Here is a 253,915-nt window from a genome sequence, read left to right as displayed (position 1 = left end):
TACATGGGAACCTGTTACAGGCAGTTACAGCACCCAAGCATGTCGAAAGTATAGTACTTCAATAGTTTCCAAATGAACTTGAGAAAGATTTAAGTCTAAAATGATTTTCTGTAAACTAGTATTTTAGGAGTATTGTTTTAAGCAAATGTATAGTGGGAGATAATGAGATTCATGTTAGAATTCCTGCAGTGAATTTGCAGTTCAAAGAAAAGTAATGAACAGAAAGAGGAAAAAGGTTTTTTTTTAAAAGGGAGAGAGAGAAACAGAGTTGAAGTTTAAGGTCGGTGGACTTTCATAGATCCTCTGATGGACAGTCATTAATCTGTAACGATTCCCGCCACAATTGCTGCCACCCCTAGCATTCTCAGTTTTTTGGATATTTATCTCAGTTTTATGGCAACCGGAAATATTTTGCTTTTGCAGGAATTTGTAGGGTCTAACTATCTAAGAATATAAAAAAAGTAAAACAACTTTTAATTTCAGCAATTTATTTCGCTCCTAAACTCCAGCCCACATACCGTATAGCATAAGGGATTTAAGGCTGTTGTGTTAATAGATAGCATTCACCACCAGTGGAACTTAGACCTACCTGAGAAAAGAAGCCTGTAATGGAGCCCAGCAGAACCAAATCTCTATAAATAGCATAAGTAGTTAATGAACGTACATTAGTATGTTTTAACTGCATTAAAAAAAGCATTGATGATTTTGGCCAAGAACATTAAAACAAATAGCATTACCAAAATGAATAAAGTGGTTTTAATTTTTTAAGCATAGAAAAAGACACTACTTGGAACTGCTTAGAGGGGTCCAATTTCAGCACATGTAACTCCAACCACCAGGACTAGGGAACTCATTCTTATGAATAGCACAGGTACTACAACAGTAACTTCCACTTTTTTGCAAGGTTTGTAGCTCAGGTTGTAGGTTTGCTCGCTAAGCTATAGGTTTCATATCCAGATGTTTCACTACCTGGCTAGGTAACATCATCAGTGGTGACATCCAAGTGAAGTGAAGCCATTCACTCCTGCTTTCGATTTATATGTTTGTTCTGGATAGGGTACTTGGGGTTTGTGGTGATGTCATTTCCTGTTCGTTTTCTGAAGGGTTGATAGATGGTATCTAGATCTATGTGTTTGCTTGTGGCGTTGTGGTTGGAGTGCCAGGCCGCTAGGAATTCTCTGGCATGTCTTTGCTTAGCCTGTCCCAGGATAGATGTGTTGTCCCAGTCGAAATGGTGGTTGTTTTCATCTGTGTGTAGGGCCACAAGGGAGAGAGGGTCGTGTCTTTTTGTGGCTATCTGGTGTTCATGTATCCTGGTGGCTAACTTTCTTCCTGTTTATCCTACGTAGTGTTTGTGGCAATCCTTGCATGGAATTTTGTAGATAACGTTGGTTTTGTCCATGGGTTGTACTGGGTCTTTAAGTTTGTTAGTTTTTGTTTGAGAGTGTTGGTGGGTTTATGTGCTATGAAGATTCCGATAACTAACAAACTTAAAAGACCCAGTACATCCCATGGATACAACCAACGTCATCTACAAAATTCCATGCAAGGACTGCCACAAACACTACGTAGGACAAACAGGAAGAAAGTTAGCCACCAGGATACACGAACACCAGCTAGCCACAAAAAGACATGACCCTCTCTCCCTTGTAGCCCTACACACGGATGAAAACAACCACCATTTCGACTGGGACAACGCATCTATCCTGGGACAGACTAAGCAAAGACAAGCCAGAGAATTCCTAGAGGCCTGGCACTCCAACCATAATCTGGATCAGTGGTGCTGGAAGAGCACAGCAATTCAGGCAGCATCCGAGGACAGGCAAAATCGACGTTTCGGGCAAAAGCCTTTCCTGATGAAGGGCTTTTGCCCGAAACGTCGATTTTGCCTGTTCTCGGATGCTGCCTGAATTGCTGTGCTCTTCCAGCACCACTGATCCAGAATCTGGTTTCCAGCATCTGCAGTCATTGTTTTTACTCCAACCATAATGCCATAAACAAACACATAGATCTAGATACCATCTATCAACCCCTCAGAAAATGAACAGGAAATGACATCACCACAAACCCCTGGAACCCCATCCATAACAAACATATAAATAGAAAGCAGGAGACAGCAGCTTCGCTTCACTTGGAGGTCACCACTGATGATGTTACCTAGCCAGGTAATGAAACGTCTGGATATCAAACCTACAGCTCAGCGAGCAAGCCTACACCCTAAGTAACTTCCACTAATATAACACATTTTATGTAATTAAGCATCCCAATTTTGCTACAAAATAAAACTAGACACTGAGCGATGTAAAGAGGTATTAAGATAGATGACCGAACCTAAATCAAAAAGGTGAATTTTAATAAAACTCTTAAAAAAAAGAGATAGAGAATTAGGATGAGAATTCTAGAGCTTTGGACTTTGGCAACTGAAGGTACAACCACAATGGTGAACCAATTAAAGTCAGTAATGCACAAAGAATAGATCTGAGAGATTTGAAAATAAAAATTAGAATTCTCAAATGTTACTCTTAAAAATAGAAGCAACAAAGAAAATTGGCATTAATAGGAAGTAATTCTTGGAGAACACAGAAGATTCAAAATTCTTTTATTTACTTCTGAGATGTTGACGTTGTTGGCTGGCCAGCATTTATTGTCCATCTCTAGTTCCTCGAGAGCTGGTGGAGCATTACCTTCTTGAACTGTAGCTGAAAATGTGTTGCTGGAAAAGCGCAGCAGGTCAGGCAGCATCCAGGGAACAGGAGAATCGACGTTTCAGGCATAAGCCCTTCTTCAGGAATGAAGAAGAGCTTATGCCCGAAACGTCGATTCTCCTGTTCCCTGGATGCTGCCTGACCTGCTGCGCTTTTCCAGCAACACATTTTCAGCTCTGATCTCCAGCATCTGTAGACCTCACTTTCTCCTTCTTGAACTATATGTAGGTAAACATACAATTCCCTTAGGGAGCTAAATCCAGCACTTTAACCTAGCAACTGTGAAGGAATGGTAATATATTTCCAAGTCAGGGTGGTGAATGGTTAGAGGAGAACTTGCAGGTGTTGGTCTTCCCGTGTATCTGCTGCCCTTGTCCTTCTAGATGGAAGTGGTCATGGATTTAGAACATGATGTCGAAGGATCTTCGGTGAATTTCTGCAGTGCATCTTGTATCTAGTGTACATTGCTACTCCTGAGCACTGGTGTTGGGGGAGTGGATGCTTCTGAATGTGCTGCCAATCAAATGGGCTGCTTTGTCCTGGTTCTTGAGTGTTTTTGGAGCTGCACCCATCCAGGCAAATGCGGAGTATTCCATCACACTCCTGACTAGTACCTTGTAAATGATGGACAGGCTCAAGCAAGTCCAGACTTGACTTACTCACTGCAGTATTCGTAGCCTCTGACTTGTTCTTGTAGCCACAGTATTTATATGGCAAGTCAAGTTGAGTTTCTAGTCAATGATAACCCTAAGATGTTGATACTGGGGAATCAGTGGTGGCAACGTCATTGAATGTTAAGTGGCAGTGGAGACATTATCTCTTATTGAGGATGGTCATTGTCTGGCAATTGGGTGTGGTGCAAATGTGACTGGCCAGCTCAAGCCTGAATATTGCCCAAAATTTGTTGCATTTGAACATGGACTGCTTCAGTATTTGAGGAGTTGTAAATAGTGCAGAACATTGCACAATCATTGGTGATTATCCCCACTCTGACCTTGTGATGGAGGGAAGATCATTGATGATTGGGCTGAGGACACTGCCCTGAGGAACTCCTGCAGAGATATCCTGGAGCAGAGATGACTGACCTTCAAGAACATGTCCAGATTACAGAGGAGGAAGTGCTGGATGTCTTGAAACGGTTAAAAGTGGATAAATCCCCAGGACCTGATCAGGTGTACCAAGAACTCTGTGGGAAGCTAGAGAAGTGATTGCTGGGCCTCTTGCTGAGATATTTGTATCATCGATAGTCACAGGTGAGGTGCCGGAAGACTGGAGGTTGGCAAACGTGGTGCCACTGTTTAAGAAGGGCGGTAAAAACAAGCCAGGGAACTGTAGACCGATGAGCCTGACCTCGGTGGTGGGCAAGTTATTGGAGGGAATCCTGAGGGACAGGATGTACATGTATTTGGAAAGGCAAGGAGTGATTCGGGATAGTCAACATGGTTTTGTGCGTGGGAAATCATGTCTCACAAACTTGATTGAGTTTTTTTGAAGAAATAACAAAGAGGATTGATGAGGGCAGAGCAGTAGATGTGATCTATATGGACTTCAGGCGTTCGACAAGGTTCCCCAGTTGAGACTGATTAGCAAGGTTAGATCTCATGGAATACAGGGAGAACTAGCCATTTGGATACAGAACTGGCTCAAAGATAGAAGACAGAGGGTGGTGGTGGAGGGTTGTTTTTCAGACTGGAGCCCGTGACCAGTGCAGTGCCACAAGGATTGGTGCTGGGCCCCTCTACTTTTTGTCATTTACATAAATGATTTGGATGCGAGCATAAGAGTTACAGTTAGTAAGTTTGCAGATGACACCAAAATTGGAGGCGTTGTGGACAGTGAAGAGGGTTACCTCAGATTACAACAGGATCTGGACCAGATGGGCCAATGAGAAGTGGCAGATGGAGTTTAATTCAGATAAATGAGAGGTGCTGCATTTTGGGAAAGCAAATCTTAGCAGGACTTATACACTTAATGATAAGGTCTTAGGGAGTGTTGCTGAACAAAGAGACCGTGGAGTGCAGGTTCATAGCTCCTTGAAAGTGGAATCGCAGGTAGATAGGATAGTGAAGAAGGCGTTTGGTATGCTTTCCTTTATTGGTCAGAGTATTGAGTACAGGAGTTGGAAGGTCATGTTGCGGCTGTACAGGACATTGGTTAGGCCACTGTTGGAATATTGCATGCAATTCTGGTCTCCTTGCTATCGGAAAGATGTTGTGAAACTTGAAAGGGTTCAGAAAAGATTTACAAGGATGTTGCCAGGGTTGGAGGATTTGAGCTATAGGGAGAGGCTGAACAGGCTGGAGCTGTTTTCCCTGGAGCGTCAGAGGCTGAGGGGTGACCTTATAGAGGTTTACAAAATTATGAGGGGCGTGGATAGGATAAATAGACAAAGTATTTTCCCTGGGATCGGGGAGTCCAGAACTAGAGGGCATAGGTTTAGGGTGAGAGGGGAAAGATATAAAAGATACCTAAGGGGCAACTTTTCACGCAGAGAGTGGTACGTCTATGGAATGAGCTGCCAGAGGAAGTGGTGGAGGCTGGTACAATTGCAACATTTAAGAGGCATTTGGATGGGTATATGAATCTGAAGGATTTGGAGGGATATGGGCCGGGTGCTGGCATGTGGGACTAGATTGGGTTGGAATATCTGGTCGGCATGAACAGGTTGGACCGAAGGGTCTGTTTCCATGCTGTACATCTCTATGACTCTATAACTGCAGTCATAACTGGACTGCAGATAGCATTTTCCTCTCCAGATGCTGTGCAATATAATGAAACGATCTATGATGCTTGCAATCTTAATGCTTTGCAGATTCAAAACCAAAGTTAGTTTACAAACTATGAACTATTTTTGTGCAGACCTCCTTATGACAAATCTATAAGGTGCTGACTTCCCCTATTTGTCATGAATCCCCCTCACAGCTTGATAGTTGATTTGATACTTTAGCTAAAGAAAATAATTTCAATGTATGATATTTATTTGAATATATGTCTTGTAAACCATATACCTAATCGCCAGAAGGACTTTAAGAGACATTTGGATGGGTATATGAATAGGAAAGGTTTGGAGGGATATGGGCTGGGTGCTGGCAGGTGGGACTAGATTGGGTTGGGATATCTGGTCGGTATGGACGGGTTGGACCGAAGGGTCTGTTGCCATGCTGTACATCTCTATTACTCCATGACTTTATAACTGCAACCAACCTTTTATATGTTAGGTATAATTCCAGTGTTTGGAGACTTTGCCCCCTGATTCCAGACTTGCGAGAACTCCTTGATGCCATACTTGGTTGAATGTGGTCTTGATGTCAAGGGCTGTCATTCTCATCCCTCCCCTGACATTCAGTACTTTTGTCCATGTTTAAACCAGGCTGTAATGAGGTCAGGAGTTGAGTGGCTCTGGCAGAATGCAAACTGGGTGTCACTGAGCAGTTTATGCAGATCATGATAGTGTAACAACCGTTCCACTGAAGCACAGAAGCGACAAGCCAGTGAATGAAGGCAGCTAGATATATGTGATGCAGCTGGTCACAAAATACCGGAACTTTGTAACCAGATATAGGAATATCAGGTTAGCCTGGCTAAGGATGTCTCTGTAGAACTGTTCATGACTCTTAAGAATTTATATTTGGATTGTGCTGAATGAGATAATCTTATTACAAATTACCACTGATGGTAATAATAAGAAATTACTGCTCGTGCATGTTCTGTATGGACATTAAACATAGGCTCCCAACTGTACTACCAGCAGTGGTTGAAAACCTCCATTTGTCTTGCAGAACAGACAATGTTTTCCAGTTAAATTCATATCAGACATTGAATAAAATCTTATTATAGGAGCAAAAATCTAAAAGAACAGGAATAATTTTCTTCTATTCTTTGAACAAGCCAGGCCCTTAGCAACTGTTCTCCAAAACTGACTAAATGCTGGGATGTTTTTATTATTAGTTGGGGTTAGAGAGAGGTCTCAAGACTACTTTAGTTGGAACAGGAATTGAAACCCATGATGTAGCTTTTAACACAAATCACATACTTGTCATCCAGCCATCTTAACCAAACAGACCTTGCTGTTTAGAACCCAACTTGTAACATTTAAGGGCTACTTAAAGCACCCATCAAATTGCCACAGGGAGCAGATGACTCGTCATCTAGAGGTGTTATCCACAAAAGTGTATTGGGTTTCACTCCTAGCTTCTCGGGATGGAGTAGTGTCTGTCATTCTCAAGCACTTTGTACCTGATCAAGGAACTTGACATTGGGAAGTAGAGTCCTGCAGCCAGTCACCAGCTGCCTTTGTAGTTAACACCTTTTCCATCTCATAGCTGGCCTAGGAACGCCATCCCATCCTACTTAAAAGTCTCCGCAAGATGTACATCCAAACCCCCAGGGGATCCTTCGCTGATTTTCTGGGTGGGCCAAAAAGTAATACCCAATGGTTCCCAGTGTTACTGCTAATGCCGCAAACTAGAACATAAAAAATGGAATTGTACAGCACAGTATAGGCTCTTCGGCCCTCTATGTTGTGCTGACCTTTTACCTTACTCTAAGATGAAACTAACCTATATACTCTTCATTGTACTATCATCCATTTGCCTATCCAAGAGTCACTTAAATGTCCCTAATGTATCTGACCTGACTACCATCGCTGGCAGTGCAGTCCACACACTCACCACCTTCTGTGTAAAGAACCTAACTCTGACATCTCCCCTGAACCTTCCTCAATTACCTTAAAATTATGCTCCCTCATGATAGCCATTTTCGCTCTAGGAAAACCTCTCAGGCTATCCACTCTACCTGTGCCTCTCACCATCTTGTACACCTCTATTAAGCCACCTCTCTTCCTTCTTCACTTCAATGAGAAAAGCCATAGCTTCTTCATAAGATAATGCTCTCCAGTCCAAGCAGCATCCTGGTAAATCTCCTCTGCATCCTCTCTAAAACTTCCACATCCTTCTTATAATGAGGCAATCATAACTGAACACAGTATTCCAAGTGTCGTCTAACCAGGGCATTATACAGCTGCAGCATAACCTTGCAGCTCTTAAACCCAATCCCCCTGCTAACGAAGGCCAACACACAATACGTCTTCTTAACAACCCTACTAACTTGGGTGGCAACTTTGAGGGACCTATGGACATGGACCCCAAGATCCCTCTGTTCCTTCACACTGTGAAGAATCTGGCTTTTAACTCTGTAATCTGCATTCAAATTCGGCCTTCCAAATGAGTCACTTCACACTTTTCCAGGTTGAACTCCATCTGCCACTTCTCAGCCCAGCTCTGCATCCTGTCAATATCCCGTTGGAACCTGCAACAGCCTTCCACACTATCCATAACTCCACCAACCTTTGTCATCAGCAAACTTACTAAACCACCATTCCACTTCCTCATCCAAGTCATTTATAAAAATCACAAAGAGCAGAGGTCCCAGAACAGATCCCTGCAGTACACCACTGGTTACTGAACTCCAAGCTGAATACTTTCCATTTACTGCCACCCTCTCTCTTCAATGGGTCAACCAATTCTGTATCCAGACAGCCAAATTTCCCTGTATCCTATACCTCCTTACTTTCTGAATGAGCTGACAATGGGGACCTTCATCAACCTCATTCCTGATGAAGGGCTTTTGCCCGAAATGTAGATTTTCCTGCTCCTCGGATGCTGCCTGACCCGCTGTGCTTTTCCAGCACCACTCTTATCTAAACCCTACCCTCACTCTGGCTATCCTCTTGTTCCTCACATAAGTGTAAAATGCCTTGGGGTTTTCCTTAATCCTACCCACTAAGGCTTTTTCATGTCCCCTTCTAGCTTGTCTTAATCCATTCTTCAGTTCCTTTCTGGCTACCCTTGTAAACCTCTATAGCCCTGGGTGATCCTTGCTTCCTCAACTTTAAGTAAGCTTCGTTCTTCCTCTTGACTAGGTGTTCCACATCTCTTGTCATACAAGATTCCTTCACCCGACTATCCATTCCTTGCCTCAGTGGGACAAACCTATCCAGCACTCCAGCAATTGCTCCCTAAACAACCATCATGTTTCTGTTGTGCATTTTCCTGAGAACATGCTCCACAGTTCCTATTGGTCACTGTTTCATTAGTAGCTGTGAGTTGGGATTTTCACCCTCCCACAGCATTAATTCTATCAAAACCCAACACTGTCCAGTTAACTAATTACCTTGCAGCAACTTCAGGCTTCCTGCGGTTCCCGGTTCTCCACCACTAAATTCCACACATGGTTTCTCTTTCCAGCTTTCTCTTACTAACAATCCCACATGCAATGAGTGCTCTCAGCCAACTATGAGTATTACATTAACTTGACAATGGGAGAAAGAGGGTGGTCGTGGAGGGTTGTGTTTTGTACTGGAGGCCTATGACCATGGTGTTTCGCGGGGATCAGTGCTGGGTCCACTGTTGTTTGTCATTTAAAAAAACAATTTGGATGAGAATGTAAGAAACATGGTTAGTAAGTTTGCAGATGACACCAAAATTGTCATGGGTGTCTCATAAATAATGTATCATATCTCAACTGCTTCTTAACAAATGCAATAAATTATCTCAAAATTGCTTACAAATTGTCAATTGCCTATGTTAGGTAACGGTGATCATAATCTCCCATAATCAACAATACACTATTTGGTTCATATTCAGAAACATGCACCATAATTAATTTACTAACTTCCAGATCATAGGCCAACTTTGATACTTGTGTCACAAACAATAAATGCTGGCGTTCTGAAGGAGTCATACTAGACTTGAAACATGAACTGTTTCTTGCTCCACGGATGCTACCAGACCCTCTACAGCATTCTCTATGTTTGTTTCAGATTTCCAGTATCCATAATATTTTGTCTTTAATTTAGTACTTGTGTTACTGTCCTAGCTGAGACTGTATTATTTGGCACGCATAAAGGATTCCTGATATTCCTGATCTATGAGTTATTCCTAAAGTATTTGGGTATTTATAAGCAGACAGATAAGTGCATTGAAGACCATTGGAATATGCTAATGTTTAGTTGGTTTATTGCAAATAAACAACTCAATGTAATTTTACTGTTAAAAAAATCAATTCTGAAATAATAAGTTTGAATTTTATTTACTTTTATGCAAATTCACAAATTTTCTAGAAAAGCATTTAGAAACACGCATGTCTTGTGAGGAATGGGACATCATATGGAATGTGTGCATACAATTCTAAATTTGTTGCCTACCCTCTGCGCCAACTGAAATATAGCTTCCAATTTGTTTATTCTGGAAACTCTTATGTGGTTAACTATAATTTTTTCTATAACAAATTTACAAGATGATAGAAACATATAATTTGAAAGTTGCAAAATATCCTAATTAGAAATAGACTTCCATATTGAAAATGAGTTAGTTATTTTGTGACTAAACTTGACACTGATGGATACAGTGAAAGTGTTCAAAAATAATAGTCCAGCAGTTTTTTTCACATGAACTTAATGGCAACTCTTTTACCTTAATTATTTAACACACAATCTCATATAATTGCAAATTGTGTAATTAGATGTACTACAATAAATTTTTAGATGCTACATGCCTCTAAAAAGTACAGTGGAACATCATGCACAAATAATCTCACTTAATTAACTAATTTTTGTCAAATGGCATTTGAAGTCTTGGTAATTTTGCATGAGACCTATCAATATCCTCCAGACACAAATCTTATGTGGTACTAAGGAGATGCCACATTTTCAGATGTCACTTTTCTTGAATGTTGCTGGTTATTGTTTGGACTTGTGAGGTGCAAACCTGGCACCAGCTAGTACAGTCCTAGATACTGTCCAGACTTTGCTGCATGTTTCCTTATCTCAGATATTGCATATGGAGCAGAATATCGTGCAATCATCAAAACATTACCGCCAAATATATTTGTTGAAGATAATTGGACTGAAGATGCTGTCATATGGAACCTCTGGGAAGATGTTCTTGGGCCGAGATGGCCTTTGTGCTAGGTGTGAGTCAAGCAATCAGAGAGTTTGCCACCTAATTCCCATTAGGCTTAGTTTTCCTACACTTTCTTGGTGGAACACTCAGTCAAGTGGCACCTTGATATCAAGGGGACTCAGTCTTACTTCACTTCTGGAATTCAGGACTTCAGTTTCCATTTTGACCAAGACTTTGATAAGGTCTGGAATGAGGGGCTGTGGCAGAACACAAACGAAACATCAGTGAACAAGTTACTGATACATAATTAGTGATCATCTGCATACTCTTCACCCAATTGTTGCAGTAATTACGTGACTACTCCTCTTCACTCCAAAGGTATTTTAGTTGGCTTTTTGACAGTTACCTCCTATGTACCTCTCTGGCACCGAATATTGTGGGCCACTAAGGTTCCAACTTTTCGAAGCACATAGCTGCTAGTCTAGTACAGGGGGGGTTTCTGATTTACAAAAGTCCAATTTACAAACACAATCTCATACAAGGGTGTAATTTTAAATATTCAACTTATGAACATTTCCTGCACTTACAAATGGCTACTTTATACTTTCCTGTTTGTGTTCTGACTTGTGCACAAATCGAATTACAAATGGACTCAAGATCAGAACCCATTCACAACCCGGGGACTACCTGTACCACCCCTCTGAGTATATTTTAGCTGTTAGCAAACTCAGTGTTGGAGCTGTATGGAATTCCCAAGACCCCCAAATGACGAGCTGCATTAGAATTCCTAATTGGCATTTGCAGCATTTCCGATTCATACAGAAAAGGCCTGTGGCCAAACTTCAATTAGTTTCTGAACCAACGTCTAAACATGTATATATAAGTTGCATTGTTACTGACAATTTGCCCTTCCTTGTGAAATCATAAAATATCATATTTCCGATCCATAAAAATCAGAAGTGTTTTGCTTTGCAAAGTTAATACGTTTTTAAAACATTCTATTTTGTGATCTTGTTCCCAACAGGAAGGAAAAGCCAAACAACATGTAGCACTCTGCCTTCTTATTGAAAGCAGCTGTGCTGTGAGAAAGAAGTCTGTTTTTAGATGAAAGACATGTAATAAAAACCACAGGAAGTGCAGCTTGAGGACACTAGTGTCCCTTGGCAATATAATTCCATAACTCACTGACAGAGCTTGCTACGTTTTGTTGTGCACAAGGCATAAATCATATAACATAATCAAGCCTTTTTACTTTCAGCATAGCAAGACAACTTAAACACAGGTCAATTCTATTTGCATGATCCATTTGATCACAGCTGATATGTTTCCCAACCCCCATCTGCTGCCTTGTCCCCATAAGCCTTCATCCCCTTACTAATCAAGAACCTATCTAGTTTTGTCTTAAATGCATTCAATGACTTGTCCTCCACAGCCTTTTGTGGCAATGAGTTTCACAGGCACACCACTCTCTGGCTGAAGAAACTCCTGCTCATTTCAGTTCTAAAGGGTTGTCTCTTCACTCTGAGGCTGTGTCATCAGGTCCTAACTTCTCCTACTAGTGGAAACATCTTCTCCACATCCACTCTATCCAGGTCTCAGTCTTCTTTGTTTTTAATGAGATTCCCCCCCTCAGCCTTCTAAACTCCATTGAGTACAGACCCAGTGTCCTCAACCACTTCTTGTATCTCAAGCCCTTGATCCCTGGAATCATTCTTGTACACTTCCTCTGGACCCCCTCCAAGGCCAGCACATCCTTTCTTAGCTTTGGCACTCAAAACTGCTCACAATATTCTAAATGCAGTATGACCAGAACTTTATACAGCCTCAGCAGTACATCCTGTCTCTAGTATCCTAGCCATCTCAAAATGAATGTTAACATTGTATTTTCCTTCCTAACTACCAACTGAATCTATATGTTAACCACAAGAGAATTCTGAACTAGAACTCTGAAATCACTTTGTACTTCAGATTTTGAAGTCTTTCTTCATTTAGAAAATAATCTGTGCCTCTATTCTTACCATCAAAGAGCACAACCTCACACTTTCCCATATTGCATTTCATCTGCCACTCTTTGACCACTCTTGTGGCCTGTCCAAATCCTCAGCAGCCTCCCAAATACTACCTGTCCCTCCACCTATCTTTGTGTCAGCTGCAAACATAGTAACAATGCCCTCAGTTCCTTCATCCAGATCATTAACGTATTACATGCATAGTTGTGGTCCCAACACTGACCCCTGTGCAACTACACTAATCACAAGCTGCCATCTTGAAAAAACCTATTTATACTCACTCTCTGCCTTCTGCTAGTCAACCAATCCTCTATCTGTGCCAGTACCTTCCCACTAAAACCATAAGTTCATGTCTTATCTAGTAGCCTTTTATGTGGCACCTTGTAAAAACCTCTAGAAATCCAAATGATCATGCCCATTGCCTCTCCTTTGTCTAACTTGCTCATTACCCTCTTAAAGAATTCTAACAGATTTGTCAGGCATGATGCCTCTTGATGAAGCTATGCTGACTCAGCCCTATTTTACCACGCACTTACAAATGCTCTACAGTCTCATTCTTAATGGACTCTAAAATCTTACCAAAGACCATGGTCAAAGACTGCGGTAAAAACAAGGACTGCAGATGCTGGAAACCAATTGCAGAATCACAGCTAATTTCGGACACTATGTTGTGGATTTAAAAGTGCAGGCTGATAGGACGTGGTCAGTATCTTTCTTTTTGTGATCTGCTGACAGGAAATCTTTAATATTATCCACCAGTCTTTGGGACACATGGCCAAGATACATGGCATCACGCTAGCACTGGAATTCTTACACCGGATTACTCATTTGTTTGGGAGGCAGCATGTCTTTTGGCTTGATGGCAGCAATCTATGACTTGTTGGTGAAAAATACAATTGTTTTGCTACTGCGTTGTAGTTGCATGAACAGCTGGCTTCCATTTTCTCCCAAAATTCCAGGATAATTTGAAGTAGACTCAGCATTTTTCCTGAATAAGATTGAGGTTGTTAGACCCATTTATGAGTCTGCACAATGTACACTTACTGTACCTTCATCTGCACATGAAGGATAATGGCTACACTAATCAGATAATTTCTCACTCCATACCATGTTAACTGCAATTAAATGGAGCACTGAGGCCACATCTTGAATACACTGCATGCAGTTTTGGTGTCTCCTTATTTAGGAAGTATGTAAATGTGTTGGAGGCAGTACAGAGGTGGTTTACGGAATTCATTCCTAGGTTGTCTTATGAGGATAGATTGCAAAGGCTGGGCTTGTTGTCCCTGAAGTTTAGAAGAGTGAGGGGTGACTTGACTGAAGTGCACAGGATCCTGAATGGTGTTGAAAAAGTGGATGTGGAAGGGCGATTGCTCTGGTGGGTGAGAACTAGGGAAACTGTTTAAAGATTAGGGTTGCTCTTTTATGATAGCAATGAAGAGAATTTTTTTTTCCCCTTAGAGGGTGGATACTTTGGAACTCTCTACTTTAGGTGATAGGGTGGGAGGGTGTTGTTACTGAATATTTTGTAAGTTGGGGATAGATTGATTTTGTTAGGAAGGGTTCAAAATTTATTGAGGGTAGATAGGAATGTGGAATTCAAAACACAAACAGATCAACTGTGATCTTACTGAACAAGGGCTAAATGGCCTACAACTGCTCCTAAATAATATGTATATACACTGTGGTCTAACCAAGGTTCGGTACATATTTAGCATAAGGTTCCTATTTTACATATCCAACTTCTTAAAAATAAAGCCTAACGGTTGATTGTTTGGCTTTTTTTTTGGTCTTGCTTACCTATAAAGCAACTTCTAGTCACCAGTAGGTTTGTGCTCGGATCCCTCTGTTCTTCTACCCAATCTAGACTTGCACCTTCTAAGTAATGTGACCTCCTTATGCTTCCTACACAAAATGAATCTATCTTAAGTCAGCCATTTGACCATTCTGCAAGTTTATTAATTTTTTTTGGAATTTATTATCCCTAATTTGCTATCATCTGCAAATTTATAAATATTGGGCTGAATCTTTGCATTTTTTGCATGGCCCAGGTTACATCAAGTTTATTTGAGATATATTTAGCTGCTGTATCTTAGCAAACTCACTGCATTAACTATCTACCCCACATCTGTGGCAACCGTTACATCTAATACCAGCCCTATCTTATCATGTGCCATTCCCAGAACAATTTGCTACTCAGCGATACCTGCTGAGATATGGCATACCTTGCATTGCCTTGTGATACCTACTGAGATATGGCACACCTTGCAATGCCTTGCACTTGGTTGAGCGCTGGCATTCCAAAGCTTCCCTGCTCAGTCATAGACAGATTCTGAACATGCTGGAGAATGGGAAGATGGCACTGTGATTCTTCGACAGGGATCTGGCAATCCTGGTTGAGGGAGTGGTGCAGTGGAGTGCCACCTGCTCCATGGAGGATTGGAAGAAGAAGCCATGCCAGCAGACCCTGGCAGCCTGATTCAAGGTTCACCACTCAGGTCAGTGCTGTCTCTACAGTTTGCAGGAACAGTCAACAGTGCTGTTGAAAAGTGAATGACCTTCTCCCTGGGTCAGTGAAAGAGCTACACACCTCTTCTGATACCTCACTCATTCTCTGCTACTACACCCACCTCCAATCAAGACTTAGGCTCTGCCACTCTATTGCCTTCAATATTATCCCTCACACTCTTTGCTGAGACATCCATGTCTCATTACTCCAATGCAATTCATATTTACCCTGCTGTCAGTCTAATCATAGCTCGCTGTTTCTGACCCAATGCTTTACTTTTCCTGTGTCTTCATCAGCATCTCCACCACCTTCACAGCAAAATGCCTGGTTGCCCCAGAAGCCACCAACCTCAATCTCTGAGGACTTGAGTATGGAGGACTCAGAGGAAGCACCAGCAAGGCTGCCTCCAGCATTGCTGTCACCTCTGAAACTGGCACCTCAGTGGGAAGTTTGGGCTTATTGAATTCAGGAACACAATCTGGTGACAAATCAACAGCTGGCTGAGGAAGAAATGCCCTGAATCACTGGTACTTGAAGAACTGTTGAAGACATAGGAGAGGACTCTGTGGCACTGGCAATCAGGGACTTTGTCCATGAGCACAGGGACGAACATGAGCAGCAGACAGGTATATGCAATGCAACAGCCTTCGTTGCCCAGAAGCTGCAGCAGGGAAGTGGGTCAGGTGACAGTCTAGCTGCCTTCATGGACAGGTTGGTGGTTGCCATGGAGAGCCAGGAGAACGCACTTACACTCAATCTCAGGACGGAAAGCATGACTGCAAAGAAAGTCCTCACTTTTACCCAAAGAAAGTCCTCACTTTTACCCAAAGAAAGGGGAATAAGTAATTTGCTGTGCTCTCCACGTCTCTTCCTCAAAAGAAAGCGAACAGCCAAGAAACACGTGGAGCTCCTCCAGAAATCTTCACTCACAACACTCCAGAGGTGTTTGGGCCCTTCACCTCCATCCTGCCTACTCTCCTTAAATTCTGGAAATTTGAAGTGATCTCTGCAACACACCACTCATTACATCTGGCCAACCAGAAAAAAACCCATTTATGTTTACATTCTGTTTTCTGTTAGTTAGCCAATCTAATATCCATAACACATATTGTCTCATACACCATGAGCCTTTATTGGCTGCAGTAATCTTTGATGTGGCATCTTATAAAATGTCTTCATGAAATTTAAGTACAGCACATCCACTAGCTTCCTTTGATGCATAACATTCTTAAAAGAAATATTAATTTCTTTTCACAACATGCAATAACACCTTCAAAATTGCTATGACGATTATTCAATAAGACAGTAAACATGAAGCTATTAACCAATTAGCAGTCAAAGATAAAATCTCTATGACTGCTAATTGGTTAATAGTTTCATGTTTCCTGTCTTCTCTTATCGAATAAAGGAGTCACATTCACTAGAAGCCCATCAGTGGCTCCAAAATTTGGTTCAAAAGCGCCTAATAATGGGGAGTCATGTGAACAGTAATTTTTCAGGCACACCTGGATTAATAATAAACTTCATATACCCACAAGATATTTAGCAGAACTGTTTCCAGTGGCAAAAGAAACTTAGAAGATTCTGAGTTAATGTAATTGACAGAAGAACCAGAGGTAACACGAGGACAACATTTATATAATTGTTGCAAACCTACTTTGTCATTCTCTCCTTGCCAAACCAAAAGTCAGCTTCAGTGATCTATTGTCTTTAATTTAGAAGTCAGCTGCTTCAGCAATAGATACGTTCAAGAATTTCATGAAAGTCACTGCATCAACTCAGTATGAAATGAATTTCAGTGATAAGAAAAGGGATTCATCCTTCATCAGGTTTCAAACTTTTTTCAAACACGTTTTCATGAATGCAACTCTGAAAATATGCAGAATATTCATTCATAAATCTCTGACTTAAGATCTTTTCTTGAGTTCAAAGCTCCAGTATTTTAGTTACAAACGTAATGACTAAACACACACCACTACCTTCAGCATCAAGATGATTGAAATCAATTTACAAACAGGTGACTTTAACATGAAATACTACTTCCTTTCCTTCTTAAAATCACTCCAGATCATGTAAATCTATTTTCAACCTAGACTTGAGATCCAGTATCAAAACTACAAACGTTCGCTTTGAATTTTCTTCAATGATTTCTCTAATATCCAAATAAGTTAATAAGAATTAGTGAGATATCAAATTAATATTTAATGTGTAAATGGACAGAGTACCAGGTTGTACACATTTCATGTTGACAGAGTTACAGAATTATGTTAGCAACTCTGTTTAACTTGCTACTTCATTTAATCAGAAAAATATAAATGGGACAACATAGGTGAGAAGCAGGTCAATAAAAGCTCAATACTTCCTTTCTCAGCAATTGTCCACATTTATTTTGGTAGTCAAGCAGTTCACATTAATGTGTCATAAATAAAACACATAAAAGTTACAGATAATAAAAGTTGCAAGCAACTCTCAACATTTTATATATCTATCCATAATATATTAAAGATGGCACATCAGCACATGCAGACAACACACTCCATCCAGATCTTACACTATCTTACAGATGCAAAAGAATCTTAAATTGCAGGGTGATGCTCAGCTGCAAATTGAAACTGATTGGCATGTTTCAGTTTTCAAATTACCTTGATCATTAATTAGATTATACTTACAAGAATGCTGCAACTGAAATGCAGATCCACTACAATATTTTGGGAATTACATGATATAATAACCCCATTGTTATATAAAATCTCATGACATTCAATTTACTATAAGCCGCAATGTGACACAGCCACCTGGATTTTAAAAATAAGTTTTGACAGTTTCACATTTCAGATATCAAAGTCTATTACAGATACAAAATAATCTTTTAAAAGAAATAGAAATAATTTACTGAATACTTGGTGGTTTTTCTGAGCTAACTAGGAACCACTGATTTAAAATCATCTTTGAATCTATTCAGATGATCATCCAATTGACCTCAAAATGTAATGGATTTGAATTACCCAAAAATTGGTTCTATAATTTCTCATCAAGGCACCTCTGACAATAATTTCCAAACTTGCGACCTCTACTATCTAGAAAGATAAGGGCTGCAGTGGCACGAAAGCATCACCTCTCCAAGTATCTCTCCAAGCCACTTAACAGCCTGACTGGAGCACATCGTCATTCTTTAAGTGTTACTGTGCCAAAATCCTAGAAGTCCCTTCTTAACAGCATTGTGGCTATAACTACACCACATGGACAAGTGGTTCACCACTAACTTCTCAAAGGTAATTAAGGATGGAAAATAAATGTTGATCGAGCCAGTGATGTCCACATCTAGTGGAATAATAGCTATGTTTAAGAACAATACAGCAATTAGATATTCTTGATTTAGGACACAGCACCACCTTAGTAGCAGCAATGTGTGTTATATTGTAAAAGTGTTCTCCCTTTATAGAGCTGGCATTGTCTACTATAAGCAGATGTATATCCATCCACAAAGAGCATATAATCCGTCACATCTGTCACACACAGATTAATTGGTTTCAGTATCTTTGATAAAACAAAATGACAGCAAAGCAATCATTAAAATGTGTGAGGAAAAATGCCAGTCATTTTCTGGTGATTTCTGCTGGCAACATTGAGACATGAAGAGCAGATATGCCAACCTTCAGATTAATCTCCTCCTGCAAGAATCACTTCCAAGTGATCTTCAGATGTGTCGCTTTAGATCATGTGCCCCATGAGAGTAGATTTTGTGACCAAAAAGATACCTTCTTGGTTAAATACAGCTCTAACATCTCAACTCTGTTCCTTCAGCCCATTTACAACTTTCCTTTCATTTCTAAATAATACATTCACTGTTATATAGTATAATACATCAGTTATAGTTCAATCCAACTTCACTTCTGTTTTATCATCTCAGATAACATAAATCTATTAGTCACTGGTATATATATCAATTTTTTAAATGCTGCTGCTAAGACATGATGAAGTATATTTAAAAAGGAAGGGCAAAACCTTTCCCATCCCCCTGAACTGAGAGGCTCAGATTCAAGTCCTACCTCCTCCAGAGATGAGGAATAACAGGTTGATTAGAAAAATAGGTTATACAGAACAGTTCACATATGACTCATTAACAATTTACATACATTTAATCAAAATGTCTGTGAGAAATTTTGAGGTTGTAATTAATATAGTGGATAAGGGAGGTAGTAAATTCCGATTTTCAAAAAGTATTTGATAAGTTGCGACAAAATAGATTATTATACAAACTTAGGATTCATGAAGTAATATTTTGGCCAGAATTGAGGAATGGTTAGCATTAACAGACAGAAACAGTGTAGGAGTAATTGGATCAATTTTGGGTTGCCAGGTTGTAACTGGTGTCAAGATTAGAGTAGTGCTGGAAAAACACAGGTGAGGCAGCATCCGAGGAGCAGGGAAATCGACATTTCAGGCAAAAGCCCTTCATCAGAAACTTTCCTGAAGAAGGGCTTTTGCCCAAAACGTCGATTTTCCTGCTCCTCAGATGCTGTCAGACCTGCAGTGCTTTTCCAGCACCACTCTAATCTTGACTCTAACCTCCAGCATCTGCAGTACCCACTTCTGGCAGGCTGTAACTGGTGGGGGAGTTAACCACAAGAATCAGTACTTGGGCCTCAGTAATTTACAATACATAGGAATGACTTAGGTGATGGGACCAAGTCTAATATATCCAAGTTTGCTGATGAATAAAAGTGGGAATGTATGCTGTGAGGAGGATGCAAAGTGGCTGCAAATTATTTAGATATATAAGTGAATGTGCAATGATAAGGCAGCTAGAATAGGAAGAAATTTAAAGTTAGTTTGGTTGAAAAGTTAGAAATGCCAAATATTTTTTCAAAGGATGAGGGACTGGAAAATATTGATTTCAGAGTGATCAGATTTCTTTGTAAACAAACGTATTAAGGAAAATGGAATTTAAAAAAAAAATTCCCTACAGTGTGGGAACAGGCCCTTTGGCCCAACCAGTCCACACCGAACCACCAAGACCCATTTCCCGCTGACTAATGCACCTAGCACTATAGCCAATTTAGCATGGCCAATTCACCTAACCTGCACATCTTTGGACTGTGGGAGGAAATCCACGCAGACAGGGGGAGAATGTGCAAACTCCACACAGTCACCCGAGGCTGGAATTGAACCAGGGGCCCTGGTGCTGTGAGGCAGCAATGCTAACTACTGAGCCACCAATGTTCACCTATATTACAAGAGCACGAGGATATTAGAGTGAAGAAGTTGCACTATATTGCTTTGGATTTTGTTGAATACTGTGTAGAGGTTTGGTTTACAAAGAATATACTTGCCTTGGAAGGAGTACAACAAATGTTCACTGTTCTTACAAGGACAGTATTATCCTGCAAAGACAGAGATCAGGCTCAATTTCCCTAGAAGGTTAAAATATGATTTAATTGAAACACATGAAGTTCATTAGGAACTTGCCAAATAAGACACTGGGAAGATGCTTTCCCCTGGCTGAGGAGTCTAGAATAGAGTCTCAGATAAGGATTTGGCCATTTAGAACACAAATGAGAAAAAAATGTCTTTACTTAAGAAGTCCTAAACCATTGGAAATTATGGCCCAGAACAGCTTAGTTGTTGAGTATTCAAATCGGATATCTATAGATTTTTGGATACTAAGGGAATCAAAGACATGGGAATCATAATGGAAGGTGTAGCTTAGGCATCAAATCAGGTATGATATTGTTATTTGGTTATTCCTGATCTCATTTTTTAATGTTCTTATTATACTTTATAGGTAGCTGTATTATCTTTAATTGTCTAAGATTTATACTTTTAAAATAGGCACTGCCAGCAGACTCCCTTGTTGCTGGCTCTCATATTATTCTTGCTCAGTGAAATGGAGCTCTGTGCATTTGTACATATTCTTTTCACCAGTTTCTGACTGCTAATTTAAGTTAACTATTGCAGAAGCATCGAAATTGTCTAGTGTAAAAACCAAATATCTAGTAGATCTTTAAAATTTTACAACCACTTGCTGTTTTAGCACTAGAACTAATTTTGGATTAATGTTTTCTACATCGTTCTATCGCCAGTTTTCTCTTGCTACCTGTAACCTTTATTAGACTGCTTCTAATTTAGTAACTAGCATAGTCATCTGCTCTGAAGATGATTTATATAAAACTTGAAACATTAACTCTGGTTTCTCTCTCTGTAGATGATGCCAGACCTGTTAAGTTTCTCCAGTACTTAAAAGTCTTTACAGAACAGAAACAGACCCTTCGGTCCAACTTATACATGCCGACGAACTTTCCCAAACTAAACTAGTCCCACTTGCCTGCATTTGGCCCATATTCCTCTAAATCTTTCCTATTCATGTATCTATCCAAATGTCTTTTAGATGTTGTAACTATTCTTTTCTGATTTTATTTCAGACTTCCAGCACCTGCAGTAGTTTACTTCTATTATATTATTCTGCTCCTTTGGAACAGCAAAAGCAGCAAACCACTTCAAGTTCACCGATCTTCAACAAAAAAAACCCTTAACCATGCTTCTTGATCAACTTTATCCAATATTTTGTGGAATCTCTGACATGCCACTATTTCTGACAGCTTTAACTGACTAGAAGGATATGAAATTCATACTTGCCATTCAAAGTCAAAGATACAAATAAACAAAATAATTTAAAGAGCGCTCCGCACATAACCACATTTGGTGCTTAGACTTACATTGGATTCAAATAGCTTTTCTTCTCACAGGTATAGCTAGCAATCAAATATATACTTCAAAGTTGCAAAATAGTTTTTGAAACAAATACTTAATCCTGAGGCCAAACTATAATGACATAAATATACGATATTTTACACAAAAATTCAAAAACTAGTCATGGCTCACAACTGCAATTAATTGTATTGGATTAAAAACCTATTTTCCACTTAATATAAAACTAAAGCGCATCTTAATATTGCATTCACCTAGATTCAATAGTATTACTTCAAAATATTTTTATAATGCTACCTGTTGAATTTATACACTATTAAAACAGCATTTCTATAACACAACTAACTTATTCTTTTTTCTCCATTATATTAAATAATTAATGCATCTATTTTGTTCCTCTATTGATACTACTGCTCGATTACCTATACTCTGAGTGGATGGACATTGTTTTTTGGATAATATATTATTAAAATTAAGAGTAGAAGATGTATGACTGTAGAGTAAAATAGCTAAAGAAACAATGAAAAGTATAAATTTAAAGAAGGGAAGTATATTTCCTTTGGGCTTATATAACTTCTAATGACCTAGGCAAAGTACTTTTAAAAAATTGAATTTAACCCAAGACGGTATGAACATATTTTCAGATCATAAGCCATTTAGAATGTAATGTTATGCTCAGATGAGCATTGTACTCAGAAGCTGGTACATTCCTTGACTTTGAGTTTAATTCTTCAATAAAGAAATATCCACTGCTGTGGGCCAGTTCTCCCTACATTCAATAGTTTCCAAATGCCATCACTTCTGTTATCATCCAGTAACTTATGCATACTGTTTCTCCTCATTTATATAAATTATTTGGATGTGAATACAGGAGGTATGGTTAGTAAATTTGCAGATGACACCAAATATGGTGGTGTACAGTGAAGAAGGTTGCCACATAGTACATTGAACAAATGGGCCAATAGACTGAGGAGTGGCAGTTGGAGTTTAATATAGATAAATGAGAGATGTTGCATTTTGGTATGGTAAATTAGGACAGGATGTATACACTTAATGGTAGGGCCTTGGGGAGTGTTGCTGAACAAAGGGACCGAGGGGTGCAAGTGCATAGTTCCTTGAAAGTGGAATCACAGGTAGACAGGACGGTGAAGGCCGTGTTTGGCATGCTTGTCTTCATTGGTCAGTGCATTGAATTTAGGAGTTAGGAGGTCATATTGCAGCTGTGTAGGACATCGATTAGGCCACTTTTAGAATATTGCATTCAATTCTGGTCTCCCTGCAATAGGAAAGATATTGTTAAACTTGAAAGGGTTCAGAAAGGATTTACAAGTATGTTGCCATTGATGGAGGGTTTGAGTGATAGGTAGAGGGTGAATAGTCTGGGGCTTTCTTTCTTGGAGCTTCAGATGTGGAGGGGTGATCTTGGAGGTTTATAAAATCTTGAGGGGCATAGATAGGGTGATTGGCCAAGGTTTTTTTTCCAGGGTAGGGGAGTCCAAAACTGGAGGACATCGGTTTAGGGTGAGATGGGATAAATTTAAAAAGGGACCTAAGGGGCAATTTTTTCATACAGAAAAAAATTGCACGTATAGAATGAGTTGCCAGAGAAGGTGGTGGAGGCGGATGCAACTACAACATTTAAAAGACATCTTAGAGGGGTATGGGGTAAATGCTGGCAAATGGGACTAGATCAGTTTAGGATGTTTGGTCAGCATGGTCTGAAAAGTCTATTTCCGTGCTGTACAATTCTATGAGTCTATTTTGAAATCACAGCAATTAAATAACTATTCAGTAATTTCACAAAATTGCTACTTTCACCAAATATCCAACTAATTTAAGTTTTGCTCTAAAAAATACATTGTAGATGTAAATTTTAATAAATTAATGTTTGCATGCCAAATTTAAAAAAAAAACCAAAGATTTCATAAAAAATAAATCAGTGTTTGTTTTGTGTTTCAAGTGAAACTGATCCTGATTATGCAGTTTGTACAGAAATATTATACAAAGCATTTTGTTTCAAATAGAGATCTATAAGCACAATTTACACAACTCTGACAAACAATATTATAGTTCAAAATGCAGAAATAAACACTGGAATGTGTCACTGAATGCAATATCAATATTATATTCTGACATCTGGTATTGTAGATTTATCCTTAGTCCAGAATCATAAATTGTTAAAATACAAGTGTAGTTAAATATTTCAACAAATGCTCACAATTTTACAAACATGAGGCAAATTCCACTTAATATATGATTAAAAAAGCAACATTTTCTGATTTTCATTGAAGATCTCTGACAAGTACGTGCAGCAGCTTTGATTTATATGAAAGTACCCAAGTCCAACCTCAAAGTTTTAGTTCTCCAAATTACATTATGATGTGTCTGAGTTAAGTACACAATAAAAAAGTACAAAGAATTGCTGTCATTTCAACCTGCTCACTGAAACAATTACCCAGGTAAAATAAGTTAACTCATTCTTCCTACCATTTAAAAAAATTCCCCTCCTAACAGTTTCAAAACAAAATATCTTCATTTTGGATGAGCATCTCAACCAACAGTCTTTGATAACGTATGTCATTCAAGGCAGCCATGGGATCCTGCTCTGGAGCTCGCATTAGAGTTGGTCCAAACACAATTCCTAGATTCTCTGCATTCATTAGATTGTCCTTCTCATGTAGAGTAACTCTGGAAAAAAAGCAATAATCCATTTTAGTAACTACTGAATTACAGTACTTTGATAAAAGACTGGAATTAAAAACAAATCAACAGTATTTGGAAATTAATACAATTTAGTATATCGGTACTTTTAACATTCAATCCTAATTCTAATCAATTTTCCCGTCAGATACTCAAAGTGTAGAAATGTTGAGATAGCTGCTGTGCTTTTATAAACAAGAATAAACTGTACTGAACTCAAAGCTACCCTGCATTGTTTAGAAGTGTTATCTAATGGCATTACATTTGTTTAAAACTTGATAACTTCCATTAAAAGCAATAATTAAGAATTTTCTTTTTGTAATGTTGTATCATTTTTAAATAGGACAAAGTATCAAACAGGTATTTTGGTCTACTAAGTTTGCTCTATTCAAACATATCCTTTCATGCATTCTTGGCAACTATATTCAATCTTCTTAAATTTTCCGAGGATAAAGCTCAAGGAAATTTCTTGTGAGCCGCTGCAGTCATCTAATAAAACTTTGTGGTGTCAAACATTCCAATCAACTTTTTCCAAACTTTGACGGTCTTTATTATTCCAGGAATATCTTGCAATGCACAGATAACCAACTAGCTACTTCATCCCACAAAGCATTGGCCTAAAATCTTTTTCTTCATCCTGATCTCCATGGACTTCTTTGTCATAAGGTTGCTCACCCACTGAGAAAAACATTTTCCAGGGCCAAACCCCATGCCGGCCCTAAATTATATAGTTTTGCTTCTCTTCAATATCCCATCATGCCCTCTGAGTTCATCTTGTCCACAAGATCCACCTCTTGCTCCATCAGCCTATGTTTTATTCATTCATGAGAAGTGGGTCTCATTAGTTAGGGCAGAATTTATTGTCCATCCCTATTTGACCTTGATCAGATGGTAATCTGCCTTCTTGAACAAATGTAGTCCTTGAGGTTAGGGAGTTTCAGAATTTTGACTACAGCAATTGTATAGCCCCATGCCAGATGGCATGTGGCTTGGAGGGGAACTGAAGATGTGGTGTTCCTATGCACCTGCTGCCATTGTCCTTCTTGGTGGATTTGAAATGTGCTGTCGGAGAAGCCTTAGAGCGTTAATGAAGTCCATTTACAGACAAACAATCTGCTCCCACTTATGCTGGTGAAAGGAATTGATGTGGAAGGTGGTGAATAGAGTATCAATCAAATGGCTATTTAGTCCTAGACGATGTCAAGATGTTAGAGCTGTACCTATTCAGGCAAGTGGAGATCATTCCATCACACTCCTGACTTGTGCTTCATAGATCATGGACAGGCACTGGGGGTTTAGGTGGTGACTTGCTCGCCCCAGAATTCCTAGCCTTTGACTTGCTACTGTAGCTATCATTTGGCTGGTGAAGTTCAGTTTCTGGTCAATGACAGTTCAAGAATGGTGGTATTTTTGAATTCAATGCTAGTTATGCCATTGTATGTCAAGTAGCCATGATATGCTTCGGTCTTGCTAGACATGGTCATTGCCTAGCAGTTTTGTGACATCAGTCCAATCCTGGATGTTGTCAATGTCTTGCTACATATGAACACAAGTACTTCAGAGTCTGAATCATGAATACTGCTAAACATTGTACAATCATTAGCATCCCCACCTCTGATCTTCTGGTGGAGGGAAGGCCATTGATGAAGCAACTGAATGTGGATACTTCCCTGAGGAATTCCTGCATTGATGTCTGAGACTGAGATGAATGACACCCAACAGCCACAACCAGCTTCCTTTGAGCTAGGTTCAACTTCAACCAATAGCGAGTTTTGCCCTGATTTCCACTGACTCTAATTTTACTCAGGCTCCTTGATGCACTTCTTGGTCAAATGCTACCTTGATGATAAGCGAATGCTCATCTCTAAAGTTCAGCTCTTTTGTCTATGTTTGGAGATTGGAGTGAAGTCAGGAGCTGAGTGGATATTATGAATGTTAATGTCAGTGAACAGATAATTGCTGGGAAATGGATGTTGATAGAACAACAACCTGTTCCATTACTTTGATGATGGTGGAGTGCGTACAGATAAGGTGGTAATTGGCTGGATTGGATTTGTCTGGCTTTTTATGGAAAGGTTGTATCTTGGTAATTTTTCACATTGCTGGGTAGATGCCAGTGTTGTAACAAGTTTCTAGTACTAATGCAATAATGTTTTCAGGGTCAAAAGTGTTTGCAGTATCTAGTGTGTTTACCACTGTTATTTCTTGTGCCTTGGTAGATGCTAGGGGGTCCATTCAGCTACATTCCTTGCTTAGAACCAGATGGATCATACTTCATTGAACTATTAGATTTTATTCACACTAAGCTGGTGACAACCCAATCTTGCTTTCTGACCTCCATGATATTTGACACTAACAGCTCCTCTCAGTTCTGTATACCTGTCCTTCAAAATTTTTGCTATGACCCCTCTCCCTTAAAAGTACATCTTTGACCGCTTCTCATGGAAACCGACTACCTTTCTCCAATCTCCTTCTTCTCCAATATCTTTGCATGTGTTGTTGACTCCAAAGTCTGTGCCCATCTTGCCCACAACCCATGTTTAAATCACTCCAATCAAGTTTCCATTCCTTTCAGCATTAAAAACCACATGCTAGGTGATGGTAATCATGGCAAGCTACAATTTGTTGAGCTTCTTAATTTGCATGAAACCTTTGACATGGTTGCCCAATCTATCCTTGATTCAGCTGGCTAGGATTGTAATTTCCTGCTCCATTGTTATCTATACAGTTAAAGCTAGGCAAGTTATCTCTAATGCCATTCCTGCATGGTTAACACTGGTGCTCAACAAGGATCTCATTCTTGGCCTTTTCCTATTTATCCTCTACATGCTACCCTTGCTGACATAAGACCATAAGACATAGAAGCAGAAATTAGGCCATTAAGCCCATCGGGTCTACTCTGCCATTCGATCATGGCTTATAAGTTTCTCATTCCCATTGTCCCACTTTCTCCCTATAACCCTTGATCCCCTTGACAATCAAGAACCTATCTATCTCAGTCTTACATAAACTCAATGACCTGGTCTCCACAGCCTTCTGTGGCAGTGACTTCCATGGATTCACCACTCTCTGGCTGAAGAAGTTTCTCCTTATCTCCATTCTCATTTATTCTAAATCTGTGCCCTCAGGTCCTAGTCTTCCCTACCAATGGAAACATCTTTCCAACATCCACTCTGACCAAGCTATTCAGTATTCTGTAAGTTTCAATTAGATCCCCCCCATCCTTCTAAACTCCATTAAGTATAGACTCAGACTCTGCAAATATTCCTCATATGTTAAGCTTTTCATTCCTGGAACCATTCTCATGAACCTCCTCTCAATACCTTCCAGGGCAAGTACATCTTTCTCAGATATGGGGCCCAAAACTGTGCACAATACTGCAATGTGGCCTGACCAGAGCCTTATAGAGCCTCAGAGGTACATCCCTGCTTTTATATTCAAGTCCTCTCAAAATAAATGCCATCATTGCATTTGCCTACTGACTTAACCTGCAAGTTTATCTTGAAAGAATACTGGACTAGAACTTCCAAGTCTCTTTGCACTTTAGATTTCTGAATCTTTTTCCTCATCTAGATAATAGTCCATGCCTCTATTTTTCCTAACAAAGTGCATGACCTCGCACTTTCCCCGTTGTACTCCATCTGCCACCTCTTTGCCCACTCTCCTAATCTGTCCAAATCCTTCTGCAGCCTCCCTGCCTCCTCAATGCTACCTGTCCCTCTATCTATCTTTGCATCATCTGTAAACTTAGCCAGAATGCCCTCAGTTCCTTCATCTAGATTGTTAATCTACAAAGTGAAAAGTTGTGCTCTCAACACTGAACCTTGTGGAACACCAGTTGTCACTGGCTGCCAAGCTTGTATCCATGTTAGCAACTTGCCTCCAACACATGGGCCCTTAACTTACTCAGGAGCCTCCTGTGCGGCACTTTGTCAAAGGCTTTCTTGAAGTCCAGGTAGATAACATTCATTGGCTCTCCTTGGTCTAACTTATTCCTCACTTCCTCAAAGAATTCTAGTAGATTTCAGGCATGACCACTGCTATGAAAACATGCTGAATTTGCTCTATTTTACCATACACTTCTAAATATTCCGAAATCTCATCCTTCACAATGGATTCCAAGAAAACGTGCAATATTTCACATGTGCAAGGACAATACCAAACACTGCCTCACTGTTACTTAGCTCAATCCCTCCATTGTTTCCAATTTGTCAGATTTCTTGTTCAATATACGCTATTTAAAGAGCAGAAAGTTTCTTCATCGAAACATCAAAAGACCAAATGCAATATCTTCAGTCCCCATCATAAACTCTTCCCTGACAACTACTATCTGACACAGAACCTAACACTTGCAGCCTTAATATTCTATCGATCATTAAGATCGGGTCATTAGAAGGAAATAGGTCATTCTAGTAAACTAATTTGTAATATAAACTGCAACCTTCAGAACTGGAATACTGAACAATTAAAAAAAAGGCAATTATTAAATGGGATTCTTTAAAAAAAAATGTAATGGTAGCACAAAAAGCAACATTGATAAGAATTTGAATTCCAATGTCAATAGGCCTTTGCAGTATAATGTTCCAACATTGTAAGTTCACTATTCTTAACTGAATTTCTTCTATGATGAAGAGAAACTGGTTTGGTATAATTGATCCCCTGTGATTTTCTTTTCATACACCATCAGACTGATTAAAGATATTTTAAATTTGTTTCCTCTAAGTCAGGACTAATGTCTTTTGGAGAGACGTATAACAGAACAAAAGTATAGTACATAAAATAATTTAATTACAAGTTACATCCACTGCTTAACAAATTGAAATGCTTCTACAAAATACTACATCAAAAGTTTAAGTTTAAAGTTTCCTAACATGACAGCACTTATAAATGGTTAGTATGAATGGTCATGATCTATCTACCTTTTTAAATGAGCCATAAGGTAACTCAGGGTTTCACAGTGTGCAGGTGGTAACATTTTTAGTGCTTCATGGACTGACTCCAATCGCTCATCAGGTTCTGGAATCTCTGCAATCAAAGTAATATCAAAATATCAATGTCAAGAAATCGGGCTCATTAGTGCTCAGTTTTGCCCCTTATTAGCCCCTTATAGCTCCAATATGGTGTTGAAAATGTATGAGGTGAAATTTTATGATTATAATATTGATGAATATTAGTAACTGTGCTCACACCCATGCGATAAACAGAACAGGCAGATCATATGTTCAGAAGCACAAAGGAACATGTTTACTTGCTGTATTTAAAGGGATCCATCAACTAAACATCAATGTTAACTGATTGCTTTATCACCATTCATGCAAATCTACAAGTGTTTGGTACCTTCTATTGTTGTTTGATGTTACAAAATTCTACATGAAATGCTTTGGCATTCGCTGACTTCAAAGTTTCCACAAGTAAATTGATTCCCAGACAGGGAGATTCTAAGAGGTATTCCAGATAAAATACAGAATGACTTGTAGAATGAACAGTGGCAGAATAAGGCAAATTACTGAAAGAGGGACGAGGGTTATCAGTAAGAGACCAAATCTGACAACTTGACAGCTCTGGAGCTGCGGCTGGATTCACCTTGAAGAATCCACAAGGCTCATGAATCGTGGATAGTATAAGTTGGTCACACAGCAGATAAAAATTACTGAGGAGGATAGGGAATGGGTGACCAATGGAGAGGAAGAGTAGAAAGGTAGTGCAGAGGTCTCCTGCAGTCATCGCCCTTCAAAACAGATATACCGTTTTGGATACTGTGGGGGAGACTGTTCACCAGGGAAGGAGGGAAGGTGGCAGCAGCCAGGTTCATGGCACCATGGCTGGTTCTGTTGCACAGAAGGGCAGGAAAAAGAGTGGTAGAGTTATAGTGTTAGGGGATTCAATTGTACACGGCATAGATGGTCATTTCTGTGGCTGCAATCCAGAGTCCAGGATGGTATGTTGCCTCCCTGGTGCAAAAGTCAGGGATGTCTCAGAGTGGCTGCAGGACATTCTGGAGTGGGAGTGTGAACAGCCAGTTGTCGTGGTGCATATAGGTACCAACAATATAGATACATAGCAGGATAAGGTCATACATCTGAATTTAGGGAATTAGGAGATAAACTAAAACATAAGACTCAAAGGTAGTAATCTTGGGATTGCTACCAGTGCCACGTGCTAGACAGATTAGGAATGGCAGGATAACTAAAATGAATACATGGCTTGATGAATGTGCAAGAGGGAGGGACTCAAATTTCATGGACATTGAAATCAGTTCTGGGGAGGTGGACCAGTACAAACCAGATGACCTGCACCTGGGCAGAACTGGAAGCAATGTCCTAGGAGGAGTGTCTTCTCGTGCTTTTGGGGAGGGTTTAAACTAATAATGAAGGGGGATGGGAGCCAATGCAGGAGGTCAGAGGGTCATAATGTGGGGACAAATACAAAAGACAGTAAGGGGAAAAGTGAAAGTGGAAGGCAGAGAAGTCAAAGACAAACATCAAAAAGGGCCACATTACAATACAATTTTAAAACGGCAATAAAATGTCAAAAAAATGAGCTGAAGGCTCTGTGTTTCAATGCAAGCAGCATTTGCAATAAGGTGCATGAATTAACTGTGCAGACAGTTTTTAATGGATATAATGTAATTGGCATCATGGAGACCTGGCTCCAGGGTAACCAAGGATGGGAACTCAACGTCCAAGGTTATTCAATTTTCAGAAAAGGTAGATGGAAAGAGAAGGGAGGTGGAGGAAGAGATGAACAAAACAGTAATGGAGGACATTAGCCTGGACAATGTGGAATCTGTAGGGGTGGAGCTGTGGAACACCAAGGGAAAAAGACACTAGGGGGAGTTGTGTACAGACCACCAAACAGTAGTTGAGAATTTGGGGATTGTATCAAACAGGAAATTAGAGATGCATGCAATAAGTGTAAAGCAGTTACTATGAGTGACTTCAATCTTAATATTGATTGGATTAACCAAATTGATATGAGAATCAACGTTTTGTGCAAGAGCCCTTCCTCAGGAAACTCTTGCCTGAAGTGTCGATTCTCCTGTTCTTCAGATGCTGCCCGACCTGCTGTGCTTTTCCAGCACCACACTTTCAACTCTGATTCCAGCATCTGCAGTCCTCACTTTCCCCTAACCAAACTGATAGCAATGTTGTGGAGAAGGATTTCCTTGAATGTATGATGGATGGTTTTCTCGATAAATATTTTGAGGAACCAACTAAAGAGCAGGCCATCCTTGACTGGGTATTATATCATGAGAGAGGATTAATTAGCGAACTTGTGGTGCGAGATCCTTCAGGGAAGACTGACCATAATATGGTACAATTTTTCATTAAGATGGAGAGTGGCACAATTAAATCTGAAACTAAGGTTCTGAACTTAAAGAAGGCTAGTTTTAATCGTATAAGGCATGCACTGGCTAGGATAAGCTGGAAAAGGATACTAAGGGGAGGTGGAAAATGCAGATGCTGGAGATTAGAATCAAGATCAGGGTGGTGCTGGAAAAGCACAGCAGGTCAGGCAGCATCCGAGGAGCAGGAAAATTGAAGTTTCAGACAAAAGCCCTTCCTGATGAAAGGCTTTTACCTGAATCGTCGATTTTCCTGCTCCTCAGGTGCTGCCCGACCTGGTGTGCTTTTCCAGCACCACTCTAATCTTGAAGGACACTAAGGAGTTGACGGTGGACCATCAATGGCAGATATTTAAAGAACAAATGGATGAATTTCAACAATTGTATATCTGTATCTGGCATAAGAGTAAAACAGGGAAGTGGCTCAACCTTGGCTAACAAGGGAAATCAGGGATAGTGCTAAAGCCAAAGGAGAGGCACATAAATTGGCCACAAAAAGTAGCAAACCTGAGGACTGGGAGAAATCTGAAATCCAGCAGAGGAGGTTAAAGGGTTTAATTCGGAAGGGGAAAATAGAATATGAGTGTAAACTTGTGGAAAACATAAAAACTGACTGCAAAAGCTTCTATGGATATGTGAAGTGAAAAAGACTGGTTCCTTGCAGTTAGAATCATATGAATTCATAAAGGACAACAAAGAGATGGTAGATCAGTTAACAAATACTTTGGATCTGTCTTCACTAAGGAAGACACAAATAACCTTCTGGAAATGCAAGGGGACAGAGGAGCAAGCATGAAGGAGGAACTGAAGGAAATTCTTATTAGTCAGGAAATGGCAATGGGAAAATTGATGGAATTAAAACTCAATAGGACCCCAAGACCTCAAGCTCTGCATCCCGGAGTATTTAAGGAAGTGCCCTGAGAAATAGTGAATGCATTAGTATTCATTTTTCAGCATTCTGTAGAGTCTGGAAGAGTTCCAATGGACTGGAGGATAGTTAATTGAACCCCACTCTTTAAAAATGGAAGGAGAGAGAAAATGGGGAATTACATACAGGACATGGATAAGGCTCTTCTAGAATATTTTGTGTCCAGTTCTGGTTTCTCAGTTATAGGAAGGATGTTAGTTCACAAGAGAGAGTTCACAAGAAATTTACCATGATATTGCCAAGTATGGTATGTTCGAGTTATAAAGAAAGGCTGGATAAGCTGGAACTCTTTTCACTGAGGAGAAAATGAGGATTGCAGATGCTGGAGACCAGAGTTGAAAAATGTGGTGCTGGAAAAACACAGCAGGCAGGCAGCATTCGTGCATTTCTGAAGATGGGCTTATGCCGAAACGTCGATTCTCCTGCTCCTCGGATGCTGCCTGGCCTGCTGTGTTTTTCCAGCACCACATTTTCCAACTCTTTTCACTGACTATAGGAAGTTGACAGGTGACCTGATAGCAGTTTATAACATAAGTGAGGTATAGATAAAGTTAATGATAGTTCATTCTTGACTCCAGCCACTAAGTACCATAGATTTCTATGGTTGGTGTCTTATCATCATGTTTTTGAAGGGAGCATCCAAGCAGGAAAATCGACATTTCGGGCAAAAGCCCTTCATCAGGAATAGAGGCAGGGAGCCTGCAGAGTGGAGAGATAAATGAGAGGGGGGTGAGGGTAGGGAGAAAGTAGCATAGAGTACAATAGGTGAATGGGGGTGAATGATAGGTCAGAGAGGAGGGTGGGGGAAAGTAGGGTGGGTTTTTGGGGGGCGTGGACCTGACCAGGTCCCCTCCCGTCCTGGCACCTTCCCCTACCACCGCAGGAATTGCAAAACCTGCACCCACACCTTCTCCTTCACCTCCATCTAAGGCCCCAAAGAAGCCTTCCACATCGATCCAAGTTTTACCTGCATCCACCAATGTCATTTATTGTATCTGTTGCTCCCAATGCGGTCTCCTCTACATTGGGGAGACGGGATGCCTCCTCACAGAGCGCTTTAGGGAACATCTCCGGGACAGCTGCACCAATCAACCCCACCGCCCTGTGGCCCAACATTTCAACTCCCCCTCCCACTCTGCCGAAGACATGCAGGTCCTGGGCCTCCTCCACCGCTACTCCCTCACCACCTGACACCTGGAGGAAGAACGCCTCATCTTCCGCCTCGGAACACTTCAACCTCAGGGCATCAATGTGGACTTCACCAGTTTCCTCATTTCCCCTGCCCCCACCTTACCCCAGTTCCAACCTTCCAGCTCAGCACTGTCCACATGAACTGTCATACCTGCCCATCTTCCTTTCCACCTATCCACTCCACCCTCCTCTCTGACCTATCATCTTCACCCCCATCCCCATTCACCCATTGCACTCTTTGCTACCTTCCCCCACCCTCCTCTCTGACCTATCACCTCCATCCCCACCCCCATTCACCTATTGTACTTTATGCTACTTTCTTCCCCCACCCCCCTCTCATTTATCTCTCCACTCTAAAAGCTCCCTGCCTCTATTCCTGATGAAGGGCTTTTGCTCGAAATGTTGATTTTCCTGCTCCTTGGATGCTGCCTGAGCTGCAGCACCATTCTAATCCAGACTCAGGTTCCCAGCATCTGCAGTCCTCGTTTTTACCATGTTTTTGAAGGGAGTCCAGTCTTTTGCAGATATAGAGTTCTACATCATCAATCCTACTTTCTGCTTTGTCTGCTGAGGCCTCCAATGCAGCATCCAAATATATTGGAGCTCATTCTGTTTCCTTTATGCTGCTCTTCATGTTCTTTAGATCAGATTCACTTCCTACACAACTGAAAGCACCTGCCAAAAGTCACAATGCAGTTTCGTACAACAGATGTTAACAATCTTTAAGAAGTGCTAGCAAGTTGCAATTTTAAGACACTTGTTGATGCTTGGAGCCAATGAACAGCATGATTAGCACTATTAATCATTTTTGTGATGCCTGTTTTCAAAGGTCGTCCAATTTAGCCCCCACGGAAGTTTTAAAAGATTATTCAAATTTGCAACATTTGCAAACTTAACGTGAATGCCTTATTTCCTGTTGACACAAATTAGAATGCTTGAAGATACCATCATAAAATGGGGAAGGAGTACTTCTAACTTAAAAAAATATCCCCTCACCAATTATGGCCAAATTCTTTGCAGTCAGTGGCTAAGCAACAGTGCATGTTGCTGATCTCTGAGATGCCTATTCATAAGGATCTAGCAGACCCTGCAATGAGGATTTTGCTTTTTATGATATTAGTGTGAATGGTGCCAAATCAAAGGGATTTTCCAAGTTATCTCACTAAGTAGGGTAAGCAGCCAAATCATACTGATAGACAATATACAATGACATAAAATACATTGTTTCATTTTCATTCTGAATAAAATCCTACTGAAAACAAAATAAATGATTTGGAGTTCAAAGCGTTGAAGGAGAAGTATTAAAGAAACTTTCAAATAAAATATTTTAATAATGTGATTGATTAGTTTATACGATTACAAAGAATTTTGACATTATACATGTACAAAAATAGGCCTTAGGCTCATGTGCAAAATCATGGTTTGTGGTTTAATTAGACTTCTTTCGTGAAGTAAAAAATATAAAATGTCATCAGTTTCTGTGAAGACAGGCAAAGTTGGATGGTCCACTGTCTGCAGCTGCACTCAGATACAAAGTTACTTGCCATTAAATGTACCATTGAAACCTGACAAGTAAGACAAGTATCAGAGCCTTCCACTTGGACCCACTATTTCATATAAGTTACATTTTTACCATGGCAATAAATTGGGAACATTAAGTCCACACAAATGCCTTATGAAGCAGTCACTTTCTTTCAAGGAAAAAGTATATGTCACTCCTTTGCCTCATGTTTGTACTGTAAAGCATGAGAATCAAGTCCTGTGATTCTTTTGCTTACATTTTTCTGACTAACTTTGAGTTGCTTGATTTTTGGAAGGTTTCTCACTGCAAGGCCTCGTGAGTTCTCTTGCCATATCTCACCAAATTTGCTTAATTAATTGTTATGCCCCTATGGTGCCTTTCATGTCCAATTTCCACCCATTTTTAACATGTGCTGCTCCCAGAAAAACTTGCTGCTCGACAGATATCCCAGAATTCATTGGCATCCCTTCCACATGTGCCATCTTTAAAAGTGCATTGTGGACTAGGGTAAGCACTGTAAATCTGGAGCTAGTCTACATAGTTGCTGACATTTACCTTGACCATAACAGATGGGGAAATCAGTGCCATGCTTTACAGACAGATCACTGGAGGTCCTGCAGGATTGCATGATTCAGGCTTCCTTTTGCCCCAAGACCAGCATTGGAGGCCATGACACCAGACTATGCGGTCTGGTCTGAGCTTGCCATTGAGGTTTGTGCAGTCTCAACTGTCTGGAGGAACGTCCAGCACTGTAGGAGGAAGGTCAATGACCGCCTTCGCTCTGCAGTGTAAATGGCATTATCTTCTCTCCAATACCTCGCACTCACTATCCTTTCTACTGTACTCACCTTGGTCCAAGGTTCTCACTCTACAACTTTGATTATTGCTTATGTCATCTTCTCAACTGTCCTAATCCACTCCAACCATGTGGGCGGCATGGTGGCAGTGGGCGGCATGGTGGCACAGTGGTTAGCACTGCTGCCTCACAGCGCCTGAGACCCGGGTTCAATTCCCGACTCAGGCGACTGACTGTGTGGAGTTTGCACGTTCTCCCCGTGTCTGCGTGGGTTTCCTCCGGGTGCTCCGGTTTCCTCCCACAGTCCAAAGATGTGCAGGTCAGGTGAATCGGCCATCCTAAATTGCCCGTTGTGTTAGGTAAGGGGTAAATGTAGGGGTATGGGTGGGTTGCGCTTCGGCGGGTCGGTGTGGACTTGTTGGGGCGAAGGGCTTGTTTCCACACTGTAATCTAATCTAATCTAATCTAATCTAATCTAACCTGCAACATCACTAACACCGCACACACTTTGTACTGCCCACTCACTTGGTTGAAACACCTTTACAAGCTGTGTCACCTATTTTCATTCCCTATAATACCTATCCCTATCTTGTTTCACGAAGAATACTGTCTACAAGAGGGACAAAGCAGGTGATGTTCTGCTGTCATTTGACTTCTCACCCCTCATCAGGGAAAGATCATGATTCTGGCCACCTTGAGCTCAGCCCGGATTGATATGGGGTCTGTCCTTGACTTACTGCGACAGGAACCCCATAGTGAAGGCAATTGCCTTGATATGACTGAGGCTTGCTGACAACTATGTCAAGCTTCACGGCTTTTAGTCTGCACTAAATGGAATGGCAAGACAGCAATAATATGACCTTGCTTTCCCTGGCTGAGGGGACAAAGTACAAAAAGGAAAGGCAAAGCCATGCAAGACAGGGATGTTGTGAGCATTCAAAGTGGAACAAAGTGAGTGAACTCAATGACAGCAGGTGAGCAGCCTAAAGTTGCAGTCTGCTCCAGTCCTTGAGCTTGGTGAAAATTCTTGAGTGCACAATGTCCTTGCATTACAATGATAGTTGCAGCACTAAAGTGCAGAAGTATCCTATAAATGGACTGGAGATGTGCCACATGGGTTCTTAGAGTCTGGCACATGTGAGATGCTAATGTCTGCAGCGGTGCCCAAGAAGTGGCACTGAGATGTTGGTGCCAGTGTCCAAAATGGAGGTTGGCCAGAGCGGAATCAACAAAGTGCCTGCTCTGATGTCCTTGTTGAGTTTTCCTGATGTTCAGGTCATTTCGTGATTTTGGTAAGATTGAAGGCTGAATATTAATGAGGTGAGTTGTGCCATGAACAAAACATTTAACAATCATTCATCGCTGTTTGGCATTTCACTGATGATTCATGAGAATCTTGTCACGCTGTTTGAAAAAGGCATAAAAAACGCCTAGATTTGCTCCCAACATCAAGATTGGCTTTGCCATACTTATCACCCAATTCTGTCACACATCTCGCCATAACCCATGTCACTCAGTCCCCTATAAGATTCCGACTGTAGTCTTTTATATGTTCGTTACTTATGAACATGTATTCACTGAGCATATTCTACTGTATTTCATAAGGGTATAGTGTTACTTCATTTTTATACAATGTACATACTGGTTTCATAAATACGTAGATTTTAAGTATGCAGTAGTTTTATAATTTCTGTATTAATCTAAATGTTTTATGCCATCGTAATATGCCACATACTCTTTTGCAATATATTAATTTTTAATTTTAATATTAATTTTCCATATAAAAATTCGACACGAACGACGTAGTCACTTCAGACAAACACTGACAAGCACTGGTTTTATTAAGAATTCTACACGATATACAATATTGATACCTATACATCAGTTAAACATTGAGAATGACGGGTCTCAAAGTAATGAACGGCACCTTACACACTGCTTTCATATTTGAGATATAAGTCAACAAGGAAATTTTCCCATGATAGCTACTGCATTAGAGCTGACTCCTGCTCTAAACAAAATCAGTGACGAATCATGTACTGTGTGAATCAGTGTCTGAGAAATGCCATTGATCACGAGTATGAACTGAGTACCACAAAGGATTAGAAAAACAGCTGTTAGCAATATGTGTGCTCTGTACAAAGTTGAATATTTAAGAGACAGGATACTGCATACCAGAGATTGCCAAAATTAAAGTGGTAGGGAAAGGAGACCATGTGTCCACTTGAGTCAATCAGAGACAATACCCAACTTGAACCAATTACAGCGCTGCCTAGCTTTCAATTAGTATTACTTTTCTTGCTAGCAATACCAGATTATATCTCATCACCTTCATGGTTATAGTCTTAAAAGGACAAATGGATATTAAATGGTTAAATATTTATAAAGTTAGAGTTCTAAGACCCTGAATTCTTACATGTTGTGAATCAGTAACAGCTTTCCCCCTACTTCACTTCTCCAGTCAGATCTGTGATTCGTGGAAAATCTTGTCTGGAGCAAATTTGATTGTTTGTATAGAACCAACATAACTATACGGTAGTTTGACAGTGATCTTTAGATATATGAATAGATGACGTGAAATATATTTACCTCATTTGTAAAGCTTTATAGATGCTACACTGGTATTGAGCCAATAGGTAGCAAATGTGTGAAATAGCAGATAGACTGGAATCAAACTCTTAATATATTTACAAGTTTCTCTGATTGGAAAGTGTAACAAATTGGTGATTTGGTGAAATTGTAAATTACATTAGAGCGCCACCTAAAGGTCAATTTCAGACCAGGCAATTACAGCTTATAAATACAAATCGACAAACACATTGTCCCAGTTATTCTAAAGATCAAACAGTCATTGCTGCAGCACAGGCAGAGTTCAGTGACGGGACCAGGTGAAATACTCAACAGCAGACACTATGGGAATTATCATGGAACAGAATTTTCTGAAAGGCAGTTTCCCTACATTTCAAACTCTCTAAGAGAATCCAATGACACTGTATAATTTGTGGACCTATTCAGGCTTAATAGTTACTCAGGATCAAAAACCTACTACAACTCCTGGGTAACTATTAAAATGAAACCCTGACTTATCAATAAACACCCAAAAAACTGCACTCCTCTGAAACGTGACACCCTGGACCCCTGACAATCACTCACCTGGCCTGATCATTCCCCACAACCTGATCTGATTCAAGTCTCTCCCTCACCTGATCTTGTAGACATGGCCCCCTTCTAAACCCCTCCACCATCAGACTGACAGCATCCTGACTTGAAGCAATGCTTCACTCTGACAACCTGAAGTACCCTGGAAGCAAATACCCACCTTATAAACCACATTTGATCTGATGAAACCCTGTTGGCCCAATACTCACCACAGCCCCCCTCCCCCACAATGCTTGCCTGATTCCTTTGGACCCGACTGGCCTGACCTCTCCCTTAGTTCACCCAAACCCTTTCACCCATTGGATACAAGATCTCTGACTCTGCTGCTGCCAGAATGGACACTCCTCTGTACTAAACACTCATTTGTTTACCTGCACCCCACTCAAATGGCACCATGACCCCTCACCGACCTGGCCCACTAATCCCCTCATCCACTTATGCTTAAATACTACCTTTCACAGGAGCTGCCAAAGTATCTGACTGCTTTCCTGGACATTTAAATCACAAACATGACACACTTACTGTTGCAAGAGGGATCTTTGCTTCCATACTGATTCTCTTCACTACTGGTTTTGTGTATTCCTCGTAAGAGGAAGCTCCATTCCAGGAATATCCATTGCAGGAGATATCCAAAGTTAAATGGGTGATTTTTAACAAAGTTAGGGTTGGAAACAGAGTTTCCAACACTGAACAGAATATCTAAACTGTTACTGACAAATGGTGGGACTTAGCAAGTTTAACAATATTTAAATTCATTTTAAATATATTATAAATAAGTCAATAATATGAATATTTGATAAAAAATAAAATCAATATACTCACGTGCAGCTTCAATAAATTTTGGGTAGGCATCATATGTAATAAGTGGAATGGGCAAATCTCTGAAGTACAGTTTAAGTGCACCTGTGATTATATTTATATCTTCATAAATATTTACCGAAATATCTGCTTTCTCACCATCTAGAACACAAACATTTACAAATAATCAATGCAAAACATTTTCAGCACAATATAATGATGACATTCTTGCATTATATTCAATAAGTTTAATATAAAATAGTAAACCTATTTTAATTTTTCCATTTCTTTAATGTCTTCACATAAATCCTCCTACAAGGAAAGCATGGCAGACTACACTGGAGATATAATGATGATCATCAAGAATGTTAGACAGCATCCTGAAAAGTAAGTCATTTGCTTCAATCACATATACTATACATGAATTGTATCAAAGTTAGAACATAAGAAACAGGAGCAGGAATAAGTTATTTATGCTTTAAGCCTGCTAATTACTGATCTTCTGCATCAACTACACCTTCCCGTTCCATTTCCATCCTCTAATTTCCTTTGTACCCAAAATCCATTAATCTATATGGTGAATTTACTCAAGTACCGAACATGTATAGCTTGTTGCAATGTAGAATTCGGAGTTGTCCTTCTCCTTTGAATAGATGCTCCTCATTTCCTGAACGGCTGACTTCTTATTCTGAAACTGTGACCTCTAGTTCCAGACTTCCCAATCAGCAAGCATTCTCTGAGCATCTACTCACTCGACTGAGTCCACTTAGAATTTTATGATTCAGTTAGGTCACTCATTCTTCTAAAGTTTGGGGAATATAGGCCTACTCTATTTAATCTTTCAGCTATTACAAGGGGGCATAGCTTTAAATTAAGGGGGGGGGGGGTAGGTATAGGACAGATGTTAGGGGTAGGTTCTTTACTCAGCGAGTCGTGAGTTCATGGAATGCCCTGCCAGTAGCAGTGGTGGACTCTCCCTCATTATGGGCATTTAAGCGGGCATTGGATAGGCATATGGAGGATAGTGGGCTAGTGTAGGTTAGGTGGGCTTGGATCGGCGCAACATCGAGGGCCGAAGGGCCTGTACTGCCCTGTATTCTTCTATGTTCTATGTTCTATGCTGACTAATCATGCAGGAATCAGCCTTGTGAATCTTTGCTGCACCCTCCCTAGAGCAATCATATCCTTCCTTTGGTAAAGAAACCAAAATTCTACATTGTAGTTGAGGTATGATCTCATTAAGGCCTATAATAAAGTAAGGCAGCTTGTTTCTTCCACTTCAATTCCTTTGTAATAAAACTTAACATACGATTATCTTCCAAACAGCCTGCTGATACTGAATTAGAAGAGTTTTTTTAATACAACAATCAACAGAGCTTTTAATTATAGATTTTTACGAATTAAAATTTCACCATGTCATGTTGGAATTGAAATTCCCCAGAATATTGGCCATTCAGGATTGCTAGTCCTGTGACATTACCACTGTGCCACTACCTTAGCCAATAACTTCTAATATTGATGGTGCAGTTACAGAGGAACTAGTGGAAGCTGGCTCAGGACCATGCAACGCAGTGGCCAGAAAATCAACAGGGAGAGGCTGCAGAAAGTTTGGTTTTCATGGGATGTCAGTTTCACTGGCTGAACCAGCACTTATTGTCCATCTTTAATTGCCTCCTTCTTAGTGAACCAGCTGTGTTTGTATAACAATTAACAGTTGTCCCTGTGCCTTGCTCAGATGGGAATGCTCCTTCCAGAATGTCATCCTGCAAAACAAGACTTTTCACCTTTCCTGGTTGGTCTGAAGGAGAATTTACATGAAGAGCTTATGCCCGAAACTTTGATTGCCCTACTCCTCGGATGCTGCCTGACCTGCTGTGCTTTTCCAGTACCACACTCTCTACTCTGATCTCCAGCATCTGCTGTCCTCACTTTCTCCCAGCATGGTGTCACTGACACATTAGGCCGCTCGTATGCACCGAGACGCAATGATGGTATCAGCAGTAAGTTTTCTACAGAAATCAAAAAGTGCAAATGTCTCCAGACCAATAGCCAGACTGACGCTTCCAATTTGCAGGAAATGAATACCTATCTAGATACCCTGTAAATGTGGTGCCTAGACTTTCAACCTTGAGAGATTGGAGTGGTGACTTCCTGTTGGTCTGTGCTAAATGATTTGCAGTGCTGTTCATCCAGACACAGCTAATAGGCTGGCCACTTCATGATCATGTGTGACCAGCTGTCCCAACCCCAGTGTAAAGTGTTGCTCACTTCCAGTTCTGACACCAACAATTCCACCATTAATGGAAGACTCCTATATTACAGTGTTTTTATCCATTCACTCAAGCCATCTATATCCCTTTGCAGTTTTGTTGCACCCTATTCACAGCTTATATTTCCAGCTAATTTTGTATCATCAGCAAATTTATATTACACTTAGTTCTCTCATTGAAGTAATTGATGCAGATAAAAAGCTGAGGCCCAAGCACTGATCCTTGTGGTACCCATTGGTTGCAGTCTGCCAGCTTAAAAATTGTTTATGTATATCTATTCTGTTTTTTGTCTATTGAGAATCCTCAATTTTGGCTGAAGGGATGCACTATACATGCTTATAACAAAATGGCCCATGTCTGCTCACACAAAATGGCTGACAGACAAAAAGGCAACCTGCCTTAGCTCTAAGATACGAGATGGCTGACAGGAGATAAATAAGACTAACAATCTGTTCCAGCCTTTAATGAAAGAAAATGACACCTTTGAACAAAGTTACACCATTCCTACGAGTACATCATTTCAGACAGTATTGATATGGGCATGTCTGTAAAATAGACAAGTGACTAATCTTAGCCTTCATTAAAGGTAAAAAAAAAATTGCCCCAGTGAATGGATGAACACCAGGCACTGAATAAGCCCAGTCACCTCTTTAAGTCATTATCAGAACAACAGTTAAAAGTTATTTTGTAGTTATTTCTTTAAAATGAATTAGTCTGCAATAGGTTCTTGTTAAAAATTCCCTAAGGGATTATGAGGATAGATTTTAGCATAAAAAAATAACCAATGCTTAATAAAAGTATTAAAGAAAAAACATTTAGACCTAGATGTGAAAGTTAATTAGCTTCAGGAAATATCATCATGTGCCCTGAACAAAATAGATTGCTTAGAGCCCATTAATCACAAAATACTAAGAGTAGGAAAAGCTGTATTTAACCTTACACTTTATAACTAACTTCCTAACAAAAATCAATATTACAAATCTTATAGCAACTAGTTAAAACTAACTTTCGTATTTTTGCACACATAACTGAATTTATTAATAACTGAATTAAAGACAGCACAAATAATAGAATTCAAACTGTTTCTATAGATAAAGCCAGCCTGAGAAGGAGTGTAGCAATTAACTTTGGAATGTGAATGAACAGGATGCATAGAAAGATCCCAAAGACTAGATCTTATATAGTGCCTGGTAAACACAATGGAACCATGAGAACCTGAGGCTATTCTAAGGATGCTGATCATTGATTAGGTGTTTTACCGGAGGTAGGGACTGTAACCAAGTTGTGTGTGATCATTTAATACAGAAATGTATAAAAGTACTTGCTTTTTGCTGGGCAAGTTACAGTGTGTCATTGATCTATCTTCTGATCTGAACTAAAGATTAAATGAATAAATGAATTTGTATGTCGAGGCCAGGCTTGGGGGAAGATCCTTTGGCTCTCTCCCTGCATTAACCAGTTTCTACATGAATAAAGTTCCACTCGCCTGAGTTCTGCTTGTCTCCTGTGTTTTCACTCCGCTTTTCTCTTACACTGGCCAATATATTGCCTCCAATACTACGAGCTTGAATCTTGGGTAAGAATCTCTTTATAAATTTGAAATTTATAACTACCTGCCTTCACTGGTTCTCCATATCCACTATATCATCCACCCCCTTGCAGCCATGTATATATGTAACTGTAGAGGCCAATCCTTGAGTGGCAATCTGTTCGAGAGCTGACACAGATGCCTAGCACTGGGCTGAGATTGACAGATTTCTTTTCTTCCAACAGTTCTTAGTTTCCAATGCCATTTGCTCACTTTCTTTTGTCTGCTGTTTTTTCCATGCCCTGACAGATTATTTGCTGCGAGGCAGAAAGACCAGCAGCAAGGATTTCTAATGCATTGACTCCAATATTGGTCGACATGAGGTTTTGCTTACAGATATCCCAGTCCACAGATGTCGACAACTTATTGGTCTTGTGTCATTAGCAAACTTGCCATGGAGCATGTTGCTTTGGAGATGTGGCTGTCATCCACTCTGTTCACATGACCCAGCCAACGGAGTTACCACTGATTGAAAAGAGCAAACATGCACACTTATGTACTTCTATATTCAGTACTCTGTCTTGCCGTAATATGCTTTTTAAAAAAAATCATTCATGGGACGAGGGTGTCACGGGCTAGGCTAGCATTTCTTACTCAACCCAGAGGCTAGTTAAGAATCAGCCAAATTGCTGTGGGTATGTAGTCATGTAGGAGAGACAATGGAGATCAGGTAAGGATGGCAATTTTCTTCCCTAAAGAGCATTAATGGACCAGATGGGTTTTCCTGACAATCAAAAATGGTTTTATGGTCATCATTAGACTCTTGATTCCAGATTTTTATTCAATTTAAATTCCACCATCTACCATGGTGGGATTTGAACACCAATCCCTAAAACATTACCTGAGTCTCTGGAGTAACAGCCCAGTGATAATACCACTAGGCCATTGCCTCCTGTGCTTAATATTCACCTCAGGTCGTGGAGGTGTTACCTGTACAGCCGCTCCTCTTGATTTGCCTAAATTGTCTATGTTTTGTTGGCGAGAGTCGAAGCCTGGTACACACAGAGCTTTGTATTTTCAGTTAGCTTTTTGTTGAACTTCTCAACTTTAACATGACAGCTGTACCGTGGCTATCCTGGTACTGGTTTTGGCATCAAGTGACAGGTAACTTGTAATTACTGGCCCAAGGACTGTGAAGCTGTCCAGAGTGAGGTTTTTGATGCTGATGGAAACCGGAGTCTTCACATTCTGGCCCTTAAATACTTTGGACTTTGGTAACTGATTTGTCTGTCCAAACCCCCTACAGAACCAGGAGAACCCATCTACAATCTATTGCAAATGAACCTTAGCACGAAATGCCAGTGCAGTGTCATCAGCAAACAGCAATTCACAGACTAGGTCATAATGCAATTGGACCTAGGCATGCAGTCTTGCCAAGGTTAACATTTTAATCTCAGCTCAGGCACACAGGTAGACGGCAACATTTGTGTTGCTGAAAATGTATACTAGCAGCATAGATAAAAGAAAATGTTACCATAAGGAGTTAGTGCCAGATCATACTTCCGTTTCATCCCACAACTGATCCTGATAACTGATTTTGCTCTAAAATAATTGACAAAACATGTTCTGATTGAAATAGAAATGATATCTAGAAATCCAGACAGGCAGTTACTTCTGCAGCAGTTTAAGGAGCCTGTCTCTGCTAAGACGATCAAAGGCCTTGGTGAGGACTTTGAAGACAATGCATAGTTCATGATATATTTCCGAAGTGATAAAACCATACTAACTGTTGATTTTCAGCCCTGAAGCTACAGTGATTCAGGATAAATCCTTGCTGCCAGGACTGGCAATCTGGCCAGAGCATTATGAGCAAATATCTTCACTATTTAACAAGATGATGTCTTAATAACTGTTGCGGTTAGTGTGAACTTGTTTGTCTAGAGGCATAAATGTTCATGGAGATGCTTCAGCAGTGCCAGTTTTCTTGTTTTGACTATTTCAGATGGAATGCCACAGTTTCTCGGGGATTTACTGTTGGAAAGGTGGTCAATGGCTTTGTTCAGCTCCAAAGTGTTGGGCTTGCTGTTTAACTCCTTCATGACAGGCAAATCTGGAATGAGGCTGAAAGCTTCTTCAGTGACAACATTCTCCATTAGGCAGAATTCAGTGTAATGCACCACTCACCTTTCCATCTGCTTGCTAGGTTCTGTGCTGATCATTTTTGTTGGTCTTCAAGAGGGCTGATTTGCTTGCTGCCAGGCTTACTGTTTTCTTGATTTCTTTATACACCCCCCAGCATTCCCTGATTCAGCAGCTGGTTGTATGTTGTTGCAGTTTCAACCAGTGCTAAGCAGTCTGCTGAAACATGACTGTGGCAGCTCTGAGAGCATTGACAATAGACAATAGGTGCAGGAGTAGGCCATTCTGCCCTTCGAGCCTGCACCGCTATTCAATATGATCATGGCTGATCATCCTTAATCAGTATCCTGTTCCTGCCTTATCTCCATAACCCTTGATTCCACAATCCTTGAGAGCTCTATCCAACTCTTTCTTAAATGAATCCAGAGACTAGGCCTCCACTGCCCTCTGGGGCAGAGCATTCCACACAGCCACCACTCTCTGGGTGAAGAAGTTTCTCCTGAGCTCTGTCCTAAATGGTCTACCCCGTAGTTTTAAGCTGTGTCCTCTGGTTCGGCACTCACCGATCAGCGGAAACATGTTTCCTGCCTCCAGAGTGTCCAATCCTTTAATAATCTTATATGTCTCAATCATATCCCCTCTCAGTCTTCTAAACTCAAGGGTATACAAGCCCAGTCGCTCCAGTCTTTCAGTGTAAGGTAATCCTGCCATTTCAGGAATTGACCTCGTGAACCTACGCTGCACTCCCTCAATAGCCAGAATGTCTTTCCTCAAATTTGGAGACTAGAACTGCACACAGTACTCCAGGTGTGATCTCACCAGGGCACTGTACAGCTGCAGAAGAACCTCTTTGTTTCTATACTCAATCCCTCTTGTTATGAAGGCCAGCATGCTATTAGCCTTCTTCACTACCTGCTGTACCTGCATGCTTACCTTCATTGTCTTGTGTACAAGAACACCCAGATCTCTCTGTACTGCCCCTTTACCTAAATTGATTCCATTTAGGTATTAATCCGCCTTCCTGTTCTTGCCACCAAAGTGGATAACCATATATTTATCCACATTAAACTGCATCTGCCATGCATCTGACCACTCACCTAACTTGTCCAGGTCACCCTGTAATCTCCTAACATCCTCACCACATTTCACCCTGCCACCCAGCTTAGTATCATCAGCAAATTTGATAATGTTATTACTAATACCATCTTCTATATCATTAACATATATTGTAAAAAGTTGGAGTCCCAGTATTGATCCCTGCGGTACCCCACTGGTCACTGCCTGCCTTTCCGAAATGGAGCCGTTTATCACTACTCTTTGTTTCCTATCAGCCAACCAACTTTCAATCCAAGTTAGTATTTTGCACCCAATACCATGCACCCTAATTTTGCTCACTAATCTCCTGTGGGACTTTATCAAAAGCTTTCTGAAAGTCCAGGTACACCACATCTACTGGATCTCCCTCATCCATCTTCAGAGTTACATCCTCAAAAAATTCAGGAAGATTAGTCAAGCATGATTTCCCCTTCATAAATCCATGCTGACTCTGATCTATCCTGTTACTATCCAGATGTGTTGTAATTACATCCTTTATAATAGACTCCAGCATCTTTCCCACCACTGAGGTCAGACTAACTGGTCTATAATTTCCTGCTTTCTTAAAAAGTGATATAAAATTAGCAATTCTCCAATCCGCAGGAACTGATCCCGAATCTATCGAACTCTGGAAAATAATCACCAACGCAGCCACGATTTCTCGAGCCACCTCCTTCAGTACCCTGGGATGTAGACCATCAGGCCCCGGGGATTTATCAATCTTCAGACCTAACAGTCTCTCCAACACCAATTCCTGGCAAATATAAATTCCCTGCAGTTTAGGTCGTTCAGCCACTGTTACCTCAGGGAGATTGGTTAGCACTGCTGCCTCACAGCGCCTGAGACCCGGGTTCAATTCCCGCGTCAGGCGACTGACTGTGTGGAGTTTGCACATTCTCCCAGTGTCTGCGTGGGTTTCCTCCGGGTGCTCCGGTTTCCTCCCACAGTCCAAAGATGTGCAGGTTAGGTGAATTGGCCACGCTAAATTGTCCGTAGTGTTAGATAAGGGGTAAATGTAGGGGTATGGGTGGGTTGCGCTTCGGCGGGTCGGTGTGGACTTGTTGGGCCGAAGGGCCTGTTTCCACACTGTAAAGTAATCTAATCAAAAAAAAAATTCAATTCTTCTGCCATTTCTTTGTTCCCTGTAATATATTCCCTGTTTCTGTCTTCAAGGGCCCAATTTTAGTCTTAACCATTGTTTTGCCTTTCACATACCTAAAAAAACTTTTACTATCCTCCTTTATATTATTGGCCAGTTTACCTTCGTACCTCATTTTTTCTCTGCGTATTTCCTTCTTAGTAATCCTCTGTTGTTCTTTAAAAGCTTCCCAATCCTCCGTTTTCCCACTTATCTTTGCTATGTTATACTTTTTCTCTTGTAACTTTATATGTTTCTTAACTTCCCTCATCAGCCACGGCCACCCATGCCTCCTCCTAGGATCTTTCTTCCTTTTTGGAATGAACTGATCCTGTCTCATCTGCAATATACACAGAAGTGTATGCAGTCCATGAGGGCTCTTCTCTTGGCCACAGTAACTGACTTCATTTCAGTACAATAAGGCTCAAACTGACTACCCTTACGCAGTCAGTGTAGATTTATAGCTGGTGCTATGCAGATGATCCCACCTTGACACTGCATTCTGGCTTTGGATGTTGTCCAAAAGAGTCCGATCAAGGAAGTTGAGGAACTTGTTGAGTTTTTTCTGGTCAGCGGTACAGCAAATTTGAGGAGAACCCTTCTTTTTTAGATTGGTACTGTTTCTTTGGTTGAAGCCGGACCTTGCTACACAACAGGGAGTGGTCAGTGTCACCGACAACACTATATAATTATGACTGGTGGTGACACTGTTGAATCTGGTACATGTGATAATATGTTCTAACTGGGAGAAAGAAAGTGAGGACTACAGATACTGGGGATCAAGAGTCAAAACGTGTGGTGCTGGAAAAGCATAGCAGGTCAGGCAGCATCTGAGGAGCAGGGGAATTGATGCTTTGGCATAAGCCCTTCATCAGGAATATGGGAGTGTTGCTGAGAGATTAATAGGAGGGTGGGGGTGGGGCTTATGCCCGAAACATTGACTCTCCTGCTCCTCAGATGCTGCCTGACTGGCTGTGCTTTTCCAGCATCACACTTTCGACACTGTCTTCTAACTGGTACCAGTAGTGTGATCTTGGATGTCTCCAGGACACTGTGAGGCATCGCTCAGTGTAGAAGTAGCTATTTATCACATACTCCATAGGAATCAACATAACACCAGCAAGGACCGTTCATTTTTGTCATCCTGTCAATCCCCTGAAACCCTGTACAGTTTGGTCAAGCTACATAATCTGTACCAACTCTTGCACTGAAGTTGTCTCGAAGGTACAGTTCCACAGTGCTAGGAATTTTGTTAATAGCTTGGTCAGATGCCCTGCATAACTGATCCTGGACATTAGGGGTAGAGGAGAAAGTGAGGTCTGCAGATGCTGGAGATCAGAGCTGAAAATGTGTTGCTGGAGATTCCTGAGGAAGGGCTTATGCCTGAAACGTCGATTCTCCTGTTCCTTGGATGCTGCCTGACCTGCTGCGCTTTTCCAGCAACACATGTTCAGCTTTAGGGGTAGAAGTGAGCTTTGTAATTAGTTTATCAATCACAGTCATCCTGTGTACATTGTGAAATGGCAGAAGGTTATTGGTACATTCACGATGTATGGTCTTAACATTTCAGTTTGCAATGTGAAAGACAAATATCCTCTTTGCTGAGTTTTCTTGGACAGATCAGCACCCACCTGTTGAGGGTTGACCCTATAAGGTCCAAGTACCCAATTAAAGCAAGCAGACATCTAACTGATTGAGGACTATTTAGCTTCAGCCAGGCAGTAGCTAACCAACAATATGTAATGACCTCTCCCAGAAATTAGTTTAATTATACTTTATGCTAATTGAACAAAAGCTTTTATTGAGAGCCTCCCAGCTCCCTTCCACATTCTGCTGCAAGAATTGACAGAAAGCCACATTGCAGTTGATCAATTACTGAGGGGGTTGAATCCTTTATTCGTCTTCTCCCCTGCAACACCTACAAGGCAGCGGGACTATTTGACCAGAGCTGGATGTCAGATTTGTGGGCACCAGGGCTTAACCGTATGCCAGTGGGCCAGTAAGGCATGCCATCCAACTACCAGATTCTCTCTGAGATTCCTGAAGAAGGGCTTATGCCCGAAACGTCGATTCTCCTGTTCCCTGGATGCTGCCTGACCTGCTGCGCTGTTCCAGCAACACATTTTCAGCTCTCTCTGAGATTAGCCAGAATCTGTGAGGTACTTAGTTTAGTTTGTTGTCATGGAAGATGCTACGTACAACTTGCTGATTAGGAAGCTACGTCATGTGGGATATGTTGACACACTTGGCACTCTTTTTTCGGTTATACTGCTAGCCAGTATAACCGAAGTAAGAGCTTAAAGCATGAGGTAACAAGCACACTAACTATTAGACACCACCACTAAACGAACATATTTGAAGCACCATACCAGAGACATGCAATTTATGTACGGATATAATGCAAACCTGGATTAAACTAGTTCTCTTATCAATTTATATACGAGTTAGTTTAGATTAGATTACTTTACAGTGTAGAAATAGCATGGCCAATTCACCTGACCTGCACATCTTTGGAACTGTGGGAGGAAACTGGAGCACCCGGAGGAAACCCACGCAGACACGGGGAGAATGTGCAAACTCCACACAGTCAGTCGCCTGAGGCGGGAATTGAACCCGGGTCTCTGGCGCTGTGAGGCAGCAGTGCTAACCACTGTGCCACCGTGCCGCCCACTATAGATATAGTTTATCTATAATGTGACAATTTGGCAAGAGATGGGATTACTGATGCTCTAGCTGAATTAATTTGAGTAGGAGAAGCTTCTCGCTAACCACTGAGGAACTTGTGAATGTTCTTTCTATGAGAAATAGACTTAAAAATCCAAATCTATAGGAAAATGCATTGTACATATGGATGGACTGACCCTTAACGATAGCAGCCTCAACTGGAATTATCAGGAGACTGGTGGGACTGCCGACATGACTGACAATCTTTTAGTGTGAATGTGGAGTAGCTGCAGATGTTTTTCACCGCTAACAATAACATTGAAGACCTTGACAATCCACCATTCATCCAGTAGTGAGGAAAAGGAAAAGTACCATATTTTTGACTGAAGCAGGCACAGAAAATCATAAAATCTAGGAGCTAATCAAGCCCACTCCACCATTCAATAAGATCATGGCTGTCCTTCTACTTCAAAAAAAATTTAAGACAGAAAATCCAAACCTTTTGATATTTCTAGAATATTGTAGAATTATTTGTAGAAATCTATCAGTCTTGAACATACTCAGCCAATGAGCATTCACATCCTTCTGGCACAGAATTCCAAAGATTAATCAAACTTAATCAAATTAAAATGTATAGGATTCACGATGACTTGGCCGGGGTGAGGGTGGAGGGTGGAGTGGATAGGTGGAAAAGAAGATAGGCAGGTAGGACAAGTCAGGACAAGTCATGGGGACAGTGCTGAGCTGGAAGTTTGGGACTGGGGTGAGGTGGGTGAAGGGGAAATGAGGAAACTGTTGAAGTCCACATTGATGCCCTGGGGTTGAAGTGTTCCGAGGCGGAAGATGAGGCGTTCTTACTCCAGGCGTCTGGTGGTGAGGGAGCGGCGGTGAAAGAGGCCCAGGACATCCATGTCCTCGGCAGAGTGGGAAGGAGAGTTGAAATGTTGTGCCACAGGGCAGTGGGGTTGATTAGTGCGGGTGTCCTGGAGATGTTGCCTAAAGCGCTCTGCTAGGAGGCGCCCAGTCTCCCCAATGTAGAGGAGACCTCATCGGGAGCAACGGATACAATAAATGATATTAGTGGATGTGCAGGTAAAACTTTGATGGATGTGGAAGGCTCCTTTAGGGCCTTGGATAGAGATGAGGGAGGAGGTGTGGGCGCAGGTTTTGCAGTTCCTGCGGTGGCAGGGGAAGGGGCCAGGATGGGAGGGTGGGTTGTAGGGGGGTGTGGACCTGACCAGGTAGTCACGGAGGGAACGGTCTTTGCAGAAGGCGGAAAGGGGTGGGGAGGGAAATATATCCCTGGTGGTGGGGTCTTTTTGGAGGTGGCGGAAATGTCGGCGGATGATTTGGTTTATGCGAAGATTGGTGGGGTGGAAGGTGAGCACCAGGGGCGTTCTGTCCTTGTTACATTTGGAGGGGTAAGGTCTGACGGCGGAGGTGCGGGATGTAGACGAGATGCGTTGGAGGGCATCTTTAACCACGTGGGAAGGGAAATTGCGGTCTCTAAAGAAGGAGGCCATCTGGTGTGTTCTGTGGTGGAACTGGTCCTCCTGGGAGCAGATACAGCGGAGGCGGAGGAATTGGGAATACGGGATGGCATTTTTGCAAGAGGTAGGGTGGGAAGAGGTGTAATCCAGGTAACTGTGGGAGTCGGTGGGTTTGTAAAAAATGTCAGTGTCAAGTCGGTCGTCATTAATGGAGATGGAGAGGTCCAGGAAGGGGAGGGAGGTGTCAGAGACATTCCAGGTAAATTTAAGGTCAGGGTGGAATGTGTTGGTGAAGTTGATGAGTTGCTTAACCTCCTCGCGGGAGCACAAGGTGGCTCCAATGCAGTCATCAATGTAGCGGAGGAAGAGGTGGGGAGTGGTGCCGGTGTAATTACGGAAGATCGACTGTTCTACGTAGCCAACAAAGAGACAGGCAAAGCTGGGGCCCATACGTGTGCCCATGGCTACCCCTTTGGTCTGGAGGAAGTGGGAGGATTCGAAGGAGAAATTGTTAAGGGTGAGGACCAGTTCGGACAAATGAATGAGAGTGTCGGTGGAAGGGTACTGTTGGGGACGTCGGGAGAGGAAAAAATGGAGGGCTTTGAGGCCCTAGTCATAGCGGATGGAGGTGTAGAGGGATTGGATATCCATGGTGAAGATGAGGCGTTGGGGGTTGGGGAAACGGAAGTCTTGGAGGAGGTGGAGGGCGTGGGTGGTGTCTCGAACGTATGTGGGGAGTTCCTGGACTAGGGGGGATAGGACGGTGTCAAGGTAGGTAGAGATGAGTTCAGTGGGGCAGGAGCATGCTGAGACAATGGGTCGGCCAGGGTGGTCAGGCTTGTGGATCTTGGAAAGGAGGTAGAACCGGGCAGTGCGGGGTTCCTGGACTATGAGATTGGAAGCTGTGGGTGGGAGATCTCCTGAGGTTATGAGGTTCTGTATGGTCTGGGAGATGATGGTTTGGTGATGGGGGGTGGGATCATGGTCAAGGGGGCGGTAGGAAGAGGTGTCCTCGAGTTGGCGTTTGGCTTCAGCGGTGTAGAGGTCAGTGTGCCAGACTACCACTGCGCCCCCTTTATCTGCTGGCTTGATGGTGAGGTTGGGATTGGAGCAGAGGGATTGGAGGGCTGCGCGTTGTGAGGGTGAGAGGTTGGAGTGGGGGAGGGGGGTAGACAGGTTGAGGCGGTTAATGTCCCGGCGACAGTTGGAAATGAAGAGGTCGAAGGCAGGTAATAGGCCAGCGTGGAGTGTCCAGGTGGATGCAGTGTGTTGGAGGTGGGCGAAAGGGTCCTTGGAAGGTGGGCGGGAGTTCTGCTTGTGAAAGTAAGCTCGGAGGTGGAGGCGGCGAAAGAAGTGTTCGACATCACGGCGTGTATTAAATTCATTGATGCGTGGACGGAGGGGGATGAAGGTGAGGCCTTTGCTGAGAACTGATTGTTCGTCCTCAGTGAGGGGAAGGTCTGGAGGAATGGTGAAAACTCGGCAGGGCTGGGAGCTGGGATCTGGTGTGGGTGTGGAGCTGGGAGTGGGGGCGGAGCCTGTAACTGGAGTGGGTGTGATGGTGGTGGGAATGGGGGTGCAGTCATGAGCAGGGATACTTTCCCCTCAGGGTTCTGGGGGGCAGGGATGCTGACAGTGGGATCTGTGGAGGGCGTGTCAGCAGAATGCAAGTGAGTGGCGTTGGTGGGGGCGGAAGTGGTGGCAAACACAGCAGTAGGGGTGGCGGAAGTCACTGAGCGTGTGACATCAGCGATGATGTGAGGGGCGGAAGTGATGTCACGTGTGATGCATGAGGAATTGTGAGGGGCACAAGTGGCTGTGGGAATGGCCATGGTGGGGGTGGAAGTGACATCATCAATCAGCGTGGGGGTGGCTGCTGCACCAGCTGCATGGCTAATGGCATCTGAGCAGTTGCAGAGGCCGGGGGAATCTTCTGGAGTGTTTTAAGAGCGCTGGTTATGGAGGTGGGTAGATAAAAGTTTGTTTTACTCACAGTTTTTGATGTTTGAGATGGAGTTCAAATTCTGTTTGTTGAGAGTATGAATTCTCCTGAGGATGTAGTACAGAGTGGGTCCTTTGCAATTCTGAGAGGGTGTGAACCTCAGCTGAGGCAGGGCTGACTGTAGAGAGGTTAGGTACCGGCGCATTGCTGTGAGCATGGAGCGGAGGATCTTGAAGGAGAACTGTTGCTGGTGTTTTTGAATCTGTAGTCTGTACTGTTTGTCATGTTCGGGTCCGAACTCTGCTGGTTTAAAGGTGGTCCGGAGTCCGTGTGGGATGAGTTGGTTACGGAGGCATGCACTGAGGAAGCAAATGTGGCTGTGGTAGCGAGTTTGTTTCAGGACATGGTTGAAGAGTTTCAGGGCAGAGGAAATGACCTGGGAGTTGCAGTGGGAGAGGGACTCCCTGAGATTCTTATGGAGAGAGGAGGAAAACTTCTTCAAGGCAGGCATCCTTGCAAGAGGTTTCGCAGTAGGGTTAAAATCAACTAGGTAAAAACAATGACTGCAGATGCTGGAAACCAGATTCTGGATTAGTGGTGCTGGAAAAGCACAGCAGTTCAGGCAGTCGAGGCATAGAAGGTAGTGGTGAAGGGTGCTTTTCTGGCTAGATGTCTATGACCAGTGGTGTTCCTCAGGAATCTGTACCGGGACTTCTGTTATATATATTACATGACTTGAAAGAAAATGTATATGAATGAGTTAGTAGGCTTGCAGACTTTACAAAGATTGGTGGAGTTTTCAATAGCATAGAAGGTTGTCAAAGGATACAGTGGGATATAGATCAGTTGCAGACATGGGTGAAGAAATGACAGTTGGAGTTTAATCTGGGTAAGTGGGAGGTGCAACACTTCGACAGTTCAAGTATTAAGGAAAAGTATAGTTAATGGCAGGACCATGAACAGTACAGTACAGAGGGATCTTGGGTTCAAGTTAATAACTCCCCGAAAGTGGCCACTCAAGTAGATAGGGTGGTATAAGCATGCTTGCCATTACTGATCAGGGAATTGAGTACAAGAGTCAGGATGTTATGTTGCAGCTTTATAAAACTTTGGTTAGGCCACACTTAGGGTATTGCCACATTATAGGAAGGATGTGGAGGCTTTGGAGAGGGTGCAGAAGAAGTTTACTAGGATGCTGCCTGGATTAGAGGGTATGAGCTATAATAGGTCTAGAAAAAACTCTGGTTGTTTTCTCTTGAGTAGCGGAAGCTGAGGGGAGACTTGATAGAAGTCTGTAAAATCATAAGATGCACAGATAGGGTTAACAGTCAGAATCTTTTTCCCCCAGAGTCTAAAACAAGGGGGCATGCATTTATGATGAGAAGGGAAAAGTTCAAAGGAGATGTGAGGGGCAAGATTTTTTTTTACACAGAGAGTGGTAGGAGTCTGTAACATACTGCCGGGATGGTGATGGTAGATGTAAAGGGGCGTTAAAGGGGCTTTTAGATAATCACATGAACATGCAAGCAGTGGAAGAATATGGATCAAGGGATTAGTTTAATTTGGCACCACGCTCGGCATAACATCCTGGGCTGTGCTGTACAGTTCTGTGTTTGATGTAAGCTTTCAAAACTCTCATCTCAATCCTAAATGACCTGTTCATTTTTCTGAGACAGTGTCTCCTGATTTCAGACACTTCCAGCAAGGGGAAACACCCTATTTGCATCCACATTAGAGAGTGTGGTGCTGGAAAAGCCTAACCGGTCAGGCAGCATCCTCGGTTATAGAGAGAGGAGGAGATCGTCTTTAAGGTAGGTATCCTTGGAAGAGGCTTCACAGTAAAGGTTATAATCTACACTGCTGATCCCTGTAGAATTTTATAGGTTTGAATGAGATCACCGTTCAGTCTTCTAAACTCTCAAGAAAATGCTCAAAATTTTGCTTGTAAATGGTAGAGGGAGCTGTTTTGAAGCTGATGTGCAGGAGTCTTGGCGAGTTACTGCAGTGCATCTTGCAGATGGTAGTCACACTGCAGTTACTGTGTGTCAGTGGTGCATGGAAAAATCATTCAAGGTGGTGGATTGGTTGTCAATTAAATAGTCTGCTTGATCTTGGATGGTGTCAAGGTTCTTGAATGTTGGTGTAATTGCATTAATCCAGGCAAGTGGAGAGTATTCACACTCCTTACTTGTGGCCTGTTAATAGTGGAAACACATTGGGGAGGTAGGTGGGGAGTTATTCACTACAGAATTGCTAGCTTCTGATCTGCTCTTATAGCCAAAGCCACACTACCATAATGGCTAATCCAGGTGAGTTTCCATAAGATGTTTACAGCAGAATTCTGTGATGCACTGACCTTTAGATTCAAGCAATGATGGTTAGATTGTCCCCTGATGTGGATGGTGATTGCTTTGTACTTGTGTAGCATGAAGCTTAGTTGTCACCAATCAGCCCAACCTTGGATGTTTTCAGGTCTTGCTGCATAAGGATACACAGTGCTTCTATATCTGAGTTGCTGTGAATGGTGCTGAACATTGTGCAATTTCTGATCTTATAAACGTCATTGATGAAGCAGCTGAAGATGGTCAGGTCTCGGACACGACATTGAATAACTCTTAACAGCACACCTTGGAGTTGAGATGATTGACCTCCTAGAATCACAACCATCTTCCTATATGTTATACTTAACACTCCATTCAGTGGGAAATTTCCCATACCCTTGATTCTGATTGACTCCAGTTTTGCTGGGTGTCTTGATGGTGTACTTGGTCAAATATCACCTTGATGACAAGGGCAGCCACTCTTACCTCAACTCTGGAATTCAGATGTTTTGTCCATGTTTAAACCAAGGTTGCAGTTAGGTCACAAGATGGCCCTGGCAGCAGCCAAACATCAGTGAGCAGGTTATTCCTTTGCAGGTGCCACTTGAGAGGATGGCAGAGTATGTGAATAGGTTGACAGGATATTTGGGATGGAAGCTGGTGGGTATTTTTAACAGCAGTCACTGAGGCCAGCCTTTTAAACAGCATACTTCCAAACCTGCCAGTCCCTGGAGGGCCTCTGTATTGCTTGCAGGTGTGGAGGGTTGAATTCCCATTAACACCTGCAGTCTGGAACCAAAGTTAACAACAATCAAGGCATTTTGATTTGTGGACTTGAGAATTTCCTGGCTTGGGAGTGAACACTTTTTGTTTATTCCTTCCTAGGGTGGCACGGTGGCACAGTGGTTAGCACTGCTGCCTCACAGCGCCAGAGACCCGGGTTCAATTCCCGCCTCAGGCGACTGACTGTGTGGAGTTTGCACATTCTCCCAGTGTCTGCGTGGGTTTCCTCCGGGTGCTCCGGTTTCCTCCCACAGTCCAAAGATGTGCAGGCCAGGTGAATTGGCCATGCTAAATTGCCCGTAGTGTTAGGTAATGGGTAAATGTAGGGGTATGGGTGGGTTGCGCTTCGGCGGGGCAGTGTGGACTTGTTGGGCCGAAGGGCCTGTTTCCATACTGTAAGTAATCTAATCTAATCTTTCTGCATACCTATAGAACCTTCTTGCAATGTTTGTTTATCTTTTGCTATTTTATGCTGAGATTTACTTTTCTCGATCAATCTCTTGCTAATCTTTTACCAAATTCTAGAATCTTTCCAATTTTATGACTGCAATTATTGGTAACTATAATTTTCCCCCCTGATCTATTTTTAACTCTCATGTTAGTCATTTTCGCATAGCATTATTTTTCCTTAAGAGCAACCACAACTGTTGCAAATAATAATTGATCCATTAAACACATTAATTAACTTGTCCCTCATACCTACATGGTCTGCTTTGTTCAGATTTAGTACCATTGTTTTGGATTTAAATGTATTGCTTTCAAGCTCAATACAGAATTCCAACAACATTGCACTGCTCCATATAGGTCCCTTTGATACAAGGCCATTCATGAACTCATTTTCATGGCACAATGCTGGATCTAAAAGAGGCTTTTGCCGAATTCATTCTTTGACATATTGATTGACAAAATTGATTGGACAGCACAGTGGTTAGCCCTGCTGTCTCACAGTGCCAGGGACGCAGGTTCAATTCCAGCCTTAGGTGATTGTGTGGAGTTTGTACATTCTTCCCATGTCTGCGTAGATTTCAGTTGGGTGCTATGGTCTCCTCCCACAGTGCAGGTTAGGTGGATTGTCATGCTAAATTGTCTCAAAAAATGTTGCACTGAAAAAGCACAGCAGGTCAGGCAGCATCCGAGGAGCTGGATGCTAAATTGTCTGTAGCATCAAGGGATACGTAGGCAAGGTGAATTAGCCATGGTAAATATGGGGTTACAGGGATAGGGCAGAGGGCTGGGTACAGGTGGGATATACTTTAAAGGGTCGGCACAGACTAAATGTGCTGAACAGCTTCTTTCTGCACTGTAGGAATTCTGTGATTCAATCAAAACTACCTTCTATCCATTCACATACAAACTGATGTGCATTTTGGGAAGGAGAGTCTTGTAAGAATATTTTCTTACAAATATTAGGTCACTGATATGAAGTTATATAACATAAAGATGGTGAAAACCTGCAGTGTTGCAAGTTCATTTCTTTCTGACAAAGAACCAACTATTCCACTCAAAAAGAAATTTTTTGGGAACAAAATATTAAAAAAGGGTTTCTAAGTATATGATTTTGCAGCTTTAATAAGATATTCTGCTTTTGGTTAGAAGTATTAATATCTGATATCCTTGAACAAAGTAAAGAAATCTGACTTTTCAGTCTCCATTAGAAGTATCAGCTTCTTTTTCAGCCACCATTCACTCCAATTAATTTCTTCGCATCTACTTTATGTGATTACAAGTAAAATATTCAAAATTTGTCAATTAATTTGTTAGTTTTACAAAAATGCCATAAATGAAATTGTACATACCTCTGTCAAATGCCAGTTTGACATCTTCAATTAGATCACTAAACCCTGATACTCTGTACAAACCTTCAGACATTAGACCTATGAAACAAAATTTTAATAAAAAGTATTTTTCAGGAACAACTTATATTTATATAGTGTTTTTAATTGATGTTGATGTTGTTCAAACAGCATTATAAAACAAAATATGAAAATGAGCCACATATGGAGATAATAGATTGCCAAAGGTTTGGTCAAAGAGGCATATTTCAAAAGATGAAAGTGAGGTCGAGTGGCAGAGAAGTTTAAGGAGGAATACCAGGTCTTGGTGACCAGGCCACTGAGTCACAGTCACCACTGGTACAGCAATTATAATTTAGAAATTCTCAAGTGGCCATCATTAGAAGAGTGCAGGTATTTCAGACTTGCTTGACTGGCAGCCAATGAAAATAGAGAACACTGGGTGGTATAGAATGGAACTTGGTGTGAGCTCAGAGCTGAGTTTACATAGGGTAGAATGTGAGAGTCCAACCAGGTGCACTGGAGTAGTTGAGTCAAGAGATAAAGACGACATGCATGAGGGCTTCATAAGCAGATGAGGAGAGACAGGGCTGTAGCTGAGTGATGTTATAGAGTTACAAAAAAAAATTAAAAATTACCCCAAAGGAATCGAGTCTTAGATATTAAAAATGGTACTTTGATCAACACCTTCCATTCAAATATGCATTTGAAGCCAGCTAGCAATTGTCTTGACGACACTTGTTTTTCTAATACTTATAGAGGGGTTATGAACAGGGCTTAATAATATTAAACTTTTAACTAATGTTGTTGTGCTTACTTCTACTTACTTACTTCTACTTCTAGATGATTGTGCAAAGATACAATTTTACACAAATTTAAAAAATATTTACACTCAAAGACTTGAACAACTAAGTGTTAAAAAGTGGAAATCCAGTTGTGTTGCCACATCAATAAATAAAATGAAAGTAAGGTCAAATATACAAGAATAATTTGAAAATACGTAATTAATTGTTGTTGGCTCTACATTGCGCCTGCAATCCTTCCACATTTCTCTCTCTTTGGGTGCTAACCATGCCATATTAAGCTCATGGATGATCATATCACTAACCCATCCCCGCATCTTGTTACATCTTCATCAGTGGCTAGTATGATGGCCATCGCTTCTGCAATGAGCTTGTCTGCCTGATCAAGGAAGTGTATTCCTAAGTCTCCCCTTGTATCCAACTTTGAACACACTTCAAAACTGAGTGACCCCAGCAGCCACTATTCTGATACCACCAGGCTGTCTACATTTCCATTCTGATATTAACACATGCTGATAAAAATTCCACTTCTAATTAAGAATAGTTTGGACCCTGTGGCTTGATCCTCCCCTAGAGATTAGGTTCCATGCCAACAGCTATATTATCACAGAATGTAAGCCATTTTTGGGACAGTTCTGCAAAAATTGGTTGCTGCTTTTCCTACATTACAAAATTGACTATATTTCAAAACATTTCACTGTCTCTATGTGCGTTAGAACTTCCAAAAATGGTGAAAGGTAACAGGTAACATATGAATGCAAGTTCTTTCTTCTATTCACAGCAAACCAATGTCTTTGATAATATATAGTTTGTAATGTAGATTACAACAAGCCATCCTCTATAATTACATTTTATGACTTAGTAAGGTGAATCATTTTGCTTTAAGGTCTGTTAGAAACATTTAAGCTTTTGGGAAACATCCATAGCTTAGAGGGGAGAATTATTGTTTCAGTTTTACTTTATCTTGGGCAGTGCTATGAAGTAATTGCATAGAAATGCATCTATAGAGCCAATAAAGCGTGGCATTGGAAAAAAGCACAGCAGGTCAGGCAGCATCTGAGGAACAAGAGAATTAACATTTCAGGCTTAAACCTTCATCAGGCCTGGGGAGGGGGAAGAGGCTGAGAAGTAAAGAGGGGGTGGGACTGGAGAAAGGTAGTTGGGATGGTGATGGGTGGGCGAAAGTAGTAAGTGAATGTGATAGGTTGGTGGTAAGTGTGTAGCAGATAGGTGGGTAGGAAGATGGACAGGTAGGTCAGGTCAAGAGGGCGGAACGTATCAGAGGGTTGGATCTTGGATGGCATCCCCAGTCCTGATAAGGGATCAAGCCCGAAATGTTGACTCTCTTGCTCCTCAGGTGCTGCCTGACCTGCTGTGCTTTTTCCAGCACCACACATTATCGACTCTGACTATTCCAGCATCTGCAGTCCTCACTATCTTCCAATACATGTGCAGAGCAGTATTTCTGAGAAAAGGAGAATATAGTAAACTTGATTGATGGGTGGTAAGTTTGCTCGCTGAGCTGGAAGATTTGTTTTTCAGACATTTTGTCACCATACTAGGTAATATCATCACCGAGCCTCTGGTGAAGCGCTGGTGTTATGTCCCACTTTTTATTTATGTATCTTGCTCTTTATGTGGGTGATATCATTTCCGGTTCTTTTTCTCAGAGGATGGTAGATGGGGTCCAAATTGATGTGCTCATTGATGGAGTTCCGGTTAGAATGCCAGGCCTCTAGGAATTCCTATGCGGGTCTCTGTTTAGCTTATCCTATGATGGATGTGTTGTCCCAGCCAAAGTGGTGTTTTTCCTCACCTGTACATAAGGATACTAGCGACAGTGGGTAATGTCTTTTGGTGGCTAGTTGGTGTTCATGTATCCTGGTGGCTAGTTTGTCCGATGTAGTGTTTATTATAATCCTTGCATGGTATTTTGTAAATGACATTCATTTTGCTGGTTGTTATTATGGGATCCTTTAGGTTCATTAGCCTTATTTAAGTGTGTTGGTAGTTTGTGAACTGCTATGATACCAAGGGGTCTGAGTAGTCTGGAAGTCATTTCAGAGATGTCTTTGATGTAAGGTAATGTGGCTAGAGGTTCTGGGCACATTGTGTCTGCTTGTTTAGGTTTGTTATTGAGAAATCAGAAGACTGTGTTTTTATTGGGTACCCGTTCTTCCTAAATACGCTGTACAGGTATTTTTCTTTGGCTGTTCATAGTTCGTGGGTGCTGCAGTGTGTTGTGGCTCATTGAAATAATGTCCTGATGCAGCTCCGTATGTGGGTGTTGGGATGCTTCTGTAGAGAAGTGTTTAGTCTGTATGTGTTGTTTTTCTGTTCATCGCGTGTTGAAGTTCTCCATTAACTGTTCATTCTACTGTGACATCTAGGAATGGGAGTCTGTTTTGTTGTTCTCCTCCTCTTTTGTAAATTTTATGCCAGTAAGGATACTGTTGATGGTGTTGTAGGTTTCCTCTAACTTGTTCTGTTTTATAATCCCGAAGGTGTCATCCACATAGCGGACCCAAAGTTAGGGTTGGATAGATGGGAGGGCTATTTGTTTGAGTCTCTGCATTACTGCTTCTGCTAGGAATCCTGATATTCATGGGTGTTCTGTTGATTTGTTTGTAGGTCTTGTTATTGAATGTGAAGTGGGTGGTGAGGCATAGATCTACTGGCTTGAGGATGTTGTCTTTGCTGATGAAGCTGATAATAGCCACCAATATACATGAACATCAACTAGCCACCAAAAGACACAACCCAAGATCACTAGTATCCTTAGGTATGAACGAGGAAGGATACCACTTTGACTGAGACAGAACATCCATCGTAGGACAAACTAAACAGAGACCCGCACGGGAATTCCTAGAGGCTGGGCATTCTAACCGGAACTCCATCAATAAACACATCAATTTGGACCCCATCTACCATCCTCTGAGAAAAAGAACTGGAAATGATATCACCCATCTTAAGAAACCAAGACACTTGAATAAAAAGTGGGACATAACACAAGCGTTTCGCCCGGGACTGTCATTGATGTCACCTAGTATGGCGACTGAAAACAGACCTTCCAGCTCAGCGAGCAAACTTACAACTTGAACCTCAACCTGAACTACAAATCTTCTGAAAATTCGCAAACAGGTGCAATACATTAAAACTAGCCCGAAGATGGGGAACCAATGCCATCCAACTGAGCGCTACCCGCGAACAGCTGTACTTCCTGCATGAATGCCTCAGGAATCAGGGCTACTACTAAAATGTCTTAAATACAAACCACTGCTCAACACCCTACTAGCCAAAAGAATAACAGAACAGAACGGCTGCAGAATGTTGACAGAAATGGTTAACAATACCCACAACCAACTCCATGAATACAAGTGGGAAATTTTGTGCCAAAAGACTTTATATACTAATGCGACAGACCATGAATGGACAGACATGTTAGAATGAGTCATAAGCATCAAACAGCAGTAAATACAGAAAATGAAAAAACTAACCCTACAGGAAAAACTGACAAACTCACAAAAAAAAAAACAACACAGGCAACGCAGAGGCTTGGATTAAAAAAACCATCAGACCGACCACCAACAGATACAGAAAAAGTCATCCTTGTAAGAGGGCTAAACTACAACTACACAGACGCAGACAAAAAGGACTTCCTAGCAGCATTTGAATCAACACTGAAGGTCAACAAACTCACAGAAGAAACCCAGCAGATCATCAGACAGACAGTTGCACCAACACTAAGCAGGAAAAAGGGAACACACTCAACACACAGGAAAGGAAAGCTCTAGAAAGACTCAAAAAAGAGAAAAATGTTGTAATTCTACCTGCAGACAAAGGGTGCATGACTGTCATTCTAAACAGAAGGGGGTACATTGAAAAGGCGAACTCACTGCTTGCAGATACAGACAATTATCAACAGGTATGATAGACCTGACCCCACAAATAGAAAACCGTATCACATCTACATTGAAAAGGCTTCAGAATTCAGAACAATTAAACAAGATAGACTTCCAAAAAATGAAACCGGATGAATCCAACACACTCTACTCCTATGGACTACCCAAAGTACACCAACCAGGGAGCCCCCCTCAGACCCATAGTCTCATTAACTGGAACGTCGACATACAGACTAGCCAAGGAACTCCACTGAAAACTGAAATACCTAGTGGAAAACTCATGTCACTCCATTCACTCCATCCAAGAATTCCTGAATACCAAAAACACCAAGATAGAAGAGGATGAAATAATGGTTTCTTTTACGTAACAGCCCTGTTCACATCAATTCAGATTAACGTGACCAAAGAAACACTGACTGCACTACCAGAAGGATCAAGGACACAAACACCAGACAGCACTAGCTTCATCAGCAAAAACAACATCCTCAAGCCAGTAGGTCTGTGCCTCACCACCCACTTCACATTCAATAACAAGACCTACAAACAAATCAACGGAACACCCATGGGATCATCAATATCAAGGTTCCTAGCAGAAGCAGTAATGCAGAGACTCAAATAAACAGACCTTCCAACTATTTAGCCCAAACTTTGAGTCTGCTACATGGATGACATCTTTGTGATTACAAAACGGAACCAATTAGAGGAAACCTACAACACCATCAACAACATCTTACTGGCATAAAATTCACAAAAGAGAATAACAAAACAGACTCCCATTCCTAGATGTCACAGTAGAATGAACAGTTAATGGAGAACTTCAAACCAGCGTCTACAGAAAAACAACACACACAGACCAAATATTTAACTACAGAAGCAATCATCCCAACACCCACATACGGAACTGGACATTATTTCAATGAGCCACAACACACTGCAGCATCCAGGAACTATGAATAGCCAGAGAAAAATATCTATACAGCATATTTAAGAAGAACAGGACCGAATAAACACAGTCTGCCGATTTCTCAATAACAAACAAGGGGATGGCACGGTGGTACAGTGGTTAGCACTGCTGCCTCACAGCACCAGGATCCCAGGTTCGATTCCAGCCTCAGGTGACTGCCTATGTGGAGTTTGCACATTCTCCCTGTGTCTGCGTGGGTTTCCTCCGGTTGCTCCAGTTTCCTCCCACAATCCAAAGATGTGCAAGTTAGGTGAATTGGTCATGCTAAATTGCCCATATTCAGGGGTGAATATGGGGAATGGATCTGGGTGGGTTACTCTTCAGACTGTTGGCCCAAAGGGCCTGTTTCCATACTGTATCTAATCTAATCTAAAAACCCAAACAAGCAGAACCCAGAAACTCTAGCCACATTACCATATATCAAAGGCATGTCTGAAATGACTTCCAGACTACTCAGACCCCTTGGCATAATGGAAGCCCACAAACCTACTAACACACTTAAACAGTGGCTAATTAACCTAAAAGACCCTATACAAACAACCAGCAAACAACTAAAAGTAGAGGTCAATTTTATGGAAGAAGGTCTGCTGAGTCAAGGGGTTTCCCAATCCAAGCTTCTCACCTAAATGGACAGAATTTCACGTTATTGCTTGGGAGTTTGAAAAACTTGATGTAAGTGCGAATAATCTTTCTTAATTTTGTGTAGTTTACCCTCAATATAAATACTGGAACCCTTAAAAACATTTTTACTTAGATGTACAATTTCTCTGGAAAGCCCTCTTTTGGAAGTGATTTCATGTGCTAACTGACGACTGTCAGATGAAACAAGTTATCAACCCCATCTATATCTGTACTTCATAGAATATTAGAATCTAAGCATAGATGTTTTGGCAAATGTCCTTGCATGCAACAATATAATCATATTTGCAACAAGAAGCATGGCCTTCCTAAGTCTGCAACAGAGCAATAGAAACATAAAAAAAACAGAAGTATGTCATTTGCTCCTTTGAGTTTGCTCAGCCATTCAATGTCATCATGACTGATCATCCAGTTCAGTATCCTGTTTCCACATGCTCCCATATCCTTTGATCCATTTACTCCCATGAATTATATCTAACTCCTTCTCAAAAACATTCAATGCTTTGGCCTCAACCACTTTCTATGGCAGAGAATTCCATGGGCTCACCACTTTCTGGGTGAGAAAATTTATAATCATCTCAGTCTTAAATGGTTGACCCCATTTCCTTAGACTCTGCTTCTCGATTCCCCAGTCATCAGGAACATCTTTCCTGAGTTTTCCCTGTCTAGATTTCTACGAGATTCCCCCTCACTCTTCGAGAGTCCAGTGAATATTATCCTAACTGAATCTGTCTCTCTTCATATGTCAGTCCTGCCATCCTAGGAATCTGTCTGGTAACATGCATACAGCTTGTTAAAACAATTACTCATATCCTGTCACATATAATTATCCTCAGAGAAATGCAACTGCACGAAATGTTTTCTGAGATTAAAGCACATTTGCAAACTCTATTCTTCAATTAAAAATAATGTAAGACCTTTCATGAATGCTCAGTTTACTGAACACACAATTTGTAAATATTTATATTTTAAATTCATCAAATTTGGTAATTCTACAGCTGTATCTTTTCAAGCATTCAAGAATATTCATCCCATCATTTACATATGCAGTTTGAGGCTCTGGTCAGACTGCATTTGGAATGTTGTGATCAGTTTTGGGCCCACTACCTAAGGAAGGATGTGCTAGCGTTGGAGGGAGTACATTGGAGGTTTACAAGAATGATTCTGGAGATGAAGGGCTTGTCATATGACAAGCGGTTGAGGACTCTGGGTCTGTACTTGATGGAGTTCAGAAGGATAAGGGTGGGACCTGACTAAAACTTACAGAATATTTATTGGCCTGGATACAGTAGATGTGGAGAAGATGTTTCCTCGAGTAGGAGAGACTAGGACCCCAGAGTGAATGGACAACCCTTTAGAACTGAGATGAGGTGAAATTTCTCAGGCAGAGAGTGGTGATTTTGTGGAACTCATTGCCTCAGAGGCTGTGGCAGTCAATGCATTGAGTGTATTCAGGATAGAGTAGGTTCTTGGGATCCAGGGTTATGGGGAGAGGACAGGAGAATGGAATTGAGAAACATATAAGCCATGATCAAATGCTGGAGCAGACTTAGAACATAGAACAGTACAGCACAATACAGGCCCTTCAGCCCACAATGTTGTGCCAAGCATTTATCTTAATCTAAGATCAACCTAACCTACACACCCCTCAATTTACATGTGCTTGTCCAGCAGTTGCTTAAATGTCCCTAATGTCTCTGACTCAACTACCACTGTTGGCAGTGCGTTCCATGCACCCACCACTCTCCGTGTAAAGAACCTTTCTCTGACATCTCCCCAATCGCCTTAAAATTATGATCCCTCGTGACAGCCATTCCTGTCCTGGGAAAAGTCTCTGGCTATCTACTATATCTATTCCTCTCATTACCTTGTACACCTCTATCAAGTCACCTCTCTTCCTTCTTCTCTCCAGTGTAAAAAGGCCAAACTCACCCAACCTCTCTTCATAAGACAAGCCCTCCAATCCAAGTAGCATCCTGGTAAATCTCCTCTGCACCCTCTCTAAAGCATTCACATCCTTCCTATAATGAGGTGACCAGAACTGAACACAATATTACAAGTGTGGTCTAACTAGGTTTTTACAGAGCTGCAGCAATAACCTCTCAGCTCTTAAACTCAACCCCCACTGCTAATGAAAGCCAAAACACCATACACCTTCTTAACAACCCTATCAACTTGGGTGGCAACTTTTAGGGAACTATGTACATGGATCCCAAGATCCTACTGTTTCTCCACAATACCAAGAATCCTGTATTTAACCCTGTATTCAGCATTGAGATTCAACCTTACAAAATGAATCACTTCGCTTTTATCCAGGTTGAACTCCATCTGCCACTTCTCAGCCCAGCCCTGCATTCTGTCAATGTCATGTAGTCTGCAACAGCCCTCAACACCATCTACAACACCACCAACCTTTGTGTCATTGGCAAACTTAATCATCCATCCTTCCACTTGTTCATCCAAGTTATTTAGAAAAACTACAAAAAACACAGGCCCAAGAACAGATCCTTGCAGGACACCACTGATCATCAACTTCCAGCTAAAATACTTTCCATCCACTACCACTCACTGTCTTCTTTCGGCCAGCCAATTCTGTATCCAGACAGCCAAATTTCCCTGTATCCCATATCTAACTTTCTGAATGAACCTACCACCAGGAACCTTATCAAATGCCTTACTGAAATCAATGTACACCACATCCACTGCTCGAACTTCATCAACTTGTCTCGTCATGTCCTCAAAGAACACAATAAGGCTAACGAGGCATGACCTGCCTCTCACAAAGCCATGCTGACTACCTTTAATCAAACTATATTTTTGTAAACAGTCATAAATCCTATCTCTCAGAATCCTTTCCAGTACCTTGCTTACCACAGATAGAAGACTGACTGGTCTATAATTCCTAGGAATTAGGAGAAAGTGAGGACTGTAGATGCTGGAGATTAGAGCTGAAAAATATGTTGCTGGAAAAGCGCAGCAGGTCAGGCAGCATCCAAGGAGCAGGAGAATCGATGTTTCGGGCATAAGCCCTTCTTCAGGAATCAGGAAGGTGTGCCAAGCAGGCTAAGATAAAAGGAGGGAGGGGCATTGGGAATGCGATAGGTGGAAGGAGGTTAAGGTGAGGGTGATTGGCCGGAGAGGGGGTGGGGGCGGAGAGGTCGGGAAGAAGATTGCAGGTCAAGAAGGCGGTGCTGGGACTGAGATAAGGTGGGGGAGGGGAAATGAGGAAGCTGAAGAAATCTACATTCATCCCGTGTGGTTGGAGGGTTCCTTGGCGGAAGAAGAGGCACTCTTCCTCCAGGCGTCGTGTGGCCAGGGTCTCTGATCTCTAGCATCTGCAGTCCTCGCTTTCTCCTGTGTCACCAAACACCAGACTAAAGCCATTTAAAAGTTTGCTGATGACACCACCGTAGTCAGTTGAATCTCAGATGGCGACGAAACAGACTACAGATGGGAGATGGAAGACCTGGAAGAATTATGCCCTGAGAACATCCTAGCTGTCAATGTCGGCAAAATGAAGGAACTCATGCTCCCCTACACATGAACAACACTGAGGTAGAACGAGTGGAGAATGTCAAGCTCCTGGGAGTGATCATCCACAACAAGCTTTCTTGGACTCTTCATGTGGACGCATTGGTTACAAAGGCCCAACAATATCTCTTCTTCCACAGGCAGCTGAGAAAATTTGGCATGACGGCAAATACCCTTGCCAACGTTTATAGGTGCACCATCAAGAGCATTCTGTCTGGATGCATCACTACCTGGTATGTCAACTGTACCATTCAAGATCGGAGACAGTTACAGAGAGTGGTGAACTCGGCCCAGACAATCACAAAGGCCAAGATCTATAGAATCCATCTACCAAGCCCACTGTCAAGGAAAGGCCGCCAGGATTCTCAAAGATCCATCCCACCTTGGCAATGCTTTTCTACAACATTTAGCATCAGGGAGAAGGTACAGAAGCTTGAACACACGCAGCAGTGGGTTTTGAAATAACTTCTACCCTATTGTTGTTAGAATATTGAATGGACTCACAAACTCTTAGCATTCGCCTGTACCTGTGTTTTGGTTTTCGCCGCTGTTTACCTATTATTTACTTATCTATGCTATTTAACATGTGATCTGTCTGTATTGCTCACAAGACAAAGTCTTTCACTGTACCTCGGTACACGTGACAATAAATTCAATTCATTTCAATTAATAACAATCTGTTCAAGCCTATTAATCTGGTCAATGGTGTTCTCACTACCAATAAGGTCCCTCTCTCTTGTAAATACTGAAGCAAAAAACCCATTTAGGGCCTCCCTTACCTCTTTAGACTCCAGGCAAAGTTCCCTCCACTATCCCTGAATGGCCCTACCCTGTCTCTGATCATTCTCTTATTCCTCATGTACGTGTGGAATGCCTTTGGGTTTTCCCTGATCCTTCCTGTCAAGGCTTTTTCGTGTCCCCTCCTAGCTCTCCTCAGTCCATTTTTTAGTTCATTCCTAGCTACCCTGTAATTCTCTAAAGCTGTGCCAGATCCTTGCTTCCTCAACCTTAAGTAAGCTTAAGCTTATTTAAGAAGCTCCTCTGCTCTTGTCATTCAAGGTTCCTTCATCTTACGATTCCTTGCCTGTCTCAGTGGGACAAAGTTATCCAATACTTGCAACAAGTGGTCCTTAAACAGCCTCCACGTTTCTGTTGTGCCTTTTCCATAGAACAACTGTTCCCAATTTATACTCCACAGTCCTGTCTAATAGCAGTATAATTTCCGCTCCCTCAATTAAATATCTTCCTATGCTGTCTATTCCCATTCCTCTCCATGGCTATGGTAAAGGTGAGGCAGTTGTGGTCACTGTCACTGAAATGCTCTCCTGAGAGATCTGACACCTGACCTGGCTTGTTGCCTAGCACCAAATCCAATGTTGGGCCGAACAGCCTAATTCTGCTGCTAAGGTCTTATTAAGCAACTCTTAGCACAAGGTGAAAGCACAGAATACAGCAGTAATAAATGGCCTGCAAGTCAGAATGCTTTTAATTAGAACAGTTTTAATACAGTTAAAAACTTATCCAATTGATTACGATGGAAGTTATCAGTGAATGCTCGTAATCCAAGGATAATTAGTGATTCCTACCTCTGTTTTCAATTTCTCTAATGCACATATCCACCACCATTGGTCTTTTTGTGTTATGTGCTTTAACTAATGTTGTCAGATCGCAGCTATAGACTTTTTTCACATGCTTCAGGTCTGGTTTGCAATCATTTGGCACCATCTTGGAACATTGCTTATGAACATTCAAGCCACAATCTAGAAATACAGAATAAGAGGAACATTTTAAAATTGAATCAGAAAATTACAATTTTGCCCATATATAAAAAATACAATTCAGAGAAGGGTATATCTATTTCTATAGTCATGCAGTAAACTAAAGGTTGTATTCTCATCTCTATTAATTAATGTCTATTATAAATTTGCGTCAACACCAGAAACAAAATTCTTTAAGGTTATAGTCCACTGTGGAAAATTAGGCCTGATTCCACTTGCTTTGTCTAAGGTAATAAATCAATGCACGTGGTTATGTTTTGCTTAACTCTCTGATCTCGTACTGAATAGTTCAGGTATCTACTCATACTAAGTGGACCCTATTATGTTGAAAAGGTATTTTTGTCTATTTTAACTGAGAAAGTCAGTATAACAGCTCAGTGAAGGACCTATTCAGAATAGTGGATGGTAAAAGAAATAAATTATGGACAATTGAAGGGAGACTGACACGTATAAGTAAGTCTGACTGTACATATTGAAGAGAGGATTTTTTTTAACTGAATCCTAGTTCCTTAAAAGATTCAACAAATGAGTCCTCTGTTGTTGTGGTTCTGAAATGCTCCTGATGTTGGTTTGTGTGCTGTTATAAGTCCTAGTGGTCGCAGTAGTCTGGCTGTCAGTTCTGAAATGCTCCTGATGTATGGTAGTGTGGCTAGTCCTTTGGGTTGCGGCATGTCCTCGTTCCATTGTCTAGACTACCAGACTACCAGACAGCCACATTACTGCGACCACTAGGACTTATAACAGCACACAAACCAACAGCCACCCTCAGACAACAACTCACCAGAACGAAGGACCCGATACCCAGCATGAGCAAAACTAATGTAGTGTACAAAATCCCATGCAAGGACTGCACAAAACACTACATAGGACAAACAGGAAGACAGCTAACGATCCGCATCCATGAACATCAACTAGCCACAAAACGACACGACCAGCTATCCTTAGTAGCCACACACGCAGACGACAAGCAACATGAATTCGACTGGGACAACACTACCATTATAGGGCAAGCCAAACAAAGAACAGCCAGGGAATTCCTAGAAGCATGGCACTCATCCACAAACTCCATCAACAAACACATCGACCTGGACCCAATATACCGGCCACTACAGCGGACAGCTGAAACTGACAACCGGAAGTGGCAGGGACAGGCCACTATAAATGCTGGAGGAAACACCACAGAAGCGCTTCACAGGAGGCTCTCAAGCACTGAGGATGTCACCTAGACAGGAGATGAAACGTTTGCAACGAGAATTTCCAGCTCAGCGAACAGAACCACAACAACGAGCACCCGAGCTACAAATCTTCACCCAAACTATGAGTCCTCTTCAACATGGGAGGACTCATATGCAACTACATGGTGCAAGGGGAAAAGTATAGCAGCAGCAGTATTAATAGGAGAAGAGGAGTACAAAGATACTGAAGAGTGTGTGGGAATTAATAATGAGCCTGATGGATTTCAAAGCTTCAAATCAGTTGTTAGGCTGTCTCAGCCCTATGCCATTGCACTCAATCCTACACAACAGCTATGAAAGGGACAAAAATAGATACTCTCTATTAAGTAAACAAAACTATGCTGTGTGTCTGGGGAGTTGGGGTGAATTTAAGAAAAATTGAACAAAGCCATAACCATTTCAAAAGTTACATGGAATATGGGTGTCACTGGCTAGATCAATATTTATTGTCCATTCCTAATTCCCCAGAACGTAAGAGTCAGTCACATTGATTTGAGTCTTGAATCACATGCAGACTCGACCAGCCAAGAATGGCAGATTTCCTTTCCTAAAAAAATGTTGGGTCTTAACACCAATTAACCATGGTTGCCATGAGATTTTTATATTCCCAATTTTTATTGAATTCAAATTTTATTGTCTGCCATGATAGGATTTGAACCCATGTTCCCAGAAGAGGGTGGTGCTTGTATGGAACAAACTGTCAGTGGAAGTGGTGGAAGCAGGTACAATTATTACATTTAAAAGGCAACTGGATAGGTACACGAACAGTACGGGTTTAAGAGGGATATGGGCCAAATGCTGGCAAATGGGACTAGATCAGTTTAGGATATTTGGTCAGCATGGAATGAAGGGTCTGTTTCCATGCTGTATAACTCTATGACTCTATAACACTACCCTGGGGTTCTGAAATAAAAATAGAAAATACAGGAGAAACTTGGCAGGTCTAGCAGCATCTGTGGAGAGAGAAACAGAGTTAATGTTTTGGGTCCAGTCTGATTCTTCTGAACTGAAAGGAATTGGAAAATTATGGTTCTTATGTTCGTGACATAGGGAGAGAAGAAGCAAGTGATGGTGAGCATGCCCAAGGCAGTGATAATAGTGGTAAAGGAGAAAAAGAAATCTAAATAGATGCAAATGTTAGCTGGGAAAAGCAGAAAATGAGTCCACTCTGCTGAGAGCACAGCCAGCAAAAGGCAAGCAAGATATCGTTGCAAGCTGGTGGGAGATGTAAGAAAAATGGAGTACAGAGATCATACTGTGAAGTTATGGTACTCAATATTGAAACTTAGAGGTTTTAAAATGCTTCAGCAAAAAATGAGATGTTGTTCCTCCAGCTTGTGTTGAGCTTAATTGGAACACAGAAGCAGGTCATGGACAGAATGTCAGCATGGGAGCAAGGTGATTTAGTGAAATGGTAAGCAAGTGTAAAGTTGGGATAATTTCTCGAGACAGAGCAAAAGTATTCTGCAAAACTGCCACCCAGTCTCCATGCGGTCTCACCAATGTAAAAGAGATCATTGTGAGCAGTGACTATAGTAGACCAGGTTGAAAGAAGTACAAGCACTACTTCACCTGGATGGCGTGTTTGGGGCTTTGGACGGTGATAGCATGGGAAGGGCCAAATGAAAGTGTGGAAACATTAGGATTGATGGAAAATGGAGCATGGTGTCAAAGTGGGAACAGTGCCTGAAGGACGCTGGCAGTGGAGGGGTTGGGAAGGTACATTTGTTTGTGGTATCCTGCTGGGAGTGGTGAACAGGGTGGAAGATAATTCTTTGAATATGGAGACGTTTAGGGTCAAAGTTAGGAGAAAGGGAACCCTTCATTGTCCTGGGAATGAGAGAAAAGGCAGGCATAAGGGAGATGGTTTGGATATGGTTGAGGTCCCTGTCAACTATGGCTGCGGTGGAGGAGGGGGACACCTCCGGTTGGCGAAGATGACAGACATATCAGACACAAACAACTTAGTCGAAGGTCCCAACATGAGAATAGATGAGATGGAGATGAAGAAACTATGAAAATGGAGTGGAGCCCTGGCAGGAAGCAGTACAACTTGTGGGAGTTGGTGGGTTTGAAATGGATATTGGTGGACAGCTTTTCAAAATCAATGGAGACAGTGAAATTAAGGAAGGGAAAGTCAGAGATGGGCAAGTATAAGTTAGGGAAGGATGTAAATTGGATGTAAACTTGATGAACTTTTCTAATGCTGGATGAGAACCAGAAACAGCACGAATGACATCACTGATTTTTTTGGAGAAAGTTGTGTGTGTGGAGCCCAAGTAGGACTGGAACAAGGAATATTCCACATAACCCATAAAGAGACATGCATAACTAGGACCTGTGTGTGTACCTATTGCTGCATCTTTGAAAGGGAAGTCATGTATGCCTAATTTATTAGAGATTTTTGAGGAAGCATCAACCAGAATGGATAGAGGGAAACCAATAAATGGGTTATATTTGAATATCCAGAAGGTTAAGTCATAACGTAAGAGCCCATGATTTTGGAGGTAGTAGTATATTGGCATGGATAGAGAACTGGCTAATAGGTAGCAAAGTATGAATAAGAGGTTCTCTTTCAGGTTGGCGACGTGTAACCAGTGGGGTTCGACAGGGATCAGCACAACTGTTTACAATACATGTTAATGACTTGGAGGCAGTAAGTGAACGTACTAAAGCCAGATTGTAGATGACAGAAAAATAGGTGGAAAGGCAGTTTGTGAGAGGGATACAAACAATCTACTGACAGATATTCGTAGGTTAAGTAAGTGGTAAAAAAATGGTGGCAAATTGAGTATAATGTAGAAAACTGTGGAGATATTCATTTTGGAAGGGAAAACAAGAGAACAGCATATTGTTTAAATGGAGAAAAACTGCAGAAAGCTGTATTATTAAGGCATTTGAGGGGACTTGTGTATTAAACACAGAAAGCTAACAAACCGGTATAGTAGGTAACCAATAAGTCTAATAGAATGTTTGCCCTTATTTCAAGGGGGTTTGAGTCTAAGAGTAGAAAAGTCTTACTGCAAATGTACTATGGGCTAGTGAGACTATATCTGGAGTACCTGAACAGTTTTGGTGCACTTATTTAAGAAAAAAATATTATTTCATTGGAGGCAGTTCAGAGAAGGCTCACTCAGATCATCTCAGTATGGAGGGATCGTTTTATTAGTAAAGATTAAACAGGTTGAAACATTACTCATTGAAATTTAGAAGAATGAGAGGTGATTTCATTGAAACATATAGGATCCTGAAGGAGCTTGACAGGGTAAATGCTGAGAGAATGTTTCTACTCATGGGAGAGTTTTGTACCAGAGGGCATAGCCTCAGAATTAACAGGTGCCAATTTAAGACCAAGATGAGGAAGAATTTCTTCTTTCAGAGGACTCTGTTATCTTGGAACTCCTTGCTACACAGATTTGTTGACTTCTCCATTTTCATCTCTGGCAACAGTCTCCAGATGGACATTTATATAAACCCACAGACTCTCACAACCACCTTCTCCCACCCAGTATCCTGCAAGAACTTCATCCATTCTCCCAATTCCTCCACTTCTGCCGCATCGGCTCGGATGAGGAGACATTCTATACCAAGCATCCCAGATGTCCCACCTATTTTGAACAATATGCTTCCCCTCCTCTGTCATCCAGACAGCCCTCCACTGCACACCACCTCCATTCCCCATTACACTGCTCTCAACCTCCTCCTTCTAAATGCAATAAAGACAGAGTCCCCCTTGTCCTCATTGATGACCTCCATTTTGACAGAGTGGCAAGGAGAAAAGGTAAGGTGAAGCGAGGGCTGCCGGGAGGGGTAAGTTTTCCCGCTTAAAAAGGGACTTATCTTGGGAGTTGGGCCTCCATTTTGACAGGGCGGCAAGGAGAGAAGGTGAGGTGAAGCGAGGGCTGCCGGGAAGGTAAAGGCTTAATTTATGTTTGGGCAGTGGCTAAACCCGAGAAACTACACGTGTAGTAGCTCCCTCCCGCCCCCCCCCCCCCCCTCCTCTAACCAGAAGGAAAAGACTCTGTAAGGTAAGGCTTTTATTTCTTTCTTATTGTTTGTTTTCATATATTTAAGTGCATTGTTTGATTTTAGTTAGTTCATATAAAGCTAAGCTTACAATGGCAGGGGACCTCAGATCCGTGGCATGTGCCTCTTGCTTGATGTGGGAGCTTAGGAACGTGTCTGACGTTCCTGACTCTTACACTTGCAAGAAGTGTGTCCAGCTGCAGCTCGTTTGATCACATGATGGCTCTGGAGCTGTGGATGGACTCACTGTGGAGCATACGCGATGCTGAGGAGGTTGTGGATAGCACGTTTAGTGAACTGGTCACACCGCAGGTTAGAATTGCTGAGGGAGACGGTGAATGGGTGACCAAAAGACAGACAAAATGTAGGAAGGCAGTGCAGGCGTCCCCTGCGGTCATCTCCCTCCAAAACAGGTATACCGTTTTGGATACTGTTGGGGGAGATGGCTCACCAGGAGAGGGCAGCAGTTGTCAAGATCATGGGCAATGCTGTTCAGAAAAGTGGGAAAAAGACTCGGAGGTCCATAGTCATAGGGGATTCTATTCTAAGGGGAGTAGATAGGCGGTTCTGTGGCCGAAAATGGGACTCCCGGATGGTATGTGGCTTGAGAGATGGTGAAGGAGGGAGGGGTTCAGATTTGTTGGACATTGGGACTGGTTTTAGGGAAATTGGGACTGTTTACAACTGAACCAGACCGGAACCAATGTCCTTGGGGGAGTTTTTGCTATTGCTGTTGGGGAGGTTTTAAACTAATGTGGCAGGGGACTGGGAACCACAAGAGAAAACAAGTAGGCAGTGAGGTGGAGACGAGAGACTGTAAGAATTATGAAGATAGCATTAATAAAGGGAAGAACAGGCAGAGAGCAGATGAGCGCAAAAGAACTGGTGGCCTGAAATGCATCTACTTTAATGCAAGGAGTATAGAGTGTAGGCAGATGAACTTAGGGCTTGGATTGGTGCCTGGGAGTATGACGTTATTGCAATCACAGAGACGTGGTTGAAGGAAGGGCATGATGATTGGCAACTAAATGTTCCAGGATATAGACACTTCAGACAGGACATAGAGGGAAGTAAAAGGGGGGGTGGGGGTGGGGGTGGAGTTGCATTGCTGGTCAGGGATGATATCACGGCTGTGCTAAAGGAGGACACTATGGATGTCTTGGGTAGTGAGGCATTATGGGTGGAGCTGAGAAATAAGAAGGGTGCAGCTACATTGTTGGGGCTGTATTTCAGGCCTCGCAACAGTGAACGTCAGGTAAAAGAACAAATAGGTAAAAAGATTATGGAAAGATGTAGAGGCAATAGGCTAGTGGTGATGGGAGATTTTAATTTTCCCAACATTGACTAGGATACGTTGGGGTAGAATTTGAAAGAAGCTTCCAGGAGAGTTTTCTAGAGCAGTATGTCAATAGTCCAACAAGGGAAGGGGCCATATTGGACCTGGTACTGGGGAAAGAGCCAGGACAGATGGTAGAAGTTATGGTGGGGGACTTCTTTGGGAACAGTGACCACAATTCTGTAAGTTTTAGAATACTCGTAGGTAAAGATGAGAGTGGTCCTAAGGGAAGAGTACTAAACTGGGCCAAGGCCAATTATATCAAAATTAGGCAGGAGCTTGGAAATGTGGATTGGACACAGCTATTTGAAGGGAAGTCCACATTTGATATGTGGGAGGCTTTCATAGGTTAAAGATAGTGCAGGATCGGCATGTCCCGTTAAAGGCAAAGGACAGGAAAGGCAAAGGACAGGAAGGGCAAGATTCGTGAACCGTGGACAACAGGAGAAATTGTACGAGTAGCCAAGAGGAAAAGGGAAGTGTACATAAGGTCTAGGCAGCTAAGAAGAGAACGGGCCCTGGAGGAATATCGGAAGAGTAGGACAAGTCTTAAACGAGGAATCAAGCGGGCTAAAAGGGCTCATGAATAGCTTTAGCGAGCAGAATTAAGGAGAATCCCAAAGCATTTTATTCTCATAAAAGAAGCAAGCGGGTAACTAGAGAAAGGATTGGTCCACTAAAGGATAATGAAGGAAGGCTGTGTGTCGAAGCTGAGAGAATGGGTGAGATTCTGAATGATAACTTTGAATCAGTGTTCACTGAGGAGAGGAACATAATAAATCTTGAAATTAGAGATAGAAGTTTGATTGGTCTGGATTACGTTGGCAGAAGTAGGGAAGATGTGTTGGGTAGGCTAGAGGTTATTAAGGCGGACAAGTCCCCAGGACCGGATGGGATCAATCCCAGGTTGCTGAGGGAGGCGAGAGAGAAAATAGCTGGGCCCTGACAGATGTCTTTGCAGCATCCGTAAATACAGGTGAGGTGCCGGAGGACTGGAAGTTTGCTCATGTTGTCCTCCTGAATAAGGAGGGTAGTAGGGATATTCCGGGTAACTACAGACCAGTGAGCCTGACGTCGGTGGTGGGAAAGTTGCTGGAGAGGGTACTGAGGGATAGGATCTATTTATATTTAGAAAAGAATGGGCTGATCAGTGATAGGCAACATGGTTTTGTGCGGGGGAGATCGTGCCTTACCAACTTAATGGAGTTCTTCGAGGAAGTGACCAAGTTGATGGATGAAGGAAGGGCTGCTGATGTCATATACATGGACTTTAATAAGGCGTTTGATAAGGTTCCCCATGGTAGATTAATGGAGAAATGAAGTCACATGGGGTGCAGGGTGTTCTAGCTAGGTGGATAAAGAACTGGTTGAGCAACAGGAGACAGAGAGTAGTAGTTGAAGGGAGTTTCTCGAAATGGAGAAAGATGACCAGTGGTGTTCCACAGGGGTCAGTGTTGGGGCCACTGTTGTTTGTAATATACATAAATGATCTGGAAGAGGGCACTGTTGGTATGATCAGCAAGTGTGCAGATGACACGAAGATTGGTGGAGTAGCAGAAAGCATAAGGGACTGTCAAAGAATACAGGAGGATATAGATAGACTAGAGAGTTGGGCAGAGAAGTGGCACATGGATTTCAATCGAGACCGAATTATACAATGAACGGAAGAGCCTTGGGAAAAGTTGATGGGCAGAGAGATCTGAGAGTGCAGGTCCATTGTACCCTGAAGTTTGCTGCACAGGTGGATAAAGTGGTCAAGAAGGCATATAGTATGCTTGCCTTCATTGGACGGGGTATTGAGTATAAGAGCTGGCAAGTCATGTTAAAATTGTACAAGACATTGGTTCGGCCGCATTTAGAATTCTGTGTACAGTTCTGGTTGCCACATAGAGTCATAGAGATGTACAGCATGGAAACAAACCCTTCTGTCCAACCAGTCCATGTTGACCAGATATCCCAACCCAATCTAGTCCCACCTGCCAGCACCCGGCCTATATCCCTCCAAACCCTTCCTATTCATATACCCATCCAAATGCCTCTTAAATGTTGCAATTGTATCAGCCTCCACCACTTCCTCTGGCAGCTCATTCCATACACATACCACCCTCTGTGTGAAAAGGTTGCCCCTTAGGTTTCTTTTATATCTTTCCCCTCTCACCCTAAACCTATGCCCTCTAGTTCTGGACTCACCGACCCCAGGGAAAAGAATTTGTCTATTTACCCTAGCCATGCCCCTCATAATTTTGTAAACCTCTATAAGGTCACCCTTCCGCCTCCGATGCTCCAGGGAAAACAGCTCCAGCCTCTTCATTACCAAAAGGGTGTGGATGCTTTGGAGAGTGTGCAGAGAAGGTTTACAAGGATGTTGCGTGCTATGGTAGGTGCTAGCTATAAAGAGAGGCTGAGTAGGTTAGGTTTATTTTCATTAGAAAAAAGGAGATTGAAGGGGACCTGATTGAGGTTTACAAAATCATTAAGGGTATGGACAGGATAGATAGCGGTAAGCTTTTTCCCAGGGTGAAGGATTCCATAACGAGAGGTCATGCTTTCAATGTGAGAGGTGGAAAGTTTAAGGGGGATACACGTGACTAGTACTTCACACAGAGGGTGATGGAAGTCTGGAACGCGTTGCCAGCAGAGGTAGTAGAGGCAGGCATGGTAGATTAATTTAAGATGCGTTTGGACAGATGCATGAGTAAGTGGGGAGCAGAGGGATACAGATGCTTAGGAATTGACCGACAGGTTTAGACAGCACATTTGGATCGGCTCAGGCTTGGAGGGCCGAAGGGCCTATTCCTGGGCTGTAAATTTTCTTTGTTCTTGTTCTTTGACCCCACCAGTCTCCGCATCCAACGCACCTTCCTTAAACATTTCTGCCGACTCTTTCTAGACCCCACCATCAAGGACATCTTCCTCTCTCCACCCCTCTCTGCCTTCTGCATGGACTGTATTCCTGATGAAGAGCATTTGCCCGAAACTTCAATTTTACTGCTCCTCAGATGCTGCCTGAACTGCTGTGCTTTTCCAGCACCACTCTAATCTCGACTCTGGTTTCCAGCAACTGCAGCCCTTGTTTTACCTTCTGCAAGGACTGTTCTCTTCACCAATCCTTAGTTTGCACCACTCTCCCTACCAACCCCCCCCAAAACCCCAGGGACCTTCCCCTCCAACCAGAAAAGATGCAAAACCTGCCAGTACACCACCCCCCTCACCTCCATCCAGGGCACGAAACAGTCCTTCCAGGTGAGACCAAGGTTCACCTGCCTGTCCTCCAACCTAGTTTACTCTATCTGGTCTACATTGGGGAGACCAAACGTAAGCTAAGGGAACGCTTCGCAGAGCATCTCAGCCGGGCCCGCAGGAGCCAACTGTACCTCCCAATCACTGCCCATTTTAATTCCACTTCCCACTCCCTTTCCAACATGTCCATCCTTGGCCTCCTCCATTGCCACAACAAATCAAACCGCAAATTGAAAGAACAACATCTCATCTTCTGCTTGGGCAGCATACAGCCCGGAGGAGTGAACACCGAGTTGTCCAATTTCAAATAACCTCCCTTTCCATCACCCGATTCCCTTCTTAGACCCTCCCCCTCCCATCTATCCCTCCCTTCCATTCCTCCCTGCCACCTACTAGATTCATTCCACCCATTGACCAACCAGGTCATACCCTCTATCTGTATATACCTATCCCTTCCTTGCCACGCTGCACCACCCCCACCTCCTTTATCTGTATCTCCCCTTCCACCCACCCCCAGTACTGAAAAAGGGTTACACCTCCTAATGCTGCCTGGCTTGCTGTGTTCTCCCAGTCTCCTGTTTGTCTACTTTGGATTCCAGTATCTGCAGTTTTTTTGTCTCCAGCAGAGAGTTATTGGAGTAATGTCCTTGTGTATATTTAAGGCTGAGATAGATATATTCTTGCTCAGTAGAGGAATCAATGGTCATGGGGAAAGAACAGGCAAGTAGACGTGAGGAGCGTCGGATCAGCCATGATTCTACTGAATGGTGGAGCAAGTTTGAAGGGCCGAACAGCCGCCTTTATTTCTTACAGTCTCAGGACTTACCTCGGGAGTCGGGCCTCCATTTTGCCAGAGTGGCGAGGAGAGAAGGAGTGGTGAAGCGAGGGCTGCTGGGAAGGGTGCGTTTTCCCGCATTAAAAGGGAATTACCTCGGGAATCGGGCCTCCATTTTGCCAGAGCAGCGAGGAGGGAAGGAATGGTGAAGCGAGGGCTGCCGGGAAGGGTGAGTCTTCCCGCATTAAAAGGGACTTACTTCGGGAATCGGGCCTCCATTTTGCCAGAGCGGCGAGGAGGGAAGGAATGGTGAAGTGAGGGCTGCTGGGAAGGGTGAATTTTCCCGCAGTAAAAGGGACTTATCTCGGGAATCAGATCTATTTGCCGAGAGGTGCGAGGGAGAAGTGAAGGATTTCTGGGAAGTCATATAATTGTGTGCTTGCGTTACCCGAAACACTACTCGGGTAGTGTCTTCCACCCATCCTCCTCCTCTAACAAAATAAAAGGACCTGTGCGCCTGATTGGTAAAGTAACGAGTTTTATTTTATTCCTTATTTTTTCAACAGTCTCTTTGGGAATTTAGAATAGTGGGAATGGAGATTAGGGCAGTTGTATGTTCCTCCTGCAGAATGTGGGAGGTAAGGGTCACCACTAGTGTCCCTGCTGACTATATCTGCGGGAAGTGAACCCAACTCCAGCTCATCGAAAGCCGCGTTAGGGGACTGGAGCTGGAACTGGATGAACTTCGGATCATTCAGGAGGCAGAGGGGGTTATTGAGAGGAGTTACAGGGAGGTAGTCACTCCTAAGGTACAAGAAAAAGGCAAATGGGTTACAGTCAGGGGACGGAAAGGGAACCGGCAGGCAGTGCAGGGATCCCCTGTGGCCATTCCCTTCAACAATAAGTATACCGTTTTGGATATTGTTGGGGACAACAACTTACCAGGAGTAAGCAGTGGGGTACAGGACTCTGGCACAGAGTCTGTCCCTGCTGCTCAGAAGGGAAAGGGGAAGAGGAGCAGAGCAGTAGTCATTGGGGATTCCATAGTAAGGGGGACAGATATGAGGTTCTGTGGGGATGAGAGAGACTCACGGTTGGTGTGTTGCCTCCCAAGTGCCAGGGTTCGTGATGCCTCTGATCGTGCTTTTGGGATCCTTAAGGGGGAAGGGGAGCAGCCCCAAGCCGTGGTCCACATAGGCACCAATGACATAGGTAGGAAGAGAGATGGGGATTTAAGGCAGAAATTCAGAGAGCTAGGATGGAAGCTTAGAGCTAGGACGAACAGAGCTGTTGTCTCTGGTTTGTTGCCCGTGCTACGTGCTAGTGAGGCAAGGAATAGGGAGAGAGAGGAGTTGAACACGTGGCTACAGGGATGGTGCAGGAGGGAGGGTTTTGGATTCTTGGATAATTGGGGCTCTTTCTGGGTTAGGTGGGACCTCTACAAGCAGGATGGTCTTCATCTGAACCAGAGGGATACCAATATCCTGGGGGGGGGGGGGGGAAATTCGCTAAGGCTATTGGGGTGGGTTTAAACTAATCCAGCAGGGAACCAAAATTGTAGTTCGAGTATAGAAAAGGTTGAGAGTAGTGAGGTCCAAAATCAAATTTCAGGGATGCAAGATGGCACCGGCAAGCAAGAAGTTGGCTTGAAGTGTGTCTACTTCATCGCCAGGAGCATCCGGAATAAGATGGGTGAACTTGCAGCATGGGTTGGTACCTGGGACTTCGATGTTGTGGCCATTTTGGAGACATGGATAGAGCAGGGACAGGAATGGTTGTTGCAGGTTCCAGGATTTAGATGTTTCAGTAAGAACAGAGAAGATGGTAAAAGAGGGGGAGGTGTGGCATTGTTGGTCAAGGACAGTATTACAGTTGCAGAAAGGATGTTTGGGGACTTGTCAACTGAGATCGTATGGGCTGAAGTTAGAAACAGGAAAGGAGAGGTCACCCTGTTGGGAGTTTTCTATAGGCCTCCGAATAGTTCCAGAGGTGTAGAGGAAAGGATAGCAAAGATGATTCTCGATAGGAGTAAGAGAGACAGGGTAGTTGTCATGGGGGACTTCAACTTTCCAAATATTGACTGGGAACACCATAGTACGAGTACTATAGATGGGTCAGTTTTTGTCCAGTGTGTGCTGGAGGGCTTCCTGACACAGTATGTAGACAGGCCAACAAGGGGCGAAGCCACATTAGATTTGGTACTGGGTAATGAGCCCAGCCAGGTGTTAGACTTGGAAGTAGGTGAGCACTTTGGTGATAGCGATCACAATTCTGTTAAGTTTACCTTAGTGATAGAAAGGGATAGGTGTATACCACTGGGCAAGAGTTACAGCTGGGGGAAAGGCAATTACGACGCGATTAGGCAAGAGTTAGGAAGCATAGGATGGGGAAGAAAACTACAGGGGATAGGCACATTAGAAATGTGGAGCTTATTCAAGGAAAAGCTACTGTGTGTCCTAGATAAGTATGTATCTGTCAGGCAGGGAGGAAGCTGTAGAGCACGGGAGCCGTGGTTTACGAAGGAAGTGGAATCTCTGGTCAAGAGGAAGAAGAAGGCTTATGTTAGGATGAGATGTGAAGGCTCAGTTAGGGCGCTTGAGGGTTCCAAGATAGCCAGGAAAGACCTAAAGAGAGAGCTCAGAAGAGCCAGGAGGAGACATGAGAAGTTGTTGGCGGATAGGATCATGGTAAACCCTAAGGCTTTCTATAGGTATTTAAGGAATAAAAGAATGACAAGAGTAAGATTAGGGCCAATCAAGGATAGTAGTGGGAAGTTGTGTGTGGAGTCAGAGGAGATAGGGGAAGTACTAAATGATTATTTTTCAACAGTATTCACTCTAGAAAACGACAACGTTGTCGAGGAGATTACTGAGATACAGGCTACGAGACGAGGTGGGATTGAGGTTCACAAGGAAGAGGTATTAGAAATCCTGCAGTGTGTAAACAGATAAGTCCCCTGGGCCTAGGATCCTCTGGGAAGCCAAGGAGGAGATTGCCAAGCCTTTAGCATTGATCTTTAAATTGTCATTGTTACAGGAATAGTGTCAGAAGACTGGAGGATAGCAAATGTGGTTCCCCTGTTCAAGAAGGGGAGTAGAGACAATCCTGGTAATTATAGACCAGTGAGCCTTACTTCAGTTGTTGGTAAAGTGTTGGAAAAGGTTATAAGAGAGAGGATTTATAATCATCTAGAAAATAATACTTTGATTAGGGATAGTCAGCACGGTTTTGTGAAGGGTAGGTCGTGCCTCACAAACCTTATTGAGTTCTTTGAGAAGGTGACCAAACAGATAGATGAGAGTAAACCGGTTGATGTGGTGTATATGGATTTTGGCAAGGCATTCGATAAGGTTCCCCACAGTAGGCTATTGTACAAAATGCGGAGGAATGGGATTGTGGGAGATATAGCAGTTTGGATCAGTAATTGGCTTGCTGAAAGAAGACAGAGGGTGGTGGTTGATGGGAAATGTTCATCCTGGAGTCCAGTTACTAGTGGTGTACCGCAAGGGTCGGTGTTGGGTCCACTGCTGTTCGTCATTTTTATAAACGACCTGGATGAGGGTGTAGAAGGGTGGGTTAGTAAATTTGCAGACAACACTAAGGTCGGTGGAGTTGTAGTTAGTGACGAAGGATGTTGTAGATTACAGAGAGACATAGATAAGCTGCAGAGCTGGGCTGCGAGGTGGAAAATGGAGTTTAATGCAGACAAGTGTGAGATGATTCACTTTAGACGGAGTAACCGGAATGCAAAGTACTGGGCTAATGGTAAGATTCTTGGTAGTGTAGATGAGCAGAGAGATCTTGGTGTCCAGGTACACAGATCCTTGAAAGTTGCCACCCAAGTTGACAGGGTTGTTAAGAAGGCATACAGTGTTTTAGCTTTTATTAATAGAGGGATCGAGTTCCGGAACAATGAGGTTATGCTACAGCTGTACAAAACTCTAGTGCGGCCACACTTGGAGTATTGTGTACAGTTCTGGTCACCGCATTATAAGAAGGATATGGAAGCTTTGGAAAGGGTGTCGAGGAGATTTACTAGGATATTGCCTGGTATGGAGGGAAGGTCTTACGAGGAAAGGCTGAGGGACTTGAGGCTGTTTTCGTTAGAGAGAAGAAGGTTGAGAGGTGACTTAATAGGGACATATAAGATAATCAGAAGGTTAGATAGGGTGGACAGGGAGAGCCTTTTTCCAAGAATGGTGACGGCGAGCACGAGGGGGCATAGCTTTAAATTGAGGGGTGATAGATATAGGACAGATGTCAGAGGTAGTTTCTTTACTCAGAGAGTAGTAAGGGTATGGAATGCTTTGGCTGCAACGGTAGTAGATTCGCCAACTTTAAGTACAGTTAAGTCGTCATTGGACAAGCATATGGATGTACATGGAATAGTGTAGGTTAGATGGGCTTCAGATTGGTATGACAGGACGGCGCAACATCGAGAGCCAAAGGGCCTGTACTGCGCTATAATGTTCTATGAGTTGGGGAAGGTGAAATGAATTTAAGGAATCATTTTTCAAAGTGCACACAAGACTTGCCTTGGTGATGGAGGTTGGTATTGGGACCATTCACGTCTTTAAGGAAGAAACAGAGAGCTTTCAAACCATCCTGATAGGGGACAGACATGAAGCAAGATTGCATATCCTGTTAAGAGGAGGCAGCTAGGGCCAGAAAAATGTAAACTGTGGACCAATGGAAAAGTCAGAATAATCTCAAATGGAAGCAACTAACAGACGGACAACAAAATAGAATCAAGCTAGAAGAAAATCATTCAGTGGACTGGAACAAGTTGAAATGATAGTCAATCCAGGCCAGCCCTGTTCCATTATTTGTTGAAGTAGATATTTTTAAAGTGCAGAGGAGTTTCGATAGGCAAAATGGCCCAATGATACGAACTCAAATTCATATATATAAAATTGTGATAAAGATGGTGAAAAACATAGAGACTCATGGAAAAGCAGTTGGGTAACAAATTTTTCAATGTGGAGAAATGTGAAGTACTACATTTTAAAAGAAGAATAATGGTAAGGAGGTATGCCTTAAACGGTTAGATTTTAAATAGAACAATAGAAACATCATAGCGTGAAGGTACAACAATACAAATAAAATCATTAAAAGGCAAAAACAATTTTGTTTTTAAAACGTATAGAATATGAAAGCAAGAGGTAGTGTTAAACTTTAATATTAAAGGTGATGGTGAGTTGTCTTCTTGAACCAGTACAGTTCATGATGGGTAGGAACACCCACACTGCTGTTAGGATAGGAGTTCCAGGATATTAACCGAGTGACAGTGAAGGAATGTCAATATAGTTCCATGTCAGGACAGTGTACGGCTTGTACAGGATGGTATGATCATGTATCTCCATCTCTTGTCCTAAAGCTGATAGAGGTTGCAGCTTTAGAAGGTGGTGTTGAAGTAGCCAAGGAGAGCTGCCACAATTCAACTGCAGATGGTATATACTGCTGCCACTGAGTGACATTGATGGAAGATACAAACATTTATGGTGAAGGATACTTTGTCCTGTATGGCTCTGGGCTTCTTGCATTGGAGCTGAACTCATCCAGACAAATGGAAATTATTCTATCATACAATGACTTGCAGTCTAAACAATGGACAGGCTTTGCTGAATTAGGATTTGAATTACTTGGCACAGAATTCCTAGTGGAGAAAGTGAGGTCTGCAGATGCTGGAGGTCAGAGCTGAAAATGTGTTGCTGGAAAAGCGCAGCAGGTCAGGCAGCATCCAGGGAACAGGAGAATCGACGTTTCGGGCATAAGCCCTTCTTCAGGAAGAAGGGCTTATGCCCTTCCTGAAGAAGGGCTTATGCCTGAAACGTCGATTCTCCTGTTCCCTGGATGCTGCCTGACCTGCTGCGCTTTTCCAGCAACACATTTTCAGCACAGAATTCCTAGTCTCTAACCTGCTCTTGTAGCCACAGTATTTAAATGGCTAATCTAATTCAGTTTTTGGTTAATGATAACTTTCAGAATGTTCATAGTGGGGGATTCAGTGATGATAATGCCATTTAATCTCAATGAATTATTTCAAGTTACACCTCTTTCTTACAAATTGATTGTTAAGCAGGAAATAGTTTTCCTTGCAGAGTAAAATCTTTCCCAATTTTGAACATCTCTATCAGACAGACTTCCAATGCTCTAACAAAATGAATTGTTTGCAGTTAAACCTCTGTTTAATGAGGCTTTATGTTTGTACTTTGGAATCTTCCAAACAGATACATAATAAATAATGCAGGTAGCTGTGTATATGGAAAGGTATTTTGGGAACCACAAATACGAAAACCCAAGGAGAAAAATTAAATCACAATTCATGGTTCTTGTATATGCACCTACCAACATCTTCATTGTTTCTGATATCTTAAGTAATGAACAATTATTTCAAATGTGGGTATTTGCTTCTGCAGAGGTACAATGGTGCTGTCAGTCTAGTCATGGCTTTAAATGAAAGGTGCTGCGGCATGTTGCTGATATTGCTCTATTCTTGCAGTAAATATCACTCATGTTGTGCAGAAGCCTGAACTTTGTAAGATGTCAAACAAGATAAATGGCTTACTTTATGTCCGCTTTAGATTACACTGTTAAGTTGGAGTGCCCTACCAGACTATTGTATACAGAAGGCTAGTTGTCAATGGGAGCATTATAAATGTAACATTTGAACATTTTGTTCCTAGCAAATAAAACAATTTCTATCTATGTTGAAGCATAATATCTATGAATAAGAAATTACCATGTGCACATCGTATTCCATATTAATGTTGGTATTTCAGAATAAAAGTAAGTTATTTCAAGGAATTGGTTTGAGCTTTCATAACTAACTTTGCTATAATATCTTCAGTTATGATCAAGTTAGGAACATTAAAAATATATCTAGAGTAAAAAAATGAAGATATTTGATTCAAAAAACAAATCACTGAATAAAGGTCCCATATAATTACCTTAAAATTAAAAGAGCACAAAAAATGTGGAGATATATTTTGAACAGCAAAGTACCTGCACATTTCACGCCTTGAGCAATCAGACCCCACATAAAATTGGCGCAGTACTCACACCAGTGAGGCCCTCGGAATGTATGAACCTGTAGTGTATCAGCCACATTAGAGAAATACGATCATGCAACAAAATTAAGAGCTTTAATGAATAGTTTAACACCACCAATTATTCAAGAAAATTGTTTGATTAAAATGCATAATTTTAATAGAACTGAAGAGCAGAAAAAATCTTAAAATAATGGTGGTTGTATAAGGTTGCAAGTGGTTATATAAAATTCAACTGATCTTAATTTTTCTTTTAATTGTTTTTGTTACCAATTTTAAAACATTGAAAGACAAAAGCAAATTATGTGGTCATTGAGTGCATTTTTGTCTTTTTAAAAATGTCTTTCATGGGGCATGAGTGTCACTAGATAGCCTACAATTTGTTCCACTTCCCTAAATGCCTGAGAGAAGGTGGTGGTGCCTTCTTCAGTCAATGGGGTGAAGGTACCTCCATAGCGCTGTTAGAGAGAGAATGACAAAATTTTGACCCAGAGACACAGAAGGACTTGCGTTTCTATTCCATGTCAGTATACAGTAGTCTGTACCTTGGAAGGGAACTTGAAGGAAGTGGTGTCCCCATGTTTCTGCTACCCTTGTCCTTCAAGCTGGCAGCTCTTGTGTGATTACACTGTGTTGTTAAGCGACCCTGTAGCTGCAGTACATTTTGTTGATGGTACTCTCAACTTCCACAGTGTGTTAGTGGTGGAGGAACAAAATTGTGAACGGTGTACCAGTCAAGCGGGGCTGCTTTGTCCTGGATGTAACTGAACTTCTCAAATGTTGTTGGAGCTGCATTCATCCAGGCTAGTGGACAGTATTCCACCTCACTTCTGAATTCTGCCTGGTAGATGGTGGACATACTTTGGGAGTCAGGGGTTGACTTACCATGGAATTCTCAGAGCCTGGCAACTTTTGTAGGCACAGTATTTAAATAGCTGACCCAGTTCAGTTTCTGGTCAATAGAAACCCCTTGGATATTGAGCGTAGGGGATTTAACCATAGTAATGCCATTGAATGTCATGGAGACATGGTTCATAATATCACATATTATGTAATATACTAAATGGAGAGCAATGTCTGTAGGTGGCAACACGAGTGGAGATGTATTACCATGGCAACTATCAGTGATGTTACTGCAGTGGTATTAGCATTTTAAAATATTCAGGAACATAACGGAGTATTTTAATTAAACAGTTTTCCATCAAAAAAACAAAATAAAAGCATAAATCTAACAATTATTTAAAAATCACACATGCAGTTTGTAAAGAACCCAGAACTTTACATTAATACAAATTAATATGCGTGACTGAAGTTTTTTTATTCCTAAATTGTTTTAAACTGGATTTTTAAAGAGAGGAAAAATATGACATGAATTTTATTGGCATAGGAATTTGCAACACATTTTATTGCAGAAAAACTGGCTAACGTTTTCCTTTTTTGTGATGTAAATGAGTAAATTATTAGGAATAAACTGTTTTAACTATATAGTTATATTTTCCGTATATTGTGAAAGAGCACACACTCATGAATAATATTAAATTTCTAGGTACCAACATCCATTGTGTGCTTTATTCCTATCGAATAAAACAGCATTTACTCTGATCTCTAAAAACATGCTATGTCAACCAAACTGTATTTGGATAACATTGACATTTCATGTATAAATGAAATCAAGCAGGTTACTGAATCAGCTGATGAAATGTAAGTTAAATATGATAAAATAAAATTATGTGGAGGTTCTCAAGTGGAAAGAAACAATATTATATTTTTGTTCATTAAATCAAAAAACCTAAGTACACAATGTATGATTACTGTCAGAAAGTAAAGTAGTTCCTTCCTCCAACAAAATCATAGGACCTCCAAAGCAGCTTTTGAGTGTAACAAACAAACAATGATTCCTGCAAATAATTTCTAATGGAACGTATGGTTATAAATATTTAGTAACAGTCTTCAACAAGCAATGATTAAGGCACAACATACTGTACTACTCCTTCACTATGAGTGCTGGTTAGAAGTCTAAGCCAATATAAAATTAAAAATTAAAAATGGAATTATACTAGTTATGTCATGAATCTATTCACATCTATTCCATTGGCAAAGGAATAAAATTCTATGAAAACACATACTTTTTTGGGGACGTTTCTATTTACAAACTGGTAGGAAGGTTTCAAAACATAAAATACTGGAAATAGGATATTTTACTCATGAGTGATTTCAGTTAGTTCTACACTTTTCAAAACAATTATCTCAATAGCAAATGAAGGTTTCACTAGAAAAAAGATTGATGTAAGTCTGATGCTAGTACCAGTCGAGACAACCCAAACTCTGGGACTCAAGACAGGTTATGAATATCAAAAAGATTCATATTTGTTTAGGTGAGAAAAATGTAGCTGTGATTTTAAGTGAGGATCAAATGCTACATAAAATTAATTTTATACAGCTAATGCATTCTTTCAAAGAACTGACAAAATGCAGGTTTTACTATCACTAAAACTATGTTATTCTTTATATATGAAAGGGGAAAAGCTCTTTATGTTTTTGATTGTTAATTTCATGAATAATTTAACCATTGAAGGAAATCTTTGTTTGAAGTTTAAAACATATATGGACTAATTATTTTTTAATAATAATGCAAATTTAGCTACATAATAATATAAGCAAGTTTGAGTGAAACAGTTTTGTTAATAATTATTTGGTTGTACACTGGGAAAAAAATCCAACAAATTCATGATAACAATTGGAATTTAAGTTCATAATAACAACTCTACTATACAATGGCTATTATTTATAAAATATATGTGAACTGATAGCTAAAATATATGTTTGAAAATCTATACATCTGTTCATTGCTGAGTATAACAAATTCAATTCCTTACCTTAAAATTATGTACTTTTTCATATTTTGGAATCCTTTCATTTTCCTTCAGAGTGGCTCTTCGAACAAGTGAAGTCAACTGTGAATAAGCAAACAGTTTTAGTGGTTGCCACAGGGATGTAGCTGCTTTCTGGGGTGCCATTCTCATTCCTAGAGCTGCTACCAAAACATCTTGCTGATGGTTCTCTTCCTTAGACTCACGAATTAGGAATTTGTAAGGTTTTCGACCTGACCAACACTCCCTAGAAGGCATTTGCTTGTACTTGGCAATTTTTATGACCAAACTGAAATAATAACTAATTAAAATAACAAATTAACTACAACAGATCAATGAAGAGACCTAGACTATGTTCTACTTAAATGGAACACATATGTCATATAATTTTCTAAAGGTAACTTAAAGTAGTCAAACTTTCATTATTTATATCTATAACAGATCTCTACATACAATTCCTTCTAAAATACAAGGCAAATTGAAAAATAAGCTTGCATGTGATTTGAAGTATATTCCTTTTAACAGATAAAATATCCAAGTCAGTCCATCCACTTAGCAACTCATTTCCAAATGGGATTTAAAAGCAGAGTGGGTCAAGCTTTAGCACCCATTTTCCCTGCATTTTTCAGATGGTCTCCTGAATTAGAGATGCTCCAAGTCGTGTCTTCAACCAGTTTGCGGATACTAAGCTCCTGACAACCTTATTCTTGTGGGGTGGGGGAGGGGGTGGGGGCTGGGTTTTGGCAGGCACAGTGGATTAGTCAGGTCACATTAAGAACTCAGCCAGCCAATAGTAAATCCCTGGCACTGATCCATTGTTCCTGAGGACTGTGTGCTTTCATCACGTTAGATTAAAATAACAACCGTCAGTAGGAATAATGAGTAATAAATGAGTCATGCATCATTAAAACACAATACACGTTAACTATATTTTAAATGAATCTCTCACAAATTTTGGATTCCTTTCCTATATTCAGTATTGAAAATATTTTATAACATTATTTATTGAAATGTTGAACACGTTTTCAGTTACACAGACAATTATATCAGGTTACTATCCTAAATTATTGCTTCTTGTGAACAGAAACAAAACAGAACCATGATTTAGTCTATATTTTCATATTCATGAATATATTCAAATTAGAAATGTATTACACATTTCAAACTGGAATATACTCAGGGGGCTTTTCTCCAGAAACAGGATTAGTTATTGGAGAAATGACTCATTTTAATAACCAAATCAAATAAGATTAAGATATTCCATTTATCTGAATCTTTAGAAAGCTGTTGGTTTGTCAGAGTCTTCATTTATCATAAACTTACATTTTTTGGTTATATATATTTTTGTTGAGACAATAATTAGAACACTTGTGGGTATGGTAAATCAATAGCATTAATTACATTAAAATATAAATTACTTGAAATATAGAATAAATGCTGACTTGAAAGGCTTCTTTGATATTTTGACAGTTTGCATTGATATTTGCTTTCAACGTATAAATAATTCTAGTTGTTTGTGCCAAAGAAAAGGCTTTTCACATCCTGAAGGCTACTGCCAGGAACAATGCTATGACCAAAAACAAACATGCAGAGATCTGGGCAGATGTTCCATGTAGACACTGTGACCAAGCACAAATTGTGCTGGCACCTCATCATCATGTGTGAGGCATACAGTCAACACACTGCTAGTAAGGTGCATTGTCAGTGTAGGACTACAACAGTGTGGGATTGCAGTGGAGTGAGACAAAGGGCAAATGAGTTACTGACCACTATTGATAATTTGATTCAAAGTGGAAATTCAGTGCAAAGGGAACAGAGATGCTTTAACCAGGGTATACTGAAATAAACCCTCCAGTGTAAGAGTTAAGTGGGAAAGGATAAAAGGGATGGACCAGGGTCAAAGTGATGCTACAAACCATTGTGTGGCATGATAGCAGGAAAAACTGATTGGTGAGTGAGACTGGTAAATGTTTAGATTTCCACTGTTTTTCTTCTTTAGATTATTAAATTGATACTGGAGATTTTATTTCTTGTTACTTTATAAAAACCATATATCAGTACAATGAAGTTTAAAGAGCTGGGAATCTTGAACAAATAATTTTGTAAATTAAATCCATGATAGTGATGGCAGGATGTGTGATATTTTGCTGCTGAAATATGTGGAAGCTGCTGGACACTAATGTGATCCAAAGCAAACACATCTGTAGTAAATGTTTGCAGCTTGAGGAACTTCACATCTGAGTTGAGGAGCTAACTTCTGAGGTGCAGATATTGTGCCAAATCAAGGAAGGAGAATGTAACCTGGACTTTGCTCCTGAGGGCCTTGAGATTAGGTAATTGAAATTGGTCTGTGGTCAGGGATAAGAGGGTGTGACTGGAAGTGAGGCAAGTTTGAGGGCCCAAAGGTTGCATTTGAGGAGTCTCTGCCTGTGCAGTGGTCGAACGTAAAAGATTTTAGTGAACTCTGTAGGTGAGAGTGCAGACTGCAGTGAGGATGAGCAAAGTGACAGTGGGACCTTGGTAATTCAAGTGAGGGCAGGAAATAGGAATGTACTTGTAGTGGAGGACAGTATAATAAGGGGGATAGATACTGGTCTTTGCAGCAATGAGCAGGATTCCTCAAGTCTGTATTACATGCCTATAACTAGGGTTAAGGACATCTGAGTAATAGTTATTCAATTTATCTCCTCTCCCCTTTTTTCCCTTGACTTCATACTTCTGAAAAACTATTAGTATCTTCTACCACAAAGACGAATGCAAAGTATTTATCCAATTCCTTTTCTATTCCCGGGTTCTTCATTTTAGCTTCCTAGCCTCATTCTCCAAGGCACCTATAATCATTTTGGCTTCTTTCTTTTTATGTATTTTTATACATTGTCCACTGTCTTAATTTTCCATGCAACTTTACACAAAGCTTATTTTCTTCCTTTATTTTATTTCTTGGTCATTAGATTAGATTACATTACAGTGTGGAAACAGGCCCTTCGGCCCAACAAGTCCACACCGACCTGCCGAAGCGCAACCCACCCATATCCCTACATTTACCCATTACCTAACACTACGGGCAATTTAGCATAGCCAATTCACCTGGATTGTGGGAGGAAACCGGAGCACCTGGAGGAAACCCACGCAGACACGGGGAGAATGTGCAAACTCCACACAGTCAGTTGCCTGAGGCGGGAATTGAACCCAGGTCTCAGGCGCTGTGAGGCAGCAGTGCTAACCACTGTGCCACCGTGCCGCCCATCTTTCATTGGTTTTAAAACTTTCCCAATCCTTTAGTTTACCATTAATCATTGTTATACTGTATGTTTTTCTTTCAACTTTGTACTGACCTTAATTTCTCTGGTTACCCATAGTTACCTCATATCCCTAGAAATCTTCTTTCTTACTGGGATACATCTTTGCTGTGAACCATGAACTATTTTCTTAAATGTCTGCCATCGTTCCTCATTAGTCTTTGCTACCAATCTCTAATTCACTCCAGCTAGCTCTGCCCTCATTCCTTTGTAATTACCCTTATGTTTTAGGACAACTGTTTCTGACCCAGGTTTTTCCCTCTTAAACTAAATGCTAAATTCTACCATGTTATGGTATCAGATTCCTAGGGATCTTTTATTCTGACATAATTTATTAAACCCCCCACATTTCCCATCATGACATCAAAATTGGCATGATACCTGGTTGGATCCATTATTCGAAGAAACTGCCCTGAATAATATTTATGAATTCTTTCATCATAACTGCTAATCTGACTTTCCCAATCTACAAGAAAGCTAAAGTCATGCATGATTAATGTATTATGTTTTATGTTTTATTTTATATGCCCTCTTTACCTTGTGATTTATTCCCTGTGTTACTGTTTAGCTACTGTTACAGGCCTGTAGACTACTGATTACTACTATTATCATTGTCAACAATAGTGTTTTCATACCCCGGTGCACAGTGGCTCAGTGGTTAGCACTGCTGCCTCACATCACCAGGGTCCCAGGTTCAATTCCAGCCTTGGGTGACTGTCTGTGTGGAGTTTGCACATTCTCCCTGTGTCTGCGTGGGTTTCCTCCCACAGTCCAGAGATGTGCAGGTCAGGTAAATTGGCCATGCTAAATTTCCCATAGTGTTAGGTGTGTTAGTCAGAGGGAAATGGGTCTTCGGTTACTCTTCGGTGGGTTGGTGTGGACTGGTTGGGCCAAAGGCCCTGTTTCCACACTGTAGGGAATCTAATCTTTTCTGGATTCCGTATCTTCATACCCAAGAACATTTCTTGCTATCGTACATACTATCGTATGAAGGAAGCTACTCCATCACCCTTTCCTTCCTGCTTGTCATTTTAAAAAGTCACGTACCCCTGAATATTTAGTTTCCAACTCTGATTTCCTTATAGCCATGTCACCCAAATGGCTGTAAGCCATTTTCATTAAGCTCTATTTATGCCATTTATTCATTTATCTTGTTCTAAATTTTACATGCATTCAAGTAAAGATCCATTAATTTTGCCTTCTTTACCATGTTTCCCTGTTAGCTCCTTTAATTTACTATTATTCTATATTTGTACACTCTGTCCCATCCTGTCTCTCCATATTTTCTCTCTTCCAAAACCTGTGTCCTCGTAATTAGCTTAAAGCTCACTTTCCAGACCTACCTACTGCCCTAGCCTGATTCAAGTGAAGGTCAGTTTGCCTGTGGCTCAGGTAGTAATCCACATGTTGAGGCGAAAGTGAGGACTGCAGATGCTGGAGATCAGAGTCAAGATTAGAATGGTACTGGAAAAGCACAGCAGGTCAGGCAGCATCCGAGAAGCAGGAAAATCAATGTTTCAGGCAAAAGCCCTTTATCAATCAGTAATCCACATGTTATTTCCTTGGGAGCCCTACTTTTTAATTCCGATATTGTCTGATCAACCTGCTCAAACATATTATTGTACATCTCTGGAGCAGGTAGGACTTGAACTTGGGCTGAGAGATAGGGAGACTATTATTGTACCACAAGAGCTTTCTAATCAACTCTTAATTTTTCAATTATTGTCATCAGGCCTTCTTTCAATGTTGTTGCTACTAATGTGGATGCTGACAACTGAATCTATGCCCTCCTACAAAGTTCTAGGCCCAAGGAGATGTCCTTAACTCTGGCACTGGACAGCAACACAGCCTTTGGTATTCCTGCTCACAGCTGCACAGTACTCTTCTTACTTGAACAGCTTCCTTTACCATAATGCAGTGAACTGTTTGCTCATACTTTCTGCACACGCTACTTTTGCTTGCACAGCTTGCAAAACCTTGCAATTATTGGACAACTACAGGAACAGAGACTTCTCAAATGCATCCCCTGGATTCCAATACCCTGCCTCACCTACTGTTACTCTCCTGTCCCTGACTGCTTTCTGGAGCATAGTGTCTACGTAAGTTTCCCCTTCCCTGATGTGACACACTGTCAGCAACCTGGACTCCAGTTCTCAACTTGAATCTTCAGTGAAGTTCCTTGAGCTGCAAACACTTACTCTGTTCGCTCTGGGTCATCTTGGTGTCCAGCAGCTTCTAAGTTCTACAGCAGCCACACAACACCTATCCTGACATCACTGTTGTATTGCTTTAACTTATACAATAATTACACTAGTGCTCATTATGTTTTACTGTAACGATTTGTTCTTCAAAAATCACCAGCATTAATCTTATACTTAACCAGATTCTTTTTAAGGAGAGAAGAGAAACACTGGAGACCGGAAGAGCTTATATTTCTAGTGTTTAAAGAAAAAGAAAGACCATAAGATGTAGGATAGACGTAGTCCATTCAGTCATTCAATAGATGATGTCTGATCTGATAATCCTCAATTCCTTACCATTCACAATATTTCTAAGTTTTGTGTCATTCAACAAATTCTGAAATTGTACTCTACACACTCCCAAGTGTAAGCCATTAATATGTATCAAGAAAATCAGAGGTCCAAACACCAATTTCAAAGGATTCTCACTGTAAGTGATCCTCTCGTGTAAAAAACAGTGCTCCCTGTTTACTTTCATTCATCTAGTTTTGTATTACAAATCTGTAAAGTAGCATAAAGTAAGGAGGATAATCTTGAGAACAAAATAATCACAAAAGACACATTGTCAAAAAAAAAGGAAGCTATGATAAACCTGTATAAAATATGCTTCCTGCCCTACTTCAGTACTGTATACAAATTTTGTACACTTTAGGAAGAATGTGAAGACATTAAAGAGAGTGAAGAAAATACTCATATGGTCCCAGAGATGAGGACCTCCAATGGATATATTGGACAAGCTGGGATTGTTCTCCTTTGAAAAGGTTGAGAGAAGAACTAATAGAGATGCTCAAAATTATGAAGGGTCTGGACAGTATGAATAAGGAGAAATTGTTCCCACAAGTAGGAGGATTGAGAACCGCAGAACATTGTTTTAAGGTGATTGGCAAAAGAAACAATGGCAACAGGAGGGAAAATATTAACACCCCATGATTACATGAAAACATGGAAAACAAGAGAAGGAATATACTATTCTTTCAGCCTGCTTCGCCATTCAATATGATCATGGCCAATCATCCAACTCAGTACCCTATTCCTACATACTCCACCTCTCTTTGATACCTTAAGCCCCCAAGATCTATATCTAACTCCTTCTTGAAAGCATTCAATGTATTGGATTCAACAGCTTCTTGTTGCAGAGAATTCCACAAGCTTATTACTTTCTTGATGAACAAATTTCTCCTCATCTCGGTCCTAAATAGCTTATCTGATAAACTTAGACTGTGACCCCTGGTCATCGGAAACATCCTTAGTGAGGTGTTTGAGTGATTTGCCTTTGAATAAGTTCCCCATTCCATTTCAAATGAGTTCTTCCCAGTTTCTGCTGGACTATGGGAAATAAAGGTACTTCTTTTTATTTTGGGTAGTTTTTCTTAACCACAAATTTTATCAGGATAATTGCTAATATATTGTTTGGCTGCCATCTTGTAAACTAGCTAAAGACATTAAGCTCAATTTTAATTCCAGGCAAGTGTTTTGGTGGGTTGGTAAGTAGTGGTGTGAATTAGAAACTCAGATTAATAATAAAATGGTCTTGAAAAACTGACAACTAGGGGCACAACATATCCAAATGTATGATGATATTTTATGTCAGTCACAAATTACTTCAACTGTTAGAACAAATTGAATTTCAACAACCTGCTCAGTGATGCCCAGTTTGCGGTGACCACCACCTTACTCCCAAAAGCCTGTCCACCATCTACAAGGCACAAGACAGGAGTACAATGGGATACTCCCCACTTATTTGGATTAGTGCAGCCCCAACAATATTTAAGAAGTTTGACACTAACCAGCCCGCTTGATTTGCACTGCATCCACAAGTATCCACTCCCTCATTTACTGACTCTTAGTAGCAGCAGGGTGTACCATCTACAAGTTGCAATGCAGAAATTCACCAAAGATCCTCAGACAGCGCCTTCCAAACTCATGACCACTTGCGTCGAGAAGGACAAGGGCAGCAGATATATGGGAACACCACCACCTTCAAGTGCCCTTCCAAGCCACTTACCATCCTGACTTGGAAATATATCACCGTTCCTTCACTGTCACTGGGCCAAAATCCTGTAATTCCCTCCCCAATGTATCGTGGGTCAACACACAGTAGATGGACTGCAGCAGTTCAAAAAGGCAGTTCACCACCACCATCTCAAGGACAACTTGGGACAGGCAATAAATGCTGGCCAGCCAACAACACCCACATCCCACAAAATGAATAAGAAAAAAAACTCATTCAACTTGAAAGAGATAATGGCAGATTTCATAAATTTCTGGCCTTATAATAAATAAACAGAAGTTGTGACTTTTAAATTTAAGTAGTTCCAGTTCACAAATCACAACTTTACCTTTATACAACAATTATTTGCTTTAAAAATTAATTGCTTCTTTTGAATAATTAGTTGCAAACAACAAATTTAGGAAAGCAAATGTAGAGGGATTGAGGTAGATGGCAAAACTTGTCTGACAAATGGGAGGTGCTGTTTAACTGGAATAATGAAGTGATATGATTTGGGAAGGGAAATAAATAATGGATATTTTGGGAATAAATTCATGTAAGAAGCATATTTTAAAAAATCACCAGAAATTTAAGAATAGGTCACTTTAATCATTGGGATAGTGAATCCAAGTCAGGATCAAAGATGAATATCCAGAGAAATCAAACATAGTCGAAGAAATTGATAACGAATATACAGAAAGCACCGATTGTTTAGTGAAATACACATATGGTTCTAGACACTGTACTGCAATAGAAACAGCCATTATTTGCTTATTTTACTGTAATACTTTTATCCTATGCTCATGATGAGCAGACATTGTCTTCTACGAATAGAAACCTATTTTTGCAGTTGATGTATGGGTTATCACACCCAAGTTCAACAATTTAAAAAAAGTATGTACTCTTCAAGGGCACCAGAGATAGGGAACGGTGTTTCAGGCACACAGTATCAATAGAACCAAGATTATAATTGTCACCATTAATAAGCATTTTTGCTGAAAAACAGCAAGCAGCATTTCAGAGGCATACAATGGACACTGAAGAGATATTAGGAGGGGGTTACCAAATGTTTGATCCAGTAAGTGTTTTTCAAGAAGGATCTTAAAAGAGTAAAGGAAGCTGGAGAGACTTAAGATACAGGGAAATAATTTAAGAATGGGAAGCTTTGAAGGAGATTGGAAAAGCTGAGTTCAATGTTGCCATTATAGACCTGCAAAGAAGTATGCTTAAATTTTAATTAAAACTTCAAAATAATCATAGAACTGCTCTCACTCAAGTAGAATTAAACGAAGTCTGAACTTAATGAGGATTAAAAGAAAAGGAAAATTAGGAATATTCATTAATTAAAATGGGTATCAAGTTTTCATAGCTGATTGTCAACATTTTCTTAACAAAGAACATAAGGTGACTCAACAGTACTTTAATTGCCAAGAATGACCCGCAACTTTTCAAACAAAAAAGAATTAAGTCATGTAAAATAACTCAAAATTAAAAACAATCCTGAATTTAAACAGGTTTAGTAAGTGCTTCAAAGAGTTACTGGACTGCAATGTTAATTTTGTTTCTTTTCCATAGATACTGCAAGGTCTGCTGTGTTTCTCCCGCACTTCCTGCTTTTAATTTAGACCTCCATCATCCACTGTATTTTACATTTATTTGAGGTGAATTCTGTTGTTAAAAAGGACAATAATTGTTTGGCTGGTTTAAATTTTCTTTACAGAATTGAAGGTTAAAAATTACGAAGACATGAAAAAAAATGGAAATCAGGAACTAGAACCTCAACAGAGCACTTCATAATTCATTTCAAAAGTGAAAACCCTGATGACAATTTTGTGCCTGACTTTAAGGAAATAAAAAGTAAATTAATTCAGAGCAATTTGACAGGTGTTTGACAGGTGTTTTCTTCTTAGGTTTCAGTTCAAAACTCCAGAAATTGGTTTGTCAGCAATAAGCAATGTTGGGCAGCATCTTATAGTTTTGGCCCAGTGTAAAGTGCATCATCACAAGGTCCAGTGAGACTTCTTACCATATCATTCCAAATGTGCCTTATTAACTAGCCAGCCCCTGTGATATTCCTCACATCTAAGTCAATCCCTATCTTACCACACTGCCATTCCCAAAACTACTCATCACTCATCGGATATCTGTAAAAACAGCAGCATGCTTGGTGTCTGCACAACATTTGAATGGCCAATGTGCACCTGGACAAGCACTGGCAATTTGAAGCTACTCTTATGGTCAAAGATGGAGTCACAAAATGTTGGAGGATGGGTAGATGGTACCATGATTCTCTGACAGGGACTTGAGGTCCTGGTCAAAGGGGTGGTGCAAAAGAGAAGAATGGTCTTTCTGAAGGATTGGTAGAAGAGGCTGTGTGGCCTCTGGCATAATAGTCTGAGATCTCCACCCAGGCCAGTGCAGAGGAATGGCTAGCATTGTCATAAGGTGGTCAATTGACATTCTACTCTCCATAAGAGTAAGTGCTATTCTTCACTCTGCTACTTCAGACTCATTCTATCTCTACTACTGCTCCACCAATGCTTCATCTCAACCACTCTCATTATTGCCTGCAACATCTTTTTTCACTTGCTTTTCCCACATGCCTCCCAAACTATCACACCACTGACTCTACATGGCTTCTATCCTGTATCCATACTCACTTGGAATCTTTCCAACATCTACACCTTCCCTTTCAGTACAGGAGAAGACAGTCTGCAATTGGGCAGAAGTGAATCTGTTGTGTGGTGAGGTGCCTGACATTTGACTCCTCAGCCCCTTTAAGGCAGATGAAGGAGAATACTGGATTCTTATGTGAGGATGCTGAGACTTCCACAAACTAAGTAATTCTCTTCATTCCACTATAATTCTCACATTAACTGCACAGCCAGTCTCAGCAGCATCACATGACCTTTTGATAACCTTGATGGACAAGTTGGAGTCTATAAAGAGCCAGGTCCAGCATTCTCAGGGTCTGTAGGTAAGGGGCACACATAATTTTAGCCACTGGTCCTCAGGACAGAAGGCAATGACAACAAAAAGCACGCCACCTGCCACTTCTTCACAAACAGACAGAGCAGTGCCAGGAGGAACCCATTCAGAGGAGGAACTACACACATGTCCCTCAGAAGTCACCTCTCATGGCGCTTCAGAGGTTGAGATATCTCGACATCAAGATAGCCTCAACACATCTCGTCTGATTCTGTCACAAATCTCATCATAGCCCACATCACTCAGAACCATATAATATTCCACCCACTGTTTGTGACAATGTTAACCAGACCAAGGAAAATTCAAAAGCTTTGGACACATTACAAATGCTAATCCAGAATCAGATAGTGAACAATTTAATACAGAATTTAAAAAGCAATATGAACAGTGAAAAACAAGGTACAATCTTCTAACCAAGAGCATAGGGAAGCTATAAGCATTATATAACATTCAAAAAGGAGATATTTTTGGATATTGAGTGATGGTTAACTCTGCTTTTTCTCCATAGATGCTGCTAGACCTGCTCAGTTTTTCCAGAGATTTCTTTTTATGTTAGAGAAAGAATGTAACCTGTGCTGAGTATAATAATCTATTGTTAAATCATTTACATTGTTGAAATCTTTGCATTTTCATTGTGTTTTGGAAAAAATGTATTACAAGGTTTTTTTTCATTTTTATTGGGAGATGACATGGCTGCTGAACATTATAAGACAGTTACGTTTTGAAATGTATTTTTACCTTAAGGTATAAAACAGGAAATTCCAGTTAAACACTTTGGCATGGAGCTATGCTTATGTGATCTAGTTGCCAATGGCAGAGAAAGTCAATTGGAAATACAATGAAGTGTGATGATCTTTGACCCAGAACCATTAACAAGGAAAATCAGTAATTCCTTTAAAACATTTTGAAAATCCATAATATTAAAAAAAGCTATGTTTGAAAATTGACTTATAAGAACTTATATCACTTGTAAAGAGAGCACTTATAAATTTTAGATAATAAGAAATACTTGTCCAAGTGACTTGATGACCCGTGATGTTGAGGCAGTACTAACTGAAAGGAAGCTAAAATGGAGGTGTATGGCTAACAGAAACAAGCCAAAATAGAAGAAAATAGAACGAGAAGGCCATCAACTAGTAAGCTGGTTTCCAGAGCAGTCATTGTAAGTACTGTTAGGACTTCAGCTGGTATTTATTTGACATCCGAACTGTTAGAAATTGGCATCCCATTAAAATTTAACTTTGTGTAATTATATCTCAGGTAATGGATGCAATAGAGTAACTTCTCAAATATAAATAATTTATAATGAACAAGGACAATAGAAAAGTAATAATAAAGACCACCGAGGCCATTATGTTTCACAAACTATTTGGTACTAAATGTGGCCGATTATCAATGCACATTTATTTTCGAAAAATAAAAGTTTTGGTTCTGAAAATAATTAAAGCCAACTTTCAGAGTAAGGTAGACATGGAGACAATAGTTATTCCAGTATCAGAGGCAGGTGTCCATGTCCTTTAGTTAGAAGGATGCAAGTGAATTTTTTATTTTATTTAGTCAAGGATGAGGGCATCGTTGGCCGGGCCACATTTATTGCCCATCCCTAATTGCCCAGAGAGCGGTTAAGAGTCAATCACGTTGCTTTGGGCTTGGAGTTACATGTAGGCCAGATCAGGTAAGGATGGCACTTTCTTTCCCTCAAGGACAACAGTGAACCAGATGTGTTTTTCCAACATTTGACAATAGATTCGTGGTCATCATTAGACTTTCAATTCTATGTTTTTAAAATGAATTCAAATTCCATCTCTGCTGTGGTGGAGTCTCAATCCGGTCTCTGGATTAAACAGTCCAGCAATACCAGTAAGCCATTATCTCCCCTAATGGTTGACACAGACTAAACTACCAGCTCTTAGAAACAGGGTGTATCAACAAGTGCTCAGAGCCAAATGACAGTCATCATTAGGTTGTAATTCTCATCATGCAGCAGTCTTCTTCAAATGAAAGATGGACAAAAATAAATTGAAGGAAAGTTGCCTAATGCTTCTACTAGGGAGCAAGATGCTGCATCACAACTTCAATGAGATTGGCACACACTGAGCTGGCTGTCTGTACATCTTTTAGTTATCAGTGAACCCATCACTAATTGTCATGGGTCTTTTTTTGTCTATTGAATAATATGTCATATCTAAAGTGCTGCTAATTAGCAAACTTAACAGACAATTGAAAATTATTTATACATGGTCAACTACATATATACATTAAATGTTGTCCTGAATGCTCAAAATTCAGTTTTTGTTAGGAATAGGATGCCACAGCGGTTGAGGTTAAATTGGGTTAAATTTGAGAACAGACAATTTCTTACTGCAGTTAAACTCACACATGAAACCACAAGCACTGGGATATACTTGGGCATGGTTAATAGAGAGAGTGACTGCAAAGATTGGGGCAGCGGAGCAAAAGATATACTGAGTGACAGAGGAATATGATGGAGATCATGAGTCTTTGATAGAGTCTCAAAGGCATTTCAGGAAGGTCATCTTAAATTAAAAGCAGTCCAGAATAATATGGCCTATGGTGCCCAAGAGTGCGCTTTGCAACTTAAAAAATACAGAGTCGAGCGAGCAATTTAAAAAGTTACAAAGAGAAAGTGATAGCTTAAACATTCAAGTACAACTGAGGATAGAAGCATGTAATGAGGCATTTATGAAAAGCAGATAGAGCAAATACTGGAACAACACACTTCAGATGCAAGCAGTGAATGCCATATTGAGGAAAGCACAAGGGGTCATCAAAGAATTAAGTTAACAACAAAATGTTTCTTCCTCTGAAGGGGACTGGTTGTTGCACAAGCAGAGACAGAGAACTCCAGACTAAAACTGGCCAACAACGAGCAGTGATATCTGCAATCGCTCCTAATAAGAGAAGTAATTTTGATATATGCTGGGACAGTAAATCTGAATGCCTTTGCTTCACGCCTTTGTGCTTTAGTTGGAGGCAAGCACACTCTGCCTTTCTAGTTTGGCAAAGCAAAGCCATCACATGAGCCATGACAAAAAACTGAGGCAATGGGGAGTGATTAATGCAGTGTTCATCATTGCACACACAACCTTTTAGCCAGCTGAGGTTAAGACTTCTGAGGAAAGAACTAGGGTTTACAATAGTTATGAACTCCAACATCCTCCCCATGATGCTAAAATGAGAAATGTTTAAGATCTTACAACCAGAATTAGAGAATGATCATTTTAAACAGATCATCTAAGGATGCTCCATAGACTTAAAACAATGCTGAACTGGCATACAAATGACCAAAGGCTTGCCAAAGAACTAGAGGATGGCATAATTAAGTTACTGAGGGAAGATGATATTGATTTTCCAGGTGTTAGTTAACATTAAACAGTCCTCCACTAAAAGCCTCTACATATTTGCAGAGAAACTTCATGGCTTAGACTAGAAGACCCTGTTAGAAGGAGAGCACCCAAATGAGGATGAATACTATGACTCTCCAGGTTTAAAGGGCCTCTTTCTGCAAGAGCCATAATCCAGAGCACACTGGACATTTTTAACAGCTGTACAGTGGCAATAAATGCTGGCCACAGCAACGCCCACATCCCATGATCAATATATTAAAAAATTAGCTTTTAGTATAATTTCTTTAAAAATATTATTACTATTACAGTTAAATAATTTCAATTTGTCTGTGGGGAAGACTAATTTAAAACAGGTTTAAATTGATTTAAAAGAAATCACTGCTATACATTAACACTGAAAGAGTTGACAGGTATTCCATTGTCAGAATAAAAGATAGCTTTCTCCTGCTAGAAAGAAACTTGCATTTTATAGAACACTTCAGTCATTGATCAACAACAGTGGCTACAAAACTGAAGTTGGGTATATACTTAAAAGACTCACTATTCATTTAGTATGAACAGTCTTCTATCACTGTCATGTACTGATTCATACACATATAGTTGTCACATCAAATGTTAACAAGATGTAAATTGCATATAAATGCATAATGCAAACACACGGGGTTTTAAGACAGCACCTATAATTAAGCTCTTACCAAACTATAGCTTTGCCTCAAGCATTATTTTTTATTGACAGTAGTTTATTAGAATTATCAACCTGGTGCAGCTACCAAACAGGACTGCTTGCATGCCAGCAACATAAACAGTAAGTGATAGACAGAGCAAATCCATCCCACAATCAATAGACCAGATCTAAGCTCTGCAGTCCGGCAACATCCAGTTGTACATTGTGATTGGCACTTCAGCAATTCACTGGAGGAAGTGGTTCCACAAGTATCCTCATCCTCAATGATGGAAGAATCCAACACATATGTGCATAAGATAAGGCTGAAGCATTTGCAGCAATCTTCACCCAGAAATGCCAAGTGGATGATCCAACTCGGCCTCGTCCAGCTGTCCCCAGCATTACAGCTACCAGTCCTTAGCTAATTTGATTTCCTCTACGTGGTATCTGGAGACATTGATACTGCAAAAGCTATGGATCCTGACAATATTCCGGAACAGTACTAAGACTTGTGCTCCCAGAGAGAAGCTCTTCCAACACAGCTACAAACACTGACATCTAACCGAAAATGTGGAAAATTTCCCAGATATAACCTGTGAACAAAAAGCAGGACAAATCCAACCCAGTTAACTACTGCCGCATCAATCTCCTCTCGATTATCAGTAAAATGATGGAAGGTGTCGTCAATAGTGCTGTTAAGCAGCAATAATCTGCTCAGTGACACTAAATTTGGGTTCCGCCAAGGCCAATCAGCTCCTGATCTCATTACAGCCTTGGTTCAAACATGGACAAAAGAGCTGAATTCCAGAGGTGAGGTGAGAGTGACAGCTCATGACGTCAAAGCTACATTTGACCAAGTATGGCATCAAGGAGCTCTAGTAAAACTGGAATCAATAGGAATCAGGGAGAAAACTATCCACTGGTTAGAATCTTACCTGGTGCATAGGAAAGTGATGGTTCTTGTTGAGGTCAGTTATCTCAGCTCCAAGAAATCTTTGCATGGAGTTCCTCAGGGTAGTGCCCTGGGCCTAACAATCTTCAGACGCTTCATCATTGATCTGCCCTCCACTTTAAGGTCAGAAGTGGGGATGTTTCGATGATGATTGCACAATGATCAGCACCATTTGTGACTCCTCAAATACTGAAGCAGTCCGCATTCAAATGCGACAAGATCTGGATAATAGTCAGGTTTGAACTGACAGATCATAAATAACATTTGCACCACACATATGCCAGCCAATCACTACCTCCAATAATGAGACAATGTAATTACTGTTCCATGGCAATCAATGGTGTTACCATCACTGAATCTCCCACTATCAACATCCTTGCAGTTAGCATTGACTGGAAATTCAACTGGACTCACCAAATAAGCACAGCAGCTACAACAGCAGGTCGGAACTAGGAATACTGCGGAGAGTAACTCACCTTCTGACTCCCCAAAACCTGTCCACAAGGCACAAGTCGGAAGTGTGATGAAATACACCCCAATTGTTTGGATTAGTGCAGCTCCAACAGCACTCAAGTTTAACAACATTGAGCATAAAGCACCTCGCTTGATTGACACCATATCCACAACCATCCACACTCTCCACCACCAATGCTCAGTAGCAGCAATACGTACTATTTACAAGATGCTCTGTAGAAATTCACCAAAAATCCTTAGACAGCATCTTCCAAACCCACGACCACTTCTATCTTAAAGGACAAGGGTGGTAGATGCCTGGGAACACCACCACCTGCAAGTTCCTCTCCAAGCCACTCATCATTCTGACTTAGAAATATATTGTCATTCCTTCATTGTCAAAACCTTGCTGGATCAAAATCCTGGAATTCCCTTGCCAGGAGCATTGTGGGTCAACCTACAGCATGTAGACTGCAGTGGTTCAAGAAGGCAGCTCACTACCACCTTCTCAAGGGCAATTAAGGACAGGCAATAAATGAATGAAGGGAAGAAGACAATTCTTGTAATAAAGATTATTATTCCAGGATTTTGACAATGAAAGAACGGCAATCTTCTAAATCAGGATAGTGAGTGGCTTGCAGGTGGTGGTGTTCCCAGGCTTTGTGACTGGTGGTGTTCCCATGCACCAGAACACCTAAATTATTCTGTACTTTAAAATTCCAAATTTGTTTTCTGTTTAAGTAATATTCTGCTTATTTGTTCTTCCTGCCAAAGTGAACAACTTCACATTTTCCCACATTGTACTCCATCTGCTGGATTTTCGCCTACTTACTACATATATCTGTATCCCACTACAGCCATATTATTGCTTCATCATCACATATATTCTTATTAATCTTGGTCTCAACTGCATATTTAGCGATCAAGCCTTCACTCCTCTCATCTAAGTCATGGATGTAAATTATAGAAAGTCAAGGTCCCAATGCAGAGCCCTGTAGGACTCCACCCATCACATCCTGCCAATCAGAAAAAGACCCGTTAATACATATTCTGTTTTCTGCTGGCCAGCCAATCTTCTTTCCATGCTAATATGTTACTCCTTATACCATGAACTTTTATTTTCTGAATAAGCTTTAATGTAGCACCTTATCAAATGCCTTCTGGAAAGTCATGTGCAATGTGTCAACAGGCCTCCTCCTCCGAAAACAGGGTATTTTACTCCTTCGAAGAACTTCAATAATAAACTAGTTAAACTTGATTTCCTTTTGACAAAACCATGCTGTTTCTTGCCAATTATTTTGAATTTTTGTAAGTGCACGGCAATAATTTATTTAATGAGCAAATCTAACACTTTGCCCGTGACAGAAATCAATTTGATTGGCCTATAGTTTCCTATTTTCTACCTCCTTCCTTTCTTGAATAATTGGGACTTCCAGTCTGATTGAACCTTTCCTGAGTCAAGGGAATTTTGGAAAGTTATCACCAAATTATCTGTTAGTTCATTAGCGACCTCTTTTAAGACCTCAGGTTGAAATCCATTTGCATCTAGCAAATTGTCAGCCCACAGCTCATTCAGAATGAAGTGATATTAGGTTTTTTTTTCAGTTCCACCTTCTGATTTATAACTACCACATTTTTTAAAAATATCCTCTACAGTGAAGACAGAAACAAAATATTTGTTCATTGATAATTGGTCACTAGTCCACAGACCAATCAGCTACTTATTGCTTGCCAAAACTCCATTTGTATAGAAACCCCAGCTTAAACCCACTGCTTGAAAACAGTTGTTTAAACAGTACTTACAATGAGTATCACGTAACTTCCTTTTAAAATGTACAGCAATCCTTCAGAAATTCTTGGTTTTTAAGCCAATTCTTTTCTAATTTCAGTCCAATCAAAAAATAAAAAGATAGGGTATTTACAGGTTAATCATAACTGGTATGTTGACCTGCCCTCCATTGTTCAAAAATCACCTCAAGTCCAATTTATGGATGCTATCACATGACCAAAACTAAAGCGGGGTTTGACACTTTATTACTCTACAAAGGAATTTAGCAATTCAGTCTGAGATTAGTAACATAGAAGGATCATACCCAGCAAGGAGAAAAGAACCTTACATCCAAAAGGTAAGCAACTCAGGAAACAAAAGGGAGCTAATTTGTTTTACTTTTAAGATTATATTTCTTTTCTACAGGAGCTTGGCCACAATTTTGTATAAGAAAAGGTCTAGAACTCCCAACCTCAATTTGTCTTCAAGAAACTAAGACAGGAAATCCTTCATGCCTTCAATGCTTTTCAATCTCCATCTTAAATGATTAGCTCAAATAAATGCCTTGCCTTTTGTTACTCTGTTTCTAGTAATCTAAATGCATGTCACAGCTCATAGTTTCTTGCATTTACGCATTAAGGGAGAGGGTGGTCGGTTATGTACCTTTAGACTGTTATGACGATAAATATTTACTATTTCTTTTAGTTTAAAAGTGCAAAAAAGCTAGTTATTGTGTGCACTTACAACAGAAAGGGTTCAGACACTGCTCAAAAAACATCTTTATGCAATCAGCTGAGAAGTGCAAATTATGAATATTATCCCATCACCTCTTTGTTCATAACAGAGCTCTGAATTTTCCCTGTTTTTTGACAAGGTTTTCTTTCACTGAGGTTCATGGGAGGCAGACTAACATGGCCCATGTCACTTTCACTCATGCAATCTTCTGCTCTTCAGTTCATTAATTATGCAACTGGCCTCTATGACTCATGAAATCAAGCAGCAGGAATAGTGACAGTATTTGCTCCTGCCAGGATTTTGTGATAGTCATATCACTAATGCCATACTTAAATACCGGTTACATTATACCTCAGATACTGCAAGATACCCTTCACACAGTGGTCCTGCACCACTGGAGCCTAGCAAGTGGTTTAGAAAGGGATGCTGGTATCTTGTTTTACTGACAGGAACTCTGAGATGCTGGTGAATGGATTTGGGGGGGGGGGGGGGGGGGAAGAGAATTGAATGAAGGGCAGTGCTTTTTCATCCAGACTGTCATATTACCAGACAGAGTTAGCCTCGACAGAGATAGTGACTTGGGTCAGTGCTGTGTCCAAGGTCAAACACAACATACAGCAGTGCAGGAAGGATGTTAATGACACCTATCTGTGCTCTGCAAGAGTAAGTGCCACCACCTTCTCTCTGCTACTTTGCACTTAGCACTCACTACTCACTCAAACTTGGCCATTCTACACACCACTTACCAAGACTCATGGACTGTAAGTCTAACTAATGCAGCTTTTCACTTTCAGCTCTCAACCATCTCATCTTCCCAAACTTAAAACCCTTTCTGACCACTTCCTACTCACTCACTGGAGGACCTCACCATCTCTCCTGCCTGTGCATAATAATAAAATCTGTTCTTCTGTGCACTTTATGATACTGAATACTCCCTTTGTATCAATTCAGAAAAATATGCCTCAACTGGGCAGGGAGAGCAAAGACCAACGTCAGGGTAGCAGACATTAGGCTCCTCACTCCAAATGAGGATTAAATGTTGGAGATGGCTGGAAAAAAGAGCCAACACTCATATAGGGACCTGGAGACTTCCAGTAGCAACTAACAGAGTAAGCTTCATGCCATGCTGCTCTCCTATTAATGCAAGTGCTAACTCATTTTTAACCTGCACAAGTGTTTATCTCTTGTACAGAACTAATTCCCTCACTTGCGCAGACACTAATGGGACCCAACCACCCACTGCGAGAGATGACTTGTATTGGAGACCTGACTGGAGCCCGAGCTTCACCTCTGCCTTGGAGGAGGGAGTCACTGAAGCCTCAGAGGATGTACAGTCAAAGCTTTCACCTATACCCTCCATTAGCTCAGAGACTTTCATCTTGTTGGGTTTCCTTTACTGGAAAAGTCTGGAGCACAATCTAGTGAGCTTATCACTGGCACATCTCCCCACAAAGTGAGGAAGAAACTTAAGTTCTGAGATGCAGAGGACTGCTGGAGACCAGCCACCTGCTCAACCCAAAACAGATGATGGTCCCCTGGTGTCAGCCATTAATGATTTCATCAAATTGCAGAGAGACACTCAGGAACATCATCAGGCAGACTTGTTTGAGGCCGTCAAGAAACTGGATCAAAGGATGGAAGAGTCCACCAGTGTTGTTGGTGCTCTATTGGCTCTGATGTGTATGCATTTTGTTGTCCCATGGGCAGGATGGCTACTGCCATGAAAACCTAGGCCCAGCATACTTAGTATCTGCTGGACACAAGCACAAACTTGTACTCTATTGCTCTAGCCACTGGAGATCTGCATCAGTTGTAAGGTGATAGGGGGTCAAGGCACTATGACCTCACTCCAGGTGCCCTTCCTCACAGAGAGTGGTGCCTACGGCCTCCAGGCCCAAAAACCCTGCTATAGCCAATAAAGTCTTCCAAGCTAAGAGGACCAACTTCAATGCAGAATCTTACTATCCAAGCTGCATAAGACTGTAGAGTGCTCAGGAGCTGACAGGTTCTAGCAGAAACCAAAAAGAACAAGTTATTCCTGAGCAAATGCTGTTTGATAGCACAGTAGGCAATTCCTTTCATCACTCTGATGATAATTGAGAGTAGACTGTTAGGGTGGTAATCTGCTGGATTGTATTTGTCCTGTTCTTGCTGTACAGATGTACCTTGACAACATTCTACATTACTGGCTAGATTCCAGTATTATAATTGTACCAGAACAACTTGGCTAGGGGTGTGGTTAGTTCTGAAGCACAAGTCTTCAGTACTTTTGCGTGAATTTTGTAAAAAAATTCATAACCTTTATATATGTAGCAACTGTCAGCTATTCCTTGACATCACTTGGATTGAATGGAACTGGCTGGAGACTGGCATGTGACTTCAAGAGGTCAACGAGTTGGATGATCCTTTGTCACTACTGGTTGAAGGTAGTTGTCAATGTTTCAGTTTTATTTTCTGCACTGTTTTGATGGGCTCTGCTATTATTGACAAGAGCTATTTACGCTGTATAGTTCCAGAAAGTTCAGAAAACCCAGGAAACCTCAATTAAATTGCAAAATGCTTGCAGTGCAGTTAAATACAGAAGCTGGTGCCTTTAAGTAATTGTCAAATTCCTCAGTTTTATATCATAATTGCTTCTACTATCACCTGCTCTTAACTATTAAAGCTTAAGCACTTATTTCAGATGCTAACATTTCAATCACTAAGGAAAAAACTTTACTCCTACTCGTTCATAGGATGCGCGTGTCAATGGCAAGACCAACATTTGTTGCCTAACCTCAAATAGTTTAATTGGTTTCCTAGGTACAATTCAGAGACTAGTTACAAGTTACATCATATTGCTTTGGGTCTGGAGTCATAGGTAGGCTAGACCCAGATGAGAACAGTTGATTTCCTTCCCAAAAAGGACTTTAGTGAATCAGATGGGTTTTTTAAACTATCAACAAAGGTCACCAACACTAAGACTGTCTTTATAATCTAGATTAAATAACTGAACCCTAATTTCACCAGTTGCCATTATGGGATTTGAACCCCCATCACCATGGGCATCTGGATTACTCATCATTGGCAATTCATTCAAATCGAAGATGTGTCATCAAGCTAGAGGAGTCTCATAACTGAGGAGACCAATTCTGAATCCATAAGTTTTTCTTAGTGTAGGCATACTGCTGCATGGGTAGACGTCGTTCTCCTTCCACTGCCCCTCTACCTTACAGTTCAATCATTGAACCTCAAAGTGGCTTATGATTAATAGATCAGGTGGTACCATGCTGAGCCATTGGCAGCTTTCCCCTCTCAATCAGTGGTATCAATGTCTCTGTGCTTTGTGGTGATCTTAAATGTTTAGTTATACCCTTTTCTTTGGTCATCCTTTGAATATTGGCCAAACGAGAGCTCTGAGAAGACAGTCTGCTGAATGAGATAGTTTTCATATACTCCCCTCGAACACAATGGCCCATCCACTGAGGTTGGTGCTTCAAAACCAAGGCTTTAATGCTGGTAGATCAACCTCATGAAGGACACTCATTTTGGTCCAAAATGTCTCCTCTTTGAAACCCAGTATTTGACATTGGTGCCAAGATGGAAGCTCTCAAGGAACTTAATGTGACAGAGGTAGACGCCCAAGTTTTGCTGAGTAGAGGAGTTTATTCAATACAACATCCTTTTTAGGCAAGGACCTTTGCTTACTTCCAAAGCTCCCTGTTATCTAATGTGCATTGCTGCAGTGTGCAGAAAACATCATTGTATAGTTTACTTGGTAGTCTCTTGGGAGATGTGGCTGACTCATAATGGGAAGTGCTGTACATTTTGTATTGGCATGCATTGTATTGGCATGTAGATGGCATGCAGGATTTTCAAGGGAAATGTTGTGGAGATCTTTCATCTTGGCCATGCTTAAAGCCAGGCCAAGCATCATATAGGTGTGTTGATAATGTTGACCTTCCTTTGCATGTCCCCTGAGAAGTGAGCCATCTAATAACAGACATCTGCAAACTGAAGATAATAGATACCCACAGTAGGGATTAAAGCCTTGGTTCTGAAGCACCAACTTCAGTGGATGGGCCATTGTATTCTAGGGGAATGTATGAAAACTACCTCATTCAGCAGGCTCTCTTCTCAGAGCTTTCATTTGGCCAATATTCAAAGGATGGCCAAAAGAAGGGGCATAACTAAACATTTAAGGCCACCATAAAGCAGTTCCTGCCTAGAAGTGACCAGTGTTGAAGAGCTTCCTGTTCAGGTGACATTGGATACAGACACTTTGGGGTAAGATGTAGCTGAGGTGGATTACTAATTCAGTGAATTACCACTACACCATTGTCTTCCCAGATCCAATTATTTATTTCTTCTTCTAACTGTTCAGTTTTTATCTGGTGATCTAAGTTATCAGCCTGAATTTTGTGTTAGAAGCAATCAGTGCTGACAGTTGTTAAAGAGTATGTGGGACACCTTCCAGTGATTACACATGCCTAGTTAAACATAGAAAGCAGAATGCAGCTGCTTATGGTGAATTATTGCTTTAGTTGTGCACTTTTAATCATTTTAAAATGAGAGATTTGTAGGCTGCAAGTAATAGATTGGAACGAAACAGAGCCGGCAGAGTGAGCTGTGAGGCTTAGTAGCAGCTAAAGAGGTTGCTGGACTTTAGTGGTATTAGGGGACAGTGCTAAAGGGAAACATCAGTTGGGCTGTAGCACAAGTTAAATTCTTGATTACATCATATGATATACATGAAGAATTAGGCCACTTAACCCCGTGAGCTCCACCATTCTCCTATTTTCCCCTCGTAACCCATGATCTCCTTACCAATCAAGAACTTATCCATCTATCTGTCTTAAGTACAATCAAGAACTTAGCCTCTACAGCCTTCTCCAGCAATGAGTTCCACCTCATCTTAGTTCTAAAGAGTTGTTTCTTCACTCTGAGGCTATGTCCCAAGGTCCTCATCTCTCTTATTAGTGGAAACATTTTTTCCATGTCCACTATCCATCCTCTCAGTATTCTCTAAGTTTGTCTGATGACCCCTTGTCCTTCTAAACTGAATTGAGTACAGAATCCCAGAGACCCCCAACTGCTCCACATATGACAAGCTCTTCATTCCCAGGATCATTCCTGTAAACCTTCTCTGGATTCCATCTAAAGCTGGCACATCCTTCTTTAGATACAAGGCCCAAAACTACTCAAAATTTGAATGTGGCCTGACCACAGCCTTATACAGCCTCGTCAGTACATTTCTGCTGTTGTATACTAGCTTTCTTGAAATTAATGCTAACATTGTATTTTTCTTCCTAATTGCCAAGTGCACCAACCTTAAGAGAATCCTAAAAGTCCCTCTGTGCTTCAGATTTTTGAAGCCTCTCCCCATTTAGGAAAATAGTCTACACCTCTTTTTCCCCATGATCTCACACTTTCCAATATCACATTCCACCTGCCACTTCTTTGCCCACTTGCCTGACCTTCATGTCGAAGTCCTTCAGCAGCCTTCCCACTTCCTCAACATTACCTGTTCTTCCACATATTTTTGTGCCATCTGCAAACCTAGCAACAATACCCTCAGTTCCTCTGGCCAGATCATTGATGTATAATGTGAATAGTTGTGGTCCAACACTGATCCCTGAAAAACTCCACTATTCATGGCTGCCATCCTGAAAAAGACCTCTTTATCCATTGCTTTGGTTTCTGTCAGTCAGCCAATCCTCTATCCATGCCACTATCTTGTCCTCAACACCATGGGCTCTTCTCTTATTTAGCAGCCTGCTGTGCAGCACCTTGTCAAAGGTATTCTTTACCACATTCTAGGCTTTCTATTATACTTCTATGCTGTTCCTGACTTTCTTTGTCAGCCATGGTGACCACGTTGTTCCTTTAGCGGGTTTCTTCTTCACTGAGATGAATTTCTGCTCTACTACTAGAATTAACTCCAGTAACTCCTGCCATTGCTGCTCCACTGTCTTTCCTGCAAGACTCCCCTCCCAATCAATTCTGGCCAACTCCTCCCTCATGTCTTCATAGTTACCTTTACATAACTGTAATGCCATTACAACTGATTCCAAATTCTCCCTCTCAAACTGCAGGGTGAAGTCTATCATAGTACAGTCACTGTCCCCAACAGGCACCTTCACCCTAAGCTCTCAATCAAGTCTGCCTCATTACACAAAATGCAGATTGAACGCAGAGTGATAGATGAACAGGATTTGCTGCAAGTTAAGTAATGGGTAGCTGAGTTTTGAACGATTTTTTATTTGCTGGGGTAGAATGTAGGAGACCTATCGACAGTCTCTTCGAAATGGTAGAGTCAAGAACTAACGAGGTACGTGAATGGGTGAAGACCAAATGGTCTGAAGATGTTTTGTAACAAGGAGTCACATATGAATTATTACACAAAGCAGAAAAATCGCTGTAGCATGTACTGGGATGCAATATCATAGCATTTAAGATTATTCGTGAAATGGAAATGTGTGGAATAATAAGACTTCAAATGGGTAGTAACATTAGTTTGCCCATCAACACTGTGAATGTGTTAGTATAAAACCTGCAAAGTTGCCACAGTGTTACAACAATTCAGCATTGAGTGCTGTAGTACAGGTAATACAGGAAGCAATAAATGCTAACACCAGGACATTGATATATAAAACTTATTCAGAAATCAGTCAAATTTTTACAAACATTGTTTTAACTGACTGTTTTGGGTTTACTTTTTAGCAGATCCTAGCTACAATAGGATCAACTGAAACCATTATGCCACTCAAAATTTGCATTAATGCCTTTAATTTGGCTCCATAATTAGGCAAAAATTGACACACATGCAAAGTAAGAAATATTAAGATGGGTGAATAATGCTTAGTCAGAGGTAGATTTTAAAGAAGTCAACTTAAGAAGTCAATTTTCTGATTTAATTGTCTTGAAAAGGAAAAGATTTGAAAACTTAAACATATTGCAGTATCTAACTTTTAAAGGCATAGATGTTGCTTCCTTTTCTGCTGCGGTCTCTGTAGTTGTTCACAAACTGACTGCCTTGTACTAACAAAATTCATTATTTGCAGTCAGTTTTGGTTCCATGATCAATCGTTTTCTTGTTCACCCAGAATGATTTAAAGTTAGAAGCCATCTCTATACAATGGAGAGAGGATGGTACTATTTGAAAATCAGCAATTGCTAGGGAAACTCAGCAAGTCTGGCATCTATGAAAGAAAGCAGAGTTAACATTTCAAGTCCAGTGATGTCCTTAAGAAGGATCACCAAACTTGAAACATTAACTCCGCTTTCTCTCTGCAGATACTACCAGATCTACTAAGTTTCTCCAGCAATTTGTTTTTGTTTTAGATCTTCAGCATGTGCAGTTCTTTATTTTATTATAATTATGATTTGATTGTTTTCTCTGTAACTTTTGTCAAATTTTATGCTGAAAAATAGTAAGCGTAGGAGTAGATTTTGACTAAGTTCATAAACAACGAAAAGTTTGTGGTGTGGCAAATGTTAATATGCAGCCGCTTCAGTGACCAAAGCTCACATCACATTGAACATGAAGTTATCCTACTGTCCAAGTGGATGCACAAGATTCTTAAGGTGTTGGAGAGAGACCAGGCGCTGAGCTGAACTGGAAAGCGTGAGCCATAGCTCACCCATAAAGCTGCTACATTGCTTGCAGAATATTAGACAAATGGGGACAGGATTCCATTGAAAGAGGCAGTTATATTCATTCAGAGACAGATGACAAGAAGTTAAAATCTGAAAAGGCAATGGGATTTTGGCTTACAAAGCATACATGGATGCTCAGAAAGCTCATGACATTGTGGGAAAAAATCAGGAAGAGGTGAAGAACTTGAGAAAGTAACTGCATAAGTTAAACCAGGAGATAAATGGTTTAAAGAGACAGATTTATACTCTGACGTTTGGAACAGAACAGTCAACTACTTTTTTTTCTACTTTTCTTTCACATATATAGTAGATGGAGAATATACACGAACCCCGAGTCCAAGTGTGAGTCAGACCCAAACTTACGCTTACCCTTTCTCTCGCTCTCAAAAACCTAATTACAAAGCAGGATGGAAGAGGAGGAAAGACACATGAAAAGCAACTCATGTTCAACCCCCACCATTTTTTTCCATAGTTAGCAGAAGCCAACTTGGGATTTGGCTCTCTAGAGGCAAACCAAGGTCAGTGTTAGTTAAATCCAACTCCTCAGCTTGACCCTGGTCCCTACCTCTTATGTCATTCTCTGTCTGTCTCGCTGTTTCTTAAGTAAAATGCACAAAAGTGATTGTATTAGTTACCTCTGCAACTTGGCATTTTTAATTAGCAAATTTTAATAACTACTCATTTAAGTTAAGAGTTTAATGTTTTGTAATTTTTTAAAAAATCTGGAATTCATATCGATTGTTGCACCAAAATGTATTTTTCAGAAATGTTTGAAGACAAAGTGAGATAAAAACTAAAATGTGGACTCCATTCCAAAAAGGTTGAACAATTGTGGTTTACAATACTGTGTAGCACAAGGATCAGGAAGTGAATGATATAATTAGTCGTTTAATGGGATCAGAAAATATTTGGCATTTAAATGATTTGAGCACCATGTACCAGGGAATAATGAAATAATGGAGTACCCCATGGAGTGAATCAATTAATGTAACATTACCAGTGAATTAATAAATTCATGAAGCAACTGCCAAAAAACAGAAACTAAATGGAGCAGTCGGAAGCAATCATAATTATATGATTGGCACCAATAAATTAGTGCCCTTACAAAGTAATAAGCATGCCAACTACATAAATTAATGAAGCAACAAAAGTGAAACACTTTCCTACTTGTAATTGCTGTTATTACCCGAATACGGCTGTAAACTGGATTCAATTTGTTTCAATCCTTTATGGTGATTTTTTCCAAATAAGAAGAAAACCTCTCAATTTGCCAAGTGTTACAGATGGTGAGAGACTGACCACGACAATCCCTCAGAAGAAAGTACTAGCTTCAGCAGCAATTATACAAAAATTAAAAAATTGTGAGTTGTGACTTAAAACAATACACATGACCAACCGTTCTGATAAGTTTAAATGAAACAAAAGGTGAAAGAGTTACTTATAGAATACATGAAAAATAAAAGCCAACAACCAATCCCCCAATTGTAAACATATATTCATACAAGGAGTGATGAATTCAAGAGATGGGACATGTACTTAGACTGCTAACAGAGTAACAAGAAACAAGCACTTTTAGGTGAAAGGTTCTGCAGGTCTGAAGGATCCACTCTGACTTTGTTTTAAATATGAAAGTGTGTTCAGGCTTCTGCAGAGAAAAAATATACTTTTGTAAGTGAGAACAAATTAATCTCTCTTTTCACGGACTGGCATGATCTTTGTTTGAGGAAGTGTTCTTTTCTTCTTGCTCGATTATGATCTCTGTTCTACTGGTCCCCAAACTGCTGTGCTGAATTTCCTTTAGGAGTAATAAAGTGCTATCCATTTCTTGAACGGCTCTGGTCAATTTAGGGCAATTTTGAATGTGACTCTCTGTCACAAAACAGGTTGGGTCTAAGATGATGATTAAACATTGGGGGAATTGATTTTGTTTTTGTATTCAAGTGGCAATTGCTCACCCTTGTATCCTTCAAATCTCCTCTCAACAACAAGTTTTATTGCTTTACTTGTATTATTTTATGGCCATTAAATGAATGTAAAATTCAATCAGATTTTCAGTCCTACATCACTGCTATTTTGTCGTTTAATCTCTCCTCCACCTTATCAAAAAGCTTTGCTTTGGCTCTTTTTCTGTCACCTCCCTTTAACTTGCCTAAATGCTGTTACATTTTTATGTACTCCTAGTTCTCATAGAAACATTATAACTCTCTCCCTACACAGATGCTGAGCTGAACATTTCAAGCATTGCCTTGTTTATTGTAGAAAAGCTTAAGTTTCAAGTTGGGTTGCCTGAAAACTGATGGTTAGGAAATGTTTAATTTCCAGTACATAGTCCAAAGTTGAATGTTATACAATTGATTTAGTCATTCGTAAGGAGGCCAGAGAATGGATGTGGGAGAGGGAGAAGGAGAAAACCAGGGAAATATCTGATAATCAGGTTTAGAAATATGGCAGCCAGGTGTGAATCTATTACATCATAGTGCACATGCTCATTGGAGGTTTGGACTCACCGATACGCTTCCACTGAGCCAAGGTCCTGACTGGCCCAGAAGGTAGCTGGGTGGCCGAAATTTTTGTGACCAAAGAGCGATGAGCAAATTTGTGTGCTCAAGGGAGAGGAGTCCAGTACAGAACTAGTCCAAACTAGGTCTGAGAAGCCCAGAGGAACATTTCTGCTCCTTTTGATTTTTTTTGTCTGTCATCTTCACTGAGCAGTGTCCATTCTCCATGCTGTACCTGGTCAGCTAATAAAATTTCAATGGCATTTGGAGTATGGTACAGCACTCCTAACTGTATGAATTTCTAAGGTGCCCATTTACTTCAGGCAAATGTCTGGGTCATTGAGGAAAACTCTGCGCATAAAGATTTTTTAAAAAAACGTGAGTGGCAACTTATTTTTGTTAAACCGAGACAGTATGATTCATATGTGGAATGAGCTTCCAGAGAAAGTGGTGGATGTAAGTATGGTCAGCATGGAGAAGTTGGACTGAAGGGTCTGTTTCTGTACTGTATGCCTCTATGACTTTAACATGGTGCAGTGTGACATGCACTTAAGTGGCAAGACTACTACTGAGATTTTAACTCCACACCAGCCCACTTCTACCTTAAATTTAGCCCTCATATTTGCAATGTCATCATCGGATCAACTAGAAATACAATGAAAATTCTGCATATAGCTTTTACTTTTAAGTGTCCCATTCCCTGTAACACTATCATCATTTGGTAACAACTCTATTGATAAAAATGCAGCAAGTTATCTGACTCATTTGAGCAATGCTATAGAGACACAGCTAACAATTAGACAAATCATATTTTAATCCCATTTTTAATTATGAACATTTAAAACTAACTTATCTGAGGAAAAGTATCAAGATGATGTCAAAGCTAATAGAGGAAGTTCCATTTTAGATTACAAAGTCACATAGTGGCCAGATTATAGAGTCACAAATATGAGGTTTCCATGGGCAAAATGCATTGTAACTACAGGAATGAGAATTTATAATGTTAAGAAGTTGACACAAAAGAGTGTACAAATGTCTAATAATTGACAATAATTATACAGAGATTAGGACAGGTATCTAAGCACTTTTTGTTTTTTAGTACAATAAACATAGAGGAGCTTCTATTGATGATTATGAAAACACCATTTTACCAAACTGAAGTAACCTGAACAGGATGGAGATAATATTCTAACTGTTCCTTCAATTGTTTTTACAATACACAGAGTGGATTTTACAAACAAATTCTTGTTAATTTACTCCTTACTTCTGAAGAAAAGTGTTGTGACAGATCAACACAAGTGTTGGTCATATGCTTGCTGAATAAGAACTTTTACATTGAAGCATATGACATAATTACAGTACACTTTCATCAAGTCAAAATTCATTGCTGTCTACACATTTCAATTTCCTGATAATATTGTTGAAACAACTTTTACTAGTTCTAGTACTTCCACTTAAAATGTTAACACTACGGTACTAAAAGATATCTTATGTTTATTTTTAGCAAATTAGAAGTGATATCAACTAATAAGTATACATTTCATAAAGTTGCAAACTGATTTGATAGCTTAAGTTGTTCAGTTTAAAAAAATTAGTCACCAGTGACCTTGACTTAAGTACATTAGTTTCATAAATTCTACTGACTCTTTGCAATTTATTAAAACATACTGCTTTCAGAATTCAGCACACCTAACATTGTGAACATCAGTCACTGCAAAGAAAAGTTTCTACAAAAAATCATCGCTGAAGGTTGGGGTCATCAAAAAAAGCTGGCTACTTTTAACACATTATTTTACAATTTTATATAAATTAGATTCTTGATAACTAGCTTTGAATAGGTCAGTCAACTATGGCTACCAAACAAAGTTTTGATTTTATAAGATCAAAAGAATAGGCTGACAGAGTTGCCAGAAATAGCAGTAAATCTGAGGATTGGGAGATCTTTAGAGGATAGCAAGGAGAAACAACAAACTGATAAGGGAGACTAGAATCAGAATGCAATCTAGCAAAAAACCAAAATGGACTGTAAGAACTTCCATAGGTATGTAGAAAATGTGGGTTTATGACAGGCAGAGTCAGGAGAATTTACAATGGGAATAAAGAAATGAGCAAAGCTAAATGATTACATTGTGCCTGTTTTCACTGAGGAAGATACAAGTAATCTTGCAGACTTAGAGATCCAAGTGGGAGAATAAGCAGTTGAAGGAAATTTATGTTAGTAAGATGATTATATTAGAGAAATTAATGGGGCAAAACTTGATCAATTCCAGAATCTAATATTCTACATCCTAGAGTGTTGAACTTGGCAGCTGTGGATATAGTCGATGCATTAGTGAATATCTTCTAAAATTCTAGAGATTCTGAAATTGTTCCTGTGAATTGGAAGTTAGTAAATATCACTCCACTATTTAAGAACAGCGAGAGAAAATGGGGCACTACAAGCCTGTTAGCCTTACACTGGGAAAACGTTACAATTTACTGGTAAATATGGTAAATAGATAAAAACAGAATTTGCTGGCGAAACTCTTAATCAAGTCACTGGTCTCAAAACGTTAACTCTGCTTGCTGCCAGACCTGCTGAGGTTTGCCAGTAACCTTTGTTTTTGTTTCAGATCTCCAGCAACCACAGTTTTGTTTCATTTTAGTGATATATAGACACATAGATATTAATTATACTTGAAATTGTGAATGTTACAAACAAAATTGATAAAAGAAAAAGAATGATAAACATAGTATCCTTTGTTTCTCAGAACAGTTTTAATAAAGTTCCCCATAGGTGGCTGTTCTAAGAAAGCTGATAGGGCTGAATGGCTCATTCTGTTTTTACATCACAAGGTCTTAAGTCTTAACTTTGCCCAGTCTCCCCATAACCCTTCATTATCTGCGACACGGAAATCTATTTATAGCTTAAAATATATTCCACAATGGAGCATCCATAATCTTTGAGTTTGAAAATTCCAAACATTCACAACTCTGAATGAAAAATGTCTCCTCATATCATTCTAAACGGTAGGCCTTTTATCCTGAAACTATATCCCAATGGATATCTATACCACAGATCTCCCAGACTTTCCAAACAGGGACTATAATCCCTCAGAATCCACGTGTTAGCCCATTCAGAATCTTTCACTTCTCTGATTCTTCCCAACTCCAGACATGTGCGCTCAATTCACTCATCTTTTATAGGACAACCATCTCACTCCAGCACCAATCTAGTAAACTTCTGCTATAACCTCCAATGCAAGTACTGTAAATTCTCCCTTTAATAGAGACCAGAATAGAGCACTCAGTACTCCAGATGTGGTTTAGCAAAAGCCTTGTACAACCAATCCCATTACAGTAAAGGACAACATACCACTTACCTTCCTTATTGTTTGGTGCACCTGCATGCTAACTTTGTGTGTTCACTATATGAAGCAGCAAGATCTTCTGAACATCAACATTTACAAGCTCCATGCCTTTGAAAAATATTATACTTTTCTATTCTTACTATCAGGGTGAACACTCATATTTGTACACATCATTTTCCATCTGTCATTTTGCTGATCACTCTCTTAACTTGTCGGTTTGTCTTTCCAGCCTCTATGTTCTCTTCGCAGCTTATAATCCCAAGTAGTTTAAGGTATTGCCAACTAATTTATACATTACTCTGTATCTCTATCTAAATTTTATATATAATTGAGATCCCTGCACTGATTCTTGTGGTATCCAACTAATAACAGCCTGATAAAATGACATTTGCTGCCTGTCCATTAACCAGTGCTCCATCCATGTTCTATATGATCCTGGTAGTTTTGCCTAATCCAGAACTTGATGGCTAAAGCATGAGTTAATAAAGTGATCAATGGATGGGTTATTAGCTTATAAATCTTTCCTTGTCAATGGACAAGTAGTAAGAGTGGGAGAGATCCCTGGTCAGCTTTGTGATCGAAACTTTGAGCTTCTATCATTGCTCGCCAAAACTTCAAAATACAATATACATACAGAAGTACAGGTTACCACTGTAACCAGAAACTGTTACTCTTGGAAACAGTTTTGAGAACCTGAATATCCCGATTTGAACTGTCTGACAAAAGAGCTGATGATCACAAGAAGAATTCTTCTACACACTGGTTACAGGATGGACTGTATGGTCTAAGTGTGGTGGAGAAAGGTTAGATCATATATTTATCTCATTCAATGTTTTAGAGTCAATGCTTTCTGAAGAGGAGACAGGCATTAATTGGCAGAAATAAGTGGAAGAAAATGAAATACATAAAAAAGGTATGCCACTTTCACAATACTTTTCACAAAGCTATGTATTCTGCACAGAGCAAATAAAATTCCAATCAGTAAGTTAAATATCAATGTAACTTTCCATTTAATATCAATATACAGGTCTGATCCAAGTCTACTTTGTCCTTACTAGTTTTATACACAAGCTTAAATGCTTTAATTATATTTACTGTTGTACTGTTGATGCTTTACTTCCTTTCTTGTGTATTACTCAAACATCAATGACGTGTTGATAAACTTCCCATAATTCTTTACAAATACTGAACATCACAGACAGTCAAATAACACAAACTGCCCTCCAAACATACAGGAATTTTTTTGCTATCTTCCTCGTGCAAATTTCTAGGTTGTCGACAAAAATCACACGTACACGTATGAAAACAAAGCGTCTTTGTTGCCAATATTGTCAAAGGATATATTCCTTATTCTCTTTGTTGCATTATTTAACAGACCCTTGAGATAAATGGTTGATTGCAAAAAAATGAAAATAGATCATGATGCTGTCAGTGTCTAAAATCTACACTATCATAATTGACATATATTTTAATGGTTTTTTTTGGCTGCAACCTCAAAGTGATTTCTTACATTTACTGGGGAAAAAAACTGAATGGTAGCAAGTTACTCTTTCAGGTACCTTAACCTCAAGAAACACAAGTTGTTTAAGTGTAGTTTATTTAAAATGTAGAATCTGTTCCTAATACCAGTCAATTTTAATTAAAATTTTGAAAATTCCAAATCAATGTTCTAGCAAGCATTAATTGCTTTGCAAACAGTTCCTTATAAACTGACTGGCTACTAACTGAAAGGACATTCACAGTTATCATTCTTCTTAACAATTCAAAACACATTGTATCTTTACTGACATACGAAACCATTTGAGGCAAACCATTTGGCAATTATCAATTTTAACTTCTATAGATTTCAGGCACTTCCATGGCTTATCAGTTGGCACTCTAGACTTTGGACCAGCGATTGCAGTTTAAATTTTTATGGAGACTCAATTTGTCACAGGGATCAGTGCTGGGACTGCAATTATTTACAATATACATTAATGACTTGGAGGAAGGAAGCAAATGTACAGTTGTCAAATTTGCAGACAACACTAAAATAGGTGGAAGGGCAGATTGAAGAGGATACAAACAATTTGGAGAGATATTGATATATTAAGTAATTGGGCAAAAAGTCAGCAAATGGAGTATAACATGGGAAAATGTGAAATTGTTCATTTTGGAAAGGAGAACAAAAGAACAGTTTTATTTAAATGGAGCAAAACTGTAGAAAGCTGCAACACAAAGGGATTTGGGAGTACTTGCTCATGAAACACAGAAAGCCAGCATACAGGTTAATCAGAAAGACTAATGGAATGCTGGCTCTTATTTCAAGGGAGTTGGAATATAAGAGTAGGGATGTCTTACTGCAACTATATATAAAGGTGCTGGTGAGACCATATCTGGAATACTTGAGCAGTTTTGGTCCCCTTATTTAAGAAAATATATTATTTTATTGGAGGCAGTTCATAGAAGGTTCAATAGGATGATCCCTAGTATGGAGGGGATTGTCTATAAGCAAATGTTAAACTGGTTGGGAATCTATTCACTGGAGTTTAGAAGAATGAGTGGTGATCTCATTGAACATATCCAATTCTTAAGGGGCTTGACAAGGTAAATGAGAGGATGTTTCCTCTTATGGGAGAGTCCATAACCAGAGGGCATAGTCTCAGAATAAAAGAAAGCCAATTTGAGGCTAGATAAGGAGGAATTTCTTCTGGGGGTTTAGTGTCTCTGGAACTCATTGTCACAAAAAGAGCAGTGAAGCTGAAATAGATAAATTCTTGATCAGTCAGGGAATCAGGATTATGGGAAAATGCAGCAAAGTCAAAATGAGGAATATCAGGTCAGCCATGATACTATTGAATGGCGAAGCAGGCTTGAGGGGCCAATTGGCCTACTTTTGTTCCTATTTCTTATAATCTTAGGTCATTTGCAGGAAGAATTTCTTGAATGGCCTATATAAACACTCAGATGGAAATGAGTAAGGAGAGGACAGTTACTGGCTGAAATGCAAGTAGTGAGAAGATGATGAGTGAAGCAAAGAGGGGTTAAAAGTTAGATAGGGGTAAGAAATGCAGGTTCATGTGACAGCAGGTGTGACTGAAGAAGCTAAGTCAGTTTACTACTTAAATATGATTCCATTCTTTTCTCTCAAATTTGGGAATATAACAATTGCTAAATGAAAAAGGATGCAAGGTACGCCTATAATGCCTTCTACTTTCCTGGGAGGAGTGTGATACAACTACAGCTATTCATTATTCTGGTCAATGCTTTGTCAGACAGCTGATTTCCATCACATCTATGGAGGAGTCTATCAGGGATTAGCCTTCGTGTCATGCTACTAAGATCAAGATAGTTTGCTTCCCAACTCTTGTAAATGATAAAATTCAGACTATATACTCCAATTTCAAAATGTATATGCCATACATTGTAACAGACAAGCATTTTGTTGTACTGCCCTCTATTGGAAAGTTGTCATTATAAATAAAAGTTGTTCTAAAATGGCTGACTGTGCAAGTCAATGTCACTGCAGTAAAAAATATAGAAAGATAATAAGGCCAAAAATGAAGTTCCTATAGGTCAGGCATAGAGCCTTTTTGTTGTACTGCAGACCTTTATAACTCTATGACTGTGATGTTAAGCTTCTTCAGTGCTGTGGTAAGCTGCATATGTCCAGGCAAACGGGAAGTACTCCAGTACTCCATCACATTCCTGATTTGTGCCGTGTACATGGTGGAGAGACTTTGAGAAATCAGCAAGTTAATTACTCACTGCGAGAGTCATAGTGTCTGACCTCCTCTTATAGCCACTGTATTTATATGGCTAGCCCAGTTCAATTTCTGGTCAATGGTCAACCCTAGGATATTGATTGTGGATTCAGTGGCAACGCTATTGAATAGATACAAGGAAAAGTTGGATAAATTAGGCTTATTTGCATTGAAGCAGAAACGATTAAGAGATAACCTTATTGAGATGTTCAAAAGTATGAAAAAGTTTAACCTGGGGTAAACAAGGATAATCTATTTTTACCAGTTGACATCTCAGTAACTAGATGTCACAACTTCAAGGTTGTTGGCAAAAGAGTTAGGAGTGTAATGAGAGACTTACGATTTGGAATGCAATGCCTGGGAGAGTGGAGGGGGCAGATATCATAGGAGGTTTCAAAAAAGAGCTCGATATAGTTTTGAAAGTGATGAATTTAGAAGAATGGGGTTGGGACTAGCTGGATAGCTCTTTCAGGAGCCAGTATAGGCATGACAGGCTGAATGGCCTCCTTCTGCACTGCAAAGTCCTATGACTCTATGAATGTCAAGGGGTGATGTTAGACTCTCTTTTGGTTCATCAAGGTTGTGCCAGTCGAAACCACCTAACTATTCCAATGCCATTTTACAACACTTAGTCCACAGGATTGTACACCTACACTTCTTTTTAAATGTAGGAATAGGAAGTAAAATGTGAGTACATAACTAAACAATATAGTTCATATATATATATATATATATATATGGTATAGTGCTCATTTTGTCTAAACAATAGACAATATGTGCAGGAGTAGGCCATTCTGCCCTTCGAGCCTGCACCGCCATTCAATATGATCATGACTTGTGTAGAATAAATTTGTTGTGTTAAAATAATGAAATCTAATGGAGTAGCTCTATTTGTTAAAATGAGCTCTATTTGTTAAAATAATATTAAAAGATCCCTAACATATTGGTACACAATATGTAAAAATATATTTGATTTCTAGATGTCAACAAGCAAAATGTCAGCCACAGCAGTTATGCTTTGAAGTAATGATGAGCACCATTTCAGTATTTTTACAGACTTGGCAAAGATTACTAGACCCTCACCTTACATCTGGATTAAGAGCCTTTCATTTAGAAAACTGGCATTGCTGAAATTCCATTTAATGAAGCAGAATAAAGTAATTCTTCTTCCAAGGTAAGGAAATTGAAGGCCCTGGTGATATTTAATTCACTTCTGACAGGTCGTTGCTTTGTTGATTGAAGTAATTCAAGACTTTTCAAACCTTTTTGATTTCTTCTGGTTACTAAGAACTTTATACTTAGAATGAGCAGAAGAAATGCATGTAGTTTCTTTGCCCAGCTGTCTGGAAATCATTACACAATGATGCTGGCTAATGATAGAACCTCTGCATGTCCCTGGAGGATAATGTTGACTAAAACAGTAATGTCTGAAAATGAGAGACCAGTCCATATTCTACTGAGGCGAAACTGTGAAACAGAACTAAATTTATTTTGGAAGAGTCTGTCATTTTAAAATGACAGTTGCATATCCCACATCACTTCCCCGTTGGTATCAATATGAATATTGGTGTAAGGCAATAAGTAACCACATTATCTAGCAACATAAGCAATAACAAAAATAAGTAGGAATATTGAAATGTGTATAATACTCTTTACTTGCTTGTTGTTAAATTACTACTACAAATTGGATGGTTATCTATGATCATTTCCAGCTTGATGTCTACTCTGCTTGTGAGTATAATAAGGAGATGTAGAGCAACATGCACTAATCAAAAGAAGACTTGTCATCAGTAAAAGATACAAATTCCAGTGCTTAATTGGAGAAAAAGGTCCAAAACAACAATCAAAATTCCAATTTAAAATAAAATATCAATTTGTGCATTTAAGAGTATAACAAGCTTTTAAGGTTTGGATTATGTTTCCAAAATAATTTCATTTTGCTCTTCTGGTTTAAATAATTGATTTTAAATAATACTCCCACCTAAACTATAATATGTGCACTTTGCAGATCATGCCATTTTCCTTGGCCACAGCAAGCTCCAACTAGCTTACCTCTATCATCTTTGATGATTCCCTATTACAGGAATGTAGGTTCAATGTAATGAACTAAAATATTATATATTACCACAAAGTGCTCTAAAATTGGAATATATAGGCTGTTATACCTTTAGCTTGTCTACTACATTATCACTACTACATTAAACTTTGCTGTCTACATACCCAAATAAAATAGCTCTCAACAAGTCTTCCATTATCATGGAAAACAACCCACAGTATTAAAAAAAGGAGTGGGAGATGGAGAAGAAATATTTTTGAATCCTTACCCTCTCCTCTGGAGTGGCACTGTCTTCAGCACATTGGGGCTCTGCTTGTATGTCCCTCACAGCTGGAAGACATTTTGTGTTGGTAGGCTCTCGGTTTAAAGTTGTATAGCCTATGTGCTCATAGATTGGATTAATCGTCATCTTGGCAATGTATTCTGCAGCCTTAGTCTCAATGTATAATGTAATTAATCCGTCTGTTACCAGGTCATGGATCGATTCAAAACGTTTTTCTCCAACAAAGTGTTTCCCATCATAGTAAAGACGAAAATTTCTGGTCTGAGTTCCAAACCTGTATCAATTGAGAGCAGAAATTAGAACAAAGTGAATAAAGCACAATTTCTGTGTGTCCAAAACTTCAAGCTATCAAAGCATTCATTGTGCATTGTACCATAACAGCAATATAAAACTTGAGTACACAGATGGGAAGGGAATTTTAAGGAAAATGGAAGCTGATCACCAGACCACTGGCAACCCTTCGCAAACTACTGCTGCAATACATTTTTCTTTATCTTCTTCAAGCCTTTGATAACACTAACGTACGGCTGTGAAGAAATTCAAAAAAATACTGAGAATACAAGAGAATTTTAAGATTTATATAAATATATTCAGTTCCTGCTACAGATTTTGCCTTGTAAATTGTGAACTCCATGAACATATCAAACTGTTTAATACATTAGTTGGACTTAACTGTGGAATCATTTCAGAAGTAGCAGGATGTCTGGAATGTTATCCAGTCCTAAAGTCAACAATTACATTCACATAAAATTGCTGCCTGAAGCTAGAAAGCTCAGAAATCAGTTGCATTTCTGAGTTTGGTGCACAAAGTACCTATATGTTGCATTAGCTTCAAACAGTATTGCAAGCAAAACAGTGTTTGCAGTATGTAGCGAAGGAAATCTTGTTCACTGCATTTTGAAAATTCCATGCACAGGATAAATATTTTATATTTCCTTTATTTATTTATGAAAACAATATAATATTAGTGAAATGTAAAAAGCAGGGAATCTCAAACAACAATGTTATAAGGCAAATCAAATACGATAGTGACGACAGATTGGATCATGTGTTTCTGCTGTAACATACGGAAGCTGCTGGATACCAATATGATCCCAAACAAATATCTGTAGTAAATGTTTGTAGGTCAAGGAACTTGGGATCCAAGTTGAGGAGCTAGAGATGGAGCTGTAGACTTTGAGCCACATCAGGGAAGAGGAAAATTACCTGGACACTAATCCAAAAAAGTGGCCACACCCCTCAGGTTCCATCATCCCTCAGACCCAGGAGCTTTGGCCCCTGCCTCACAATAACTGTCCAACAGTTACAAGGTTCATGCAAGCTATGCAGATGAGTGTAGAGACTGCGGGGAATACAAGCAAACAGATTACAGAACTATTCAAGAAGTGACAGGAATTAGGAACAAAGCTGTGAGAGGGAACAGTTTAGATATAGATACTGCTTGTCCTCTTCAGGCATGAGCGAGAGGGTATGTTGCCTAGCCAATGCCAGGTTTTTGGATATCACCTCAGGGCTAAAATAGAACTTGGATAGGGAGAGGAAGGGCCAGTAATACTAATCCATATGGGTAGGACTAGATTTTAAACTGAGAAGAGCTAACTTAGAAAGCAGAATTTCCAAAGCTATAATCTCTGGATAACATATGAGCCACAGGCACAGGATTAAAGTCAAAAAGTTAAATGTGTGGCTCAAAGATTGGCGTAGGTGGAACTGATTTCAGTTTGTGCTACACTGACACTGGGGGTAGAAGAGAGCTACTGTGATAGGCTTCATATGAACCACACAGGCACCTGTATCCTGGCAAATTGAATAACTATGACTGTAGAGAGGGCTTTCAACTAATTAGAGAGGGGGAGTGGGAGAGTGAGGGCTGGGGTAGGTGGGAAGGTTTGGGAGAGGCGAAATGTAGGCTTAGAGAAGAGCTTTTGCCCGAAACATCGATTTTCCTGCTCCTCGGATGCTGCCTGATCTGCTGTGCTTTTCCAGCATCACTCTAATCTAGACTCTGATTTCCAGCATCTGCAGTCCTCACTTTTGCCTTAGAAGAGGACATGGCAGGTTGACACGGCAGCTATTTGGATAATTATATCCAGAATGGAACAGGATAGCACAGATCATACAAACATAGAAAAATACCAATAAATAAATAAAATAAAGAAGAGAAAAAAATAACAAAACAGCAAAATTAATGGCTCTATACTTAAATATGCATTGTATTTAGAACAAAATAAATGAATCAATGGTGCAATTACAGGCAAATGCGTACAATGTTATCCCATTACGCAGGCGTGGCTACAACAAAATCAAAGCTGGGAACTAAATATAGGAACATAGGAAAAGGAGGTCATTGTTTAGCCCCTTGAGTCTGTTCCACCATTCAAATGAGATCATGGTTGATCGTGGTCTAACTGTCTGTGGTCCAACCTATCTGTCTATTTTCGTATACCTATCTTTGGCCCATATCCCTTAATACATTTGCTTAACAAAAAGTTCTCAGATTTAAAATTAACAACTGATCCTGCATCCTCTGCTGTTTGAGAGAGTTTCAAACATCTACCACCCTTTGTGTGTAGAAATGCTCCCTAACATCTCCCCTGAACAGTCTGGCCCTAATTTTCAGACTATGCCATCTAGTTCTAGAATCCCCAACCAGTGGAAGTAGTTTATCCAGGTGTACAGCAGTATGTGAATTTGCAAAAGGCCATGTGGGATGGAAAGGGTAGTTTGACAGCATTATTAGGATGGAATAAATATTATAAATGTTCTTGGGTCGCAACACATAGAATCCAAGTGGGTGAAGTAAGAAACAAAAAGGGAAACAGAAGACCAGTAGGAGTAGTCCTTAGGTCCCCTAATAGTAGCTATATGGTGGGATGGAGAATAAATCAAGAAAAAATGAAAGCATGTAACAAAAGCTGTACATTAATCACAGGTGTCTTTAATCTTCACATTCTCAGATTTTCAAAAGAATTCTACCTACGAGGAAGAATTCAGAGTCTGTTTTAAACACAGTCTCCGACAACAATACGTAATGGAGCCAAACAGGGATCAGGCTACTTTCGATCTACAGATGTATAATGAGACAGATTTAATAAATGTCAGAGTAAAAGATCTCCTAAGAAACACTGACCAAAACACGATAGAATTTAGCAGTTTGAGAGGGAGGAACTTAGGTCAGAAATAACTATGCTAAACTTAAATAAGGGTAATGACATAAGATTGGGGGATAAGCTGCCTGGAGTGGATCAGAAAGAAATTTAGCAAAAAAGATGGCTGAGGAAGAATGGCAGATGTTTCAAGAAAATAGTTTATGATTTACAACAAAGATATATTCAAGTGAAGAATGAGGATTTTAGGAAAGGCAAATGCTAACCATAGTTAACCAGGGAAGTTAAGGAAAGCATCACATTAAAACAAAAAACATAAAATGTGGCAAAGATTAGTGGTAAGCCAGAGGATCAGGAAAGCTTTAAAAACTAGAAGATGGCCAGTAGCAAAACAAGTGAGAAAATATAATTTGAGGGTAAACTTGCGAATAATATCAAAGGTGAACATAGGCCCCTTACAGAATGAGGCTGGAGAAATAATAATGGGGATCTAGTCAATGGCAGGAGTTGAATAAATATTTTGCATCAGTCTTCATGTAGAAGATACTTCAGTATTCCAAAATTACTAAGTAACCAAAGAACAACATGACAAGAGGAAATAAATACAATGACTATCACGATAGAAAAAGGGCCAGAGAAATTAATGGGGCCACGTCCACTGGATATGATGGAATGCATACTCGGATATTAAATGAAGTAGGTGCAGAAATAATTAAAGCACAGGTAGTAATCATCCAAGAATTCTTAGATTCTGGAAAAGGTTCAGATGATTGAAAGACTGCCAATGTAACACCTTTATTTAAAAAGGAAAGGAGTCAAAAATCAGTTAACTACAGGCCAGTTAGCTTACTACTGGGAAAATGTTAGATCCTCTTATAAAGGACAAAATATTAGAAATACAAAACATGATCAAGCAGAATCAGCACGGCTTTACAAAGGTGAAATCATACCTGACAAATTTATTAGAATTCTTTGAGGAGATAACAAGAGGGTAGATAAATGGGAAGCAGTGGATATAATCTAGTTGGATTTTTAAAAGGTGTTTGATACAGAAACACACCTTAGGCTTACTTAATTAAATAACAGCCCAAGGTATTGGAGGTGATACAGTATCATGGTTAGAGGCATGGCTAACTAACACAAGATAGCGTTGGGATAGAAAGGTGGGGGGGGGGGGTGCATTTTCAGAATTAACTAGTAGAGTGCCACAGGTATTGGTGCTGAGGTCGCAATTACTTACAATATATATTGTCTGCTCAGGGTAGAGACAGATTAAGTGAGTGAGCAAAAAAACTCCACACATTCTCCCTCATTCACACTTTCCTTCCATCAGTCACTCTCTCTTTTCTTCATTTTCTCATGGACCCATGGTTTAATAGCCCACTCCATCATCTGACTGTTGCCGCCAGGGGGAGCATTTCAGCATGGAAATGGGGAGCTCATCTTTCTCTGAGTCAGAGATCCTTTCCCCTGAACCCACTGGACAGTTATCCCATCCATTGCAATCTCTCCCACATCCAACTGACTCACCATCACCATTTTTCACATTTAGACAATAGGCAATAGACAATAGGTGCAGGAGTAGGCCATTCAGCCCTTCAAGCCCGCACCGCCATTCAATATGATCATGGCTGATCATTCCTAATCAGTATCCTGTTCCTGCCTTATCTCCATAACCCTTGATTCCACTATCTTTGAGAGCTCTATCCAACTCTTTTTTAAATGAATCCAGAGACTGGGCCTCCACCACCCTCTGGGGCACAGCCACCACTCTCTGGGTGAAGAAGTTTAGGCCTCAAACTAAGTGAAGTTACTCATGCTCACAAAATTGGCTGCTCAAGAGGTTTTTCTTTCCATTTGCCACTGGTAGGTTCATCAGTGAGCTTATCAGAGGTAAGTGTGGGAGAGAAACAGCTTCCAATTAGAGGAGCAGGGCCATCTTCCGTTTGTATTTCCCATACTTGGAATCCCAGAGGATAGCCAGACATGACCTTTAAACCACATTGTGGCCATCTGTTGAAAAAGCCTGTTTCAAAGTATCTAGTCTTGGCCATGTCACTGTTTGGGAAACTCAATTAAGTTACTTTTTCTTAGTATTGCACAACATCATAAAATCTTTGGTTCAGCTGAAGGATTTGCCAATGCACGTTGATCACCTGCTTGTTAATGCCCAAAGGACAGATTAGGTGCTTTCTAAATAATTTATGAGTGTTTTATAAAATAGTGACAGCAAAAGTCATATACATCTAATGTTTTGATCACCTAAACAAAACACTTTATTCTTATATAGTAGAACTACATTGTCATAAAACATAATGCTGCCTGAAGCTACTGCTATCTTTTATAATAACTCACCATGTGTCAAGACAAAATATCTGGTTGGACCTAGAAAGTACTAAAGATCAGAGGGATCCTAGTACACACATCTACAAACCCCTAAAAGTAGCAGGGTAGTGATAAGGTGCTTAAGATGATGTACAGGATATTTAGTGAGGCATATACGCGAGAGCAGAGATTTTATCCTCGAACTGTATAAAATGCTGCATAAGACTGCATGCAGTTCCGGTCACCACATTATAGGAAGAACATAATTGCAATGCAGTAGATGCAGAGGAGGTATGCCAGGATGCTGTGTGGCTTGAATGTCTGAGCTATGAAGAAAGGTTGGATAGGCTGAGATGGTCTTCCTTGGAGCAGTGTAAATTGGCTGGGGACCTGATAGATGTGTATAAGATTATAAGGGGCTAGATAGAGTGCATAGGAGAACACTTTTTAAATTTAATTACTGGGGGCATAGATTTAAGGTAACAGGTAGTAGCTAAAAAGAGTGTTGAGGAGAATTTATTTCTTCTAAAGGGTGGTGTTAATCTGGAGCTAACTGCCTAAATTATGATGTAAAGGAACCGTTGTTGAACTGGAGTGGACAAAGTTAAAAATCACACAACACCAGGTTATAGTCCAGGTTTAGACGAACTTTTGAAGTGCTGCTTCATCAATTGGTGAAGAAGTAGTGCTTTGAAAGCCAATGCCCCCAAATAAACCTGTTGAACTATAACCTGGTGTTGTGTGATTTTTAACTTTGACCTAAAACTATGTTTGAGTCACAAACTCTCACATTTATATTAATTTGCATTGCCGTAGTCTCCAGGGCTTTGGGTGAACAGCAGGAAATGGGATTAGAAAAGTCAGATCTTTATTGACTAGCACAAATATGATGGGTCAAAAGGCTTCCTTCTATGCTACAAATGACCGAGTCTCTGGGCTGATAATTTTGGATTGTTAACTTCCTCTTGATGATAAGCCAAAAACTGGAATAATAATTACCTCAGAGAGAATGTCTTTATTTATTATTTAATGTTGTATCAAGCAAGTTAAAGAAGCTACTTATAGTTTGTTTTAAAGACAGATCCAAAATGCAGGAGGAGGACATTAACATGCTTCTGGATTATAAATCTAAAAAGGAATAGATTGAATTTATAATTTTTATCCCATTTTGATTCTGATCTTAAATATTCTAATAAGAACAGAAAAGTTAAACTGCAAGTAAAGAATATTACATTCTACTTTAGGAACAGTTTTAACATTTTGAATAAAGTATATAATTGGACATCAACATACCATGTGCATTTCAGAAATATTGCTTTATGCAATTTCAAATTCAATCTGTTTAAAAGATATAGACACTATGTGCAACTGAAGTTGCTAACCAGCCACAAACAAGGGTACGGTTGCACCATTTTAGTGGAACATGTCTTATAGGTATTTTCTAACCACCTTGTCAAAGACGTTATTACATACTGCTGGAGCATGTGGCTTAGAAATAGGGGCCCTACCACTACCCCACAAGAGTCCCTAACTTGCCTTGTATAATTGCAAATATTTTTCTAGTCAGCATGTTCAGAGATATTATGATAGATTTCTGGAGCAGGTGGGAATTGAACCTGGGGCTTCTGGTAGGGGCAATACCACTGCACTACAAGAAGCCTCTAACCTGTCTTACACAATTGTACACAATACAGGTAAATGTAATTCACCTGTATATTTATAAGTTTACAAGCTTTCAGCAACCAAGATAGCATTCACAGAATTAGAGTAAACCACAATGCCTTTGGCCATACCATTTTCTCGAAATGCACAAGAATATTACATTGCTTATTTATAAGCCATAAGAAATGTTTTTATCTACTAAAAAGGAATGCAATTATCCACATCTGAATTTTCAATTAGCTAAATGTAGCTAGTGGTTGAGATAGTACAATAACATTATTTTAAACTGTGAAAGAAGTGTATCATGAAAGCACTAAACATCGTGATAACTAAATGCAATTGAAATGAAGACGGATGCAGGCAAGGCATAAATTGAGATGTTCAGCTTTGCATTATGACATTTAAATGACAAGACATTCTTCAGTACATTCAAAATGAAAGACAAAACAAACAATGGAACAACTAATGAAAGAATTTCTTTTCATGGCAACAGATGGTTAAACATGTATATAGCTTGTAACAGCTGGAGGTGTAATTTTTGAAGTAGTTCAGCAATTGTGTTAACTGCTGAACACAGATGCTTTGTGTTCTTTGATTACTTGACAAGTGGAGTCTAAGATTACCATCAATATCATAGGATAGGTCACCTCAGTTGCTTTCATGTCAGATGCAAAGGCAAGCACATCTTCAAAGAAAGCATTTGAACTGCAAAGAAAAACATCTTTATAATCTAGGAATTTATTAACAGTCTGAAACTTTGATTTTAATGGCCTGAACAACAGCATTGTATATATTCCACATATTTTCCACTTTACTGGATATTAGGGCTAAACCTAACGCAGACCAACATAAACACAGCAGAGAAGAAAGATGCAGGTTTCAGTTGACTGGAAACTCACCTTTGCCATTTAGCTATTTGGAATGGTCGATGGCTTTTAGAAACAGCATGAACACTGCAGCAAGTTTAAGTTTTAATTTAAATTATATTAAGTGAAGGCTGTATTATTTTCTATTTTGGCAAGGGATGAAAATCTCCTGGACAATCCTTTGTGGCTGGGTGCATTCCTACTGGAAAATGTTGTCATATTTTGGTACTCAACCATGCATTGAATGGTGATGATTTGCATTTCAAATCATTCAATGTGCATTTCAAAATATTCAGTCAAAATGTGCAGAGTGAATTATACAAATTAAGACCCTGAAATTAAATTTCATACCACTCCAACCACCTCAATTGAAAACATTTATTTTATGTTAAAGCAGCTTTCAACTACAGTCATCAGAGAAGGAACTTGTTGACCGGAGCCTGGGAGAGGGAGGAGTGGAGTATTCCTGAAAAAAAGGAGGCATGTCCTCAGATGGGATGAGAGTGAGGTGTAGATCGAGATGGTGGAAGGAAGTGGGGTACAGGTCCCAAAAGCATTGTAGTCCCAGCAGCACAAAGGGTTTTTTGATGGAGAATGGAAGGTTTGGGAGAACGAGAAGATGTAGGAGCAGATGTAGACCATTCAGCCTACAGAGTCCCATGAGGAGGTTGAACAGTTCATCAACTTCACCAATACCTTTCACCCCGACCTCAAATTCACCTGGACCATCTCGGACACCTTCTTCCCCTTCGTAGACCTCTCCATCTCCATCTCCAGTGACCGACTAACAATGGAAATCTATATAAGCTCACCAACTCCCACAGCTACCTAGACTACATCTCCTCCCACCCTACCTCCTGTAAAAACACCATCCCAATTCTTCCACTGGATCTGTTCCCAGGATGACAAATTCCACCTTAGAAAATCCCAGGTGGACTCCTTCTTCCAAGATTGCAATTTCCCATCCCACATGGTCGATGATGTCCTCCAGCACATCTCCTCCACTTCCTGCACCATGGCCCTTGAACCCCACCCCTCCCAACGCAACAAGGACTGAACCACCCTGGTCCTCATCTTTCACCCCACCAACCTTTGCATACATTGCATCCTCTGCCACTTCTGCCACCTACAAACAGACCCCACCACCAGTGATATATTTCCCTCACCACACCTATCAGCATTCTGGAGAGACTATTCCCTTCGCGACTCCCTCTTCAAATCCACGTCCCCAACCAGCCCACACCCCACTTCCGGCACCTTACTCTGCCACCGCAGGAATTGCAAACCTGCACCCACACCACTCCCTCACCTCCATCCAAGGTTCCAAAAGATCCTTTGAAATTCAACAGAAATTTACTTCTACCTCGGTTAATGTCATCTATTGTATCCATTGCAGCAGAGGTCTCCTCCACATCAGGGAGGCAGGACTTGCAGATCGTTTCAGAACATCTCTGGGACACCCACACCACTGCCCTGTGGCTGAACACTTCAACTCACCCTCCCACTCCATCAAGGACATGCAAGTCCTGGGCCTCCTCCAGCGCCAAACCCTTACCACCCAAAGCCTGGAGGAAGAACACCTCATATTCCGGCTTGGGACTCTGCAACCACATGGGATCAACGTGGATTTCACCTGTTTCCTCATTTCCCCTCTCACCACAGTATCCTCGGCACCAGCCTTCTGACCTGTCCATGATCTTTCCCATCTATCTGCTCCACCCTCCTCTTCGACCAATCACCTTCTCCTTCACTTTCATCTATCTATTGCATTCTCAGCTACCTTTCCCCCCAACTCCACTCACCACCCATTTATCTCTCACAAGCCTCATTCCTGATGAAAGGTTTATGCCCGAAATGGCAATTTTCCTGGTCCTCGGATGCTGCCTGACCTACCTACTGTGCTTTTCCAGCACCACACTCTAGACTATCGAGTCCACTCTGCCAATCAATAAGTGCCGCTGATTTGATAATCCTCAACTCCACTTTTTGCTGCACCCCATAACCCTGGTTTCCATCAATGTTTAGAATCTTAGCATTGAATATACTTAATGGCCCAGCCTTATCAGCTCACTGCAATAAAGAACTCTCACATTCACCAAACTCAAAAAATTGCTCATCTGTCTTAAATTGGTGATTCTTTACTCTGAGATTATGCCCTCTGGTCGTAGATTCTTCTATAAGAAATGAACTCTCTGCATCTACTTCTTTAAAATGCTTTTATTTACAGTACATTTACACCACCATTTCATCTTGCTCTTTTGGGTAAAACTTTGCAGGAATGTTGGATAGGACTTCGAATTGGGCTATGGAGAGTGCTGTCAGCAACTTGCTGAGCACTTCATCGTTCCAGGTGTTGCAAGTATTCAAATGTTGTCCAGGCTCCACGACTGGCCAGGTTGGCAAAGTCCTACGGGGCTTAGTTTTTGGACTGGCTCTGTGATAGGTAATGAGGGAACCAATAAAAGGTGAAATCTATTTGAACTCATCATCGGTCTACCTATTGCATATGCATCTGTCCAACAGAAAGTCAGTAGGGGTGCTCACTGTACTGCCCTTGCAGAGAAGTTATAGAACATAGAACAGTACAGGCCCTTTGACCCTCAATGTTGCGCTGACCCGTGGAACCAATCTGAAGCCTATCCTACACTATTCCAGTTTCATCCATATATTTTTCCAATGACCATTTAAATGCCCTTAAAGTTGACGAGTCTACAACTGTTACTGCCAGTGTGTTCCACGCCCCTACTACTCTGAGTAAAGAAACTACCTCTGACATCTGTCCTATATTTATCTACCCTCAATTTAAAGTTGTCCCCTCGTGCTAGCCATCACCATCCGACGAAAAAGGCTCTCACTGTCTACCCCATCTAACTGTCTGATTATCTTGTGTCTCAATTAAGTCACCTCTCAATCTTCTTTTCTCTAACAAAAACAGCCTCAAGTCCCTCAACCTTTCTTCAGAAGACCTTCCCTCCATACCAGGCAATATCCTACTAAATTTCCTCTGAACACTTTCCAAAGCTTTCCACATCCTTCCTATGATGCGGTGACTAGAACTGTTTGCAATACTCCAAGTGCAGCCACACCAGAGTTTTGTACAGATGCAGCATGACCTCATGACTCCCAAACTCAATACTCTACTAATAAAAGCTAATGCACCGTATGCCTTCTTAATAACCCGATCAACCAGGGTGGCAACTTTAAGGAATCTACATATATGGACACCGAAAACTCTGCTCATCTACATTACCAAGAATCTTACCATTAGCCCAGTACTTTTTATTCCTGTTACTGCTTCCAAAGTGAATCACCTCACACTTTTCCATATTAAACTTCATTTGCCACCTCTCAGCCCACCTCTACAGCTTATCTATGTCCCTCTGTAACCTACAACATCCTTCAGCACTCCACCGACCTTAGTGTCATCTGCAAATTTACTAACCCATCCTTCTACGCCCCCATCCAGGCCATTTATAAAAATGACCAACAGCAGTGGCCCCAAGACAGATCCTTGCAGTACACCACTAGTAACTGAACTCCAGGCTGAACATTTCCCATCAATCACCATCCTCTGTCTTCTTTCAGCTAGCCAATTTCTGCTCTAAACCGCTAAATCACCGTCAATCCCTTCTCTCCATATTTTGTGCAATAGCCAACCATGGGGAACCTTATCAAACGCCTAACTGAAATCCATATACATCATATCAACCACTTTATCCTCATCCACCTATTTGGTCACCTTCTCAAAGAACTCAATAAGGTTTGAGGCACAACCTACCTTTCACAAAACAATGTTGACTACCCCTAATCAACTTACTCCTCTAGATGATTATAAATCTGATCTCTTATGACCTTTTCCAGCAGTTTACCCACAATTAAAGTAAGGCTCACTGGCCTATAATTACCAGGGTTGTCTCTCCTCCCCTTCTTGAACAAGGGGAGTATTCTGGCACTATTCCTGTAGACAAAGGCGACATAAAGATCAAAGCCAAAGGCTCTGCAATCTCCTTCCTGGCTTCAAATCCCATCCAGCCCAGAGGACATTTCTATTTTCACACTTTCCAGAATTGCTAACTCCTCCTCCTTGTGAACCTCAATTCCATCTAGTCTAGTACCCTGTATCTCAGTACTCTCCTTGACAACATAGTTGGTGGCACAGTGGTACAGTGGTTAGCGCTACTGCCTCACAGTGCCAGAGACCTGGGTTCAATTCCGGCCTCAGGCGACTATGTGGAGTTTGCACATTCTCCCTGTGTCTGTGTGGGTTTCCTCCGACTGCTCTGGTTTCCTCCCACAGTCCAAAGATGTGCAGGTCAGGTGAATTGGCTATGCTAAATTGCCTGTAGTGTTAGGAAGGGATAAATGTAGGGGTATGGGTGGGTTGCGCTTCGGCGGGTCGGTGTGGACTTGTTGGGCCGAAGGGCCTGTTTCCACACTAAGTAATCTAAACATTGTCTTTTTCCAGTGTGAATACTGACTAAAAATATTCATTTAGCACTTCTATCTCCTCAGACTCCAAACACAACTTCCCACTACTCTCTTTCATTGGCCGTAATGTTTCAATAGTCATTCTTTTAACCCTGATATATCTATAGAAAGCTTTAGGGTTTTCCTTGATGCTATCTGCCAACAACTTCTTAAGTCCTCTCCTGGCTCTCAGCTCTCTCTTTAGTCTTTCCTGGCTAACTTGTAACTCTCAAGCACCCTAACTAAGCCTTCACGTCTCATCCTAACATAAGCCTTCTTCTTCCTCCGGACAAGAGATTCAATTTCTTTGGTAAACCATGGCTCCCTCGCTTGACCACTTCCTCCCTGCCACGCAGTAGCTGTTCCTTGAATAAGCTTCACATTTCATTGCGCCCATCCCCTGCAGTTTCCTTCCCCATCCTATGCATCCTAAAACTTGTCCTGTCGTCACATTGGGATAACCCTCTTTTGTGTTGTATGGCACAAACATTGCTAAATAGTCCAGATTTTGAACAGATCTATCAGAAATATTAAAAAACAATTTTCCAACATCTTTTATTCTGATGAAGTTATATTGGACTCAAATGCTAAATGTTTCTCCATAAATGCTGCCAGATCTGCTGAGTTTTTCCAATATACTCAGTATTTAGTTTCAAATTTCCGGCATCGATATTATTTTGCTTTTATTCAAGTGTTTAATTCAATGCCATTTCTCTTCCAAAAAATCCTACCTTAAAGATGATTTTCTCTTCAACAAGATTCCCATTTTAATCTTACAGCTTGTTCAGCTGAATTGAATTGAGTTGAATTTATTTATTGTCACTGTAGCGAGGCACAGTGAAAAAGCTATGTCTTGTGAGCAATACAGGCAGATCACAGAGTTAAGTAGCATAGATAGTAAATAATAGATAAACAGCAGCAAAAGCAAAAACTCAGGTACAGGCAAATGTTACGAGTTTGAGAGTCCATTCAGTATTCTAACAACAGTAGGGTAGAAACTGTTCCGAAATCGTGCGCGTGTTCAGGCTTCTGTACCTTCTCCCAGATGGTGGAGGTTGTAGAAAACTATTGTCAGAGTGGGATGGATCTTTGAGAATGCTGATGGCCCTTCCTTGACAGTGGGCCTGGTAGACAGATCCTATATATGGGAGGTTGGCCTTTGTGATCGTCTGGGCTGAGTTCACCACTCTGTAACCGTCTCCAATCCTGATGAAGGGCTTTTGCCCGAAATATTGATTTTCATGCTTCTCGGATGCTGCCGGACCTGCTGTGCTTTTCCAGCACCACTCTAACCTTGACCTTATTCACTGTCATGCCAAATTTCCTCAACTGCCTCAGGAAGAAGAGATGTTGTTGGGCCTTTGTAACCAGAGCATCCACGTAAAGAGTCCAAGAAAGCTTGTTGTGGATGACTACTCCCAGGAGCTTGACACTCTCCACTCGTTCTACCTCTGTGCTGTTAATGTGTAGGGAGGTTGAGCAACATCCCACCGTAAGTCAATAATGAGTTCCTTGGTTTTGTCAGCATTGAGAGCTAGGTTGCCCTCAGTGCACCATTTTTCGAGGTCTTCCACCTCCTGTCTATAGTCTGTTTCATCGCCATCTGAGATTTAACTGATTATGGTAGTGTTATCAGCGAACTTGTAAATGGCTTTAGTCTGGTATTTGGCGTTGCAGTCATGGGTACACAGTGAGTATAGTAGGGGGCTGAGTAGGCCCCCCTTGGGGGCTCTATGTGTTGAGTGTTAGTGAGGATGAAATATTGTCCACAATCTTCATTGATTGTGGCCTGTGGGTCAGGAAACTGACTATCCAGTTGAAGAGAGTGGGACTTAGTCTGAGATCACTAAGTTTAATAATCAGTCTCGAGGGGATAATAGTTTTGAAGGCTGAACTGTAGTAGGATTCTTACGTAGCTCTTCTTGATGTCAAGTTGTTCTAGGGAGGAGTGAAGGGCAAGTGATATGGCATCTGTCTTCTTAGGCACAGGGATGATGTTGGCCCTCTAGAAACAGGAAGGGACAGTGGCCTGCTGTAGGGAGAGGTTGAAGATATCCGAGAAGATCTCTGCTAGTTGACCTGCGCATGCTCTGAGTGCACAGCCTGGTACTCCATCTGGTCCCATCGCTTTCCATGGATTCACATGAAGGAAAACTGATCTGACCTCTGATGCAGTGACTGTTGGGATAGGTTCATCAGGACTTATTGGAACCTTCATTGCTTTCTATCTCTTCCCTAATGTTTGATAAAGCATTTTGCTAACACTCACTTTACAGCCACATCTCTAGCTCAGCCTTACCATATACAATTCCAATTAAAGTTACATCCTTCATGTTTCAACTCTACCCAAGATTACAGGTACTGAAGATATAATGCGCTTCAGGCAGTTGCTCCACCACATCCTGAGATCCACAGTTAGTGCCATGTACCACTACATGCACACTGTCAACCACTTTCTTCTTCATTCAATGCTTTAACAAAAAACATTTTCTCTTCCTTTTGGGTATTAAAGGAGAGCAAGCTCCAAGAATTCAAGGGTACTGATGTCCCTCTGGATCCTTGGCTGCCTGCCCTTCCTACTGACTCCATCACTTCATCGAATTCCACTTCTTGCCATTTATTCACCATATCCTCTGACCTTCCCCTTGTGCTGAACAGTCTGAGCTTAATAAATTACTTAGCTTCATCCCATTGTGCCTGCAGCTTAATGACGTTCAGACATGACACTGAATTCTTCTTCTGTTGTCTTCATCTCCATGCCCACTTCTTTGAGCAGCAATTCTCTCCCTGCCGCAGAGACCCTTTCATCCATCTCCAATACCCCACCTCCACCTGGACCTCTCCCTCTGGCCTTTTATCTGCATTGGATGTCTTAATCAAAAACAGCCTGTGAAACCAGGCACCTTAATATATTTGCAAACCGTCACCCACTCTAACCTGGTTCCCTCTGAACTTACTGCATTCTGTTCCCTCAGGACCAACCCCAACTTTGTTGGGAGATTTGATAACAAGGGTGTGTGGCTGTCATCTGGCATGCTGACCTCTAACTGATAGAGGCTGACTACCAACTCTCTCAAACTTGTTCCTATCGCCCTGGATCATAGAATCCCTACAATGTGGAAGCCAGCCTTTGGCCTGTTGAGTCCACACCAAACTTCTGGAGAGCATCCCACCCAGATCCTCAACTCTCACCCTGTTTCCTGCAAAGATTCCATTCAGTTTCTCTGTCTCTGTTGCATCTGTTCTAATGACGCCACCTCTACTGGGCTGCCCATAATGCAATTCCCTTACATTGGCAAAACCAAATAGGGTGATTGATCTGTAGAACACTTTTGTTCCATCCACAGGAATGATCCTGATCTCCTAGTGCCTTCCATTTCAATAAATCACCTTGCTCTCTTGCTAACATATCCATCCTGGACTTGCTGTAATGTTCCAACGAAACACAATGCAAGCTCAAAGAACAACATCTCATTTTCCACTTACAACCTCGAGGTCTCAACAACGTATTCCATAACTTCAAACCGTTATATGTCTGTTCTCCATTTTCCAAAATTCTGTCACCCCTCCCCCAGCCTTGTCTTGATTACTTGGGTCCTGGTACACACTCTATCTCTCTATCTCACACTTTAACTTATACCCATGGATTTACATCTCTTTTCTTTTCAACCATTAACAACTCCCTTGTCTTTTGAACTGGGCCTCTACACAATCTACCCCCTTGTTTGACCTTCACTTCTGTCAAAAATATAAAGAAACATTTTCCAACATCTTTGAATCCTGAAAAAGTCATTCTGGACTCAAAACATTAACAGTTTCTCTTGCCACAGGTATTGACAGGTCTGCTGAGTTTATCCAGCATTGTCTGTGTTTCTCTATTATTGTATTTAATTCACAGCCAGGATATCCCCCATTCTACTCATACCAGGAAGCAAGGAGATCAACCAGAGTTCAATGAAGAGAGCATGACGGCACACCAGGAACAGCAACAAGCATACCTAAAAGAATGATGTGTCAACCTAGTAAAGTTACAGCACAGGTTGATTTGCAAGTCAAACAGTAGAAGTAACTTGCATTGAGGGGGCTAAGTGATCCCATAAGCAATGGATCAGATATAAGCTCATGTCCTGCCACATCTAATCATGAAGGGTGATGGGGTCCCAGCATATCAGTACAAAAGACAAGACTGAAATACTTGCATCCATTTTCAGCCACAAGTGCCAAGTGCCATCACATCCTCCTCCAGAGGCCCCCAGCAACAAATGTCAATCTTCAATCAATTCAACACACTTAATTTGAAATCAAGAAACATCTGAAGGCATCAGATATTGACAACATTCTGGTAACAGTACTTAACATCTGTGCTCCAAAACTTGCCATGTTCCTAAACAAGCTGTTTAGTACAGCTGTAATTCTGCCACCTAGAAAATAGTTGAGAGTACGGTGCTGAAAAAGCACAGCAGGTCAGGCAGCATCCGAGGGGCAGGAAAATCAATGCTTCGGGCAAAAGTCCTTCATCTAGAAAATAGTGCCGGTAAGCCATAACTACAAAAAGCAGGACAAATCCAATCTGGTCAATTACTGCCCTATCAGTCTACTCTTATGCATCAGGTTAGTGATGCAAGGACTCTCAACAGTGCTGTCAAGCAGTACTTGCAAAGGAATAACCTGTTCATCACTGACATTCAGTCTAGTTTTTGCTAGAGACATTCAATTCCTGATCTCAGTTGAGAGTATGGTGCTGGAAAAGCACAGCAGGTCAGGCAGCATCTAGGAAGCAGGAAGATCGACATTTTGGGCAACAGCCCTTCATCAAGAATGAGGCCTCATTCCTGATGAAGAGCTCTTATCCGAAACGTCAATGGCCTCATTCCTGATGAAGGGTTTTTGCTCGAAACATTGATGGCCTCATTCCTGATGAAGGGCTTTTGCCCGAAATGTCAATGGCCTTATTTCTGATGAAGGGCTTTTGCCTGCTCCTCGGATGCTGCCTGACCTGCTGTGCTTTTCCAGCACCACACTCTCAACTCTAATCTCCAGCATCTGCAGTCCTCACTTTTGCCTAATTTCTGATCTCAGTATAGTCTTGGCCCAATGATGAACAAAAATGCTGAACCCGAGAGTAAGGGGAGATTGACAGCCCTTGACATCAAGGGAATATTTAACTGAGTGAATATTAAAAGCCCTAGCAAAATTGGAATCAATGAAAACTGGGGGAAACACTCTCTTTTTAGAGTTATAGCTAGCAGAAGGGAAAATGGTTGTAGTTGGTGGAGATCCATCATCATAGCAGGAATTCCTGAGGGCACTGTTCAGCAGGAATTTTCAGAACCATTTGTGATTTTCAGACACTAAAAGCAGTCTGTGTCCATACGCAGCAAGACATGGACAACATCTAGGAAATGTGGTAAATGATCAGAAGGAATGGCAGCAAGCCAGTTGAAATAGAAGAGGTGTGGGAAGCTCTTGGGTTAAACTTTGAAAATTTGCATTAAGATTTGTTCATTTTTCTCTATTTCATAACTTGTAGGATCCTACATTTGATACCTATATGTCTGCCTTAATAAACTTAACAAGCAAGTATTAGTTGTGGATGATCATCATCCATACTCAAGTTTTCAAATGTGATCACAATTTAATTAATACTTGTTCAAATTACACCATTTCATTTCAAATGATGCATTGGTACATTTGGTGTACCACTGAACATAGTAATCGGTGTCAACATTTTCCAGGGCGAGCATCAGAATAGAACTAGCATCACACTAAATGGAATAGATTTTGAACAAATCTAGCAACTCAAAATTGGGCATCCATCAGGAGTTTGGAATTTTCAGATGCAGCAGAATTGCATTCAAACACAATTTGTAAGCACTGAGCATTAAACTGTTATTCATGAAGACTCAGATTTTTTGCTAAGCTATGGAGAGTCCAGGAATATTCAAAAATGGCACCCAGAATCCGATGTGGATGACCTACCACACTTCCAACACATTTCAGTGGTACCATCAAGGGACTGGGGAGAGGGCATGATCTTAGTCGTTTTCTGCTCAGATCCACTATCTGTGCACAGACTCGTGAGCATCTGCAACCAGTTTGATCTGGCCTCGGGAGCCAAGGTAAATTGAGGCAAGACTGAGGCTATGTTCTTTATGAACTGGGCCTACTAATCCTTTATCCCCTTCACCATCAGGACAGATTACCTGATGGTGTTGTGTATTTGGTTTGAAGAGGCTGGGACGTGCACCAAAACACGAGAGGAGTGTATCACAAACGTGCGGCAGAAGCTGGGCAGTTGGGAACACCACACTTTCTCTCCATCGTGGGTAAAAACCTGGTCATCAGGTGTGAGGTATTCTTGCTGTTGTTGTACATGGCACAGGTCTAGCCTATTCCCTGAACCTGCACCGCTTCAGTCACCCGAGCCATCTTCTATTTCATTTGGAGGTCAAAGATGGACTGCATCTGAGGGACATCATAGATAAAGTGCTGGTCAAAGTCTGGGACCTGAAGGGGGATGCGTCCAATGACACCCTCATCTTGACGGCCAATTCTGTGTGTGTGGCTGCATCAAGCTGTGTGTATTATGCGTGCATTATGCAAACACCAACTGTCACTAATTAGCAAGGTTCTACCTGTCACCGATGTTGCAAAGGATGGGTCAAGACTCATTGTCCAGGAACACTCCAAATAGTTGGACTGCCCTGTATCAGCTATCCCTTGTGGAGAAATCCGAAGAATAATATCCTTGACCACAAGGCCATCAGGCAGTGGTCAACATGTAGCCTCCTTATGACCCTTTGGCAAAAGAAGAGGGTTGATCTTGTTGGCTGGGTGCCAGTGCAGACTGTGAAAGTCAATTGACAGAACTTTCCAACAAGCACCAAGATGTTGCTTGCCTATGGTGAGAAGGGCACTACCTTATTAGATCCTTCATGCATGGCTGGACACTCTGCACCACTGCACATTGCCCTCGTGCAGGGGGATAAGACTGTTAGACATCTTCTGGAATGTGCCTATGCAAAGGAAGGCTGGAGACAGATGCAGTGGATTTTGTTGAGGTTCATCCTGAGCAGCTCCATGATGCAGGAGTCCGTGCTCTATGACCTGTTCCCCGGCACGTATGCCGAAACAAACACTGACAGCATTGAGAAGACCTTCAACTCAGTGAATGATGCCCGAAACTTGCTGGTCTTCCAGTTGAAAAAGAGTTGACCCCAACTGGGTGTTGCAGACTGGTACATTCCAAGGTCCAAGACTATGTGCTGAGGGATACACTAAAGCTTGTGGCAACTGCTGCCAAGGTGCAGTGGGGAAAGGCCACCATCTAAGGCCTTTCTGCCAAAGTATAACAGACATCCATTCAGTCATTGGTCCCTCCCGATGACTCAGATACATGTAAATAGTTCCTAATACATAAAATAATTAAGAAATGCTTTTGGATTAGTTGCAATTATCGAGAAAGTCAAACTCTAATGTTTGTATTCTTCTCTGTACACAAAAACTATATAGATATGAACTGCTTTAGGAACTATATAAAGAGTTCCTTTTATGTGGATATCACAAAAATTCTGAACTCAGTTGAATGCAAACAGACTGCACTCGCTCTGTAGGAAGAGCTTTAAATGTCAGTGTGGGAGTTTTCTTTACTGTAAATATGAATGCTCTGGAAGGGAGCAGATCTACAGAACTGTTCGAAATGTATTTAAATCACCAGGCCTGAAAAATTGCAAAATAAACCTGTCTGTTTCAGTGATAAGTTAGTAAAATAATTGTCAGCAACTACAATAGCTATTTGTCATTACCCTTAGGGCTATAATTTTGCCCTTTTTGTTATATAGGTATTTTTATTGAAAAAGAAAATTTTAAAGATTTTTTTACAAAATTACAAAAATAATATGTGTATTCCATTTTACAATATGATAACACCAATATAAAATTAAATAAAAAAAGAAAAAACCCAACTAACTACTAATCTATTCTACAAACTAAAACATAAAATAGGATATCATACATTACTAACAGTAAACAACAAAGTAATTAAATAACTAGATACATGCTCAAAACAGATTTACTTCAAGTCATAATAGAACCCGTATTTATATGGGATTCCTCCTCCCGGGGGCCCCTAAACCAGCCAGAACCATTACCACAGCTAAACAAAAGCCTTGGACAATATGGCCGAAATGTCTGTGTTAACGTAGTGTAAAAAGGGCAGCCATGTTTTATAAAATAATTCTGTTTTTTGGTGCACCATATTCGTGAGGAAGTCAAGAGGGATATATTCCATGCCTATCCTGCGCCAGTTTGAAAGTCCTGGGGGGCCTTCGGATACCCAATTCACTAAAATATTTTTCCTCACACAAAAGGAGAGGATAGCAAATAATTTCCTCTGTATACGTCCAGGTAAGGAAAATTTGGAGAGCCCAAAAGTAGGGACGTTGGATCCGATCCAACCTCTATACCCAAAATCTGTCAAGGCATTCGTTTCTCTATCCCAATACCTACGAATCTTATGGCATGTCCATAGACAATGCGTGAGAGTGCCAACTTCTATTTTACATTTATGACACATTGGAGATGCTCCTGTCTTGAATTTTGCGAGTTGTTCAGGTGCCATGTGAGCCCTGTGAAGTATCTTTAATTGAGTAGCTTGAGTTCTGTTACAAACAGAGATCTTTCAGGCATTTTCCCAGATGTCCTCCCACATTTCTAAAGAAATTTCCAGCCATAATTCTTGATTCCAGATTTTATACAATCGTTCTATGTCCTTCAAGACTTTATTGTATAGAGAATGATAAAGAGTACTGGGTGAGGGCGGCCCCATTGGCCATAGCACTCTCCTTTCCCTATCCGATTTGTAACGGTTGATTATCAGTGTGGTCTTCTTTTGTATAAAGTCTTGTATTTGAAAATACTGAAAGAGGTCCTTGATAGGCAGTCCAAACTTCTGGCGCAGCTGCTCAAAGGACATCATAATCTCCCATCGAACAGGTCTCCCAAACAGGAGATACCTATGGACACCCAAGTTTTAAACGTAGCATCCGTCAGCCCTGGCTGAAATCCCGATGTTCCCATTATGGGGGTATACGGGGAGGTTTTATGCAGGTTACCCTCATCTTGTCACATTATCCTCCAGGCTTTAATTGTATTTAGTATAATAGGGTTTTTACAATAGTCCTTGATAACTCTCATCTTGTCCATAAATAATAGATTGATGAGGGGACATTTTACTTGGGGAGGTCTCAATATCTAACCAGATTGATTGTGGGTCACAAGAGACCCAATCAGCTACATAAGATAATAAGGAGCTCAATTGGTACCTCCCGAAATCTGGAAAGTCCAATCCTCCCCTTGCTTGTGGGAGCTGCAGCTTTTCTAATTTGATAAGGGGCCGTCTATGATTCCAAATAAAGGAGCCGAGCCAGCCGTCTCTGCAGCATGATATAGAATACGAGGTAGGATATTCATCTTAACTAAGGCCACTCTGCCTAGCCAGGATATTGGGAGATCTCCCCAGCGTTGAAGGTCCTGTCTTATTTTCTCTAATAAGTGTACGTAATTGGCTTTATATAGCTGACCAAATACTGGAGTAATAAAAATACCTAAGTACAGAAAACTTTCTAGTGACGACCAAAAGGGAAAACAAGATCCGTCCTGTAAATTGGATATACTGGCAAGGCCTCCTAATGGCATGGCCGCCGATTTCATAAAAGTTGATTTTGTAACATGAGAACATACCAAATAGATTGACCACTTGAATTAAGTGATCCTTTGACATCTATGCCCCGCTTAAGAAAAGGAGGACATCATCCGCATAGAGAGTAATTTTGTGCTTGCCCGATCCAACCCTCGGAGCTGTTATATTAGGGTCAGTTCGTAAAGCTTCTGCTGGTGGTTCAATCACTAGCGTAAATAATAATGGTGAGAGGTCATTCCTGGCAACAGCCCCTGCCAACACTAAAGCTATCCGAACTTAAACCATTGGTGATCACCGCTGCTTTGGGATCATTATATAATACTGAAACCCATTTAGCAAGGTACCTCTCCAACACAGAACTGTTCCAGCGTATAAAAAGGATATGGCCATTCTACCCGATCAAATGCCTTCTCTGCGTCCAGGGAGACAACCAATCCTGGTATGTTCCCTGTTGACAGGCTTGTATCATATTTAAGACCCTTCTAATGTTATTAGTTGACCTGCGACCCTTTATAACCCCGTCTGGTCCTCTTTTATAATGAATGGTAAAACCCTCTCCAGTCTTAATGGTAACATTTTAGAAAGAATTTTAAAATCCACATTTAACAAGGATATGGGTCTATATGATGAGCAATCTTCTGGGGCCTTTCCCTTCTTAAGAATGAAAGAAACATTTGCTTCTCTCAGTGAAGGCAGGAGGCAGACCTGACTGTGTGAGTAATTATACATATTTATATTTATATTTATGAGTGGCAAGTTCCCCTATAAATTCTTTATAAAACTCAAGTTGGAATCTGTCTGGCCCAGGCGTTTTGCCACTCTGAAGCTGCCTAACCGTGTCCTGTAATTCCTGGGTTGTCAAGGGGGCATTCAAGATCGACGCCTGCTCATAGGTTAGGCCCGGAAGAGGCAGATTTTTAAAGAAAGACTCCATCTTCCCAGTTCTATCCTCACAGTCCTGTGACTTATCAAATTCAAAATAGAACTTTCTAAAGGCTGTATTGATCTTTTTACAATCACAAGTCAGTGTACCAGCACTTTCTCTAATGGACATAATGGCTTGGGGAGCCTTTTTCTTTCTCGCAAGGTACGCTAGATACCGGCCAGGCTTGTCACCATATTCAAATAATCTCTGCTTCGCAAATAATATTTCTCTCTCTGCTGTTTGGTTAAGTGTGGTATTCAAGGCTGCCCTAAGGGCTGTGATCCTCTGTAGTTTAGTAATGGAGGGCCTATCAACATACACAATTTCAACAGCCTTCAGGCGAGCCTTGATTGGCGCTGTTGCTTTCCTTTTTGTCTTTTCAGGGTTGCAGAATATGGGATGACCAAGCCTCGTGCGTATACCTTAGTGGTCTCCCACATCATCGAGTTAATATCCCAGAGGGTTTTGAATTCCTGCGAAAAATACTTTATAAATTTGCTATCCTTCAATAAGAAAGGATCCAAACGCCAATGTTGGGGGCCTATCCCAACGTCCCGAGTCTTGACTTCCACATATTCTACAGCATGATCAGAAATAGTTATATTACCTATTTTACAAGACAGAATTGAATTCAAAACAGTCGAGGAGGCAAAAAACATATCAATTTTGGTATGGCACTTGTGTGGGTTAGAACAGAAGGTAAAATATCTACCCTGGGGTTGAAGACACCTCCACACATCTACTACTCCTAGCTCCTTGTTCAGATCCGCCAGTTGCCTAGATCTCAGAGATATACCCGCAGTGCTCCTAGGTACCCTATCTATCTCTGGGTCAATAATGCAATTAAAATCTCCCCCTATAAATATATGGCGGACCCTGAAAGCCATTAACTTAGAGAATGCTTCCGTTACAATTTAAAACTTTGTGCCAGGGGACAATAAAGATTCAAAATCCCGTATTCCTCTCCGTATATTAGGGCTTTGATCAATATATACTGTCCAGAATAATCTTTTATCTGGCTTAACATTTGGAAAGGGCGATTCTTCCGAATAAGAATGGCTTCTCCCATACTTTTTGAGCTGAAAGATTTAAAGAACACCTGGCAAAACCCACCCTGTTGTAGCTTCGAATGCTCCTTATCAAGTAGATGTGTCTCCTGCAAAAGAGCAACATCAACCCTTTCTTTTTGAAGACTTGATAATGTCTTGTTTCTTTTGATTGGCGAATGGCTCCCCTTGATATTCCAGGTGCACCACCTAAGCGAATGACTAGCCATGATCGTCCAGGCAAGCCCAAGAACCCCTCCCCAGGAGGAAGACCACCACCCAAAAGACATTGAATAAAGACCATAGAAAGTTCACATAAAAAACTCTTTAAAACAATTAAATCAACACAATTAAGAACTACTCCTAAGTAAAAATAACATAAAACATATTTGAAAGGAGACTTTCCACCTTACTACCAACCAATAACCCCGCCATAACCTCTCCCAGCTAGGGCCCTGCCCTCGGCCCAGGCATTACAAAATGGAGTAAATAAATTCAGGAGTCTTATAAAGCAGGAGTTAAAAGTGAGTGACACACCCCTCCCCCCACACCATCATCTGGATATGTTTAATAAAACAATACAAAATCGAATTATATAAAGTTATAAAATTACAATCCCAGCAAGTATTAGGCAACTAAATAAGAAAAAAAAGAAAACCCCACTCAAGAAAAAAAAACCTCCCCCACAAATCAGATAAGCCGCACGAACTATAAAAAAAAGAGACCAAAGAAAGGATGAAGAACAAGACCCCCACCCCACCACCCTTGGGGAAAGATGGGTAAAAGAGAGATGGAGAAAGAAAGAAGGGTAAACAAAGTGGGGGGGGGGTGAGGGGGGGCAAAATAAAGTTGGTATCCATATAGTTCAAGTCCCGTAGTCTACTTGAGAGCATCCAGGAATTCTTTTACTTTCTCCGGTGATCCAAAGTTATATACGGATCCTCCATGGCTGAAGCGCAGTGTTGCCGGATATCGGATGGAGCATTGAATATTTACATCTCTCAAATACTTCTTCGCCTCATCGAATGCCCTGCTCTTGCAGACCACAACTGGAGAGAAGTCCTGAAACAGCATTATCTTGGAGCCCTTGTACATCATGGCAAGGGGATCCTTCCCTAGGACTCTGGAGGCCTCTAGGAGTATTTGTTTTTTCCTTATAACACTGAAGTTGGACTAGAACCGGGCGGTGGCACTGGTCCGACCCGGGCCTGTGTACAGCAATCCAGTGGGCCCGTTCCACCTGCACACAGTCCAGCACCGACTCAAACTCCAACTTCAATAATTGTGGGAGCTATTGATCCAAGAAATCCACAAGCTGGCCTTCCTCCTCCTGTTCAGGAAGGCCCAGAAACCGAATATTTTTCCGATGACCTCGAGGGTCTGGACTTGCCGCTCCAGAGTCCGGACCTGACCCACGGATGACTCAGCAGGAGTCTCCAAGGCTGCGACCCGCTGCTCCTACACGATGCTCGAGTTTTTCAATTTTTCAGTCATGCTTCTGCAGCATGACCGAGATCGACTCCCACCTGGACCAGGCCTCCTCAATGGACATGTCGATCTTCTCCTGGAGTTTGGAGATCAAGCTCGCCTCTGCAGGCAAGTCCTCCAACGCAGCCGTGGACGTCCCTGCTGCTTTGGGAGAGGGTGGGGGAGGGGTCCCTGCCTGTTGCGAGCTACAGGAGGTTTTGCCCTTAGTCATTTTTAAAAAACACCAAACTGTTAAAGTTTGATGCAAACTGACTAAGAGTGCTGGGCAAAAACTATCTTGAATGATTTAAAAGGTGAGGTGAAGATGGGCGCCCCACTTTGCCCGAGTCTTAGGCAGAGCACTGCAGACTCAGACCTACTGGGTTGCCGCCATCTTGGATTTCCCATTTTGCTCTTATTAATGCTTGGCTGCTTTCCACAACCTTTCAATATCACAGCAGATGGGCCTATCTTCACAGTTTGACTGACAACTTGAAATGATGTTTGGAGGATTATTTTTCTTTGATGTGGAATTATGAATAGGTGTCTTTTATATGTGGGATAAATGGCTTGAGGGACTTAGGTTTTGAATGTGCTTTCATGACTAAGTATGGCTTTTAATATAACGAAGGCTATAGTAAATATTTAGAATTTTATTTCATTTCATCTTAACATGGCTCAAGAGCAATGCTGATGGTGGATAGTGGGTAAACTGCCTTGGAAAGTGTGATGGGTACCTTGTCATGAGCTGGCAATGGAATCAAACTGATGGATGGGTTACGGGAGTAGGCACATTGTGAAGAGTGTGAGGTATGCAGGAAACCAAGAGATGCAGAAATATAAGCATACTGGGTCAACGTCCCAGGGAGTCAAGGTGAACCCATTAAGAACACAATCTCTCTCAACACTTGAAAGTCCATGGCAATGTCTTCCATCTGCATTGGTGAGAGACTAGCCTTGACTCCATCCTGCACGTGTCTAGCCCCACTCAGGAATGAAGATCCCACCTTTCAAGGAAGTTTATCTTGCAGCAAGCCAAGAAATGTATTAACTTGCACTAGCATTTCGGGAACAGTAACCTGACCCTAAGAATTCAGCTAAAATGTTTAAGTAATTTTGAAATACAAGGGGTGGGAGCAGAAAGGTGACAAAATAACACATTATGAAAATGTGAAAGACTTCAGTTTTCCATTGCAATAAAATATGTTTTCTACCCAAAGTGGTTTTATCTTCACAATGTTTCTAAAGTACTCAGTCATGCTGCAGTGCAGATTTTTTTAAAAAAAAACATAAGCGCATGACATTTAGGTTCGACAACTTTGCAAGGGTGAACAGGCATCCACCTCCTCATATCCATTTTTAGAATCAAAAACAACTGTCACTTTAATTGCAGTGTAAATAAATCATAGAAACACTGGTTTTATAGACATTGATTATTGAACAACATGACATATGCTGACAACTAAAGATACATTTTCACCGAGCCAACAGATATCTAAAAATGTATAAAGAATGTATTTTACTAATTATTAGTTCTATGATAAATGTTATCTGTTCCATTAAATAATTGAATGATAAACGTTTAACCAATTGGCACTGAAGGAAATAGAAACCATTATGATTCAATAATTATCAATTCAACAGACAATTTCTGTAAAACCATTAGAATATTTGAAATTTGAATGAAATGTTTATTGATGTTGATTAAAATATTCTGATTGTACAGAAATAAACAAAGTAATTTCTTAAAAGAAAAGAACATTCTTCTTGAAAAGCTGAAGAACATTTGCATTGCAGAATGGAATTTTTCCTATTTTAAGTATCAGGTTTTTAATTCAAAATCCATTCAATTACAGAGATGAAAACAAGTCCTGTGAATATGACATACTCCTCCAGACCCAGAAACAGCAATCAGATGTAAAGGGACTTTAAAACCCCTTGTTACCCATTTCCGTTTTGAGGCAAAATACTTATTCAAAGATCCAAAAAACACATCTATAAATGGGAAAACAATTTCAATCAACAAAATTTATCCCTTACTTGGTTATCTCTAATACAGGCACACACTAGCAAAAGGTGCCCTTCTTCTTGCATCTCTATCAAATTCAGGCATTGTTGCCTCAGAAATCATTTCCCTTTAAACTCATGTTGTGACCAGAATATTTATTTCTCAATGAAATGTTTCTCCTAATAATATTTTCTTAATTTTATGATATGCAAGATTAAAGCTCTTCACATAAAAACCCTTCTCTTTTTGTTTTTTGTGCTTTGCTATTTAAAAAAAAAATGTGGGGGCTGAAATGAGAAAGAACTGTTTTAAAAATCTAATGTTTGAAAGAGTGACTACAGTTTTGAAAAGCAAGTAACTTACATCAAGGTAAAACAGCCATTTGAACAAGTAGCAATTGCAGAATTGCAGATGATTTGGGATTGAGGGGGTATACAAATGCAACTATTGTTGTCAACAAAAAGTTGATTGCTAGTCCATAAACCAATCAGTTATCAATGATAGAGACCTTTGTGTCTGCGAACAACTATGCGATTGATTCTCAGGTAACTGAAACACTTGAAGCCTAGAACACGGGGAGGGAGAGGGAGAGGAGGAGAGACAGAGAGAGTGAAAGTGAGAGCGTGCGAACGAGAGCGCAAGAGAGTGTGCACGTGAGAGAGAGAGCGAGTGCGACAGAGCGTGCGCAACAGCACACGCGAGCACGAGAGTTCAGTTTTCCTCCACCTCAGGAGCAGTCTCTCCTTCTCTACAGTCAAAACTCACTGTAAACCTGAATAAAATAGTTTTATGTTTTCTGCAACAGTTCATACCTATCAGTTAAAAGTGATAGCATGTAAGAGACCTTTTTTTCATAAAATAAGTGCAGCAGCACTTTATGGCTCTCAGGAACCAGAGGAAGAAAGTAGAGAAAGGCCATTGAAGTAATGTGTTGACCAGCAAAAAAATAATAAGGATCATCTCAACAATAGTACCTGGGGACAAAGACTACTGAATTGTCTTTCCAGATTTTCCCCTCGGTCCATAACTTAGCTTGTAAGGGGAGTGTTTATAAAAGGATTTGAGTTTTAATTAATAGTATTATACACCAATGGTTTTGAAGTGTTAACCTCTAACTAGAGTCTAATTACTTACAATTCTTGTTCAGTATAGAAAACTGGCCAAGTTCTACCAATCTGGATCGGAATGTCAGGTAAACTGGGGAGTTTTGCATGGATGTAAAAAATCTTTAACTTTTGAGACAAGTCTGGCAATAATGGAGCTGGATTTGCAACATGTTGCCCTCAAGGGTCACCATTCTCAGAAAAATTATTCTAGTCTGGAAACATTTAGTAAATTGTTTTTACTCTTTATTAAGTATCCTTGTGTTGAAACATTATGAAACCAACAATGACTACAAATTAATTTAATGACAATCTCATATGATTAAGATGAACCTTGTAGTCTGAGATTTTCATTTTCAAAAATTGGCAAGATCATAAAGATCTTTCCAAACCAGCCCAAAACTAAAGTGAGATCAGTACAAAATATTAAAACTTGCACGATATTAATATAATACACTGAAAATATAGAAAATGATGAAGGCAATTTAGATGAGAAAAATGAAGATAGAATAACATGTCTCACAAATCATGGCTACACTATTGTGTTTGTATAGGCTCTTTATGGAATCTCTCATTTTGAGAACGCCTCGTGGTACTGACAACACCACAGATTTGCTGCATCGTCTCAAGTTATCCTACATTTCTCAAAAGCATCACTTCTACAGTACAGGATGAGACTGCACTGCTTGATTTTTAAAAAATTTCTTATTATTTCAGATCAGATACACCATACTCATTCACCTAGATGTAATTTGATTAGTTTTATCCATCGACACGTATTAATTGTAGAAGCCTGGTTCAATGATAGCAACCACCTCAGAGTTGGCAGTTCATGAGTCAAAGCCACAGTTCAGACAGCTATCGTCAATCAGGCCCTAAAGTTCCATTCTTTGGATAGGTGATCCAAATGGATAGGTCATACTCGTGTGAGATGAGAGTACAGTGTACTCACTTCCATCCCCACTGGAATGATAAAGCTGCTGATTCCTGATCAGAGGTTCCAAGTTAATTTTATAAACTGTCCACATAAACAGAGTCTTGGTTCTAAAAGCAAATCTCAGAAGCTTCAATTAGGTGTGTCTTGTTGGTATCCCTACATTACAAGGACTGCAGCAGTTCATAAAGGCAGCTCAGCAACACCTTCTTCTGGGTAATTAGGGATGGATAATGAATGCTGGCCTCATCAGCAAACTCACATCCCATGACCAAATAATGACAAAAAAAATGAATGCAGAAGAAATATATTGGCTAATGTACTACTAGGCTAAGAGAGAAAGAAGGTAGTAGTAGCTATTAATTGTAAATCCTAAAATTAAGAAAAAAGAAAGAATCAATAAACATGTCTGGTTTTCAAGTATGTATGGCTTTGACCAGCAAAATAGATTGCTGCAGATTTAAATAACTTTGCACTGACTGATAAAGGCTCTGATTATTTCAGTAGCTTTCAAATTATCAGTTTAAAATCATATCAAATCATACCGGTGAAAGTATTTGAGAAATACATGCCATAAAATACTATAATGTACATACTTTGACATAGCTCATACTTTGACATAGAAAATTGTCAACAACAACAAAAAACAGATTTTCGTACATTTAGTATAGAACGTGAATGCTAAGGAAAGGATCATTTCTGCAATCAAGCCAAATGCTGCATACTTCTATACCATGCTGGTTAGCATGCTACACTACCTAGGTTATAGTATAGTAACCTATGGGGGAAGGTCTCCATTAGCTGGATAACCGGTTTGTGATGCAAACAGTGTGGGCTCACTTCAGCACCAGCTGAGGTTATAATGAAAAACACTTGATCGCAACCTGCTCCCTCACCTAAGGCGTGATGACCCTCAGCTTAAAGCACCACCAGTCACTGGTCACTTGACAGCGCAGTCCTGTGATCTAGTAGGACAATGGTGACTTTATCTTTTTTAACCAAGCTTTTCTGGCAGTATTTTAAAACATTATATAAAATATCATGTTTTCATAAGGATTTACTGAAATGCAGAACATATTGCACATTTATGTTTTGATTTATAAAATACTCATCTAATCAACAGTTTAATTGCACTATGAGCAAATGCCATAACTAACCATACTTGCCTGCCTCCACAAAAAACACTGAAGATATATATCTTAATGTGATTTGCCCCATAAAGGCTGTGATTCAACCCTAACCAATTAAACTATCCTAAACTGTATACAAAATTACAAAGTTTCTCTTACTTTTTCACTCTTTAGCTGTTTGTTTTGAACTTCATCCAGCTAATGAGTAATATTTATTAGAACATAACTACTGTATTATTTATATCATAGCACATTAAGTATAATGTTCAACTCACCCCATCCACATTACCCTCTTGGAATCTGTTAGAGGATTAACAATCAACAGTCCACAATTCTTTTTAAATTACATTCAGTCACAAATCAGATCATAGCCATTCACTTCTTTATTATGAATCATGATATTCATGGGGCTCTTGGGCCGCAATAGCAGTGTCCCTAACTCTGAGCCAGGAGGCTTGGACTTCTGTCCTACTTGCTCAGAGGTATGCAATAACATCTCTGAACAGGTCATTTAGAAAATATCCTGGACCATGATATTGACATTCAGGTTTCGATTGAAACTTAATTGTGCCAGCCCTCTCAACTCTCATGAAAATACGAGGACACCAACCTACGCACATTTCTGACCAAAATATTTCTTTCCTTCCCTCTTTGAGCCTCTCCAAAGAGAAACTGTACTCATTGCCAGTGATTTTAATTTCCAGCTATCTTGCCACTTTAAATTTGGCATCTTCCTCTAACCACGACATAGATGTTCCCACCCTATTATAAGTCCCCCCCCCTCAAATTTATCATGTCAATCACAGAAAATACCTCTAATCACTTTGTTTTCCCTCATCTTACCCACTTTCATAGAATTCCCACAGTGTGGAAATAGTCCATTAAGCCCAACAGGTCCACACCGAAACTCCGAAGAGTATCCCACCCAGACCCACTCACCTACCTTATTACCTCAAACTGGTGCACCCTTAACACTAAGAGCAATTTAGCATGGCCAATTCACCTAGCTTGCACATCGTCGGACTGTAGGAGGAAACCCATGCAGGCGGGGGGAGAATGTGCAAACTCCACATAGACAGTTGCCTAAGGCTGGAATCAAACCTGGGTCACTGGCACTGTGAGGCAGGAGTGCCAATTGAGCCACCATGCCGCCCTTAATTGTTTCTGACCACACTATGTTCTGCTCCACCTCTCAAATATATTCTCTTTCTTGGATATCCTTCCCCACCCTAGTCTTTTCCAGATTGCATCGTTGCAAATGCACATCATAGTATGGAAACATTGCAAGTGGTATCATTGCAAGTGATACTAAAATGTCAAGTGCTTAAAAAAACTAATAATACACAAACTGACCAGAAAAGGACTGAACAGGATAGAGAATCTAGTTGAATAGTTGAGAATTTTATTTATTATGTGAACTTCAAGTCAAGCCAAGAAATTAAGGCAGCTAACAAAACATTGCAATACACTAAGTTTTACAAGCAAAGCGCCAGAGGGATATTTGGGAAATAAGGAAGGGCAGGTGACTGAGGTGTCAATGGGAGAGCACTTTGGGGCCAACGACCATAATTCTATTAGATTTAAAATAATGATGGAAAAGGATAGACCAGATCTAAAAGTTGAAGTTCTAAATTGGGGAAAGGCCAATTTTGACAGTATTAGGCAAGAACTTTCAAAAGCTGATTGGGGGCAGATGTTCGCAGGTAAAGGGACAGCTTGAAAATGGGAAGCCTTCAGAAATGAGATAACAAGAATCCAGAGAAAGTAAATTCCTGTTAGGGTGAAAGGAAAGGCTGATATGTATAGGGAATGCTGGATGACTAAAGAAATTGAGGGTTTGGTTAAGAAAAAGAAGGAAGCATATGTCAGGTATAGACAGGATAGATCAAGTGAATCCTTGGAAGAGTATAATGGCAGGAGTATACTTGAGAGAAATCAGGAGGGCAAAAAGGGGACATGAGACAGCTTTGGCAAATAGAGTTTTGGAGAATCCAAAGGGTTTTTATAAATACATTAAGGACAAAAGGATATCTAAGGATAGAATAGGACCCATCAAAGATCAGCAAGGCTGCCTTTGTGTGGAGCCGCAGAAAATGGCAAAGATACTAAATGAGTATTTTGCATCAGTATTTACTGTGGAAAAGGATATGGAAGATATAGAAAGTAGCGAAATATATGGTGACACCTTGCAAAATGTCCATATTACAGAGGAGATGTGCTGGATATCTTGAAACGCATAAAGGTGGATAAATCCCCAGGGCCTGATCAAGTATATCCGAGAGCTCTCTGGGAAGCTAGAGAAGTGATTGCTGGGCCTCTTGCTGAGATATTTGTATCACCGATAGTCACAGGTGAGGTGCCGGAAGACTGAAGGTGGGCTAACGTGGTGCCACTCTTTAAGAAGAGTAGTAAGGACAAGCCAGGGAACTATAGACCGGTGAGCCTAACGTCTGTGGTGGGCAAGTTGTTGGAGGGAATCCTGAGGGACAGGATGTACATATATTTGGAAAGGCAAGGACTGATTAGGGACAGTCAACATGGCTTTGTGCATGGGAAGTCATGTCTCACAAACTTCATTGAGTTTTTTGAAGTATCAAAGAGGATTGATAAAGGCAGAGAGGTAGCTGTGATCTATATGGACTTCAATGTAAGGCATTCGACAAGGTTCCACATGGGAGACTGATTAGCAAGGTTAGATCTCACGAAATAGGGAGAACTAGTCATTTGGATACAGAACTGGCTCAAAGATAGAAGACAGAAAGTGGTGGTGGAGGGTTGTTTTTCAGACTGGAGGCTTGTGACCAGTGGAGTGCCACAAGGATCGGTGCTGAGTCCTCTACTTTTTGTCATTTACATAAGTGATTTGCATGCGAGCACAGGAGGTATAGTTAGTAAGTTTGCAGATGACACCAAAATTGGAGGTGTAGTGGACAGCGAAGAAGGTTACCTCAGATTACAACAAGATCTTGATCACATGGGCCAGTGGGCTGAGAAGTGGCAGATGGAGTTTAATTCAGATAAATGAGAGGTGCTGCATTTTGGGAAAGCAAATCTTAGCAGGACTTAGACACTTAATGGTAAGGTCCTAGAGAGTGTGCTGAACAAAGAGACTTTGGAGTGCAGGTTCATAGCTCCTTGAAAGTGGAGTCGCAGGTAGATAGGATAGTGAAGGCGGCGTTTGGTATGCTTTCTTTTATTGGTCAGAGTATTGAGTACAGGAGTTGGGAGGTCATGTTGCAGCTGTACAGGACATTGGTTAGGCCACCATTGGAATACTGCGTGCAATTCTGGTCTCCCTCCTATTGGAAAGACATTGTGAAACTTGAAAGGGTTCAGAAAAGATTTACAAGAATGTTGCCATGTTTGGAGGATTTGAGCTATAGGGAGAGGCTAATTGGCTGGGGCTGTTTTCCTGGCATGTTGGAGGCTGAGGGGTGACCTTATAGAGGTTTACAAAATTCTGAGGGGCATGGATAGGATAAATAGACAAAGTCTTTTCCCTGGGTTTGGGGTGTCTAGAACTAGAGGACATAGGTTTAGGGTGAGAGGGGAAAGATATAAAAGAGACCTAAGGGGCAACCTTTTCACACCATAGGTGGTACGTGTATGGAATGAGCTGCCAGAGGAAGTGGTGGAGGCTGGTACAATTGCAACATTTAAGAGGCCTTTGGATGGGTATATGGATAGGAAAGGTTTGGAGAGATATGGGCCGGGTGCTGGTAGGTGGGACTAGATTGGATTGGGATTTCTGGTAGGCATGGACGGGTTGGACCGAAAGATCTGTTTCCATGCTGTACATGTCTATGACTCTATGAATTGTATGTATGGTGATTGCTGAAACTACCAATGTCCAGCCTCTCGTGACTATCTGTGTGTAGTTTGCACATTCTCCCAGCATATGCGTGGGTTTCCTGAGTGCTACAGTTTCTTCCCACAATCCAAAGATGTGCCGGTTGGGTGAATTGGCCATGCGAAATTGCCAATAGTGTTCAGGGATGTGTAGGTTATAGGTACATTAGTCAGGAGAAGTGTAGAGCAATAGGGTAGGGGAATGGGTCTGGGTGGGTTACTCTTCAGAGGATTGGGGTGGACATGTTGGCCCAATGGCCGGTTTCCACACTGGAGGGAATCTACGATACCCATGTTTTTTTTTTTAAGATTAGATTGCTTACAATGTGGAAATCGGCCCTTCGGCCCAACAAGTCCACACAGACCCTCTGAAGAGCAACCCACTCAGACCCATTTACCTCTTCACCTAACACTATGGACAATTTAGCATGGACAATTTAGCATGGCCAATTCACCTAACCTGCACATCTTTGGACTGTGGGAGGAAACCAGAGCACCCAGAGGAAACCCACGCAGACAGGGGGAGAATGTGCAAACTCCCCGAGGCGGGAATTGAACCCGGGTCTCTGGCACTGTGAGGCAACAGTGTTAACCACTGTGCCACCCTGCCGCCGTTTTGTATGGAAAACAAGGATCTTGGGCTGAATAAACAAGGGAATACAACATGAATGTCAGGAAAGGATTGTGTGTATGTAAAGAACACTGATCTGGCGCCATCTAGTGTACTATACAGAGTTCTGATCACTGTGGTGCATGGTAAACAAATCCAGGTTGAGGATAAAAATGCAGCTATACTGGAAGAGATTGCAGAAGGTTGGTACTTTTATCTTAAAGGCAAGACTCAGCAGTAACTTTATTCAAATATCTAGGATATTTTAGGGTCTTTGAAAAAATGTTTAACAGTGAAGATTCAATGAGGAGGAATAAACAGCAGTTTGGAAGCTTGATTGCATCCAGTACCCTGCATAGACAAGCTCTCTACAAGAATCTCAGGGAGTCCCTCTCCCACTGCAACTCCCAGGTCATTTCCTCTGCCCTGAAGCTCTTCAACCATGTCGTGCCGGACTTGTCCTACCTGCCTATCTCCTTTTCCACCTATCCACTCCACCCTCTCCTCCCTGACCTATCACCTTCATCCCCTCCCCCACTCACCCATTGTACTCTATGCTACTTTCTCCCCACCCCCACCCTCCTCTAGCTTATCTCTCCACACTTCAGGCTCACTGCCTTTATTCCTGAAGGGCTTTTGCCCGAAACGTCGATTTCGAAGCTCCTTGGATGCTGCCTGAACCACTGTGCTTTTCCAGCACCACCAATTCCAGAAGATGATGCCATTGTCTGAGCTTGAGGGAAACAGTTAAATTTTATACTTTTATTTTGATTATGAAGCAAAATATGTCCCATAGAATGATGTGTCAAACGAAGTAATGGGGAATAATTGCATTTACGTTGAAGAGCCTGCTGAAAAATGTAACGGAATAACATGCAACATGAAATCCTTTTTGGACAGAACACAGAATGCAATATGCCCGTCAGAAGCCCCTGTGCACCGATTTGCCTGGGATGTCTGAATTTCCAACAATTCCTTGCTCTCTGGGATTCTCCATAAATACAGCATTGACATACTTAATGGATAGCTACCCATGATTAAGATCTAGTATAACTCCCAACCTCATCATACTACCCACTCCCTCCACTCCACTCCTTTCTCCACCCACCCCTGCCCCACCCCACCTGCAATTACTTCAGCTGACATCTCCAAGTACCTCTTCCAACCATGTTAAACACCAATTACCTTTCCTAGCCTACTTGCAACCTCACCTACCTAACCACCCACTTTCACACATACAGCCATTCATAGATTCATCAAGAACCTTTCCCAATAGGGAACAGGTAATTCTAGATTAAGTGAAGTTTAGTGAGGTAGACTTGGGATTATGGATCTTAAGGTGAAGGATCTTAAAGGGGCATTGACCATAATATGACAGAATTTACTCTGCAGTTTAAGCGGTAGAAGCTGGAATCAAATTTAACGCTATTACGATTGAGTAAATGGTAACTACAAAGATATGAGGGAGAGGCTGGCCAGAATTGAATAAGAGGAGTGAAGATGGTGGAGCAGCAACGGCAAGAGTCTCTAGGGGTAATGCAGGAGGAACAGCAGAAATTGATCACAAGGAAGAAGAAGGGGAGGATGAGGTAACCATGGCTGACAAGGGAAGTCCAGGATTGAATTAAAGCATAAATAAGCAAACATTATTGTGAGGTAAAGTAGGAAGCCAGAGGATTGAGAAACCTTTAAAAACCAGCAGAGGACAACTAGAAAACAGTAAGGGGGAGATGATAAAAAAATGAGTCAGTGTGGCTTCGTAAAGGGGAGATCCTGTCTGACAAATCTGTTAGAATTCTTTGAGGAGTTATTGAGAATGTTAGGCAAAGGAGATCCAGTGGATGAGATCTATTTGTATTTCCAGAAGGTCTTTGATAAGGAAGCTGCTAAATAAGAGGCTGTGGTGTTTAAGACAAGGTACTAGTATGAATAGAGAATTGGCTGACTGGCAGAAGGCAGACAGTGAGTAAAAGGGATTTTTTTAGGATGGCAGCATGTGGCAAGTGAAGTCCTGCAGGGATCAGTGTCAGGACCATAACTACTCATGTTATACATTTAATGATCTGAATAAAGGAATGGAGGATATTGTTGCTAAGTTTGCAGATGAAAAAGGTATGTACAAAGAGAGATAGCTTTGATGATGTGGGGAGCTGCAGACGGATTTAGATAGGCTAAGAAAGTGGGTAAACAAGTGGCAGATGGAATACAATGTAATAAAGTCTGCGATTATGCAGTTTGGAAGAAGAGTGTAGACTATTTTCTAAATGAGGAATAGCTTCAGCACAAAGGTACTTGGAAGTCCTAATTAAGTAATATCTTAAGGTTAACATGCAATTCAAAGGCAAAAAGCAATGTTAACATTCATTTTGAGAGGGTTAGAATGCAAGAAGAGGGTTCTGAGCTGACTGCATTTGGAATATCATGTGCAGGTTTGGGCCCATATCTAAGGAATGATGTGCTGGTCTTAGAAGGTGCCCAAGATTAACAACAATGATCCCAGGGATGAGGGGCTTGTCATATGAGGAGTTGAGGATTTTGGGTCTGCACTCTGAGTTTAGAAGGATGAGGGTGGGGGGGTTGGAATCTTATTGAAACTTAGAATACTGAAAAACCTGGATGGATTGGACATGGGAGAAAATGCTTCCACATCTTGGAGAAAATGGGATCCAAGGGTACAACCTCAGAGTGAAGAGTCGACCTTTTAGAACTTACAGGATACATAATCAAATTTTCCAGCCAAAAAGTGATGAATCTGTGGAATTCATTGCCATGGAAGGCTGTGAAGGCCAAGCTACTGAGTGTGTTTAAGATAGAGAGAGACAGCTTCTTGATTGGTAAGGGGATCAAATGTTACTGAGAGCAGACAGGAGAATGGGGTTGAGAAACAGAACAGCTGTGTTTGAATAGTGAACAGAGTCAGGGGGCAAAATGGCCTAATTCTGCTCCTATATCTTATGTTCCTTGTAATCTAATCTAAAGCCCTACTAGTGCTACTTATAATAAAAATATACTGTGTGCCTGCATCTTTAATTAGTGATGAACCAATACTCTTAGTTTCTTTGGGAAACTATTCCATTTAAAAAGTCTCCTTGCAAAGTACAAGAATAACTGGAGTTTCTCGAACAACAAAATAAGAGCCTGCACTTGTTCACTCTGAAGGACATCTGATACATTCGTTCCGATTTGTCTGAAACTGGAAGAACTTGGACAATTGTGTCGGATGTACTTCCTCATTTTGCTGAGAGTTGACTGTATAATTATCTAGATCAAGAATGAGTTATTGCAATTTTGAAAAAAAAAATCATTCCAAATTTAATACCGACTTCGAGAAATCTAAAATGTGCAACAATACAGCAAGTCATACTACTGAGTACTATTACAAATAATAAAGGTCACACTAAAAGTTCAGATATCACAGCTAAGAAATGGATGGATATAATGAAAAAGTCGAATGTCAGCTCGTCAATAAAAACCTGAAGATTCAACTAGTTTATTAATTGAAGATACAGGAAATAGCAATTATCTAGTCAGAATGTAAATCGCAAATACAAACACACAAAATCTTTATTTCTACCATCACACTTGTTTAAATCATAACTTATGTATTAAGGCTTCACTTTACACTGCATTTAATTATTAAAATCACCACTAACCGCAGTGCCAGCGTATAGGTACCAGACTGACGTTGACTTTCCCGAATAATATAACTGCCTTCTGCTAGGCTCAGCAGCTGATCTGCTGCTTCTCGTGAAATCATTCCATGAAACCTGTTTATAGAAAATAATGAAAGTATGTTATAAAATGTAATAACTACACTATCCTGGAAGTCATGTGGCTGTCTTCTAGAAAATTTATTTGCCAGACAAATCAGGATTAATAACTGAACACTATTTTAGGTCTCTTCATCCAAAGACACCTACAGGAAAAATTAATGCAAATAAGGGAACAATATTCAAAGAATCTACAAAACATAGTAGCCTAAAGACTAAAACCACAAGATGAATAGATGTAAACATAATTCCAGAAACTGTTGCCCCAAGATTGTGCAGATGAACAGGTCTTAAGACAAGACCTTAAATGTCCCATTAGTTATTACACTGACCACGTCCCAAACACCAAAAACAAAGCCAGTTAGTTTTAGAAGTGGTGATCTATAACATACAACTGAAATTGCCCTAAGGAATTTTAGAGGGAACCTATACATTTTCAAAGGAATAGCAACATAATAGTAAATGTCACTGGACAATAATCCAGAAGCCTGGACTAAAGCTCAAGATACTAAAATCATTCCACCTGGAAATTTAAATTCAATTAATTATTGTCTCACTAGTGGGAAACATGGAATTATCAGATTTCTGCTAATTTTAATCTGATCTGGTTCACCAATTTCTTTTAGGAAACAAAACTGTTGTCTTACCCAGTCTAACTTGTGTGCAATGCTAGGCTCTCAGCAATGTGCGCGATTCTTAATGGTCTGTGAAATGCCCTGGCAAGTGACTTGTATAAACCCACTAAAGTAGGCTTGAAAAAAAAAAAATGGATGTGTAATCCAACGTCATCCTAGGTACCAGAAATAAGAAAAGAACACTCTGCTTCGTTGACCCACAAAGTTCTCCTCCCCAGCAGCTCAGAACTTGTGACAATATTGGGAGAATTGTCTCAAAGAATAATGAAGCAACAGCCTAACAGAATCATACTCGCTGAATCTTACTTCACAGCTAAAGTACCAGGCTTCTCCATCATCTCTGTGGATATGAATTATCCCAGCAGCAGGAAGGTGCACCAGACATGGCGACGGTAGTATATAGCGAAGAAGGGATGACTCTGGAGCCCATAAGGTTTAGAACAAGTCTACACCGACCCGCAACCCACCCAGATCCATTCCCCTACGTTTACCCCTTCATCTAACACTACGGGCAATTTAACATGGCCAATTCACCTAATCTGCACATTTTTGGACTGTGAAAGGAAACTGGAGCATCCGGAGGAAACCCATGCAGACATAGGGAGAATGTGCAAACTCCACACAATCAGTCGCCTGAGGCCGGAATTGAACCCGGGTCTCTGACGCTGTGAGGCAGCAATGCTAACCACTGTGCCACCGTGCCGCCCGTCATGATGCATGAGGTGTTTATCGGATGATTATCACTACCACCCTCCCTCAGCTAAAGAATCAGAACTGCTCCACGTAGAACACCCATTAGAAGAAGCACAAAGTATCAAGGATGCAGAATGTACTCTTATTTCTGGATTTTAAAGTCCCCTATCAAAATGGCTCAGTTCCATCACAATTGATTGAGATGGCAGAGTCAGAGTCACGATGTCATATCTGTTGGATTAAGCTTGCTTCATAAGGTAAGGAAATCAACATGAGAGAAAAACCTATTTGACCTTGCATTCATCAATCCAACTATCACGGATGCACCTGTCCATGATAGTTTGGTCGGAGTAGTACAGACATGAAAGTCCTCACTGCGCTATGAGGATATCCTCCATTAAGTTGTGTGGCATTCGCATCATGTCAAATGGGAAACAGATTTATCAAGCAGCTCAGAATATTGGATCACAAAGTACTGAGGGCCATCAATAGAGTTGTAGAGATATAAAACACGGAAACAGACCCTTTGGTCCAACTCATCCATGCCAACCAACCATCCTAAACGAATCTAGTTCCATTTGCCAGCATTTGGCCCATACCCCTTTAAACCCTTCCTATTCATATACCCACCCAAATGCCTTTTAAATACCATAATTGTACCAGCCTCCACCACTTACTCTGGCAGCTCATTCCATACATGCATCACCCTCTGGGTGAAAAAGTTGCTCTTTAGGCCCCTTTTAAATTTTTCCCCTCTCACCTTAAACCTATGCCCTCTAGTTCTAGAATCCCCTACCCTGGGGAAAACACCTTGGCCTATCTATGCCCCTTGTGATTTTATAAACTTCTATAAAGTTACCCGTTAGCCTCCAACACTTCTGAGAAAGTAGTCTCAGTCAAATCAGGTTGTCCCTATAGCTGAAACCCTCCAATCACGGCTCCATCATATAAATCTTTTCTGAACCCTTTCAAGTTTCACAACATCTTTCCTAAAGCAGGGAGACCAGAATTGAACACAATATTCCAAAAATGGCCTAACCAATGCAGCATGACCTCGCAACCCCGATACTCAATACACTGACCAATGAAGCCAAGTGTAGCAAACTCTTTCTTCAGTATGTTGTCTACCTGTGGCTCCACTTCCAATGAGTTATGAACCTCCATCCCAAGTTCTCTTTGTTTGGCAACATTCCCAGGACCAAGTGTGCAAGTCCTGCTCTGAATTATCTTACCAAAAATGCAGCACCTCACATTTAAATAAATTAAACACTGTCTGGGAGTATAATCTCTAACCTAATGGTCAAGCAGATCCTTCAAATTACCATTTGCAAGAAGCCAGGGGATCAACATTGCTTCAATGGAAGTGTAGCAGTTAGGCATGCCTAAAAAGTATCTAGCTACTGACATCACAACATGTTAAATAACAAAAAAAAATGCTGTAGCTAGAACTAAGTGTTTCCACAACAATGAAATCAAGCTCTGTATTATTGCAACGGTTATGAATGGTCAGCAAGCAAATATTTAATTTGAACACAAAAAGCTTCACAGACATCTTCATCCTTAATGGTGGAAAAGCTCAGATCAGTGAGGAAAAAAAATGACTGAAGTATTTGCAATCACATACAGCCAGAAATGCTGAATGGATTATCCATTTCAGATTTTCTAAGATTTCTACCTTCATATATTCTAATCTTCAGCCAAATTGTTTTACTTCTCATGATATGAAAAGGATGAAGGTACCATATACTGCAAAAATAAAGGCCCCAACAATACCCAGGTTGTAGTAATGAAAATTTGTGCTCCTGAATTAGTTACACCCCTAGTTTAACTGTTTCATGAGAATGTGGAAAATGTCCAGTTATATTCTACCTACAAAAATCATGTTGCATCGAATCCAGCCAATTAGCACTACTTTCTGTCTAGTCTCAAGCATCAACAATATGATGGAAGCTGACATTGGCAGTGAAAGCAAATAGCATCTATTCAGTATGATTTAACAAGCTTATCTTGTCCTTAGTTTTTTTTTACAAAGAGAGGTTGTAAAGACAGAGGTACCAAAATGTCTCAGATAGAGCCTGGTTTAACAATGGTACGGAAGTGGCCAGTTCTCCCAGTTCAGGTTTTTACTAGCCTGGTTTAGTTGAAACATTGAGAACCTGCTGCAGTCCAGAGAAAGGTTCCATGCTTCAGCAGATGATTCTTGACTGACTTCTCTCTGAAATCTCTCCTGCCTGTAAGAATCTGTGTTTGAATTTACCTTTTGCCAAGGAGTTTATGGGATGTAGTGTGAATTGGAACAGCTCCTTAGTTACATTGCAGTATCAAGTCAGTTGAATTTTCAGATAGTTGCTATTCTAAATGCTGTTTTCTTTTGTGTTTCAACAGTAGTGTTTAAATAGATTTTCTGGACCTGAAAAGTGAATATACGGAGTTAGGTTGGAAGCTAAAAGGCAGGACGAACAGAGTAGTAATCTCAAGATTGCTACTAGTGTCATGTGCTAGTGAGGTATCTCTATGAATTTATGTGGCTGCACAGTTGGTGTAGGACAGAGGGCTTCAGATAAATGGATCATTGGGATACCTTCTGAGGAATGTTAGACTTGTACAAGGAAGAAGGGTTGCACCTGAACTGGCGCATACCAATATCCTGGGTGGGAGATTTGCTAGAGCTCTGCAGGTGGGTTAAAACTAGTTTGGCAGGGGAATGGGAATCGGAGCTATGGATCAGAGGATGGGGTAGCTGGTGAACAGGCAAATACAGCATGGAGACCGTCTGTAAAGATGGACAGTTGATAGGGCAAAGTTGCAGTCAGTGTGATGGGTTGGAGTATGCATATTTTAACACAAGAAGTGTCAGGAATAAGGTTGATGAACTTAAAGCATGGCTCAGCACTTGGAGCTATGATGTTGTGGCCATTACAGAGACTTAAATATCACATGGGCAGGAATAAATGTTGAATGTTCTAGGATTTAGATGTTTCCAAAGGAATGGGAAGGAAGGTAAAAGAGGTGGGGGAGTGGCATTGCTAATCAGGGATAGTATCACAGCTACAGAAAGGGAGATCAATGGGAAGTGTTTATTTACTGAGTCATTATGGGAAGTCAGAAACAGGAAAGGAGCAGTCACTTTTTTGGGAGTTTTTTTTTATATAGAGAGCCCCCAATGGCAACAGAAATACAGAGGAGCAGATTGGAAGGCAGATTTTGGAAAGATGCAGAAGTAACAGGGTTGTTGTTATGGGGACTTGAACTTACCTCATATTGATTGGAACCTCCTTAGTTCAAATAGTTTGGATGGAACAAACTTTGTGAAGTGTGTCCAGGAAAAATTCCTGACTCAATATGTAGATAGGCTAACTAGAAGGGAGGCCATATTGGTTTTGGTGTTTGGCAACAAACCAGATCAAGTGTCGGTTCGCTCGATAGCAAAGGATTTCAGTGATAGTTACCACAACTCCCGGACCTTTACTATATTCATGGAGAGGGATAGGAGCAGATGGTATGGGAAAGTATCTCATTAGGAGAGGGGGAATTACAACGCTATTAGGCAGGAACCGTGGAGCATGAATTACAAACAGATATTCTCAGGGAAATGCACAACAGAAATGTGGAGCTTGTTTCAGGAGCAACTTGCTATGAGTGCTGGATAGTTTTGTCCCTGATGAAGGAAGGGATGGTAGGGTGAAAGAACCTTAGATGACAAGAGATATAGAACATCTAGTCAAGAGGAAGGAGGAAGCTTACTTAAGGTTGAAAAAGCAAGGTTCGGTCAGGGCTGTAGAGGGTTACAAGGTAGTCAGGAAGGAACTGAAGAATGGATTTGGGAGAGCTAGAAGGGGGCATGAGAAAGCCTTGGTGGGTAGGTTTAAGGAAAACCCCAAGGTATTCTACACTTTTGTGAGGCACAAGAGGATGTCCAGACTGAAGGTAGGGCCGATCAGAGATAGTGGAGGGAACTTGTGTAGGGGAGGTCTTTAGTAAATACTTTGCTTCAGTATTCACTACTGAGAGGGACCCCGTCGTTTGTGAGAACAGCGTAAAACATTAGGTCCAACGGGTTGACGTTAAGGAGGACGATGTGCTGGACATTTTGAAAAATATGAGGTTAAATATGTCTCCTGGGCCAGACAGGATAAGCCCAAGGTTACTATGGGAAGCGAGGGAAGAGATTGCTGCCCGTTTGGTGATGATCTCTGCATCCTCACTGTCCAGTGGAGTAAGTACCAGATGATTGGACGGTGGTAAACGTTATTCTCTTGTTCAAGAAAGGGAATAGGGACCACCCTGGAAATTACAGACCAGTCAGTCTTACGTCAGCGGTGGGAAAATTATTGGAGAGGACTCTGAGAGACAGGATTTATGATTTGGAAAAACATAGCTTGATTAGAGATTGCACAGCTTTGAGAGGGACAGGTCCTGCTTCACTATCCTCATTGAATCTTTTGAGGATGTGACAAAACACATTGATGAAGGTAGAGCAGTGGATGTGGTGTACATGGATTTTAGCAAGTTATTTGATAAGGTTTCCTCATTCAGAAAGTAAAGGAGGCATGGGATACAGGGAAATTTGGCTGTCTGGATACAGAAATGGCTGGCCCATAGAAGGCTGAGGGTGGTAGCAGATGGAAAATATTCAGCCTGGAGTTCAGAGACCACTGGTGATCCACAGGGATCTGTTCTGGGACCTCTGCTCTTTGTGATTTTTATAAATGACTTGAATGAAGAAGTAAAAGGGTTGGTTAGTAAGTTTGCTGATGACATGACAGTTGGTGGAGTGGTAGATAGTATGGAGGGCTGATGTAGGTTGCACCAAGACATTGACAGGATGCAAAGCTGTGCTGAGAAGTGGCAGATGGAGTTCAACCTGGAAAAGTGTGAAGTCATTCATTTTGGAAGGTGGAATTTGAATACAGATTACAGGATTAAAGGCAGGGTTTTTGGCAGCGTGGAGGAACAGAGGGATCTTTGGGTCCACATCCATAGATCCCTCAAAGTTGCCACCCAAGTTGATAGGGTCGATAAGTAAGCGTATGGTGCGTTGGTTTTCATTAGCAGGTGGATTCAGTTTAAGAGCCACGAGGTTATGCTGCAGCTCTATAAAGCCCTGGTTAGACCATACTTGGAATATTGTGTTGAGTTCTGGTCACCTCATTATAGGAAGGATGTGGAAGCTCTAGAGAGGGTGCAGAGGAGATCTACCAGGATGCTACTTGGACTGGAGGGGATGTCTTATGAAGAAGGGTTGAGTGAACTAGGGCTTTTCTCATTCGAGCGAAGAAGGATGAGAGGAGACTTGATGATGAGAGGCATAGATAGACTGGATAGCCAGAGACTTTTTCCTATGGCGGAAATGTCTATCACGAGAGGGCATAATTTTGAGGAGGAAGGTTTGAGGAAGACGTCAGAGGTCTGTTCTTTACACAGAGTGGTGGATGCGTGGAATGCACTGCCAGTAGTGGTAGTAGAGTCAGGTATATTAGGGACATTTAAGCAACTTGTGGATAGACACATGATAGTTAAATGTAGGTTAGTTTGATCTTAGAGTAGGATAAAAGGTTGGCACAACATCAAGGGCTGAAGGGCCTGTATAGTGCTGTACTATTGTATATTCTAAATTTCTGTATTGCTTAAAGGAGAGTGGTTTGACCAGCTGCATCACACCTGGAATATTCACTTCACATCTGCCTTTAAAATAAGTTGGGGTCTTCTTTATCTTCTTGAAATATTTTGAGGGGTCTGGCACCATCCATAATATCAGAAATAATTTGTTCAATGAAGTTCAGTTCAGGTTCCACCAGGTTCCAATCACCTACCTCATTTCATGTGAATATTTCAGTGGTTAGGTTCAGTTTTGAGAAGATTAAATTTATGTAGATAAGGTAATTAAAATTCGAGACTTTAGAATTGTTTAATAAAAGTAGAATAGAAGAGACTTGCTTCTTTGGACTTAATCCTCTGGTTCCATGCAGGACCCACAAGACTCCTCCAACTGTTCCTGTCCATCACAATCTCTTCCATTTCAATCTAGGTAACATCCTTTTCTTTAATATCCTCTTTAAACGGATCATAATTTTTGCAGCCGAGATTCCTACTTCTGGCTGTTAGCATCTTCTCTATTGCCACTCTTATGGGACATATGTCCAGAAGGCAAAAAAACCATGTCCTGCCAGTCTCAGTCAGCTCGCTGTCATCATATTCCAAAGTGCATCTGACCAGTCCTCTGCAAAGCTTCTTTGTTGGTAATTTTGTCTCTCCATGCGATATTCAAAAATCTTAAAGGTAGCGCTGGTGAAAGACATTCAATTTTTTAGAATAGAATAGATTCCCTACAGTGTGGAAACAGGCCCTTAGCCCAACTAGTCTACACCGACCCTCCGAAGAGTAAACCAGACCCATTCCCCCTAACTAATGCACCTAATTCTATGGGCAATTTAGCATGGCCAATTCACCTGACCTGCACATCTTTGGACTAGAAGGAAACCGGAGCACCTGGAGGAAACCCACACAGACATGGGGAGAATGTGCAAACTCCACACAGACACCAGAGGATGGAATCGAACCCGGGTCCCATGTGCTGTGAGGCAGTAGTGCTAACCACTGAGCCACCGACGTCATACACATACAGTGTAATTTTGTGTGCCCCCGATCCCACATCCGGAGCGGCTATGTGAATACTCTGACGAATGGCCTCTGCCAGCGGCTCTATCACCAACATAAACAACAACGGCGAGAGGGGGCAGCCTTGCCGACTACCCCTACCAATCCTAAAATTCCCAGACTTCACCCCGTTGGTGATGACTACAGCCAGAGGGTGGCGATATAAAACCTCCACCCACCTAGCAAAGACTCCACCCAACCCAAACTGTTCTAAGGCATAAAAAAGATACGGCCATTCCACCCGGTCAAATGCTTTCTCTGCATCTAAAGAAATCACCAACTCCTGAATGAATTGTTACTAATAAACGTGGACCATATTCAGCAACCTTCCAATATTATTAGAGGACCTACGGCCCCTTATAAAACCTGTCTGATCCTCTTTAATAATATGGGGCAACACCCTTTCCAATCTCAGCGCCAGGATCTTGGACAGAACCTTGAAATCTGAATTTAATAGAGAGATGGCCTGTATGCGGCACAATCCTCAGGAACTCCCTTCTTAAGAATTAAGGAAATATTAGCTTCTCTCAAAGATGGTGGTAGGCATTCATGCATATAAGAGTGATTGTCAGGGCCGATATTGGAGATGTACAGAATCCCTATAAACTCCTTATAAAACTCACCCGGGAGACCATCAGGGCCAGGCACTTTCCCACTCTGAAGTTGCCTAGCTACCTCCTGTATTTCCTGAACTGTCAAGGGGGCATTAAGGAGAGAGGCCTGTTCCAAGGTTACCCCGGGAGGTCCAGGTTCTTAAAAAAAGATTAGCATTTTAGCCCTCCTGTCCTCGTAACCTTCAGACCGATACAATTCAGAGTAAAAGCTCCGAAAAGCCTCATTAATCTTTTTAGCATCATGTGTCAGGACTCCGGCGCTATCTCTGACTGCAGTAATGGATTGGGGAGCACGCTTTTTCCTAGTCAGGTACACTAAATACTTCCCTGGCCTATCCCCATATTCGAACAACCTTTGTCTATCAAAAGCAAGTTCTTTCTTTGCGTTTGTGTCAGTATTGAATTCAAGGCAGCCCAGAGGGCTGTGATCCGCTGTAACTTAGTCACCGAAGGCCGTGCAAATTGTGCTGCCTCGGCAGCTTTCAACCGCATCTCAAGTAGACTCTGCTGTTCCGCCTTCTGTCGTTTCTGGCTAGCAAACAGGAAATAGCTAATCCCCTAGCAAAGGCCTTAGCAGTCTCCCATAGCATAGATGGACTACTAGCCGTGCCTGAGTTGATAGTCAAGAATTCCTGAAACTCCTTCAAAACGTATTCCACAAATTTGGAATCCTTAAGAAGAAAAGGGTCCAAACACTAGTGCCGCAAGTCTAGCCATTCACTCTTGGCCTTAACCTCCAAATATACTGCCATGTGATCAGAGATAGCTATGTTCCCAATTTTACAACCCATAATCGAATCCAGACGGGCCGAGAAAGCCAAAAAGGAAATTATTAGGGAGAAAGAAAGGAATAAAAAAAAGGAAGAGAAAACATGGGGAAAGACAGAAAAGAGAACAAACATTAACCGCACTCTTCAGGCTAATCTGTCTATTTTAGACAATAGACAAACCTCTCCCACAGACAGCTCACAGACACGGAAAGAACAATACTGGCCAAGGGACTCAACTACAACCACAGGGACGCCAATCCAGCAGACTTCCTAGCAGCACTAGAATGCACACTCAGGAACAATGAACTGACAGAAGAGACACAACAAACAGTGAGACAAACTGTCGTACCTATGATAATAAGGAAAAGACAAACACATAACCTCAACACCAAGGAGAGGGAAGCACTGAAATCACTAAGAAACGATAAGAACATAATCATACTACCAGCAGATAAAGGCAGAATGATGGTCATCCTAGATAAATCTGATTACATCCAAAAAGCACAACAACTACTTGCAGATATCAACACCTATCAAATGAAGGAATTTGACCCCACACCACAACTCACCAATAGGATAAATAACACACTAAGGAATCTACAAAAAAACGGACAGATAACCAGAGCTGACCTACAAAGAATGAAACCGGAAAGCAACAACACCCCCAGATTCTATGGATTACCTAAAGTACACAAACCAGACATCCCACTCAGACCCATAGTATCACGACCAGGGACACCATCATATAAACTGGCCAAAGAACTACAACAGAAACTGAAACACCTGGTCAGCGGATCCAAACACTCTATACAATCAACACAGGAATTCTTGGACATCATCAGAAATATACACATAGACAAAGAAGAAACCATGATATCATTCGACGTGACGGCACTGTTCACTTCGATTGACAAAACCCCAGCCAGAGAAACAATAGCCAACCTACTGGACATACAGAACAGAAAACAGGACGCTGAACCTATCAACAAAGACGGCATACTTAAACTACTGGACTTGTGCCTCACAACACACTTCACATTCAACAACCAGATATACGAACAAATCAACGGAACACCCATGGGATCACCAATCTCGGGACTCATAGCAGAGGCAGTTATGCAAAGGTTAGAACAAACAGTCCTACCACAAATTCAACCCAAACTCTGGGTCAGATATGTCGATGACACGTTTGTAATCATTAAAACACGGAAATAGAAAAAACACACCGGATCATCAACGCCACACTCACAGGAATCCGATTCACGAGAGAAGAAGAAAAGGATAGCCAACTCCCATTCCTAGACGTAATGGTACAGAGAACACCGAACAGAGAATTCACTACAAGGGTATACAGGAAAACCACACACACAGACCAAGTCCTAAACTATGAAAGTAACCACCCCAACACACACAAACGAAGCTGCATCAGGACACTATTCAAAAGGGCCACAACACACTGCAGTAAACCAGAACTGCAAAAAGAAGAAGAGGAACACCTATACAAGGTATTCGCCAAAAACGGATACCCGCGCAACTTCATCAACAGATGCCTAAGAGAAAGCCCACGGAACGAGGACATACCTCAACCAAAAGGACTAGCCACACTACCATACATCAGGAGCATCTCGGAACTGACAGCCAGACTACTGCGACCCCAAGGACTCATAACGGCACACAAACCAACAGCCATGCTCAGACAACAACTCACCAGAACGAAGGACCCGATACCCAACATGAGCAAAACTAATGTAGTGTACAAAATACCATGCAAGGACTGCACAAAACACTATATAGGACAAACAGGAAGACAGCTAACAATCCACATACATGAACATCAACTAGCCACGAAACGACACGACCAGCTATCCTTGGTAGCCACACACGCAGACAACAAGCAACATGAATTCGACTGGGACAACACTATTATCATAGGGCAAGCCAGACAGAGAACAGCCAGGGAATTCCTAGAGGCATGGCATTCATCCACAAACTCCATCAACAAACACATCGATCTGGACCCAATATACCAACCACTACAGCGGACAGCTGAAACTGACAACCGGAAGCGGCAGGGACAGACCACTATAAACACCGGAGAAAACATCAAAGAAGCGCTTCGCAGGAGGCTCCCAAGCACTGATGATGTCGCCTAGCCAGGGGATGAAACGTTTGCAACAAAAACTTCCAGCTTGGCGAACAGAACCACAGCAACGAGCACCCGAGCTACAAATCTTCGCACAAACTTTGAAGACAATAGGTGCAGGAGTAGGCCATTCTGCCCTTCGAGCCTGCACCACCATTCAATATGATCATGGCTGATCATCCTTTAGCAGTATCCTGTTCCTGCCTTATCTCCATAACCCTTGATTCCACTATCCTTGAGAGCTCTATCCATCTCTTTCTTAAATGAACCCAGAGACTGGGCCTCCACTGCCCTCTGGGGCAGAGCATTCCACACAGACACCATTCTCTGGGTGAAGAAGTTTCTCCTCATCTCTGTCCTAAATGGTCTACCCCGTATTTTTAAACTGTGTCCTCTGGTTCGGCACTCACCCATCAACGGGAACATGTTTCCTGCCTCCAGAGTGTCCAATCCTTTAATAATCTTATATGTCTCAAACTGATCTCCTCTCAGTCTTCTAAACTCAAGGGTATACAAGCCCAGTCGCTCCAGTCTTTCAGTGTAAGGTAATCCCGCCATTCCAGGAATTGACCTCATGAACCTACGCTGCACTCCCTCAATAGCCAGAATGACTTTCCTCAAATTTGGAGACCAGAACTGCACACAGTACTCCAGGTGTGATCTCACCAGGGCACTGTACAGCTGCAGAAGAACCTCTTTGCTTCTATACTCAATCCCTCTTGTTATGAAGGCCAGCATGCTATTAGCCTTCTTCACTACCTGCTGTACCTGCATGCTTACCTTCATTGACTGGTGTACAAGAACACCCAGGTCTCTCTGTACTGCCCCTTTACCTAAATTGATTCCATTTAGGTAGTAATCTGCCTTCCTGTTCTTGCTACCAAAGTGGATAACCATATATTTATCCACATTAAACTGCATCTGCCATGCATCTGACCACTCACTTAACCTGTAATCTCCTAACATCCTCATCACATTTCACCCTGCCACCCACCTTAGTATCATCAGCAAATTTGCTAATGTTATTACTAATACCATCTTCTATATCATTAATATATATTGTAAAAAGCTGCAGTCCCAGCACTGATCCCTGCGGTACCCCACTGGTCACTGCCTGCCATTCCGAAATGGAGCCGTTTATCACTACTCTTTATTTCCTGTCAGTCAACCAACTTTCAATCCAAGTTAGTACTTTGCCCCCAATACCATGCGGCCTAATTTTGCTCACTAACCTCCTATGTGGGACTTTATCAAAAGCTTTCTGAAAGTCCAGATACACTACATCTACTGGATCTCCCTCGTCATCGTCAGAGTTATATCCTCAAAAAATTCCAGAAGATTAGTCAAGCATGATTTCCCCTTCATAAATCCATGTCGACTCTGACCTATCCTGTTACTACTATCCAGATGTGCCATAATTTCATCCTCTATAATAGACGTCAGCATCTTTCCCACCAGTGAGGTCAGACTAACTGGTCTATAATTTCCTGCTTTCTCTCGCTCATCTTTCTTAAAAAATGGTACAACATCAGCCACCCTCCAATCTGCAGGAACTGATCCTGAATCTATCGAACTCTGGAAAATAATCACCAATGCATCCACGATTTCTCGAGCCACCTCCTTCAGTACCCTGGGATGTAGACCATCAGGCCCCAGGGACTTATCAACCTTCAGACCTAACAGTCTCTCCAACACCAATTCCTGGCAAATATAAATTCCCTGCAGTTCAGGTCCTTCAAGCACTGTTACCTCAGGGAGATTGCTTGTGTCTTCCCCAGTGAACACAGATCTGAAGTACCAATTCAATTCTTCTGCCATTTCTTTGTTCCCCGTAATATATTCCCCCGTTTCTGTCTTCAAGGGCCCAATTTTCGTCTTAACCACTTTTTTACCTTTCACATACCCAAAAAAGCTTTTACTATCCTCCTTTATATTTTTGGCCAGTTTATCTTCGTACCTCATTTTTTCTCTGCGTACTTCCTTCTTAGTAATCCTCTGTTGTTCTTTAAAAGCTTCCCAGTCCTCAGTTTTCCCACTTATCTTTGCTATGTTATACTTTTTCTCTTTTAACTTTATATGTTTCTTAACTTCCCTCGTCAGCCACGGCCACCCATGCCTCCTCCTAGGATCCTTTTCCTTTTTGGAATGAACTGATCCTGCATCTTCTGCATTATACACAGAAATATCTGCCATTGTTCCTCCACTGTCATCCCTGCTAAGGTATTGCACCATTGAACTTTGGCCAGCTCCTCCCTCCTAGCTCCATAGTTCCCTTTATTCAACAGAAATATTGTCACTTCCGATTGTACCCTCTTCCTCTCAAATTGCAGATTGAAGCTTACTGTATTATGGTCACTACTTCCCAATGGCTCCTTCACTTCGAGGTCTCTGATCAATTCTGGTTCGTTGCACAATACCAGATCCAGAATTGCCAGCTCCCTGGTAGGCTCCAGCATCAGCTGTTCTAAGAATCCATGTCGGAGGCACTCCACAAAGTCTCTTTCTTGAGGTCCAATACCATCCTGATTCTCCCAGACTACCTGTATGTTGAAATCCCCCATAACAACTGTAGTAACATCTTTTCGACAGGCCAATTTCGCTCCTGATTCAACTTACATCCGACATCCAGACTACTGTTTGGGGGCCTGTAGATAACTCCCAAGAGGGTCTTTTTACCCTTAGAATTTCTCAGCTCTATCCATACTGACTCTAGACCTAGAATCAGGGGATGTAAAGTGTCTCAAAGTTTTTAGCTTTATATGCTGAGTCAAATGTATAAACTGAATCCTCATGGCTGAAACAGAGCACTGCGGGGTATAATTGCGACAGATTTACGGTTCCCTTCCATATCTCACTGATGTAACTAATGATTAATACTATGGTTACGTCGAATTGCAGCTGTTGATTCGTTAATGTTGGAATTACTGATCATATGGAAAATCAATGCTGCTTTGCAAAATTTTGTTGATGTTTCGTCATTACCTTGGTTTCCTCACAGCTGATACACAGACTAACCTTGATGTCACTACTTTCAAGATTGGTGGCCATTTTTTGGAATGTACACGATTCTTTAGCTCGCAAGATACCATCACTTACAAATCCAGGTCAGTCAATCAAATAGAAGAGGGGGGTATGGAACAGCAGATAGGCTACTTACTAGAGACAGTGCAAAACTTGACCTACTCTTGGGAAATAAGGCAGGGCAGGTGACTGAGGTGTCAGTGGGGGAGCACTTTGGGGCCAGCGACCATAATTCTATTAGATTTAAAATAATGATGGAAAAGGATAGACCAAATGTAAACGTTGAAGTTCTAAATTTGAGAAAGGCTAATTTTGACAGTATTAGGCAAGAACTTTCAAAAGCTGATTGGGGGCAGATGTTCACAGGTAAAGGGACGGCTGGAAAATGGGAAGCCTTCAGAAATGAGATAATGAGAATCTAGAGAAAGTAAATTCCTGTTAGGGTGAAAGGAAAGGCTGATAGGTATAGGAAATTATGGATGACTAAAGAAATTGAGGGTTTGGTTAAGAAAAAGAAGGAAGCATGTCAGGTACAGACAGGATAGATCAAGTGAATCCTTAGAAGAGTATAAAAGAAGTAGGAGTATACTTAAGAGGGAAATCAGGAGGGCAAAAAAGGGACATGAGATAGCTTTGGCAAATAGAATTAAGGAGAATCCAAAGAGTTTTTACAAATACATTAAGGACAAAAGGGAAACTAGGGAGAGAATAGGACCTGAAAATGTATTGATGGAAAAGCGCAGCAGGTCAAGCAGCATCCAAGGAACAGGAGAATCGACGTTTCGGGCATAAGCCCTTCTTCAGGATCTCCAGCATCTGCAGCCCTCACTTTCTCCTCAGAGAATAGGACCCTCAAAGATCAGCAAGGCAGCCTTTGTGTGGAGCCACAGAAAATGGGGGAGAATACTAAATGAGTATTTTGCATCAGTATTTACTGTGGAAAAGGATATGGAAGATATAGACTGTAGGGATATAGATGGTGACATCTTGTAAAATGCCCATATTACAAGGAGGAAGAGCTGGATATCTTGAAATGCATGAAGGTGGATAAATCCCCAGGACCTGATCAGGTGGACCCTAGAACTCTGTGGATAGCTAGGGAAGTGATTGCTGGGCTTCTTGCTGAGATATTTCTCACCGATAGTCACAGGTGAGGTGCCGGAAGACTGGAGGTTGGCTAACGTGGTGCCACTGTTTAAGAAGGGTGGTAAGGACAAGCCAGGGTACTATAGACCAGTGAGCCTGACGTCGATGGTGGGCAAGGTGTTGGAGGGAATCCTGAGGGACAGGATGTACATGTATTTGGAAATGCAAGTTCTGATTAGGGATAGGGTTTAGATTAGAGTGGTGCTGGAAAAGCACAGCAGGTCAGGCAGCATACAAGGAGCAGGAAAATCAACATTTCGGGTAAAAGCCCTTCATCAGGGATAGAGGCAGGGAGCCTCCAGGGTGGAGAGATAAATGGAGGGGTGGGGCTGGGGAGAAGGTAGCAAAGAGTACAATAGGTGAATGAGAGTGGGAATGGAGGTGATAGGTCAGAGGTGAGGGCGGAGCGGATAGGTGGGAAGGGAGATTGGCAGGTAGGACATGTCATGAGGACAGTGCTGATTTGGGATAGTCAACATGGCTTTGTGCGTGGGAAATCATATCTCAGAAACTTCATTGAGTTTTTTGCAGAAGTAACAAAGAGGATTGATGAGGGCAGAGCAGTAGATGTGATCTATATGGACCTCAGTGTAAGGTGTTCGACAAGGTTCCCCATGGGAGACTGATTAGCAAGGTTAGATCTCATGAAATACAGGGAGAACTAACCATTTGGATTCAGAACTGGCTTAAAGGTAGAAGACAGACGGTGGTGGTGGAGGGCTGTTTTTCAGAATGGAGGCCTTTGACCAGTGGAGTGCCACAAGGATCGGTGCCAAGTCCTCTACTTTTTGTAATTTATGTAAATGATTTGGATGTAAGCACAAGAGGTACACTTAGTAAGTTTGCAGACGACACCAAAATTGGAGGTGTAGTGGACAGCGAAGAAGGTTACCTCAGATTACAACAGAATCTTGACCAGATGGGACAGTGGGCTGAGAAGTGGCAGATGGAGTTTAATTCAGATAAATGAGAGGTGCTGCATTTTGGGAAAGCAAATCTTAGCAGGACTTATACACTTAATGGTAAGGTCCTAGGGAGTGTTGCTGAACAAAGAGACCTTGGAGTGCAGGTTCATAGCTCCTTGAAAGTGGAGTCAGAGGTAGATAGGACAGTGAAGAAGGCATTTGGTATGCTTTCTTTTATTGGTCAGAGTATTCAGTACAGGAGTTGGGAGGTCATGTTGCGGCTGTACAGGACATTGGTTAGGTCACTGTTGGAATATTGCATGCAATTCTGGTCTCCTTCCTATCGGAAGGATGCTGTGAAACTTGAAAGGGTTCAGAAAAGATTTACAAAGATGTTGCCAGGGTTGGAGGATTTGAGCCTTAGGGAGAGGCTGAACAGGCTGGGACTGTTTTCCCAGGAGTGTAAGAGGCTAAGGGATGACCTTATAGAGGTTTACAAAATTATGAGGGGCATGGATAGGATAAATAGGCAAAGTCTTTTCCCTGGGATTGGGGAGTTCAGAACTAGAGGACATAGGTATAGGGTGAGAGTGGAAAGATATAAAAGAGACCTACAGAGCAACATTTTCACACAGACGGTGGTACGTGTATGGAATGAGCTGCCGGAGGAAGTGGTGGAGGCTGGTACAATTGCAACATTTGAGAGGCATATGGATGGTATATGGATAGGAAGGGTTTGGGCCGGGTGCTGGCAGGTGGGACTAGATTGGGTTGGGATATCTGGTCGGTATGGATGGGTTGGACTGAAGGGTCTGTTTCCATGCTGTACATCTCTGTGACTCTATGACTCTAATTTGGTTCGAAAACTTGAAACAGGAGCTGCATCGTCCTGAGATCACAAGGTCAAAATGTTTGTTTTAAAGTTAATCTTAAAAGCCTATTGGACAATTCAGCCTCTAATACCAGAGGGATGGGTAATTCAGAGTAGAATCTTGTTTGGAATTTTGGGAAGTGTTCTGTTGGGTTGGAGCTAAAGCACCCAACTTATTGTGTTTAAGTCCCAAAATCAACAGGCAGAGAAAGAGATTCTTAAGATCTAGACCAGATGGAAATCAGACTAGTTTTGAGATGGAGAGACGAGCAAAAGTGCAGTGAAGCCACCCTTGATCTGGACTGTGTCATGTACGATGCTTAACAAGTGATGGATTATTGCATTACATGAGGTTAGTGGAAGGATCCTAAGGAAGCTCATATCTCATAATAGCTGGAATAGTGAGAAAAATCAAAGCGAATTCCTGATGGCTATACCACTTTGATTTGATTTCAAAAAGAGGTTGTCTTCAAGAAACTGATTGGGTTGGGTTGGGATTGGGTGGGGTGGGGTGGGGGGTCAAATTATAAAAGGGAGCAGCTGAATTAAAGTAGTGAGATTTTATTTCAAAGTGCAAATGGTAGTGTTTGGTGTTTATTTTAATTCACAATGCGTTAGTTATGAACCATGGTGTTAAGTTAATGTTGCTAGTTTTATATAGAAATTTTGCTTTTATATAGAAACATAACTTTTTTTCAATTCATCGTTGGGTTTTGGATTTCTCTTTAGATGTTAAGGATGGGACGCTGCTAGAATTGTTACATTTGGGCAACTTTGCTCAAGACATCATTAGAGCCTTCGCTTAAACATGAACAAAGAACAGCAGAATGCAAGACAGCAGTTTGAAATTAATGAGGATCATGTGGAAAATATTCCATAAATTGGAGTCATACCTAGCACAAAAGGAAAATGGTTATGGTTCTTGGAGGCTAGTCAGGATGAGTGCCAGAAGCTCAACACCATCCAGGTCTAAGAGGCCAAAACAAATATGAGCAGCAGTAAATCATACGGTCCCTGACGTCTGCCCTGCCATTCAATATGATCATGACTGATCTTCTGTCTCAATTCTACTTTCTTAGCAGTGCCATGTATCTCTCAATTCACCGAAAGGCCAAATACACGCCCATCTCAGTCTATTTCATTCATCTACACAGCATCTACAACTGCCTGGTGTAGAGAATTTAGACTTATAACTCTTAGGGGTAGCACGGTGGCTCAGTGGTTAGCACTACTGCTTCACAGCACAAGTTTGATTTCACTTTGAATTGTCTGCATGGAGCTTGCACATTCTCCCTATGTCTGCATGGGTTTTCTCCAGGTGCTCTGCTTTCCTCCCAAATCCAATGATATGCACGTTAGATGGATTGGCTGGGCTAAATTACCCCATAGCATTCAGGAATGTGTAGGCTAGATGGGTCAGCCATGCAAATATGGGATTTAGTCCCTCCCTAGCAGCACTATACCTGCCTCCACATGTAGTAATTCAAGACAACAGTTCACCACCACCTTCTCAGTGCAACTAGAGATCGGCAATATCAATTCTTCCAGCACTGCCAACATCCCATAAGCAAAATTTAACAAAAGCCTGTTAAAATATTATGGGACTTCCAGGTTCTAAAGTTAATTGATAATAAGTCAATTCTATCTTATTAGTGCTAACCATCAAAATAATTTGATACCAGCTCAGGATTCGGTCAGAGTCGACAACCTTAAGTCACTCAATAATGGTATCCGGAATGAAGTCATAGTTGAAAAGAACTACACAAGATTATATAGGAGCTATGGCACAGAAGCAGGCCGTTATGGTATTCCATTCCTGTGCCAATATCCATGCCCCACCAGAGCCTCCTCACATCTTTCCTTGCCAAAATTGATCAATGTGACTCTATACACCCTTCTCCCTCACTTGCTAATTTAGGTTTCTAGTAAGTGCATCTCTACTAATCATAGAGTCAGAGAGGTACAGCATGGAAACTAACCTTTCAGTCCAACTTGTCTGTGCCGACCAGATATCTTAAAGTGAACTAGTCCCATTTGCCAGCATATGTCCCGTTTCCCTTTAAACCCTTCCCATCCAGATGTCTTTTAAATGTTGTAGTTTTACCTGCGTTCCCCACCTCCTCTGGCAGCTTGTTCCATACAGACACCAATCTGCACGAAAAAGACCCTTGGGATATGTTAAATCTTTCCTTCTTACCTAAAGCCTATCACCACTCCAGGGGCGCTATTCACTTCAATCATTCCACATTAGTAAATTTCACAAGCTTACTACTTTGGATAAAAGAGTTTCTTTGAATTCTTTATATTATTTTCCAGAATCATAGAAGCGCTATAGTGCAGAAGGAGCCTTTCATCCTCTCGAATGGCTCAAGTGAACCTGCCTCTACTACACTTCCAGGCAGAGCATCCCAGTGCAAACCGCTTGTTGCATTGAGAAGTTATTTTCCCGAACACACGTGCTACTTTTGTAAATCACTTAGTTTGTACCCTCTTGTTCTCAATTGTTTTTACAAGTGGCATCACGACTTTCAGAACTTCTATTAGACCTCCAATTAGCTGCTTTCACGACTTTCAGAACTTCTATTAGACCTCCAATTAGCTGCTTTCGCTACAAGGAAAGTAATTCCAAACTCTCCAATATATCCTCATAAATGATATGTCTTCGAAATTTCTTCTACATTGTCTTCAATTCACATCTTCATTCACACCTTCCCATCATGTAAAGTTCAAAGCTGTACACAATACTTCAATAAAAGGTCTGAACAGTCTTGTCTGAGCTAAATATAACTTATTTGCTCTTATACTTTAGGTCACTATTAATAAAGTCTCGGACACTTGGATGCTTTATTATTTGTGTTCTCTATTTGTCCTGACACGTTCAATGATTTGTGGACAAATACACTAAGGTTCTCTGCCTCTGCACCACCCTAAGAATTGTACTCCACTTCTTTTTTGAAAGATGGCCTGTCCATATTCTTCCTACCAAAATACATCGCCTCACACTTTTCTGCATTGAACTTATTGGGCTGCCACTTATCTGCCCACTTCACCAAATTACCTGCATACTTTTTTAGTTCTACAGTGTCCTACTGCAGTTTACAATGTAACAAAGTTTTGTATCATCTGCAAAATCATCTGCACATCAAGAATAGAATGGGTCACAACACCAATCCTTGGGGAACTCTATTAAAAACCTTTCTCCAGCTCGAAAAGTATCCATTAAACATTATTCACTGTTTCATATTACTCAACCAATTTTGTATTAATGTTGCAACTGTCCTCTTTACTCCATGAGTTAAATTTTCTAGTTTGTGTGGAAATGTATTGAATGCCTTTTGAAAGTCCATAAAGACCACCAGAATTACTCTCATTAACCCTGTTACCTCTTCAAAAACTTCCGCAAATTAAACAATTTCTCCTTTGAAAATCCATGCTGTATCTTCCTAAACAATACAACTTTTCCTATATGACTATTAACTCTATCCTGAATAATTGTTTCTAGAAGCTTCCCCACCATGGATGTTAACCTGACTGGTTTGGAAGTGCAGGGGCTTATCCTTACAACCTTTTAAAACAAGGTGCGACGTTTGGAATTCTCCAGTCCTCTGCCAATTCCCTCCCAAGTATAGGGAAGGTAGAAAGATTATGGCCAGTATACCTTCCAATCTCATTCAGTGCCAGTGCCTTGTCAACTTTAAGTACTAACAGTCTATCCAAAATCTTACTAAGTTCAAAAGCTTCTATTGACAGAGTTGCCTCCTGTGTCACCATGGCCTGGGTAGCATCCACCTCCTTGGTAAAGACACATGTAAAGGTTCATAATGACCATTTTCTACTGGTGGTCAGCAAGCAGAAATACTTCCTTCTCTTTATATCATACTGTCATGACAGTCGACAGGCAAGATTCCTAAATTTATCATTGTTTCAGATAAAACACCCTAAATTGCAAAGCTCCTGGTGAGGAAGCATGGACTGGCTCCCCAACAAAGGTTAATTCGAAAGGATTTCCTCCCTTGTGGATACTTTTCTCCCAGACAAAGAAGCCAATTTAATCAAGCTTTCTTGAATTAACAAAACAGCAAGTTAATTGGTGAATGCAAGCAGAAATAACACAAATTAGAAATGAAAAATGAGTTTAAAAAGAGACAAAATTGTTAGAACTATTTGGATGTGTCCCTGGGTCATGAATGAGGAGAAGATAGCAGAAAATTGAATGCTGAGCAATTTCAAGATTCTTGGATTCTCTGCAAGTCACTTGAAATTCTTTTGTTCTGATTCCTCTTGAAAGGCTTTCAGCACTCAGAGTGAAGTCTTAATCACTTACAATGCAGGAGCAACTAGCAAATGCACAAGCAATTAACCTATGGTAGTACATATGAATATCTCACCTACGAGCATAAATGAGCACCATATTCATCCTTTAGCGCTTTTCTTAAAAAAAAATTTTGCAAGTACAAGTTCAGTATGTCAAAAGGTGATGTGAATATAATCCATGGAGACGACATGCATCCTTTTATGATTTTAGGTTATCCTTCAGTCTTTGCTCTCTCGAATGTGGTGCAGTGGTAAAGACCTATCTCTGAGCCAGGAGACCTGAGTTCAAGTCCCACCTACTACAGAAGTGTGTAATAACATCTCTAATCAGGCTGATTAGAAAATATTTTTTATAAGCCTTTGTACATATGCCCTAGAATTTCCCACATCATTGTAAAACCTTCTCAAGTAAAACCTTCAGTGCTTCTATTGTTTTAACAATATGGTGACCAGACTGCATGCACTATTAAGTTTGGTCCAACCAGGTCTTGGCATATAGATTTAACATAACATCCTCATTCATAATTTGATCCTACTGGAAATCTAGAGCCTTATTTTAATGACTTTTACTCCTTCTAACAATTAGAGTATTTGTACAGCATGATTGTTTTGTTCCTCTACCTATGTTCAATTTGAACTTTCTATTACTTCTTTCCCAGTCTCTTCTTTGTATCTTCTTATCAAATGTTCCCTCTGTTGTCTATGTACTGGATTAGATTAGATTCCCTACAGTGTGGAAGCAGGCCCTTCGGCCCAACAAGTCCACACCGACCCTCCGAAGAGTAACCCACCCATGCATCTAACACTATGGGGAAATTTAGCATGGCCAATTCACCTGACCTACACATCTTTGGACTGTGGGAAGAAACCGGTGCACCTGGAAGAAACCCACACAGACATGGGGAGAACATGCAAACTCCACACAGACAGTCGCCCGAGGCTGGAATCAAACCTGGGACCCTGGTGCTGTGAGGCAGCAGTGCTAACCACTGCGCCACCGTGCCGACGTATGCTTTTTTCTAACTAATGAGTACCTTTTCTATGCTTCCTGCCAAACAGGTCTTAAACCATATAAATGTGTGCCTGGACTTCATTTACTAACTATTTGCCCATTCTGCAAGTTTATTGATGTCACCCTGTAATTCAAATCAATTCTCCTCCCTTGATATTGACTATTCCTTTACCATCCCACACTTCCTAAATTTGGTGACAACTGCACTTAATCATATTTTTGATTCCAAAGTCTGCAGCAAAAACATCAAAATAATTGTTTCAGTTGTGAACCTTGTAGAAAAGCATTTTCCACATTCTGCAGTTCTGAATAATTAGCCTCGACCCCCAAGTTGTTTTCAGTTTTGATCCAGCCAGAAATCCATTCTGTCATTTCGACTCCAACTCTGCATTCTCAGATCTTATTGTTTGGACTATGGCACACCATATCAAACACTTTGAAAATTCAGATAAATTACAGCTATTATTGTTGTCTATTTTCTCCACTACTTTCACAAAACAATTCAATGAAGTTGGCTCAGCAAGACTTACCAATGTGAAATTCATAGACTATTCAATGTGATACTGTTTTCTGTATTTTTTTCTATTCTCTCCTTTAGAAGAGAATCATTTTCCAACATTATTGTTAAGCTGACTAATCTATAATTCCCTTTTCGTCTACTGCCTTCCTTCTTAAATATAGAAGTTACATCAGCTGTCAGTTCTCTGGCACTATACTTATTGTCATTTATTTTATTACAAAATACAGTGAAAAGGATTGTACAGTATTGCCACTCTTTGGCACCATCTTAAAACACAGAAAAATAAACCAATACATAAAACAGGAGGAAGTGAGGACTGCAGATGCTGGAGATCAGAGCCGAAAATGTGTTGCTGGAAAAGCGCAGCAGGTCAGGCAGCATGCAAGGAGCAGGAGAATCGACGTTTCGGGCATGAGCCGTTCTTCAGGAATGAGGACAGTGTGTCCAACAGGCTAAGATAAAAGGTCAGGAGGAGGGACTTGGGGGAGGGGCGTTGGAAATGCGATAGGTGGAAGAAGGTCAAGGTGAGGGTGATAGGCCGGAGTGGGAGTGGGGGGGGAAAAGAGGTCAGGAAGAAGATTGCAGGTTAGGAAGGCGGTGCTGAGTTCGAGGGATTTGACTGAGACAAGGTGGGGGGAGGGGAAATGAGGAAACTGGAGAAATCTGAGTTCATCCCTTGTGGTTGGAGAGTTCCTAGGCGGAAAATGAGGCGTTTCCCTCCGTTCCAACCCCAACCTCACTATCAAACCGGCAGACAAGGGAGGCGCGGTAGTAGTTTGGCGCACCGACATTTACACCGCTGAGGCTAAACGCCAGCTCGCGGACACCTCCTCCTACTGCCCCCTTGACCATGACCCCAACTCCCACCACCAAACCATCATCTCCCAGAGCATCCAGAACCTCATCACCTCAGGGGACCTCCCATCCACCGCCTCCAACCTCATAGTCCCACAACCCCACACCGCCTGTTTCTACCTCCTGCGCAAAATCCACAAACCTGACTGCCCCGGCCGACCCATTATCTCAGCCTGCTCCTGCTCCACCGAACTCATCTCTGCATACCTCGACACGATCCTGTCCCCCTTAGTCCAAGAACTCCCCACCTACGTTCGGGACACCACCAATGCCCTCCACCTCCTCCATGATTTGCGCTTCCCCGGTCCCCAACGCCTTATCTTCACCATGGACATCCAGTCCCTATACACTCCATCCCCCATCACGAAGGACTCAAAGCCCTCCTCTTCTTCCTTTCCCACAGTTCCAACCAGTACCCTTCCACTGACACCCTCCTTCGACTGACTGAACTGGTCCTCACCCTGAACAACTTCTCTTTCCAATCCTCCCACTTCCACCAAACCAAAGGAGTAGCCACGGGGACCCACATGGGCCCCAGCTATGCCTGCGTCTTCGTAGGATATGTGGAACAGTCCATCTTCTGCAGCTACACTGGCACCACCCCCCTCCTTTTCCTCCGCTACATCGATGACTGTATCGGCACTGCCTCGTGCTCCCACGAGGAGGTTGAACAGTTCATCCACTTTACCAACACCTTCCACCCTGACCTCAAATTCACCTGGACCGTCTCAGACTCCTCCCTCCCCTTCCTAGACCTTTTCATTTCTATCTCGGACGACCGAATCAACACGGACATTTACTATAAACCGACCGATTCCCACAGCTACCTAGACTATACCTCCTCCCACCCTGCCCCCTGTAAAAACGCCATCCCATATTCCCAATTCCTTTGTCTCTGCCTCATTTGCTCCCAGGAGGACCAGTTCCAATACCATACAACCCAGATGGCCTCCTTCTTCAAAGACCGCAATTTCCCCCCAGATGTGATCGACGATGCCCTCCACCGCATCTCCTCCACTTCCCGCTCCTCCGCCCTTGAGCCCCGCCCCTCCAACCGCCACCAGGACAGAACCCCACTGGTCCTCACCTACCAGCCCACCAACCTCCATATACAGCATATCATCCGCCGTCATTTCCACCACCTTCAAATGGACCCCACCACCAGGGATATATTTCCCTCCCTTCCCCTATCAGCATTCCGAAAAGACCACTCCATCCGTGACTCCCTCGTCAGGTCCACACACCCCACCAACCCAACCTCCACTCCCGGCACCTTCCCCTGCAACCGCAAGAAATGCAAAACTTGCATCCACACCTCCCCCCTTACTTCCCTCCAAGGCCCCAAGGGATCCTTCCATATCCGCCACAAATTCACCTGCACCTCCACACACATCATTTATTGCATCCGCTGCACCCGATGTGGCCTCCTCTATATTGGGGAGACAGGCCGCCTACTTGCGGAACGTTTCAGAGAATACCTCTGGGACACCCGGACCAACCAACTCAACCACCCCGTGGCTCAACACTTCAACCTCCCCTCCCACTCCACCAAGGACATGCAGGTCCTTGGACTCCTCCATCGCCAGACCATAGCAACACGACGGTTGGAGGAAGAACACCTCATCTTCCGCCTAGGCACCCTCCAACCACAAGGGGTGAACTCAGATTTCTCCAGTTTCCTCATTTCCCCTCCCCCCACCTTGTCTCAGTCAAATCCCTCGAACTCAGCACCACCTTCCTAACCTGCAATCTTCTTCCTGACCTCTCCGCCCCCACCCCCACTGTGGCCTATCACCCTCACCTTGACCTCCTTCCACCTATCGCATTTCCAACGCCCCTCCCCCAAGTCCCTCCTCCCTACCTTTTATCTTAGCCTGTTGGACACTTTGTCCTCATTCCTGAAGAACGGCTCATGCCCGAAACGTCGATTCTCCTGCTCCATGGATGCTGCCTGACCTGCTGCGCTTTTCCAGCAACACATTTTCGGCAATACATAAAACACAAAGGCAGAAAAATAATGAAAGAGTTTTCAACTTTACAGTCCTCCTAGTTAAATGCTCCACCATAAGCCATAGGCTCAACATTTTTCTAATGACTCGCACAATGCTTTCACTGTATCTTCCCTAGACTTTTTTTAAATACATGAATCAATCCATCTAAAACAGGGACTCCATTCCATTTGGACAGTTTATCAATACCTTTTCTCTACTAAATTTGAAATGCACTTATCTCATTCCTCATCTCATATATAATTTCATGTCCAGCTGTTCAATCTATCTAGTAAACATCAAAAGAATTATAAAATATGTATGTCATTTCACTAAGTTTCTGTAGTATTTTCCTGTCTATCCCTTAATGGTCCTATTTCCAACACACTTTTAGCTTCTTATCTATATGCTTGTAAAATAATTTGTTTTTGTTTTATATTCCTTGATAACTTACTGCCATAACACACCTTTGTCATTCCAATTTATAAACTACGGAGTCTCTTTGCATCTTTTCTGATCATATGCTTTCTCTGCTGTCGACATATTGAATGTATGCCTTTTTCTAGTCACTTGTTCCTTCCATATGTCTTCATCTATGGAGTTTCACCAGTGTTTAGTTCAGTCCTTACATTTTTTTAATGCACTTGTGGGACTTGAACATTGCTGACTGGCCAGCACCGATTGCCTGTCCCTAGTTGCCTTTGAGGTAGTGCTGGTGAGCTGCGTACTTGAATAGCTGCAGTCCCCATGATGTAGGTTGATTCACAACACGCTTAGGGAGAGAATTCCAAGGTTTTGGCCTAGCAACAGTGGAGGGATGGTTATATATTTCCAAGTCAGGATGGTGACTGGCTTAGAAGTGATGGCGTTCCCATATATTTGCTGCCCTTGTCTTTTAAATGGAAGTGATCATGGGTTTAGAAGATGCTGTCTAAGGTTTAGTGAATTTCTGCAGTGTATCTGCACCACTGCTACTGAGTATCAGAGGTGAAGGGATTGGAAGCTTGCAGTTCTGGTGCCACTCTACCAGGCTGCTTTGACCTGGATAACGTCAAGCTTTTTGATTGTTGTTGGAGCTGTACCCTCCCTGACAAGTGCCATGTAGATGGTGAATAGGCTTTGGGGAGTCAGGAGTTACTTATCACAGTACTCCCAGCCTCTGACCTATTTGATTGCATTGTATTTATATGGCGAGTCCAGTTGAGTTTCTGGTCAATAGTAACCCCCAGGATGTTGATAGTGAAGGATTCAGTGACGATAACACTATTGAACGTCAAGGGGTGGTGGTTAGATACTGAATATGGTCATTGGCTGACAAGGGGCAAGTAACATTTGTGCCACACAACTGGCAGACTAAGCCTGGAGATTGTCGAGGTCTAGTTGCATTTCAATGTAGTATGCTTCAGTATCGGAAGGATCATGAATGGTGCTGAACATTGCCAATGATTGCACAAACATCCCCACTTCTGATCTTATGGAGGAAAGGCCATAAAGCAGCTGAAGATTTTTGGGCCAAGTTCACTCCACTGAAGAATTCCTGCAAAGATGTCCTGCAGCTTATATGACTGACCCTCAACAACCACAACCATCTTCCTATAAGCCAGGTATGTCTCCAACCATTGGAGAGATTGCCCCGATTCCCACTGACTCCAGTTTTGCTAGGGCTCTTTGATGCCACACTTGGTTGACTGTGGCCTTGAGGTGAAGGGCTGTCACTCTCACCTCATCTCTGGAATTCAGCCCTTCTGAGCATGTTTAAATGAAGGCTTTAATGAGTCAAGTGGCCCTGGCAGAACCCAAACTGGGCATCACTGAGCAAGTGCTGCTTGATTGCACTGTTGATGACACCTTCCATCACTTTACTAATGATTGAGAGTAGGCTGATGGGTCATAATCGGCCAGGTTGGACTTGTCCTCCTTTCTGTGTAGAAAACATACCGGAGCAATTTTCCACATTGTCGGACTGATGCCAGTGCTGTAGCTGTACTGGAACAGCTTAGCTAGGGGTGCAGCAAATCCTGCAGAACAGGTTTTCAGAACTACTGCTGGAATGTTGTCAGGACCATAACCTTTGCAGAGCCAGTGCCTTTAACCATTTCTTGATATTATATGGAGTGGATTGAATTGGTTGAAGACTGACATCTGTGATGCTGGGAACTACTAGAGGAAAGTGAGGACTGCAGATGCTGGAGACCAGAGTTGAAAAGTGTGGTGTTGGAAAGGCACAGCAGACCAGGCAGCATCCGAGGAGCAGGAGAATCGACATTTCTGCCCTTCTTCAGGAATGAGGCTGGTGTGCCAAGCGGGCTGAGATAAAAGGTGGGAGGGGGGGGGGAGGTGGAATTTGAGGGAGGGGTGCTGGGAATACAATAGGTGGAAGGAGGTGAGGGTGAGGGTGATAGGCCGGAGAGGGGGTGAGGGCGGAGAGGTCGGGAAGAAGATTGCAGGTCAAGAGGGCGGTGCAGAATCCAGGGGTTGGGACTGAGATAAGGTGGGGAGGGTGGGAGGGGAAATGAGGAAGCTGGAGAAATCTACATTCATCCCGTGTGGTTGGAGGGTTCCTAGGCGGAAGATGAGGCACTCTTCCTCCAGGCATCGTGTAGCCAGGATCTGGCGATGGAGGAGGCCAAGGACCTGCATGTCCTTGGCGGAGTGGTGCAGTGAGAGAGGGACTCACTGAGATCCTTGTAGAGGGAGGAGGAGAGCTTCTTCAAGGTAGGCATCCTTACAAGAGGATTTGAAGTAGGTTAAGATCAACTAGGAGAAAGTGAGAACTGCAGATGCTGGAGACCAGAGTTGAAAAGTGTGGTGCTAGAAAAGCGCAGCAGGCCAGGCAGCATCAGAGGAGCAGGAGAATCGACGTTTCGGGCATAAGCCCTTCTTCAGGAATGAGGTTGGTGTGCCAAGCGGGCTCCGCCAAGGACATGCAGGTCCTTGGCCTCCTCCATCGCCAGACCCTGGTCACACGACGCCTGGAGGAAGAGCGCCTCATCTTACACCTAGGAACCCTCCAACCACATGGAATGAATGTAGATTTCTCCAGCTTCCTCATTTCCCCTCCCCCCACCTTATCCCAGTCCCAACCCCCGGATTCAGCACCGCCCTCTTGACCTGCAATCTTCTTCCCGAACTCTCCGCCCCCACTCCCTCTATGGCCTATCACCCTCATCTCCATTCCACCTACCGTATTCCCAGCGCCGCCCCCCCTCCCCCACCAAATTCCCCACCCCCCCCACCTTTTATCTCAGCCCGCTTGGCACACCAGCCTCATTCCTGAAGAAGGGCTTATGCCCGAAATGTCGATTCTCCTGCTCTTCGGATGCTGCCTGGTCTGCTGCGCTTTTCCAGCACCATACTTTTCGACCACTAGAGGAAGCCAAGATGGATCATCCACTTAGTATTTCTGGCTGAACACCACTGCGAATGCTTCAGCATTAACTTTTGCATTAATTTGTTGGACTCTTCCATTCTTGATAGTTGTGGAGCCTCCTCTTCCAGTGTTTGTTTAATTGTCCACCACCATTAATAATTGGATGTGGCATGACTGATCAGATCAGTTTTGGGATCACTTAGCTCTGTCTATCACTTCCAGCTTTTACTGCTTAGCACACAAGCAGTTCTGTTTAGTAGCCTCACCAGGTTAACACCTCATACGTATGCTTGGTGCTGTCCCTGGCATGCCCTCCTATACTCTCCATTGAACCAAGGTTGATTCCCGAGCATGGTAGTGGTTGCGTGGGGAATAGGTCAGGCTAGAAGGTTAGGCAAAAGTGAGGACTGCAGATATTGGAAACCAGATTCTGGATTAGAGTGGTACTGGAAAAGCACAGCAGGTCAGGCAGCATCCGAGCAGCAGGAAAAATCGATGTTTCGGGCAAAAGCCCTTCATCAGCCTCAATTCCTGATAAAGGGCTTTTGCCCGAAACATCGATTTTCCTGCTCCTCAGATACTGCCTGACCTGCTGTGCTTTTCCAGCACCACTCTAATCCAGGTTATGAGCTTGCAGACTGTACTGCTGATGGCCTCACAAATGCACAGTCTTGACTTGCTAGATCTGTTTGAAGTCTGAACTTTTTTTTGTATTGGTATTTTTATTGAAAAAAAGGAATTTTTAAAAGATTTTTTTACAAAATTGCAAAAGCAATACAAACAAGTATTAACACCAATATAAAATTAAATAAATAAGAAAAAAAGAAAATAAATAATAACCGAAACAAGAAAAAGATGAAAACCCAACTAACTACTGATCTATTCTACAAACAACCAAAACATAAAATTGGATATCATACATTACTAGCGATAAACAACAGAATAATTAAATAACTAGATACATGCTCAAAATAGATTTACATCAAGTCATAATGAAACCCGTATTTATATGGGATTCCTCCTCCCTGGGGCCCCCGGACCAGCCAGAACAAAACCCTGGATAATATGGCCAAAATATCTGTGTTGATATGGTTCAAAAAGGGCTGCAATATTTTATAGAATAATTCAGTTTTTTGGTGCACCATATTTGTGAGGATGTCAACGGGGATATATTCCATAATTAACCTGTGCCAGTTTGAAAGTCCTGGAGGGCCTTCAGCTGCCCAGTTCACAAAAATATTTTTCTTTGCACAAAAGGAGAGAATGGAAAATAGTTTCCTCCCGTGCTCGCCCAGAGAGGGATAATCTGAAAAGCCCAAGAGTAGAGACACTGGATCCAATCTAATCGCCACATCCAAGATCTCTGCCAAGGCATTCGCTACTCTGTCCTAATACCTGTGGAATCTTATGGCATGTCCATAAAGATTACGTGAGAGTGCCAACGTCTATTTTGCATTTAGGACACACTCCTACCTTAAATTTTGAGAGTTGTTCAGGTGCTATATGAGCCCTGTGGTGTATCTTTAATTGAATAGCTTGAGTTCTATTACAAATAGAGATCTTTCTGGCATTTTCCCAGATGTCCTCCCACATTTCTAAAGAGATTTCTAACCCCAATTCTTGGTTCCATGTTTTAAATAATCGTTCCATGTCTTTCGATACCACATTGTATAATGAGTGATAAAGAATACTGACCGAAGGGGCCCCATCGCCCATAGCACTCTCGTTTCCATATCTGATTTGTAGGGATTGACTATCAGTGTGGTCTTCTTCTGTATATAATCTCTTTTTTGGAAATACCAAAAAAAGGTTCCTGTTAGGCAGTCCAAACTTCTGGTGCAACTGCTCAAAAGACATCACAACCTTCCCATTGAACAGGTTCCCCCAAGCAAGAGATACCTCTGGACCTCCAAGTTTTAAATGTAGCATCTGTCAGCCCTGGCTAAAATCCCGATGCTCCCACTATAGGAGTATAAAGGGGAGGTTTTTTTGCAGGTTACCCTCATGTTGTCGCATTACCTCCAGGCTCTAGTTGTATTTAATACAATAGGGTTTTTGCAATAGTCCGTGATAGTTCTCATAAATAAAAGATTAATGAGGGGACACTATGCTTGGGAGGTCTCAATGTCTAACCAAATTGATTGTGGGTCACAAGAGACCCAATCAGCTACATAAGATAATAAAGAGCTCAACTGATACCTCCTAAAGTCTGGGAAGTCCAGTCCTCCCCTTGCCTCTGGAAGCTGCAGCTTTTCTAAATTTAATAAGGGGCTGTCTATGATTCCAGATAAAGGAACCAAGCCAGCCGTGGAGCTTATGCAATGCCAGTCTCGGCAACATCAGAGGGAGCATTCTCATCGGATATAGAAGACGAGGTAAAATATTCATTTTAACTAGGGCTACTCTGCCTAACCAGGGATATTGGGAGATCTCCCCAGCGTTGAAGGTCCTGCCTTATTTTCTCTAATAGGTGCACAAAATAAACTTTGCACAGCTGACCAAATACTGGGGTGATAAAAATACCTAAGTATTGAAAACCTTCCAGTGACCACCGAAAGGGAAAGCAAGATCCATCCGGTAAGTTGGATATACTGGCGAGACCACCCAACAGCATGGCCTCCCATTTCATAAAATTGATTTTATAGCCTGAGAACATACTAAGTACATTGACCATTTGACTTAGGCGGGGCACAGATATCAAAGGATCACTTGAGAAAAGGAGGACATCACCTGCATAGAGTGTAATTTTATGTTTACCTGAACCAACCCTTGGAGCCACTATGCTAGGGTCAGTTCGTATAGCTTCCGCTAGTGGTTCGATTACTAGCATGAGTAATAATGGTGAGAGAGGACATCCCTGACGACAGCCCCTACCGACACTGAAGCTATCCGAACCTAAACCATTCATGATCACAGCTGCCTTGGGGTTATTGTATAATACTGAGACACATTTAGAAGATCCCTGTTCGACACCAAACCTTTCCAGTGTATAAAAAATATATGACCATTCTACTCGATCAAAAGCCTGCTCTGCGTCCAGGGAGACAACTAATCCCAGTATTCTTCCATATTGACAGGCTTGTATCATATTTAAAACATTTCTAATATTATTAGTTGACCTGTGACCCTTAATAAACCCCATCTGGTCCTCTTTTATGATGTATGGTAAGACCCTCTCCAATTTTAATGCTAACATTTTAGAAAAAAATTTAAAATCCAAATTTAGCAAAGATATTGGTCTATATGATGAGTCATCTTCTGGGGCTTTTCCTTTTTTTAAGGATGAGAGAGATATTTGCTTCTCTCAATGAAGGTGGGAGGCAGCACTGACTGTGAATAATTGTACATATTTTTGAGTGGCCCGGCCAGTTCCCCTATAAATTCTTTATAGAACTCAACCTGGAATCCATCTGGTCCAGGTGCTTTGACACTCTGAAGCTGTTTAATTGCGTCGAGTACTTCCTCGGTTGTCAGGGGGGCATTAAAGATCGACACCTGCTCAGAGGTTAAGCCAGAAAGGCCAAGTTTTTAAAGAAGGACACCATCTTCTTAGTTCTATCCTCACAGTCCTGCGATTTATACAGTTCAAAATACAACTTTCTAAAGGCTATATTGATTTTTTTTAACGATCACAAGTCAGAGTACCAGCACTTTCTCTAATGGACGTAACAGCTTGAGGAGCCTTTTTATTCCTCGCAAGATATGCTAGGTATCTGCCAGGCTGGTCACCATATTCATATAATCTTTGCTTTGTGAATAATATTTCCCTCTTTGCTGTTTGGCTAAGTGCGATATTCATGGCTGCCCTAAGGGCTGTGATCATTTGTAGCTTAGAAATAGAGGGCCTATCAACATACACTGTCTCAGCTGCCTTCAAGTGAGCCTCAAGCAGGCGCTGTTGTTCTGCCATTTGTCTTTTCTGGGTCATAGAATATGAGATGACCAAACCTCGCGCATAAGCCTTAATGGTCTCCCACATCATCAATGTGTTACTGGCCGTTTTGAATTCCTGAGAAAATATTTTATAAATTTGCTATTCTTCAATAAGCAAGAATCCATACGCGAATGTCGGGGGCCTATCCCATCATCCCTAGTCTTGACTTCCATACATAATGCGGCATGATCAGAAATAGCTATATTACCTATTTTGCAAAACAATATGGAATTCAAAAGGGTCAAGGGAGCAAAGAACATATCAATTCTGGTACGGCACTTGTGTGGGTTAGAGTAGAAAGTAAAGTCTCTACCCTGGGCGTGAAGGCACCTCCACACAGTTCCTGGCCCTAGCTCCTTATTCAGATCCGCTAGTTGTCAAGGTCTAAGAGATACGTCCATAGTGCTCTTAGGTACCCTGTCTGTCTCTGGGTCCATAATACAGTTAAAATCTCCTCCGATAATTGTATGGCGCACCCCAAAAGCCATTAACATAGAGAACGCTTCCGTTACAAATTTAAAAAGGGTGTGCCGGGGTACAATAAAGATTCAAAATCCTGTATTTCTCTCCGTATATTAGGGCTTTGATCAATATATACCGTCCAGACTCATCTTTTATCTGGCTTAACATTTGGAAAGGAAGATTCTTCTGAATAAGAATGACTACTCCCCTACTTTTTGAACTAAAAGATGAGAAAAAGGCCTGATCAAATCCACCATGTTGCAGCTTTAAATGTTCTTTGTCAAATAGATGTGTCTCCTGTAAGAGAGCTATATCAACCCTTTCTTTTTTGAGACTTGACAATATCTTTTTCCTTTTAATTAGTGAATTTCTCCTCTTGACATTCCAGGTACACCACCTAAGGGAATGGCGAGCCATCATCATCTGGGCAGGCCCGAGACCCCCCAGGAGGGAGGAAGAGCCCCACCAAAACATCTTGAATAAAAACCATAGAAAATTCACAAATGCAAAAATTCTTTAAATCAATTACACCAACATAATTAAAAACTATTTCTAAGTTAAAAAAAAACACAAAACACTTTTAAAGGAGACTTTCCCCCCTTGCTCCCAGGGGGCGTGACTACATGTCAATAACCCCAGCATAACCTCTCCTAACTAGGACCCTGCCCTCGGCCCAGGCGTTATAGAATGGAATAGACAAATTCAAATATTCTATAAAACCAAAGTTAAAAATGCGTGACCCACCGCGCCCCCCCCCCGCCACCACACCAACACCTGGGTGCATTTAGCAAGTATAATACAAAATATAAATATATAAACCTACAAAGTTACCTAATACTTGCTAGGATTGTAACTAAGTAAAATGACAAAAAAAGAAAACCCCACTCTAAAGAGAGGTAGAACAAAATAAACCCCCTTCCCACACAAGTCGAATAAGCTGCATGACCTGTAAAAAAGAAACCAAAAAGACTGAGTAAAGAATAAGCACCCATCCCCAGGGAATGACAATGGAAAAGAGATGAAGAAACAAAAGGGTAAAACCTGAGGGGAGGGGGGGGGCAAAATAAAATCGTTATCCATGCAGTTTAAGTCCCACAGTGTTTTTAAGAGAGTCCAAGAATTCTTCAGCTTTTATCGGTGATCCAAAGTTATATACGGATCCTTCGTGGCTGAAGCGCAGCATTGCCAGGTAACACATGGAGTATTGGATATTTAGGTTTCTTAGACGCTTCTTCGCCTCTTTGAATGCCCTCCTCTTGCGGACCAAGGCTGGAGAGAAGTCCTGAAATAACATTATCCTGGAACCCTTGTGCATCATGGCCTGGGGATCCTTCCCCAGGACTCTGAAGGCTTCCAGGAGCATTTGTTTTTCTCTAACATTTGTGTTGGAATAGAACCAGGCGGGGGCCCTGGTCCGACCTGGGCCTATGCACAGCAACCCGGTGGGCCCACTCCACCCGCACCTGGCCTGGTCCAGACTCCAACTTTAATATTTGTGGGAGCCATCGCTCCAGAAAGTCTACAAGCTGGCCTTCCTCTTGCCATTCGGGAAGGCCGAGCAACTGAATATTTTTCCAACGGCCCCAATTATCGAGGTTGTTGATGTACTGCTCAAGAGCCTGGATCCGACCCACGGACGACTCGGCAGCAGTCTCCAAGGCCGTGGCCCATTGCTCCGGCTCTCCGACGTACGTGCTGTTCAAGTTTCTTGAATTCTTGGTCATGCTTCTGCAGCATGACAGAGATTGACTCCCACCTGGTCTTCAATAAAGGCGTTGATCTTCTCTTGAAGTTTGTTGATCCTGGAGATCAGATTCCCCTCTGCAGGTAAGTGCCCCGAAGTGGCCACGGACATCTCTGCTGCTGTGGGAGGGGGTGGGGGAGGGGTCCTTGCCTGTTGCGAACTGCAGGAATTTTTGCCCTTAGTCATTTTGAAAACAACACTAAACTGTCCAAGTTTGATGTAAAATGACTAACTATGCTGGGCAAAAGCTATCTTAAATGGTTTAAAGGGTGTGGTGAAGGGGGGTGCCCACTTTGCCAGAGTCTTAGGCAGCGCCGCCATCTTGAATGTCCGAAGTCTGTCCTACTTAACACGGGAGACGGTACTATACAACTGAGGGTACTCTCAATATGAAGGTGGGACTTTGTCTGGAGAAAGATTGTGCAGTAGTCATTTTTACCAATACAGCCATGGACAGACCCATGTACAGCTGATAGATTAGTAAGGATGAGGTCCCAAAATATATTTTTCCCTCACCTGCTGCAGACCCAATATAGCAGCTATATCCTTTAGTTCTTCGAAGTGACCAAGTTGACAGATGAATGAAGGGCTGTTGATGTCATATACATGAACTTTAGTAAGGCGTTTGATAAGGTTCCCCACGGTAGACTAATGGAGAAAGTGAAGTCACATGGTGTGCAGGGTGTTCTAGCTAGGTGGATAAAGAACTGGTTGAGCAACAGGAGACAGTGAGTAGTAGTTGAAGGGAGTTTCTTGAAATGAATAAAGATGACCAGTGGTGTTCCACAGGGGTCAGTGTTGGGGCCATTGTTGTTTGTAATATACATAAATGATCTGGAAGAGGGTACTGTTGGTATGATCAGCAAGTTTGCAGATGACACGAAGATTGGTGGAGTAGCGGAAAGCATAAGGGACTGTCAAAGAATACAGGAGGATATAGATAGACTGGAGAGTTGGGCGGAAAAGTGGCAGATGGATTTTAATCCAGACAAATGTGCGGTGACGCATTTAGGCAAGACTAATTCGAGAGCAAATTATACAATAATTGGGAAAGCCTTGGGAAAAGTTGATGGGCAGAGAGATCTGGGAGTGCAGGTCCATTGTACCCTGAAGTTTGCTGCACAGGTGGATAGAGTGGTCAAGAAGGCATATAGTATGCTCACCTTCATTGGACGGGGTATTGAGTATAAGAGCTGGCAAGTAATTAAAATTGTACAAGACATTGGTTCAGCCGCATTTAGAATTCTGTGTACAGTTCTGGTCGCCACATTGTGGACGCTTTGGAGAGGGTGCAGAGAAGGTTTACAAGGATGTTGCCTGGTATGGAAGGTGCTAGCAATGAAGAGAGGTTGAGTAGATTAGGTTTATTTTCATTAGAAAAAAGGAGATTGAGGGGGGACCTGATTGAGGTTTACAAAATCATGAAGGGTATAGACAGGGTGGATAGAGACAAGCTTTTTCCCCAGGGTGAAGGATTCCATAACGAGAAGTCACGCCTTCAAAGTGAGAGGTGGAAAGTTTAAGGGGGATACATGTGGCAAGTACTTCACACAGAGTGTGATGGGTGTCTGGAACGTGTTGCCAGCGGAGGTGGTAGAGGCAGGCACAGTAGATTCATTTAAGATGCGTCTGGACAGATACATGAGTAGGTGGGGAGCAGAGGGATACAGATGCTTAGGAATTGGGCGACAGGTTTAGACAATACATTTGAATCGACTCAGGCTTGGAGGACTGTAGGGCCTGTTCCTGGGCTGTAAATTTTATTTGTTCTTTGATATCACCAGCTTGATCACTTGTGCAACTGCTGAGCCACTGAGTGGTGGATATTGAAATCCCGACCCAGAGCGCATTTTGCATCCTTGTCACTCTCAGTGTTTGTTCCAAGTGTTGTTCAACATGTGGAATCCTGATTCATTAGCAGGAAGTTTCTTTACTCATATTTAACCTGAAGCCATGAGACTTCATGTGGTCCACAGGCAATGTGGAGGACTCCCAGGGCAACTCCCTCCTGATTGTATACCACTGTGCCACCTCTGCTGTGCCTCCCTGCCAGTGGAAGAAGATATATCCAGGGATAGTGATCGTGGTGTCTTGGACATTGTCAGGATGTTGTTTGACTATTCTGAGACAGCTCTCCCATTTTGGCACAAATAAAGCTCCCATTGTTAAATGCTTAAGTCTCCTGGTCCTTCTTGGAAGTTAATACAAAAAAAAACTGCTTTGAAATCCACCAAGTCAACCCACTGATTCATTTTTGAGAAGTTCACCCCCCAAAAAAATGAACAATGCAGAAGCAGCTTGCCACATTCTCTAGCCTGAAGGAACACTGAGTAAGGGGCATCGTACACACAGGGAAATGTGTTGAGCTAGGTGCATAAATCAGAAACAGGCAGCCTCAGGAATACCTAGTTTCAAGTGGAAGAGACAAGGCATTGCTGAAATGTTCGTGGTTTGTCGTGCTAAGCAAGCCCTTCCCATTTAAAAAACACTGTAAATTTTGGCATGGTGGGACCCTATGATGAAAATACACAGGGCTGGAACTCTTAGGAAATTCCATAATTTTGTTCAAACTAACAAAATTGAAGCACACATCACCCCAACATTTCTAACTATTATTTGGGGAGAGGGGGGCTGCAGGCGGAGGGTGCTTTTAACTTCCTGTGCTTGATACAGCTAGAAAAGCCAGGTTTCAAACCTATGAAGGAGGTTTATTGGTCATTGTATTGAGTACAGGAATTGGGAGGTCATGTTGTGGCTGTACAGGACATTGCTTTGTCCACTTTTGGAATATTGCGTGCAATTCTAGTTTCCTTTCTATCGGAAAGATGTTGTGAAACTTGAAAGGGTTCAGAAAAGATTTAGAAGGATGTTGCCAGGGTTGGAGGATTTGAGCTATAGGGAGAGGCTGAACAGGCTGGGGCTGTTTTCTCTGGAGCGTCAGAGGCTGAGGGGTGACCTTATAGAAGTTTACAAAATTATGAGTGGCATAGATAGGGTGAATAGGCAAAGTTTGTTCCCTGGGGTCGGGGATTCCAGAACTAGAAGGCATAGGTTTAGGGTGAGAGGGGAAAGATATAAAAGAGATCTAAGAGGCAACATTTCACACTGAGGGTGGTAGATGTATGGAATGAGCTGCCAGAGGAAGTGGTGGATGCTGGTACAATTGCAACATTTAAAAGGCATTTGGATGGGTATATCAATAGGAAGGGTTTGGAGAGATATGGGCCAGGTGGGACTAGATTTGGTTGGGATATCTGGTCAGCATGGACAGGTTGGACTGAAGGGTCTGTTTCCATGCTGTACAACTCTAAACTCTATATAGCAGGAATCCTACAAAACCATTTTATATCAAACCCACTGGTGACTGCTGAACCGCTGAGATTCCAAAATATAAAATGGAATGATGGTGAAGCTATCTCCCTGCTCACAGCAATTTTAAAGTGGTCAGCAGAACTCTTTGAATTTGGAGACAAATGTTGCTATCAGAGAGAGACAGACTGGTGCGTGGTTCAAAATGTTAAGTAATCCAGAAGAGAATACCGACAGAAAGGAACCCAGACTTAAAGAAAGCACTGGAAACAGCAACCTCGATGGAACTAACAGGCAAAGTAGCCCAACAACTAAGCTCAACTAGGAGAGTTAACAAAATGGCAGGTGACAGACCAGCACCAATGCAGACTCAAAGCTGCCACTCGTGTGGAAATACAGGTCTCACAGCAGCAAGTTGTTGGCATAAAGGAACTGTATGCAGAGACTGCAAGAAAAAAGCACATTGAACAGAACATATCAACAGACATGCAGAAATGAAGAGTAGGAAGAAAATCTACACAATACAAAAAAGGATGAGAAAAGCCCAGAATCTCAGTTCAAAGAGGAGCTGTTATTAAAACACGCTGGTAAAGGCAAGCCAGCAAGAATGGAGGTGGACACCACAGAAGCAGTTCCACCAAAATCTGAACACTGACATCAGAAGCAGCTGAGTCTCACTGCAACACAACCCTCAAAAATTGTACTAAGAATATACATGGGCAAAGTAGTGACTTTAAGGGTTATATAGAGTCATAGAGTTGTACAGCATGGAAACAGACCTTTCGGTCCAACCCGTCCATGCTGAACAGATATCCCAACCCAATCTAGTCCCACCTGCCAGCACCCAGTTCATATCCCTCCAAACCCCTTCTATTTATATACCCATCCAAATGCCTCTTAAATGTTGCAATTGTACCAGCCTCTACCATTTCCTCTGGCAGCATATTCCATACACGTACCACCCTCTGCGTGAAAAAGTTGCCCCTTAGGTCACTTTTATATCTTTCCCCTCTCACCCTAAACCTATGCCCTCTAGTTCTGGACTCCCCGACCCAAGGGAAAAGACTTTGCCTATTTACTCTATCCATGCCCCTCATCCTTTTCCACAGTAAATACTGATGCAAAATACTCATTTAATATCTCCCCCATTTTCTGGTGCTCCACACAAAGGCATTTAGTTACATGGTCGTCTGAAGATTTATCCTTACGTGGTATCAAGGGAAATTTTCTAGCTTTATTGGGGAAAGTGGTTACAGAAAATCAGACTCAGCCAGACTGAAGTAAATTGCTCATCAGCTTCTGAGACTCATCATTCAAAATTCTAGAGCAATATTTAAATGGAATATAGCATGGAAAAGATCTGCCAACTTGAAAATCAAGGATCAGAATCAAGCAAAAATATTGCAAGGCTAGGTCAGTGTCTTATGCAAACAGACCAAGCAGCATTAGAAAGGCAGATCAAGACGGGAGACCTGGAACCCGTAAATGAGAGTCATTAGGCCATGCCTATCATACCGATGATAAAGAAAGATCATCTGTGATGATTTTAAGGTCACCCTTAATGTAATACTGTGTACGGAGTCTTTAATCGATTACCTATTTGCTGGACTAGCTGGACCAGCTTTTCAGTAAATTTGACCTTGGTCAAGCCTATCTCCAGATAAAGGGAGATCCAGAGTCACACAAATACTTGATAATTGTAACAGAAAGGACTATTCAAATACAAGAGACTTCCATTTGGAATCACATCTACACCTGTGATATTCCAATGTGCCATGAATCAGATCTTAAGTGGTTTGAAGGACTCTAGTATTACCAGAACAATTAGTCAGAGGAAATAAAGGATCTTCACAATTCTGATGCTACTTTGCAAAGATATGAAGTTAATAGCCCAACAGTAAGGAAAGACAAATGTGAACTTTTTAAATCTTTCATCAAATGTTTAGGCCATGTCATTTATGCTAAGAGGTTACGCAAGTCACCTTCAAAAGTAAAAAAGACAACTGGCACCAGCACCTAAAAGTGAAAACTAATTGTGATCATTTTTGGAGTTGCTAAATTAGTATGGCAGGTTTGCAATCATTCTCAAGACATTGTGCAATTTATGCCAAAACAAGAATTGGAAGTGGGAAGATCAATGTGAAACCGCCTTGACGGGTCAAAGAAGTTTTATTAAAATCTGAAGTCCTGACCCATTTTTACCCAAAGTTGTAATTAGCATGGGATGCTTCACAGCAAGAGTGGGAGCAGTAATTTCTCACATTTTACCTAATGGTGAAGAGAAGCCAATAGTTTTTGAATCAAGATCTTTAAACAAAGCAAAAGTGAACTATGCACAGAGACAGAAAGAAGCTCTGCAAATCAATTTTGCCATTAGATTATCCCTGAAATACCTGTATGGATGGGAATTTATCCTACTAACAGACCACAGACCACCGATCACAACAATTGAGTCACATACAGGGAGGGATACCTTCTCGAGCAATGAGTTGCACACAGAGGTAAATGCTGTTGCTATCACCTCACACTTATATAATCAAGTGTGTGAAATCAAATTTACATGGAGAATGCTGATGGGCCTTCTAGATTACCTTTGACTATAAGACCATAAGAAATAGAAACAGGAGTAGACCATTTCGTCTCTCTCGCCTGCTCTTCCATTCAACAGGATCATGGCTGAATCGACACTCCTCACATCCATTTTTCCTGCCCTTCCCCCATAAGGTTTCATTCCCCAACTGATCAGACTGAAATATATACACAAGGTCTCTCTATGGCAAGAGGTTCCTAAGATATTCAAGTCTCAGAATAAATGCCTCTTTGTCTAACTCTTAAATTGGTGCCCCTTGACTGTGAGACTCTAATCTAGTCTAGACTATCCCATGAGAGGAAACACCCTCTCAGCATTTACCCTGTCAAACCCCTTAAGAATCCTATATGCTGCAATGAGATCACTTCACAATCTTCTAAATGCCAATGAGTCCCAATCTTTGCGAAATGAGTTGACCACAAACAGTCCTCACACAGACATTTTCTACTTTAAACAGGTAGAGAACAATCCAGTAATAGCAAGACAAATTATATACACTACTATCAAAAGTGATTCATATGGTACTTTGTGGCAAGATCACAGGAACACCACCAGAACTGAAGTCATACATCACAAGGAAGCAAGAACTATCCAGACAAGCAGAATGAGAGTCAACATTCCATTTCAGCTAAGGAAACATTTTAAGTCAACTACACAAAAGTTACTGTAGCATTGTCAGAATGAAAGATATGGTCAGAAACTATTACACTCAGTAGCACTATTACACTCCAGAGAATGGCTAGAACTGCTAGGGCAAAGAGTCTACATTGATTACATCTGACCTTTTGATGCACAAATGTTTTTCCTATTGGTTGACACACATCCTAAATGGCAAACTTGAAGACAATATCTTCACAGAAAGCCATGAACTATGGGCTGAATCTTTTAAAAGGTTTGGTTATCTGAAACAACTTGTTGGTGAAATGGTCTACAGTTTACATCACAAGAGTTTATGGACTATGAAGCAGAATGGTATTCCATGTTTCTGATTGGTTTGTCAGAAAGGTTTGGCCAAACAATGTTCTTGAGTTACTCTTAAGAAATGTTTCAAAGAAAATTATCCAAAAGACTGAGCCAATTTTTGTTAATATACCAGAATACAGCCCACTTGATGGTTCAAAATTCATCATTGCTCATGCTAAATTGTCACCCTGACAAAAGGCATCATTGAAACAGACATGCGTTTTCCAATGAGAGAACCAAGGCAAACACTATTTTCCAAATAGTTCAAGTATTGGTGAGGAATTACAAAATTGGCAATAAATGGGTACAAGCCATCATAGTAGCATTGATTAGACTGGTTTCCTATACCAGATAGATTAGAAATAATGTAACACGGAAAAGACATGCAGATCAACTCTTGGCAACCAGAACAAATATGGCAGGGGCAACATTAATTGAAGATCCGGATATATGTAACATCAGAACAGTAACTGGAGCATCTGAGGGGACAGTGGAAAATACCATGACATTGAGCAACACATTCAGTCATTTCAGGAAAAGGCAATAACAGATGATATTCCTAGTATACCTAACTTACCAGAGATTAAAGCTAACAAGAAAAATAAATAATGCCCAAGTTTCACAGGTAGCCATACAGAAATTGACATTCTCCAGAACATTTGACCAATTGACTACCATATATATGATTGTACATATTGTGAATTATTTCATTGAAAGAACCTCTGATGTAAAGGGGGAGCAGTGTTGTGTATTTGTGCAAGTTTGGTCGACTGTCATTTTAAGAGTCTGATCACATCATGTAATGACGACACCATGGGCCATTTTGGGCAGAGAAACAGCACTCTCTCTATCTTCTTGCCTGTAGAGTGAAGACCCCATAATAAAGCTCTTACTATCTAATCACTTCGGCCTCATGGTCCTTCCTGGAGCTTAACATAGATAATCCTCTACTTTTACTCCCCCCACCCCGTCCTTCTGGGTCATTTACCCATTATCAGATCCAATAGTGAACCCTCCTTTTTGAGTAATGCACATATTGGGTTGGAAAGGAGTCCTGTAGATATTTTAAGAACTTCATTCTTTAACCGCTTTACTTACCACTTCTGTACAATTAATATCAGGATGGGAAACCTTTCATGATTCATGTTCTATGTTTATTGTTCAAATCCCTTTTTTCTACATTTTTTTCCTTTCCATAATTAAGGCCACACCTATTGTTAGATTAGATTACAGTGTGGAAACAGGCCCTTCGGCCCAACAAGTCCACACCGACCCGCCGAAGCGAAACCCACCCATACCCCTACATTTACCCCTTACCTAACACTACAGGCAATTTAGTATGGCCAATTCACCTGACCCTGCACATCTTTGGATGGTGGGAGGAAACCGGAGCACCCGGAGGAAACCCACGCAGACACGGGGAGAACGTGCAAACTCCACACAGTCAGTCGCCTGAGGCGGGAATTGAACCCAGGTCTCTGGCGCTGTGAGGCAGCAGTGCTAACCACTGTGCCACCGTGCCGCCCAAAACCGAAGGTAATATTAACTATAATTGGTGGATTAATCCTTTATTTTTTTAATGGCTATTTTTGCTTTGCAGGTAGTTGCGCTGCTGCACTGTAGAAAGAGAGTGTATTTCGAGTATTGCATTTATTGTTGCAAAGTAGCATACATATGGGTGATAGAAAACAAGTATTAGAGTGTGCTCCAGGACAGTGGCTCAAATGAGTCACCCACTTCATAAAATCAAAACATGTAGCCTTTTCAGCTTTTGTCTCAGTTTACCCAGCAAGTTTGGCCGTCAGCCTAAATTGCACCATTCATTGGGACATTTTGCCCATAGGAATATCTGGGTAGGTATAACACCGGTTTTTGGTAGCCTGCACTGCTTCAAAATGACATGCAGCACTCTCTGTGTATCTCAAAGTACATAGGTGATCCTGAAATTCAATTCAGTTCATTCAGTGAAGCTCTTCTGAATATTTCAGAGACACAAGGCCAAAAATAATAATGGATGTGAAAGGAAAAAGGGGGTTATATTGATAAAGTTAGATGAAGATTGACAGCACAACTTAGTTTAATAGATGTGGCCAATCCATTTCTGTGCTGCATGTTCATTGTAATCCTATGTGAAGTTCTCGCTCCTTATTTGAGAACATGAGACATGGAATGGCAAGAACAGCAAGACAAGCAGCCCTTCAGCTCACAAACCTATAGCCCTTGCAGAAATATTTAAAATACAATTTTCACAACCCGCACACCTTTAGTAAAGGGCTTTTTTCATTACTCTATCTACAACAGAGTTAAATAAGCAGCTTCAAACAAAATTGAAAAATTCAAAACTAAACCTGCACTCACTCTCTTCCATAGTACTTGGGTCTGCTCTCCACCTGCAAGTAAAAAGAAATCTACTTGTTTAAAAACAAACATGTTTACAGCAAAAAAGACAATATGTACTGTATTTAACATGCATTGTAAAACTTAACCAAAGATAATATTAACTATAATTGAAGAATGATAATCATAAACAATTCAATTTTGCAAAATTGGCTTCAAAGAGGCATTAGGCTCCATATTTCTACAGTCAAAAGGACCCAAAATCTATTCCTATATTATCAACACTTAGGCCAGAGCATATCCAACCTGGAATATGGGGATGCAATGCACCTACCATATTGAACACTTGGGCACCTATTTTAGGCCTCTTTTTCTGCTGCAGAATATTTATGGTATGAGATGTAGATACACATATCATAAATAAAGAAAAAAAACTTTTTCACTCAGCTTGATCAAGAAGTGCAAAGTAATTACATTTAAAAATACTAAATAACATTGAACTCGGTTAAAAAGGTCAGATACATGAACTGTGAATGGATGCTGAGAGAGCACTTTCCACTATCCTCAAAAGTTCCATAAATATTTAAAATAGAAGAAACCCTTAAGATTTTACCAACTGCATGAAAATATCTTTCCAGTTTAAATGAAATATACTTTAAAACAACACTGATACTTCATCTTGGCTTAATTGAATATGAAAGCAAACAGCAGGGACTGACTATGCCCGTAAGTATGCATCTGACAATTTAATAAAGGATTAACATTTTAGTAGCTTCATTAAATAAGAACCCCAGTGACCATAAAACCTCCAGTTTTCACCTCAGAAGATAAAGCACTCAGAGGAACTATAATTGAGAATTTGAGGAAAAGTGACATAGTTAAAGCCACATAGTTCATTAATCCTCACAAAGCTTCTGAGAGTTAATTAAAACTGATAACTGGAATCTTTTTTGGTCCAGACACATTTAAACTGCATTATACATAATTATTTGTATATCTGTATATACTGATGCAAACAATTGTGAACACAATGAAGTAACTGATGTGTGAAATGTTGGCACGATTACATTACTCTTGTTATAGTCCCTATATCATACTGGAATAACATGTTTGTATATATGAATGCACAAGTATCCAGACAGCCACATCATACACTACTGACAACATAGCAAGATACAAGAATCAGCCCATACAGCACATGATGGATCTGAGAAACACATTTAATGAAGTTCTAGCATTTGGGTTTAAAAAGGTATTATTTCTGACTCCTGGAGCAAAAGTATATAACGTGATGGCAGATGATGTCTGCAAGCAAAACAGAAGCAAAGTTATAAACAAAAAGTGTTTACTTTGGATTGAGCAAAATCCAGAGAAAAAAAAACTGAAGTGTCAAAATGACCACAGGACTGCAAAGAACATCGTTCCAGCTCAGGTAGAATTGGGAGGCCGATGCTGTCACAGGAATTTGAGAAATTTAAACAAAAGTGTAGATTATAAAACATTTAGGTGCTTTCCACAAGCACCAGTGAAGAGGATGACAATATCCTTCTGTGGGTAGAAGAGGAATATTTAGCCTAAATAGGGATAAGAATGACAATGATAAGCACAGCACACGCCTCCAAAGTCAAATTGACTCAAGCAATACGAATTGCAAAGTTTGAGGCAGAAACAGGCTTGTTGACAAGTTCTTAACAAGACTGAGAAACATAGCCTGCAAAGGCAAAATTATCATAGTCCTAGCGGACCATAAACTGCTTTCTCACTAGGCCGAGAGCCAGAGAGACAGACACAGAGAGCCAGAGAGAGAGAGAGAGAGAGAGAGAGAGAGAGAGAGAGAGAGAGAGAGAGACAGACACAGACAGACAGACAGACACAGAGAGAGAGACACAAACAGAGAGAGAGAGAGACACAAACAGAGAGAGAGAGAGACACAAACAGAGAGAGAGAGAGACACAGACAGAGAGAGAGAGAGACACAGACAGAGAGAGAGAGACAGACAGAGAGAGAGAGACACAGACACAGACAGAGAGACAGAGAGAGAGAGACACAGACACAGACAGAGAGACAGAGAGACAGAGAGACAGAGAGACAGAGAGACAGAGAGACAGAGAGACAGAGAGACAGAGAGACAGAGAGACAGAGAGAGAGACAGAGAGAGACAGAGAGAGACAGAGAGAGAGAGAGAGAGAGAGAGAGAGACAGACACAGACAGAGAGAGAGAGAGAGACAGACACAGACAGAGAGAGAGAGAGAGAGAGAGACAGACACAGACAGAGAGAGAGAGAGACAGACACAGACACAGACACAGACACAGACACAGACACAGACACAGACACAGAGAGAGAGAGAGAGAGAGAGAGAGAGAGACAGAGAGAGAGGTGTTGGTGGTTTAACATGAGGGTCACCACACCTCAAATGAGATGAGGCTAAGAAGACCTTCGTGGTAACCACAGGCAGAGTTGAGCCCATACGGTTAGTGTTACTTTGCATTGCAAACCAGCCAATTGGACAGATGAAGATGCTGACAATCAAAAACACGTGGCCCTCTGTAAAGTCAAAGGAAAGCCAGCAGTGTTAACATAGTGAAACAGCAACAAACAAAATGTGCGCAAGAACTTTGTGTGACGAGGAGCTCAGAGATAGAAGGAAATGTCCTACATATAGATCAAACACAGTCAGTTCTGATATAACACGATAGTTCTGTTCTCGTGCAATCTCACATTATAAGTAAATCGCACAATAGCTGCACCATTTAAACTAATGAGACAGGAATCACATTATAGCCAATACAAGTAAGAAAAGCTCACATTCTACAAATAACAGTGTAAATTCTTCAAAGTAATTAAAGCCAATTCGTGTTGAAGAAACACGCGTTATAGCAGAACTGACTGTAAAGCAAACAGGAACATCACCCTTGAGTGTGGGGTCCTGGAAAAGCACAACAGGTCAGGCAGCATCCAAAGAGCAGCAGAATCGATGTTTCAGGCATAAACCCTTCATCAGGAATGGGCTTATGCCCGAAACATCGATTAGATTAGGATTCTCCTGCTACCCGTCATGCGCCACACTCTCCAGCATCTGCAGTCCTCACTTTCTCCTGGTAACATCATCCTGCTCAGATTATACTAGATTTTTCCTGAAAACTTGAAAAATAATGGCTACCCAATGAACTAATGAAACAAATATTGTCATGGTAATACACTAATTCCTCATTATCTGCCATTTCAATAGCTGCAGATCCACATACTTCTGAGGTCAGCCCCAAACTGCTTATTGATTTATTCACCATTGACTCATCTGATGTGATTATATGGTCCTTTGCAGTAGGAGTGTACCTCAGAGGGGTATCCCTATTTATTGTTATCCATGGGAGGTCTGTGCCCCCATCCACTACTGAAAGCAAGGATTTGGTGCAGTATGTGAGGTAATGCAGATTCGACAACTGGGGGAAACACAGAGGAAATAAATACTAGCTGCATATTCCATTTCATAGATGTTCTACTACCATTGTGTTGAACAGTTGCAAAGAGCTATCACTTGACTTAACTACTGAAAGAGGTGTCACTGAGTTTGAAGGTAACACATCCATATAAAGCCATCCTCTGATCAGAAGCAAGGTCTGATCCAAATGTATTCAACTGTCTTGATGAGCTGGTCAGTTGTTTTGAAGACATTGATTATCACATCACTATTGGTCCAGAGAGGAAAACAGTCATTCATCTTGAATGTAAAGTGCCAAGAAAACTGAAATCATAGTTTGGAAGAAAACTGTAAATAATGGAAGAAAGTAAGTGGATTACTAAAGTCACCGAACCTACAAGCTAGGTAAACTCCAATATAAAAGAGAAAATATGCAAGGCCATACAAACAGTCTGAAGTAAGATAATGAAATTCCCAGGGCCAATATTGAAAGAACTTTTTGTAGAAAAAAAAAGGGGCAGAAAGCCTATTCAGAAAAGGATTTTTTTTAAAAATTCCCATAAATATATGCAATTCCAAGATGGCAAAGTTATTAACTTGGAGAAGTCAAAGCTGAACAGAACATAATCTTGCATGCTGAAAAAGAGCATCAGGAATAGAAGTTGTAAACTTTACAGAATACTGAAAGGCCTGGATAGACTGGACATTGGGAACATATTTCCATTCGCAGAAGAGGCTAGGACCCGAGGGTATAGCCTGAGAGTAAAGGGAAGACCTTTTAGAATAGAGAGGAGGAGAAATTTCATCAGCCAGAGAGTGGTGAATCTTAGAATTCATTATCACAGAATGCTATGGAGGCCAGGTCATGGAGTATATTTGAGAGAGAGATAGATAGGGTCTTGATCGTTAAGAGGATAAAGGTCACAGGGAGAATGGGGTTGAGAAACTTCTCAGTCTTCATTGAATGGCGGAGCAGACTCGATGGGCCAGATGACCTAATTTCTGCTCCTATGTCTTATGGTCTTTAGAGTTAGTAGAGAAAAAGTGTTGAAATGCAAGATCCTGAACCTAAGGTCAGAACGCCAACAGAATATGCTTCAAACAGAAGAACTTTAAAACAGAAAAAAAATTGACAATGAAGTGTTTAGGCAAAGTAGAGAACTGTATATACACCTTAACACTGTACAGGTCATTCTGCTATAATGTGACAGTTGTTTTCCTCTGCAACGTCATGCTGTAGAAGATCGCTAATAGAAGATCACTATACCTATTCATTAGAAAATTTGCATTATCCAAACAACATCCACATTTGTCAATCACGTTACAGCCAATTTGCACTGATGAAATGAGCGTTATAGCAGAACAACCTGTGTCACATTTGGAAAATAACTTATTGGAGACTAACAACAAATTGCAAGAAATGCTAGAGAATTTAAAAGAGGAAGTATGAAATACAACAAGCCAATGTTACAATCAGATGAGAAGTGGAATGCTCCCCCCTCTTTTCCCACTACTTATTTGATCATAATTTTTGTTTGAGGTATGTCTTTCCCAATTTAGTACGTACATTTTTGGGACCATGTGGATGATAAAGAATTAGTCGTACAAGATATCTTAAATTAAGCAGGTCAGAGGTTAGTTTTACAGTACTAAACCACATCCAGATAAAATATGATCAGACTTCCACAAAACGTGCATAAATACACACACAGACAAACTGAACAGCAAAAAAAAAGCTACAGAGTAAAGAAGGTTAATTTTGACCAAGCTACAATTCATTAAGAAAAGATAAATAAAAGTTCATTGATTGTAGACCCAGAGGCTTTGTTGCTCAACGAAGATCATTTAAAAGACAGTTGGTATGTCTTCCTTCTTCTAGAATTGCTCCTTTGAAGTTTCTAATTGCTGCTCGCAGCCCAATTTACAACAACATACTATCTTGGGGCCAGGGGGAAGACAGCGAACATATGGGAGGAGAGAGCGAATGTACAAAGGAAAGAGAGAGAGTGTGTGCATGTGCACAGAGGGACTTTTCCTCATTGCTACTACCTTCTATCAGTCCAAGTAAGCATACAGCTGTATCACATGCAGGCTCTTCAGCTTGCCAACACAAGGTCAAACTAAGCCAATTGTATCGTCGGTAAGGTAGCTCTGATAAACTCACATCCAAATCGTGAATTGCATGTCCAAGCAATTAACTTCTGAATCGCTCATTCTATGGTTGCATACTGTGAATCTTCATTTCTGATATATTAGGGAAGTATTTACACCTTGCCTGGGGAGCCATATCTCTAGTGGGCTTTCTTGGACTGTTCATCTCCATCCCAATGTAATAGAATGTGGTTATGTAGTAGCAAAAATTGACAGCATGTTTTATTTCAGTCAGTGTTCTTATTTTGGCTAAAACCTTTTATAAAAAAGTTTAATATCTGTTACCGTGAATTATAAATAATTGACATAAACATGTCTTCTTTCCACCAAGCTGTATGAGCACAAGGAGAAAGTGAAAAACTACTAGAAAACAGGAACCTCGTGCTGGATTTTATGCTCCCACACTGAGTGTTCAGACACAGAAGGCTTGCAAAATGCAGCACAATCATCCCAATGGCATTTTGTCCTCACCAGGCAAACTTACTGGGCAAGCTGATAATGGGCAAGGTGCAGGGAAATCCTCTTTAAGGGTACACTATACACAACAGAGGTACCCTGCTCAAGGCCATCCTTCTTAAGTTCTCAAACCTAGGTCTTCTACTCCCTCACTGGGGCTTGTCAATCAGATCTGATTCAAAAGACTGGACGTCAGTCTGGTCTCCATAACTTGCTCTTCAGGGACAGCCTGTAGTTCTTGCAGAAGCCACTGCTTGAACCTGATCCTGATGAGCTTCACAACTGCAGACCATATGGATTGGCTGGTCACTAAGGTGGGACATCACTCCAGATAGAGATGAATGTCTCACCTTCAGCTGATTAAGGCTGCAAATAAGGCTGCAAAGTGTAAAGCAGCAGGAACAGCAAACTGGCTTTCTCATGGATGGACTCCTGGCTAACCTTTATATGGAAGAATGGAGAATACGAAGCCTGTGACATTCAGAATGGTTTGAAGAGGAACATAAGCTGCAACGGTGTAATGTAAAAATTTGAGGAGTGCAGCCGGGTCAAAGACTGATTTCATCATGCTGCTACAGCTCAGAAAAGGCACATTATTCTGCTACCCAATCAAAATCACAAATTATGATTTTGAGAAAAGAAAATAAGACAGAATAACTTTCTTATCTATCCAACCTAGTTACAAGGAACTTAAATGTTAAATTTATTGTTCCATGTATTAAAGTTAAAAAAAAAACACACCCAAGCCACCCCCATCCCCTTCACTGAACTCAACACCTGACCCCCTACTGCTGCCACCACTGGAAGGGACTTTGCAGAGGTCCCATCACTGCTGCCCTCCACTCCTGGCACTCCACTTGCCTTGAGCACTTCACCACTAACTACATGGCACCACACCCACTGATAGTTCTGCGCTTCAGACTAGAAATACAGTTCCTCATTTTGGAGGGAGAATGAAGTGAAATCTCCGCTCGAAGGTAGAAGACAGGGGGTGGTGGCAGAGGGTTGCTTTTCAGACTGGAGGCTTGTGACCACTGGTGTGTCACAAGGATCGGTGCTGGGTCCACTGCTTTTCATTATTTATATAAATGATTTGGATGTGAACATAAGAGGTATAGTTAGTAAGTTTGCTGATGACACCAAAATTGGAGGTGTAGTGGACAGTGAAGAAGGTTAACTCAGACCACGACTGGATCTTGATCAGATGGGCCAATGGGCTGGAGTAGCAGATGGAGTTTAATTTAGATGGAGTTTAATTTGAGGTGCTGCATTTTAGAAAAGCAAATCAGAGCAGGATTTATACATTTAATGGTAAGGTCCTAGAGAGTGCTGCTGAACAAAGAGACCTTGGAGTGCAGGTTCACACCTCGTTGAAAAGTAAAGTTGCAGGTAGATAGGCTAGTGAAGGTGGCGTTTGGTATGCTTTCCTTTATTGGTCAGAGTATTGAGTACAGGAGTTGGGAAGTCATGTTGCAGCCATACAGGACATTGGTTAGGCCACCTTTGGAATATTGTGTGCAATTCTGGTCTCCTTCCTATCGGAAGGATGTTGTGAAACTTGAAACATTTAAGAAGAGATTTACAAGGATGCTGCCAGGGTTGGAGGATTTGAGCTATGGGGAGAGGCTGATTAGGCTAGGGCTGTTTTCCATGCAGCATCGAAGGCTGAGGGGTGACCTTATAGAGGTTTATAATATCATGCGGGGAATGGATAGGGCAAATAGACAAAGTCTTTTCCTTGAGGTGGGGGAGTCCAGAACTAGAGGGCACCAGTTTAGGGTGAGAGGGGAAAGAGATAAAAGGGACCTAAGGGGCAATTTTTTCACACAGGGTGGTGTGTATGGAATGAGTCACCAGAGGGAAGTGGAGGAGGCTGGTACAATTACGGTATTTAAATATGTGAATAGGAAGGAAGGGTTTAGAGGGATTGGGCCAAGTGCTGGCAAATGGGACTAGATTAGCTTAGGATATCTGGTCAGCATGGACGAGTTGGACCAAAGGATCGGTTTCCGTGCCATACATCTCTATGACTATGTTCCCTTAACCCATTGTCTTCCAATAAATTAAAATCGATGACTAATCTAACTGTACTGAATCAAAGGATTAGAAGCCTTCCAATAGAACAATAGGCCATTCTTCAAGTACGAAGTAAAACAGTAAGATCGGAGTTCAAAAGGAGCCTCAAATTCAAATCCAATCCTCTTCTTACTCAATACTGTCCAGTAAGCAGTCATTAAATAATAATCCAGAGCAAAGAGTCTGGCTACATTTTCTATTCAGATACTGAAATCAAACTTCAGATCGCCTGAATGTCTAGGATCATAAAGTTCTGTACTGTTCAACTCACAGGATTCAAAACAATATGAATACTAAATAACTTCAGGAGTTTCAGTTTAACCCTTACAAGAAACAAAAACCTTGTCCGCAAAAACATCTTCAAAAAAAAAATGTTCTGTCACTACACAACGTTTATTGTGGAATCATAGGACTCTAAGAATATTTGAATACCAGTTGAACAGCTGATTTTACTGCAAAAAACAAATGTTGTCCTAAAAACAAAGATGCATCATTTTTTAAATTAATATGACTAAAAGGATGACATATTAAAAAAAAAGTTTGCAAAATCTTCCTTATTCAAGGCCGAAGGGATTTAAGTGTTTGTAAAATAGTAAATTTTAAATAATTCTTCCTAACCAATAAAACACTAGGTGTTTTCTCTGTTTTAATGTTCTTCAAAGCTCTGGAATAGAACATAGAACAGTACAGCACAGAACAGGCCCTCCGGCCCTCAATGTCGTGCTGACCTTTTATCTTACTCCAAGATCAAGCTAACCTATATACCCTTCATTTTACTATCATCCACGTGCCTGTCCAAAAGTCACTTAAATGTTACGCACATATCTGATTCTACCACCACCGGCAGTGCATTCCACACACCCACCACTCTGTGCAAGGAACTGACTTCTAACATTTCCCCGGAACCTTCCTCCAATTATCTTAAACTTCTGGCCTCTTATTATAGCCATTTCTGCCCTGGAAAAAAGTCTCTGACTATTCACTCTCTGCCTCTAATCATCTTGTACACTTCTATCACGTCATGTGTCACCCTTCTTTGCTCCAATGAGACATGCCTTAGCTCCCTCAACTGTTCGTCATAAGGCATGCCCTCCAGTCCAGACAGTAGCCTGTTAAATCTCCTTTGCACCCTCTTAAAGCTTCCACATCTTTCCTATAATGAGGCAACCAGAACTGAACACAATATTCCAAGTGTGGTTTAACCAGGGCTTTATAGAGCTGCAGTATAACCTCATGGCTCTCAAACGGAATCCCCCTGCTAATGAAAGCCAACACACCATACGCCTTCTTAACAACCCTATCAACTTGGGTGGTAACTTTGAGGGATCAATGGATGTGGACCCCAAGTTCCTCCACACTGCCAAGAATCCTACCATGAACCCTGAATTCTGCATTCAAATTCAACCTTCCAAAATGAATCACTTCACACTTTTCCAGGTTCAACTCCTCCTGCTACTTCTTAGCCTAGCTCTGCATCCTGTCAATGTCTCGGTGCAACCTGCAACAGCTCTCCACTCTATCCACCACTCCGCCAACCTTCGTGTCATCGGCAAACTTACTAACCCACCCTGCCAGTTCCTCATCCACGTCAGTTATATAAAAAAAAAATCACAAAGAACAGAAATCCCAGAACAGATCCCTGCAGAACACCACTGGTCACTGCGCTCCAGGATGAGCTTCATCTATTCCCAGCCTACTCCATGGACCAGCTAATTCTGTATCCAGACAGCCAAATTTCCCTGTATCCCATGTCACTTATTTTCTGAATGAGCCTACCATGGGGAACTTTCTAAAATGGCTTGCTAAAATCCATGTACACCACATCCACTGCTCTACCTCCTTCAACGTGTTTTGTCACATCCTCAAAGAATTCAATAAGGCTTATGAGGAATGACCTTCCTCTCAAAGACATGCTGACTATCTCTAATAAAGTATGGTTTCCAAGTAATAATAAATCCTGTCTCTCAGAATCCTCTCCAATAATTTGTTCACCAACCTAAGACCGACTGATCTGTAATTCCCAGGGTAGTCCCTATTCCCTTTCTTGAATAAGAGAGTAACATTTGGCACCCTCCAAACATCTCACACTACTCCAGTGGACAGTGAGGTCAGAAAGATCATCACCAAAGCATAGCAATCTCTTCCCTTGCTTCCTGTAATAACCTTGGATATCTCTCTTCTGGCCCAGAGGATTTATCTATCCTTATGGGTTTCAAAATTTTCAGCACATCCTCTTTCTTAAGATCAGCCTGTTCGGACATAACAACCTGATTCATATTGTCCTCAACTGTCAACGTCCCTCTCAATTGTGAATACTAAAGCAAACTATTTATTAAAGGACCTCCCCTACCTCCTCCAACTCCAATAAGTTGCCCTCCACTATCCTTGATCGGTCTCACCCTCTCTCTGACCATCCTCTTGTTTCTCATAATTGTGGAATGCCTTATAGTTGTCGGTAATCATACCATTTAAAGCTTTTTCACACCCCCTTCTAGCTCTCCTTAGTCCATTCTTCAGTTCCTTTTGGCTACCTTGTAACCCTCTACAGCCCTGTCAGATCCTTAATCTTAAGTAAGCTTCCCTCTTACTCTTGACTAGATGTTCCACATCCCTGGTCACCCAAGGTTCCTGCACCCTACCTTCCCTTCCTTACCTCAGTGGGAAAAACCTAACCTAAACAACCTCCACATTGCTGTTATGCATTTCCCTGAGAACATCTGTTCCCAATTTAGGTGCACCTAAATTCCTGCCTAATAGCATTGTAATGCCCTCTCCTTGAATTAAATACTACCCTCATGAAGAGATATAGGAGCAGACAATATGAGAAAGTAAAGGTCAGGGAATTGTGATCACTATCGCCAAAATGCTCTCCCACTGCCAAGCACCAAATCCGATATGATCTCCCCTCTACATATTGAGTCAGGAATTCTTCCTGGACACACCTCACAAACTCTGCTCCATCCAAACTATTTGAACGAAGGAGGGTCCAACCAATATTAGGGAAGTTGAAGTCCCCCATGACAATGCCCTGTTACCTCTGCACCTTTCCAAAATCTGCCTCCCAATCTGCTCTTCTGTGTCTCTGTCGCTATTGGGGGCTCTACAGAAAAGTCCCAATAAAGTGACTGCTTCTTTCCTATTTCTGACTTCCATCCATAATGACTCAGTAGACAAACACTCCTTGATCACCGCCCTTTCTGCAGCTGTGATAAGAACCGTGATTAGCAATGCCATCCCCTCACCTCTTTGATGACAAAAACTATACATATTTCTTGGCAACAAGCCATTCAACTCTTGGTCTCTCAAGTCTCCCCACAATCTAAAAGGCTCAATTCAGAAGAGTGAATTCAACTGGCTAATTGCAGCTACATTACTTCAGCTGGCCAACATCATCCAGGACAGAATGGTATTCTTGATTGATGGCCCTGGCACCAAGTTTAATACCAACTTCTCAAACTCAATCTGTAACTGGAGCTGTATCATCTAAATTCATCAGAGAGGTTGACTAGAATGCAGGACAGACATGTCCCTGCCAAAATGAGGGATAGGCATGGAAGAATAGGGAACCATGGATGACAGGTGAAATTGAGAGACTAGCTAGGAGGTAAAAGGAAGCATACACATGGTCTGAAAACAGATGAAGCTTTGGAAGAATATCGGGAAAGTAGAACCAAAATAAAACAGGGAATTAAGTGGACCAAAAGGGGTCATGAAATATCTTTAGCTAACAGGGTTAGTGAAAATCCCATAGCCTTTCATTCGTATATAAAGAGCAAGAGGGTAACTAGAGAAGGGGTTGGCCTGCTCAAGGACAAAGGAGTAAAGTTATGCATGGAGTCAGAGAAAATGAGTACTTGGCATCAGTATTCACCGAGGGGAGGGATAGATGCTTAATTTTACTCTAGATCAAGTCGGCATAAGGAGGGAGGAAGTATTGGGTATTCTAAAAGGCATTAAGGTTGACAAATCCCCGATCCAGATGGATCTATCCCAGGTTACTGAGGAAAGTGAGAGAGGAAATAGGTGGGTCCTTAACAGATACCGGTGTTCAAGGATGCTGCGAAAGTGAGATCCTGGACAAGTGGAAAATTGTTAATTTTGTCCCCTCATTTAAGAGGGGTAGCAGAGATAATCCAGGTAATTACAGATCGGTGAGCCTGTCATCTGTGGTAGGGATACTGCTGGAGAAGATACTGAGAGATAGGATCTATTTATATTTGGAAGAAAATGGGCTGATAGGCAACATGGTTTTGTGCAGGGAAAGTCATATCTTACCAACTTAAAAGAATTATTTGAGGAAGCAACAAAGTTGATTGATGTGGGAAGGGCTGTAGATGTAATATACATGGTCTTCAGTCAAGCATGTGATAAGGTTCCCCATGGTAGGCTGATGGAGAAAGTAAAGTCGCATGGGGTCCGGGGTATACCAGCTAGATGGATAGAGAACTGACAAGGCAGCAGGAGATAGACAGTAGTTAGCGAATTAAGAAAATTTGAAGCTCAGGTTGAGGCTCTGGATGTAAGTTTACTCGCTGAAGGTTCGTTTTCAGACATTTCGTCACCATACTAGGTAACATCAGTGAGCCTCCATTGAAGCACTGATGGTATGGCTCACTTTTTATTTATGTGTTTAGGTTTCCTTGGGTTGGTGATGTCATTTCTTGTGATGTCATCTCCTGTTCTTTTTCTCAGGGGTGGTAAATGGGATCCATGTCAATATGTTTGTCCAGTGCTCTGCTTCTCGGAATTCTTGCGCGTCTCTGTTTAGCTTGTCCTAGGATCGATGTGTTGTCCCAGTCAGTCAGAGTAGTGTCCTTCCTCAACTGTATGTAAAGATAGTAGTGAGAGTGGGTCATGCCTTTTTGTGGCTAGTTAATGTTCATGTATCCTGGTGGTTAGTTTTCTGCCTGTTTGTCCAATGTAGTGTTTGCTACAGTTCTCCCAAAGTATTTTGCTTGTTGTCTGTATAGGGTATTTCAAGTTCATTAGCTGCTGTTTTAGTGTGTTGGTGAGTTTGTGGGCTACCACGACACCAATAGATCTGAGTAGTCTGGCAGTTATTTCCGAGATGTCTTTGATGTACGGGAGAGTGGCTAGGTTTTCTGGACGCATTTTGTCTGCTTGTTTGGGTTTGTTGCTGAGAAATTGGCAGACTGTGTTCATTGGGTACCCATTAGTGTATTCAAAAAGAATGGCAGCCCACAAACCCACCATCACACTAAAGGAGCAGCTAATGAACTTGAAAGACCCTATGCAGACAACAAGCAAAACTAGAATCATTTACAAGATACTTTGCAAGAACTGTAATAAACACTACTTTGGTCAAACAGGCAGAAAACTAGCCACCAGGATACATGAACATCAACTAGCCACAAACAGATGTGACCCACTCTCTACTATTTTGACATACAGATGACATATGAGTTCAAGAACACCACTTTGACTGGGACAACACATCCATCCTAGGACAAGCCGAACAGAGACATATGCAAGAAGCATGGCACTCCAACCGGAACTCTATCAACAAACAAATTGACTAGGATCCCATTTACCACCACTGAGAAAAAGAACTGGAAGTGACATCCCCAACCCAAGGAAACCTAAATACATCAATAAAAAGTGGGCCATACCACCAGTACTTCACCAGAGGCTCACTGATGTTACCTCGTATGGTGACAAAATGTGTGAAAACAAACCTCCAGCTCAGCGAGCAAACTTATATCCATAGACAGTGGTAGTGGGAGGGAGTTCATCAAAATGGAGAACTGTGATCAGTGATATTCCACAGGATTAGTGTTGGGACCATTGCTGTTTGTGATATACATAAAATGATCTGGAAGATGGTATAGGTGGTCTGATTAGCAAGTTTGCAGATGACACTAAGATTGGAAGAGTAGCAGGTAGTTAAGGGTACTGTCAGAGAATGCAGAATATTAATAGATTGGAGAGTTGGGCAGAGAAACTGCAGATAGAGATCAATCCGGGCAAATGCAGGGTGATGCATTTTGGAAGATCCAATTCAACAGCAAACTATATGGTAAATGGAACAGCCCAGGGGAAAATTAATGTACGGATAGATCTGTGTGTTCAGGTCCATTGTGCCCTGAAGGCGGCAATGCAGATTAATGGAGTAGTCAAGAAGGCATACGGCATGCTTTCCTTTATCAGACAGGGTATTGAGTACAAGAATTGGCAGGTCATGTTATAGTTGTATAGGACTTCGGTTCAGCCACATTTGGAATACTGCGTACAGTTCTGGTCGCCATATTACCACTAGGATGTGAATGCTTTGGAGATGGTGCAGAAGAGGTTTACCAGGATGTTGCCCTGTATGGAGGGCACTAGCTCTGAAGAGAGGTTGAGTAGATTAGGATTATTTTCATTAGAAAGATGGAGGTAGAAGGGGGACCTGATTGAGGTTTACAAAATCATGAACGATAGAGACAGGGTGGATAACAAGAAGGTTTTTCCCCCAGAGTGGGGGACTGAATTACTAGGGGCCACGATTTCAAAGGTGAGAGGGGAGAGATTTAAGGGAGATATGCGTGGAAGGTTCTTTACGCAGAGGGTGGTGGGTGCCTGGAACACGTTGCCAGTGGTGGTGGTAGAGGCTGGCACAATAATGTCATTCAAAATACATGAATGGCAAGGTGCAGAGGGATATAGATCCTTAGAAAATAGGTGACAGATTTGAATAGAGGATCTGGATCAGTGCAGGCTTGCAGGGCCAAAGGGACTGTTCCTCTGCTGTAATTGTTTTTGTTCTTTGTATGTTGATAACACAAGAGCACAAAAGCAGCAAGATTAAGGAACCATTTTCATAATGCCCTTTAATGGTCCCCACCCAACCCATGTACTATCCAAAATTTAGCACGTAGCATTCACTGTGGTTGAGACAAAATCCTCATGATTTTGTTTTAACCTCCACATTTTTGGAAACAGTATTTTCAATCATCAATAAAACCTAAAACCCCGACTTCCCTTTTATACCCTTTAAAACTGACATTGCAACGATTCATGTATCTGAACTTCTGAATACCTGCTCAATCACTGTTGAGCATTACCACCATTAACAGTATACTTCCTTTTATCAAGGGATGATCCTAAATTATACTGTTTCACATTTCTCTGCACTGAACAGTATCTTCTGTCAATTTTGCCACTAAATCATGCAGGCCATCCTTATTTGTGCTCCAGAGCTGTAATCACATGGGCCTAGTTAGGAGCCAGACCAAATTTGTTCAATATGCAAGCATTTAATCAATGAAAATTTGATTAAAACTGGAAAACAATCTAATAATCTATTGTGCCTTAAACTGTTGTTACCTTTGAATTTTTAAATAGTTTGAAGTACTGTAATTTCAAATAAATTAATAAAACAGACATTACTTGACTGTAAATCTAGCAAAAATTTACATTGTTACACAGTCAATATGAAACCAACCTCACATGTGCATGTAATCCTCCTTGGATTAGGAGCTTCCTGTTGTAACTGATACACTGGAAAGTGGGAAGTGAAGAACCAGTGTTAAATTATATTTAAAAATACAACTGATGTACAGAATTAGCAACGGTTAAATAGGTTAGAAAAGGAGGATAAACAGGATAACTCAGTATCAAATTGTAAAAGCAAAATAATTTGTAAATGGTTTCTAAAGTCAACAAGATTTGATCATTTGTTTACCTTGTCTCCAAAAAATCTAGCACCTCATTTAAGCAGCAATATTTGTATTTTAAGATAAATGCAGGCTACAAGGAGTACAGCACTCGAGTCTCAACATATAGCCCTCTGAAGTAGTTAGGAAATAGATCTGTTTTGGTTATTTTCTAGGCATTGTGCTCACAATCTCCGATATGCCTCACGTTATGCCTTCAGAATGATTTTGCTCTATTACAAAGGGCTAATCCAGTTCATTTTAATCAATGGAAAATTCAGAATCTAACAGAGGTCTCTGTTGGCATTCTGACAAGAGGAAAATGAGAATTCTAAAATGATAACAATCAGCACAATTACACTACGGACTTAGACTTAAAACCGTTTACAATCCAATCCTCCACTGAGCACTAGTTAGGTTTTTTCACAGCTTTCCAACATTTCTGATAGCTTCAAAATAGCGAGAGTAGGACCACCCAAAGTGAGAGTCACAACTCTGAATGGGTGGGGCTGGGGAAGGAGAGGGGCATGAAACTACAGGGTTGCAAGCTCTTTAGCTGCACTAGCGGTCATGGAACTTGGACAATTTCCTAACAGCTAATGGGTTGCTTTAGATGACTGTTTCTTTTCCCATTAGCAGACATGGTCTGAACAACTCCTATCGGAGGCTTGAGTGGAGCTTCAACGATAATAAATGCATATTTTACATTTTGAAACAGCATGACCAAGGCTTATTTCATCTGTCCCCCTGCCACCAGTCATGATTCTCAGCAATTGGAAGCCTCCCAATTCCTCTCCTCAGCAACTGGAAGCCACCTTTCTCCTCCAAGCCTCAGCAACTGAAGCTTCCCCATCTCCACCCCTCAGCAACTGTACCCTCACCATTCCCACTCAATAGACCTCATATAACCCCAGAGTAAATCTTTGGAGATATCATGTCTGAAGCAAACATTAGAATAAAATTTTGGAGCCACTGAGCTACAGGGATTGAACACAGACACTTATCTGTAATCACTACCTACATGTGGATCATTTGGACAGCTCATGATTCAGCCAATAGCAGGCTGCAATAGAATTGGCTTCCTGTATAAAATATTTTCTTCACAGTGAGAAATATCTACATAACAGCTACAGACTCATCTGTAGCAAATCGTAACCATCATCTTTAGAGAAGATTATTCTGAAATGAAAGTGGCACCATGGTTGATGGAACCAAATTTAGGCATAGTATGTGGGAATTTAAAACTTACATCTTTTTTCAGTTTTTAAAACAAAACCAATAAGAAAAATGTAAATTCAAGAATTAATATCTTGTTGTGATTACTTAATTCATGATTTATTGAAGTACTGAAGAGTCATACTGGATTTGAAATGTTAATTCTATTCCTCTCTCCACAGATACTGCCAGACTTCCTAAGTTTCTACAGCACTGTTTTTATTTCACGTATCCATGATCCACAATATTTTATTTTTATTATTCACATTCTATTAATATTAGATATTACCTTTAAAGAAATAAGTTTCAAATGTAGAATGAAGGCATCTGATGGGGAATCCAATGAGCAACCCAGGGGTGAATAAAATTTAAAACAAGCTTAGTGTTTATTACATTTTAATTGCTGCTCCCACATTGACTTAAGAGGTTAACAGTGTGAAAGACAAGGTCATTAACAGCTTGCAAGTTAAGATCATGAACAGGTGGCCTACCTAACTAAAGAAGTGCTTTACATGTACAATCTTTGGAGTAAGTGCAGTCCAGAGGGATGTTTTTTGTTTTCCAGAGCTGAATTAATTTAAAATTGTTCGTTTGTTAAACCCTGAAGGATTGCAAAACCTATTTCTTTCTTCAATTTAAAGAATGAATTTTAAATGAGTGATACACAAACTGACCTTTAGATTAAGTATGTCACAGAGTATGCCATGTTGTCATAAAGATGGGTGGATCTTAGGGAGATTCATTGGTTTCAAATGATCAGAGCGATTGCTGAAAGTTTTGGTTCCAATTTGAACCTGTTGTGTGCAGTTTGTAGGTCACAGAGAGAAAATAACCAAAGTAAATAATAATTCGTTAGCCCTACATTGTATGCAGAGAAAAAGCTCATTTCATTAACCATGTTTCATTGATTGTTTTATTGTCACATATATTGAATACAGTGAAAAGCTTTGTTTACAAGCAGTACAGGCAGACCATAGTAAGCAAGGGTGTACAGTTCAACAGTTGTATAAAAAAAACTTGAGGCATACAGATTACATTGTACAGAGCATGCACTAGGTGACATCAATGTTAGTAAGATCTGCATTATTTGATGCTAGAGCCCATTCATCAGTCTAATTACAGCTGGGAAGAAGCTGTTCCTGAACATGCTGATACATATGTTCAAGCTTCTGTATCTCCTGCCTGGCGGAAGAAGGTGTAGGAGAACATTACTGGGGTGCAATGGGTCTTTGATGATGTTTGCAGCCTTTCCATGGCAATGAGCTGTGTAAATGGAGTCCATAGATGCAAGGTTGGCTTCAATGATAGTTTGGGTTGTGCACATCACCTTTTATAGTTTTGTACATTGCAGGGCACAGCAGGTGCCATACCATGCCATCATGCATGCAGACAGTATGCTTTCAAATGGTGCATCTAGTTGGTGAGGGTCCTTATGGACACACCAAATTTCCTGAGCTGCCTGAGGAAGAGGCTTTATTGTGCCTTCTTGACTGTCGCATCTACATAGGAAGTCAAAGAAAGATCGTTGGTTATCGTTACTCCGAGGAACTGGACGCTCTCCACCCTCGCAATCTCAGCTTCATTGATATAGATGAGGGTAGGTTCTCCTCCTTTCTTTCTGAAGTCAATGATTAGTTCTTTAGTTTGCCTGACACAGAAGTTGTTCTTATTGCAACACATCACCAGGCCCTCTATCTTACTTCTGTACTTTGATTTGTTGTTGTTAGATATCCCTACTACAGTGATGGCATCAGCAAACTTGTAGATGGCATTTGTTCAGAATTTGGCAACACAGTCATAGGTGTATAGATAGTACACTAGGGAGTTGAGGACGCATCCTTGGTGGGGGGGGGGGGGGGGGGGGGGGGCTCCAGTCTTGATTGTTATCATGCAATTTTTACTGATTTTGGTCTGTGGGTCAGAAATCTGAGGATCCAGTTGCAGAGGGCAGAATCAAGATGAATGTCTCAGAGTTTTGAGATCAGTCTGGAAGGAATAAATGGTGTTGAAGGTGGAGCTGTAGTCAACAATCAGGAATCTGACTTAGATGTCCACGTAGACCAGATGTTCCAGGAATGAGTGCAGGGCTAGGTATGTGGCATCTGCTGCGGACCTGTTACGTCAGTAGAAATATTGTAAAGGATTGAGGCAGAGTGGGAGACTGGAGTTAATGTGGGTCATGATCAGCATCTCCAAGCACTTCACGATTATTACCATTGGGTGGTAATCAAAGGCACAGTGCATGTGCTTTCTTAGGTACTGGGATGATGTTCGTCTTCTTGAAGCAGGTGGAGACTTCAGTTCGTAGAAGGGCGAGGTTGAAGACGTCTGAATACTTCCACCAGTTGGTCCTCACAGGATCCGAGTGTTCGACAGGGGACACCATCGGTTTACGACTTAATCTAAGTTTAGATTTCATGAGGGGAGAGAAAAAAAGCTTGAAGATTGCCCACTTTGAAGCTGGCAAAGGATTTATAGTGGTCTTCACAGTCTTGTTGCAAAAGAAAACAAGTCAGAAGAGTTTGGAAACATTAAGATAATCTGAACCAGAGACTTGGGTATTCACAGTGAATGGCAGTAATTGAAAGCTTTACTCAGACTAAAACTAAAGCAGTTTTTGGAGGAGTTTGGTATATTTTTGGATGGTCTCTACTGAAATAAATAACTAAGATATTGTAACACATCAGAAAATTCCTGTGGAAAATAAGTAACTCAATGGCAAAGCATATGTGGACATAAGTAATGCTGTTAATTTTATTAACTTTAATTTGTTTTCTTGTTTCATGGGATGTGGGTATTACAGGTAATGACAAAGTTTGTTACTCATCCCTAATTGCCCATGAATGGATGATGATGTTAAGCCATTGCAGAGTTAAGATTAAATCATTTTACTGCAGGTCAGTTTAAACACAAGTCAGTAAATGTAAACATCTCCCACCTTAGCATCTCAGGTCCTGGCCTTCAAAAATTTGATAGACACCAGGTGATAATAAGAAATGGCTGAAGACACTGTTTACAGGAAAAGCAATGGGCCCTGACAATATACTGGTAATTATACTGAAGAAGATTTGTGCTCCAGCATTAGCCACACTTAACCAAGTTGTTCCAGTATAACTAGAAAACTATCAAATCTACAATGTGGAAAATGATCTAGATATGTCCTGTGCACTCATCCAATCCAACCAATTACCTTCCCTACCAGTTCATTCTCCATCAAAGTAATGGAAGAGGTCATTGACAGTGTCATCAGGTAGCACTTGCAAAGAAATAACCTGTTCAGTGACACTCCGTTTCATAAGGGCCACTCTGCTCCTCCTCTCATTACAGCTTTGGTTCAAACAAGGGCATAACAACTGGACTCCGCAGTGACTATCAATGATATCAAGATGGCATTCAACAAAGTACAGTATCAAGGAGCCCAAAGATCAATGGGAATCAGGAGGAAAATGCTGTACTGATTAGAGACATTCCTGGCATGAAGGAAAATGGTGGTAAATCATGGCAGCCTTAGAGCGTGAGTATAGGAGTTCCTCAGGGTAGATATTTTTAAATCAACCTGTCTTGTTGGGTTATGTCACACCTCTAGAGCAGATGGGACTTGAACCCAGGCCTTCTGACTCAGAGGTAGAGACACTATCACTGCACCACAAGAGCCCCAGTTCCTTAGGATCGTGATTACACAACGGATGCATCAATTGCTTCACTATCTGAGGAGTGATATTTGTAAGAAAGAGACAATGTCCGGCTTGGGCTAACAAGTGGCAAATAGATTCATACTACACAAGTACCATGCAATATTCCAGAGACATCTCACCATATCTCTCAATGTTCAACAGCATTACCATCGCTGAATCATCCATCATCATCATCCTGGATATTATCCTGATCAGAAACTGAACTGAATATGCCATATAAATACACAGCTAGGAATTGTGTGGCAAGTAACTCACCTCCCAACTCCGTAAAGTCTGTCCATCTACAAGGTATAAGTTAGGTGTATAATTAAACTCTTACTTGCCTAGATGACTGCAGCTCCAACAAAATTTGAGAAGCTCGATACCTTCAATAACAAAGCAACCTAATTGATTGGCACCCCACCTAACATCTTCAACATTCATTCCCTTCACTATCTCAATGCACTGTAGTAACAGTGTGTACCTCTACAAAATGTACCACAGTAACTCACCAAGGCTCCTTCAGCCATAACTTACAAACCCACAACCTGCCCAATCAAAAGGGCATCATTGGAACAGCACCATTTGCAAGATCCCCTGCAGGCCATACACCATCCTGACTTGGAACCATTTCATTGCTCCTTCACTGTTAGAGTTAATGGCCTGAAACTCTTTCCCTACCAGCATTGTGGATGTCACTAATCCCTAAAGACTCTAGCAGATCAGGAATGCACCTCACCACCTTTTTTTTAAAGAGTAATTAGAGATAGCCAATAATGCTGCCCTAGTCATCACCATCCACATCCCATGACTGAATTAAGAAGAAAATATTTTCAAGGATAGTAATCAACTTGATGGGCTTTTGTAACAATTGACAATTGTTTTATAATCTCCATAACTGAGGTGAGCCTTTAATTCTAGATTTATTAATGGAATTTAAATGACACTAGCAAGTTGGTGTTTTGTTTAAAAACATGAAGTCTTGTTGTGTAGTTCAGTGTGTTCAGATTTTCTTTAAAGCTAACACCCACGCTGGATCGTAACAATTTTCATGCTGCCTAGAAGTACAGTGGCAGCAGTTTCAATTGAGGCATTCAGGAGGATATTAGTGTATGGTTTTTAATTTTAAAATGTGGAAGGGTACAGAGAAAGGGCATGAAAAAATGCCATTAAGTCATTCTGCTTATTTGGACAGCTGGTGCAGAGAAAATAGATTGAATGGCCTCCTTCTGCACAGTAACACTTCTGTGGTTTGTGATTCTGTGATACATTGAAGAAGAGTATTTTTTCAATTTTCACATTAAGTAGGAAATCATGTGGATACACTACTGGAATTAGTAGATATGTTCCACAACTTTGATTCTAAGTTAACTTGTACAGATAGTTGTGCTATAATGCGTGTTTCATTAATACAAATTTGCTATAACATGATTGAGGAATTGGGGACACTGTTTCTAAAGCACAAATTTTTAAAGTATGCATTGGCTACAATGCGATTCCAGACCCATTAGTTTAAATGGCGCTTCTATAATACAATTTTTTTTTAACAACATGGGATTGCACAAGAACGGATCTACCGTGTTATCGCAGAACTATTTACATTAGATTAAAAATTGCTATTGAAAATGCTCAAAATTCATTAAGTTTAATCTCCTTTTATGGGTCTTGTACTGGAGAAATTTGAGAGAGTTTTTGCATCTGAAATCTCATGCTATTCCTACATTTAGTGGAATTTTTCCCTGTTCTGTTCTGAAGAGGCAAAGAGAACGGCTTCCAATTCCTTTTACTTTGAAAGAGTTTGTGATGAAATGACCCCTTTTTCAAATGGATCCCCTTTTAGGATTGTTAGTCCTCCAGGATCAGCCTTGAACCTCTGCGAATTGAAGATCAATCTCCAGGAACTGTTATGCATGACCCCAAAAGAATCAGGAGGAATCAATTGTTTCGAAATTTTCTTTGAACATTTCTCTTTCCTAGACACAAAAATATTGAAAATTGAAAAAAAATTGCCTGTTTGACTGACAGTTAGGCATCATTGAATTGGGGAAGGAGTCATTTTATTTTCCAATAGGGTAAGAAAGGCAGTGCGTCATTATAATGAATACATTGACCAGCTAATAATAGAAGCATGGAGTTAAGTCACGTGATGATACGTTTAGGAATAGATTTAATCACAGTTGATAACCATATCTCCCTTTCAAATTGATTCTGAGGAGCATCAAGTGTCTTAACCTCCTCCTGTATCAGCTCAGCCAAGATCAGGAAATCAGATCAAGATGCGGGTCAAACCAACCTGCAAAACTCCCACAGTAAATCTGTTGTGCTGGTCCACCACCTTGGATATAGTACTTAACTACACAAAGATTTTAATTCTTCCTCAACACGCACACACTTGACCTACCAAAAGCTCAATTTATTATCATGCATCCCCCTTCAAGCAATAAATATGAAAGATGGACTTTAAATTTGCTCAATATCATGGTCAATATTTTACCCCAATCATTAATGTATGAAAAGGTTAAGTTGGAGTAGCAACATTCCATCACAATCTTCCTTCAAATATTCGTACACTTAGTTTATAACTGGCACTTCACTTAAGACCCAGCTGATAAATCATAGAACTCACCCAACTGAGGCAAGTGAGTTCCAGTGAGAGGCAGTTCTGTGACTTGAACTCGTGACCTTCTGGTTGGAAGTCGAGTGTTGTACCACTACAGCTACTGAGCTACCAAGACTTTAAGATTTCAGAAGTCTTCAGATAATCTATACACAATTATTGAAAGTACTGTAAGACACTGTTCAAAATTGATCGTATTTTTCTACAATACAGTACTTCAGTTAGAAAGTTCAACTTATCATATTTCTCTTCACTTTAGTACAAAAGTACATGACAACATCCAGAACTATATTCTTCCTAAACACAATTGAATAGATTTCAAAAAAACACTCACTTATGGGCTACCTTAGAACCTCAAAGTTCAGCTTTATAAAAAATTTGGGAAAGGATGTCAAAAAACTGTAGTTTTGGAGAAATTGCTTTCACAAACATATGTCCACATTAAATCCTCCAATTGGAATTTTATTTGAAGTAAATGGGTACTTACAGTAAGATTTCCAAACTGGAGGCTTATATTCATCATTTTCTGTATATAAAAATAAAGAAGAAAAATTACCAAGAAACAAATTCTTAAGCAAACCATTATTGGCTATTTATCCATGGGATTATGATAATTCCATAATTTATCTAGAAGCTGAATTAGTGAGAAAAATAATAAATTCTTATCTTTTCTCTCATTTCAAGGACCGAGATAGTTGCATAAACAGCTACGAACACTGGAATGATAAAAATCAGGGCATAAAAATTGGAGGATCGTGGAGATTCAGAATGCTTATAAAACTTGTCAGGGATGGGGAAGGGACCCTGAAAGGATTTGAAAACAAGGATGAAGACTTTAAAATAAAGATGTTTGTCAACCAGAAGCAAATGTAGGTCAGTGAGCACAAGAGCAATAGGCAAAGGATTTGGTGTAAGTTAGGAAACAAACAGCAGTTGGACAAAATCAGATTCATGGAGGGTGGAAAAGGAAAAACTGACACTGGAAGTGGGTTACAAAGCAGTTGAGCGGAGATGGAGAAAAAGATGATATTCAAAATTGGAAGTGGCAATCTTGTGACGGAGCTGAAACATGGTTAGAAGAATTGCTGGCTGTCTAATTCAACCGTAGGCAGGGACAGGACAGAAATAGATGGTTAAGGAACATAGCTTACAGTTGGAATTGCATTCTATAACTAGGATTTTCCAATTTTTATTAAAACGTGCAGGGGACGTATCGTTATTATTAACAAGACTCCCCCTTCTTTACTCCCACCTTGAGAAAGCCCACTGAATCAAATACCAATCAGGCACTTATGTGGATATTTAACAAACTTCTCAGTCAATCACCTCCCAGGATATTGACTTACCAGCCTACATGAAATTGCCAGCAACCACTGCTGAGCACAGCTTTAAAGACCAAGGTTGCTGACTGCACAGCAGCACTGAAGACAAGAGGTATTGGGAAAGTAAGTGACAGCTTGAGGGCAGAATTAGAAAAGGGAGGTTATGAGCATTACATACAAAGGGGAGGAGCTGGCTTTCAATGGCCATCCATCCATGGCCACATTCATTCCAGGGATCAAGAGAGGTCATAATTACTAGAACCAGACTTTGGCAGCACACATTTTTGTTTTACCCATTTTTTAAATTTTAAGTAAGTGCCATTGGCAAAGCCAGCAATTAATGTCCTTCCATAATTACCCTTAAGAATAAAACAGTGAGCTACTTTCTTGAACAACTGAAGCCCGTTTGGTGTAGTACACCAAAAGTGCTGTCAGAAAAATTCCAGTAATTTAACCTAGCAGTGAAGGAACAGTGAAAGAGTTCCAATTCAGGATGGAGAATCCATAGCTTTAGTCCGAGTATCTGGTTGTTAGTCTTGCAATGTTATACCATGCTACCACTCCCAATTTAATGTATTTTCAAATGGTATCACAGAAGGGTAAACGGAATTTAGGGATAGGTAAAGCAAGGAGAGAGTAGATGCAGAGTACTAATTCGCAGAAGGTATTTAGTTCATTTTTTAATGGTTCTCAGTCTGTCAAAGTCTCAAATTTTAAATTCTGCTCTATTTGCTTAAATCTCTTTATTGCATTGTTTACTTCCAGCCTTACAACCTCTCCCCGAAAACATTCCATTCCTTTGCCTCGTTTTTTTGTACAGGGTATATGCCTTTCCCTTCCTCATATCAGTAACAGCTGTCTTCAGTCACTCAGGCCCTAAATCACAGGCTCCCCCTCTCTTTGGCCAAAGAAATAATCACTTCCCAACATCACTCCTTTGATTGATGACCATATTTTACAATTGCATTGAAGCAACTTGAATACTTTCAATGAGAAAGGTTACATATTGTGGGTATTGGTGGATGGTGGGGATACTAAAATGAGGATATTATTTTAAAAATAAAGTGAAATTGCCAAATAACCAAAAGATAAAACTTTTATTTCCCACTCTAACACTACCATCAAGTCAGGAGATTAACCCTGGTTCAAAGAAGTGTGCAAGACGGTATGCCAAGAGCAGTATCAGGCACACCTAAAAATAAGGAGTCAACTTGCCTGCCAAACAGTACTGCCACATCTGGTCATAAGTGGAAGAGTGCAATTAAACGACTCACTGGAAAATGTCCTAAATCATTCCCATCCTCAATAAATTGCATAGCCCAGCATAAGTTTCAAAAGAAAAACAAACAAACATTCACAATTTTCAGGCAGAAGTGCAGAATGGATGGTCTATCTCAGCTTCTTCCTGACATTCCCAGTAACGCAGATGACAGTCTTCAGCCAATTCACTATGTGATATCAAGAAAATGTTGAAGGCACCAGATACTACAAAAGGTTTTATACCTTGACAACATTCCAGAAATTGTACTGTAGACTAAACGCTAATTATATACCCAACAATATGGAAAATTACCCAAGTATAAGCAAGCAGGACAAATCCAAATGCCACTCTCTAGTCTATTCTAGGTCATCAGTAAACTGATGGCAGGTGTCTTCAACAATGAAATTCAGCAGCACTTGTTTAGCAATAACCTGCTCAGCGACACTCAGTTCAAGTTCCGCCAGGACCATTCAGCTCCTGATCTCATTGCAGGGTTAATAAAACATGGAGAAAGGAGCTGGATTCCAGAGGTAGGGGGAAGAGTAACTGCCCTTGACATCAAAGGAGCCATAATAAATCTGGAGTCAATGGGAATCAGGAAAACCTCATCATTGATTGGAGTCATATCTGGCACAAAGGAAGGTGGTTGTGGTTGCAGTTGCAATTGTTGAAAGTCACCTCTACAGGCGATCCTCAGGTTAGTGTACTTGGCCACACCATCTTCAGTTGCTTCAATGAACCTCCCTCCAGTTTAAGATGAGAAGTGCAGAAGTTTGCTGACGATTACATAATGTCCAGTTCCATTCATGACTCCTCAGATACTGAAGCAGTCCTTGTTCAAATGCAAGATGATCTGGACAATATCTAGGCTGAGCTGATTATTGGCAAGTAACATTCTTGCGAAACAAATGCCAGGAAATGACATCTCCAATGAAAGAATTAACCATCGTCCCTTGACATTCAACAACATTACCATCAATGAATGCCCCTCTATCAACATCCTTGGGGGCTACCATTAACCAAAAATGGAATTGGACTAGCAATACAAGTAGAGTGGCTACAAGTACAGATCAAAGGCTAGGAATCCTGCAGCAAAAAAAAACTCACCTCCAGACTTCCCAAAACTTGACCACCATCTCCAAGACAGAAGTTAGGAGTGTGATGAATACTCTCATATTACCTGGGTGAGTGTAGCTGTAATAACACCCAAGGTGCTTGACAACATCCCATATAAAGCAGCCCACTTGATTGGCACCACATCCACAAACATTCATTCCCTCCACCATTACCACTCAGTAGTAGCAATGTGTACCTTTTACAAAACGCACTGCAGAAACTCTCCAATGCTTTTTGAACAGAAATATTCAAAACCACAACAACTACCATTTAGACGGACAAGGGCAGCAGACATGTGAAAACAATATCACCTTCGATTTCCCCTCCAAGCCACTCATCATTCCAGCTTGGAAATATGCTCCTTCTGTGTGGCTTACTCAAATTCCTGGAACATCTTCCCAAATGGTAATGTGGGTCTATGAACAGCAAATAAACTGTAGCAATTCAAGAAGGCAGCTCATTGCCACCTTAATAAGGACAACTAGGGATGGGCAATAATTGTTTGCCTCGCCAACAATGTCCACATCCTATGTTTTTTTTCCAAGTGTGGAAACTGGAGTTCATGCTGATGGAGGCAGGTTAACAGAAGCTTAAGCAGGATGGGACTATTCTCCAAGAAAGAAAATGCTGCAGAAGAGCGAAGGTCAGGGTGGTACTATGTAGACTGGTCCTTAGGAGGACCAACACAGACATGACAGATTACAGCATGAACAGAGATCATTCTATAATTCTGTGGCTTGAGCCATAACGAGCACGAAGGAAAGAGACCATAAGACATAAGAGCAGAAATAAGGGCAATCAGTCCATCAAATCTGCTCTACCATTCAATCATAGCTGGTAAGTTTGTCAATCCCATTCTTCCACCTTCTCCCCGTAACCCTTGACAATCAAGAACCTAGCTATCTCGGTTTTTAATATATTCAATGTCCTGGTCTCCACAACCTTCTGTGGCAGTAAATTTCATAGATTCACCACTCTCTGGCTGAAGAAGTTTCTCCTTATCTCCATTCCCTTTACTCTAAAGTTGTGCCCTTGAATACTATCTCTCCTACCAATGGAAACATCTTCCCAACATCCACTCAGTCCAGGCCATTCACTGTTCTGTATTTTCAATTAGATCCCACTCATCCTTCTAAACTCCATGACGTATAGACCCAGAGTCCTCAAATGCTCCTCACATGTTCAGTTTTTCATTCCAGGGACCATTCTCATGAACCTCCTCTGTACACACTCCAGGGCCAGTACATCTTTCCTGAGATATGGGGCCAAAGCTGCACACAATACACCAAATGTAGACTGACCAGAGTCTTATAGAGCCTCAGAAGTAAATCCCTGCTTTTATATTCAAGCCCTCTCAAAATAAATGCCATCCTTTCATTTGACTTCCTAACTACTGACTCAGCCTACAAGTTGACCTTGAGAGAATCCTGGGCTAGAACTCCCAAATCTCTTTGCACTTCAGACTCCTGCATTTTCTCCCCATAGTCCATGCCTCTATTCTTCCTACCAAAGAGCATGACCTCACACTTTCCCACATTGTATTACATCTGCCACTTCTTTGCCCACTGTCCTAACCTGTCCAAATTTTTCTGCAGCCTCCCTATCTCCTCAATGCTACCTGTCCCTCTACCTTTTTTAAAAAAAAATCATCTGCAAACTTAGCCAGAATGTTCTCAGTTCCTTCATCTAGGATTGTTAAAGTATAAAGTGAAAAGTTGTGGTCCCAACACTGAACCTTGTGGAATACCACTTGTCACTGGCTGCCATCATGAGGAAGACCCTTTTATCCTCACTCTGCTTTCTGCCAGACAACCAAGCTTCTGTCCTTGCCTCTTGCTTTAACACCATGGGTGCTTGACTTAATCAGCCACCTTCTGTGCAGCACCTTGTCAAGGGCCTTCTTGAAGTCCACATAGATAACACCCATTGGCTCTCTTTGGTCTGACCTGCTCATTACTTTCTCAAAGAATTCTAGCAGATTTGTCAGGCATATCTCCCCTTGAAACCAAGCTGACTTTGCCTTATTTTACCATACACTTTCAAGTATTCAAAAATCTCATCCTTCACAATGGACTCTAGGATTTTACCCACAACCGAGGTTAGGCTAATCAATTTGTAATTTTCTATCTGTGCCTTATTCCTTTTTTAAACAGGGGTGTCACGTTAGCAATTTTCTAGTTCTTTGGGACTCTCCCTGATTTCTGAAAGATCACCACTAATGCTTCTACTATCTCTTCACCTATTTCCCTTAGAACTCTGGGGTGTACTCCATCTGATTCAGGTTATTTGCCCACCTTCTGGCCATTCAGCTTTTTCTAGTATCATCTTCTCCTTGATGATGGCCACCATACTCAGCTCTGCCCCCTCACTCTTGAATTTTTGGGATATTACTTGTGTCTTCCATTGTGAAGACTGATGCGAAGTAATTATTCAGTTCCTCAGCCATTTCTTTGTTCCCCACTATTATCTCTCTAGCCTCATTTTCCAGCATCATTTTCCAGTGGTTCAATATCCACTTTTGCCTTTTTTTTTTAAAACATCTAAAAACTCTTAGTCTTCCTTTATATTACTGGTTAGCTTATCCTCATATTTAGTCTTCTCCATGTTTTTGTTGTCCTCTGTTGGTCTTTGTAAGGTTCCCAATCCTCTGGTTTCCCACTGTCCTTCGCCACATTATATGCTTTCTCTTTTGTTTTTATGCTATCCCGGACTTCCCTAGTCAGCCACGGTTGCTTCAGCTCGCCTGTACCATGCTTCTTCTTTCCTCGGGATGGATCATCACTGTGTTCCTTAGTTACTTCCAGAAACTCTCACTTTTGCTGTCCCACTGTTTTTCCCCTGCTCGGCTCCTCTCCCAGTTAATGTTGGAAAATGGCTGCGGTTGTTGCAAGAAAGCATTTTAGTTCTTTGTCAGCACTGGAGGAGTTCCTCAGGGCAGTTTCCTAGATTTAAACACCTTCATATTATTTATTAATGACTAGATTCTGTTTATTCCACTCACAAGGGCGACATTTCTCCAATTGGTTGCCTGTGATTGAACGTTCCCTAGAATTTTGGGGATTTCAGGGCAAATGTGCCCACCGCTGCTACTGTCACTTGATCTATCTGGTTTAGCTTATTCCCAAAAATCAAGTTAAGCAGTGCCCCCCTTTCTAATTTTTTTGTCCACAGCAATAATTTTCAATTGCAATCGGTGCCTGGAACTCACTAATTTTATCACAAAAACTGTAGTGCTGTAGGGTGCAATTTAGCCCATCATATCTGTACGAGCTGTCTGGAGATTTCAATTTAGAGATATTCTCCTGACTTTTCCCCATAACATGTACAATATTTCTAATTAAATTAACATCCAATGACCTCTTGAATGTCTCAACTGAACCTGTCTCCACCAGATTTCTAGACAGTGCATTCCAGACCCTAACCACTTGTGTGAAATCGTTTTTTTTTCACCTCAGATTTGCTTCTGTTGCGACACAGTAAGTCTGTACCATTGGAAACTGTTTCATACTACCTGGTTTGTCCAGGACCTTTACAATTTTGGAAAATTCTATCAATTCTCTTGAGCTTTTTCACATCCAAGGAAAACACTCCCAATTTCTGCAGTCTATTTTCATGAATGTCTATTCTTTCGGCAATTTTTCATATCCTTCCTGTAATGTTGCAATACAAGCTGAGGTTACCATGAAGATCCCACTTTCTCAACCTCTCCTTCCATTGGAGACATTGTGACCCTCCGATTACACCACTCGCTTCTTCCTTATGAGAGAGCAGCCCTATGGTCTGGTAGACTGTGGCAGCTTTATAGTGTGGCATACAAAACTGTAACAGTACTCCAGCTTAGGGTTACCCTATCATAAAAGATATGAGCAGAGAGGCCCCATCCCTATTAAAGAATCCATTGATACTGTATGCTTAAGGGCTTAAGCATTCAGTAGGGCTTATGCCCGAAACGTCGATTCTCCTGTTCCTTGGATGCTGCCTGACCTGCTGCGCTTTTCCAGCAACACATTTTCAGCTCTGATCTCCAGCATCTGCAGCCCTCACTTTCTCCTCCAGGGAAAAAAGACCCAGCCTAACCAGTCTCTCTTTATAACATAACTCAAACCTTCCAGTCCAGGTGGCACTCTAGTAAATCTTTTCTGCACTCTTCCTAGTTTAATAATATCATTTCTAGAGTAGGGTGACCAGAACTGCACGCAGTACTCCAAATTTGGCCTCAATGTCTTGTACAGCTACAAGACATCCCAACTCCTATAATGAATGCTCAGACCAATGAAAACAAGCATGCTGAAAGCCTTCTTTGCCACTGTCCACCTGCGACCTCACTTTTAAGGAGCTATGAACTGTAGCCCCAGATCTCTTTAGTGAACAAACACTCTGCAGGGTTCTACCATTGACTGTGCAAGTCCTACCCTGGTTTGATCCACAAAATGCAACTCCGGGACTTTTAATTTAGATGGATGCAAATCAGCAAATACCTTCTGTTACCACCCTTTTACTACTGATGTGTTTAAAGACAACTTTGGGATTTTCTTTTCTGTCAGCCTTTTCTCATAATCCTTCTTTGCTTTTTCACCTCCTTCTAAAAGTGCTGCATTCAACTTGGTTCTCACTAGTATTTACTACCTGACACCTGTCAAAAGCACATTGTTCAGCTACTGTTTTTGTCACCAACCTTTGGTTCCAGTCTAACTGGTCTCACTGTTTTTTTGCCCTAACGAACTCCTTTCTCTGCCAGTTGATCATTCTTACTCTGGATTGACCAGTCACTTTTTAAATATTCATTAAATATTGATCTCTATGGCCAAAATTGTTTTCCAATGTCACTTAATCTGCTTTGCCAAATTCATTCTAAAAATCAAGTCTAGCAGTACCTCCGATCTTGTTGGATTGGAGGCATAATGCTCTAAGAAATTCTCCTGAACACAATCTAGGAACCCTTGCCCCTCTAAATTAACCGTAATAGTGATAATTTTAAAATCTCAAATGTTTCTCTCTCTCTAAAAATGTTTATATCTCTCCAACTCCCTTGTAGATTTGTTTCTCTAGATCTTTCCCACTAGTGTTCTATAGATTATGGTGTTTGAAAGATTACGGCAAGCAATGCAACTGCATTTTTATTCCTTAGCTCCAGCCAAATCAATTCCATCCTTGAACCCTGTGAAGCATCCCCTTCCTCCAGTACTGCAGTGCTCACCTTAATCAATAATATCACCTCTCTCTCCTTTTATACTTTCCCATCTTTTCTGAACACATTGTAACCAGAAGCATTTTACACCCAGATGTGCACTAACTTAATGCAGGTCTCTGATATCACCACATTATAATGGCCCACATGGTAATCTGTGCCTGTACCTCTCTAACCCTATTAACTATATTCTGTGCATGTAACACTGATTTCAACTTCATTATTTTTCCCTTATTCCAACTCCACTTATTAATTTATTATTTTCTATCTTAGTTTCTCGCAACATTTCATACAATCTGGTATTAATTTCTGATATACTCTCCTGATTCCTATACCACTGCTGAGTTGGTTTAAACCCTCTGCAACAGTATTAGCAAAACACCCTGCAATTAACTCAGTCCCTGCTCTGTCTAAATGCAATCCTTCCAGCTTGTACAGGTACCATCACCGCCAGGAATCAAAAGTCCTCCCTCTGGAACCATCTTTGCAGCACACGTTTATCGATCTTGTCTTCCTGTTGCTGTACTCAGTTGTACGTGACACAAATCTTAAAGGTTCCATTTGTTAGTTTTCTATCTAGTTCCCCAAATTCCAATTATAGGACCACATGCCCCTTCCTACCAATGTTGTACCAATATGCATCTTACCCTCTGGCTGCTCAGCCTGCACCAGAAGCATGTCCTTCAGCACTTCTAAGGCATCCTTAACTCAAGGGAGGCAAAACATCCTGCAGTCACATTGATGGTTCCAGAAACCAGTGTTCCCATCATAAAGAAACCCCTATTCATAGTGCCCTTCCATTCTTCTTCCTCCACTCCGGCATAGCTGGGCAACGCATGGTGTCATCGACTTCACTTCGTTGCACTCCTTCAAAGATCCATTGCTCTCGCTAGTATCCAGAATGGAAAACTGGTTAGTAAACAGAACCTGCAGGACAGAACTCCTGCACTACCTGTCTGTTTCGCTTTGCGTGACTGGCCAATACTCATTCCTTACCTTCCTGTCTGTCTCTTTCTTCCAGTGGGAACACCTCTCGGGAAATTATCCACTTAGTTCCCTGCCTCACAGATGCTCCAGCCACTGTTAAAGCTCAAGCTTGTGCAGCCAGTGATACCTCCTGCATATAGTTTTGACTAAGTCTCAAAACAAAATTGTCTGCAATTCCCCATGTGCCACAGGATGGGCATTCCACTTGATTGAGGTGCCCTGCCATGTCCTAACCTTAGGAATGTATGTGACTTTATTTCCTTTAAACTTTAGTTACCCAAACCGTACTTTTGGTACTATCAAATATAAACCCGAAGTGAGTAGAAATTATTTGCCTTTATTCACAAGTCAGTTTCCTCTTGGTGCTTCCACATTCGCCCTTTTCCTGTACTAACTTAGAAATGTATCTTTTTCAAACTTACTGGAGTTAAAATACAATCCGCAATAGCAGCTGCTAACAACCAATCAATTCATGACTTTCTTGTGACTTTCACTTTTAGACAATTTTTCCAAGTACAGTTGAGCTCCAAGTAGTGTGCCCTCAGGTCTGATGCCTCTCAGTTTCATGAAGATAAAAGAAAGGCCTGAGCCTTGGTCCATTTGCATCAATGGAACATGCTCCCTCACAAATTGACTCTCATCACCCAAAGAAATTAAGTGAAAGACTTTGAGCCTCAGCCTCTCTATCAGCAGAGCCAGAATATTCTCACTCGCAGATCTGACTCCTTTTACCCCATGGAAGACATGTCCCATTCACCACATCATGCATTCACACACACATACAAGTAACCCAGATTTAGACTTTACTACTTGCTCAGTTACACGGGTCCTACTTTTTAAACTTTCCATTTCTTATTCTGGAGACCATTAAAACAGAATTATATAATTATTTGAAGAGTTTTTTTTCATAACTACAGGTAAAGGTTCAAAGTTTGTGCCTAGATTTGTAGCTCGGGTGTTCGTTGTTGTGGTTCTGTTCGCCGAGCTGGAAGTTTTTGTTGCAAACGTTTCGTCCCCTGGCTAGGCGACATCATCAGTGCTTGGGAGCCTCCTGCGAAGCGCTTCTTTGATGTTTTCTCTGGTGTTTATAGTGGTCTGTCCCTGCCGCTTCCGGTTGTCAGTTTCAGCTGTCCGCTGTAGTGGTTGGCATATTGGGTCCAGGTCGATGTGTTTGTTGATGGAGTTTGTGGATGAATGCCATGCCTCTAGGAATTCCCTGGCTGTTCTCTGTCTGGCTTGCCCTATGATAATAGTGTTGTCCCAGTCGAATTCATGTTGCTTGTTGTCTGCGTGTGTGGCTACTAAGGATAGCTGGTCCTGTCGTTTCGTGGCTAGTTGATGTTCATGTATGCGGATTGTTAGCTGTCTTCCTGTTTGTCCTATATAATGTTTTGTGCAGTCCTTGCATGGTATTTTGTACACTACATTAGTTTTGCTCATGTTGGGTATCGGGTCCTTCGTTCTGGTGAGTTGTTGTCTGAGCGTGGCTGTTATACAGGAAAGCCACACACACAGACCAAGTCCTAAACTATGAAAGTAACCACCCCAACACACACAAACGAAGCTGCATCAGGACACTATTCAAAAGGGCCACAACACACTGCAGTACACCAGAACTGCAAAAAGAAGAAGAGGAACACCTATACAAGGTATTCGCCAAAAACGGATACCCGCGCAACTTCATCAACAGATGCCTAAGAGAAAGACCACGGAACGAGGACATACCACAACCAAAAGGACTAGCCACACTACCATACATCAGGAGCATCTCAGAATTGACAGCCAGACTACTGCGACCCCTAGGACTCATAACGGCACACAAACCAACAGCCACGCTCAGACGACAACTCGAAGGACCCGATACCCAACATGAGCAAAACTAATGTAGTGTACAAAATACCATGCAAGGACTGCACAAAACACTATATAGGACAAACAGGAAGACAGCTAACAATCCGCATACATGAGCATCAACTAGCCACGAAACGACACGACCAGCTATCCTTAGTAGCCACACACGCAGACAACAAGCAACATGAATTCGACTGGGACAACACTACTATCATAGGGCAAGCCAGACAGAGAACAGCCAGGGAATTCCTAGAGGCATGGCATTCATCCACAAACTCCATCAACAAACACATTGACCTGGACCCAATATACCAACCACTACAGCGGACAGCTGAAACTGACAACCGGAAGCGGCAGGGACAGACCACTATAAACACCGGAGGAAACATCAAAGAAGCGCTTCGCAGGAGACTCCCAAGCACTGATGATGTCGCCTAGCCAGGGGACAAACCGTTTGCAACAAAAACTTCCAGCTCGGCGAACAGAACCACAACAACAGGTAAAGGAGAGAAGTTTTTGCTGATATCTGCACCCAGGTTAAATGAGTTACTTTTGAGCTGTTACCATTCTGAGTCCATAAGTGAGACTTGAACCTAAATCCTTCTGACTCAAGAGGAGGTTGCTACCAATGGAGCCACAGCTGACAGTACAAGATAAGTTTTTTTCTAAAATTCATGAGATGTGGACACCACTGAATAGGCATAGACCACTTTTTGTCTATGCCTATTCATGCTGGAGATGATGGTAGGGCTGAGCTGCTACATGTATCATAAAAGAAAAGCAAACGCATATGGGTAGAATGTCTTCACTGAAGGCTCATCATTTGTGTGGGTGGAATGGGCCAAATTGTTGCTTTATGCTGTTGTCATTTTTATGACTGTGTCCTTAAATAAACAGAACTGCTTATGTCTGCTTCTGAATAGATACAGTTCTGAGCTTCCTGATTGGTCTTGGAATATTTTAGGAGAGATCATTTCCTGGTAATATCAACAGACCAGTAATAGAAGTGCAGGAAATACTCTGGGCTCATTGATTCAAATTCCATCACAGTAGCTAGAACTTAAAATTCATTAATAACTCTGGAATTATAAAGCTGTTCTAAAGTTAGTAATAGTGACCATGACAAAAATCATTGGCTATTATAAAAACCCATCTTGTTCACGAAAGCTCTTTAAAGGGGGAAATTTGGTGTCCTTTGTAGCTCAGGTTTACACAAGACTCCCAACCCACAATATTGCTGACTCTTAACTAGCAAATAGTCTAGCAAGCCACATAGTTCCAGAGTAATTAGGTATGGCTAATAAATGCTGGCCTTGTCAGTGATGTCCACATTTCATAAAAGAATAAAAAGAAAAGAAAAGAAAAATCAGAGTTCACCAAGTAACAGATTTAAAATCTTAGTGACACTATCTTCACACACAGCATTTATGTTCATGCCAATCGTGCAAGCACAATCAACACTGGTCACAATTAACCTGATGTATTCTTAGTCATTTTGACAAACATTTGTAGAATCAACATCTGCTCAATGAATTAATACAAATAATCCATATCATCCCTCTCCTACAAATTCAATCTACCACTATATTACATATAAAAAGGTACACTTTTAACCATTTGAAATCGGTCTGTTAGAAGTTAAATGACATTTAACAATATTATGAATATTTATAATAAACTGCTGCATTATAATAACCAATAAGATCTATATATTTTGTACAGATTAAAATAGATGATTTTAATCCTGCAAAGTAATTCAGTTCAGGATTAATGGAGAGTACCACTAAAGAAAAATTGTTTTTTTGAATACAATAATATTTACACAGGTAATGCAAAACAAACTTCCATTTAACTCTTCGTAAAAAAATTTGCTGGTATATCATATTTTGAAGCATCCGCCCTTTGCCAGCAGCAATAAACACAATAAGCAGACTCCTGTCCGCACAGAACTCTCGCAATTCCCCATCATAAAATAAAACAACCACTCCGCAGTGCAGCTATAACAGTTTCCTCTTCAAGAAGATAATCAGAATATCAGATTGCTTTGTATTCAATTATGTCGGTGCAACTTACCAAACACAGTTAAAGCCATTATTTCTGGAAATCCGATCCTTTCCTTTACGGACTGCTATAATGCCCAGTCGCTATTTCACACCCAGTTAGTCACCAAGCTCATATGCGCTTCAGGACACTTTCAATCCTTTTTCTAGAGTAACGAAAAATAAATGAACCATTAATTATACATTTAAGACATCACCTCCTAACTTGCTAAGTAGCTTAAAATACCTTTTATTCCAGATAAAAGAACAGTCCATATGACTAAAACAGGAAACGTTGCAGGTTTTTATTCAAACCCGTTTCCTAAAATTGAAAACAGATAAAGAAAGCAAAAAAAAACCGTAAATCAATCGTGCACGGGAAAGTGCAGACAGAATGACTACTATGAAATTTACAAATACTCCAGATCACTCCGCATCCTCCGAGACGCCATTTTGCCTCAGCACATGACCATCGCTCCCGACTGGTGCAGCCCGTCAATGTGGTAACCATGGTGACCGCTCTCCTGGAGAGCTTCCCGAGCTCAGTACACACCAACATCCAGCCATGCCGTTTGGCCGCCATTGCTGCCGTGTCAACACAGACAGTGCTCTCACCGATAGGGCACCAACATGATCACCGAGATTTATCAACACGCTCTATCGCAAAGGCTTTACTTCAGGATTGGAGATGCATATTTTTTTTTCCTCTCTCTTCCCCCTCCCCATGTTTAAGACCTATGGAAAGATGATAAATGCGCCTCTCCCAATCTTCCAACCGCCGCCCCTTGCAGGCGACATCCTAATTTGTCAAGAGCGAACCGATTTGTTACTGCTGCTCAAACTTTGCACTGAAAAGAATCTTCGTATCCAATAAAAGCCTTGATTAGCAACCCAACACAAATAGGATGACAGGTTACTGGTCCCCTACTTTGCTAAATTTTCACCCTCCTAACATATTCTTCAAATTGGAGGTTGGGTATGCCACCAATGAAATTTAAGAACAAAAATTTGCTCGGGTTTTTGTTTATTCGACTGATGCTGAATCCATTGAAACTTGTGCAGGTACTTTGCTGGTTGGAGCTGGTGATGGTTAAATGCAGTAAGGAATAAACAAAAAGGGAACGGAACAAAAAGGCTGTAAAGGTGAGAAAGGAGACCAGATACGAATTTATACACAAGTGAGAAGATTTTGTAGTAAGCACAGATGAATGAGACTATTTTGCGGTCAAGGTTATGATTCCGTCGAAGTGTGGAGAACTGAATGTTAATGACGTTCTGGAGTATTTGAAGCTTTTAGGTGGAGCAGTGCGATGGTGGCAAAGGTTTAGAAAAGTCGCTTCTGAATTTAACAAGGGCATAAGTAACCATTTCATTGCTGGGGGGAATGGAATGGAGACATTTTTTCAGATAGTTTTAGTGAATTTTGAAATAAAGTTCAGCAATTGAGAAAAAGGTCATTGCTGGGTTAAGATTGAGAAAGGAGATATAATCAAGCAGTAAACGTAAGAAATTTTGCTGTTTGGCTTCAATTGACTTCAGGAAATCTTCTTTTTCTGCCTTTAGATGTGAAACATATATCAGAAAAGTTGTGAATTCAAGCATAATGATGAGGCATGGTGGCTCCGTGTTTACCATCGCTGCCTCACAGCACCAGGATCCTAGGTTCAATTCCCACCTCGGGCAACTGTCTGTGTGGAGTTTGAACATTCTCCCCGTGCCTGTGTGGGTTTCCTCCGGGCGGTCTGGTTTCCTCCCACAGTCACAAAGATGTTCAGGTCAGGTGAGTTGGTCATGCTAAATTGCCCGTAGTGTTAGGTGCATTAGTCAGAGGGAAATGGGTCTGGGTGGGTTACTCTTCGGAGGGTCAGTGTGGACTGGTTGGGCCGAAGGGCCTGTTTCCACACTGGGGAATTTAATCTAAAGCCAAGTACGTAGGCACACAAGAAAGATGAGACCGTAGCTTCTCTGAAACTGAATTCTTAAAAAAAAAAACAATTACATTATGGCTGGGAAAATTGATAAGCGGACAATGTGAAATTTCTTGTTGTATCTCATCTGCCATATTAATTTGCACAATGAGCATGAATAACACTGAAAATGATTTTCATTTATTAAATTCTCTAAAGGATTTTTTTTTAGAGTGAAACTCTGTTTATAGGTTACCAGTGAAAGAAAGGATTTGAATTGTGAAGTAAAGGATAATGGTTAAAGTGATGTTGACAAAAGAAATAAAGGATTTGACTTTATATAGTGCTTTTCACGGCGCCTGGATGGCCCTAGTTGCTTTACAGCCAGTGAGATTTCACAGATGCTGTCTAAGCTATTGCTTATTTCCAGCATTTTTTTAATTCCACCCTTTAAATGTACCTCAAACCTCACTTGTCAACATAGCCTATCTGCAGTCCTTGACTTTAAAACCTTATCTCATAACTAAAATCTTCCAGACCAGGTATCATTCTCATACATTTTCCCTGTATCCTTTCTAATGCAATTACATCTTTCCAATAGTGAACCAGAACTGCTAGCACTATTCTAGCTGTGGCATAATTTGTGTTTTATGCAGTTCCACCATAAGCTCCTAATCTGTATATTCTGTGTTTTGGCTATTAAATGCAAGTATTCCACGTGCCTCCTTGGCCACCTTACGTACTTGATCAGCCACCTTCAAGAGTCTGTGGTCAAGCACTCCGAGCTCCCACTGTTCCTCTATAATTATCAGTATCCTGTCACTTATTGTATATGTCTGCTTTATTAGCCTTCCCTAAATGCCTTACCTCTGACTTCTAAATGATGGTTACATTTGTGAAGTAGCTGGATTCACTACTAAAGGATACAGGGAAAATTTATTCAGTAATTAAGTAGGATTTTTGATTTCTTCTTCCTGAAAGAAAAGATCTGAAAACATAATAGCTCAGGGATTTAGCAGTGAAGAAAATTGCAATTTGCCAGCATCAGTGGAACCAAAGAACAAGACCAACAGGTATACTTGTGGTTTGGCAGGTAGGATGGAGAAAATAGGTATCTAGCCATCTCCCCAGCTAATGTAGGTGATTAAATAAAAGATTAGCATGGAGGGGCTATAATGACTATAAACACAATATTATAAGTATGTATGTAAAACTCATTGTCTGTTAAGATAGGAATTTTATAACTTGTGAGACTGGTTATAAAAAACTTTAGCTTGTATGTCATCAATCTTAATCACAAAACCCTTCAAAGCTCTATCCTTTCACACAACAGTTTCAGTTGCTCTTTTTCTAGGATTTAGCCTGACCTGAGCTCCATGGTCAGAGTCATCACCAAAATACACATTTCTGCAGAATCACCTCAAATCTGCTTAAAACGTTATGGATGGCTCAAATCTACCAATGCTATGTTTATGTAACAGCAATAGTTGTATCAGCTGCATCCTTTCATATTCTCAGCCTCTAGATCAAACCCCTCTTTTTCAGACTGCT

At 41.1% G+C, this 253,915-nt stretch overlaps 1 protein-coding gene across 3 annotated transcripts; it reads right to left on the bottom strand.

Moving 5' to 3' along the window:
• Positions 1-17,487: 17,487 nt before the first annotated feature.
• Positions 17,488-250,881, bottom strand: LOC122551543 (N-chimaerin). 3 transcript variants are annotated; one of them, XM_043693573.2, is made up of 14 exons: positions 250,705-250,881; positions 250,492-250,624; positions 237,181-237,219; positions 228,977-229,032; positions 213,451-213,482; positions 168,460-168,573; positions 129,593-129,881; positions 91,589-91,666; positions 88,669-88,753; positions 70,860-71,033; positions 59,438-59,515; positions 40,296-40,433; positions 29,452-29,557; positions 17,488-24,520 (listed from the first exon to the last, which is right to left on the bottom strand). In XM_043693573.2, the coding sequence occupies exons 2-14, from the start codon at positions 250,508-250,510 to the stop codon at positions 24,349-24,351; spliced, it is 1,380 nt and encodes a 459-aa protein (XP_043549508.1). In that variant the 5' UTR covers positions 250,511-250,624; positions 250,705-250,881; the 3' UTR covers positions 17,488-24,348. The 3 variants fall into 3 exon arrangements, with proteins under 3 accessions (XP_043549508.1, XP_087845131.1, XP_043549511.1); XM_087989005.1 differs by lacking the exon at positions 250,705-250,881 and adding an exon at positions 236,703-236,839 and having other exon boundaries at positions 250,492-250,589; XM_043693576.2 differs by lacking the exon at positions 168,460-168,573 and having other exon boundaries at positions 250,705-250,880.
• Positions 250,882-253,915: the final 3,034 nt, after the last annotated feature.

The sequence above is a fragment of the Chiloscyllium plagiosum genome, unplaced genomic scaffold (assembly GCF_037043375.1).
Source record: "Chiloscyllium plagiosum isolate Xiang-an unplaced genomic scaffold, Cpla_swu_hap1 HiC_scaffold_7, whole genome shotgun sequence".
NCBI lineage: Eukaryota > Metazoa > Chordata > Chondrichthyes > Orectolobiformes > Hemiscylliidae > Chiloscyllium > Chiloscyllium plagiosum.
This window is presented reverse-complemented; position numbering and strand designations above follow the sequence as displayed.

Excerpts from the sequence above, each read along its gene's own strand:
- LOC122551543 (XM_043693573.2), bottom strand. Across the intron at positions 59,516-70,859 it reads TAGAGAAATTGAAAACAGAG|GTCTAATGTCTGAAGGTTTG; the intron begins GTAGGAATCACT and ends TTTGTTTCATAG. Across the intron at positions 29,558-40,295 it reads AAAATTTATTGAAGCTGCAC|AGATTCCAGAACCTGATGAG; the intron begins GTGAGTATATTG and ends CTTTGATTGCAG.